This window comes from Cloeon dipterum, chromosome 2, assembly GCF_949628265.1.
Source record: "Cloeon dipterum chromosome 2, ieCloDipt1.1, whole genome shotgun sequence".
Lineage (NCBI taxonomy): Eukaryota > Metazoa > Arthropoda > Insecta > Ephemeroptera > Baetidae > Cloeon > Cloeon dipterum.
The window spans coordinates 4796158-5073230 of record NC_088787.1 but is presented as its reverse complement, the minus strand read 5'-3'; the positions used below and the strand labels follow the sequence as shown (position 1 = coordinate 5073230).

The window sequence follows — 277073 nt, the reverse complement described above, 5'->3', positions numbered from 1 at the left end:
AATCATTAAAAAACAGTATTTTTTTATTAGGGATGTTTACGAGTGGTTACTTTACGGTAGGAACCGAAAATAAGGCCATTGTGGAAAAAGGTTTTCACTTCCTCGTCGGCGACAATGTTTCGTTCCGTCCACATCAGCAAGTTCCGGAAGACCAGAGGGTCCAAGTTGGCCAAGTCCGCATAAACCAACAAAATAGACCCGTTTACATCGGCACTATTAACATCAGAGGAGAGGAAATTTGCGGACCGGTATAAATATTCTTCAGTTTTGAGAAAATCAGCTGCTTACTGAGTTAAACTATTTCTATATTTGGCAGGTGATAGGTGGAGTCTGCTATGCACACAATGTTTATGTCCGTTCTGATGGAGAAAACTACAAGGTCTTAGCTTTGAATAAATAAGGGAGAACCCATGTTCGAGCATAAATTTGAACTTGATTAAGATAGACAATAAAAAAGAAATACTTCTTGTGATGCTACTATAAAATTTGTCTCCTTACTTAGTTGAATAAACGTTATTGGATCGGTTAGAATTTGTAATTCATCAATCAGCACGAAATGAAACTCTTACAGTGAAAATTAGGGGTTTTGCGGATGTTTATTGCTACTTAAGATCGTTAGGAGAACGGTCCCAATGCTAAAAGAATTCTGCCAAGTGGTAAACAAACCTATTATGATGCGCGCTGCAGGCAGTGGCGCCACTCTGCGTCGCTTTCAATAACTAATCTATCTTTTGCTTTCCATTAATTCGTGGCCAGCTCTAACCTTTCTATAATTTACTCCCTTCTTTTGCCTTGATTTTTTAACTCACCAGTTGTATAAACCCTTAGTGTTCGGATCCACCAACAGATGGTGCCATCGGATAATTTCTTAAAAATTTAGTTTTGAGGCACTCCCGCTGCGATTTCAGACTAAATCCTGCTACCATGAGTTCTTCACTACTTAATATTCTTTCATTTGACGAGTCGAAAACCAAAATAGGTTCAGCCAATCGCCGTTAACATTTTTTGAATTAAAATATTTTCCTATGTTTCTACGGTGATTGGCTGAACCGATTTTGGTTTTCGAAAGATTATTAAGTGAAGAACGCACAGTAGCAGGATTGAGTCTGAAATCGCAGCACAAGTGCCTCAAAACTAAATTTTTTAAGAAAGTATCCGGTGGTGCCATCTGTTGGCAGCTTCATACACTAAGGGTTTATATACAACAGGTCAATTCCAAACAATCGATTTAAATGATCGACAATATTATTAAAAAATGCTATTTTTAACCATCATTTGAATAATGTTTTTAAATACAACTAATTAAAAAGCACCGTTTAATTAAATTTTCATTATATTCTCATCGGGTTCTCTTGCCTGCTTTCGCCTTTTACGGTTGTGGCGCCTTCTCGCCACTAGTTTGCATTAAACACCCATCGCTAGGTGGCAGTGTAAAGGTGTGCGATAAGCGTTGCACCCTTAATTACTGCACCTTCACCCCTACTGCATCTTCAACCTCGCACGACAGCAAGTGAAACAAAAATTTCTCTACGACTGATAGAGATTTCGTGCGAGAATATACTAGTAACCCTAGAAACTATTTCTTATCAGACCCGCACTATACATACGGGGTAAGAATTAATTAATTATTAATTGTTAAACGTGTGTTTGTGATTTTAATCATTAAGTATGCATGTTATTTCACAGTCTTGAGTGCTGACCTTGATACTTCACGGCTTACCCTCAAATCCACACGGTGTATGCACCTGTTTTTTGAGTGATCTGGATTCAAGTTAAATTGATAATATGACTCAAATTATTTGGCCTTATTGGTTTGCAACTGATGACCCGAGTGAGATCCCGATGGGAGCAATGATGCCATGTTCCTCGAACAACCGCATTCCGACCTTCGTAGTCGGAATGTTCGACGAAGATTTCGACTACCCTCAACTGGGCTACGTTTATTATTCCGAAGGTAGGAAATAACGTTTGGCTTTTTCTAAATGTTCTCCAATGGCTCTTTACGGCTGTGACAAAGTGATAACCGGGGATGGATTACGGCAACGCAACCTTGAGATAAAATGGCAACGCTGGGTATAAGGCAAGCATTGTACAGTGTTTCAAGGTTGAGCTAAAAACTGTGACTTAATCCGCCCCGGCAGTCATTTTTAAAAAGTATCGGTCGTTACTGAGAGCGATACATAGTTATCGCTCCGTGCTAAAGGATAGGTAAATATCGATTTATCGCCCAGTATCAACCGATAAGTTTCAAGGGGCGTATTACGGCACCGTTTTTTAGCTCGACCTTGAAACACTGTACAATGCTTGCCTTATGCCCAGCGTTGCCATTTCCTCTCAAGGTTGCGTTGCCATGATCTGCCCCCAGACTATTTTTCCTTGTATTTATATTATTATTTTTTAAGGGTCATTCAGTAGTGGATACTTTATGAACGGAACCGATGAAGTGGTCGAAGAATCAAAGGATTATCACTTCCTAGTTGGCGGTAATGTTTCCTTCCGTCCACATACGGAGGTTGCGGAAAACCTGAGGTACATAGTTGGCCATACAAAAGACAATATACCTGTTTACATCGGTACTATTAATATCGGAAGAGAGGAAATTTGTGGACCGGTACATTTTCTTGTTAGAAATTTTAGTTGTCATAGTTTGTTAATTCATTATTTGGCAGGTGATAGATGGAGTCTGCTATGTTAACAATTTATCAGTCTGTTCTGATAACGAAAACTACAAGATCTTGGCTTTGAATGAAGAAGGAACCATTTAAACATTATGCATTGTTTATTATTAAATCAATATAATATATACATTGGAGTTTTTTCTCCTGTCTCGATTGTATGATAATATAATAAAAATTGAACTACACTTTATGGAACTATAAATTTTGCCTTTTTTTTGCTTCTTGAATATTGTTTCGGGACAAAATGCGGAATTCCAAGAATTATGGTCTTAAGTGATTCTGCAGGGTTGGTTAAGTCCAAAAAAATGTAAAAAATACGGTCTTCTGCATGTTTACTTCGAATTTTCGACCATTTGGGTTATTTTCAAACCTTTATTCGTTCCTCAGGAAACAGTTACGGATAATGAAGGCTAAATTAATCACCGTGCCACTCGGCCCCCGCAGGACCTCAAAGAACCCCACGCAGAAATGATTCTTTGAGCGTATCAACAAACTGCGCATGCGTCATGTCGTGTTTAGTATCAGCAGCGCAGGGACCAATCAGATGCACCAGCTATCTTGGCCCCCTAACGTCCAACACCCAACACTCTTATATAGAGAAGAGAAGAAGTTCTCTACCCGCGACGGCCACTCTGACATCTGACTTTGCATTTGCAGTGTGAGGAAAGGAGTAGTAGAGTTTTCACATTACTTGACGATAAAAAATTATTTGAAATAGGAGATCAGAATTAAATTAAAATCTTAATAACAGCATTATTTATTTCCTTTTAGTTTACAATTTTAAACCCATCCAAACTCTCCCACGCAACAGCTGCTTGAATACACCAATCGGAAAGATCTTAACTCCACATCCCAGACTCCAGCCCCAGCTGTGTGGTTGGTTCAAGAAGCAGCACCAGCAGCACAGTGTAAAGTAAAGAGAGTAGTTACTAGAAGGCGACAAGGGCATCAGAACTGATACTTTGCTACTCCTTAACATACACTGCAGAGCTAGAGCTGTCGTCTCAGCCAATGAGCACCTTCTCTGTAGAGAGCTGGCGCATCTGATTGGTCGCCGCGCTGCTTTGCTACGAAACAGGACTTGACACATGCGCAATTTACTCGCAAGCTCAAAAAATAATTTTGAAATGGGGTCCCAGGGGGTTAATTTTGCCTCAATTATCCGTAAATTTCGCATAGCATCATAATAATAGAGGTTTTAACAAACGTGAATTTATAGTTTTTATTCCGCCAAATCTACCGTTCTGCCATCTGCTGTTGCTTGTTGTAGTTTATTTATCCACCGCTCTGTCGTTTCGCGCAGCGCCGTCGGCATGTCAGCTGTTAGCAAAATGTTGAGAGTATAAGCATTCATCAAATACCCGCGCTGCGTTGTTTAAATCGTGTTATTTCTCATTTTCGTTCACGGAAGTGCGACCGTAAAAACTCTAATTGTAAGCGACAATGCCTCTCGGTTATGATGCTTACTTCCATGATTTTGCCTCAGGAAGGAGGAAGAATTTCAAGATAGGTAACTTTGAATTTTCCAGCTTAATAGTATTTTTGTATCAATTGGGCCGATTATTTAATTACTGCGTGGTTGTTTAAAATATTCACGTATTAAATTGATCCCATGTAGTTTTAATTGTTATTTTCGGTGTAATAGGCTTTTAATTCCAAGTACAAGGTAATTAACCCTGCCTAACGCGCGTCTCTTTGGGGCCATGGTCTGCAAAAATTTTCCACACCGGCTTTTACCTGATTGATGCAGAAAATGTTGGAATTTTCTCATCAATGCGTGGAGAAAATTCATGAAATGTCTGGCATTCGGACGTGAATATCCAGAAAGAAAGAAATTCTTGGCGTAACTTTCCTTTTCGCTTTGCAGGAGAGAAATACGAGAAGGACCCTGAGCACATGAAATGGTTCGCAGGGACATACCCGGTGAAGCCCAACTGGCCGAGTGTGATCTCGACAGCGAAGACTGGTGAGAGGATTTATATGGCCAGACTCAAGCACGAGGGCCAACTGCTGCCTGGCTACATGAGAAACGGCTGGGCCTGCTTTGCCTACAAAGGAGAAGTGATCAAGACCTGCGAAAAACACCAACTGCTCTACGATGGCCACGTAAAGTGGTACCTGCCCCATCGCGTGGACGAGAACCACGTCGTCGTTATTGGACACGACGAAGACAAAAATCCACTCTTCCTCGGCAGATTCTTTGTCAATGGAACCGAGCTCTTCGGAGAGGTAAATTATTTGTTCTTAAAGGACACTGTTGGTGAATTTTTTATATTTCATGTGCCGCGGAATTTTGGCCGATCGTTCGCCCCTCACACTTTGGCGCGCAGGAGTCAGTTGATTGGAGTGAGGTGTACCACCTGGAGCAATCCTCAATCCCATGAGGGCAATGTGGAGAGATATAAAAGTGGGCCGGCCAAATTTCCGCTGCTTATACAATTTTTTCATCGGTGTTCAGGACATAATAATATTAATTTCTATTTCGATAATTATGAATTGTTTAAAAGGCGTGGACAACAGGCATAATTGGGTAATGGCGACGCGGAAATTTGGCCGATCACTTTCTCCTCCCACATTTTCATTTCCCTCTACATCCCAGCTGATCATCATCGAATTTAAAACTCCAAAATCAGCTTACTTTTTTGCTTCGCGATGTAGATCGATAAAAAAGTGGGCGGGGTTAGAGAGCGGCTTGCCAAAAAATGTTATCCTTTGCGTTTTTAATTTCGATAAGCAGTTGATTGCCACCCTGATCATTGATGACGTCACACTTAAATGATCTCATTCTTTTCTAGCGGTGGTCAAACGGCAAAAAGAGACTGCCGATTTCAAAAATTCCAACGGCTCTCTGATTTTGAGAATTTTGTTTGTTCAGTCATTTTTATTTTTTATTCTTAAAGCATCATAGTAAACCTATATTTATTATCTGCCTTCAGGTTCGCCAAGGAGTGTGCACCATTGTTGGAGACCCAATCAAGAAGATAATACTGTCCGAGTCGGAACGCTACGCAATTCTCGGCTGGTCAAGAGAAACAGTAGAACCGGATGTGGAATAAGCAGCCACTGTTTCATTGTTATTTTCTGTTGTCAGTAGTTGATTAAAACAGGCGAGTTAAAATTAAATGATCCTGATATTTTAATTTAACGAATTTTGATCAACTGGACGTGATTTTAAAAAATAATTTTTGGTTTTTTAAAATAATTCATTGAAAAAATCTATTTCAGAGAAATAAATTTTGAAGTTAAATGTTTGTCATCGATATTTTCTTAAAATTATGTGTTCCTGTCGCGGAAATTTGACCGATCATTCGCCCCGCCCACTTTTTTATCCCTCTCCATCGCGCGAAGAAGTCAGCTGATCGAAGTAAATTTTGCTCTAGGCGATAGTTCGTACTGGAGAGAAATCCACCACGTGGAGCTAACTTCACTCCCATCAGCTGACTCGTGTGCGCAACGGAGAGAGATAACAAAGTGGGCGGGGCGAGTGATAAATTAATTTTCTGCAACAAAAATTGGCAATCGGTAATCTTGACCGAAAAAATATCGCTATCTCCTCCTCTCGTGTACACACAATCATTTGGCCGGCAGCTGCCAGCAGTGCCAGCGTGAAAGGATGTCCACTTCCACTATCAAGTGGAAGCTGTACAGGAAAGGAGCCACCATCAGCCGTGAAGCGTTTACCACTGGTCATAGGTGCGGCGAGCCGATTTACGTGGCTCGGGTGCTGCACAGGGGCTGCCTGCTGCCAGGGTACGCCAAGGACGGCGTCGGCTTCTTCGTCTACAAGGGTGAGGTCGTAACCAAGGAAGAAGAGTTCAAAATCCTCCACGGTGACTTCGTTTGGGTGTCTGCTGCCTCTTTTATTGAGGAGGACCTTCCTCCGCCTGCCCTCAGGGCAGGACGCACCTTCATGGGGGTCAGGACGTTCGTTGGCATGGCCCTGGTCGACGGACTCGAATTGTGCGGACAGGTGCGAAAGTGGAAAATTTTGAAGTTATTTCTTCAAAAGCTGCCAATAGATGGCGCCACTATAATTTTCTGGATTTCTAGTATTACTTTCGCGATTTTAGGTTCATTTTGTACCGTTGGCGCTATCTGTTGGTGATTTGGAAAATTATAGTTAATTATAGTTGTGTAAACTCTTCGTGTTCGAAGCCGCAAACAGATGGCGCCACCGTATACTTTCGTAATAAATTTAATTTTAAGGCACTTTCCGCTCCAAACTCAGACTCAATCCTGCCACTGTGTATTCTTCACTTAATTTGCTTTCTTTTCACGTGCTGAAAACCAAAATCAGTCCTGCCATTCGCCGTAGAAGCATTGGAAAAGATTTTGGTATTTAAAAAAATAGTTTTTCACGACTCTACGGCGATTGGTTTAACCGATTTTGGTTTTCAGCACGTTAAAAGAAAGCAAAATAAGTGGAGAATACACAGTGGCAGGATTGGGTCTGAAATCAAAACGAAATTACTAAAAAATAAATTTATAACGAAAATATGCGGTGGCGCTAACTGTTGACGGCTTCTAAAACAACTCGTGAATTTAGTTATTTTGCTAAAAATCCTCTCAACAGGTGATTGGTGGCGCTTGTCACATCGCTGTTGACGAAACTGAAGTCGTGAGCATGAAGGATTTTTCGTATTTGCTGGACTACGACGGATCCAATAATAATGAATGTTCTGACAGTAATTGACACCGAAGACGACCCTGGATTTCCGCAACAACTTCCGCGCTTTCAACAGTTTTTTTATAACAAAAAATTATAAATTGAATACCGCATATATTAAATACAGCTTTAAGATGTAGGAATAGAATTTTAACTAAAATAAGCCACCGCATCAGCAATAAAATATGTTTTGTATTTTAAACCCTTGAATAAAAATATCCCGCTCAGGTAAAAACATTGAAACTGTTTCTTTCCGTGCGAATGTAAAAATATATTTTTATTATGCCAAAAATATCATGTAAAAAACATGAATTAATTACTCTGTGTTTCGTCTTCGTTCTCCAATTCCATATCAAGGTTAGCGATATCTTGAATCGATTCTCCCTCTTTCATATCGCTGGGCAGCACGTCTATTGGACCGAAAAACGGTTCCTCTTTAGGTTTCTCAGGCGTTTTGCCATAGTCACATTTTGGTGAATACCGCAGCATCATTTCTGACCCCTTGGCGTGGTAGTAAAACTTGTTCAAGACTTTAAGATCCTCTCCACATTTTCCGCAATTTCCACGATATGAGATGCACAAGATGGAGATTGGAGGGCAGCGTTTCACACCATCTTTTGTTGGAACGAGGCAAATATCTTTGTCAACCTGTAATACCATATATTAAGACCCTTTAAAGAACGTCGTTTACGAAGTTTTTGAGCACACCAATCGATTCCTGAGGGTCAAATTAGGTAAAGTTGATGTTTTTCCAGCCAAAAAAGTGCAGCGTGACGTGCGAACTTTTTTCCCGCCAAAACAATATGAATGCGAGAAGTGCGCATGCGTCAGAGCTGGCCGGACCTGACAAAGAAGTCATTCATACAGGCGGAATCTCTGCAAGTGCTCAAACCAGCTCTGACGCCTGCGCACTTCTCGCATTAATATTGTTTTGGCGGGAAAAAAGTTCGCACGTCACGCTGCACTTTTTGGCTGGAAAAACATCAAATTTTCCTAATTCGAGCCTCAGGAATCGATTGGTGTGCTCAGAGACTTAATCAAAGACGGTCCTTAACAGGTGGCGCCACCATTAATTTACAATATTTGGTTAATTATTGCACTGAAATTTCAGGTTTAATCCTGCTTTTTGTAAAATTGTAAATGAACGGTGTTGCCATATTTATAGTTAAACCAGGAAAACAGTAAATTTCTGAAATAAAAGAAAAATCTCACCGGCCCGCTGAGTAATTCGCCTTGGTAGAAGGCTTGTCCGAGGAACATGTGAGGGCAACCCTGGAACTTTGCATCCAGGGCCAGGGGTTTCAGGTTCTTGGGAAAATCTGTGGAGATGGTAGCGGCCGGAATCCAGAAGTACCTGCATCCCACGAGCAGCTCCACTTCGTCACTCGTAACCACTTCGTTGTTCCCATTGACGAAGTATCCTTTGTTTCTGTCCAGGTAGCCGTACAGGTAGTAGCCGTTTTGCAGCACCCTGGCCACGTGGATCACCTCGCCGATGTGCTTCCAGCCGCATGCAACCAGACACCGCTTCAAGCGCATGTCACGCTTGTAAAACGACCATGTTGCGTGCTTCTTATACTTCTTAGTACTTATCTGAAGAGGTCCCTCACTCATTTTAACACTTTTTGCTCGGCTGGCAGAGAGATTTTTGCTGCAAACAGATTTTGAAATGAGTAGAGGATAAAAAACGAATTCTTACAGCTTATACCCGCGCGGTTTCTCGGCGATCGTTTGTAAAAGTGGCTTTTTTTGGATTTGTTTTGAGTTTGACGAAAAGAATATGTTATCTCAGTAAAATGTTTTTCCTTAGATCTTGATAAATTATGTTTACATTTTGTCCAACAGTGATACAAATCAAGAAAGCTTAAAAATACCGAGGTTTTATATAATCGAGCTAAATAGATGAACAAATAAATTTTTACATTTTAAAATTGACAAGTGAGGGGAATTCTTAAAATGTGTAGAATTCCTTTATTGAAAACATCGGTAAAATCATTACAAGAATTCATTCAGTAATGTGGAATTTAGAACTAGAATATTCAAATAATTTATAATTTAAATAATCAAAATAAATATCACGCAAAAGTCTTAATATCAATTAAATTAAAATACATTCGTGGCTTAACCGGGCCAGTGTCAATTATTATAAGGTTCAACAAATTCTCCGCAATATTGGTTCTCAATAACACAAAACGAATGCAGTAAAAGAAATAATTGTTATTCAGCGGGGGCAAGATTTGCGATAAAATTCGTTTGCACTGCGCAGATCCAAGATGGCGTCTGAATAATGTTGGAAACAAAAAGCTCTCTTTGGATTCCCGTACGAGTGTCAAAAGAGTTTGTTTTTACGATCCAAAAGACAATTAGTACACAAGAAATGCAAATTATGTCACAATATTGACAAAAACTTGGTTAATTTCGCGCATTTTCACGTGACCGTTTTTCACGCCATACTCCACCGGACGCAATATCTTCACGTTGCACTAATCTGGCCCCCGCTACTGTGGTTAATTAACACTAAAATCGCTAAAATCGGAGCACTTACAAGTATAATAAAAATTCTCACGTGTGACTAAATTCTTACAGTAAAAAATGTTATAGTCTCGAGAATGTCTTGCGGTGTGATAGTTTGACGTTTCACGCAAAGGGTAAGACAATACTACTAACAAAGGGTACACAGGTTGAAAAAGGTGACGGAGAGTGCCACCTATTATTGGCAGGCACTAATACACACAAAGAAGTTCCGATGAGAAATCAATTATTTAACTAAAGAATTTTTCAAACTATCGAAATTCTCCCGCCAATTGGACGCCGGTCATCGAAGCACTTCATACAGAACCGGTATGAAAATACTGCTGACACGATTTTTCACATCTTGAATGATTTTCCAGCACTGCTTTTAGATTTAACAATTCAAATCAAGCTTAAAACCAAAAACCACGTCTCAAAACTCAAAGAAAGGCTTCAGATGTTCAGATTCAACGAAATCACGGCCATGCAATAACCGGTCTTTTCATCTTCCCCAACCGACTTCTTAACGGCTGACAGTCACCAGCTGATTCAGCTGCAAACTCCGGCAGTTCCGGCACTCTCCGGCAGTGGGCGTGGGCACTGGTCAGTGCCAATCAAGACCTATCCGAGATCAAGCGTTTTTAGCCAGAGACAGTACTTCATCACTTCATCCCTTACAAGGCTACAAAACGAAGATGCTGTATTGGCATTACATGCTGAAGGGGCAAGAGATGCCCGCCAATGCACTCGATAGCACGCTGGGTGGCAATCGCAGTGGGCCGAAGAGGGTGATCGCCAGGACGTGGTACGAGGGCAACCTTGTGCCCGGGTACGTGAAGCAGGAGACTGGCGTCGGCTACTTTGCTTTCGAGAATGACGTGGTGATAACGCGGGATGAGTACGAAGTGCTCGTCGCTACAGACTGGATGTCGATCGCTTCGTGCAAGAATTACTCTCCGGACGTGCAACTCTTTCCCCAGTTCGCTCTGGCAGGAGGCTCCTCTTTCCACTGCGCTACTTACCACATTGGATGTGTGACCGTCGGTGGAGATAATCTTTGCGGGTTTGTATGTATTTTGTATTATAGTTAATTTATTAGCCATTGATTTGGAAAGTCTTGTATGTTTTTCGAGCCGCCAACGGATGGCACCACCGCATTTTTTTCAAACCACCAGGGGCCGGATTTACGCGACGGTCAGGTATGGCGTCTCCCCGTCTGGTAGATTATGGCGGGAAAGTTACAAACGTACATTATGATATTGGCTTGGAAATGGTTTTAAATGAAAATATCGTTAGTGCAATGAATATTTCCGCTGTCCTTTCTATATAATACCAGTTGATTAGCCCGGTAATTGATGAATCAACCGTAAGATGCAACATCAGGCTGATGGAAATGTAACTAAATACGCGATAATTAACATATTAGGTCAGCACGCCCATTTTTGATGCTTCTGATTGGCCGCTTGACTGTCTATCCTGATTGGCCTCTATTATTTTTACGCCATATTGACTTCTGGCCGGCGGGAACCAACATAAACACGCAACTCAGACCCCGGTGGCAATAATTACGACTGCGCAGAAGGTTTAAATTTTGGTCACGCATGCGCAGTGATGCGGTTTGGCCTCTCTGTGAGATTAGAAGGCAATCTAAACATCCTGCGCATGCTTAAGACACGCACAAGTTTACTGCGCAGCTCCAGAATGTGCGAATTTTTCAAGCTGACTAAAAATGTTGTTATTTCTTTATTAACAGCTGATTAGCCGGTAACTGGCGAAACGACCGTTAGATGGCACATCAAGCTAATGGAAATGTAACGAAATTCGTGGGAATTAAATTAATAGGTCGGCACGCCTCTTTTATGGCGCTTCTGATTGGCCGCTGGAATGTCATCTCCTGAATGGCCTCCATCATATCGACGCCATATTGACTTCTGACCGGCGGAAGTCAACAAAGATCGCAAACCGGTCGCCAGTTTTTCCAATATTCTCGTTATTTAACTGATTTCCTAATTTCTGATTCGAAATTCTTCTGTGTATTCATCATTTAAATTTAAATCTGATGGAATCACAGTAATGTGCAGTTATATATCTGTTAATTATTAATGAGCGGTGGTGCCTTCAGTTTGCGGCTTCTAAACACGTTAAATGACTCTCCCAATTCTCTTTTCTGTTTCTAATTATTCGCTTGTTCCATTTTAACAGATTAAGAACCGTAAATGCTACGTAGCCGTGGATTCGGAGGTGGTTGAATCAAACAACTTTAGCATTTTAATAGACCTGACAAACGAGGAAATTTGCTCTGATGACGCGGCAATGGCGATGGATGATGAATGGGATAAATTATCTGACCACGAATCGGAGGACAGCAACATTCCGAAGATCACAGACGTTAGAACGATTTCGGAAAGTGAAGCTGTCACTAGTGTTGAAACTAATCGGCCCAAGAGAGACAATGAGATCGACTATGAGAAGACCGGCAGGATTGGTTTAGTGGATTTAAACAGCCTCCTCGAGAAGAAGAAAACTGCTAACGTTGAAAACATGAGTGAGTTAGACCGTGAGGAATATCTAGCTACAATGTCAGATGACGAACTCGCAGAATACCTCGCGGAAGGCGGGAAATTATAAGAGCTCGTAGGAAAAGCGATAGTTTTAGAAGATTTTTACTCCTTCTTAAAATGAATATTATGTCATGTGCAAGTATTCAATAAATTTATATAATTATGAGCATGATTTTTACTGTATTTGCTTGACAGGATTATTCAACCCGAAATATTATTTTTAGATTAATTGCACTATGAAATACTTTCATCTGCTCATACCCATCAAGAGCAGTGAAGCAAACTCAGTCGAGCAGTCACGTGACTCAATCCCGCCATCTCATTGGCTAAATGTGATGCCAAGTGATGCGCACGCATCAAGGCTTGCCTGCTCCCTCGGCCAATAAGATGGCGGGACTGAATCACGTGACTGCTCGAGCAGCGTTTGCTTCACTGCTCTGGCTGGGTATGATGTCTACTGTCGCCTGCGTACAAACTCTAGCTCTCTTCCCAGGCAACATGCGTAGCACAAGTATAACTTTTTTCCCGCCAAAACAATATGAATGTATTCGTGAGAAGTGCGCATGCGTCAGAGCTGGTTTGAGCACTTGCAGAGAGACCGCCTGCACGTGCACGAATGACTTCTTTGGTAGATCCAGCCAGCTCTGACGCATGCGCAGTTCTCGTAAATAGGTTCTTATTGTTTTGGGCAGGAAAAAAGTTCTGCATATTTTGGCCAGCAAAATCATCAACTTTACCTAATTCGACCCTCAGGAATCGATTGCTGTGCTCAGAAACTTTGTTAAAAGACGGTCTTTAAACTTCAGAACTTTTCAAGCTACCGAAATTCTCCCGCTAATTTGACGGTAGTAATCAGAGCTCCGGAATAAAACTTTTAAACCCAAGATGCGGTCATACGAATTTTTTGAAGCTATAAAATCGCTGGAATGAAATTACTCTATAAATAATGATAACCAGGTGACTTCTAGAGGTCAAAGCTATGGTCTAGAAGACTAAGAATTTGTCAAGAAATATCTAGAAAGCTCTAGATATTTCTATGGCGCGCAACAACATTTTTAAGCTGTACCTCTGACCAGAAAATTTTGGAAAGTACAAAAAACCGGTATGAAGTATACTGCTGACACGATTCTTAAAATCTTAATTGATTTTCTTGCACTGATTTTAGATTTACTATTCAAAACAAGCTTAAATAATCAAAAATCACGTCTCAAACGCAATGAATGGCTTCAGATGTTCAGATTCAACGAAATCACGGCCATGCAATAACCGGTTTTTTCCTTTTCCCAATCCGATTTCTTATCAGTTGACAGTCAGCAGCTGCTTCAGCCGCAAAACCCGCGCAAAGCCAGTGCCAGTCAAGCCCTATACGAGAACAGGCGTATTTAGCCAGAGACCGACCTTCCCTTACAAGGCCACAACGAAGATGCTGTATTGGTATTACATGCTGAAGGGTCACGAGATGCCCGCCAATGCACTCGATGGCGGGAGTGACAAGCGCAGTGGGCCGAAGAGGGTGATCGCCAGGGCGTGGTACGAGGGCAACCTTGTGCCGGGGTACGTGAAGCAGGAGACTGGCGTCGGCTACTTTGTTGTCGAGAATGACGTGGTAACGCGGGATGAGTTTGAAGTGCTCGTCTCCACCAACGTGAATTCGTACGCTTGGGGCACTAATTTCTCTCCGGATGTGACAGAAATAGCCTCAAGCGCCATGAAAGGAGGCTCCACCTTTTCGTGCGATCCTTTGTACATTGGATGTATGACCATCCGTGGAGTTGAACTTAGCGGATATGTATGTTATTTTGTTTTATTTAATTTTATTAGTAGCCATTGATTTGGAAAGTCTTATGTGTTTTTGGAGCCAAAAACGGATGGCACCACCATTTTTTCAAATCACCGGTGGCTGGATTCAAGCGACGGTCAAACATGGCGTCTGGTATAGTATGGCGGGAATGTTACAAACGTAAATTATGATATTTGAAAAATGCGACCGCTCGAGGTTGTTTTCATGTTGAATATAATAAAAACCAGGCTTCATCCTCGCTGTCAAAAAGAGAAATTCGTCGTATGGAATTTTTGTGATTTTAGATGTGACATTATTGCATTGTTGGATTTTATTGTAATTGTAACTCATGATTAGGACGTATGATGTGATGACGTTGAAACTGGTCGAGGAATAAAAACGACGAATTTCTCTTTTTTGCCAACGAGGATGAAGCCTGGTTTTAATTATATTCAACGTAAATTATGATATTGGCTTGGAAATAGTTTTATATGAAAATGCCGTTAGCACAATTCGTTGTTATTTCTATAATAACAGTTGATAATCCCGGTAATTTAGGAATTGACCGTTAGATGGCGCATCAGGTTGATAAAAATGGAACAAAATACGCGGGAATTAAATTATTAGGTCAGCGCGCCTCTTTTTTGACGATTCTGATTGGCCGCTGGACTGTCTAATTGTCTATCCTGATTGGCCTCTATTATTTCTGAACTGCCTCTTGATTGTGTCCATTATTCTGACGCCATATTGACTTCTGACCGGCGGGAATTAACACAGATCGCAAACCAGACCCCGGTGGCAATTACGACTGCGCAGAAGGTTTTAGTTCAGGTCACGCATGCGCAGTGATGTATTTTGGCCTCTCAGTGAGATAAAGACGCGATCTGAACATACTGCGCATGCTTAAGATGTGCACAGATTTACAGCGCAGCTTCAAAATGGGCGAATATTCAAACAACTATAAATAAAGACTTTCTCCTGATTGGCCTCCATAATTTCGACGCCATATTGACTTCTGACCGGCAGGAATTAACACAGATAGCAAACTGGCCCCGGGTTTTCAATATTTTCGTTGTTAAACTGAATTTCTAATTAAAAACTCTTCTGTGCTTTCATCATTTGACTGGCAAACAACCAAAACTAAATCTGATAGATTCAGTGTGATCCGTTAATTATAAAAAAGCGGTGGTTCTTTAAGTTTTTGCGTCTTAAAAAACTGTTGAACGAGTCTCCCAATTCTTTTCTGTTTCTATTAATTATTTATTGGTTCTATTTTTTACAGATTAAGAACAGTACTTGCTATGTAGCCTTGGACACCATGAAGGTGGTTGAATCAGACACATTTAGCATTTTAGTAGACCTGACAAACGAGGATATGTTCCCTGATGACGCGGCAATTGCGTTGGATGATGAATGGGATGAATTATCTGACCACGAATCGGAGGACAACGGCATTCCGAAGATCACAGACGTTAGAACGATTGCGGAAAGTGTGGATTTTCAAGATACCACAAGTGTTGAAACTAATCGGCCCAAGATAGACAATGAGATCGACTATGAGAAGACCGGCAGGATTGGTTTAGTGGAATTAAACAGCCTCCTCGAGAAGAAGAAAACTGCTAACGTTGAGAACATGAGTGAGTTAGACCGTGAGGAATATCTAGCTACAATGTCAGATGACGAACTCGCAGAATACCTCGCGGAAGGCGGGACATTATAAGAGCTCGTAGGAAAAGCGATAGTTTTAGAAGATTTTTACTCCTTCTTAAAATGAATATTATGTCATCTGCAAGTATTCAATAAATTTATATAATTATGAGCATGATTTGTACTGTTTGCTTGACAAGATAAGAACCCGAAATTTAGTTTCTAAAATATTTATGCATCTTGTTTAAACTGACGAAATTTAATTTATTCTTGAAATCTTCATTTTAAAATTCCCTTTATTTGCGCCTATCATTAAGTCAGTTTGATTAAAAAAGAGGTCAAAGAAATTTAAATTATCAGCGGGGTCCAGATTCGTGCGACGCGCAGATATGGCGTTTAGTGGAGCGTTGCGCAAAAAACGTTCACGTGAAAATGCGCGAAAAGAAGCAAGTTTTCGTCAATATTGTGACAAAATTTGCATTATTTGTACTAATTGTGTCTTTTAGATCGTAAAAACAAACTCTTGACACTCGCACGGGAATCCAAAGAAAGCTTTTTGCTTCCTACATTCAGACGCCATCTTGGATCTGTGCAGTAGGAACCAATTTTATCGCAGATCTCCCCCGCTGAAAATTATTTAGGATCCTTCTTACTAAAAGCGACAGAACAGAATCGGATAGAAAATAAGTTCATTAAATTGTATAGTGTTATTTTATTATGTATAAAATATGTCGATTTAAATTAGCTCGTCCATTGCTGTATAGAAGCAAAGTTTTCATTTCATTTTTAGAACGCAAAGGAATCATGTCTCCATGGCCTGGTCACACTGCTGAAAATACTGCGGACGGCCAACACTGTCGCGCTTTACGTGGTAAATGTGGCGGTTGCTCCACCGCAGCTCGGCCCCACATCGACCGCACATTTCTTGGTTTCGGATTGCTAATAAGGTCATTGGGCTCGTTTCCACCACTTCTCCTGACTCCAATGGAATGAAGCACTTGTTATTAATCACCTGAAAAAACACACATGAAAAACAATTTAAAAAATTATTTTGTTTCAAGCAAATTTTAAAATTATGTAATTTTTGGGTAGTCAAATTTATAAAATAAATAGTGCATTGCATTCCTCTCGTCAAGCCCGTTCGAATGAACACCAAAATATAAATAATCGAGCAAGGTTGGCGCACTAGAAATTTTCGCGCAGACATGGCGGCGAGTGGGGACCGTTAATTCTTTGGCCAGTGTTGTTTGAAAAGTGGAGATTCCACAGTTGTCATCCAGCGGGCAAAAGAACAAGCATTAAGAAATAAGTGATCTAGCATGCGCATGCGCAAACGGACAAAAAAATTTAAAATTTAAAAACCGTCTTAGAGGAAGTGTCTGAGCACACTAATCGATTCCTGAAGGTCTAATTAGGTTAAGTGGATATTTTTCGACCAATTAAAAGCACAGCGTGATGTGCGACCTTTTTTCCCGCCAAAACAAAGTACTCACGGGCCCGGACAACAGTCCATCATTGCAGAAGGCCTGTCCCAAGTAAACAACTTCATCTATCGTCTGGCTCAGGTTGAGGAAGGTGATGTTGGCCGGCATCTGAGCCTCCTCCGAGGGTGACAGCCAGCACAAGGACGAATAATTGCAATCCTCCAGCACCTCAAAGAAATCCTTGACTCTGACCACGGAAGAGCCCTCACAATCAGCGAAATAGCCAACGCCTCTGGCCATGTAGCCGACGAGGCGCCGACCCTGCAGCTCCAACCTGGCCACGTAGGTCAGGTCGCTCAGGTGCGTGAAGCCAGAAATGAATGGGCTCGTCGGCAACGACATTCCCGGCGTGAAAGTGTGCCATTGGAGAGGCATTCTGCCTGCCTGTGCCTGAAAATATAATTACGGGGTTTGAAAAATGCTATAAGAAATTGAGTTTTTTTAGTAAGCAGAAAAATGTGACAAAATCTTTCTTGTAGTTGAAAATATATTTTTCATAACAACCAGTTTTTAAAAATATTATTTCATTTTCTGGCATTGGAATTTTAAAAATGTTAAATCTTTATCTCTTGATGTCTTCGTATTGATCCCATAATTCCACTCTCTTGAATAAATATTATAGATTTTTGATCGAATGTCTGAGTCGAGGTTTAATGCCCGGAAATGGAGGGATACCAGGTCAAGGGGGCGTGCCTGGCAGCGGGTTAGCGGGAAATTCTAAATGTCAGGGGCGTAACCGGAATAAAATCGCCTTTAGAAAACGGCGAAAGGTTATAGTACATTACCCCTTTTCTCGTGAGAATACCCCAAAATCGGCCAAAACTGGAGTTTTAAGAAATATTTTTAAAGGGTCCGATTAGTCGGGGCTAAAACCCGGAGATTGGCAGCCCTTTTCAGCTTCTCATCTCTCCAGAATTCGCACTTATCATGCTCTCACTTTTTATTGTTACTGACCGGCTGACTCAGAAATAGCAGGAGAGTGAAGAAATTTGTTGTCGACAAGCACCAGAAACGAGAAAAACCAAAGGAGCGATAAGAAGAATTTGTCCTATTCTGTTGGTGTTGATGCGGTTCGTCTGGCCTCCAGCGATCTGTCTTGTGTCAAAAGTGAATGCAAATTGGCGCCACCGCTGACTGACGGCTTTTTCGGTTGCTGTTTTTGGTCGCTGTCGCTGCAATCGCCTTGTCAGTGACGTCAGCGTTTGTTATTGTTTTTGTTATTAATTGAGTTCAGCGATTAGATTTGAGCAGGATTTGAGGAAGTCAGCCTTTGTTGTGGCCTCAAATCACGGAATCTAGACCGAATTTCGACTCAGGACGGAATTATGACTGAACCAGGAGGTGGAGGTATGCACCATGATTTTTTATGCATTTTTTCGCAATAAATACATATGTCCTCGCTTTTTTAATTTCATGCGGGCCAGGATTTTAACTATCCATCTAATTGTAAGCACCCAAAATAATAATACATTGCAGCACCTGCATCCTCGCTTTACAATCTTTGCAGTCCTAATGTTCCAAACGAAATTTCCCTAATGAATTTTTAACTCGTACATAAAATGATGGAAGAATTTAATTTTGAAATTTAAATTTCGTCTCTATGTGATCTAAATTATGAATTATAAAAATGTTCGATTTCTCGAAGGTGCAATTTAATATTATTGCAATAAATGACCTTTCTGACTGAATGGTTAGTTTCCAAGACACCTGCTTGGTGGCGCTGGTGAATCTCAGGGTCAGGGTAGCAGCCATGAGGTTGAAAATGCGCAATTCAAATTGTTGAAGTGCACTGTTGCACGTAGATCGTTGTTCTTTTTTTAAATTAAAATTTGGGCTTGAATTTCCAGTTTTACCTCCAGAAGGCGTTATGCTAGATTAAAGTGGAACTCCGTGCTGCAAAAATGTTCTAAAGATATTGAAATTTCAATATGAGAAAATCGATTCCAAAGTTTGCTTTCTAATCAAGTGGTTTCTCTGCTGGAAATTAAATCGGCAAGAGGGAATTCGATAGGCCGCGAATTAAGGCGAAAAAATAAGGACTAAAAAAACTCTTATAAAACTGTTATTTGGCCCTGAGATTTAATTTTAGACATTTACAGTCTGTTTGTGCATTGAATAAAAAATAAAATCACAGTCTACCTTTGCGCAGGTGTTTCAGGGTAAAAAAATCAGCAAAATTAAGTCCAGATTTTATTTATACAAATTTTCAAAATATACAAAATTTACAAAATCATAATAATGGACTGGAAAAATACTAGGCATTACAAATCAATTAAAATCGCGCGTTGCCGATTGCCTCCAAAATGCGGACTAAATCTAAATCAATTAGCCAATCAAGATTAAATCCCTTTTCTTTGTAGAATGAATATTGTTCATTGACATGTTGCACTACTGAGGGGTAAGTGTAGTAATTATGGCTGGTGCAGCCTATGTTAAAATTCAAGAAAGTCAGCCTCGGAGAGACGGCGGCTAAATGTTTCAAAAAGCTGGCTATTCGAATGAAATCGTCCTCTGAAATTTCACTAATAATATCACTCGTTCTCAGGGTGAGGTAGAAAGACTTCAGGTTGTTCTGGTTTCTAGGAGGCAGCACTTGGCTCAAATTCCTCATGTCCAAGCCCGTGACCTTGAGCTCAATGGTCTTCAGGTTTGGCGCCGTCAATATTTTGGAGGGGCCTGGAGAGCTGTTCAATTAAATTTATTTTAGTAAGGATATATTATTTTTAAAAGGAAATATATACTCACCTGACTTTCACCAGATTTAGCACCCTGAGTTTGTTGAAGTTTATTGGTTCAGAATTGTCGGTCACGCCGACCTTCTCCAAGTAAAGACCTTCCAGTTTCGGGCAGGACTTGAAGATTCGTTGAAAGCTCAGATTCGGCATCTTAACTCCGATCACGCGGAGCGACTGCAAGGTTTTGCCGTACTTCTGCAAGGCGCAGTCCACGATTTCCGCAAACTCCACGCCGTACATAGCCAAATCCGTGAGTTTGGGAAAATCCGGCATAGAATAATTTAGGCTTTCTTCGTATTTGGCATCATGGCAGTCCACCTGAAAATTTTCAGAATTGCTTTAAGTTTTTTAAAAATACTTTAAATAAAAACTACCCTCTCCTCAAGGTGAATGAGAAGATAAGATGTGTGGTCGAAAAGGGATCGCTTTCCGACAGAGCCTTACTCAACCATAGGGATTTTTCCTTCGACTTTTGGAACCGCCGGGTTATTAGTCATTTAAAAACAAGGCTGATTTTTTTTATGGGCGTGAAACTTGTATGTTTTACAGACAAATCGGCTGCCGAAGAAGGGGGCGTAACCGAGGTAATACAATATGGCAGGCAAGAGTACACTGCTCGCCGCTCGTAGGGGGCGTGGTGCGCCGCTACATTGTATTTCCTCGGTTACGCCCCCTTTTTCAGCTGTTTTGACACCAAACATTTCGGTTTCATGCAAATCTAAAAATCAGCCAAAAAATCTAGCATTTTTTGATACCATAAACCTGATTGAAGGACATAACATCCCTTATCTATAATTCGGTTGAAAGTTAGCAGATGGCGCCACTGTATATTTATGATTCATCAGGCACTTCCTCTGCGATTTAGAGCTCATTCCTGCTGCTGTGCATTTAAAAAACAAAAATAAATTTGGCCAATCCCCATATGACCGTAAAACACAATTTATTAGAATAAATATTTTCTACGGCGATCAGCTGGACAAAATTTAAATTTCAGCTCATCAAAAGAATTAATTTAAAGTAAAGAGTGCATCGTGCCATGATTAAATCTGAAATCACAGCGGCATACACCAGTTGTGTAAGCAATTAGTGTTCAAAGCCACCAACAGATGGCGCAACCGTATACTTTCGTAATAAATTTAATTTTAAAGCCCTTCCTTGGCGATTTCAGACTCAATCCTGCTGTTGTGCATTCTGCTTCTAGATTAATTTCTCTAGACTTGCTGAAAACCAAAATCAGTCCAGCCATGCGCGGTAGAACGGTCGAAAAAAATTTTATTTAAAAAATAAATTGTTTTTCGCGATTCCACGGCAATTTTCTAAGCTGAATTGGTTTTCAGCACGTCAAAAGAATTTAATATTAAGTGTATAATGCACAGTGGCAAGATTGAGTCTGAAATCGCGGCGAAAATGCCTTAAAATTAAATTTGTAACGAAATTATACTGGGGTACCATCTGTTGGCGGCTTTGAACACTAAAGGATGCTGAATTTCCTAATAATCGCAATTACCGGTGGTGCAATCTACTGTCCTGCCTCTGTTCACTCTTTTAAAATAATTGTAATTACCGCAAAGAATTTAATATTTGGAAATTTCCTCGAGATCTGACTTCCGGAAGGGTCGTTTAAACGTCTGCTCAAAAATCCACGCAGGTGTGCAATAACTTGCGTGTCGCCGTCATGAGAAATGAGAGGGACTCTCTCCACTGTCGCTGTCGGTCCTTCGACGATCACGTCAAGGTTGGGCAGAAGCTTTTCAAACAAATCCAGCTCGAAGAAGCTCATTTGCCTGCAATACAATTCCCTCAATCGAACCACGGCGTCTAGGTCTTTTTCCATCTCCTCAGGGCGAATAGAGCGGTCGAAGCATAAAAAGCCCATTTTCTCGAGTGTTGGCAGAGCTTTGCAAATATTCACCAAGTCCCTCCATTGAAGGGCCATATTGTTCAGCTCCAGACAGGTCAATTTGTCCATTCTGCACAAACTCTTCCGTATTTGTTTGGTGAAAACTGTCGTTGAGCCTCGGTCGATCAGTTTTCCGATGTTAGGCGCTCCTTTAGCGATCATGGAGAGGATCTAAAATTTTATAAATAGCGTAAAATGTAATTTAAAAAAATCACAATAATAAGGCTATTTAATGTACCCTTGGTGTGAGGTTCTGGCGAATCTCCATCGGGCAAAGGTAGTAGAGGAAGTTCAGTTTGAGTTCTATGGTCCAGGAGCTGAGCAAATAGGGAATAGCTTTCATTGTATTTGCAAATTTCCTGTTCCTTTCTCCACGGTCAATTTTCCTCGGCCTCAGCAGTTCTTTCAAAATCTCTTCACGCACCGGTCCGGCTAAAATTGAGCAAAAAAAAAACGTTATTATTCGTTTCAAATTAGATTTTGTCCATCACTTACACACTTTTCTGGTGAATTGAATTTTGTTGACATTATCTAGGAACCAGCCGATGTGTTTTATGAAAGTTCTTATGGAATTGTCCTTCAAGCTGCTTGGACTGTTCAGAATATTTCTTTGCAGCCTGACTTTGGTTAAGGAAACCAAGTCGTCCTTCATGTTGACTGATCTGAAATAAAAAAAAAAAGAATTAAATCCTGAGCCGCGCATTTTTTATGTAAATTAAAATTAACAGTAGCGATTAAGTTTGACTTTCGAATTTCACGTTTGTTCGATTGGGCTTGGCGAAAGGAGACTTAAAGCACAACCTATATATGTATTTTTAAATTTGCTTCGAAAGAGTGAATTCCTGTTATAAATGATTTGAGTCTAACCTGATCGATTCAGCTTAATTTTCTCGGTTAAGTTACAAGTATTGCGACTCCCTGTAGCATGTGCTCCGCAAGTTCGCAGTTGACGAGGTTTTTTTGTTTACCTGCGGCAGCCAGGTGGGTGGAATGACCTCGAAAGGTCGCAGCTAATTGGAAGGTGCCAATGAGTATGACTGTAACCGTCTAGCAAAACCTCCTTGAAGTCTTTTACGAATCTAATATTGTGATTTTAAAGCAGAGCAAGTTATTTTAAAAATAAACCCGTTATTATATATGCATAATTTTGACAGATCTCTTTTATTCGTTGTATTTGGATACCAAATTTCGTGTTCACCACAAACAGAGTCTTAGTTACAAATCGCCGAAAACATCACCTTTTTCAAAAATCTTAAATTTTGAACCCCTGCAAAATGGACAATTTTCTTAATTTTCAACTTATATTTTAGGTTTCAACTTAGGTCTACTAGGGCAACATCTCCACCGAATTTCATCAAGATCTGAAAACCACGTGCCAAACAGGGTGTCATTATATTTGGATCCTTACATAAAAAATTAAAATTAATTCTGTATATTTTTGTTTATGCTCTAAAGCTAAAGGAATGAAACAATTTTTTTTAAATTTCTTTTTAACCCCTAAAAGGTCAAAGCTAGCTGACGATTTTCGCGATAGGATTAAGGGCTATTGTCAATATTTACCGACTTTATTTGCCCATCCTGAATTTAGAGGTGTTTCATAGGGAAATTTTGAGCAAAAAAATCGGGGGCCTTTGTTGGGAAATCGCGATTTTCGAAAATTGAAAATTTCAGATATAGTAAATCTGAAATATCAAGTTGTTGCGCCCCAAAATTTCAGTTATCGCTGTTTATACACATGGCCCCTTTATTTCCGTCAATTCCCTCGATTCCAACGGACGGGAAATTTGTGCCCCTGTCTGAGAACCCAATTGCCCAGGGGGATGCGCGAACCGCAGCTGCTGCCACCCCTCCTGCCGAGACGCTAGTGGGCGCCGAGCTCGGCGCGCCACGAGCGTCAACGAGTAAACGGAACAGCACGGCGGTGGACGCAGAATTTCCCCGAGGGCAGATCCCGGTGCCTTCGGCGGTCTCTGCCCCACAGCTTTGGAAGTCTGGCACCCCTACTTTTGGCCCACTACATTCCTCCAAAAACGCTCGAGTTAAATTAATGAAGTTTCTCCTTACTGATACAGCCTAATTTTGTCGGTTAATTTCCAACTACCACTCTTAGTTCCACACCCCTTGGCAACAAGTGGACTCTGGCTCAGCAGCAGACGCTGTGTGTTGGGTTTTGGTTTGGGTGCCAGGGGAATAAGGTGAATGCCCCCTCTCACGGCTATTTAAGTAGGGCTGGTGGACACCGACATAATATATTTAAAACGGAATTTTAAGCCTCTCCTCCAATATGACGTCACTGCTCGGTGTTTTAGCACAGCATAGTACTTCATGCCGCGCCAGAGTGCTGGCAGTCAGTGACGTCATTGGCAGGAGGAGGGACTTAAATTTGGTGCCCGCAATGTCCGCAAGTCTTTACTCAGGGCCACAGCCTGGCAGGGGCGAGTGCGCATGACAGAAACCTTCTAGCAAAACCTTGAAATATTAATCATTCGTTAATAAAATTTTAAATGAAATGATTGAATAGATTGACTTGTTGAATTTTTAATTTTAAATACACAATCTTCATCAAAGAAATGAAAAAACTGTCCTTTAAACCTCGAAAGGTGCAAGGGTGTGCAAAATAAAAGTTGAAAAATCTTTTTATCGCATGCATGAGGTCATTCTTTATTCAAAGGAGTTGAAGTTTTAATTCTGGCTTGGAGAATAACCCCTCTTATCAGTCATACGCTTGCAAAACGTCGACAAGGCTCGAATCAGGGTAAAACAACATGCCTCCGACCTCTCCACAAATATATCGACATAATTTCACATGCGAGCAGTACTCAGTTTTCCAAACACCAATGAAAAACTTGCAAAAAGTCAGTCTCGGTGATAGAGCTGATAGGACTTTCCAAAATTGTGAGAGACTTTCGAAATTTTCCCTTGATATGCATACAAGGTCTCTCAAGTGCATGATGAAGGTCTCGATTTTGCTCTGGCCGGCGGGCAGCACGTGGCACAATTTCTCCAAATCGGAATATTTCGCATTGAGGGTTACCTTATAGAGGTTAGGAGCCAGCAAAATGTTGGACGGATTTTCGCAACTGTTAAACAAACAATCAGAATAAATAATTAACTAACTTGAGATGTATATAAATACCTGATTTTGATCAAGGAGAGTTCCTTGAGCTTCAGGAAGTTTATCGGCTCTGAATTGTCTACCACACAAACCCTTCGCAGAGTTAGATATTGCAATTTGGGGCATAGATCGAAGATGCGCTGGAAACTTAATCTCGGTTCTCCATCTCCTCTCACGACGAGCTCTTGCAAATTTCTACCGTACCTCAGCAGGACGCAGTAAAAAATTTCCGGACACTTCAGACCCTCAAATTTCAATTGCTCGAGTTTTGCGAAATACGGCAGGTGATCAGGAAGAAAATCTTTGTATTCCGCACCATGACAGTCTACCTAGAAACGCTCTCTCATGACGACAGTTTGACAAATATAAAAATGAGAATACCTGGTAGAATGTTACATTTGGAAACCTCTGAGAAATTTGCCTGGCGAAACGACTGTAAAGAGGTCTGTACAGAATTTCACGCATATTTGCAGTTGTTTTGTGATCACCATCGCACAAAAAGGCTGCATTTTTGAGTGGTCCCTTGAATACCAGGTTAAGATTGGGCAGATTCCTCTCCAAAACCTCAAGCATTAGGCCTTGAATTGTTTTGCAGTGGAGGGTACGGATGTGAGCAATGTCGTTGAGGCCTTTTTTCAACTCCAGAAGGCGAAGGGTGTTGGCTGAGTCGTGGAAGCGACCGATTCGAAGTTCCTTGAGGTGTGGCAAATTTTTACAAAGTTCCACAAAGTCTTGCCAGTGGAGGATGCAGCCTTTGAGCGTAAGATGTCGCAGTTGCTTCATTTTGATTAAGTTCTTCATTACTTTAGAGCGCAAAACTGCTGGAAGAGTGTGGGCACTGAGGTTTTCGAGGTTTGGAGCTCCTCGAGCGACGTACCTCAGGACCTTTACAAATAAATACAGCCTCAAACCACGCATTAAAATAATAGTTACCTTTGGGAAGGTGACCTCCACTAATCTTTCCGGACAGAAAATCAAAAGGCTGTCCAGATTAATTTCTTTGGTCCACGAGCTGAGAAGATAAAGTAAAGCTCTCATCATTCTATCAAATTCCTTCTTCTTTTGATCGTGATCAATCGACCTTGGCTTCAGGATCTCTTCCAGAATCTCATTACGCATCGGACCAGCTAACAAACAAAATTGAATCAGCACAAAGATTAATTTGTTATTTCCTCCAGGACTCACAAACTTTTGTCGAAAAGTGGCGTTTTCTGACGTTTTGCATGTACCAATCGATGTTTTTTACGAAGCATCTTTTAATCAGGTCTTTCTTCAAGCCGCCATTTCTTCTCAGATTTATTTTCTGCAGCCTGAGTTTAGTCAGTAATGTGGCAACCATCTCGTACGACTTATCGACCTGCTGAATCAAAACAAAAATATCCATGAATTACGCTTTTAATACTTCTCCAGGATTTAATAGGATTTATGGTGCAAATTTATACTTAGTAAAACGTTGGCCAAGGTTTGCACCCACAGAAAAACTGCTCTTCGAGCGGTCCAGAATGTTTAGGTCGTCAAATCCGCTGCTTGCCTCGAAATGAAGGTTTTTCCCTCCAATCTCCAGCTGATTTCTCTCTCCTCCTCCAACACTTCTCTCTCTGACTCTCGCCCTGAGAGGCTTTAATCAAAACATAACTCCCCAGAAGCCACACATCGTTGTTCCCATATCAACTATTCAGAAAAATATTTTGAAACTCCTCGAAAAATGAAAACTATAATCGCAGTTTTCAAGTTGGAATCATTTTTATTTCAGGGACATGGATATGGCTTGCAACTAGATTAAATATCGCGGAGAAAAAGAAATATTTGATAAAATTATTCGAGAGTGCACGGCCAAACATTTATTTTTAGCATCAGGGGCCGGATATTCATGCGACGCGCAGCGATATGGCGTCTGGTAGACTACGGCGGGAAAGTTAAAAACGCGTGTGAAATGAAATTTATCATGAAAATAAAGTCAGCACGGCGATGAATATTTTTGCTGTTTCTTTACTAACAGCTTGATAGCCCGGTAATTGGCGAATCAAACGTTCGATGGCACTTCAGGCCAATGGAAATAAAGCAAAAAATGCCAAAATGAAAGTATACGCCTCTTTTTTGACGCTTCTGATTGGCCACTGGCCTGTCTCTTGATTGACCTCCATTAATTTGACGCCATATTGACTTATGACCGGCGGGAATCAATACAGATCGCAACACGGTGGAAATTCTGAGTGCGCAGAAGGTTTTAATTTTGGTCAAGCGTGCGCAGTGCTGCGTTTTGACCTCTCAGTGAGATTAGAAAGCGATATGATCATGCTGCGCATGCTTAAGATGCGCTCAAGTTTACTGCGCAGCTTCAAAAAAGGCGAATTTTTCAAGCTGACTGATTTATTTGTTGTCATTTCTTTATGAACAGCTGATTAGCCCGGTAATTGGCGAATCGACCGTTAGATGGCACTTCAGGCCAATTGGAAATATAACAAAATACGCGGGAATGAAATCATTAGGTCGCCTCTTTTTCAACGCTTCTGATTGGCCTCCATTATTTCGATGCCATTTATTTAAAAATCTGACTGGCGGGAACCAAACACAGATCGCAATCTGGACCCCGGGGATTTTTTGCATTATTTTCCATCGAAACTATTCTAGCGCTCTAGATTTCCAGTGACCTCCAACAAAGGGTTGAATTTTAACTTTTCCTCGATTTTTGCAAGATTCTGATTTGTGTAAAGCGAGTTTTTAAATGAAAGTCGAACTGGTTTAGGCACTTGAAGACGAGCTCTTTTTATTTATTCTAGGTTTACATCTAAAAAAGCAGGCATTTTTTAACACTTCCGGGCAGTGTATATCATTGATACACTTTCAAAATCTCGATTAAGTTGGCAACGGCTGGCCAATAAATTCTGGGATATGGGTCTACTTGCAAATAGTGCACGTCATCAATCTCGCCGATTTCACCGTAAAACAAGTGGAAATCTGTCAGACACGGTACAGAAAAGGCAGACAACAATTGAATAGACTGAGATAGAACTGTGAACTGTTCAACAGAAATATTTTCACAGTCTGACACGACCATTGTCAAATTCCAAATTTTGATCATCTTAGTGTAACGATAATGTCTAGTAGCCATGGATATCGCGCTTACATTATGGATTAACGGATTAAAACATAAATGCAGCAGGTCAGAGTAATGTCCACAGAGCGTTACCACCTGAAGTTGCGGAGCCAGTAGAATCTCGGATTTTTTGTTGCATCTACGATTGAATGGTTTACGATATTAATAAAAACCTTTAATTCATGAAAATTACCTTGTGTTCACCAGCGAGAGTTTCATGAGCCTCGAGTGGTTAATCTGACCTGAATGGTTGATCAGGCGGACCCCTACCAGTTCCAGGTGTTCCAAATTGGGGCTGAGGTCAAAAATGCGTTTAATATCTAAACTTGGCTCTCTGTGCCCGATAACGGTGACCTTTCGCAAGTTTCCACCGTACTTCACCAAAGCGTGGTACAAAATTTGCGGATCATTCAGCCCCGCAAAGCGCAAATTCTGAAGTACCCGAAAATCCGGCAGATGTTGAAGGAGAGAATCTTCGTATTTCTCTTCATGACAGTCCATCTGTGCAAATAAGTCACAAATGATTATAGTTATCACGTATCTAAATTGAATATAGTCACCTGATATGACACTATATTTGGGAACTTGGCAGGAATCTCCTTGGCGAGGCGATGGTACAAAGGTCTGTGCATGAATGAACGCGCTGTCGCTGTTTTTTTGTTGTTTCCGTCGAGATCAAACGCTTTGGCATGATTAGTGGTGAGTGGTCCTTCGCAACACCATTGAAAATCGGGCAGATGCCTTTCAAAAAGTTCCATAATTCGGCAGCATAATTCTCCACAAGTTATGCTTTTGAGGTGGGAAATGTCTTTGAGGTTTCTTTTCATCTCGAGAAGGCGGATACAATCGGCAGATTCATCAAAGTGAGAAAATTTAATTTGAATGAGATTGGGCAAATTTTTACAAATCTCCACAAAGTCTTGCCAGCGCAGGATGCCACCGACGAGCCATAAACTTCGCAGTTGCTTCATTCTGATCAATGATTGCACGATAGGTTTGCTCACAACTGCTCCTTTAAAGGTGAAAGCAAGCACTTCCATATTTGGAGCTTTTTCAGCGATCCAATCGAAGACCTTGAATTATATAGAAAAATATTAAATCACACACTGCTTAAAGACCGTCTTTGACGAAGTTTCTGAGCAAACCAATCGATTCTTGGGGGTCGAATTAGGTAAAGTAGATATTTTTTCCAGCAAAGAGTCCAGCGCGACGTGCGAACTTTTTTTCCCGCCAAATCAATATGAACGTTTATGCGAGAAGTGCGCATGCGTGAGCTGACAAAGAAGTCATTCATTGCAAGTGCTCAAATAGCTCTCACGCATGCGCAGAGCTTCATATTGTATTGGCGGAAAAAATAGTTGGAACGTCGTGCTAGACTTTTTAGTCTGGAAAATAAGATCCACTTTACCTAATTCGACCCTCAAGAATCATCGATTGCTGGGCTCAGAAACTTCTTCAAAGTCGCTCTTTAATAATAGAATGATTACACTTAGCTTGGAAACCTCCTTCAAATCCTCTGGAAAACATCTATAAAGACTACACAAGTTGATTTGTTTGGTCATCGAGTTAAGCAGACATGGCAAAGCTTTCATTCTATTTTTAAACTCATCTATCTGCTCTTGCCCATGACGAATGAACCTTGGCTTCAGGAGCTCAAACAAAATTTCATTTCGCAACCGAGGAGCTGAAATATAAAGAATTTAATGAAAATAAATTGGCTATGGATATTTACAGATCTTACAAATGGTTTCTTTAAAGCGTTGTTTCGTAGCATCATTTTGCATGTACCGATCGATGTTTCTTACGATACATCTTTTAATCAAATATCGGAATGCGTCTCCTCTCTGGAATAATACATCAACCAGTCTACTTTTAGCTAAGGAAAGCAGTTGCTCATTGCCGGCCATTTCAATCTACCTGTAAAAACAATTACTAAATACAGCTTGAAACTGCTACTCCATAACGTCTTACCAAATTTTGTTCCGGAATCAACGTGCCGATTACAAGGTGTGTGGCATCCGAATAACCTTTCAGGGCAGACAGCAAGCGGCAGTGAATGCACGCATTTTTACCCCCCGCGGGAAATTTTATCTTTTCAAAGAATAAAATGTGGACAATTTTGGAATTCCATCAATTTTTGAAGCGTCTCTCATTCCGATATCTCTCACGGGTACATTACCACGAAAATAGGATTGCAAAATATATTCTCATAACGCCGATTTCTAAAGCCTTAATAAAATTCTATCATCTTGTCGTTAGACTGGAAAATAATTATGGGATAATTTTGGGAAGAAAGAAAAAATCTACTCAGAGGTCCAAGTAATTTCCACTGAGGTTTTGGATCATGACAGCTGATTTTTTTAAATAATTGTCGCTTTTGGTTTATTTTTCGAGCTGAATGCAGACGCAGAAAAATTGTAGTGTGACTCTACTTGTTGCCTTACAATTAAATTTTTCACGTTTTTATTAAAAGAATCTACCAAACATCTCTAGTATTTTATTCTCGAATTTATATAGCTCCGCAGAATATATTTCAAGAATTTCCTAAATTATAAAAAAAAATGTGACAAAATAAAAGAGAAATCGTTTGGTCAGTATTATGGAATTCTTTTTTTTTTTTTTGGTTATGTTTCGGGTTCTTCTGATTACGATTTATTTGGAAGGTCAACCAATTTTTGGATTTTTGATTGATCTCAGCCGAAAAAATCATTAAATTTTTTTATGTTAAGGGTGCTTAACATATATATCTGAATTTTTTGTTTTAAATGGTCTATCAGGAGAGGCAGGAAAAAGGGGGTGGATATTCAAAATAAATGGAGAGCAGCCGCCTGAACTGAACAAAGGCGCGGAGGCTTGCAAGCGTTGGAGTTGTAATGCGCGGCGTACAGTTGGTCCCGCAATTCAACATCCAAAGAAACTCTGACAACCATAACCTTCGACTTGTCCTCTCTTAAAAATTACAAATAAATTAAATTTCACGAAAACAGCGTGTGAAAAAAGCGTTTGCTGTTTTGAGGAAATGAAATAATCTCATTAAATGCAAACAGAGAAAACTCATTCCCGCCAGGAATAAGAGGTAAGCAGGAGGGGCCCATTTCCTGCGATCTCTTTGTGGTAATTTTTTTATTCTTCGTTCTGCCCAGAAATTGCCAGAAATTTGTTGAAATGATGAGATTGGGCATCCGGCCGGCGCTGCTCCGGCGACCAGCAGTTCGCTTATCTAATAGCTCTTCAAAAGGCAAAAACCAGTCGTCTCTGGCAATTATTTGAGAAGGTCTTCTCCAGCGAAATTTATCACTAGAATCGGCTGTTCCAACGGCGGGCGTGCTGCTCTCTCCTCGCTTGTATTAAAAAGCATCTCTATCTGCCTCTGAAAAAAGCACAGCGCGTCTGCTGCCAAGTGTTGAGCAAAATTACGAACAATATTAATTGCCATAACAGATGCTGATTTAAAACAGATAAACCAAAGATGCTCTATTTGATAGAATGAAACATGTCCATTTACGCATCTAGGGAATTTTCTAATTTAAAATCTCTTACAGTAAAACTTCCATAATTAAATTCATCTAAAACCTTTTTACGCAACAAATTTAATGTTATGGCTTTGATCCCTCAAGTGGACACGGATCGAGGCGCCGATTTAGAATCGCGTTGGCTAATTAAGTGAATTTTTTTAGACGATTAGAAATTAGCGAGAAGAAATATTGGTTTCATTTTGGTCATCCATCAAAAGAATATTAATGAGACCGAGATATTATGGGAAAGACTATAAGAAAAAATAAATGAAAATTGAAGCTGTCTCCTTTGAAAGAAAATACATGTATAAATTTTCCCAGAAGTCCTATATTTTTGTGCTTAAAATAATTATTAGCTTCTTTACCTACACAGATTAAGTTGCAAAAACAAAAACACAACGTAGAGTGTGCTACAATAATTTCGTTTTTGAGGGTTTCATATATTAAAAGCCGAGCAAACAATTCTTTTAATCCAATTTATATTGAAACACCATAAAATATTTTGATAAGATATTACACTGTTTAGCTAAAAAATTTATATTAAACCATTAACCATATGTCAAAGCACATGTTTTGCTTCAAACCCCAACATTTAGTTACGGAATGAAATTTCCGGCGTGTTGTCCACGATCCAGTCCATGTAACTCGCGACGTCAGCGAACAAAGAATAGTGGTCTGGGTGACACAACGGTATTTCTTCGCCCTCAAACATCACCTTTTTCGCAATTCCAAAGCTGACAATTCCCCTGATGAACCAACGGCCGTCTTTTTTCACGGAAAGGCTGCCTCCGCTGTCACCATTGCAGGTGGTCGTTCCTGAATTAAATATTAAAATTGAGAAATTAGTGATGACTAAATGAGGAGTGTACTAACTGTTCGTGTAGCCTGCACAAAAGTTGACTCCCGGCCGCAAATATTTCTCAAAAAACCTTCTGCTTGACAAGTAGCACTCTGTGTGAGCTCTAATCGGAAGTCGAGCCTCTTGCAATTTATCTGGCAACGTGTAGTTGTCAGCAAGCCCAAACCCAACCGCCTTCAGAATAAGATAAGCCAAAAATAAATCGATTTTTCAAATTCCCGTACAATTTATACCGTAGCTTCAGTTCCAGCCACGCGAGCTAAGTCAGAGTCGTCGTTCCACAGACAAATCGGTCGGACGTGGTTGGTTATAATAATTTTTTCGTTCAAAATCACGAGTCCGACGTCACTGTTGAACTCCTTAGGGTCATATTTCGGGTGCGTGATCAGACTGCTAACCTAAACGATGTCAAGATTATTATGGATGAGAATAATTTACATGGAAGTTAAAAACCAATTTTCTCTGGACACCAGGAGCTCTTCTTTTTCTTTTATCTTCCATCCCAAGATAAACTACGAAGTCTTCTGCTTCTGATCCATAAAGGCAATGTGCAGCTAAAAAGAACATTTTAAATCGAAGTCATAAAATTTATTGTTTCTTTTCTTCACTATACCGGTCAAAACTGCTGACGGTGAAATCAATGTCCCGCCACATTTTCCTCCAGTCACATTATTCTCAATGTAAACATGCCAAGGGTGGCTGCCAGTCTGAGCTATGATTCCGCCGAAAATATGTATACTCGGTTGGAAATCATCAGAAGAATCGTCATTTCCACGTTTCCTTATTGTTGAAGTCGGTTTCCTTCCACAGTTTGGGAAACTGAGGTTGTCTCGGTCATTGAATCCTTTTTTAAGAAAAAAATCTCGCTGTGGGATTATATTGATTAGAGTTTAATTACCTCTCGGTTGTTTTGTTGGTGGGATCGGGCGTAGAACAGAAATGTCTTTTGTTTTCCTTGCGATCTCGTCAATGTATGGCAAAATATCAATGTAAAAACGGTCAAACCAAAAATATTTTACACCTCTCAAGAAATACCGTCCTTTGTAGAAATTGATCAGATATTCATAATCTGTGTGGCATTAAATGACCATTAGTAAAATTGAATTAGGCGTAATTTTGTATAAAACTTACTAAAATTGTCATCTACTACACACAGGATATTCTTGATGGGAATATTATTTGATTTCAAAGATTCCAAATCAGTTCTCTTTAGAAACCTGCTACAGTTGCTTTGACCCGTCACATTTTCTGTAAAATTTGACAATTACGAAGCAAAATCATGTCATGTTTTTATCAAATACTTTTCAATAAATATCTCACAGAAGAAAATATTTAGCTTCTGATTGCGAGTAATTAAAACTGAAAACTAGCTCAAAAACGCATTCAATTTAAATTTTGTTTCAAATTGGTTCTATATATTTTTAATTCCAGTATACGAAAAAATTATTTTTCATTTCCCCATTTTTTTGGGAATGGTTCATAAGGCGGATATGGGTTTTTTATAGATTTGATATAATCTTTCATTTTCCTTTCTATTTAACTTTAAATATTCTTTCGTGCCAGTAAACAAGAGCAATAAAAATTGATTTTGAAATAGAAAACATATAATAATGCCGCAGAACAAAAGTCGCGTAAATTTCGATTTATCACACGATCAAAGTCATCAATTTTACATATGCATTTTTTTAGCACACAACGTTAATAAGCATTTTTTTGTTTGGAGCATCTTAGGTCTTAATTAATTTAATGACGCCTCGGGCAAATAGTCGAAAGGTGCAGCGGTAGCCAGAGTTAAATATTTCCCTATCTCATCAGGTTAACAATCGCTGCAAAATTCGAAAAGCAGCTCAATGAGAATAAAAAAGCCCGACTTTCGATCTCAATAAAAATACGAAATTTTATATAAATTGTCTTCAAGGTGCCGTATTTCGATTAATGTGGTGAGACAAAAAACTCAAAATAAATTTTAATCAGCCCATCAGCCCACATTACTGTCTCAAATGTTTCTAATAGTATTATAATCTAACAAACTTACTTTGGCCAGATAGAGTACTCTATAAAATTAGATTAATAATTAGTGAAAAAAACTGCAAAGAGTAATTTGAATATACGAACGATCCATGGTGTCCCTTCAAAGTAGGGCGATTCTCTTTGAAGTTGCGAGTCCATCACGTTGTCACGGTTAAACAAGCAAATGGGAGATATCACACTCGGCATTTTCTCAGTTCTCAAAATCTTGACTTTTCTAGTTTCTGTCGGATTTATGGCAATATCGATTATATCCAGCACCTTTAATCATTGAAAAATACATGTATAAACAAAAGTTAAATGCAACGGATTTGCTGAAAATTATAAAAAATTACTTTGCCGGAATTTCTGACGCATTCCTCTTTTGTTGTGCGGTAAAGACAGTTATTCGGAAACACTCGTAGATCAGTTGTATCATTTATTGTATTGAGTAAAGCACAACCATCTCCTAGACAGTACAAAACTTTCTCGTTGATTATCCTGGGAGAGATATTCATGTTACCTAGTCCAAGAAGAGTCCTTTGAGATATAGCTATAAATCCTCTGCAACGACTGTCAGTACGTATGTTTTTAATATAAACGGCCGATTGGCTCAGAGTTTTTTCGATTTCACAATTCTCGCTACTCAAGTTTTCTCCTTGGTCAAAATCTGAGAGGGGAAAAAATGTGATTTAAAAATAGTAAAGCTACGATTAAGCCTATTAAAACCGAGTGATCGTTATAATTATAAAATTGATGGGTTTCTTTTTGCAATTTTTTTTCTAATAAATACCCAATATGTGAAATTTTCTTTGGCTCAACAAATTATAATATGTTTGGTCAAATTTTTGATTATTTCCCAACTTACAGGGGCTAAATAAATATCGAGAAATGCTTACACGGAGCTGGGATGTAGTCGTCGCTCTGCTGAGACGTTTGCGCGGCGCAAACTGCGAGGCTGAGGAGCACGAGAAGTCCAAGCCTCATCCTGAATTTCTTCTCTGCGCGCGATGGACCGGGCTGCTGCGCTCCGACCGTGGTGAACAGCACTCCCAGTCAGATTAAATCGTCAAGCGTCTTCACTAAAAACGTTACTTTCGGCCATTTGACCTGCAGTTGGCGATTGACCTCTAAAGTGCGTCATTCCGCGTTATCGCCACAAATTGCGAAACAAGCGGGGCAAAGATTTTTGTCAGCAACATTTTCACTTCTTTGCAAACTTTCCTTAGTATTTTTATATTAATTTTTTATATTTAATAATATTAAACAATTATATTTAAAAAAAAAATTGGTTTCTAACGGAGCGATGTTTATGCTTATGACTTTCGATTAAAATTACAAATAATTTAAATTTCGAGATACATCACTCGTAGAAATTAAATAAAAATTTGATTTTTGTGGTTGTGTAAGTTCTGTTTCGATTTCTATCACTGTTGCGTGGAGGGAGAAAAAGTCAAATTCAATGTCAAGCCAGCCGGATTCGCGTCTGAGGCCTTTGACCTCTTGTTTTCATTTCTAGAGCACGTGATTCTCATTGCCAGATTATTATTAGCTGCGATAACGTGCTCAGCAAACACTGGATTTTAGAGCGATTTTCGCATTTTTATTTTTAAAATTAACATTTTTTCAGATACTTTAAAATTGTTTGTATATTTCAGTGCTCACTAAAAGACCTGATCATTCTTCTTTTTATCATGAAGCTTCAGATGCAGATTAATGTTCATAGTGGTTTATTAATTAATCGGTTTGATTTTAACAATCCATGGCATATTTTTAAGGAATTAGAATTTAGGATCAACTGCTTCGAGGATTCAACTCGAAACCCGGCGAAACTCAAACGGCCAAAGCAGGTGCGGTGAAACAAATCTTTTAAAAGATATCCGTTCGTTTTGAAGGACGAAAATTATTTGTTGTTTTTTAAATGATTTTCAAATATTCTTTTCTGGGAAAATTATTGAATGAAACTGCATTCATATAGGTTTCCTACTCGTTCTAAAATAGATGCGTAGATTTAATATTATTTTTGGTTTTCAGGGTGGACGTGAGAAAAGAAAAGCCGTGTTTTCCTTAAATACTAATGGTCAAACTTAATTGAACTCAGGTTAAAGATATTTATTATATACACACAGAAAGAACTGGCGAGATGCAAGCTGAAAGAGAGAAATTTGCGAGGCGAAGAATTAATATTTTTTTATCGAATTGAATGAAGGGAGGTGCGAAAGAGGAGAAAGGCGCGCATTGTGTTTTTGTCCAACAACTTTATTTCGGTCTGTGCGGCGGCGGCGACGGCGAAAAAGCAAATTAACCGGCGGCCGGCGTCGCAACAACGGACGCCGTCCCGAAGTCGGGAAAATTCCGACGGCAAAATCACATGATTGAACACAGCGCCGAGTCCTCGCGCCCTTTCAGCACCGGCGGCATTTCAGTCAGTTTGCGCCCGCGCAGCCGCGGCTTCAGTTCCAACTCGAGGTCGCGCGGCGGCGCCATCGGCGCCTCGTCCTCTTCGGCCTCGGGCGTCTCGGCCTCCGGCGCCGCCTCCTCGGGCTGCTTCACCGGCGGCGCTGGCGCCGGCGTCGTGATCGTGATTTTGATCTTGGCCGCCGGCGGTGCCACGTGCGTCGCCGCGTCGCTCAACACGACGTTGCCGTCGATCGAGCTCTTCAGCTCGCTCGTCGTCGTGTCCACCGTCGCCTGCACCAGTGGCGGCGCCACGTCCTCCTCCTCAAAGTCCATCGGCTCGGACTTCACCTTCACCTCCGGCATCGCCGTGGATTCAACTTCTGCCTCCGCTGAAATTAAATCAAATCATGATACAGAATGGCTTTAAAGGACGTGACAATGATGAACAATTATTTCTGCTTTAAAGGACACGTCAACTTGCCGCCATTTTGGAATTTTTATCCCTCAAAAATGGTCTGATTAACACAACAAATGGGAATTTAGATCGGATCCAAGTTTAAAATCGATTAAAAGTTAACAAAACCTTCAGGAACTGAAAATTTTAGTTCAAAATATTCAAAGGAGCATGCTCATTTCGCATTTACTTTCCCTTAAAGAAACAATCAACCTTCCGCCATCTTGAATTTCAGTTAAAACCTAAGCGGAACTCGACCTTTAAAATAATAACCAAAAATATGTTTCCGATTTCGATGAGGGGCAGTAAATCAAAGCTTTAAAGGACCATGACACTTTGCTAGAGACGCCATCTTTGGTTATTCCAGTATTCCTCACCTTTGGCAGTCTGTTCAGGAACTTCATCTTCCGAGTGTGGCTCGCTTTTGACCTTCACTAGTTGCCCTTTGTCCTCCTCCGCGTCCTCAACCTTCGCCACCTCTTTGTCCGCACCTCCATTTTACAATTATCATTATTCGGCCCTGAATTGTCCATTATAACGATAGACTTTTAAAAAAACCTTTTGCAATCAAATTTCACCAAAAATTTATTTCTCAATAATGCGCGGCTTCAACGATGCATTGCTCAAGCCAAAAGTAACAGGTTTTTATTAACCTTTCAGGACCGCATATGTACGTGCGGTGAAATTGAGTGGAGAATTTCCCAAAGATTAGATATTTCGAAACAATTGACTTGCAGAACTGAAAATAAATTAAAGCGTTTCGTAATCAAAAACAATTTCTTTGTTATTGTTTTTGGAATTCCTCAGCTTTCAATTAAAACGCGTGGTTCTTGTTATTACTAATTTTGTCAGTAAAAATACATATGTTATTGCGCCATAAACTCAACCGTTGAGTAATGAATGAAATATTAAGAAACATGTGTTCAATATTGCTTTAAAGTGTAAACATAATATTTTCAAAGAACTCGGCGTTTTTTTACCCTCGTGTAATAGCGGTTCAGCTATAAGGAAGGTTTATCAGTGTGGACTTGATTGTAGCATTACGAAAGTCTTCAATCGTCATGAGTTCGGAATCAAAAAAATCTAAAGGTTGCGAAGGAATAGGTAAAAGTACTACTCTCTCTTATCATATATTATGTTTATCGATTTCGTTTTCATTATTCTTTTGCTAAATGGTAAATCGTATACTACAGGAAAAAAAAATTAAAATTAAATTCCAGAATGGTGGGAAATGGATGAATTTTGGACACCCCGCAAAATTCCAGTGAGACCGTCTTGTTCCAAAAGTAGAACGGATATGGATCAAGGTAAAATATTCCAACCCTAAAATTTAAAAAGATTTATAGGTTAAATTTTAAACTATCGTCAGGACCAGGGAATTTATTTAGAGAACGTAAAGAGGGTCGTGAACCTGGAAATAGATTTTTATTTATAAGAATTTATCACTTAAACTAAATTAAAGTTTAAACTTGGGAATGAACCCTGGAATACCCTAGCTGACTATTTGAATCAACTTATAATTTAATTGAATCAGGAGCAGAAATCATCCGATCTAAATTTATAAACCTTCTGAAATAATAAATCCCTGAGTACCTGTAGAGAGAAAATTTCCTGTCCTGAGGACCCTGGCTAATATTGCAACCTGATAATAATTTAATTTGAAAATATAAACCTTCCCCTAAGACCCTTTGACCTAAAAATTCATTTTAAGAATCTAAAATCGAAATTTTCTGTGTTTATAAAATTTTGCAGACTTCAGGCGGCAAGTTCGCAAGAGCTGGGAGTCTTGCTCCGACGGCTTTGTGCCTCGAGGCGCATTCTCCATCGACGACGACGACGACGACTGCGGCTTCTCTGCGTACGTCGGCATCGTGTCGACCGACAACAACGAGTGGGTGCCAGGCATGTTGCTGCCCGAGGTCGGCGTCGTCGGCGTCACGCGCTCAGGGAAAAGGTTCACGGAAAGATCTAATTACTTCGCCTTGGTTGGAAACCAATTCTACTGGTACCCGTACCTGAAAAAGGTGCCGAAAAAGGCTGTGGCTATCCGGAACTATTGGGGCCCCGACTTTTGCATAGGTCGCATCGAAATCAACGGCGTCTACTACGTCGGAATGGTGCATGAACACATCCTCAACGTGCGGTATAAGGAGAATGAGATTAGAAGGTTTGAAGCCTTCGACATTCTTTTTGGGAAGATTTATTCGTAATGTGAATATTCTTTGGAAGTGACCTGAAATCGTGGACAATTTTTTCTTGCAGTTAATAGTGATGTATGATAAAATTAATTGTATTTTTCTAAATTGGATTGAAATGATAAAAACAAATAATATGTTATTTTTCCAATTCATTGTTTTTCTTTTAGAATTCCTAAAAACAATAACATCGAATTTCATAAACGCCTGCAAAAGTTTGTACTCCAACCAGTTCAATAACAAACAGACCATTCTACCTGTGTTAATTTTTTATATATTAACTATATAAATGGAACCTTCCTCGAGAAATTCCTTCTTGTTCCTTTAAAAATCTCAGGAACTTCCGGAGAAAAATTTCTGGATTTCTTGGAAAATCCATTCTCTAATTGAATGAAAAGAAATGATTAATTTATTCTGATGTAACTTCTATATTTTTTTATTAAAATACATTCCATGCAATTTTAAATTACAAAATTATTATAGATTAAATATACACAGGAAGGATCGAGAAAAATTTATCTATTTCTATTCAATTTAAAATTCAAATCAAATAAGTTCTAGATGGTTCGAGCTTTGACTCAAAGTAGCAATTTGAGTATAACATTGTCTAAATTTGGCCTGGAAAATCAAGCAGTGACAATTCCCTGGAATTACTTCTCTGTTTAGTCGTAGGTAAAGCAGGTCAATCTCATATATTTTGAGGTACTTCTCTATGCTGCCCAGCAATCCAAGTAGAGAATGACTATGATGCCGATCGTGGAAGCCGCACACACTGTGACGTACGGCCAGTTGTCGATGACGTACTGGATCGGGTACCAAGCGTTGGCCAAATTTTTGATCCTGTCCAGCTCCGATCGCATTTTCTGAATCGTTATTTGGAACTCCTTCCTTTTCTTCAAATCCACTTTGAAGAGGGCTTCCAAGTTGAAGCGACCCCACTTGCTCAGGTTTTCCAGCTGAATTTTCACGTAATTGACGGACGGAAAGACCACCTCAGGAATTTGGATTTGGTCGAAAACCAGATCGACGGTGATGATTGTGGACGTGCTGCCGAAGAGGATGGATCCGTTGGCGTTCACGGTGCAGCCGGTGGGCACGTGGAGGGCGCCGGCGCCGCTGATCGAGTCAGGGATCTCCCTGGCCAGGGCTTCCGTCCGGCACTTCTTGTCCAGCTTCGTGTCGGACGGCACCGCGAAGATGAAGTCGGAAAAAGGCGTCGGTTTGATGAATCGGGGCTTGAACGTCTCCATTGCGACCACATTGCACAGGTCGTCGATGTCCTTTTCATCGCTTTTGAGCAGCTTCAGCAGGCAGCTGGGCTCGTCGACCTCGCGGCGGGCCAGTTCTAGCGGGTAGCACACCTTGACGGCCGAACCCTGGCAGATGCTGAACTCGGAGAAGCTCATGGGGATATACCTTTTCCTCTCCTTGTCCACGGCGATCAGGTCTGCTTCCGGATTGATTTGGAAGAAGAATCCTTTGTCGCCCAGTTCAGCAGGCAACGGCCTCGGCTCAAATACGGTGAACAACCTCTTCCTGTCCGTCACCGGAAAGGTCACGTGCAGCAGCAGGTCGCTGCTGTCTGCTCCGCTGAAGACGCTAACCTCAGCCATGCTGTAGAACCCAAGCGAGGTGGAATCCTCCTGCTCTCCTTCGAGGAAGAGCAGATCGCGTTCAGCATGAATTTTATCCACCATCTCCAACAGATAGGTCGGCGGGAAGAAGAACGGGTCCAGCTTTCCCTGCATGGAGGACATGTGGGCCTGCTTCAGGGACGTGATCTGGGTTTTTAGGAAATCGTAGGCATTGCGGAACGCATTCATAGCCATTATGGCGTTGTCGGCAGCCAGCATTTGGTCAACCACTTGACCGAAACGATCGGTTAGGTTGTGGTGTTTTCCCTGAAGAATTTCAATGTTCTTCATGAGCGGCTTGACCACCTGTATCTTCGAATTTACTTCCCTTTTCAACTCGTTCATATGTATATTCGTTGCGTTGATCATGGACACTTCCTCATTCATGACGTTTACCATTTCCGTAATCTTATCCGAGACTTCTGTCCGCAGTACTCGATTCATTTCCTCCACGTCCAAAGATGCAGCCACGCCGTACAGCCATTTGAAGGGGAAGTAGACTCCGTATTTAAAGATGTGTCGCTTCTTGATTCGGTGGTGCGTGATGGTTGAGTAAATGTCGTCTATCATCTTGTTCAGCTGAGCCGACCCTTTTTTCATTGCGGAGTATTCCAGATCAATCCATTGCGCGACTTTTTCCTTTCCTAGTGGTTTTACGTTATGTTGATACATGTCCAGGTTCTCTTCGAATTCAGCCAAGGCGCTGGTGAAAACTGTCAGGTTCACCGGTATTTGAACCCGCCAAGTGTCGGCTGTGGCAAGGATTTCACCCCTTTCCATGAAGAAGAGGCCTTTGTCCAGAGATTTATTTGCATTGGTTTTGTGGAGGTTGAGGGCCAATAAGGTACACAGCCAGAACCACCTCATTTCATAGCAATCTGAAATTATGTTTCGGAATTATTGTTTGTGTAGACCTAATTTTATCAAAACAAAGAATCATCTATTTGATTTGGTCAGACTCTCTCTTCTAGTCAACATTGAGGAAATTAATTCATGAAACATTAGTGCCATTATGATTCCTATGATTTTTCGGGGAATTATCAAAATCACAATCTAATTTTGCAATAGTTAAATTAATTTAATTGACGCCAAAAAGCTGCTGGAAAGGTTTTCGTAAACTAGCAAGAGCGGTGATTCCTCCCAGCCCGTTGAGCAATTTGAGCTTTTCGAGTCACTAAACTAACCACTTTTTGCCATCTCTGACATTGGGTAGCCATATTAGATACCAGAAATGATCAAATATCTCCCACTGCACTTCTACACTCCTGAGAATGCCTTAAAAACGCGAGCCAACGGGCTGGTTTATATTTAAAACAAAAGAATTATTTTTCTGGTGTGTGTGTGAGAGAGAGGCGTAAAAATTACAAAAATATATTTTCTGAAGACAAAGTTAATGAATTAAAAAGCAAGCGATAAAACTAAAAAATATAACTACCTGGTATCACGTCTTTTGTCTGAAAAAGCGCACTGCGAATTGGTTTGTGCTGCGTGTGTCGTCAGTATTGGCGCGTTGGTAACTGAAAAAAAGGGAATTCGTAAGAATTGGTTGAAGAACATGCCTCTCGTATTACAATAAAAGAACATGAAAACTTTGTAATGAGCATTGTCATCGCAATCACAAAAGTTTTAAGACATGTATTTATCACAATAATAATTATTAGCTACAGAACTAATTTGTGTTCTTACCCCTAATCCAGCACCTTGTGAGCTTTCTTTGGCATCAACTAGAATAATGGTATAGCGTCGGGGAAAGTTAGCGAAATCAGGCGCGTGCGCCATGGAGCGCCGAGCACGACAACGGCAGTTAATATAGTGCGAGTATTTTGCTTCTTTTTACAGGTACAATAACAATAATTGTTATCGTTATGTAAACCCTTCTGGGAAAAATAGTGATGTTTATATAATGACATGTCTATTATCAATTGTTTAAGCCCTTAGTGTTCGAAGCCGCCAACAGATAACGCCACATTAAAAATTTAGTTTTAAGACACTTACGTTGCAATTTCAGACTCAATCTATAGCTACTGTGGATTTCTTACTTAATATGCATTCTTTTGACGTGCTGAAAACCAAAATCGGATCAGCAATCACCGTAGAATCGTGAAAAGCTGTTTTTTTAATCTTTTCCAACGATTTTACGGCGATTGGCTAAACTGATTAGCAGAATTAAGTCTGAAATCGCAGCAGAAGGGACTTAAAATTAAATTTATTACCAAAGCATACGGTGGCGCCATCTGTTAGCGGCTTCGAACACTTATAGGATTTATGCCACTGGTGAATTGAATCGAATTTTCTAGTAATTGTTAGTTCGCTTAAATGCTGCCTCAACAATGCATAGCTCCAGCCGATTCACAGGTTTTTATTAACCTTTGAGGGCCGCAACATAGCTGGAGGAAATTAATATTAACGTTTGCATGGTTTAATTGACAGGAGAATTTGCTCTCAAAACTGAAATTAAATTATAGCTCTTCGTTTTTTTGCTCTTTTTATCCCTGTTCGAGGACTGGGAAGGGCGCGCACTGCACTGGCATGAATGCTGAATTCCGAGTGCGAATAACACCGCGAACGGGTATTATTAGCGCACCAGGCCGCACAAGGACCCGGCCCACTATGAAGGGCCACTTGTCCCCGCACCGAGCACTGCATTGAATCGCTGGACATTCGTCCTGTTAAGTCAAATCACGCTTGCTCTGGAAATTGCAAACCAGGAAGTAGTGAATCGGCCTAGGTCCTAGAGAGAGTTTTTAAAACATTTGCTTTATTATTGTTTTCGGCATTCCTCAACTTTCAATTTTTAATGGTAGTCTGTTATTTCTACCTTTATCAATCTAAAATACAAGATATTGTGCAATGAACTCAACCACTCAATTAAAAAATATCCAGAAACATGTGTTCAATAAATGTTTACATTAACGATAAAAATTATTAGTTTTTTTGTACCTGTCTACAGAAGAGAGCATAAATACTCATACAATATTGGCACAAAAGAACGGATATTATTAACGCAGCACAAACCAATTTCAAAAAGCATTTTCAGCCGAAAGACACGCGGGATGCCAGGTAGTTCTATATTTTCAGTTTTATCATCTTTTGCTTTTGGTCTTCAGATTTTTTTTCATTTTTACGTCTCTCGCAGCAGAAACAATCTTTTGTTAATAATATAAACCAGACCGTTGGCTCCCATTGTTAAGGCATTCTCTCAGGGAGTGTCAAAGCCGTGGGAGATATGTGAGCATTTCTGGGATCTAATAATGGCTGCTGTGAATCCCAAAATATTCTTCATTGCACAAGTAATGCACTTTGGGTAAAAAAGTCCCAAACTAAAGCATTTCATCCTCGACAACCTGGATTTCGTAAGGATTGCAAAAGTATGGTGAAATAAATTTGTTCACCCAAATACCTTCGAAATTCCTCAATGCTTATTTTTGTGTAAGAATAAATTGCATTGCAAGAGCAATATTCCCATTTTAAAGGAGTTTATTTTGAAATGATATTTGTTATCCATTGTGAAAGTGTTGTGAAACTATTTCTCCAACGCATATTACGTGATCCATCGGACGACGCTCCAGTCGCCACTATATAACCCTCAGTCAGACTACTCGTGAGTTCACTCTCAACGCATTAACTTAACTTGGCAAGTGTGGTGTGGCAGACGTACGCAGACTGAACTTCACGATTTTGGCAGAGCATCAGAGGTTAGAAACAATATTTCACTTATCTTATTTTATCTCCCTTCTTAAATTCACATTTTTGAAAGTCAAATTCATTTAATATTCCGTTCCTCTCTGTACTCCGGTTATAATTTGAGTTAATTTCACGGTGAAAATGATTTATGTTAAATATACGTAATATAACTTTTGTTCCAGTGTACGAAATAATGTGGCTAATTAAGCTCACAAATCAGCCTTTTTTATTTTTTTACAATGATAATTAAAGAAATTACGCAACCATAAGCCGCTCAGATCATCTAAAATTCATATTTTTGTCTGTTTTAAAATTTCATTTTCTAAATTAATAAATTGATTGTTAATAATTATTAAATTCAACTTATGATCTGAGAAGTCATTCTTTTAACGTAAATTCGAAATCTTATTCCATTTCCAACTTTGGGGACTAATTACTTAATATATATTCCGAAACAAAGCCGCTAACGAAAGCTTTTTTAATATAGTAAAAGATAGGAACGTGGATCTGCGCAGGGCGAACGCGCGTCTGTCCGAAAAGGCGCGTGACTCTCAATATAAGGACTCTATAAGTCTGACCAATTGTTCAAAAGATGCTTATTATTTTGTTTTAATAAAATTATGTCTACAATAACAATAATTTCACATTAAAAATGTTCACAGATTGACAAAATGAGGTGGATTTGGTTGTGCGCTGCGTTGTTGATCCTCAACAACCTTCACAAAACCAATGGTGACGACCTGGACCTGGGCAAAGGCCTTATCTTCAAGGAAAGGGGTGAAGTCCTTGCCACAGCCACAACTTGGAGAATCCAAATCCCGATGAACACGAAAATTTTCACCACCGCCTTGGCTGATCTAAAATCGAACCTGGACGGATATGTACAAAACTTAGAACGGTCAGGAATGGAAGCAACCGCAGATTGGATGGTTAAATCACCGGTGTTCTCGGAAATGAGATTTGCATCTTATCAGCTGACACACAGGATAGGCGACATATTCTCAGCCATCAAGCACCTAATCACGAAGCGGCACGTAACTCAAAACACACACCACTTCCATTTCAACACCACTGCAGAAATATTGAACATCATGAGTGAAGAAGTCACCATATACAACGCAACGAACAATCATCTGAGCCTGTTGAAAACCGAAGTTTATTCACAGTTGCAGCAGGTCATGGACAACATCAAAATTCCTCAAGAAAATAGCCCCAACCCAGCTGGACGTTCAAGACAAGTGCGACAAGTGTCAGACGAAATGGAGGCTTTCAAAGGGGCCTTCGATTTCCTGGGAGCCGAGGTCACGTCCCTGAAGCAGGCCTACAAGTTGGCCAAGAAGGGAAAGCTGGACCCTTTCTTCCTCCCACCGTCCATTCTGGTGAAGATTCTGAATCAAATCGACGCTGAACGCGGTCTGCTCTTCCCTGATGAGATGGGGCAGCGAACCACCTTGCGTAATTTCTACAACCTTGCTAAGGTGAGGGTCTTGAGCGGAGCAGACAGCAGTGAACTGGTGCTGGACGTGTCCTTTCCGGTGCTGGACAAAAGGAGTAGATTCACCGTATTTGAGCCGGTGCCGTTGCCTGCCAGACTGGTCGCCAAGGGCCTCTTCTTCCAAATCAACCCGGAAGCAGACCTGATCGCCGTGGACCAGGAGAGAAAACGGTATTTCCTCATGAGCTTCTCAGAGTTCTGCACCTGCCAGAATTCGACCAGCAAGGTGTGTTATCCGCAAAGACCGATCCGCCGCGAGGACGAAGAGCCCAGCTGCCTGATGCGGCTGCTCAAAACCGCTGTCACGGACGCAGAAGGCCTGTGTGATGTGGCCATCATAAAGACATTCAAGCCCCGATTCATCAAACCGACGCCTTTTTCCGACTACATCTACGCGGTGCCGTCCGACACGAAGCTGGACAAGAAGTGCGGGTGGGGAGCCATGGTTATGGAGATGCCTGACTCGATCAGCGGAACCGGCACCCTTTACGTGCCCTCCAGCTGCACCGTGAGCGTTGCCGGATATCTCCTCGATGGCATCAACATCAAAACCGATAATGAACCAGATTTCGGAAAAATCGGACTGAGAGAACGGTTTGGCCAACTTGTTGAATCCGATAAACGATGCTAAGATGGAGATGGCCAAAGTGAAGTGTTTTGTGTCTAAGCTCAAACCATCTAGAACATTTTTGTAATAAAATTTTGTATATAGTCGTGTTTTAAATTTAATAAAAAAAATCATCGTAATCTGATTGCTAATGTTTATTTCTAACATATATTATTTTTCACTTTTAAAATGGAAATTCTCTATTTTTTTTTTTAAAAAAATAGTGGTTCCTGAATCACAAAAAATATCGCTTTAAAAATTATATTTAAATTCTGATTTTCTTTCTCGCCGCGCCGCGCAGCTGCAGATAAATTAAAATGTCTAAGAGCTAAACCTCTTCTTGAATGGTATATTGCGAACGATCAAGGGCTTTATTAATTAATTGCAGAAGGGCCCAGCTTCTGAAAATCAATTTGCTATTTTAAAATAGAGTTTAATATATATAATCACTTTCTCTCTTGTTACCGCATCAGAGGGTGACGCGAATTTGAGTCTCTTGGGCTTTCCTACTTCTCGGCGATCGTCCTTTGTTAGATTTCTCTACAAAACAAAACAAAAAAATCATGACACAGCTCTGACGCATGCACAGTTCTTATTGTTATGGCGGGAAAAATATCCACTTTACCTAATTCAACCCTCAAGAATCGATTGGTGTTCTCAGAAGCTTCGTCAGAGATGGTCTTTAAGCAACAAGCAGCATTGAATTCGGAATCAGAGCAAAAATTATTAAACCTGTCGCCAAATATCAGCCGTGCTGAAAATCTCCCGAGTATTTTGTAACTGATTGAGAGCAGATTATTTTAGCAGATTTTTCAACCTCTGCTAAGCACATATTGTGGTCTATGAGCTGAGTGGGTTCCAAAAACACCGCCGAGCGGATAAAATTTGGCCCGAGTGGCCGTAGAGGAGCCAATATCTTTGCCATATTTTACCCTCTTCGCACCGAGTTCTTTGATTGAAAGAATTGGTTTGTGCTCTGCGTGGGCCGTCAGTAATTTCGCGTTGATCACGGTTGCAAAAAAACCGCATTTTTAAAAAATGCAGTGCAAAGTGGTAAAATGTGTTTTTTTTTCATTGTTACAAGTTTCTTTATTTTCACCTTATTTTTAAATAATTTTCCAACCCTCAGCTCATGATCTCGCCTTGAAAAATTGTGATAGATAAATTTATGGAAAAATTTTGGCAGCAATTTTTAATAAAATATCTGCAGAGCGGAGGAAATTATCACGGCTCTGGCCGCAAATTTTGGATTTTCACAGAAGAAAAATGGAATAAATTCCTTGCTTGCATTTCTTGCGCAAGAAATTGGTGAAAATTAAATGGTAAAAGCCGTTAAAAACAATTGGTGAAAAAAACCGGCTGGTAAGCAAATGCAACCCTGGCTTGGAAATACCCTCAGGTATAGTTCAAGCAGCTACCTGGGTGTGCGCTGCTTGCTCGCACAAAGACACAAAGAGGCATTGTTGTTTCACAATAGGCAAACAGCGCTGCATTCTTCGCTTACTCACAATCAGCCTTTCGCTTCGCCGGCTTATTCCTTCTCTATATATATGTGGCCTTCTCACACGACTTCTTTTTTTCTCAACAATAACACTCTCATACATTGCGGCTCTTTTGTACTCTGCCGCATATTTTCACTAAAGTGTCGAATAAATTCGAACCTCTCCTGATTTTTATAAATTCGCAGCGTCATCAAAATTTAATCAATTCAGAGCACCTTCTAAATTTCTTTTCCCAGTACTAGAGACCTGAGCGAGCCGAGCCAAGCCGCGCCGCTCAAATTCTGAGCCAGCCGCATCCGCCAGTTTTATCCGCCAGCCAGCCAGCCGGGTACTATTTTAAATACTGCGAGTACAATTGCAAAAATTCCGCTGTGAAGGTTTTCATGTAACGATTACTTTGCAGAAAATTTCATAAAGATGGATTTGTTCAAGAAAAAAACCACGCTCCTTAAGTCGAAAAATTAGGTGTTTTTTTACATTTCGTTATTTTAGCAACTCGAAATCTCGGGTTCTAACCATTAGCATTGCAAAATAAAATACCCAACTTTGAACTCGTCTCAACCTCCCCTAACCAGCTTAAGGGTTTTGGGGTGCTTACCCTCCACCCCATACCAAAACTCTCTTGAAAAAGTAAAACATTTTGTACCTGTGTGGACTTTATAATATTAATTTGCATTTAATTAAAAAAAAATTGTTTTTTTTGGGACGAGGCATAGTGTTAAAGAGGAATGATACTGGAAAAGCCTGGAAAATGCTGGTTGCCAATGCATAAACTCGTCCCTTAGGATTCAGTTAAAGCGTAAATTGACCTAAGAAGCGCTGTAATTTTTCGAGAAAATTGGCTGGAAAGTTAGCGTGCTTTTCAAATGGTAATGGCTGTCTCCTTACTTGAAATCCGATTTAATTTCAAAACCAAGAGTTTCCCCAATAAGTGGTATACACCGTTGGACAGATCTCGTCGAGAGGAATCGGAATATGACAAGAAAATATGTTTAAGCACTGCAAAATTTGGAGAAAATTGGCAAAATTTGAATTTTTACTGTAGGAAGGCCCTTTTTTACTATTGCAAATTGTTGAACAGCTTGTTAATCGGTCAATTGTTTAAGGCATCCAACAAATTAAATAATTTTCAATTGTTGCCCAGTATCATTCCACTTTAATATAGAGGAGCTTAGGATAAAATATTTTTAAGCCCACAGGGGAAGCACGAAAAAAAATTATTATCAAAATTATAGCAATGGGGTTGAAAGAGGATGGGGGTAAGCACCCCCTAAAAACATTAGCTGCTTAGTGGCGGTCGAGAAGAGTCTAATGATGGGTATTTTTTGCAATTCTAATGGTTAGAACCCGAGATTTGGAGTTGCAAAAATAGCAAAATTTAAACAATTCCTAAATATTTTTTCGATTTTTTGGTTTCTTTGCAGCTCTAAATCTCGGGTTCTAAGCATCGCAATTACAAAAACTACCCACTGTTGGACTCGTCTTGACCTCCTCTGAGCAGCTGAAGGGTTTAGGGCTGTTTGATTTCAACCCCAAAGTTTACATACGGCTTAAAAGTTGCACAGGAAACGGTCGTCGCTTATTATAAATAATAATTGACGGTTGGGAATGGCAGGGGATGAGAGAGCATGCACCTCCTAAATCATTCAGCTGCTCTGAAGAGGTCAAGACGAGTCTAATGGTTGGTGATTTTTGCAATTCTATTAATTAGAACCACAGGTTGGGTAGATTAGAAATACAAATAACAAAAAAAATCGATAAATGCAATTTTTTTAGGAATTTCTTTAAAACTAAAAATCAAATAACTCTAAAATTTTCAGCCTGCTTATTTAGCTGTGGCGATAATTTTTTCTTATTAATTTTAATTAAAATAAAAAACCGAATTTTTTGGTTTATTGAAATCTTCTCCAGTTAAAATATTTCTGGTTCCGTATAAAATCCGGAAAAGGACTGGATTCCAGTTTCCTGTCTTGAGAGTCTTTTTGACTGAAAGGAAAAATATAAATAAATTAATTTGTGAAACCTAATTTTTACCATATCTTAAAAATAATTTTGGGAAAAAATGAAAATAATTGTTCAGAAAATTCAAATCGGAAACGTAATTCGTGACTCGTGCCGCGCCGGCGCCGCGAGCCAGTAATTAAATCGCCTATATCAGGCGAGCAGCCGCGAGATTTTAGGTGGCTAAGCCGGTTTAGCGAGCAGCCGACAAAAATTGGGCGGCTCAGCCTTTTAAGTGGGAGAAATTTGAGTATTTCTGGGATGAAATACTATATGGCTGCTGTGAATCCCAACCAAAATATTCTTCATTGCACGAGTAATACACTTTGGGTAATAAAAGAAAGTCCCAAAGTATAAAGCATTTTTTTATCCTCGACGACCTCGACACCTGGAATGGAATTCACTTCGTAAGGATTGTAAAAAAGTGGCGGAATATATTTGTTCACGCACGAATACTTCTCAGGAATGTTGTTTTCCAAACAGGCGATTCACCCGCTGCTTTGTCACCTGCACAGTGAATATCCCCCGGGGCGCGAAACGTGCTTGCCCTCCAAATTCCTCTAAGCTCTTTGTATCAGAATAAAAAGCATTGTATTGGCGATCTTTCTGGGTGGCAAAACAATTTCCAATTCTAAAGCAGTTTATTTATTTTGAATGGGATTTTTTTGTCCATTGTAAAGGTGTTATGTGTAAAATTATTTTTCCCACGCATACGTGTCGTATACCCTGCTCGGCCACGTGATCCGTCGGGGGAAGATCCATCTGGCCGCTGCCTGTAAAACCCTCAATCGGATCACTCTAGAGTTCATTCTCAAAAACGTTAACAACTTGCAAGGGTGTTGCGTGAGAGACGTCCGCAGACTGAACTTCACGATTTTTACACAGCATCAGAGGTTAGAAACAATATTTCACTCATCTTATTTGATTTCCCTTCTTAAAATCACATTTTTAAAGTTGAATTCATTTAATATTCCGTTCCTGTCTGTATATTCCGGTTAATTCAATTGAGTTAATTTCCATTAAAAATAATTTATTTTAAATTCACACGAAAGACCAAAAATTAGATCAGCGGCTGGCTTTACAGACATCGGCGGCTGGATGGCAAAATTTCACCGGCTGGCGGCTGCCTTCCAGCCGGCTCATGTGCTTTTTAAGACTGCAAAAACTCAAAACTTAGGCGTATACCACGCTGCTAACTGCAGAGATCGCAATAAACCCGCATTTTTCCGGAAAAATAATCCGCAAAAAATATTTACTGGTGTTTTTTTATTAAATTTTGCGACTTTTTTCTGAATCATGTGTATTTTTAGAGAAGTTAAAAATTCTCGTGATGCTGGTTGACCAATTAATAGGGATTTTTAAAAAAAATCAGTAGGTTTCTCCAAAAGACCGGACAGTCATCGTAATTTTCCAAAATATTTTAACTTTGACAAAAATTATGGCTGTTTTGATTTTATTTTTCAGAAAAATGCAAAAATAATTATTTTTACTCTGGCATTATACGCAAAAAACAAAGGTTAATTTTTGCACATTGCAAAATTGGGGAAACCTGGTCCCTGGTAATCTACAAGTTGCATTTTATGCTATAAAATTGACGACAAAGTAAAGTTAATTAAGTTTTTTTGTTTATTTCATTTGTTTTTTCCTTCAAATGGCCATAATTTAATTTAAATTTTAGGAATTAATAAGCAATTAAATTTTAAAGGCCCACTTTAACGAAAACTTTGCGGACACGAGACACGAATAAATTTTTTATTTTCAAAGTAACCTTTAATATGGTTCTGCAGGGTGATTTTGCCCCATACATTGCCATATCCAGACAAAATTATATCGCAGTTTGTACATAATTGCTTGAAAGAGAGGTTCAATATTTCCTGAAATACTGTTCTTTTTAAAATTCCTTGAAATCACTTTGGTTTCCGTTCGGCAGAAGGTTGTTCTTTAGGGTCGAAATAGGTAAATTTGCTTTCTTTCGACTATAAAGTCAAGCGTGACAAGCGTAGCACACGTGGAACATTTTTTACCGCCAAATAATCTGAACCTTTGTGCGTCAGATCTGGCGGGGCAGGAGGCCAGCAGGCACAGATAGAGGGGGGAAATAAAATGCGTCGCATCTTGTCAGCTGGCGAGCGAGGAGAGAAAAATAATGATGTGCACAGTGCACATCTCTCTCCATCTGTATCGGCTGGCCTCCCGCCCCACCAGATCTGACGCTCAAAGGTTCTCAGATTATTTGGCGGTAAAAAGGTTCCACGTGTGCTACGCACGTCACGCTGGACTTTTTGGTAAAAAAAAATCAAATTTACCTAATTGAACCTCAACAATCGATTCGTGTGATCAACATTTTCGTCAAAGTGAGCCTATTAATAAAAAAAAATATAATCTGGCAACATACCACCAGGGGTTCACCATTGTGAAATTGGCAAACCCTGTTCGCAGCGTGTTTTTTCCAATATGAAAACCAATTTTTCCCACCTAATTCACTTCTATTATCTGAAAATTTCTGTTCTTCTTTTTTCCTAAAATATAAACGTTAATTATGGCCATTTGAAAGGAAAAACACAAATGTAATACAAAAAACTTGATTAACTTTACTTCGTCGTCCATTTTATAGAATATAAAACGCAACTTATAGCTAACCAGGATTCCCCAATTTTGCAATGTGCAAAAATTAACCACTGTTTTTGCGTATAATACCAGCGGGAAAATTAACCAAATTAATTTCGGTTTTTTTACATTTTTCCGAAAGCCGCCAAAAAGAGCGCATTTCGTGTCAAAAGTCAGTTTGAGTGCTGAAGGCCCATTTTGACGAAAATTTTGATCACGCGAATCGATTGTTGCATGAGGATCGAATTAGGTAAATTTGATATTTTTTCCGACCAAAAAGGCCAGCGTGACGTGCGTAGCACACGTGGAACCTTTTTTACCGCCAAATAATCTGAACCTTTGTGCGTCAGATCTGGCGGGGCGGCCTGCCTGCCGATACAGATGGAGAGAGGTGTGCACTGTGCACATTATTATTTTTTGCTCTCCTCGCTCGCCAGCAGACAAGAGAGGATTTTCGGGAGAGTGTGTGTATGCTCTCGCCTAAATTAGGCGGCTGCTGGCTCACGGCGCGAATCGCGGCGCGGCTCGAGTCACTCAAATAAATCACGTTTCTGAATTGAATTTTTCTACCAATTTATTCCCAAAATTATTTTTTAAGAGGGTGATTAGGTTTCACGAATTAATTTATCTTATTTGAACTTTCTAAATCAGCCATAAAGATCGTATCTCTAGACAGGGAACCGGAATCCGATCTTTTTCCGGTTTTTCACGTGGATCCAGAAATATTTTAACCGGAAAATTACTGGACAGGTTTCAATAAACCAAAATATTTTCTCATTGGCCAAGAGCAGGCGCGTGACTCTCAATATCAGGAATCTAAATCTGATCAATTGTTCAAAAGATGCTTATTATTTTGTTTTGATTATAATTATATCTTCAAAAACAATAATTTCAAATTAAAAATGTTCACAGATTGTCAAAATGAGGTTGATTTGGTTGTGCGCTGCGTTGTTGATCTTCAACAACCTTAAGAAAACCAACGGTGAATACGTGGACCTGGAAAAAGGCCTGCTCTTCATGGAAAGGGGGGAAGTCCTTTCCTCCGTCCACACTTGGAAAATTCGGATACCGGTGAACGTGAAAATTTTCAGCACCGCCTTGTATGACCTCAGATCAGACATGGACGCATTTATGCAAAAAATAAGACGGGCAGGGATGGAAAAGGTCGCCGATTGGGTGACTAGTCTGCCGAAAAACTCCAAAATAAGAGAGGTATCGCTTAAGCTGAAAAACATGATGTTAGACATATTTTCTAACATCAAGCACCTAATCACGAAGCGGCAAATAACTCAAAACGCAGACAACCGCCATTTCAACTGGACGGACGTGGATGATGTAAATCAAAAGCTGCGGTCACGCGCCACGAATGGGACAGCAGAAATATTGAACTTCATGAGTGAAGAATTCTCAATATACAACGGTACAAACGAACAACTGTACCTGTTGAAAACCGAAGTTTATTCGCAGTTGCAGTTCGTCATGGACAACATTAAAATCCTTCAAGAAAATAGCTCCAACCCAGCTGGTCGATCAAGAGAAGCGCGACATGTGTTTGACGAAATTGAGGCTTTTTTCAAGAAGGCCATGAATTCATTCCGCAATGCCTTCGATTTCCTGGCAGCCCAGATCACGTCCCTCACGCAGGCCTACACGTTGTCCGCGCTGGGGAAGCTGGACCCTTTCTTCCTCCCGACGCCCATTCTGGTGAAGATTCTGAATCAAATTGGCGACGAACGCGGTCTGTTCTTCCCTAAAGACCAGACAGGGCAAGGAACCACCTTGCATAATTTCTACAACCTCGCTAAGGTTAGCGTCTTCAGCGGACCAGACAGCAGTGATCTGGTGCTGGACGTGTCCTTTCCGGTGATGGACGAGAAGAGGAATTTCACTGTATTTGAGCCGGTGCCGTTCCCTGCCAGACTGGACGCCAAGGGCCTCTTCTACCAAATCAATCCGGAAGCAGACCTGATCGCCGTGGACGAGGAGAGAAAACGGTATTTCTTCATGAGTTTCTCCGAGTTCAACATCTGCCAGAATTCGGCCAACAAGGAGTGCTATCCGAAAAATCTGATCCGCCGCGAGGACGACGAGCCCAGCTGCCTGCTGAAGCTGCTCAAAAGCGATGAAAAGGACATCGACGACCTGTGCAACGTGGTCGTCATGAAGACATTCACGCCCCGATTCGTCCAACCGACGACTGTTTCCGACTTCATCTACGCGGTGCCATCCGACACGAAGCTGGAAACGAACTGCCGGACGGAAGCCTGGACCATTAAGGTCCCTGACTCGATCAGCGGCGCCGGCGTCCTCCACGTACCCGACGGCTGCACCGTAAAAGCCAGCGGATCAACCCTAATCGGCACCTCCAGAACCTACACCGTTGGTGGGATTTTGGACAGCATCGAAATACCTAAGGTGAGCTTTCCATCCGTCGAGTACGTGTCAAAGCAGCTGGCAAAACTGAGCGACTGGCGTCGCCCCAAAGTAGACGCCCTGTTCAATGTGCATTGGAGGGAAAGGAAGGAGTTCCAAATGATCACGATTCACAAACTGCGATCGGAGGTGGATAGGATCAAAGAGTTGCCCGGCGCGTGGAACAGGCCGATCACGTCCGACATAGTAAACATCATAGTAAACATTTTCGGTTGAAGCCGATATAGACGATTTTATGAAGAAGGAGAAGGAGGTTGAAGTGACGATTCAAGTGGAAGTTAAAGAGTTTGGATTAGAGGTGGCGAACAATTAGTACCTGTTCCGGTACCTCATAGAGACAACTATGGCCGTGTGTCCTTCGCAGAAAGTGTCTCTGGCTTCCTCGTGGTCGTACTATACTTAGACTGCAGGGCAAAGAGCGATATTGACCTTTACCTACGACTCATATACGACAGCTGTGGAGCTAGACAGACATTTTAATTTTTGTAGCCACTTTGATGTTACTCAGATTGCCACTAAGAGCTCTTTGTGTAAAAGCTCAAACCGTCTAAAACATTTATTTTTGTACAGTGTGTTATAAATTTAATAAAAAAATCATCGTAATCTACTTGCTAATTTTTATTTTTTTTCTAATCTACATTATTTTTCACATTCCCATCTTAATTAAAAAAATACTAAAAGGTTCCTGAATTACAAAAAATACCGCTTTAAAATTTATATTTTTGGAACACTTTAAATTCTGATTTTCTTTCTCGCAGCGCTGCAGCTGCAGGTCAATTAAAAAGTCTAAGAGCTAAACCTCCGTCTTGAATGGTGAATCGCGCACGAGCAAAGGCTTTTTAGGAGGAAGAGCCAGTTCCTGAAATATATTTTGCTAATTTAAAATTGTTTTATCTAATCAATTTCTTTCCGTTACCATCAGAGGAAGACGCGAATTTGATTCTCTTACGCTTTACTACTTCTCGTCGTCTTTCTTGTTTAGATTTCTCTGCAATACAAAACAAAAAAATCATGGCATAGTTTTAAGCTATACTTAAAGTACTTTTGGAAAATACCGATTCTATCAACCATCTCTTCAAATTTTCTTCTTTGCTCGTCCACAAATTGTGAGATCTGATCATAAGAGCAGGTGTTTAAATAGTCTGTGACATTCAAGAATTAAAAAAAAAACAGGAAAAGTTATAATTATTATTCACCAGAATTAGTTTCGGAGAATTCACGCTCTGAAGCGAGGTCGTCCAAGCTTTCTGGATAACAGCAACTTATCGGTAGAAGTTGATGGCTTTCGTCTGGTAAAAATCTAATTTAGTTTCCCTAGCTGATTTTATTAAAAGCTAGAATAACCTCACCAAATTCAGGGTCAGGTGTTTTTCGATCGGAAATGGATTTGTCGGGACCTTCCGGAGGAGAGGAATTACTAGTTTCAAGATCTGGAAAATCCAAAATTAAACCAGATAAAATTTAGCTTGCAACTTTTAAAGATGACCCGCCTTTGATGGTCAAGTTTCTGAGCATACCAATCGATTCTGCAAGGCCGAATTATAGGAAAATTGGATATTTTTTCCAACCAAAAAGTGGAGCGCAACGTTCTATCTTTTTCCCGCCAAAACAATATGAACGTATTATCTGCGAGAAATGCGCATGCGTGAGAGCTGGCTGAGTCTGACAAAGAAGTCATTCGTACAGGGGATCTCTCCGCCAGTGCTGAAACCAGCTCTGGCGCACGCGCAATTCTCTCATTTACGTTCATATTGTTTTGGCGGGAAAAGTTCGCACCTCGCGCAACACTTTTTGGCCTGGAATAATATCTACTGTACCTAATTCGACCCTCAGGAATCGATTGGTGTGCTCAGAAACTTCGTCAAAGACCGTCTTTAAATTTTCAGATATCTCACCGAAATCATGGTCGAGCATTTCTAACTCTGAAGTTTCTGAACGAGAGCAGAGACTTATCGTTCCAATTTGGCTTTCCTCTCGTGAATCTAAAATCAAACAAATAATTTAACATTGGCACTGCTGAGTGAGGGAGGGCTTTTCAATTTTTTTAGTTTCATCTCACCACAATTATCAGAGTCAATGGTTTCAAACTCTGAATCAGGGTCCTCTAAATCTAAGCAGCATTCTGGAGAAGAAGAATTTGTCGGTTCCGTCTCACCAAAATCAAAGTCAGGGATTTTTTGGTCTACAGGAGAGTCATCTGATTCTTCTGGACGAGGGGAATTAATCGCTTCAGGTTTAATCTCAACTGAGGAAGCTAAAATATAATATTTTCAATTTTTTTTATTTTTCCAAAGTACGCCCATCTTACTATAATCATGATCAGAGACGTTACATTCTAAAACGAGTTGGCTATCCGAACTTTCTGAGGAAGAGGAACTCTCCGATTGAAGATTTCTCTTCTTTCCTAAATCTGAAATTAAACCGAAATAAAGCTTCGATATACGGGTCATCTTTTTTTTAAATTTACTGAAGCTATAATGCTTCTGCGTCTGGTCAGAGTTGGAGCACCTAAAACATTTTGACGAATTAATTCCTCTGATTTTATTTTACTATATATAATCATACCTCGTTGGTTCTGGCGAGGGCAACATTTGGTGTTGGTGTTGGAGCTCGTTGGCCATGTAGAACCTACCGCAAATCTCACTATCAATGTACTCCATCACGCAGAAAGGGACCAAAACCTACTTATAGGGTTGCCTGCTCTTGGAATGGATAACTTTGGAGAATGGATTTTCTCAGGAATTTCGGTGATTTTTTCCTGGAAATTCCTGAGCTTTTTAAGAGAATATTAAATTCCTCAAGGCGGAATGTTCCATTTAATTCATACATAGTATAAAAACATTAAAATGGTCTGTTTTTTAATTAATTAATTTACAGGCGTTTATTAAATTTGGTATTATTGTTACTAGGAATTTTAAAAGAAAAACACAATTATAAATGGACAGATAACATATTAATTGTTTTTATTATTTCCCTCCAATTAAGAAAAATACATTTTAACAGCGGGGGCCAGATTCATGCGTCGCGCAGATATGGCGTCCGGTGGAGTATGCGGCGCGGACAAACATTCGCACGTCAAAATGCGCGAAAAGAACCGAGTTTTTGTCAATATTGTGACGTGTATAATTTGCACTACTTATACAAATTGTATCTTTTGGATCGTAAAAACAAACTCTTGACACTCGTACGGCAATCCAAAGAGAGCTTTTTGTTTCTCACCTTCAGACGCCATCTTGGATCTGCGCATGTGAACCAATTTTATCGCAAATCTGACCTCCGCAGAAATGTATCATAAGAAAATATATATTGTCCACGATTTCAGGGCTTTACCAAAGAACGTATATATAGTCACTTCTTACATAAAAATCTCCCCACAAAGAATGTCGAAGGCTTGAAACCTTTTAATCTCATTCTCCTTATACCGCACGTGGAGGATGTGTTCATGCACCATTCCGACGTAGTAGACGCCGTTGATTTCGATGCGACCTATGCAAAAGTCGGAGCCCGAAAAGTTACAGACAACCACAGCATCGAACAGCAACTTTTTCAGGTACGGGTACCAGTAGAATTGGTTTCCAACCAAGGCGAAGTACCTGGATCTCTCCGTGAACCTTTTCCCTGAGCGCGTGACACCGACGACGCCGACCTCGGGCAGCAACATGCCTGGCACCCACTCGTTGTTGTCGGTCGACACGATGCCGACGTACGCAGAGAAGCCGCAGTCGTCGTCGTCGTCGATGGAGAATGCGCCTCGAGGCACAAAGCCGTTAAAGCAAAGCTCCCAGCTCTTGCGAACTTGCCGCCTGAAGACTGCAAAATTTTATAAACACGGAAAATTTAAATTTTAAATTCTTTGAATGAATTTTTAGGTCAATGCGGGTCTTAGGGGAAGGTTTATATTTCCAAATTAAATTATTATTAGGTTGCAATTTTAGCCAGGGTCCTCAGGACAGGAAATTTTCTCTCTACAGGTACTCAGGGATTTATTATTTCAGAAGGTTTATAAATTTAGATCGGATGATTTCTGCTTCTGATTTTTCAATTATATTATAAGTTGATTCAAATAGTCAGCTAAGGGTATTCCAGGGTTCATTCCAAAGTTTAACCTTTGATTTAGTTTAAGTGATAAATTCTTATAAATAAAAATCTATTTCCAGGTTCACGACCTTTACGTTCTCTAAATAAATTCCCTGATCCTGACGATAGTTTAAAATTTAACCTATAAATCTTTTTAAATTTTAGGGTTGGAATATTTTACCTTGATCCATATCCGTTCTACTTTTGGAACAAGACGGTCTCACTGGAATTTTGCGGGGTGTCCAAAATTCATCCATTTCCCACCATTCTGGAATTTCATTTTTAATTATTTCTTTAGAATATGATTTACCAATTAGCAAAATAATAATTGAAACTATATATATCGATAGCAGAGGAGTGAACATGTGATGAGAGAAAATTAGATATGAAATGAAGTCACTTATTTACCTTCTACTTCAGATCCCGAACTCATGATTGAAGCAGGAAGACTTTCTTAATGTTATAAAATTCAGTCCACACTGATAACCGGCCTTCGTTATAACTGAACTGCTTTTACATGCGAGGGTCAAAATAACTCACCATGTGTGCTCTTTAAAAATATTATGTATATTTGACACACACACATATATTATCAATTATTGAAAGAGCTGAACAAATGAAAAACAAATCTGTTTCCCGAGGCAGCTCTGTTGCCGGCTATTATTTTCCGATCCTTTTCTCCGCGAAGCAAAAAAAATAGGATCATTGAATTACTGGACAGGTAAATTATATTATTAAATTAAGTTTTATTTGCGACGCCTAAGTTACACGCATTTATTTTACTCTATTTTAAATATAAAATTTACTAAAATCTAAAATTGTAAACCACTCTCAAATCTATATTTGAGCTGCGTGATTATTAAATGTATGCCTATTTTTAAACACCAATGAAAGTTCCAGGTTCCGAGTAAAAAATCTGATCGCGAGATTAACCAAAAAACATTAACCTAAAGGCGCAGATTAAATTAAATCGGATTACACAGAAATTTTCACGCGTCCATAAAAAATGCCATTCAAAGGAAAGAGAGATTAATACACAAATAAGTCTCGTGTGTGACGATTTAACTTTCATTTCTTTCTCAACATATCAATCACTAGAAAATCGTTTCATGCTAAATGCGGGTTGAATACCCTGATGAATTGGACGAGATTTCCTTCCCCAAGCATGAAGAGGGCCTCTTCGTTCAATGTTTCGTCTGTGAGAGAGGCGTTTTCTCCATACCTTTCCTCAATGTAAGTCTCCAAGTCATCTTTGAGTGATTGGACAAAAACGTAAACGTATTTCAAAACGGGACAGAATGCGATGGCGTTTTTCATAAAGCTACTCAAAACAGGGAAAAAGGCGGCAAACTGTTGGAATTCCGGGTTGGTTTTGTAATCGGAGGGAATTTCCACATCGGATAAGTGGTCGAAATGAAGCTGCTCGAGCTTTTTCAGGATCTTCTGCTCGGCAATTAAATTTGATACGATCTTGAGGTCTTCTAGCCAGAACCACTCATTCAGCAACCTGAGACTCTGCAGGTTCGGCGCGATCTTGAGAAAACTCGACAGTGCCGCGCATCTTTCGAAACTAAAACAAAAAAGTTATAATCCTCAGACTTATTTAAAGATGGTGAATTATTACTTATGGCGCTTGGGAGGGTACCACTCGAAATGCGTCAGTTCTTGCAGTGTCCCGACCAGCCTCAGGTCGTCGACCATTTCCACGTTGAGCAACGTGAGTTTCTTCAGGCGCGGGCACAGTCGGATGATCGGTTCGAATAGATAGCGCAGGGCCATCCACGAGTTGTTGATCACCAGAATTTTCAGACTGGGTCCGTACTTGCTCAGGAAACCAGACACAACCGATTCTATCGGCGGTGTGATCAAAATCAGGCTTTCGATTCGCGAGGAAAACTGCAGCATCGCGTCAATTGCACTCTGCTCGGCGTGATCCCAAAAGTCAATCTGTGAAATAAATTATTTTAGAGGTTGAAGACCGTCTTTGACGAGGTTTCTGAGTACACCAATCGATTCTTGAGGGTCGAATTAGGTACAATGGATATTTTTGACGACAAAAACGTCCAGCGTGACGTGCGAATTTTTTTCCCGCCAAAACAATTCGAGAACTGCGCATGCGTGAGAGCTGGTTTGCGCACTTGCAGAGAAACCACCTGTACGAATGGCTTCTTTGTCAGATCCAGCCAGCTCTTACGCATGCGCAGTTCTCGCATTCATATTGTTTTGGCGGGAAAAAGGGTTCACACACGTTGCGCTGGACTGTTTGGTCGTAAAAGTATCCAATTTACCTAATTCGACCCTCAGGAATCGATTGGTGTGCTCAGAGACTTCGTCAAAGATGGTCTTTAATCAGAAAAATTCATTTTAATAAAAGAAAAGTCTTCAAGTTTAAGATTTAACCATTTAAATCAATTTTTTCCAAATAAAAAGATAATTACGTTCAAGTGGGTGACTTTGGGGAAGGCGAGGTGCATTCCGAGGTTGTTGGGCCGCGTGACCAAGTGTCTCAAATTGGACGTGGACGCGGGCAGTTCGTTAACGCGCAGCTGCCCGTGTGTTGCGAACGGATCGTCGGCGACTCTTCCGACGATTTCCAGGTGCGGCAGCTCCCTGACGCACAGCCGCCAGAACTCTTTCTCGGCCTCTTTGGATGATTCGTGATTCCTTTCGTTTTGAATGGTGAATAGAAAAGATTTCAAACGGCGAAAGCTCTTTTTCAAATCTTCCACATCCGGATTAAGTTCCTCTTCGTACCAGATTTCGATGTTGACGTGCTGCAGATTTTCTAATTCTCTGCAGATTTGCGTCAGTTCAGAGTAGGTCACCGTGGTTTTAGAGAGATCCAGGCTGTGCAGGCTCTTCAAACTGATTAGCGTGTCAAGAATTTCTCGGCATGCACGTATCTCCAGGAAAACTGACAAAATCTGGAGATTCTGCGCATTCTCCGAGATCAGTCGCAACACCTATTAAATAAGTATAATTGATACATTTTTAGTTTTTCCTTCAATAACGTACCTTTAAAAAGTTTATTTCCTTTCCATCTTGCGGGCTGAACGTCATTAATCCGTCGATTTTAATTTCCGCCGTTTGTGGCGTGAGCAACAGTTTCAAAGCCTTGAGGCGATTTTCAAACTCTTCCATGTTTCTGTTATCTTCGGTACAGCGTTGTTTCATAAATTTTGACAGCACGTTTCTGCGACGTTTATCAGCTGTGTTCAAGACCATAATTTCATAGAACTAAATTATTTAATTAAAAATAACAAACTCACGCAAGGTCAGCAGCAGCTGTTGTTGATTTTCGTCTGCGATGTTTTCAACCATGTCCTGGTCCGCAAGTTCTTCCCAGCCCCTTTCATTTTGCAGCCTCCGCGTCCTTTCCACGGCCAACAGATACAATTGATCGTAATTCATGGCTCTATTATCTTCGTTAGAGCAGTCAAGTCTAAAATTCTGTATGTCCCGGCGAGCCTCTCCCTGTCAAATGTGGCTGCCAGAAGGATGAAACTTTTCATAAGAATTTCCAGTATGTAACTTATTTCTTGCCATCTCCAAGTATTTTTTCATTCTTGCAGCAATGTCTGGATTTCATTGAATTATAACAATTTGACGACCCACAGAATCCACATTTTTTACATTCCAATTGATTCCTGAGGGTCGGAAGAGGTCTTAATCCGGTTGAAAAATGCTTTTTTTACGTGCGAGCAGTGGCACAAAGCAAAACGCACGTTGCTTTGGCGCGCGCAACGTTTGAATCTTTTATTGGTTGCTACTTACGTGACAGCTCTGACGTCACAACCATGACGTAAGAGGGGAGATGCTTGCGAATTAGAGATTTAAACATTCATGCGTTGCGCGCTCCAGAACAATGTGCGTTTTGCTCTGCGCCTCTGCTCGCACGTCACAAAACAGTTTTTGATCAGAAAAATAATTTCGATCCTCAGGAATCGATTGAAATTAATATGCAAAAATTGGGTTAAAGTAGATCTTTAAATTCAAAATTCACGTAAAAGTAGCTGGAAAGCTGTTTTCACCTTAAAAAAAATTAATTCGGCATGCACGAACCTGAAACTAAAATTAATTCAATTAAAATAAAGGCCTAAAATTGCTCTTTTCATAATCCCAGGACGATATTGAAGCTCAGAAAGAATATTTGGTAATGCATGAAATTACTCAACCGAATTCTCGTTCTCCGCCGCATTTCAAGCATGCTTAGAATTTTCCCAGCCTTCTAAAAGACCTAATTCACCTGGAAACACGTAACTGGACAGTTGAGCCATGGCGTGCGATCAGAGATTAAATTTGGCGAAAGAACGGATGCGGAAATTGAAAGTTGAAACAGTCTTGGAGAACGAGAATATCCATATATACATCGCCGACGAAAGAAAACGACAGCAATTGTTAAAATTACGTGAGTTTTAATTTAATTTTTTTATTTTTACGGCCATGCAAAATGATTTTCTACGCAGCTGATAATCGTCGTAGAAATATGCTGTCGAAATTAACAAGCGACATATGCGCGAAAGACGATGGAGATTTAGAAGAGTTTGAAAATCGGCTAAAGGTCTTGAAATTGTTGCTCACGCCGCAGACGACGGAAGTTGAAATCAACGGATTAATGACGTTTAGTCCGATAGAGTCGAGGGAAGATCATTTTTTAAAGGTTTGTATATTAACGCAGTTTCTGAGCCCACCAATCGGTTCCTGAGGGTCGAATTAGGTAAAATGAGTGTTTTTTCCGACCAACAAGTCCAGCGCGACGTGCGAATTTTTTTCCCGCCAAAACAATATATGAATGCGAGAAGTGCGCATGCGTCAGAGCTGACTGGATCTGACAAAGAAGTCATTCGTACAAGACGTCTCTCTGCAAAAGTGCTCAAAACAGCTCTGACGCATGCGCAGCTCACGCATTCATATTGTTTTGGCGGGAAAAATATTCGCACGTCGCGCTAGACATTTGTTGGTCGGAAAAACACTCATTTTACCTAATTCGACCCTCAAGAATCGATTGGTGGGCTCAGAAATTTCGTCAAAGACAATCCTGAATAATTTATTTGCAGTTGTTGCATGAGATCTTGACGCTCGCTCCAAACATCCAGATTTTGTCAGTTGAGGAGGATGGTATGAAATTGCATGGAGACCTGCTAAACAGTCAGGCCAACCTGAAAAGCCTGCATACCCTGGATTGCGCCAACCTGCTGGTCCCTTACACCACCCTGACGCAACTCTGCAGCGTCGTGGAAAGTCTGCGGCACGTCAACGTGCAAATCAATTACACCGACGAATTATTACCCGATTTGCACGGATTAAAAAGCAGTTTTTGCCGCTTGAAGGTTTTTCTGTTCACTGTTTGGAACGATGAGCAGCCTGAAATAAAATCACAATGGTTTGAAGACAAGTTCTGGCGGCTGTGCGTCAGAGAGCTTCCGAACCTGGAAATCGTCGGGAGACCTGCTGACGATCCCGCTCTGATGCACGGAAATCAGCGCGTTAAAGAACTTCCCTCGTCCACGTCCAATTTGAGACACTTGGTCACGCGGCCCAACAACCTCGGAATGCACCTCGCCTTCCCCAAAGTCACCCACTTGAACGTAATTATTTATTTATTTAGAAAAATTAATTGAAATGGTAAAAATCTGAAACTTGAAGAATTTTTGGAAGCCATTTTTTTATTAAAATCAATTTTTCTGTTTAAAGACCGTATTTGACGAAGTTTCTGAGCCCATCAATCGATTCTTGAGGGTCGAATTAGGTACAATGGATATTTTTCCGACCAAAAAGTCCAGAGCAACGTGCGAACTTTTTCCCGCCAAAACATTATGAACCTGCGCATGCGTCAGAGCTGGTTTGAGCCCTTGCAGGGAGACCGCCTGTACGAATGACTTCTTTGTCAGATCCAGCCAGCTCTCACGCATGCGCAGTTCTCACAAATTGTTTTGGCGGGAAAAAAAGTTCGCACGTTCGCGCTACACTTTTTGGTCGGAAAAATGTCCACTTTAACTAATTCGACCCTCAAGAATCGATTGGTGTGCTTAGAATTTTCATCAAAGGCGTTCTTATAGGAGAAAAATTATCCGAAAATACTATAATTTGAAAAATTAGGCATCTTTTGGTACCTAGTTATAAAAGTTACTCCAGATTTTCCGGAAAAGCGTCAAATCCTTCCGGCAAACATGTTTATTTCGACACCTGAGGATGGTACTTTTATTTAAAGCTCTTCGGAACTGTTCATAGATAATTAAAACAATTAACTTGTATATATTTCTAGATTCAACTTCTGGGTGTCGTCGACACAAACGAAATAAACACAATGCTGCAGTTTTCCTCCCAAATCGAGAGCCTGATTTTAAAGTGCCCCCCGTCCGGAGCGGTGGTGTCCGACTTCCTGGCCAAGTACGGTGCCAGTCTGAAAAATCTGGTGATCAAGAGCACCTGGACGGCCCTGCGTTATAAATTCGAACCGATTTTCTCGCTGTGCCCGCTCCTGAAAAAACTCACGTTGCTCAACGTGGAAATGACGGACGACGTGCAGACGATGAAAACACGCGACGAATTAATCCACTTCGAGTGGCTTCCACCAAAGCGTCAATAGTAATAAGATTTAATTTAATATTATTCAAGATAATTTATTTTTAAATCTACAGTATCGAGAGGTGTGCGACACTGTCCAACATTCTCATCAGCGCGCCAAACCTGCAACGCCTGAAGCTACATAGCGAGTGGCTTTTCACGAAAGACTTGGAGAATATTTCCAATTTGATTGTGGAGCAGAAGATTTTTCAAAAGCTCGAGCTGTTTCATTTCGACCACAAGTCCGACGAGGACATTCCTGCCTGTTACAAAACTGACCGGCAGTTTGAGCAGTTTGCCGCCTTTTTTCCGGTTTTCAGTGACTTGCTGAAAAATGCCATTGCTTACTGTCCCGTTTTGAAAGATGTTAACGTGTTTGTCCAACTGCGTGATCAAGACGTAGATTATCGCGTGGACAAAAGGTGTAAACACGGCGTCCCACCGACCAGAGAAATCTGGGACGACGAGGCCCTCCACCTCCTCGGGGAAAAGGACCTCGCCCGTTTTCTCAAAATTTGTAGCTAGCATAAAATCCGAATAAACAGTTGATTCTTCCTTGAAGACGCTTCGTTTACATTCAACCTTTCTGAATATGAATGGAAAGAAATTTTTTGCTAGATTAAAATGGAGAAAGGAGAACTCGAGTTCTGTACTCCCCAATGTTTAAAATTAATTAACTCTCCTGCCTGGTTGCTACGAGAGTCGTTTGAATTTGACTTGATTAGTTTATTTCTTTTTATTTAATGAAATTTTTCAGTTTGTGGGTTTTTTTACGTCTGCAATTAGCGGGAAATTTTGAGTTAAAACACTGGGAAAATAAGTTGATAAATTAATAAATATATTTAACCATCTCAAAAATCAGATCGGTGCAAGGCTGCAATGAATGGAATAAAAATCTAGCTAAAAGCTACACGAGATAGAGAGAAACGCGCGGTGACTACACTTCTTTTCGGAATGGGAGGAAAACTTGAACAGTTATTTTTTGTTGCGAGGGAGAGAAATCACATAACAATTCATTTTCACGCCTCAGTGGCGAACTCCTTGTGGAACTGGCGATTCAGGTCCTTGACAAACTCGTTCTTGAGCGTCTTCAGACACTTCCGGTACTGCGCCGAGCTGCGGAACTTGGCGATGTCGAAGCTGGGCGCGTGCGGCATGTGCACGATGAACGCGTTCGGCAGCACCACCAGCTCGTACTCCTCCGCCTCGAGACGCATCACGTGCGACACTTTGTTCCAGCCGAAGCCCACGAACCGCGTGTCGTACTCGGGCACATCCCGACGCACCACCACGTATGGCTCAAAGTCCGCCTCCCACTCGATCTAAAAATATAAAATACAAAGGTTGCTATTATACTGATTTTCAAGGTTTTTTATGTTTCTAGAATATTTTAAAATTTGTAACATTTTGACGGCAAATTTAAGGTTCTAGCTTCATTAGAACTCGAGATATTCACAAAATCACGTTTTAAAAAAATTTCGTTCGCGGAAATTTGGCCGTTCGGCCGCCCCGCCCACTTTTATATCCCTCAGCATCAGCTGATAGGAGTCAAATTAGCTCAATGTTGTAGACCTCCCCGAGTACTATCACCTAGAGCTATCTTCCCTCCTATCAGCTGATGCAGAGGGAGATACAAGTGGGCGGGGCGAACGATCGGCCAAATTTCCGCGACACGAACGAAATGAAATGGTCAAAACTGACCTTGTAAGGCGTGGTGGCGATCTTCCACTTGGCGTAGTTGGTCGGCTTGTGGCCCTTGGTCCAGACGTGGTACCTGAAGGTGAACAGGGTGCCCATGTCCAGCATGCTCAGCAGGTCGGCCTTGCTCTTCGGGAAGTTGATCCGGTAGCGCTGCGTCTCGAACGCAGGCACCACCAACGCCTGGATAAAGAAGGGAATTTAATATTTTAATTTAAAATTGAGTGGAATTTTCTTCACCTTTTTGCTCGAGTCGAGGTTGAGCAGCTGAATGGACTTTTTGAGATACGGGTAGAGTCCGAACATTGGCAAGAAGTCGATGTCGGTGAGGAACACATACGGAGTATTGACCTGCTGCAGCGCCACGTTTCGCAGGAAGTTCACAGGGTAGAAGTTCTGCGGCATTTCAAAAATTAGAATTTAGGATTTTTTTTAAAAGAAAACAAACAAACCCCTTCTTTGTAGACGACGTGGTAACCGATGTTCTTGCGCGCGCTCAGCACCTCCGAGCTCAGCGCGTAACTCAAAAACTGCTGCGCCTCCGCGTCGGACATGTACAGCGTCAGGCTAATCGGACCTGAAATCAGGATTTAATGTTTCGGAAAATTAATTTAAAAAAATCTTTTGATCGATACACACCTTCCCAGTGCTTGCAGAGCTGCTCGACCATCTGCAGCCGGTCCATGGAGAGCTGCGCGACCAGAGTGACGTCAAAGCCGTCCACCGAGGGCTCGTAATCGTAATCTAAGAAGTAGAGGTGCGTCCGGTAGTCGGTGATGCGCGCACGCCGGAAATCGTAGCATGGGTCTTCTTCGTTCAACTGTAAAAATTATATAATTTAAATTTGAAAATCCTGGAAAATCCCCTGAATTTGTCTGCAAACCTCACTAAGCTCCTTCTCCTTGAGGGAGGCCTTGGTGTTGTTGCAGCCGAACAGTTCTCGGCGGAGCAAATTGCCGTCGTACTCGAGGAAGGTGAGGTAGAGGTTGCGGAAGAACTCGACGTGCTTGTTCTTGACCTTGAGCTTCTTGGGCGAGTTGAAGTGGATGACCTTGAGGTCGGTGACCTCCGTGTAGCAGAGCTCCGAGCGGGTGTTGTCACTGAGCTGGACGTTCCACTGGCAGGGCAGCGTGTCCACCAGGTACGGGTGCTGCTTGATGATGGCATTGAAGATGTCCTGGTCGGCCAGGCTGGTCGACAGCAGCGTCATCAGGTCGCGCTCGGCGATCAGCCGCCACAGGTGTCCCCAGCCCATCTGGCGCAGCTTGGCCAGGTGCAGCAGGATGACGCCCGTGTTGAAGCCGCGACCCAGCGCAGGCCACGGCCGGTGCTTCTTCCACAGCTTCCCCAGGTACCAGTCGCTCTGGTTCTCCACCAGACCTATCGCCTGACCCACAACAAGAATAAAATAATTAAGGGGTTGTTGGACATTCATCAATATAAATAATAATTCCTCTGTCTAATTTACAAATAAATCACCTGTTTTGGTCCCTGCTTGCGGAAGTTGCGCCACAGTTCTGCAATGTCGGTGGCGAACGTGACGTCCGTGTCGAGCACGATGACCTTGTGCAGCGACTCGGGCAGCACCTTCGGCAGCGTGAGTTTGAGGAGGCCGTAGACGCCCGAGTAGTGCTTGTTGGGAATCCAGGAGACGTCGCCGACCACGTTGTCGGCCAGGTAGAAACTGACGTCGGCCTGCGGCACGCTCCACGTGTTGAACAGCGTCTGCAGAATCACCTGCGCCGTCGAGTCGGAGATCAGGTGGAAGTGCAAAGGGTTGCGCCGGTAGAACAGGATCGATTTGATCAGCGTCACCACCGACCGAGACGAGTTGTAGCCGGCGCACACGATTGCCACGTGAATCACCTCACATTTCGGCACTTCGGGCTCCTGAAATTTTAAAAATTGGAATTTTAGTTATAAATTAATAAATAAAATGAGAGTATTTTAAAAATTGATTCATTCGTAGGTATTTTTTTTTTTTTGAGAAAAATGATTTTTCCGCTTCGGTTATTTAGAGTTTTGAATTTTTTTAAGGGGTAAGCAACCCTTTACAACCCCCAGAGTTAAAGAGTAGGTCAAGATGAATCTAACCGTGTGCCGTTTTTGCAATTCTGACGATTAGAAGTCAAGATTTGGTGAAGACAAATTTGGGAAAAAATTGAATTTTTCTGTTTTTTTTCATTTTGTGGTTTTTCTCAAAAAATGAGAAAAATAACGTTAAGAGTATCTCAGAGAAGAAAACACGTGCCTTACAAATGCTTTAAAGGGGTTTACCAAATTTTTAAAAATTTTTTAAAAAATTCCGAACAGCTGAAAAACACCCGAAATTATAAAAAAACGACCTAAATTGACCTTTGACCTTGTCCGATAGCCCTAAATAAAGTGTTCAATCAACGAAAGGAAAAAAACTGAGAAGGAATAATTAATTAATAATAAATTGAAACCTTGACGGGGCACTTGACGCTCTTGTCCTCGGCGGCGCCGTTGCTGCCGTACGCGGTGATGGCGTCTGCGGCCGCTGCCGCGGCGGCGACGGGCGCCGAGTCGTTGCGGCGCGTCTCGGACATGGCGGATATGAGCTGGCTCTGCGAGAAGCTCAACTGGCGCCGCAGCAACTGGTTCTGCTCCTCCATCTCACGCACCCGCTCGGCCAGACGCGCCTCCCGGTGGTTGAAACCCAGCAAATTGTTCGGGTCAGCCTCTGAAATAACAAATATAATTTAAGAAAATGATTTTTACAGAAAAAAAAAGACACAAAAAAGGTCAGGAAAATAATTATAATGCAAAAATGTTTACAAAAAGGCGGCTGAAAATATTTATATTAATAGAAGAAATGGTACATTTACAATTAAGGGACACTTAAAATATTGATTTAACAAATATTAAACACCATAAAAATTGCTGAGCACAGAAAATAACAAATACATAAAACGCAATTTAATCAATGCACAAACTGGAACACGACCCTCTCTCATTTTTAAAACGAAATAATTTCTCAAATTTGAGCCCCAGTGGTCGAGAACTGTATCCTCACCATCGCGGATGAAGATGGAGTAGTAGAGGAGGGCGCAGGAGACGAGCAGGGCGCCGACGAAGAAGCTCAGCCTGTGTCGAGCCAGCCTGCAGAAGAGGCCATTGTGGCTGCTGCGCCGCCGGGCAATCGTGCCGCCGACTTCGATCCGCTGGCCGGCCAAGCTACTGCCTCCGCGCAGGCCCACACTCAGGCCATCGCATATACCTTATATTATACCTCCGCAGGGCACTGCTGCTTTGTCCTGAGGGACAGTGTCGATAATCGAGAACTCGAGAAGACGCCCCTTTTTGGTCTGATTTGTTGATGTTCGGCTTTTAGCCGGTTGCGCTACGAATGCCGCAGTTTTTACTGACACGGCCAAAAGACACTGACGGACAAGGGTCTGAAAAAGGACGCGAATTGGCAAGGCAACAACTCTCTCGTCAGGGTCGCCTCCAGTCCAGTCCGGACGATTTCTGATTTTACGATTGTTTGTGTGCGGAGTAACCGGTTATTTGTTTGGAAAACACTGGAGAACAATGGGTTAGCTTTGATTAACACCAGATGGAGATAACCGGTTGTGAAAAGAGACGGTTTTTAAAGACTAATTCGCAGCCACACCCCCTTGAACTTAAAACCAACAAATAATATGCCCCGCCCACTTGGATTCACTCGGAATTAGCGCCAAGAGACGTGAAAGGCCTGTATTAAACGCGAAATATTTTGTCTCTTGCTAAGAATTTCCGATTAAATTTGGAGATCATCTCGATGAATTTATTATGGTGCGGGGTCAATCTCATTCTGGAGCTGATTTTCAAGGAGAACGGCTCTGAAGTGAAAGAATTCGTGCACTCACTTTTGAATAGATACGAATACAGGTTAGAATGAATTGAATTACTGGAGAATTCTTATTGAAATTCCGTTTCAGATTCTAATTTACATGTCTTTCAATGTAAAAAAACAATATTTTTTAAGGAAACAATATTTAAATTTTTAGAAAGATTAATAACATCGTGATAATAACTATATTTTAATTTGAAAAATAAGGTTCAATTGACATTCCTCCATTTAAACGCCGACTTTTTACTTATTTAACAGTTTAGGTTTAATTTAAAACACATGGTACATGTTTATCACTAGGTAACTGCTTTTCCATAGCCGTAAGTTCTGTTCCACTCTTCATACACGTTTAGATCCTTGCTTGACACGCTGGGTCTGACTTGCTTCAGAGCCGCCAGGAAGTCCTCCACCTGAATTGGTCGGACCTTAAAATAAATTAAAATATTTGAAAATATATAATTTATGTTGAAATTCTGACCTGGCTGGCGTGGATGTGGGTCATCTGCGTCTCAGTGATGGACCTGATGGGCCCGTAGGCGGCCTCCCTGCACAGGTCGCGCATGTCAGCGCCTGAGAATCCGTCCGCGACGCGAGCCACTCTCATCACGTCCACCTCGGAAAGGTCGCAGCTCTGCGCTGCCATCAGGTTGCGCACGATTTGCGCCCTGGCGTTCACGTCGGGCAGCGGCACGTACAGCCGCTTCACCAGACGCCGCCGCGCCGCCTCGTCCAACTCCTGAAATTTATTTGTTCAATCATCTGCTCTTTAAACGAGTACGTGTCGCGGATATTTGGCCGGTCGTTTGCCCCACCCACTATAAAAAATCAGACATGCCTGGGGGCGGTTGGTGGCGCCGACAACAAGAATTCGTTCGTCCTCGGCAGTGGCGGCGCCTTCCAGCTGCACGAGGAACTCGGTTTTGATGCGCCTTGAACTCTCGTGTTCGGAATCGCTGCGTTGGGCGAGCAACGAGTCGATCTCGTCGATGAAGATGACGGCCGGCTGGTGGCAGCGAGCGACGGCGAACAGCGCCCGCACCAGTTTCTCGCCGTCGCCCACCCACTTTGAGGTGAGGGACGACGCGCTGATGCTGAAGAAGGTGGACTTGGACTGCGACGCGATGCACTTGCCGATCAGGGTCTTCCCGGTGCCGGGCGGACCGAATAAAAGGATTCCCTTCGGAGGACCGCGCAGCCCTGCGAAGATGTCTGGACGCAGAAGGGGCCACACCACGATTTCCTAGAAAGGAAAGAAGATTTTATAAGTACAGCTTTGCGTAAAATCCTTTATTCCTCCAGTTGAAATGAGGAAAGAGGAAAAAATCCCAAATTTCGATCACTATAGGAGAAACGATAAAAAATCACGTTTTTTAACTCGGATTGGGTCGTAATTGGTCTCAAAAGAAGCGCAGATAAGTTTAGAACATTTTAACGTTGAGTTTTAAAAACTTAATTACCCAGGACCTAAGATGTACCTGAAAAAGGGTTTTTACCCTGATGTAAACTCTGAGTAAAAAATCTGGGGACCTGGGCACTTGGCTCCAGTTAACACCCATCTGATGCCTGTTCACCGTGGCTGCTCAAAAAATTCCACGGCCCATAGGAGAATGAAACTAAAAATCTAAAATTTCGACTTTAGAATTATTTCAAACACTTAAAATATTGCTAAATATTCGAAAAATAATCCGATTTTCAAAAACCAAACTCGGCCTAGTAGAACTCGTTGAGGGGAATCAAATGAGACATTTTGGAACCCCGTTGAGCCCATAGGGTCCGACCCAGGCCACGAAAACAAAAGTACGAAATGTCCAATAACAACTTTAAAAATTTATATCTCCGGTTCTATTGCACCTAGGGCGCTCTACCAATGCTAAAAATGTTTATGAATATATTCTGCGTCGATTGGGCACCCTCCAGGGTCGCGCAGAGTCAAAATCTGGCTTATTCTTAATTTTTTAATGAGCCCGATCGACCTAATCCCAACGCTAGGCACATTTTTTCGTCGCTCTCTGTCGATTTCCCAAGTTTGGCGCCTTTAAATCATAATTTAATATGCAAAAACAGGTACAGACCCCTATGGAAATAATGCCCTATCCCTTTAACTTGAAAAAAATGTAGCTGACAAAATTTTACCATGAAAAATTCGTCCCTAGAGTTAATTACAAAAACTTCCCGTCAGGAAGACTTATTGATAGAGTACCTGAATAGTGTTTTTGGCAGATTCGAGTCCAGCAATGTCGTTCCAAGTGACAGGCTTTCCAACGTCCATGATCTCGTTGCGGATCGTCTGCACCATCTCCGGCGGAATGTTTTTCAGCCGCTCGTCCACCTCGTCCTCCAGCTCCAAATCGGACCTCCTAAACATATAATTATAGGACCAGTTTAAATGGGGAATAATTCACATCACTTACGACTCGTTGTCCCCAAAGGCGGATTTGTGCGGCACAAATTTTGAACTGGCCGACGGGGGTGGCCCCCTTCTGCCCCCCAGGCTTCGCTTTTTGGGCTGTGGATCGTCCAGGACGCCACCGTCGTGTCCGTACTTTTTCACATTCTGAGCAGCCTGTGTTAAGAATTCCGGTAATAGAGATTTAGTCAACCTTTCAAAAATTTACCAATTCAACACGGGCGGTTTTGAAGGGATTGCCGGCCCCGAACTGATTTCGGCCATTCATTGGCGGCTCACTGGAAAATCCATGGCCGTTACTCGCCCTCGGCGGCTCCTCAAAGGTCCTCTGCCTTCCAGGTACACAACCAACCGGCGTCTTGGGCACAAATCCCTACAATTTTCACGATAAGAACAAATTCCTTTTTTTTTTAAAAAAAAAAAAAATACCGATTGGACGGGTTTGTAACCGCTCGTGGACGGCTCAGTGGGACAGAAACTGTTTGTCTCAGCCTCAAAACTCCTGGACTTTGGCACGAAGCCGCTGACCTTGGGCACAAAGAAGCCCCTGGGAGGCTGCTCCTCCTGCACCTTCCTCTTGGGGGCGACCCTACCCAGGTCCATTTGCTGCACCCTTTTGGCGCTGTCCGTGACCTTCTGGTGCCATGCTCGCACCTCCGCGCTGCTCCATTGCCGCCTCGCCACGTTCGAGGTCACTTTTGTCTCGGATAATGCAGATTTCCAGCTGCTTCTGTCCACTGACAGAGACAGAAATAATGTCACATTAAAATTCTCATCATGCAGAAACCACAAACCTTTGACTCCGGAGGCTTGGGCCTTGTTCAGGGCGTCCCTGACCACATTGGAAATAACTCCGTCGGCACTTTGGTAGTACCTCTTGGCCGAAAAGTCCAAAATCTCGGCCGCAAGAGCATCGTCCTTCCTGGAATTCGACTGTCACGACTTAGGAGGAATGAAAACACGGCGAATTTCTCACTTTTCGAGGCCCTTTTGGAAGTTGAGAGCGCAGACGGTGCGCAGCGCTTGCGGGGTGTTCCGGCTCTTGAACAGAATTTTATCGACCAGACTGCTAAATGCAGGGTCAGAATTTGTCGTGGGCATTGTGGCACCTGTTGTCATTACGCTAAAGCATTGTAATTCGCGAAGAAAATCGGAAAAGAGAAAATTCTTTAACACAGCAGCAGCGGCGCCAAAACAAATCAAGCAGGTGGCCGGTGAAACAGTGGTTGCAACCTAACAATAAATATTCTTCATTAGGTCTCAGCTTGAAATGTCTGATTAAATGTTTGAATCTGCATTAAATATTATGAAATAAGATAGAACAAATATTAAATATAATTTTAAGTGAGTTTTATAGAGATTACTTATGAGAGAGTCTGCGATGAAGAATTTGTTACGTTGGCGTATTCACTCCAGGAATGTGAATTTGGCAGGTAAGCGCGCGAACTGTGTTTTGGCGCTCGGGGAAAGGTTGCAAGCTCGGTTTTTCGAGAATTTTGCGAATTTTGAGATGGAACTGGTTTTGAACCGCATCGATTACTCGTTGGTAGGACCAACCTCGCGTCATACCATGAAGATTTTGCCCAATCCGGACGGGAAGGGCCTACAGAGGGTGCGATTTCTTTTATTTTAAATTTAGAATTGTAAAAATCTCATTTTTTTGCAGATTGCCATTGGTGGTCATGATGGAGTGGTCCAGATTTTCAACATCAAAAGAAGCACTTTAGTGCACAGTTTCAAATCATTGCCTGGCGCGAAGATTAACCGGCTTGAACTCGGTGGAATGAAAGGCAAGACGGAAAAATTTATACGTTGAATTATTTAAATTGATTCTTTCTCTCTCACATTCAGATCATTTGCAAGACAAAGTTTTCATCGCTGCAAATAACGAAGTGCGGGGCTACAACAAAAAGGGAAAACTTTTCCTCGCATTTGAAACGACGCTCACCGAACCCATCCAGCACATGTAAACAAATTAACAGAAATTAATTTAATTTAATATTTTATCTCATTAAAACAGGACCATAAGTGGGAGTGACCTGATGGTGGCCAGTTTCCACTCATTTCAACACTTCTTCGACTGCGTGGAAAAACTCAACGCGACCTTTGCAGACAAAATCACCGATATAATCAATATACCCTCACTCAATGCAAGTTAATTAAAAAAAATTTAAAAAAATATTAAATTTTGAGTAGAATGAAGGCGTGAGGACGGTGATTGCCTGCGAGGACCGCACCCTGCGTCTGGTCTCGGAGAAAAGGCAGGCCGTGGTTGTTGAAATTGGCAGTCGGCCGTCGTGCTTGCAGCTGGCCGACGAAGAGGATCCCCTCCACGTCCTTTTCGGCGCTCAAGACGGCAGCATCGGCCTCGTTTCCTTCGGATTGTATGAAAACTTTAAAAAAATTAAAAATAATTTTGATATTTTTTGATATATTTAGCAATGCCCAGGTGCGGTGGGTGCTGGAAGGTGGCGGCAGCGGCTGCGTCAACTGCATGGTGCACTTCGACCTGAGCGGCGACGGCCAGAAGGAGCTGATCGTTGGCCGGGACGACGGCCTCATCGAAGTCTTCGTCTATGATCCGATGCAGGAGCTGCCCGTCAAACGAGCCTCTTATGTAATTTATTTAAAAAAATAATTATGATTAATTTTTAAATTTTATTTAGGCGTGCACCGAGAGCATCATGTCCGTGCAGGCCGGCTTTGTCAGCAGCCCTGACCACCCTGAGATCATCGCCGTTACCTATACAGGTGAAATTAATTTTTTTTATTATGCCTGGACCCTAATAATATAAATCAGGGTGGTTTTTCGGCCTGACGACTGAGAGTAAAGAAAGCATCAACCTTCGCCAGGGTGACGGCCCGACAAACATGTCTTCTGAAATGCAGGAACGACTCCAACAGCTCAGGTTAAAATTTTTTAGAGAATTATTGGATTATTAAGTCATTTTTTTAGGCTGGAAATTGACGAAATTGAGCAAAAGGTTGTGCGAGAACGGGAAAAATACAAGCAAACGACGCAGACGAGGCCAGACGCCTTGTCCATTGTCCCCAAAATCGAGATCAATGAAAAGGTAACCCATAAAATAGCAAGTATTTTTAATTAATTCTGAGGTGCAGTTCACCCTGATCCCGAACGAGGCCGTATACCTGCTGTCCATCGAGGTGCAGACACCCATCGACAACGTGCTCATCCAGAGTGACACGCCACTGCGCATTCTCGACGTGGAGCGAAACTCCGCCGTCGTCAGCCACAGTGCATGCGATCCGGAGGTTGGCAACCCTGTTTGAAAGCTTAATTTGCCCAAAAATGTTCTGGAAAATTTGAAAAATATTTTTTCTTGAAGAAAAACAGAAAAATTTGATTTGTTTGCAAGCAGAAAATTTTTCATGAAAATTGTATTTGGTTGGTACCATTTAAATGGCGGCGTTTAGCACCCAATCACATCAAAACATGGTTAAATTATCTAAGAACACATCTAAAAGGATTATAATTTTATAAATTGCAAAATAGCCTTTAAAAGTGTTAGGTTGGTACTACAGAGATGGCAACGTTAAGCTCCCAATGAGAAAAATTCCCTTTCTATCATGGCGGCGTTGAGCACCCAATCAATACGAGCCAAAGTTCCATCATTTAAGCAATCTTCTAATCATCATTTATTTTAATTTTACGAAAAGCAATAATTTTTAAAAATGTTTGGTTGGTACCACCAAGATGGCGGTGTCAAGCACCCAATAAGAAAAATCCCCTTTTTATCACAGATGGGAAACCACCTGCTGGTGACCTACAGGTGTCAGGTGAACACGACGCGGCTGGAGGTGAAGGTGCAGACGACCGAGGGCCAGGCTGGCCAACTGCGCGCCTACGTGACCGTTTCGATGCAGCCCAAGTGCTGCCGGCTGATCAAGTTCGCCGTGCGGCCGCTGTCGCTGCACCAACGGAGCCACGATCTGGCCCTCGACAGGTACAAAAAGATATAAAGGACCCCTTCCCGTCCTAAAAATATTCATTTGTACAGGCCGTACAACTCCCTGAGGTTGACAGGGGCGTTCAGCCTGGCGGAGGTGCACTCGTGGATCGGAATGTGCGTGCCGGAGGTGCCGGACAAGGTGCCCATGACCAGCGAGGGCGTCCTGTCCTACAAGAATAGTTTCCTCGACACCGTCCTTCATTGCGTATACGCGTGAGTGGAGGAGAGGGGTCGCAGGGATGGTAGGGGAGGTTACACTGGTGCCAACTTAAAAATACTGCAATTTTGCCACAAATTAACATGATAACCAACTAAATTGATTTTTTTGTTGTAATTAAAGTGCAGGGCCGCCAACTTATTTAAATACATTTTGGGAAATTATGCCATTTTTGTGAATTTTGAGCGCAGGAAGGGAAAGGCCGAGTTCAAATCGGACAACATGAGCACGATAGCCGTCCTGAAAGACGTTCTGACCAAAGAAGCAACAGCCAAAAGCGTCGAACTGGACATTTCCTGCGGTACTTTGACCTTTAAAATCTTTTTCCACTCATTTTAGCCCATCTGAAATTAATATTTTAGCCCAAAAACAAATAAAAAAATTTAAAAGCAGGAGAAATAAATTAGAAATGAGAATTTTCCTTGAAAATATTTTTAAAGCTAGATTCTTTATTTACCAGAGTTTATTTCCCCTTAATAGAGATCCACCCTGAGAGCACGGCGTGGATGCTGGGGTTGGTGCACCCCCTCTTGGCCAAACAGCGGCAGTTGGGCGCCGAAAACGCGCTGTTGGCGCCGCTGCACGAGCTGCAGCAGCAGGGCGTCACGCTGCCTGCCAACTACCAAAGCATCCTCGACAGGGAGACGGAAATCGTCGAGAATATGAAGAGCCAGCCAGCCCAACTCGAACGGCTCAAATGTGAGAGCACTTTATTGCAACGTTCGGGAATTAATTAAATTAATTGCAGCGATGATCTGCGATTTGCTAGTGGACATTGGAAAATTCCGCGGGGGCAACGCTCGCGGCCGGCTGGCGCAGTTGCGAGATTTACTCGAGCAGTACACCCACCCTGACACCCTGATCGATTTTTTCCTCATGGCGTAGAGAAGAGCGAATAAAAAAGGAGAAATTTTAAAACATTACATTTTATTTTGTTTATTAGAGCTAAGTTAACCGACTATCAGCTGTATTAATATATATTATCCAGTAAACGTACTTGTAACTGCGCGCGGAGAGACTATTCGAACATCAAACGAGAGGCCAAAAGCTCGGTTTTCAAATAAAAAATTGTATATTATTAAGTCTAAACAAAACAAAAAATTAATCTCCTCAAGCGAAATGCACATTTTGTCAGAATCTCTCGGCTTGTGTGTGTGTCGAAACGAATCAGTTCTTGAGTGAGACACGGTAATAGTAACAATAATTAAATTAATTTAAGTGAGAGAAAGAGAGCTCGGAATCTAAGTAAGAACGGACAGAGACGCAAGGTTCGATCTAATTAAGGTAGGTACGTATTTCTCGGCTCTACCGCTTCAGCCTTTCCAGTCGCTGCTTGATCAGCTCCAGACTCGCCGCGTCCGTCTGCCTCGGCGGGCTCACGTTAGACTCTGTCAGCACGCTGCGCGGCAAGTTGTCCAGCAACTAAAAAATTATGTTAACAATTTTCTAGATGTGTCAATTTTGAAGGAAATAAATAATTTACCTCTGATTGGTTTCGGTTGGAGTCGCCAGCCCTGTTGTCCGTGGACTGCTCGTTTTGTCCGGCAAGCCCCGCCTTCTGCTGCAACGCCTTCAGCTTTTCTTTGTAATAGTTTGCCTTGTCGGCGGATGGCACCGCGTCTCCCGCCCCCTGCCGCAGGTACGAGCCCAACTCAGCCTCGCCATCTGGATCAAGAAATTAAATTAGATGTTCAGGGTTCCAAAAAACCGGGTCGATAAAACTCGAACCCTGATTAGAATTGATTTTTTTACCTTGGGGCGAGGAGAGTGAGCTGGCGGCCGTGCTGGACTGCCTGCTGCGCTCGAGCTCGATGCCCTTGAGCCCCTTCTCGATGTATTCCTGGAAGAATTGCGAGGCTTTCTCGAGGAAGGGCGTGATGTCCGCGTCCGGGTTGGCCCTGCGGAAGTCGTAGAGCTGCTCCAGGCCCTCATTCGTCTGGTCCTTGGAGCCGATCTTCTTGAAAATGGCTGCCAGCTGGTGGTGCGTGCTCTTCGTCAGGCGGTGCGGCGACGCAAGCTGCTGTTGTTGCTGCTGCACGTCCCTCGCTGGCTTTGCCTCGCTCGACTGTTCAAAAAAAATTTAAATTTCTAAAGGAAAAAATTAAAACTTAATCGGAAACTAACGCTGACGTATTTGTTGACTATCTTGGTGAGTTCGTAGCACGTGTCCTCCTTGCTGAGGAAGGTGAGCAGGGCGGCGCCCTTGAGCTGCACCATTGAGTGCACGAGGGTCTTGATCGTCTTCAGCGGCGTCAGGTCCTTGCGGTCCTTCCAGGTGTGGCTCGGGAAATCCTGTAAATCAATTTTTAATTACAATGTTAAGCAGATTTTTGACGCTGCTTACCTCGAGGAAGTGGTTGACCTCGCGCAGGACTGCTCTGAAGTCGAGCTGCTCCTGCCACTGCTCGATCACGCGCATCACCTTCCACAGACTCTTCATCACTAGCTCCGTGAACTTGGGAGGAGTGTTCTGATTGCTGATGCAGTCGTGAAGCATTCGAACCTGCGCCCTGAAATGTTTAATAATAAAAATAGGTTAATTCAGGACCAATGGGTGATTGGAGCAGGTTAAATTTGGTTCAAACTGCGCAGGATATTTCAAAATGGAGGCTTGTAGCGTCCACAAATTAATTAAAATAGTCTTCCATTCGTTATTTTTAATAATGACGCCCTTTTTTCCTCTTGTTAAATTAAGAGAAGGCTTACGTGACGAGTCTGGTGTGGTCGGCGTTCTCGATGATGCGGACGACGAGGGAGTTTGTGAGCCGGACGATCTGGTCCTCAGTGTTGAATCGCTCCAGCTTCTGCTCGACTAGCATCAGCAGAAGAGAGCTCATCACGTCGCGGATCACAGTCTGCGAAGCTCGGGTCGCCATTTGCTGGCTTGAGAAGATCTGAAAATAAGAGATACAAATTTTTTTAAAATGCAATCTCTCAAGCCGAAAAAAATAAGAAAATAAAATGTAAAAAATATTACATCGTTTGCCAATATTTTTATTTTTTCACACCCAATTTTCAATCAGAAATAAATTTCTCAAGAAAGCATTCTAGATATCAATGTCAAAGAAATTAATTTTGTGGAAATTTCAACCCTAAATTCAATTTCATCCCTTTAACAACAATTAACCTTGAATAATATTTATTATTATTCTTTATTAAGAATCCCCTTGGGCCCGGAAAAATCAATTTTACATTTTTATTAAATTTCGACAGCAGAAATAAATTCGTAAAAAATGGAAAAATGGTTCAATTTAAGAAAATCACACACGGACGGGCGCGCCTCACTAAGGAGCATCGATGGATACCCGAATGAGCCCCGTCGGGCCCATATGGCCTCAAAAACAAAAGTTTTAAATGTCACAGTGACTTTTTTTAATTTAAAAATTCATAGCTCAGCTGCTATGAGTCATACCGGATAAAACCAAAGTTTATCAAACTCGCCGTAAAATTCTTGGTCTTTCAGACCCTTTTGCCGCCCCCGCTTGCTATCACCGCCGCCGACGCCAACAAAATCTGCGCTATTTTTAAGTTTTTCGTTTTAATATTTTTTTTAAATTCACTTCAGGCCGGATTTTGTTTCTGATAGTTGTTACATAAATTCTTTACAACCCTCTAAATCAAACCCTATAGTATTCAATGAATTTGTGGTATCTGTCTCATTTATAGAGCTCTAATTTGAGTAATTTGTTCTTTTTCTTCACCTAAAAGCTATTTCACACAAAACAGACCCAAAAATTACTTTAAGGGTTGATTTAGAGAGTTGTGACGGGGTTGCAGGACAAATTTAACATACTGAACCCACAAAATCCGGGATTGAAATTGTAGAAAAGGACAAACTTTATCACTCAAGATTCACTATCACAGGAATGGATAACAAAGTTATTCTTACGGATCGGAGGATGGCGATGAGAAGTGTGTAGTTGACGCTCATGATCTGCAGGTCGTGCGTGTCTGTGGTGGCCTTCTGCAGCACCTGCAGCTGGTTGTTGACGGCGACGAGCAGCTGGTCGGTGAGCGTGACCAGAGACTTGCCGCTCGCCTCGCGCCGCATCATCGTGTCCACCTCGCGGCACGCCTCGATGCTGCGCTCCAGCTTGTGGTTGCACAGCCGCCCGATGTGCAGCTCAATCGTGGCCGTCACCGCAGACGACGGCGACGTCGACACGTGCTTTGTCGCCCTACAAAATCAGACATTTAAATTAATTAAGAGACAATTTTTTTCTATAAAAACAAAAAATCTCTAAAAATTGAAAAAAAGGATGATATTAAAAATTAATTCTGTTAGCGTATATTTTTAATTTGTACACTCTTTCCTACACAATTTTCAATCAGAAATAAATTTCTTTGGACAAAATTGATTCTTAATTCTAGAAATCGATGACGAAGAAATTGAACTTTGTGGAAATTCCAGCCATTAATTCAATTTCATCCCTTTAAAAATTACAACCCCTCAATAAAAAGTGGCTTCCACCCCTTTGGCACAAGAAAAATCCGTGTCACGTTTTTTCAAAAAATTCGATCTTTTCAAAAAATCAGCCGAAGAAAATTTAATTAATTTAATTTTAATAATTTATTAATTTTTAAGGAAGGAAACGCACTCGAGCTTTGGCAGTCTGACGTCTGTCGTGATGTCCTCCATGTCCATTTTGAGCAGCTGCGGCGCCTTGACTGACGGTCCATTTTCCATTTCCCCGAGCAGGTCGTAGTCCAGGCGGAAAGCGGCCGAAATCGGACGCTGCCGCTGCTGCGGCGGATTTGGCCTGCGAATGACAAAATCAAACAACAATTAAAAATTTGTCATCTTAAAAGAGAGCTCAGAAAAAACAGTTAATGAACAAAACAACCTGCAAGTCGGCAAAATCAGCACACAGTTTGGTTAGTAATTTGTCACAAAAGGCTCTCACGCAAGGCCTAGGATTTATTTTCCTAGGGATAAGCGAGAGATGCGCAGAAAACTGCATTCAAACGCCTGACAGGAATAAGAGGGAAAATCAGTCAAAACACACTCAGCAGGGACCAAAATCGAATTTCCATTTCTTAGAGGTTCGCTCTTTCTTCTAGATTTGAGAATAACAGAAAATCTTTTTTAAATTAGAATTGAAGTGAATTTTTGGGTAGGATCTAAGCTAGGTGGGTCCGCTGTTACAAGAGGTTTGGCCTTCTTTTAGTTACCCCGCTGTGATTCAATCACAAAAACGGAAATAAGTTGTTCGTTGGTGCCGAGGGTAAACAAACAAAATTATCAAAAAATCGCTGTAATTCTCCTATGGACCGGAAAAATTTCAAACTCAGATTCCCATTATTGGTTATCAATTAGAAGAAAATAGGGCAGTAGTCGAGGCGGAATTAAAATTAGAAAAATAAAAAAAAAATGATTACCAATGATATTCTTAAGAGACAAACGAAAAAATCACGCTTATTAATTTTAAAATTCTATTGTCTCCTCAATTAGTCTCAAAAGAAACGCAAATAAATTTCAAACAATTTAACTCAGAGGTTTCGAAGCTAAATTACCCTGGACCTGAGCTGTGCCTGGAAAAGGGTTTTTACCCTGATATAAACCCTGAGAAAAACAATCTGGGAACCTGGCCGCTCAGCTCAGGTCAACACCCATTCAATGCCTGTTCACCATGGCTGTTCAAAAAAATTCCAGAGCCCATAGGAGAATTAAGCTAAAAATCCAAAATTTCCACTTTTGAATTACTTCAAGCATTAAAAAATTGCTAAAAATTCGAAAAATAGTCAAATTTTCAAAAACCAAACTCGGCTTAGCAGAACTCGTCAAGGAGCATCGAATGAGACGTGTTGTAGCCCCGTGGGGCCCATAGGGTCCAACCCAGGCTCCGCAAACAAAGGTCAGAAATGCCCGAAATGGCGTTTTATCAACTTTAAAAATTTCTATCTCCGGTTCTATTGCACCTAGGGCGCTCTACTAATGCTCAAAATATTTATATTGAAATTCTGCGTCGATTGGGAACCATCACGGACCGCATCCACCCCCCGCCAGCCTCCGGGACAGTGCGAAAAGTAAAAATGTTGGTTTAGTGTTTTTTTTTTTAATTTTTCTTTCGGCCTAAACGACCTAATTCCGGATTTCCTGTCTTGATTCTACTTTTTCCGATACTTTTTCACGCAAAGATAAGGACAGGACCCTATGGGGATGCCAGACTAGGCTTTTTGAAGCATATATTGAGGTACACCAAAACCTATTTAATTTTAAATTCTGCTCTTCTCCAAATTTGCCTAAAGACCTTCTCCCTTCAACATGAGGAAGTGAATTACTCAAATAAAGTAAAAATCACATTGACCCTGTGTTTGAGTGAAAGTAAAAAATGTCCGGATTAATTTAAAATTTAATCAACGCCAGGTTAGTGAGGGGAAAATCAGAGGTGCCAAACAGAACAACCCTAGTCGGAGGACCGACTTGGCGGAGACGGCGTCACGGAAGCGCTGCATCTGGTCCCAGTTGTGGGGGTAGTCGTTCGCTGGGCCCGAGTCGCTCGAGAGCACGATCTCCTCGGGGCTGGACTCGCGACTCGGCCCGGACGACGAGCTGCGGACAACAACGCACTCATGGTCACTTGAGCACTCGGAGCGGTTTCCTATCGGGCTCGACGACGCCAACGGGCCCCGCGGCAACGCAGAGGCCGCCGGCAGCACCGTCTGGTTGGCCTCGTTGCAGAAGGGCGCCAACAAACTGCTTTCCGCCTGATCGCAAATAACGCTGCTCGCGGGATGCGTGAAAATTTGTTTTTCCTTTGACCCACCACCACCAAATTAATAAAGGAAAGAGGCGACATGTGTGGTGTTAACTCCATTTTATAACTATGAAAATAATTTTTAAATTGAATTAAAAAATTCAAATCTGAAGGTGGAATTAGCGTTGCATTTTTTTTACCAATTTCTTGAGTAAGAAATGAATTATTTTCCATATTTCCCCACTGAAAATCTAAAATTTGTGGTCGGAATGGTCAATATTTCCTCTACTGAGCAGATTTTTATTTTCTTTTAAAAAATTGCTGCCTCAATTTCTTCAAGAATTTCTCTTTTTTTTAATTTTTAATTTTTCAAGTCGAGGCTATGAGCTAATATTTAGAAAAATTATTCAAATTCGTGGTACAAAAATTGTCTGCATGAAACTGGTAAAAATTGAAACAAATATAAATCGCTTTTTGCCACTGCACTGCATTAAATAAAATACAGGTTTTTGAAAACCTGGGTGACTGAACAAAAGAATGGAAGCCATGGTTCGTTTTAATTTAAATAAAAATAATATTTGTGGTGACTTTAGAATGTATGGTATCCTCCCGATTAATTAAAAAGCTGGCAAATGATTTGTAACCTTTACAAACAAGTAAGAAATGCAGTAAAATATCCTGAAATTTTTAAAAATGTGTAACATGACCTGAAAATGAGTTTGTTGAGCCTAGGAAGAAGAAATGAAATAAAAGGCTCACCTGTACGTGGGCACGGGCGCGTCTTCCGGCTCGGAGTAGCGCTCGGCCACCTCCTGGGCCACGGCATTCGGCCGCACCGCCTTGGTTGGCCTGCTAGCCGCCTCCTCAGCTGTCTTGATCACCGGCCTGGTCTTGCTCGCCCTCTTGATCCGCTCCAACAGCAAAGACCGGTCTTTTTCAGAGATCTGATTGGAAATAGGAAATAATTAATTGAACAAAACTCAAACACTTATTTTCTAAAGAATGTCACCTGTCCAATCATATTGAAGACGCGTTCGCCCTCCTGGTGCCAGGCCATGACGATGCAGTTGAGTGCTGCCGTGCGCACCGAGTTGTCTCTGTCCGAGATCTGCTTGGCAATCTCCTTGAGAGCGGCTGCCGGAGTCGGTTGGCTCACGCTGATGCCGTAGTTGTCGATCAGCAGGCCCAATTCCTCGAGGCACTCGGTCCGCTGGCGCGAGTTCTTCGACTTGAGCCCCTCCATCACGTAGGAGAAGAGCCGGCTGCACGGGTAGATCAGCGTGATCTGCTGCATGATGTTCTTCACGCTGTTTCTCACAGAGTCTTTCGGATCACCCGACTAAAAAAAATATTAAAGATGTGATATTTAAAATCAAAAAAGTGCCAAAAAAATCCAATTTATACGAATTTTACCAGTTACGCAAGCAAAAGGAAATTAATTGCTTCCTGGGTGAGAAGAATTATGATAATTTAATAGTGAGGAGAAAAAAATAGTAGTTTTGAGGCTTGGAACCTTGGAAGGCATTTTTTATTTTTTCAAAAATTGCAAATTTTAGATAGGGCCTTGTTAAAATTCACCATTTGATAGTCGCGTAAAAACTACCAAAATTCAGGAAGCTGATCAAATTTCCAGTTTTTTTCCTATAGAAAAAATCAATCTAAAAAAAATATTTTCGCGCAAAATTCGTTTAAAACTTTGAACTGGCCATCATAAATAATTTATTTTTGGGAAAATTAAAATAACCAAAATTAAGATAATTTATTCAAAAATCATCTCAGGAAAATTTAACTTAATAAAGGAAAAATAAGAATAGCCCTGACAAACCTTCAAGATAAGGTAGGGGATGAAGGAGGCGGCCTCAATCTCAGGCATGTTGTAGCCGTCCTCGGCGAGCATGGCGAACACGGTGAGCAGGTATTCAAGCCCTTTAAGCAGCACCGACGGGTTGGTGTCAAAGAAGCGGAGCGTCAGCCACTTGAGGATAAGGTCCAGGTTGCTGACCGTGGCTTGGGGGTTGACCGAGAGGAAGTCGCTCAGTGACTCGATTGCCTTCAGGTGGAATTTGAAGTCGGCGTGGAACATCTTGTCCGTCAGGGACTTGTTGACGGCCGCCGTCGCCATCTGCTCCTTCAGCTGGTCAACGAATTCATCGCGCGGCAACGTGAAGTTCCACTTCAAAACCTGTAAAAAATCACTTAGTCGTTTTTCCTGACAAATCTGTCGTTGCCTGATGTTTATTTGTATCATATTTGAAGACGTCGTTAAGGTAATGAGAATTTAACTATTCATAATGGTCAGAAAATTATAAAAAAAAACAGCTGAACATATAATAATTACATTTGATGCAGTTGAAATGACTTTATTACCAAAAAATATAAATAAATAATAAAAACATGTCAACTTAAAATTAATTTCCTAGGTTAACAGCAAAATTTCAAATGATACCCTGAGTTTCTGCTCATCGGCCATTCGCTGTGTCTTCAAATTGTTGACTTGCAGCAACGGGGACAGGTCCTGCTCCTCCTCCTTCTTGCTTCGGCTCGCCCCTGGCTTTGGAATTGACTGGGAAAATTAATCATTAAATTAATGAGAGGTTTTTTAATTAAAAAACCTCATTACTTTTGATTTGGTGATGGTGTTTGTGTTGACTTTGGTAGGGGCGGCCACAGGCGGCGGCGCCGTTTTCTTCCCAGGCCCGGACGCTTTGGCCGATGACTTAGTGGCCGCGGGAGCAGGCTTGGCGGGCAGGTTGGCCCTCGCCTTCTCCAGCATTGTCGTCACGGCCGTCTTGCTCACAGCCTGCAAATAATTTAAAAGTTAAACATGATATCCAGAAATTTATTGCTTACCGAGAGTTTTTGGGTTTGTCGGACCATGGGCTCGTAGCCGGTGTGGATCATCATGGGCAGGATGGCGTCCTGCGCATTCTTCCTCACGTCGGCATTCCTGTCCTCGACGCACGCCAGCAGGTGCGGCACACAAGCGATCAGCTCCTCTTTTGGAATCCTCTTGGCTGCTCGAAAAAAAGGTGGAAATTGAATTATTAGGATTAAAATGACTAAATTGTCGTACCATTGGTCAAGCTCTCGGCCATCCACTGGAAGAGTTCAGCCTTGAGGAAGGGGTTGCCCGTCTTGAGAGCGTCGGCGATCATTTCGCCCTCGTAGAACTCTTTCAAGCCGCTTTGCTCGGCCCAAGCCTTAATGCATTCCACCGCCAGGGCGCGGATCTGCGTCTGAAACGAAAACACAGAAAATTAGGACATCTTTGATGCTCTTCAAGATTAAATTAAATGTATATGGTAAGAATACATTTTCCAGACTGCACTTTATCAATTAGAAGAGGATAGGACAGTAACTGTGGCAGAGTTAAAAATTAAAAATACGACCCAGACCCCAAAAACAAAAGTTTGAAGAGTCCGAAATGGCGTTTTTTTTTCAACTTTAAAAATGTATATCTCCAGTTCTGTGTATTACACCTGCAATGTTCTACCAATGCTCAAAATGTACCTCGTAAATTTCTGCGTCAAATGGGAACCAACGCCACCCCGCTGACCTTTGGGGCATCGCAAAAAGTAAAAAAATCAGTTTTATATATTTTCTTAATTTTTCTATGGGCTCTATCGACCTAAAGATAGGGAACTCTTTTACTAAGAGCTCTAAAATCAATAAAAAATACCAAATTTAGATCAAGTTCATCAAAGCTGTTCCCTTTCGACCAATAACAATCACATTTTAATTTTTCCCATGTCAAAAATAAATATTTCCGTGCACAATCCCTAAAATAAATTAATTTCAGCCAACAAATAATTTAAAATATTGTTAAATCATAAATTTCAAATGGATTTTACCTTGCTGTCACCAAGGGCCTGGAACATAGCTGGAGCGAGGGTGCGCACATGCTGCTTGGTGTGGTTGCCAAGCCGGTCTGCCAGCTGACGGCAAAGCCCAAGCGTCGTCTGGCAAATGATCTTGTTGCTGTCGGTGATGCGCTTGGCCAGCGCGGAGGGCAACTCGCCCAAATTGGCGGTAAGGTGCGCGTTGGCCGTCACCACGGCGCTAATCTTCTGCAGCGCCTCGTCGCGCATTTTCCAGTTGGTGTCCGAAAGCTGCGCGATCAGCGTCTCCGTGAGCTGGTCACTGATGTCGGCGCGAGGAAGCAGCTCTTGGAAACGGTCCTGCTCGTTGCTGCCGTCGTCTTCCACGCTTTCCGAGTTGTCCTCGCCCGTTGACACGGTCATGCCCTTGCTCGGAGTAGGAGGACGCTGGCCTTCCAACTGAAATAGGGGTGATTTAATAAAAAATTAATCAACATGATTGACAAAAAATGACATACTTTGTCAAACTCAGCGTTGATCTGCTGGACGATGGCTGGTTTTTCGGACTCCATGACTCGACGCAGCGGATCTCCCATGTAGAGGTACAGAGTGCCGAGAAGCGAGATTGCAGACGTCCTCACCGCCACATTGGTCGAGGCCAGCGCCTTTCGAATGTTGTCCAGCACAGGCTTCGGCTGGATCCTGCAAAACCAAACAAAATTAGTAATATTTATATAAAAATATTCACCTTTTTCATTTCTTACGCGAATCCAAAGTCTTTTAGAGCGTTGGAGAGCCAGCCCATGGCCTCCTGCTGCACCTTCGGGCTCTTCTGGTTGAAGGCGAGGGTGAGCACCTCGACGGCGACATAGTCGAGTTTCAGAGTTTCAGCCATGGCAGTGAGTGCGTCTGCTGCGGCGGTGCCCACCTTGGCGTCGCCGAGTTTCTCAGCCACGTCCTGCAGGCAGAAGTTTGCGCACGTCCGACTGAACTTGCTGCTTTCTGCGATTGTCTTCACCACGTCCAGCTTCACCTTCATCACCTGAGACAACAATTTTAAATGTTGGAAAAGAAGACAGGCTGTTAACGTAGCTTTTTCGTTGAAAATTATATTTTTAATATATTGTGAGCGTGAAACCGAAATTCTATTATTTTTAATGCAAAAATCCAAACCTGGAAATTGCCATCCTTGAGGCCAGGCTTGCGTGCCAGCGTCCTGACGAGCACCTGAGCGGGCAGGTCTGCCTTTTCCTTGCAGGCGACGAGCTGGAGGTACTGCTCAGCGGCGGCGAGACGCGTCTTCCAGTTGGCGTCAACCAGCTCTGTGAGCAGTGTCGGCGGCTCTATCAGCTCAGCAGCAGCAGCCTCCACCTCCTCATCGGCCATTTCGCGCTCCGTGTTGGCCACCTCCTTTGGTGCAGCCGCCTTTTTGGCCGCAGGACGAACCGCTTTGGATGCTGGAGCCTTTTTGGCCGGTGCCGAGGCTGGCTTTCGGGCAGGAGGAGCTGCAGCCTTGGGAGCCTCTTTCGGCTTTGGAGCGGCAGCGGCCGCCGGACGCTTGCCCACCTTGGCCGTGATGACCGCCTTGTCGCAGCACTCCTTGATTTTCTGCAGCTTGATGTTCTCAATGTCCCCGATGAACGGCATGATCGCCTTCTCGCTGACCAGTTTCATCGCTGTCCCCAGGGCCTCAGCAGCACTTTCACGCACCCCGGCGTCTGTGAAGAACAAACAGTGAATATTTTTAATTTTATTTAATTATGCTTTAACTCACCAGGATCGTTGAGACACTTTAGCATCAGCGGCACATAAGCCTTCAGCATCTTTTTGTCCAGCATTTGCGGCGTGCACTTTGTAAAGTACCTGGCCAGGAAGGACATTGTCTCTGCCTTCACCGATGGATTCTTGTTTTTTTCTATGGCCTCTGTTATATCTTCCAGCATCGCTTCCAGTGTCAACTGAAAGATTATTTAATTTTTAAAGAATAAGCAATCAAACAAGTGGAATATTTTCCATCTTCAAAGTGCCTAAAAATCAAATTTAACTGGTTAAACCCTTTTTTAGTAAACAATACCATTTTGGTGCATCAATTTCTCCAAAAAATTATCTCTGACAATTTTTCAAGTCGCGGTCATGAGCTTTTAATTAGAAAATTATTAAAAATAAAATATTGCCTGCAAGAAACTGGTAAAAATTCATCATTCTACTTTAACAGGAATGCAAAAAAAACTCACATTTTGGGAGACGGCGTCGATGGCATCGCGCATGGCAGTGACGACGTTCTGCTTTTTCTCCTTGAATTTCTCGAGCACGCTGGAGACACAGGCAGACGCGTAGGTCTGGAACTTCTTCTTGAGTCCGTTGGCGAGTGCGGCGAGACACTTTCCAGCCAGCGCCACGATCATCACGTTTGAGTCTTTATTGATGATCTTCTTAAGGGCGCGCACCAGCTCGCCGTAATCGCCAGCCTCCAGTTTGGGGTTCTGCAGCAGCTTGTCCAGCTCGTCCATCGCCTCTTTCCTCTCCTGCCACTTCTTTGCCTCGAGCTTCTCGTAAAAGTCCTTGGGCAGCTTGGACAGAATGTCCACGGGGTCTATCAAATCGAGCGGATCGATGGGTGGAGCGGCCTCTTCCTCCTCTTCGGCCGCATCTTCGCCGTCGACCTCATCAGCTGCGGCGGCCGCCTGCTGCCGCTGCTGCTGTGAACGCAGGTAGCGTTTGGCAACGGCTTTCTCGCCAGAAACCTTTTCAAACTCCGCTTCCAACTCCGTCACCTGGGGAAAAAATTCAATATTATTGATTAAAAGCACTTAAACATTTTTAAACGGTTGAGTATTTAAACAGAGATAAGGATTTAATTTATTTTGTCACAAACACTGACCTGGACGGGCTTCAAGTGGCTGAGTTGAGGCTTGATGCCGTCACCGACCCATCGGTAGGTCTCAACGATCAGCGCTTTTCCCTCGTCTCGGACGATTTTGTCCCTGTGATCCAGCAGTTTTGGAAATTCCTTAATTAGGGGCTTCACTGTAATCACCTTGTGGCTAAACTCACTAAATTTAAAACACTAATTAATTTCTAAATACTCATAACGCTAAAAAACACATTACTTCAAGGCCATACTAGCTGTATTAATACAGGCAGCCACGACTTTCGGGTTCTTCTGCTCGAACCCTTTGATCAGCTCGTCCATGACAGCATCCTGCTTCTCAATCTCGATGTACATGAGGGCCACCTGCTGCGCCAGCTCCTTGGTCTTGGCCTTCGGAGCACCGAGACACTTGCTTACAATATTGGACATGACCTCGCCAACAGTCCTACAAACAATAACCTTTTAGTGTCAAATCCATTAAATAAAATGGACAAGGTATCACCTGCCGGCGGGGCCTGCGTTCTCTACGTAGGCCAGAAGCGCTTCCAGACCCTTTTCCTGGGCTGCGGCATTGCTGTCGGCCGCGAATTTCTTCATAATTCCTAGATACTTGTTCCATTCTGGGGCTTTTTCGTCTGGAATCTGTCGAAACAGCTTGGCCGCCTCCTCGTAGCCGTGCACGCGAGCTTTCCAGGACTACAGGAGAAATATTTATTAATTAAGGGTTGAAAAAATAAAATATTTTTGTTTTTTAAAAAAAAAGATTTATATCAGTTAAATTACCTTGTGGACGCATTGCTCGTCAACGGGCAATTTGGTGAATTCGGTGTCTTCTTCCATTTTGCGTTGTGGTTTATTTTCTCTGTAATGATAAAATGAAAGATTCAGATTATGCGTGTTATGCGGAAAATCCAATCAGATCTCGCTCGCCCACACAACGCAGGTGCGATTTCGGCGGTTGCCCGACCGCCACGGCCGACGCGGATGGCGGCAGGGCCGACCTGCCCGCGTGCCGAATGTCGAAAACAATCGGCACCGCGCGTCGTGACTCACGCCAATGCGGAAATTAGAAAATCGTTAAGCTTTTGTGGTCGTATGCAGAGCGAGCCAGCCTTGATCCATTTGCGGCAGAGGGTGGAGGCGGCTGCCCGACGGCCCTACGTTCCCGACGGCCCGCCCGAATCGCTCACCTGATTTAATGGTGCATCCGGCAGGGCTTGGTCAGCAGCGCAGATCGCGGTTTCGGTCGCTGAAGACTCGTTCTCTTCTTCGTTCGCAATGGGCACCGTATATTTTCGTTGTTCGTTCTCCGTTCTGCCTCTGCGCTGATTCAGAGGACTAGACAGTGGGAGTAACTCGTCACGACGCCATCTTGCCTAGACCGTTGAGCATGGAGTTTACATGAGATTTTGATTGTTAAGATGGCGTCTGCACTGCTCCTAAAAGGTGTTACTCACACCGCCTGGTTGCGGTAAGCGCGCCAACTTGAGCTAACGATCTCTCAATTCAAAAATGCATAATGCGGTTGTGACTCATTTCAATGTTATATCGAGTTTACAAGTAAAAAAGCTGAATTTTCCGATGAAATTCTGGGAAATTCATTTGAATTTATTAATTTTACTAAAAAGAAGTGTCAACAAATTGAAACAATCATGAAATTCTCATAATTTCGGCGAATTTTGACAGGTAGTCGCTTGCAGCTGTCGCCGTCAGATGGCTCTCATTCCATTAAAAATCCCGGCAGGGCGCGAAATTTTTAAGATCGTCCCCATCAGTCAGCTGGCGATGAAAATTTGTTAGTTTTGTCCTCTACCCTCTATGACCTGAATTTTCTTCCCCAACAGGCTCTGCAGGCGCAATATTTCGGCTCCAATTCGGGCAGTGATGCGTGTTGCAGGCCTCAAAAGTGTTTTTTCGTGACCGCTAACGTCAAGCATGGGGCTGCTGAGCTGGAACCTGCGTCCCATGACCCGCCGTGCCCTTGGCATGGTCGGTGTCATCATCAAGTACGGCTGCATTGCACACTGCACCTTCGAATATATCGCCGACATCGTCGTGGTATGGCCTATTTTAATTGATTTAAATGTGTGTATGGTATCTAATTTTATTATATTTTTTGCAGTGCTCAGGTTCGTCAATGGAACCAACGCTGTTCACAAATAACGTGTTGCTGACTGAACACATCAGTCCCAGACTGCAGAAGATCAAGAGAGGAGACATCATTGTAGCCAAATCGCCCACCGATCCGAGACAATTCGTCTGCAAAAGAGTCACCGGAATCGCCGGTGACCGCGTCAAAAGCGGAATTTTCACAGAAGTGGTTTGTTTCTCCTGTTTAAAATGTCAATTCCTTCCCTGACTTTTCACTGTCAGCAGATTCCTCCTGGTCACGTGTGGTTGGAGGGCGACAACCGAGGAAACTCAACTGATTCACGGAATTACGGCCCCGTGCCGGCCGGACTTATTCGCAGCAGGGCCATCCTGAGGGTTTGGCCTCCGCAGGACGCGTGTCTTCTCACTAAGTCAGATTAGATTTTTGAATGCCAATAAAGGAATTATTTTTGAGATGCTCAACTCTGACTGAAATATTACTTTGAAGAAAATAATAATAATAAAAACAAGCGGGTAACCTGTGTCTGACACGCTTTGCTTATTAATCAGCAGGTCTCCTTTTATTATTTACAATTACGCGTGCGTCAGATTATCTACAGGCTGAAAATATGTATTATGGCTCAAAGAAAGCTTTGTATGTTTGTAATATTTTACTGAACTAGATCTCACATACAGATAGTGTTAATTATTGCTGCAATCGTCACTGTGCTCATTACAAGCCTGCATGTGACATCAAGATAGCCAAATAATCACGTGCAAGTGGTGAAGAGAAGAGCAGAGATAAATATTTGCATTTACAGTGAAGAGCAACAACTCGTAAACCAGATAAAAATGACGCATACATAATTAGCAACAAAGCCGTAACTTTTTATTCTTCTAAAACCGCATTGGAATCATAGAATCTGCGGCCACTGCAACCGCAACCACACAGGTATAAGCCTGCAGCTTCAGAGCTTCACAGACTTGACGTAGGACAGGGTGTTTGAATGAAGAACTGGTAGTGACGCCATTTTTAAATTAAACCGCGCCTATTTTTCCTTCCCATGGTGTATAATTCATGAATTCAAGATGGCGGATCAGCTAGGCTCGTTACATCATGCACTGTGGTTCAGTTCGCAGTTTCCAGTGCCATCTGTTGGAGCCGCAGATAATTGGCGCTGCGACTGCGGGCGTTGACGTCATTACCTGTGTGCTGGAGGGGGCGCGTGCGCAGAGCCGGCCGTGTACCTTAAAGCCCGACGGGGACAAGCTTGTGTCTCGCCCGCTCGCTTCGATCGGTCAGCCAGCCAGTGTCCGTGATCCGTGTGAGTGTGTGTGGAAGCGGGTGTCCGGCCGGTGGGACACGATTCGCAGCGGTACCAGCGCAGTCATGTGGCCGTTGTGAGAGTGAACGATTACGAACGCGACAATCCGAGATCCGCGTGAGTGAGTGCGTCCGTTGGAACAACAAACAGCGAGCAAATCTTGAGTAAAAGAGGAGGAAAATCAATCGAGTCAAAGTGAGTCAGAACGCGGACTTGGCGGCCCGGCCGGCCGCGCCCCGGACCTGCGGAGAGCCGCGGCGTTCGGGGTTCGGGCCGCCGGCCACTCCCTCATTTTGCCGGCGGGCTGAAATTCGGAAATTCGGGCCGCCGGGTGAGGTCAGCCGGCAATAATAGCTATGTGTCCGTCTTGCAGATGATGAGCAGTCGGATGAAACACGCGCTGCACTGCTGCCTCTTCATCACGCTGATCACCGCCTTCGAGGTGTTCACCGGCGGCGCCAGGATTGGCGACCTGGCCGACCCTTCGGCCGGAGTCGACCCCTGGCAGCAGTACGGCGTCTTCGCCACTTGTCTCCTCTACTTTTTCCGCCTTCTCGCCCTTCTCTCACTGCCTCAGGTGGGTTTGAAAATTCTTGAAACGCCGCAAAATGCATTTAATTTGAATTTTCAAACGGAATTAATGATGATTGTTGCTTGTTTTTGTATAATCCATTCGGAAACACTGTCAATATTGACATTTTGAACGTTAATACGATTTTTAAAGATTGTTTTTTTTTTCGTTAAAAGGCTGTTTTTCAGTTGAATTGCCTTTTTAGCATTTAAACCAACCAGATTTTGGTATGCAGCTAACTTAATTGTTTACTTTAATTAATTATTATTGTCTCCACGAATTAATTTCTTCGTTTCCAAATGGCTAACTAAGATAAATATTTTCAAGTCTGGAATGCCTAACTAACGGATTAAATCGAAATCTAGCGTTAAAAAGCTTATCAGACACTCGGCAACTTTATAAAATTATTAAATCACTCTTAGATTTCTTAAATAAATTTCCATAATTTTCATTCCGACGACAACAAAATAATATTTATTTACAAAGTAATTATACAGAAAGTAATTTTCCCGAAAAGATTTTGAAACAAATATTCCAATTGACTGCATTTTGGGCCTGCATCCGGAGTAATTTTGCCCGCGTGCAATTATCTCTGGCTTTTTGTGCTTTGTCACTGAATGGGAACGACGTGTGTGTGCGTGCGTGTGTTGGCAGGTGGTGTTCAACTTCCTGGGGCTGACGCTGTACAACGCCTTCCCCGATGGCGTCAAGCTGAAGGGATCGCCGCTGCTCGCGCCCTTCATCTGCATTCGCGTGGTCACGCGTGGAGACTTTCCGCAGCTCGTCCGACGCAACGTCAAGCGCAACCTCAAGCGATGCGTCGACACCGGACTCGAGAACTTCATGATCGAGGTCAGTAAAAAATATATATCGAGTCGAAATCGGTTTAGCTTATCTCTGAATAAAATAAACAAACGTAAATCTTGAAATTTGCTTTGGGTTTGACCTGTATTTTTTTATCTTTTAAAAAGAAATCTATTTCGATTGCAAATCCGAGTGAATTCCCTGTGTTGTTTTGAGTGGTTAGCAAATGGGATTCTCCCGAGGAGTTTCCCAAACTTGCGGTGCAGTGGGATTTTTTGTGGTTTAAGTTCATTCCGCTTAATTAGAAAAAATATTGGCCAATTTTCCCATTAAAACTTGTGGTAAACGGAATCTGAAAACCTGAGGTTCGCAGCGTTTAGTATTTTAATAAGAATTTTTTTCGTAAATTTAAGAAATATCCAGGAAAAGTTGGCAAGAGAGCTTAAGAAGCAAAATTTGTTTTCAAAGCCAGGGAGAAACTATCCGCAAAAAAATTGATTGTGGTTAGCGAGCTATGCAATACCGATCTATTTTCTCGCGGCGGAGTACCGCGGATGTTTTGATAGGCTTAAAATGACGTATACTTCCGCAAGCCAATCAGACCGTCCGGATTCCTCCGCGGCGCGAAAATAGATCCCTTTGTGACAGCGCTTAACTTCGCCGATTAAACGCACATGGGGATTTTGCTAGGGATATTTCCTTCGATCGGGATTTTGGAAATAAAAATACTAGATTTTTTTATGTGCATCAAACCGAAATGTTCGGCGTCGAAATCAGCCGCCGAAGAGGGGGGCGTAACCAAGGGAATACAATATGGCGGCGCGGACACGGCAGGCAAGAGAAACTGCTCCGCCATAATTTATTCCCTCGGTTACGCCCCCCTCTTCGGCTGTTTTGACGCCGAACATTTCGCTTCCCTCGCAAATGAATTTAAAAATAAAAATGGCTGACAAGCTCAAGAAAAAATCGGATAGGTCTTCAGGAAAGGAAAAAGCGAATAAATTGTCACAAGCATCTTCTTCCAGGAGTAATTAAGCGAGAATTTCCCTTTCCTAAAACATCCTAAACCTCCTCCCAAAAAGGCAAAATATCTAAATAACCGGTCGTCGCTTAAACTCGTTGCAAATTGTCTCTCTCGCAGGTGGTGACGGACAAGCCGGTGGGTCTGTCTGCGGACCATCGGGTGCGGGAGGTCGTGGTGCCCGCCACGTACCGCACCAAGACGGGCGCCTTGTTCAAGTCGCGGGCGTTGCAGTACTGCTTGGAGAATGGCGTAAACATGCTGTCGGAGCACGACTGGATCGTGCACCTCGACGAGGAGACCTTGCTGACGGAGAACTCGGTGCGCGGCATCCTCAACTTCGTGCTGGACGGCAAGCACCCGTTCGGCCAGGGCCTCATCACCTACGCCAACGAGGACGTCGTCAACTGGGTCACCACGCTGGCCGACAGCTTCCGCGTCGCTGATGACATGGGCAAGCTCCGTCTCCAGTTCTCCATGTTCCACCGGCCGCTCTTCAGCTGGAAGGGCTCCTACGTCGTCACGCAGGTAGGATTTTTATTTAATTATTTATTTTTGTCTGAAATTTCCATGGTTTACTCGGCTAATGGGTTCAATTTACAGAAAACACAGCTTAATTAAGTATTTTTCCCTTGTCATGGTAATTACTCAACAAAAAACCGTTAAAATATTGATTCTGACATTCTTACGATTTGGCGGGAAAACTTAAAAATCTGTTTGTCAGCCATTGTTCCCCATAGCATTAGAGTGATGGATTGATGGGAGGGGCAGGGTCACTGTGGCGAATTTAGGCAGTGGCGCTAGTGTCGAACTCTAGTTTCCCGCCAATTCTGCTAACGAACGGATTTTTTGTAAAGTTCTCGTAGTTTTTTCGATTTTCTTTCAAGTTTTGAACAATTCTTGACTATTCACCATGAAATTCAATAAAACTTTCTACGTTTAAGCCCCGTATGTTGACACGGTAATGCATGATTTCAAGTTTTGAATTCATTTATTCGATATTACGAAGGCTAAATCGAAAACACTTGTTTTCCTCTGGTAAGCCGTGTCACGTGGAGTTACACTCGCTGTCAAAAGCGTACAATAAATGGTGTTTCGACTGGAGAAGCCTTACATAAACCCTCGCAATGTCACCTGATACCCCAGACACCAACAGTTTATTCATGTTAGGCAAGAAATCCGATTTGGACTGTCTAATTTCTCAAGTGAGCAGAATATAAACGACACTTTGACCTCCAAATTCATGACAATATGGCCAGATCCTCCAATCTTACGCGAAAATCGATCTTCCGCCCTTCGACCTGACCATTGAGCCGGATGCGCTATGACTAATCGTTCTAATTCGGATTGTTTCGTGCCGGAATGCAAAACAAGTTCATAAATGACTAATTGCCTTCCCTCAAAGAGATAAAAACTGGCCTCTGGTCGTCGCAACATGGAGGCACGCGCTGCGTGACATTACGCCCCTCCGCCTTTGAGCGACCTTTGCCGCCTTTTCGACCAAATCTCGGCCCTTATCGCGTCCGCAGAGGCCGAGAGAAGAATCTGTGCGTCTGATAAGTGACGCGGTTATTTCGAGTCGAGTGATTCACTCAAAGTGGAGTTGATAACACCCGAACTCCGCCCACGTTTGCTTTTTCCGCCAGCTGCACATACTACATACGCATGATGCCAAATTTTTATTCTCTCCTTTTTGCACATGTCGAGGCGGAAATCTCGCCGGCCTCTCAAATGTCACATGAAATCGGACACCGAAGGGGTGAAAAATTAACTGTTTTATAACAGTGATGAAATTAAGGAGCGGTCGTCAATTTTAAAACTGTCGGGCCGGATTATTTGAAAGGTGGCATAACTGCAATCAAAGCCTAATTTGGAAGAAAGTCGGACGCAGTTAGGCCTGCGTTTCATCGGGGATAGGGGCGCGCTGACTGATGTGAGAGAAGGAAAAGCGGTCGGTTGCTGCACCGCCGAGTGGAACAAAGGCCGCGGAGCGAGAAATTGGCGCTGATTCGGGTGCCGACGCCACCGCTGGAGAGATGAATCTCGGCCAATTAGCGACTCACACGGTGTCAAAATCTGGCAGCCCTGCCAGAAAGACATCAATGAAAAAGGCAAAATGATTTATATTAGCATTCAACTGCTCCGAATGTTTTAAAATCTGTTTTATTCGATTTTTTAAAAATGTGAACGCATCCCGGAAAATTCGTTGCTCATTTCCACGAATTGGGCGGGTGAGTCAGCGCAGCTTCCGGCCGGCCCCGGCCCGGAAAGCGTCTGCCTTTGTGCCTTTGGGAATGCTGGCTGCTTTTCGCACCCAGCCGCAGCCAGTTGGGTCAGCAAGCAGCCGCGTGGCGTTCGTTTGTTTGTCGCCCGCCGTTGCCACAGCACTGCGCTTGCTTTATTTGTGTACTTTGGCCCGTCCGTCGCTCACAGTCGGCGTGGAAATCTCGCCGGCCAAATTAGCGCTGGCGCCGCTCGATAAGTCCCTCGACAAATCTACGCCAATGAAAGTGTCAACAAGACATGACAAAATATTTATAAATTTAATTTTAATAATTAAATTAGAGTCAAGAAATACATTAATTATAATTGGTTTCATTCTAATTAGATTCATGGCCATTAATCAGCCTAAGGTGGCGCTGAATTAATTTTAAATTCGTTTTTCTCTATTTTCTAGAAATAAATAATATTTTAACTTAGTCAAATATCTGCTTCACTCTTTATTTTGGTCAGAAGTCAATACGGCGTCGAAGTAATGGAGGCCGATCAGGCGTGCCAACCTAATAATTTAATTCCCGCCAATTTTTGTTACATTTCCATTAGCCTGATGTGCCATCTAGCGGTCGATTCGATAAATAAATAACAGCGAAAATATTAGTCAGCTTAAAAAAAATTCGCCTTTTTTGAAGCTGCGCAGTAAACTTGTGCGCATCTTAAGCATGCGCAGTATGTTCAGACCGCTTCTTCATCTCACTGAGAGACCTAAACGCATCACTGCGCATGCGTGACCCAATTTAAAACCTTCTGCGCAGTCGTAATTCCCACCGGGGTCCGGATTGCGATCTGTGTTTGTTTCCATCCGGTCAGAAGTGAATATGGCGTCGAAATAATGGACGCCAATCGGGAGAGAGTCCAGCGACCAATCAGAGGCGTTGAAAAAGGGGCGTGCCGACCTAATAATTTCATTCCCGCGTATTTTGTTACATTTGCATTCGCCTGATGTGTCATCTAACGGTCGATTCGCCAATTAGTCGCGTGAATCCGGCCCCAGTGTTAAAAATAAATTTAGATAAGTTAAATGCTGTATTTTTAAAAATTAAATAACAATTTAAAACACTGTTGGAGCATGATATATTATATTAAAGTCAAATCATTTCCTCACGAAAAACAAGGGGACCGATTTAGGAGGAACGGAAAGGAAGCGTGAAATTTGTTATCTGGCGTCTATTTATTTTTGCTACGCGATCCAGCGGCTCGTTTTCGCATTCCGCAGGCGTCGCACGCTGCAATTGGTGCTGCTGGCTGCTTGTTTGTGTGTCGTGGCCGCGAGAAAACGCACGCGGGGTTGCCGACCGCCGGCACCGCCGCGCCGATTCATTATTCATGACTCGATTACCGCCAGATAATCCTTTTGTTTGCCAAACAGCAAGCCACAATCGCATTCTCCGCGCCTCATACCAATGCGATAATCACCGCCGGCAATCAAATTCGAATTATTCCGGCCCTGAAAATTTATTTTTCCTCTCGCCCTTGATGGAAAATCGATCTATTAGGCATGGAAATGCAAATGCAAGGACAGAATGAGTCGATTTTTGTTTTTAATTAGTTGGAAAGTGGTTCTAGAATACCATTTTTATGAAAAAGCGAAAAATATACAAAGTGCTGGTAATGGTTCTGAGAAATTTAGTTGTTAAATCAGGATTTTTATCATCAAAAGGGAAATTCAGACACTGTTGGACAAATCGAGGCGAGAGAAATTGAAATTAAGCAAAAAATCACTGAGAAACGGTTTAATGTTTAGAGAAATTTGGCAACATCTGAAATTTAATTGTTTCTCGGTCCTGAAATTATTCTATATTTTAGTGACGATTTGTTCCTGAATTCCCGCTAAATTCCAGAATACAATAAATTTACAGAACCAAAAAATTGCAAAATGTGTCGCGTTTAAAAAAATTCTGCCATCTTGAGAATTAATTTTAAATTATTTCATAAATTAGAGCTTCCTATCTTATCTTTTCAACGTGTTGTTTAAGAGTAATTTAGAAAGAAAATTCCTCAATATTCAATTAAAAATAAATTAAGCTCAAATTTCCCTTTAAAGTCTTAATTAGTATTTTTTTCTCCTACTTTTAATGATTTGTTTTCCAGCTCAAAGATATTTATTTTCGCCTTCGGAATACATATTTCGCAGCGACGCTTACAATTATTAGCAGAAAAGAAAGACGGCACGAAGCGGAATGCGCGGTGGCGGCGGCGGCGCGAGTTAGTGGAGCAGATCCTTGCTTTGCTTTTCAACCTGCTCGCTCGCTCCCATTTCCTCGCCTCTCTTTCTCGCGTCTTTCGTTTCGTCCATTGATTGGGGCAACGAAAAGCTCTGCATTTCACTCGACGGCAGGATCACGCGGCGGCAGCGTGCGGCCGTCAAGGACGCCAATTTCCATAATTAACGCGCGGTATAATCGTCCCAACATCTGGACGCCAATTGCTCGTAATTTTCCTCCTCCAGACGAATTAAATTAATTTCTTTTTTAAAAGGCAAATTTAAATAATTGTTGTGAATTGTGGCGAAGCGCGTGTTTGATTTGTTTTGAAAGTGAGAGGAAAGAGAGGAGAGCAGGCAAAGCGGCGATATAATATTTGTGCATCGCAATCGCGTTGCGGCACTCGCCTCGTCGCATTCCGCGGCCGCCCAGGTCGACGACCTAGCTCGCCTGATACTTCTCTGATTGTGAGGGCTGTTTCCACCCCGTTGCACCACTCACTTGCAATTAAAAAAAGCGATTCTAAAATTTTTTAAAGGTTTTCTAACGGCCTTGTGAAATTTTAAGGAGCATTTTGTACGACAGGAATATTAAATTGTAAATAGGGAAAAACTGGAAATTTATTCAGCTTTCTGGAAATAGGCAGTTTTTGACGCAACTTTGATTTGGTGAATTTTAATCAAGTCAAATACACACCCCTTTCGAAAATCTGCAACTTTTGAAAAATTAAAAAATTAATTTCAAGACTCAAAAAGACTCGAAATTTTGTATCTTCTCGCTATTAAATTTTCATAATTTTCCTCACCCAGAAGCAACTCATTTCCTTTGCCCAAAAAAAGGGGGCGTAACCGGTAAAATTCGGAAAATTGAATTTTGGGGCGGTTTTGTTCAGAATTAGATGGAAAAAATTAATTAGTTAGGGTTTACTTTTCATGTAAACTCATTTTTTTTTAAATAAAAAATCACTATCATTCCATTTTAGGGCGGACTGCAACCATTTTTTCTTGAAAATACGCCTATAAAATCGATAAATTTGATTTTCGTGTAAATTTCACTTTCTTAAGCCAGGAAAAACCCTAACTGGGCCCTGATGCTTGAAATAATTAAATCATCCAAAGAAAACAAACTAACGTGTCGTTTTAAACGTGTTAGAACATTTCAAAAATATAAGGCAATTAAGATAAGAATTAAAATACAATTTTGCTGAAAATCTAGAGCATTTTCCACGTCACGACCAGTCGTATATATTACAAAGTACTACAACTCCCCATCTCAGGTGCACGGCAGAGAGCTGGTTGGAAAAGAAGCAGAGCTGATTGCGTTTCCTTTTTCAGGCAAAGCGTTTTTCTGCTCGCTCTTGTGAAATGAAACGCTCAATGTGTGTACATAGACGCACGCGCGTGCACCGAGATGCGCGGCGTTTATGGCAGCGACGTCGTAAAACACGTTATCGCACCGCGCGTCGACGACCCACCACCGACCAGCCGGGCGGGCGGACGGACGGACGGGCACGAATGAAAATCGTGCAATTAAATAGGTCGCCAGACACGAGACGCAAACCCGATGGGAAAATCTAAATGGGATTCGAGGAAAAGCGCGCAGCTCGTCGGAAACGGATGAGGAAAATTGTACCGAAGCGTGGAGATAAGAATTAAATTAGTTTAATTAAGGTGAGCGAGAAAGTGACGTGAGATTATATCATTGCAGATGAAGTAAATTACTTGCTTTAGAAAAATGAGGAAAACTGGGTGTTTTAAGACTGATTTTTTAAAAATTGCTCCTGTTTTGGGTAGAAAAATGTTTTCTTACTCACTCAGAGGGTATTAAAAATAAACTTTTCGTAATTTATGTGGAAATCTTTCCGTTTCGTTGGATAATAAATTAGATTTAAAATTTACTATCACGAAAATCAGCCATTAAATTACAATTATTTGTTTAAAAAAAACAAAAGGATTAATGTTTAGTCTCAAATCGCAATTTTTCCACGACTTAGATTATTTATTTGCCCTAAAATGTACAAAAATATTTTCCAAATTAAAAGAAAAATCAAACATAGCATCATTAAATGTCTTTCTCTTTCGATACAATTCCAGAGAAGGAATTACGGTGCTCACTCACGTGAGTGTTGAGTGACTATCTATTTGTTGTATTTGTCGATAGACGCAGAAGTAAGTAAATAAAAATGAAATGCCTCTTTTATCAAAATTATCGGAGAAAACAAGTGGAACGCAAGCTGCGTCGCGCCGACGACGATTGTCGATTGCTTACTCTGCGTGTTTGTGTTGTGCATCGAATGGTGTCATGCTCACCTCGATTACGCGTGTGCGTTTGCTCGTTTAATCGGCGGCGTTTGCTGATGGGAAAACAAGAGTGTAATCGCCTTGGAATTCCCGCAGCCTTGAGCCGGCCCATGGGAACGAGAAAAGAAGTAAAAAAGTAAAAAGACAAACGAATTAGTCGCCGATGCGATGCGAGTGGAAGTTAATTAAAAATTCCAGAAAGTGCGTTTTTCTTATTTTATTTTACGAGTTTGCCAAAGGAAGAGTAAGTAGCAGAGTTGTCGCATTCGACGCCGGCGACAGCGAAAGTGGGCCACGAATCGATATCGAACTGGGCGGAAATTCTCTAGGGTAAACAAACACTGAAAATCGAGACGCGCAGCGAAAACAGCTGGAATTGCTAACAGAACTGACAGCTGGTTTATTTCCGAGCTCGAAAATGAATTATTTAAAGTGGATTTTTTTTTCTTTTTTGAGAAGCAAAAGGGTGGAAGTAATTCCCGTGAGATTACAACACTAGAAATATTAAAGAATGTCGGGCAGAGTGAGGAAATTAAAAGGGAGCAGAATGATGAAGAAATAGTGGCTTTGGTTACGATAATTTCTTTTAACGCGTCAAAATAATTACCAAAATTTTCAGGTAGTTTCGAAATTTTCTTGTTTTCTTTGTCTCGGAATTGCTTAAACAATTTTCTAATTATATACGTCAATTCTGGCCTTAAAATAGTCTTGCTACCTGTAAAACGGTTTTATTTCTAAAAATATTTCAAAAATTTCTGTCCGAAGACATTTTATCAGGTTTTTGTTAGGTAAACAGTAAACGATTTTAAACCAAATTCACTTTAGATAAAATTATTGATTAATTTAGATTAAATATTTAAAAAATAATTACGATTTTCCCATTATAAAAAATAAAAATTCAATTTCAACCAGCACTTTAAAAAAAACCAAGAGAGCAAAAAAGATAAACCTTATCAAATAATTTCAGACGTATCCTTTTTCCTTCTGGTTTTGAGATAAAATACGAACAAGGAAAAAGGGTTGAAAACGTAAATCCCGAGCCGGAATCAAAAGGCACCGCGATAATTTGTGGAATTTCGCCGGTCTGCGAGTTGTCCGAAGGCGAAATGGGCCGATTGGCGGTAAGTGGAGAAGCCGGGCCCGAAATAGCCGCGCTGCAGCCAAAGGTCGAAAGCTGCTTTTTCTTTCTTCGGGTGGCGCGTGCCGCTGCATTCTGATGCGGGACGTTCGACCGACCGACCGACGTCACGGCCCCGAAAACGGATTACTGCCAAAAAGGGAAACTATAAATTTTATTCAAAAACTTTAACGCCTCGACTTTCCTCCTCGCAGCAAAGGAGTGACTCCGCAAATAATCCTGCTCGTTTCATTTTCACGTCACGCCGAGGAAAAAGGCAAGCAGCGCAGGTGTGGATGTGGAGGCTGCGAGAAGCGCGACGTTCGCGACCTTGGCCGCCGCCACAGGCCACGCAGCCGCTGCCGCTGCCGCCGCTGCTAAATGCTAAAGACAATATGTGTATAAAGAGACGAGCAACTCTTTTGCTATTATTATTATTCAGTATTTTTGTTTAGCGTCACGTGACGAACGAGTGAATCGCCGTGTGCCAGTTGGCATGGCACACGCGCGCGCTTGCTTGCTTTCTTTCTTTCTCTTTCGCTCTTTCTATTCGGAATGAATTGCTGCTTTTTAGCATTTAACAAGCGATAAAACTGAGCAATGTTAATGCTCCAGCTGCGTTTACGACCTACGCCCCAGTCTCGTTTGACGCGCTGCCAAAAATGATGCAGCTTTCATTACAATTTTTTTTTAAGATGAGTGTAGTTAGATGAGGATTAATTTGAATTCTTTATACGCGCAAATAGGGCCGTCTTTAGGGTACTTTAGGGCCCAAATTAAACGATTTTCCTGTCATTAAATTGTCTTTAAAAGGGAATTGAACTTAAAACAATAATTTATTTATAATTTTTACTGTCCAAAGTGCTTATCATAAAGTGTTGAGTCTTAAAAATATTTTTTTCGAACACCACAGTAGCCCCCTCTGCGCGACTGGAAGTACGATCTTGTTAAAAGCACTTTCTGAGGTTAAATAGACACTTAGACAAGTGCTGAGTCAAGATAGGAGCATTGTATTTAAATGCTCGTTCACTTTTCATCTCCCCTAGAGGCTCCAGAGATGAGGCCTCCTTCATTTGAAGGGGGGCTTAATGTGGTGTGCATTGTAAAATGAGTTTAAACGCTGCACAGACCCATCTGATAGCGTTTTAATGTTAAACAAATGCATTTTTAAGACTTTCAAGCGTGTTTTCTGAAGCTAATTTTTCAAAACTATGGAAATTTTCTTATTGTCGTTCATGCGAGTTAATTTTAGAGATTTCAGCTGTAAACTTGTTACTTTTACGATTAATGACCGTCTTTGACGAAGTTTCTGAGCACACCAATCGATTCGTGAGGGTCGAATTAGTTTAAGAGGACATTTCTACCGACCAAAAAGTGCAGCGCGACGTGCGAACTTTTTCCCGCCATAAAATATGAACCTAATTGCGAGAACTGCGCATGCGCAAGTGCTAGTTTGAGCACTTGCAGAGAGACCGCCTGTACGAATGACTTCTCTGTCAGATCCAGCCAGCTCCCACGCATGCGCACTTCTCGCATATTCGTTCATATTGTTTTGACGGGAAAAAAAATTCGCACGTCGCGCTGGACTAATTATTTGACCCTCAAGAATTGATTGGTTTACTCAGAAACTTCGTCTAAGAATCTTATTGGTCCACAGCAATGATTTAATTCCCAGACTAATGAGACAATCCGGTGTTTGCTCTATTTTCGCAGATGTCGTGGGAACGGCAGGTGTCGTTTGACAACGGCCCGGACGGCTCTGTGGCCGAGGACTGCTTCTTCGCGATGCGCGCCTTCAAGGAGGGTCTGACGTTCAACTTCATCGAGGGCGAGATGTGGGAGAAGTCGCCGTTCACGCTGTGGGACTTTTTGCAGCAGCGCAAGCGGTGGATGCAGGGCATCCTGCTGGTGGTGCACTCGCCGATCATTCCGGTGCGGCACAAGCTGCTGCTGGCGGTGTCGTGCTACTCGTGGGTCACCATGCCGCTCAGCACGTCCAACGTGATCCTGGCCGCGCTCTTCCCCATCCCGTGCCCGCCGCTCATGGACTTCCTCTGCGTCTTCATCGGCGCCGTCAACATCTACATGTACGTGTTCGGCGTGATGAAGTCCTTCTCGCTCTACCGCTTCGGCGCCGTCCGCTTCGTCCTCTGCATCCTCGGCGCCCTCTGCACCATCCCCTTCAACGTGCTGATCGAGAACGTGGCCGTCATCTGGGGTCTCTTCAGCCACAAGTACCGCTTCTACGTCGTCTCCAAGGAGCTGCCCGCCTCCGTCACCGTCTAGACACGCCAGTGCACGCTGCCCCCAACCCCACCCCCACATGCCACGCCCCCTTGCATTCTTTCTTCTCCCGCCGCCGATACCGGGTGTTATTTGCGCGAACGAAAGAATTCTTTGGCAGTTGCTGTTGATGCAAAGACTTTTATTCTGCTGCCGAAATTCGTTCCTTGTTTCTTGTTTCCCGCCAAATCTGTCGGGAAACAAACATGGCCGCCTTGCTGTGTTTTCCAAGGCGTTCGATGGAAAGCTTCAATTTTGTGGCTCTTTGATTCGGAGAATTTTTTAAAATCGCGCCCAAACGTTACGAAAACATTCGAAATGAAATAATTCTTCAATAAAGTTGCACTTTTCCGTGTTCTAGAGGCCGAAACTAGTCGAGTTAGCTTAAGTAGAGGAATTTTAACTCGCGTTTAGATTGATTGCATCCACATATAGCAATGCAGTGGCTTAACTTTGGAGCGTTATTGCCTCTAAGATTACTTTTTCGAAGAATTTTCAATCGTGTAACCGTGATTTTACACTAACTACGAATCTCAAGTTCATTATTTGAATCCTGTCAGCTTTCCGTTGAATTTTAAATTTCCCGCCAATCCTCAAGAAGCGGCCATGATGCGTGGCTTTCGCAGAAAGAGCTGACATCCAAAGACAGATCGAATATCATCTTTAAATTAGAATTTTTCTTTGATCCCTCTATCACGAAAAGCAAAGCACCGTTTTGGCTCGGACCAAAGAAAAAGCTTGGCAAGCTTGGAGTATTTAGAGCAGCAGCAGCAGCAAAAGCTCAAAAAGCGTCCGTGTTGTTAATCCTGCGAAAAACACACATGACAAGCAAAGATAGTATTCGATTCGCGTGTCGACTTTTGCGTTGGATTATATTTTTTTACAGCAGCCCCCCGCCCCCCTCGAAATGTTCCGCGAGACGAGAAGTTGAAGAAAGAAGAAAGGCTCGGTTTTGGCGAGCGCCGTAGTGTTGTAAAAAATGCAAAAATGACTTTTTTCCCATATTGGGGCCACACACCGCGTTCACTCTCGACGACTTGTAAAGCCGTTTCAGCAGCCGAATGGTCCTCCGCACTTGTCCCAAGCCGCCGCGGCCATCTTTGTTTTAAAAATTCTTTAAATTATCGAATCTGAAAGGAGAGCAAAGCTAGGAGATGCGAAACAGCGCCCAGAGTCAACGAAATAGGGAAAGGGGTGGGGGGCGAAAAACCAGCCAACAAGCGACGTTTCCCCCACCCCTCTTTTGGTGACTCTGGCCGCTGTTCCGCATCTCCTAGCTTTCCTCTCCTTTCCTTATCGGTGGATTCGTAGCGTTGTTTACATTCGGGCACCTGACACGCCCACCAAGATGGCGCCTCCGCCGGAATTCTTTCAGATTCGAAAAAATAATGAATTCTCGGGGCAGTGGCGGATCGGGACGAATGCTGGAGCCATTGCATTCCGCAGCCGAGCAATAAAGAGTATGATTTTGGGGCCCGAGGCCCCGCGTTTCCTCACTTTTTACTCTTGCGTTTCGACTGACTCGCGCGTTGTTGCGTAATTTTGTAAATATACAACTGAGAAAGAGCCCTGTCGACCGGTCAGTGCATGTGTGTGCGTTTGTTCGTGTAAATATCATAGCAGTGTACCTTGTTATGCAAATATATAATTATTATTATTATTATTGCGTCATACCTAAAATGAGAGAGCAGAGAACACTCGTAGCTGGTGTAGCGAGCGTTTTATTGAGTGCGTGTGCAACTACTTAACCCTACGAGTACGAGAATTTGAGAGAAAACAAAAATATATAGAAAGAGAGAAGAGCCGCGGAAAGACTGACGAGTTGCAAAAAGTGAGCCACGAATCGAGCATTGGCCAGTCAGTGTCTTAATTGTAATAATTCTAACCGCAAATTCGCTGCGTTGCGTCAGTTGGAAGTGTTTTCCCGCGTCCACAGATGGCGCCACCGTATATTACCGAATTCCTGCAATTTTGGCGGTAATTTTAAGGCGTATTTGAACACTTCCGACTGTCTCGAGCAGCCGATAAAACGGCAGCTTTTTGCACCAAAGCTATTTATGGGTCGACCGACAAGCATTTTTATACGAAAGAAGAGCTGGACAGCTAAATTAAAATTTTTCGATGTACGCGCGGACCAAAAGAGCACAAATCGATGACGTGTATGTACGTACGTGTTGTTTAAATTGTAATAATTATTATTGTAAAATGAAAAAAAACACCCAAAGCGCACATCGGAACGCACAAAAAGGTGAATGTGCCATTGAATTCACTGTTTGGTCTCTCGTCCCTCCATCGCGAGGGAATATTTCGTCATTTTTTTTTTTTTTAATTTGAGTCGTCGCAATACTCTCCTGTAAAGCTATTATTAAATGTATGTTCTGAGTGAGTGGATGCGGATGCGTGATTGTGCGATGAGAAATAGAGAAATTTACGCGCTGGTTGAATACATGAATAAAGCACGCATTATCAAGTGATCGAATGTGTTTTATTTATTTCTTCTTTTCTGCTCCCTTTTTGACAGCACACACGTCGTCTCTCCTAAAATTTTTATCTCCTCGCATTCCGCAGCGTCCGGAGGGCTGCTGATTAGAATCTCGTGACAGACAACGACCACCGATTGCGTAAAATAAAAAAAATGAGACACACTCGAGCCGAATCTGTTTCTTAATTTTGTTTTACACGTGACTCTAAAGCGTGTTGTTTTAAAGAAATGAATTTCCCGGCACATACAGATTAGGTCATAAGGATAATTTTCAGTTAAAAAAATACAGGTAGCGGTGTAAATTTTGGAGAAAATTGGCCTAAAAGTTAGCATTGTTTTAAATGGAGGATTCTCAAAGGAATTTTGCAATCGCAATTTTTACTGAAATTCCGCATTTCCCCGAAGAGAGATTTACGTTTTCAGATAGATCTCGATCAGGGGATTCAAAATCACGTGAGGAAACATGGTCAAGCGCTGGAAATTTTGGAGAAAACTGGCAAAAACCATCTGATTGGTCTACAGAGGGGGCGTGGCACGCACTTTTCCGCTGTCGCCTCTCGCTTTGTCACAAAAAAGGCCGAATTTCACTAAAATATCATTTTAATTACGTTTTTATTATCATAAAAATGAATCTGTCTTTGTAAATAAATAAATAAAATGTATTTGTGTTATGTGGAGTCTCTGATAGCCATAAGGGTCGGAGTTTACCCCTGAAAATCATAAAAATGATTGAAAGGATAAAAAATAATTTATCTGAGGGGATTCTCAAATCGATTTATTTAATTTTGGGTCTTTTGATCTTTCCCAAAAACGGCCAGTTTAAATTTTCAGACGAATTTTCTTCGAAAATTTTAAATTTGAGAAAATTTTGCTCAAGAGGAAAAACTGGAAATTTAATCAGCTTTCTGAATTTATGCAGTTTTTGACGCTACTATCCACTGGGGAATTTAAATCAGGCCAAACACACACCCCTTTCAAAATTCTGCAAATTTTGAAAATATAAAAAAAATCGAGTTTTCTTCTTACTGTAAAATTTTCATAATTTTTCTCACCCCGGAAGCAATTAATTTCAAAGGGCAAAAGGGAGCTGTATAAATAAAAAGGTTAAATTTAATTTAATTTAAAAAAAAGATAAGGCGGGCTTTTATTATTATTATTACTGTCGCACGTGACAGAAGCAAACTGCGTTATCTTTATTTTCAGCTGATAGATCGAAAAATTCCAATGGACTATCGATCGCTGGGCAGAATGATTGATCTCAATGGGACAATTGACTCGATGGCTGACGCACACAGTTGATTAATTTATAAAGTTCGAGACGTTTGAGATAAAACGCGTCAAGAGGAACGTGATGAGTAATTCTTATATAAAAAAACGTGCGTCGGCAATAATTGTGCAGCAAATCCTCATCGCTGCGCAGACTGCACAATTTTATCATCTCGAGATCTAATAAAATAGCTCATGTACAGCACGATACGAGTCATAAAATCCAATTGTTTGTAAAATCACCAGAATTGTTATCGACGGAGCAGAGCAGAGCAGATAAAAATAAGACAAAAGACGACGAGTGTGAATCAGAGATAATTATATTTGCGTCTGCGCCGAAAGGGAGAAAATTACTCATGCGTTTCAGCAGGCCTTTGCTTGCTTGCGTGGAATCGTGTTATCAGGCGCGGCCAGAATTAATCTGCGGCCGGTTAATTTCGGGTGCAAGAGAACCCGGCCCGACGCTGATAAAGCACAAACGCACGGCAATTATAGGCGGTGACTAACAAACAGAGAAGGTGAAATCAGCAGCCGTTTAAATTGTCTTATTTGTGTGTGTTTTTGGCTTATTTTTTTAATTTCACAGCATCTTCTAGGCTCTCATTTAATTTTTTTTTTATATAGAACCGAAAATATAATTAAATTAATCTTTGTTAAAGACAAAAAAGATGGAAGTGAAATCCCCCTCTATTTCTTTAAATTAAATAAAAGAGGAAAAATTGAAAAAGGTTGAGTACAGGGAGAGTTCAATTTAATATGATTTAAAGCAAAAAAATTAAAATAACAAAATGTAATTTGCAAAATTAGAAATTTATTAAAATAAAAAAAAAACAGGAAAAGCTCGCAAAATTTAATTTCCTTACAGACCATGATTTTCATGTATCATTTTGAACTTTTTCAGCGATAAAAAATCACACTGTACAAAAAATATAAAAATAAATATTTCCAGGAGGTGAGCAACCCTTTACATCCCTCAAGATGAGTCAAAGTTGTGTAGTTTTTCCAATTCTGCAACTTAGAAGGTGAGATTTAGCGAGAGCAAAACTGCGAAAATTTAAAATTTGTTTTTCTCAAAAAGGAAATCGTTTCTTGCTCTGAAAGTTTCACCCAAGATGAGATTTGTGCCTCTTGGAAATAATTTTCACGTTCTTTTGAGATTTTAAAAATACTGCAATTGAGGAAAAACACTTGAAATTTAAAGAAAATGACCTTTGCTCTTAAAATCATTGTTCAAAATCGATTGAAATAAAATTCACACCTAATTTCTAATTTTTTAATTGGATCGAAATCTTCCAGAACCCTAAATAAATTTTTAACAAATTCTCTAAAAGCAAATTCAAGCTTAAAAATAAATTTAAATGTCCATTTTTATGTTTTTTATTAATTTTTTTATTTATAAATAAGCCCAGAATTTTTTTAGACTTTCCTGAAAATTTAATCAGGATTTCTTCGACTTTCTAAATTAAAAAAAAAGGTTTTCAGGTAATTTTCCGCTTGAAAAATTAGTAATCAATCTGTGAATGACGGAGCGATTGATAAAACTAAATGAGGCGCACCAATCAGAATGACAAACGGATGACTAATAATTTTATTATTGGAAACCGTCATTGTTTCGCATTGCAGCAGAGTGCGGCGCGTGGAGCGAAACACGTAGCGGCGGCGGTGGCGGCGGCGGCGGAGGCCGGGGGAGCGTGAGAGCGCAGGGACCACCACTGGAGCGAACACAACTAGGGTTTCTCATCATGCTCTCTGCCTGGGGCTGCGGGGGGAAAGCCGCCGCCGCCGCTGCCGCCGAGCCGAGCCGAGAGGGCACAGCAATAACAAACAAGAAAACCAAGGAACGAACGAACGCGTACGGCGAGCAGAAGAAACAAACCGGCAGCGCACTAATGACGCACTCGGCCAAACTAATAAACTGGATAACCGCCGATACAATAATACACACACTTTTTCAACGTTAAATACAGTTCGTTTTCACTCTAGGCGCGATGGATTTATGAAAACGAAAAGGGTTAGGATAGAGATACGCCCTCCATCGGAGATAAATAAAAAAATGAGTTTATTTATTTAGGAGTCTTTCTATTTTTTCCAATTAAAAATGCAATTAATTTAAATTCATTTTTAAATAAAATAAAACAGTTCGATTGGTAGGGCTTTATGTATTTTTAAATTAATTTCAAGAAAAATCAACGGAAAATCCCAATATTTTAGAAAGTGAAACTGTCCTTAAAAACAAAACCACAAAAATTGTGCATATGTTACGAGAATTGTATTAAAAGACGAAATGTTAAACAAACATATTATTAGGAAACTGTCAACACTGCAAAGTCCTGGAAAATGCTTGTTGCCAAATTCCTTTACAATTCAGTTGAAGCAAAAATTGACTAAATTTTTTAGAACAGTGGCTGGCAAAGTTTTCATGCTTTTCAAATGGTAAGGACTGTCTCCTTACTTGAAATCTTATTTTATTTCGCAACAAAGAGTTTCCCTAAAAGGTTTAATTCGCTGTTGGATGGATCTCAACGAGAGGAATCAAAATCTGTCAACAAAATTTGGTCAAGCGCTGGAAATTTAAGAGAAAATATGAAAAAATTGAATTTTTACTGTAGAAAAAGGTCTTTTTTATTCTTGCGAATTGTAGAACAAACTGTTTATCGATCAACTGCTTATAGCATCCAAAAATTTTCAACTGTCACCCGGTGTCAATCCATTTTCAAAAGTTAAAAAATGTTGTATTTTAAAAATTAATTTTTAAAAATTCCAAGACCTTTAAAGACCGTCTTTAAAGAATTTTCTGCGCACACCAATCGATTTTTGAGGGTCGAATTAGGTGAAATTGTAATTTATTTCCTCCAAAACATCCAGCGCGACGTGCGAACTTTTTTCCCGCCAAAATATCATGAACGTATTTGCGACAACTTCGCGCATGCGTGAGAGCTGGTTTGAGAATTTTATGAGAGACCACCTGTACAAAAAATGACTTCTTTTTCACATCCAGCCAGCTCTGACGCATGCGCACTTCTCGCATTCATATTGTTTTGGCGGGAAAAAAATTCGCACGTCGCGCTGGATTTTGTGGTCGAAAAAAATATCCACTTTACTTAATTCAACCCTCAAGAATCGATTGGTGGGCTCAGAAACCTCGTCAAAGACGCTCTTTAATTTTAAAATTAAATTAAATCAGCATCTCAGATCGAGTGAAGATGCAAATTTTAATTTCTATTCAAATTTTTGGCCTGAATCATTAATAAAAAGGAAAAATTAGAATCAATTTTAGTTCTCATAGATAATTCAAGAAGGCGAAATTGGATTTTTCCTTTCCATTAATTCCATTTGACTGTCGGCGCCGTGTATGAAGGAAATTGTGTTATTGGCGAGGGCGCAGCGTTTTTTCTGTTTCAATCTTTGATTCGATCCGATTGTTCTCTAATGGAATCGCGGCCTGATTGAATCACGCGACTCGATCATCGCGCGCGGGTGCAGAGGGGCGAAATATTTATATTGTGAGTGCTGAGTGAGTGCTTTCATGTATTGGATGTGAATAGTGTATGCTGGCTGAATGTTATGGCCCTTTGTTGTTGCGATATATGCAGCAATCGAGTCATCAAAAACACACACACACACACACACACACGGCCGCCGTGTCAATTGTATGTATTGTGCTTCATACTGCGCTGTCAGGCACAATACGTGTATAACTTGTTGTTATTCCCCTTCGTAATTTTACAGTTTAATAATAATAATATTTTTATGCTTTTAATCGTTTTAATAACATGAAAAAAGACGGTTCTAATGGCTTGAAATTCGTGCTCAACTTTATGGTCCCAAAATGATATGAATTTAATTTAAATTGCTCTTTTCAATTTTGGAAATGAGATGTTTCCCCTTGAAAATCAGACAAAAACACGATTTTTCGTCCTTTTCCTGCTAAGCGAATATTTCCAACTCCAAAAATCTAGGGTGGTGACCATCAGAGTTGTTAAAACTGAACATCGTTAGACTCGTATCAACCTCCCCTGACCAAGCAGAAGGGTTTAAGGAGTGCGAACCCCCATACTTTTCTTCGAGGGTTGTCAAGAGTCGTATTCTAGAAAATTAGCAGGAATTTTTAAACGTTTTTATTCATTGGGTGCATTTAAAATTGATTTCAGAGTCTTGAATTATCACAAAATATTTTTTAGAGCTATGTATAATAAAGGAAATAAAATTCGTGCTAATTTCATCATTAAAAATGAGGACAAAAATTTAATAGAGCCGAGACAGTAGATAAGTTTTACAACAGAATTATAAAAAAAAGTCTCAAATTGATTTCATTTTTTCGTCTCGCGGCAGACGAGATAACCGAATTTCCTCTGCTGAAAAGTGTGTCAATTGTTTTACGACGAGGGGCTGACTGCTGAGAAGTGCGGCTGCGGCGTGAGTGTGTGTGTGTCTAGGGGTGAACACCCCTCGAGGGTAGTCGTCCGCGCCGTCCGTCCGCATCGCAGCCACAACACACACGCGCCGCCTGCCCGCGATCGATCCGCGGCCGACACGTTCGCCAACACGACCACGCCCTCTGCACACACATCACTGCCGGGGTAGTTGAGAACCAAAACTAACCCCTTAAAACCACCCCTCACGCGGAATAATATTTTTCATTTAAATTGCGTGGATTTTTTTTTATTTAATTTAAATTAATCCGATTTCAAGGAATTTTATTTTAATTTCTGCCAAATATTAGAAGAAAACTAGTTTAAATAATTGTTTCGTGTGTGAGGAGATAACGTCACTATTGATTATTTGTAAAATACAAATAAGATATTTCTGAGTGCATAATGCTCTCGAGATAATCTAGCTCCGTCATTCAAAATTATCTCTTTTCGACTCATAATATTGTGCAAAAAATTGGAGTGAATCGTTCTTATCTTAATAGCACTTTTAAAGATATTTAAAGTCTCACAATCGAAATTCTAAACTGTCAATTTCTTCTCAGAAGCCAAATAGATAATTTAATTTTAAATAAAAAATTCGCGGATTTCAAACAAATGCCACCTTTTTATTTTACTTACAGATCAACAACTTTTTACAGTTTAAAATCCTATTATTTGCGGTCGAACGGGTCGCTCCACACTTTCATATCTGCAAAAAACAGGATGGATTTAATTAAATTTCTAACATAATCGGTTAAGTACTAAAATAGAGAAATAAAATGATGGAAAATGAACCGCTATAAATTTAATGTCGTCTTTTAAAAATATAAAAAATAAGCGAAGCACCCAAGAATTTCAAAACAAACATGGCGGCGATAGTGGGACCGCGAATTCTTAATTCTGCGGCCGGTTGTGGAGTGGGGATGGGGATTCTCAAGCGGGCAGTGGAGGGGGAGCCAGCGAGCGAGAAAACACGCTCTCGCTCCCCCCTCCACTCGCAGCGAGACAGAGGCAAACTTTTCTCGCTGCTCTGAACTAATTGGCGGACGCGTCTGATTGGCTGCCCCTCAAAACAAAGACATCAGGGATCAGCCAACGAATTTCTTAAATTCACATGTGCGCGTTTCTCGAAAAAACGAAAACAAAAAATTTCGTTCACGTTTCATCTGCAATTTGTTTAGCTGATTTTGGTTTCAGACGTAAAATCAAATTTGTAATCTACCAGAAGCTCGTAAATAAACGGTGGTGCCATCTATTGCCGGCTCTGATTACTAAGAATTTTCTTATTTTGCGATCAAAACATTCCGACAAACGACAAAAACAATAAGAGAAAGGTGAATTTTTTAAAATTCTTGCTGATTTTTCCATTAATTAAACAATTAAACCAGCAAATAGAAACTCACTCCCAGGCTGGATTTCCTCCTGTTTGATTCCCCTCCTGGTCTCAGCCTGAATCTTTTCTGGAAAAGGCGAAATAATTGCCAAAGTCAAAAAACAGCTGACAAAATAGATCCGTCGTGTGTCATTGTACATACTCCACTTGGATGTGTCCATCATGGGCTGCACGGCGATGGGGTAGAGGGTGAGCGCGATGGCGCCCACCAGGCCGCCCACCAGCGCCCCGAAGCGCCAACCCTTCCAGGTCTGCACCATTCGCCTTTGGTAATTGGGGGAGATCGAGCCGAGAGCGACACCAAAAACAAGACAGCAGCTGATCGCCGCTTTCCCGCCGAAACGACTCAAAAGATTGAACGTCGCTGTGGGTTATTCTACCGGCTGAGTGGTGGCAGCACTAGACCACCAGCTCCGAAGGCTAAAGGTGGCAGATTTTCCCCTCGGAGAGGGGTGAGTAATGAGAACAGACAACAGAAATCACTCAGATATCTTAAGATCAAGAGTGTGGACTCTGCTGAGCGGTTCCCAGAGCTAGATTTTTGCGGTGAGACAATTTTGCGTTTTTCTCTGATTTTAAAAGTTTGTTAAATCCTAAATTGGAGAGGGATTTTTTTTAAATAATTCAGATGAATTGGAAATTAACATTATTAATTAATATCACTAATTTTTATTGAAAACAAATTAATTTTGAATAATTTCAATACTTTCAACCGGGGAAAATGCGATCCTCTGATATTAATTTCCAATTTCTGAGTAGATTTTTGTAGGCAACACAGCAAAATCGAATAACTATCCATTTTTAAATTGCACAAATTTCAGAAATTCTCTCTGCCATCCCAAGAAAAAATTCCAAAATTTCTGGCCAGAGAAAAATTCATGAAATATTTCCACTTGCCAGCGAGGAATACTCACAAATCAATAGGAAATACCACATTCCTGATCGCTTTTTTGCAACATTTTCAGGCCAAAAATGTGCAGTTGGGTCTACTACAACAGAGCAAAATCGGTTTGGCTGTCGGGCGTTCCATTCATAGGGGGGATGACGGTGTCAGGGCTGCCGATATGGGTGGCGAGGACCTGGCATGAGGATTACCTGCTGCCAGGCTGCGCCGTCGATGGCACCGGCTACTTCGCCTTCGAGGGTCAGGTGATCAAGAAGAACGATTTCTACGTGTTCTTTGCCGATAACGCCAACTACGATTTCTTGATCAATCGCAACCTGCTGCCAACGGACAATTGCGTCGTCGCAGGGCAGACGCCGAGGAATGAAAGATTGTACGTCGGGAAAATCCTCGAACCTAACTGTCAAGCCATCGGATGGGTATTTTCAAATGGAAATTAAGTTGAAAGTTGGCTGAAGTTCTTATTATGTTTTTTGCAGATGCATAACGGAGTTTGTTCTGCTGTGTTGCCAGGCGAAGTCGTTCATTGCAGCGCTCAGTACAGTTTGCTCCAGAAAACCTACTGGTGATCAATGGTGATGGCCTGAAGAAATCACATCACTCAAACTGGCAGCTATACGCAGTTGTATTTTGCTGTGAATAAATAAAACAATTTTCCTACAAGAATTTTCCTGTTGGGAATTTATTTGTTATTCGAAGCCATCAGAAATGAGAATTTCGGATTTAAATCTATATTTTAACTTGAAAAATTATTGCTGAAAAATATAATTGCCGCCAGTTTTCTCTAACAAAGTACCGGTTAATTACACATTAGATTAAACCGCTGAACGATAATCACTCCTTTTGAAAATTTAAATCTTATAGGCCATAAAATCGCCAACAATACCAGCAGAATTCCTTTAAAATGACCACTTAACTTATTCAAAACAAAAATTCGCTCTCAATGGCGCGCTTATTATTATTCAAACAGGAGTGGGCGTTGACGTCATTGCCTCGCGGTGTCTCGCAATCGGCGTGAGAACGAGTGTTCATGCGTAGCACGAGGATCCGCATTGTCCGCCATTTAAATTCACCAGTTATACCGCTCCCCGGTTAATTCTCAACGCAAACATGGCCGCCGGTAGAACTCCCTCGAGTTTCACCAGCGCCAACCCTTCCAGGTCTGCACCATTCACCCTTTGTAATTGGGAGATCGAGCTGTGACAACCATAAACAAGGATAAACTTATTGTCTAGCTCTTTCCCGCCGAACCGACAGAACGTCGCTGTTGGGTTTTCTTCCAGCTGAGAGGTGGCAGCACTAGACAACAAGCTCTGAAGGCTAAAGGTGGCAGATTTTCCCCTTGGAGAGGGGTGATTAACTGCGATTATGATGAGAACAGAACTCACTCATTGTCGGACATCTTTTTAGATCAAGATTGTGGATTCTGTTGAACGGTTCCCAGAGCTAGATTTTTGTGGTGAGAGAATTTTGATTTTTTTCTGATTTTAAAACTTTGTTAAATCCAAAAAATGGGATGGAAATCTTTAAGAAATTTAAATGAACTGGAAATGAGAATTTTTAACAATATCCCTATATATTTATTGAAAATAAATTCAGTTCAAATTAATTTTAAGTATTTTTCAATACGATTCCGAAGTAAATTTCCAATTTCTGAGTTGATTTTTGCAGACAACAAAGCAAAATCAAATATTTTTCCAATATTAAAATACATTAGCATCCAGAAATGTACACATTTCATAAATTCTCTGCCATCTCAAGGAAAATTCCAGCCAGAAAAAAATTCATGAAATATTCCCACTTGCAAGCGAGAAAATACTCCACATTCCTGATCACGTTGCAACAATTTTTTCAGGCCAAAAATGGGTAGATGGGTCTACTACAACAGAACGCATTCGGAGTCGCTGTCGGGCAATCCATTCCCAGGTGGCAAGACGGCGTCAGGGCAGCCGATGTGGGTGGTGAGGACCTGGCATCAGGGTTACCTGCTGCCAGGCTACGCCGTCGACGGCACCGGCTACTTCGCCTTCGAGGGTCAGGTGGTCAAGAAGGACGATTTCTACGTGTTCTTTAGCGATGGCTACAACTACTACTTCGCGCCCAGTCTCAATCAGCTGCAAACGGACTATTGGGTCGTCGGTGGGCAGACGCCGAAGAATGAAAAATTGTACGTCGGGAGAATCCGCTCAGGATTTGACTCGTCAGCCGTCGGATCGGTATATAATTTCTAACGGAATTTATGTTAAAAGTTGTTTCTTATTGTGATTTTTGTAGGTGCTTGATGGAGTTTGCTCTGCTGTCCTGTTGGAAAAGAAGGTCGTGGAAACCAGCTCTGACGAGTACGGTTTGCTCCAGAATATCTTCTTAGGTGGATATTGTGATGATGGCAATTAGAAGAAACAACACCACTGAAACTGGCAGATACAGTTAGTTGAATTTTGTTATGAATAATTAAAAAAATCTTGTTTCCTTCAAGCTGAGTGAATTTATTTGTTATTTAAAGCCATCAGAAGTGAGAATTTTCAGTTTAAATAAATTTGATAAATTTAAACTATTTAAAATGATTCCTGAAACATACAATTGCCGCCAGTTTTCTCTTACAAAGTACCGGTTAATAAGATTTGATTAAACCGCTGAACCATTTTAGTAAAAATATAAATATATTTAATTTTCGATTCAAGAAACGTCATTTAAACATAAAATAACTAACTTCATGTCCAAATTTCACTCTTTGTATGATGTTCCTTTTAATTCGATGCCAAAATTGTACCGGTTTTTCTTACAAACCGATGTTATTGATCGCAAGCGAGCAAAACAATCGCTCCTAGCGGCACTTAATTCAATCACAAACAGAAAAAGGGGGCGTGACATTACTAAATCCTGATTGTGAATGAATCTCGTCATGGAAAGAAAACAAACAGTTTTCTAGCGAGATTCCAGCCGAATTTTCATCGTCTCGAGCGTCCAGAAGTGTCCAGCCATGTTTCGCTTCCTCGGACTCTGCGGCAACATAGCCTCCACCTTCACAGGTGCCGATTTTAACTGAAAAACAACCACTCAATCTTTTGTCATTGCAGAACCGCTCGTTCGCGGCGCGTGTTCGCTCTACCGGATGCACCGGACGGGTCCTCTGATCAAAGTTCGGCCGCCGCGGCAGCCCCTGGACGGCAAGCCGATGGCCAAGGGCGTCGTGCTGCGCACGCTGATCAAGAAGCCGAAGAAGCCCAACTCGGCGAACCGCAAGTGCGTGCTCGTGCGGCTGAGCACCGGCAAGGAGATGGTCGCCTACATCCCCGGCGAAGGGCACAACCTGCAAGAGCACAACGTCGTGCTCGTCCGGTGTGGCAGGACCAACGACCTGCCGGGGGTCAAGATCAAGTGCATCAGGGGAAAGTACGACCTCGGGCACGTCATCAAGAACAATTAATCGTGCGAATTTAAATATTTCTCCGCCTGTTATAGTGAATTTGTTAATAAAAGACTCTGATTAGACAGGGATGTTGTTCATTTTCTGTGCCACTGACATTTTTAACTAGGATTATTTGCCAAAAAACTTTAAAATCGATATTTTGCTGAAAGAATTTTTCATTTTTTTTCGTCAATATTAATTGTTTTTGTTGGCCAACTCGTGTATTGTGATTAAAAAAATCCCTTAAAAATCGTTATGTAAGAATTATGCAGAAATGATCTGGTTTAATGTGCTAATTTAATTTATTTTCATCTTCTCGGGGCCTTAAGCCTCTTTCCATTCCTTATACCATTACAAACAATCTTCTTTTGTAATTATAAACATGAAAGGCTTGAAAATCATTAATAATAACCGCAGTATTCATAAAAATGGCTAGTAAACTTATTCAAAACAAATAATTATTCGCTCTCAATGGCGCCTTTTCATTCAAACAGTGAGTGGGCGTTGACGTCATCGCCTCGCGGTGTCTCGCAATCAGCGTGAGAACGGGTGATCATTCTAGCCTGATGCGTAGCTCGAGGATCCGCATCAGCCGCCATTTTAATTCACCTGTTTCACCACTCCCTGGTTAAATTCCCAACGCAAACATGGCCGCCCGAACAACTCCCTCCCACTGATTGGCCTTTCGTCGGAGTGGTTCGTGTCAGTTGGGAAGCGCCGTCACACAATCCGCGATCGATCGACGATTCGACTGCGTTTCCACCGAATTTTCGCCCTCAGGTGAGTGCCCGGCCCGATGTGGCCGTTGCGGCGGGTGCCGAGCCTACGGCCGCGGCCGCCTGCCACCGTTGGCAGCGGCGATGGCGGCGGTCGCGGGCGAAATCGGGCCGAATACGGGCGGCTGACCTTAAAATGGCCGTTTCCTCGTCATTCATTCGCTTAAGGCCGAATCGACCGAATTCGCTTCGGCCAGCGGCCACGCCTCTTCGGCGAATCCGGGAAGGCCCAATTCGGGCAGAGGCCTTTCTCGGCCTTTTGGCAGCCGCGTTATCTGTGTAATATCTGGCGAGTGGCCGGCACGAAAGGTCGAATTTTGTTTTTATCAGTTGACGGCCACCGCTGTGATTGCGGACGAAAATAATAATGAAAAGGTGTGCTCGGCAGGTGGCCCGATGAAGTGAGCGGCAGGAGAGCAGAGAATCCAGCTGACCACGACAGACAAAGCCGACCAAGACCATGAAAATGGTGTTGTCCCAGCGACAGCGCGAGGAGCTGTGAGTATAAATGCCATCTTTAATTAATTAACCAGCACATTCATCCCAGGCAGCCAAAAGAAAGCACAGTTATCCTGCCGACAATGCATCTCTGGGAAAGTACGGCAATTTTTTTCCCCTCGACCCACCGCGTTCGGCTTTTACGTACGTCATCGATCGGGGCTGGTCGCCCTGGCAACCCACCCCCGCGGGGCGTGTAAACACTGACCTTTCCCGAGAAGCTGACCTTGGCCGAAAATATTTGCAACACTAATTGCTATTCAGCAAACGTTTCAATCGTGCCTTTTTATTTGTGCGTTTCTCGGGAAGGAGCGCGTAAACACGTTGCAAAAGACGAGGAAGACAAACCTGCTCCGCTCCCAGGGCTCCAAGAATTGCGCCTGAAATATTTTAATCACGCAATGTTTTTATTATGTGTGTACTTGCGTTGGTAGTTAAATGCCAAAATGTTTTTGCTTTTCACACGCACGATAATAATTCAATATAAATTTTTAAGGATTGTTAAAAATTAAAATTTCGGCTCAATAATTTGTTTTCAGCGTTTTAATGGTTTAATGTACCAATTTCTTCAGTTTCTGCCTAAAAAGCGCTATAAATCGCGTATTTAAATATTTTCTTTTTCGTTTTTCGAAGCTTTTGAAAGTTTAGGAATTTTTTCCATATGTTCCGATCATTTAGTGGAATTTCCTAGCCCCCAAAATAATTACAATTAATTCAAATAATTTTTTAAATCATTAATCAGCTCTTTAGACAGTTAATATTAATTTTTGGGAAAATTTCAATATTTTAAAAAAAAAATCGTATTCAGGGTCAGTAATAAAAACCTTTTCCAGGTCATTTCTAAAGATATTTGTTATCATGTAACCTCAGGGTCGACCTTATTCGCTGTTATCTGAATCAAGCACCTTCAAGGCTGGAAAAACCAAGGAATTTTTTAATTTGTTGCAATGCCATGCACATTTTTTCTACATAAAATTGAAGCCAACCTTGTTATAAATAATTTATTCCTCCTCAGGAACAAGGCGGTGGCCGACTATCTGGACAGTGCCGGCTACAAAGACGCTTTGGAGGCGTTCAAGCGCGAGGCGAACATGTCAGACGAGTCGGACCGCAAGTACGCTGGGCTGCTGGAGAAGAAATGGACCTCGGTCATTCGGCTGCAGAAGAAGGTGATGGAACTGGAGGCTAAGCTCTCTGAGGCCGAGAAGGAGTTCATCGAGGGCGCGCCCACCAGGTAAATCAATCAATATCAAGCCAGGGAGGATTGGATTTTATTTGAATTCGGTGTTGCAGGAACAAGCGTTCGCCCGCAGAGTGGATTCCTCGGCCGCCGGAAAAGTTCACCCTCAGCGGACACCGCGGCACCATCAACAGGGTCAGTCTTATTTTTATCAATATATAATTATTCATTATTAAGTTGTTCGAAATAAGACGTTTTTAAATAATTTACTTGGTTTAGATATTTGTTTTAAACTTTCATGGGTTGGTCAGATGTAGAAATCAAGGTCAGAAATTACATCATAAATCAAACTCCATCAATAAGTATTTTATTTTCTGATTGTTCTGAATTTACGATAAAAATCAATGCAGTTTTTAAGCTCTTTTAAAAACTCCAACGTTGTCTAAAACTTAAATATTTTGTTTGTTCGGAATTTAAGTTAATTTTAATTATTTAACACGCTGGATAAAACTTATTTGGCTGGAAATTGTGCCCAATTTTAGCATTAAAACTACTTTTTTAAAGCCAACATATATATGATATCATTTAAATTTTCTTAACATTGTGAAACAAGACAGAAATTACATTCACTGTAGAAAAAAGGGAGTGGATATTTATTTAAACAAGGAAATTAGTGTTTTAATCGGTTCCTTGTCCATTAACACGTTAAATTGTCGATTGTCTTCGGTTTCTTGCCCTGTTTACGTAATTATGCTTAGTTTCAAATTTTAAAATTCTCCAAATTAGGCAAATTTTGGAATTGCAAATTAAACCTATTTTTTTTTAGAACGAATAAGTTATAAAATTCCGATTTATTCCCAAAATATTGCCTAAAACTTTAACAGTTACCACAAAATTGTTTTTAATTTATTGATTTCTTGAGGTTCTTGAAGTGTATTAGTGGTCCCATGCATAAAAATCGAATCATTATCAGAAAAATTTGAAATTTTCTCACATGGTAAATCAATTAAAATTTTTTGTGTTGTGTGGAGTCTCTGATAGCCAAACGGTCCTGGTTCACCTCTGAAAAATCATATAAATTAATAAACTGAAAAAATATTTTTCTGACAATGAGATGACGCTCGAGTAAATTAATATAATTTTGGGTATTTTGATCTTTCCAAAAAAAAATTGAAAGGTTCTCTAACGGCCATTTGAAATTTCCAGACAAACTTTGTGCGAAAATAGTAAATTTAAGAAAAATTTAAAAAAATGGAAATTTAATAAGCTTTCTGGATTTAGTCAGTTTTTAACGCTACTCTCAACTACTGAATTTAATTCAGGCCAAACATAGACCCCTTTCGAAAATCTGCAATTTTTGAAAAATTAAAAATAACTTTCATGACTCAAAAGTACTATTTTTTTAACTTCTCGCAATTAAATTTTCACATTTTTCTCACCCAGGAAGCAATTGATTTTCTTTTGCCCAAAAAAGAGCGTAACCGGTTAAATTCGAAAAATTGCTCGGTTTAGGATTATCTTTTTTGGATTTTTTTAAATACAAAAAATCGATATCATTCCAATTTAACTAATTTATCTAATCAAAATATTATTATTTACAGGTGATTTTCCACCCGGTGTACACGTTGGCCGTGTCGGCAAGCGAGGACGCGACCATCAAGATTTGGGACTTTGAGACGGGCGAATTCGAGCGCACGTTGAAGGGACACACAAGCGCCGTGCAGGACATGGCCCTCGACCCCGCCGGAAAGCTTCTCGGTAGCGAATCCTCCCATTTGATTCAATCCAGCTCAAATTACCTCTTTTGTGTGATGTTTGCAGTGTCCTGCGGCGCGGACATGTCAGTAAAGCTGTGGGACTTCCAGACGTACGAATGCATCAAGACGATGCACGGCCACGAGCACAACGTGTCCAGCGTCTGCTTCCTGCCCGGCGGAGACTTTGTCCTCTCCTCCTCCAGGGACAAGACCATCAAGATGTGGGAGGTTTCCAGCGGGTACGACCCTGATTTTTATATTTAAATTAGATAAAAATTTGTTTGTCTTATTTTTGGATTTTATATCGTGTCTTTTAAGGCAAGATTCATCTTAAATGTCTCTAACAGGTTGAAATTTAATATTTTAATGATTTTGAGGCATTTCCAGAGCTCATTCATCTTGCCGTGTCGCGGAAATTTGGCCGCTCGTTCGCCTCGCCCAGTTTGGCACTGATCAGAGTGAAGTTACCTCACAGAGCTAACTTCAATCTGATCAGGTGACTCATGCGCGTTATGGGGAGGGATTTAAAAGAGGGTGGGATAAACGATTGGCCAAGTTTCCGCGACATGAACTGTCATTTTTTAATTTCTGAACCAGCTATTGATATTTAAATGGTTAAGACTTGTTTTTAGTACAAACAATCGACTAAACTAATAATTAGCCCTTAAATACAATTAACTTACCCTTCTGAATTCATCAGGTACTGCGTGAAGACGTTCACCGGGCACCGCGAGTGGGTGCGGATGGTGCGGAGCAGCGCGGACGGCTCAATGATCGCGTCGTGCTCGAACGACCAGACCGTGCGCGTGTGGCAGGTGCAGAGCGGCGAGTGCAAGGTGGAGATGCGCGACCACGACCACGTCGTCGAGTGCATCGCGTGGGCGCCCGACACCGCCCACTCGGCCATCAACGAGGCCGCCGGCAACGACAACAAGATCGGCACCCTCGCCGGACCCTTCCTCGCCTCCGGCTCCAGGGACAAGACCATAAAGGTTCGTTTTTTTTTAACTAAAAGGCGATTTCTTTGAAAATTTAATTTAAATAATTTCAGGTGTGGGACGTGGGGACCGGCCTGTGTCTGTTCAACCTGGTGGGCCACGACAACTGGGTACGCGGTCTGGCCTTCCACCCTGGCGGCAAGTACCTGACCTCGGCCAGCGACGATAAGACTCTGCGAGTGTGGGACCTGCGCAACAAACGTTGCATGAAGACGCTCGAGGCGCACTCGCACTTCTGCACCACCCTTGGTGAGTCCACCCTCAGAGACGTTTTTTTGTTTTAAAAACGAGATTTTGAGAAACTTATTACCCTGAAACACCCTGATTAGGGACGAATGGGAAATATGGATTTTTAGCGCTTTTAACCTCTGCTTGACGTAAATCTGAAAATATACATTTGTTGCGCTTAATAACCTGACCCTGAGAAACGCCTTCACTCCTCACCTAGTGTTTCATGAAAAAAACTTCTTATTTTAACCCTACCCTAAATTATCCTGAATTACCTGATTTTAGTCACCTGAGATAATTGACCCTGAGTGAGCCATTTATCTATGATACGGTCCTCAGGTTTTGTAAACAACGTTTAAACAGGTTCAATTGTGTCTGTTTAAACCTGTTTATCTTTAATAACTTTAGTAACCTGAACCTGAAAATTTGTGGATCTTCTAAAATACCTTTTTCTTCCTTTGATCGTAATTCCATTAAAACCCTGAATTAACCCTGACATTTCTTGGTAGCACCCTGATATAATATTATTTTCATTTTAATCATAGAATTTAGAAAAAATCGTTTTACCCTGAGGACCCTGGACTGAGGGTTTCTTGAATTTCCGCTTCAAACTTCAAACATCATCTCCTATAGTTAAAACTAATAGCGATAAATTTTCCATTTTATGAATTTATTAGTGACCCTGACTACCCTGAGAACCTTTGGTAAGGGTTCCTACCCTGAGCAAAGTTTTGATTTTCTAACAAAATGATTTTTGTAGCAATTCAAGCTCCTTCTATGTTAATTCTATGACCTTCTTGAAAACCCTGACCTTACCCTGACACTAAAGCGACCTAGACTCCATTAGGCAGTGCCCTGATTTTAATTTTATCCAGTTTTATTTAAATAATTGTTAAAAGGTAACATATATTTTTTCAAAATTTATATACAATCGTTACTCTGAGGACCCTGGGCCAGAATAATCTTGAATTCTCGTTATAAACAACCTCCATAAGTTTCTTTTCTTACTAAAATCAATTTCCTGTCTCTTAAATACCCTGACTACCCTGAGAACCTGGCCTAAGACTAAGAGTCTGAACCCTGAATGAAAATAAAAAATATGTTATGAATAGCATGTTTTCCTTCTCATGGTTTAATTTTTTGTCCTGTCTGCTTTCAGATTTCCACAGGAGCAGTCCGTGCGTGGTGACGGGCGGCGTGGACCAAGTTTTGAAAGTGTGGGAGTGTCGCTAGAGAGCGGGTGCTCGCAGCCCGGCCGCCCCCTCGGCCCCCGCCCTGCCGCTAGCTCGCTCGTTGGCTCGCCCCCGACAGTGCTTTACACTTCTCTCGACTCTAGATTATTAAAAATGAATTATTGTTTTCGTCGCTTGTTCGGATTCGGCCCCAACGTCAGCGCTAGTTGCTGCTGCCGCTGCTGCTGTCCGAGCTCGGCGGGCCCCCGACACGCGGGAGCGGCCTCCGTCGCGATTCCTAAGCTTCACCTACACTCACACTAATTTTATCCTCTTGTCTCTGTTCTGTGCGTCGATAGTTGATTGACTGATAGAAAAGGTCGCGTGTCGGAACGCGCTTCCGACCGAAGAGATTTCGTTTTTTCTTCTTTCCTTCGTGTACAGTTCTCGCTAAATTATTATAATTAACGCTACTACTTCTACTCCTGCTACTACGCAACACACACACACTCACTGCATTAAAATGTAATTGTGATTTTTGGTTAGTACGATAAAATAGCGTCGGCATTGCTAGCCCCCTTGCCCCCCTCCCCGCAGCCTCCCCTCCGTGCAACTCGACGCGATCGTAATTCTGGAAAGGTGCTCCCGCTGAAAGAGATTTTTAATTGTCACTGGAAAGTCCTCGGGCCCGGCAGTCGAGCGAATCGGATGTCAATGCGTGTAATTATCATGATTCTATTTGTTGCACAAAGCCTCCCTCATCAGTCCGACGTGTGACGACTGCTGCTTTAGCATCCGCAAAATGAACAAGTAAGACGAAGTAATCACGCGATACTGAATGTTGCTTAGCTCAGTTTCCTTTGTGATATAAATATGTATATCTCGGAAGTATCTACTCACACACCCACTCAGCGTAATTGATGAAGAAGAAAAAAAACAAATAATGAAATACAAGCTTGCGAGTAGTGTAATTTTTCTCTCGAGCGCCGCCGCCGACGATTGGCTCCCGTTTTCGCCGCGAAAATGAGGAGTGCAGCTGCCGCCTTTCCTTAACACACACTCTATCTTTCTCACTTTCTCTCTCTCCGAAGAAGGAAATTAAAGAAAAAAATAATACCAAACCAAAGAATCCGAGTGTGCACGGTTCTTGGTGATAATTATTACGATGTGCTTTGTGAATTCAGTGCCGCCGCCGCCGCAAAAGAGAAGAAAATTTATTCAATTAGCTAGAGAGGAGGAAAAGAAATTTGCTGTGCCAACTCGACTGGGTTCGCTTGTTTCAATTCGCCTGTTTCATTCGAGAGAGACTCCTTTTCTATGATTATTTCAATGTACAAAAAGTATATGAGTTGCGAAATGTAATGCATCAATTAATTTTGTTATGTAAATATTGAATAAAGTGATAAACATGGCAACTGAATTGCTTTTTCACTCGAATTTCCTGCTGAAAGCTAGTTTAGTTCGTTGATTGGAAAATCTATTCTGTGAGTTTAATTTAACTAAATAAAAATCTTCCACATACAATTATCAGTAATTATATTGAAAATGTTATTTTTATTTATGCTCTGTGGGAATAATTGCAGTTGGTGTGCAAAATGGAAATAATGTTCCTTTCAGACGGTCCCTCAAGCGGAAAAGCATTCGAAAGGCACGAAACTTTCGCCCTACCATCCACGGCGTTAAATCGCAGAGCTTCCCAGTACAGAAAATTAATTAAATTAAAATGGATATTAACTCAATTATTAGCCCAATTTTCATTTAATTCAACTCATTATTCGCGAAAAACTGACAAAAATTCATTAAAATCAAGTTTCAGAACGAACTATACCGGTATTGGTACATTCAAACTGATCTCAACCAATCACGTTCGCTGCTTCCACCAAACGATAACCGGTGGCTCCACCTACCAAAAAAACCGGTATCTCTTCCCTCCCCTCCCACGAATCAAAACATAAACAAAACAACACGCGAATTCTCGTTGTCCAGCCGCTTGTCCACCGATTTTGAGGATGAACGGGTCGTCCGAGGGCGACGTGGTGGTGCCGGGCGACGTAGTACGGCTGACCGGCGTCAAGGGCAAGGTGGTGCTGGGCCCGGGGCTGGCCAGGGCCGGCGAGGGCGTGCACGCGACCAAGTGCGGCGTGCTGCGCAAGGGTGGCAACAACATCTTTTACGTGGACAGCCGGCAGAAGAAGTACGTGCCGGCCAAGGGCGAGTGCGTCCTCGGCGTCGTCACCAACGCCCGCGGGGACATGTTCAAGGTCGGTTAATAATGGGATTTTATTTGTTTTCCGTATGATTTACATACATTGATCTGGTCAAGAACCGTAACTTTACCGATAATTGTGTCAATCAATTTTATCCAAACTGTCAACTACTGTAATTTGACCATTTTATTGCACTTAAAAATTGTTCTCAACGGTAACTCTACCAGGGTTTAATGATTTTTAATGTTTTACTCTAGTCACCATCTGTAATTTGACCATTTTACTGCTGTTTTTTTAAGATTAACATAGTTCTAAACTGTAACTTTACCATTTTAAGCCAGAATTTAATGATTTTCGCTCTCTTACACTAGTCACCATCTGTTATTTGACCCTTTCTGCCCTTCCAGGTGGACATAGGGTCGAGCGACGAGGCGAGCGTGTCGTACCTGGCGTTCGAAAACGCGACCAAGAAGAACCGGCCGCTGGTCAACGTCGGCGACGTGCTGTTCGGGCGGCTGCTGGTGGCCAGCAAGGACATGGAGCCGGAACTGGTGTGCGTCGACTCGCACGGCAAGAAGGGCCGGCTGGGCGTGCTGCCCGACGGCGGCTTCCTCTTCACTTGCAGCCTCAATTTGGTGCGCAAGCTGCTGCGGCCCGAGTGCCCGCTGCTGGAGGCGCTCGGCAAGCAGCTCGCCTTCGAGCTGGTCGTCGGCCTCAACGGCCGCGTCTGGCTGCGCACCGGCTCCGTGCGCGAGACGCTGCTCGTGGCCGACGCCGTGCTCGCCTACCAACACCTCCAGCCGCACCAGGTGCAGCACGCCGTCGACCAGCTCATCTATCAACTCTCTTCAAGCTGATTTTTTTTATTTATTGGCGAAATTTTCTATGTAAATACTAGGTGATAAAAATTAAAATGTAAATCATTTTTTATATGAGTGGATTTTTAATTTTTATACTATCAAAAACTGGTCAATAATTAGAAAATTCTAAAATTTTGAGGTTGTCTTCTCGATTTGAAATTAAGCTAGAACCTTAAATTTGCTCTCAAAAGATGCCTAATTAGATGGCTGACAACTCTTATCCTTACTAAAATTTATTTTGAATTTTCCACGGGTGCACCGGGGGCCAGATTCCCGCAGCGCGCAGTTATGGCGTCTGGTAGAGATAGAGAACGGCGGGAAATTTAAAAATTGGTTCGGAATTATTCACACAATGAATGTTTTCGTTGTTATTTCTCTACTAACAGCTGATGATCCCGTTTAACTGGCGAATCAACCGTTAGATGACACATCAGGCTGACAGAAATTTAACAAAATACGCGTGAATGATATTTTTAGGCCGGCACGCCTCTTTTTTGACGCTTCTGGTTGGCTGCTGGACTATCTCCTCCATTTTTTCGACGCCATATTGACTCCTGATCGGCGGGAAACCAACACGGATCACGACCAGGCCCCTTGTGCACGGGTGTTACTCCATATTTGATTTTCAATTTTTTTCTAATGTGTTTTTAGGCAGTGCAAAGGAAAGATAATATTTTCAGGGAGCGAATATTATGTATTAAAAATTCCAGTTTTACAGTTGTACGGTTCAAAATAGCTGAAAAAATTCTTACAGCACATTAAAGAATTATTTTTTGGGGTAGTAATAGTCATTAATGGTTCCCATGAAGGAATATCCGATGAGAGAAAACAAAAGAGGAAGTGCGATTTTCTTCAAACGCTGCGTAAACGTCAGTTCAACAATGCCGCCATGCTCCTCTGTGCATTTGTCACACAGCTTTTCCTCCTCTTCTTCGTCATCGGTCGTCGTCTGATCTTCTTCCATCTTACTCATCTGCTCTTTAAGCATTTTCAGGGCTATTCAAAAACAAAATAACCTTTAACATTGCAAAATAAAAATAAAAAAATCTTTGGTACTCACTTCCTTCAATCGTGGCAATTTTCTTTTTGATTTCTGCCTTTGTAAGAGGAGCCATTATATTTGATAGTGCGCTATGCCTGTTTCCTTTTCAAATTTATGACGAGAACTGCATGAGAAACAACGGTTCTGATAAATAATGAGCCACCTTTCACAATATATTGTTTGAAATTCAAATTAAATACGTCAGAGAAAGAATGGAAACAATAACAAATTTGTGCTGTAGAAATTTAAAATAACAAAAATATTTTTATTTAAAAACGAATAATGAAATAGTCGTTGTTACGTATTCAGTTTATTTCATTTTAACTAATGAACTGCACATTGCACAATTCTGGTTATCTTGAACACTCTTTCAAGAATTCAGCGTGAAATAAAACAATTCCCCGCGCAAAATCACTGCAAATTCTCATAGTTACGTCAATTAGGCCGAATTTTCATTAGCCTCCAAGTACCAACTTAACAAAATCACAGCAAACATATTTGTGCAATAAAAATCATTCAAATCTAGATTATTAAATGATATATTAATCAATAACCATATAAAACCCACAATCGATGAATTTTTTAAAGGAAAACCACTCTAGAACATTATTCAATTCTAGAGAAGATATTTCATCACGTTGGTAGCTCCGCTGTGCCAGATGTAAATAAAGCGAAAGACTGCAGAAAGAGATTTTCGCAGCTCCTGCCTTTTAAACAGGAAATGTTGTGCTTTATCTCGATTCCACGGCAGAGATAGGCGTGAAAGTCGGCGAAGATGGCTCACTGGTTTCACCGAAACCTTTTCAAGGCGACCGTGCCCGAGAATTTCGACCTGAAGATGGTCGCCCTGGACACGGAGGCGCTCAAGATCTGCGGGTAACTCGTCTGACAATTTCCGTTTAATCGAATTAACCCTCTGGTCGGCAGCGACCTGAAGCAGTGCCGAAAGCGGCTTCTCGAGCTGATCCCGGACGCGAACCACTCGTGCGAGACGATCGACACCGTCTTCAACAGCTACCTGAGCATCGTGCAGGGCTTCCTGAAGTCGTTCGACGGCGACAACCGAGCCAGCAAGATGCGTCACAGCCTCGTCTTCAAGTGGACACACACCCTGCTCGGAAATAAGCCTTAGTATTTAGGAATTTAATTAAATAAATCTGGTTTGATTTGGATTTTGGTTATATTTTAGTGCCGAACAGGACTTTCTGTACGAGGTGGCCAATATGACCATGAACGTCGGCATTTGGTTCATGAAACACGCCTCCACCATCGCTGGAAAAGACGAGTAATTTCTAATTTTATATTTTGTTATTTATTTGAAAGACTTTCTACAAACTGTCATCAGTATTACCATGGACGAAGCGAAGGAGGTGCACACGAGCCTTCGAAAAGCAGCTGGTGCCTTTCAGTTGGCAACCCAAAACATGATTCCTGAGCTCGTGAGTCACCCTGAGCCAGGAATGGACCTGGACCCTCGCGTCGCTGGCGCATACCTTGCCCAGTGCACTGCCGAGGCACAGGAAGGTCAGTCGGAATCAAAACGTCCAATAATTTTTTTTTTTAATTGAAGGCAAAAATTATGAATTCGGCGGCCCAACTTTTTGATGTAAATTTCTCTCATCAAGCCTGATAAAATGAAAACTAATATGATGGTCACTGGTAATTATCAAGGGTCATTATGGGTCGTGTTTTGAAATTTTTTGGTGTTAACTTGAATTCGTCCTGGTAGCGGCAAAATTGCGCAACTTTCAACAACCAAACGCGAATTTCCTTGTTGCAAGAAAAGGGCAACAATCAATTTGACAATGAAAATTTGGGTGTTTGTTGAACGTTGCGCAATTTTACCGGGACCAGGACGAATTCAAAATAATGACTATTTTTTAATCTTTTAAATTTTCTCCAGTCTCATGTGGACCTTTTTAAAAATTATCAGATTGTATTTCGCAAAATTACTCTTCCAGAAACTAGGACGCGTTAAATTAAAAAAAAAAAATCGAAGAAATTGGGATATTTTGCGCAGATTTTGGGGTCTTTTCGGATTTTGGGGGCCCTAAATTCGGGTCCATTCGACGCAGATTATCACCGCGAGCCCAACGAGCTTTGGTTTTTTACTCTACGACCCATAGGAGCCGAGTTATTAATTTTTAAAGGTGAAAAATGTGATAAGTGACACTACGAAATTTGGTTTTCGAGGTTCAGCGAGGGCCCTGTGGGTCGGAGGCGGGTGATTTTGGAACCAGTCGATGCCGCACCCCCGTGTGCGGTTTTCCTAAAGCAGATCATTTTTCGAATTATTGCGATATTCTGAAAAGCCAAATTGCGGAATAGCTAAAATTTAAAACATAAATTGATCACCATGACCCGAGGTTCTCCCGGTATTGACGCCTACACGTCTCGGATAGGTATCAAATGAACACAATTTGCGGGATTTTTATAACAAATATTCAAATTTTCTATTAAAATTGAAATTGTGCGTGTTTTTGGGTGTCTGTCGACCAATTTTGACTTCCGCCAGCCATGTCGCCGGTCCATGACAAAAATTAAAAAATATAAAAATTAACCTGAACCATTCGACGTCAAATTCTTCCATTTATCTCGAAAATTGAGGGACTTTTAGACAGGTTTTGGAGTTCAATAAACGTGGTTTTTTGACATTTTGTAGAAAATTGGCCAATTTTTCCGCATACGGACTCAGATAGCGATCTTTATTACTGTTCCATCACACACGCAGGCCTGACGCCGGTCTGGAGAACGATTTTAAGATTATTAGAGCCCATAAAAAAATTAAATTTCGTTTTTTACGGTTTTCCGCACAGTAGACATTAGTTTTATTTTTGTTAAAATTCGACGGGTTGATGGATTTAAAGCCACAAGGTATTAAACGAAAGGTCTCACCGAGCCCTACCACCTTACTCACCCTGACAACCTTTTTCAGGGTACCTCACCCTGAGATCGGTCCCAGGGCCACTTTTCCTGATTTATGTGCCACGCCACCCCTTTAAATAATCTCTTTAACAGTGAAATATTTACTTTGCAGTGACAGTGGCGCGAGCAATCGAGCTGAAACACAACGCGTCGCTGATCGCCGCGCTGGCCAACGAGACGGCAAAGTTGTTCCTGGACGCGGAAAACCTGCTGAACACCCTGAACGTGAAAATCGTGGGTCAATGGAAGACCTACATGCAGCTCAAGGCAGCTTTCTACACAGCTTGCGTAATTAAAACATGACGGCTCTTGGCCCAAAGAGGAAACAAACGGAAATTAAAATTTAAAATTGGGCGTTTTTGTTTCACAGGCGTACATGTACTGCGGCGAGAACTGCTTGATTTTGGAGAAGGGCGGCGACGCGATCAGGGCGTGCCAGGAGAGCCAAAAATGTAGGTTTATTTTTTACGAGATGCTTACAAACGTCTACGATGGGGGAAAATTTCATTCTAGTGATTTTGGAGATTTTTAGATTATTCTCTAATATTTTTTTTAAAAAAAATACAAGTTTTTATTCATAGAAGCTGAAATTTTGTTTTTAAAAAATGTTCAATAACGCAAATTGATTTTTGATGCTCCAGATATAAATTAGAAATTTTCCAGAAGGAAGAATTCTCAGCTTTGTAAATTTTAATGGTGTTTATGATGGAAATAGAGGGTTTCAATTTTTTTTAAAGATGTTTGCTAAAATTCTGATAAATTGTGGCTTTATATAAAATGTTTTTTTAAAAATAAAATTATTTAGCAAATTTAAATAAGTAAAACTTAAAAAAATTATTAATTTTTTTATTTAGATTTTTACTTTAAATAAAATTGTTGTAAAATTTAATTTTTACTTTTATTAACTAATATTTATTTATTGATTATATTTTTTAAATTTTATTTAAAATAAGTTTCATGTTGCCAAACAAGGACAGAAATAATTAGAAAATCAACAAAATTATTAACTCCGCATAATTGGACAACAAATTCGTCCAATGTATTCACATATTTATTTTTAATAAAATTTTTAAATTAAATAAATAAAATACAAAATTTAATTCGAATTTTAATTTCAGATTACGATAAAGCGATGGCCTTGTGCAAGGAGTACGCAAAAATGAAAGGGCCCGCCAAGTTGGCCAAACCGGAGCAGCACCTGTTTTTCAGGAAGCTGCAGCCCGTCATCCAGAGGACTCTGGAGAAATGCGAACGCGAAAATGGATTTATGTACGGTGTCCGTCTGTTCCTTTTAAACGTCCTGCTAATGAATATTTTAAAATTGCAGTTATCACCAAAAAGTGCCGTACGACCCGCCTCTGCTCGAGCTGAAGGCCACCTACGGGCTGGTGAAACCTGAAGCGGTGGCCATGCCCGAACCTAGTCCCCTGTGGAACCCAGCGTCTTACGCTGCCTTTGACACGGCCATGGCGGCAGCCAGAGACCCCAAATCGGTCAGTTTAAAAAAAAAAAACTCTGAATGAAGGCAAATCTTGTTCTAAAAATTAATTTCAATTTAAAAAATAACGGCCTGCTCCTTGAAATTCCTGCTCTATTTAAAGCTGAAATATATATTTTTTTAAATGAGGGTCCCGTGAAAAAAACAAATAAATCGTAGAGCCCTGAAAATCACATTTATCCAAGTACAGTCTGTTCTGATACAATTTAAAAATAACAAAATTAATTAAAACCCTGTTGTATCCTCAGAAAGGGAAGTCGGAAGGTGAGCTGCCTGAAGTGAAAGAGGCGAAGGTGCACCAGTCTGGCTCGGACCCGAAGAACGAAAGCGGCTGCGTGCTGCAGTAGTCACCGACGACAAAAAAGGCACGTCGTAGTTTGCTTGCGTCACACACACACACTGGTACAAAATTGAGGCTTTCCTCTTAAAAGAGAACCTTGGGTTAATTTGCTAAATTATCAGGACAATAAGTCAGTCAGTCTGCTCTCTTGTGAAAGTATTAACATTTTAATTTATCATCCATTCCTTGTGAAATAAAAAACTTATTAAATATTTTGTTGGTTCCTATTAATGTTTAACGCACTGCTTTTAAAACCTTTCTTTATGATTGATTGTTGCATCAATAAAAATATATTAATTTATCAATCAGTTAAATTTATTCATAACATTAAACCTAAGGTATTTATAAACGGAAGGAGCGTTCCATCTCGGCGCTGGGCACGCCGGCCCGCTCGCACATCTCAGGTGTGTTGAGCACGTCCTTGAAAGCGATGCTCGTGTCGTAGCCGGAGAGCACCTCCAGGGCAAGCCGCTCGCTGTGCAAAAACGGGAGCCGTCCGCCGGCCAGCCGCGCCGCCCGCCTCTCCATCTGCATGCGCAGAGGCGCGTGGGCGCCCTGAGTTGCTCGCAAGACACGCATTTCGGCCTTTTCCTGGTTAGCTGCGAACTGAATGACACTTGACACTTAATAAAATTCTGATTTTGATCGTTTTAATCGCGCTTTACGTTTTTTTCTGAGAGCTCCAAGGGATGGGCCGCCTGCAGCTGGTGAACAGTCGAGGGCAGACTGGAATTCAAAAGGGTTTTAGACTGGTTAAATTAATTTGGAGAGAAACAAACTCACCCATAAGTCATCACAGGGGGAACGCCGTACTCGCCGGTGCCTTTCATTTTAGATCGAATTTCGGCGCGGATTGACCTGAAATGAGTGTTTGACGTCAGAAATTATGTAGTGCTGGGCCGTTATTGCAAGAATTTTGCGTTTGGAAGGTGTATTTAAGCAACAACAGACGAAATTAATCAGCTTACTTTGTTTAAGAATGACGAGCTGTTTTGTTTGTGTGGTGTTTTGATTTCAAGCTTCACCACCAGTGGCGCTGTAATAGCTAAACCGGTTTTCACCGCGTTTTGAAACGCCTTTAAACTTGAAAAATTATTTTTCTGTCTATTAAAAATAGTCTTTAATTCAAAATTTATTATAAAATATTAAAAATTCTTTAAGTTTCAGCGTTTTAGATTCAATTTTTTCTTTTGATCGGTTAACCGGTCTATCGAATTTTCAAACCACCGCCGACTGCAGCGCCACAAGTAAGAATTTGCCTGTTTTGGCGGTGTGAATTGTAAACTTTGCTCCGAACTTTCATAATTCAGTGAAATTATTGGAATTAGTGCGAATTTGGTTTAATTCTGCGGGCAAGTGACGCATCGGCAGTGACATGGATCATCAACAGGCTAGTCTGGATCCGTGGATCAGGTAATAAAAGTCTGCAAGATTGAAATTCTCGAATGAAATTGTGGCCAAATTATGTACGGCATGTTTTTCGCGGATTTCCTCTAAAATTCATTGAGAAATTTACCATTTAAGGTCGTTTTAGGTTCTACAAGATGAAATCCATATACACCTGGACTCGCGACGCACCAGGTAAGTGCAACTTTTCATTATATTTCGGTAAAATCATCAAAGAATTCGTAAAATTACGGTTTATGGGGTTTATGTAGGTCCAAGTGAATGAGTACAGCGCGGTTTCGATTTCTCTAAAATACATTTTCTGACATTTTATTATTTACATAACACACAACCAGCGCGTGGACACACCCGCGCGGTCGAAAAATCCATTCAATACATAAAACAATAAAGCAGAGCGCACGTCGGAATGTCCAGAGAGAAACAATTTGTGCGGCAGAGGTCAGTTGGACCTGTACATGGAGTTTAGGGTCCTCGGCAGGTCGGTCTCGAGCACGTTGATCTCGACGATGCTGGCGCGGCGCTGCGGGCTGCTGTTGCCTTCGTTCTGTTGCAGCTCGTCCTCCTCGTCGGACAGATCTACAGGCACAATGCGCTCAGATTTGTAAATGGGTCTGCAGAACAACTGACTACCTTCGCTCTTGAGGTAGTTGTGCCTGCGCATGCGCAGCAGCACGCACGCCACGCCGCCGCACACGCACAGCGCCGTTAACGCCAGCACGCCGCGCAGGATGTTCACCTGCGGATCCGAATGCGAGGGTTTAGAATTAATTTCTTTCGGTAGGGGAAGGTCTTTAAGAACGCAAGGGGAGGGGTTTAAGGATAGGGGAATGGAAATTTTGAGTTTTTCTGGGGGAAATGGGTGTGTACTGTCGGTCGGTTGTGTCATTTGAATTCAAGATGGCGGCATTAACGAATTTTTAAAGGTTCGGGTATTTAAATAACGCTGAAAAATGGCTTCTGAATTTTTCAAAATGGCGTCCTTTAGAGATAATCTTTCTACAGTGTTGCTAAACTACGAATATTTGGTATTTTCCCGGTTAAAAATCGTTTTTAGGGGAGTTTAAGATATTTTTTCCCTTTAAATTGTTGAAAAAGTCATGAGTCCTTTAAGAATTTTCATAATTTCCAATATTTACAATTCTTACCCCAGTGTCATCGGCCCAAACTTCCTCCCAGTCTTTGTGCACGACCAACTCGACTTGTTCGATATTGAAAATGGGGCTTTTCCAGCCCTTGGCCACGCACCGGTAATGCCCCGAGTCGTCCACGTTAACAGCCTGAAATCAAATAATAAACATTAAAAACCAAGATGATTAAATAAAAGGGCTCACCCTGATGGAAAGGTTGCCGGAGAGGACCTCGTAAGTGTACTTCTTGCGGTCGCCAGGGTTGTCAGGGCCGACGATGGAGTCGTCGTCGAGCATCCAGAACTGGAACTGGTGCTCGCCGTCGGCCGTGCTGAGGCAGGGCAGCGTCACTGACGAACCTTCGGCCACCTCCTGCTGCACGTGGCCGCCCCACGCCGCCCCCAGAAGACCGGCGATCACGCCCACCAGCACCATCATCTGCAGGAAAAATTAATAAATATATAAATCGACGGTGCATTCACATTTGTGCGTCATTACTGATGCTGAATCATGGTGACGATCAGGTATTTTTTTAATTCAGGATGTAGCATTAAAAAATACGAGGACATTTTTTGATACATTTTTGTGAAAATTTGACTAAATAATTTATTGCTCTCTTAAAAGACATTATTTGAAAAATCACAGCTCAATTATTTGTTAAGATTTTTTTTTTTAATTTCAAACATAATTATTTTTTATTTCCAGCGACGTGTTGAAAATTACGCAGGAATTTTTAATTCAATTCTGGACAAAATTAGTGTAGTCAGATTTTTTAATTAATTTTCCCTCGCTTTTGAACAGGATTTTACATTTTAGAAACCATTTAAAATTGTTTGATGCAAGAGCCAATTTTATTATCATTTTTTTAAATAAATTAAATAAAAATATTCATTCTAAATTTTCCTCAAAGTGAAATCAAGGTCAAAGAAAAGTCATTGAAAAAATTAAAACCACAGCTTTTGCTTGCAATTCTACACATCATGACATCATCATTTAAAGATTTAATCTTTGCATGAAAAGAATAAAAAAACGCCTAGAACAATAATTTCTCCGTTTTTTGGAAAATCCATTATCTCACGAGTGAACCAAAAATAAATATTAGCATTTTAAATTGATTATTAATCTCCTTTGGTGCTTCAAAAAAGCTATTTATACCATCGATTATTTACGCTCGATTGTTTGCTGTTCCTGGATGGTCGTGCGTTCACCTTCCAAACAGTGAGTAATCCGTTTAAAGTAAACACAGTTGTTCAAAACAGGCTAAAAATCCTTAAAAAAAAATTAGAGATTAAAGATTAGCGATTTCCCCATGGTATAAAATCATAAATGACGTGAAACTAATAATTCCAGGAATTCGGATTAAAACGCGGAAACAATAAATGCACGATATCTAGTCCGCCCGGAGGAGCATTTTCATTGAAACTCACCGCGTTGGAGCAATTAGCGCGAAACTGCGTCGCCAGTGCAATTATCTGAGCCGCGCGCGCTGCCTCTTTGCGTCAATCCAGCCGCCTTTGTAGGAGCGTGTGTGTGTGTGTGTGTGTGTGTGTACGGATTCTCTCTCTTTCTCTGCTTCTATGAGCGCGCAGCATCGCGTCTTCGGCGGCTGCGGAGAATCGGACGATTTTCTCATCGCGTGTGCTGTGCGCGCGCGTCAATCTGTCTCTCTCTAATTTGGCATCGAAAATAATTCGTGGTCGGCAGCGGCGGCGGGCTAATTCTGGCTTTTCGGCAACGCGCGTCACCTGACTCAAAGCTGAAAATGTGCCAGCCCCCAAAACGACGGCATTTTTCGTCCTTAAATAATTTTCATTCACTTAGAAAAGGCTAAAAATATAATCCGAAGGCCGAAAATTACATTTTTCTTTGTTCCTCATTTTGATTTCTGCAAAATCTATTTTTTAAAAAAATTTGAGAAGCTAAAAATTTTCATGTTTTTTTCTATTAAATTTGCGGGAAATCAGGTTAAATTTAGCTCACAATTTATGAATCACGATGAAAGAAATCTAAATCAAGCGAAAAATAACTTTTTTAAATTTAAAAAAAATCCAATAATTTGACTTTTCCCCATATTAGAGAAGAATTTCTACTAAATTCCTTCAAAATATAACAAACACTAAATGTTCCTAATTATTGACCTGTAAATATCCACCTCCAGCCTTTAGACTATTTCTATTTCGCTCCAGTTACGCTGCGCAAGAAAGCATTATTTGACGTGTGAGTGAGTGTGTTTTAATAATCTCTCCATCTCTCATGCGGATGAGGGGAAAAGTGAGCCAATTAAATTGCAAACCTTGCCGTGCGGATCGGGTGGTGATTGTTTGTTGCGTCGCAAGGTCTTGGTCGCCGCAGGAAGGTCTCGCCGCGAGCCGCCGATCTGCCAGACTGAATGACCGACCGCGATCACCCTTTCGGCGCCGCGCGCGCCACGACTGCGCGCTGTTTCTCCCGCACATTGCACACAGCCTCCGCCGCCGCCGCCGCCGCCGAGTCCAACCAATTGTTGCCGCAGAATAACACTCTCAGAGTCTCCGACCAGTTGTTAAGACAACAAGATAATTCTTAAAAAAAGGTTAGGCTTTGCGGGATTTTTTTTTAAATTTAAATTTCTTAAAATATTATTATTAGGGGTTATGAAGTGTGGGAAAAAGTTGCTCCATAGTATTCCTAGAATTTTTTGGAATGGAGGAAACTACATTTTCAGTTAAAAAGGTTGAAAAATGGGAGTTTATTATTTTAGGGAAATAGGAAAAAATATTCAAATTGCATGATCAGTTAATTTTGACCCTCGGAAAATGCTTTGGATCACCCCAGAGATCATTAGAATGAACAAGAAACGGAACCCTGGCGTCAGGGTAGCATTCAAACGATCGATATCATTCAATTTACATTTTGTGGTCACTTTAACGACACCTGACGGGCTCTGTATTGGTTCGATTTGCAAGATCTGCACACCGTTAGAACGGCCAAGTCGAGAGCTTTCAGATGATATGCAATTTAACCCTTTGAAATCTTTCAGAGTACTCAGGTAACGCCCTGACGTAGCCAAAATCTCATTCTTAAGCGCCCTGACGGCTTCCAAAGGGTCAAATGGCACAAATTCTGAAAGATCTTGACTTGGCTGTTCCAAGGGTGTGCAGATCTTGCAAATCGAACCAATACAGAGCCCATTAGGCTTCGTTAAACAAATACCCTGACGTCAGGGTTCGAGTTCTTTCCCCTTCGTAACTTTAAAAAATCTTGTTTCAAGAAATTTTCCTTCTGAACTGAAAACAAACACGATTTGTTTCTATTTTTAGAATTAAATAGAGCAGCAGGAGGGTGTCCTTCCGTCCTTCCTCTTCCAGGGAATCATCTTGAAGAAAAATACCTAAATAGTACAATTTTGATCCATAGCTTTCGTTTATTTTCACGTGTTTAGTAGCTACAAATAATAGGCGGAACAATTTTGAGTCAATTTGAATAACGCGAGAGATTACACAAAACATTATTACATAATATTAGATGCTGCTGACTAGTCTTCATCGTTTTCCATCAATTCCATATCGCATATATAAGAAGACCATTTACTCTCGCACACGTGTGTCTCGTGTATTCTTAAAAATAGCTTTTTTATTTTCAAACAACGAACTGGCGGGCGGTTGCGGTTTGATTCAAATCCAGAGTGGGGTCGTGTTACACTTTCCGGCTACAAATATTGTTCGGTGAGTTGAGTAAAAATTACATCATTTATTTATTTATTAATTAATTTTTTCTGTTTTTTAACCGTACATACGTAGATATCACTTATTTATTCTCGAGTCTCTTTCTCATAATTATATCTCACAAAATCAGCACGGATGAGCAGCCGTGCGGCGGTTGCACAAACAAAAAACTACTTTCGTTCAGTCTTGCAGCGATGAGAAACCGAATTTTCATTTCGACGCGGTAAAATCAATTTGAGTGTTGCACGTATAATCTTCGTAAATCAAGGTAAAAAGAGCGAAACTAGAGACCTGCAAGCAAACTAAAAAAGAGGTCGTGGCGGCGGAGGGTCGGAATGCTCTTTTTTTTTGCTCCTCACTCGTTGGGCTGCTCTGCCTTGCTCGCTTTGCTGCTCTGCTCGTCGATCTGCGCCGCGGTGCTGGCGAACGGCACCACCAGCGTCTCCTCCACCTGCTGCTGCTGCTGCTGCTGCTCAGGGGCCACCCGCTCGCTCTCCTCCGCCACCACCTTGCTCGTCTCGCCTGAAGGAAACACAATCCGTGAGAAATCTGTAGATTCGGGTGAAAAAAGATTAAAATAAGAGAGGAGATATGGCATCTAGGAAACTAGGGGAGGGTGAGAAAGGTTGAAATGATGAATTAACTAAAAGTCAAAGAAAATCAGTTTAAAGTAAGATATTTAGAAAAAGAGGAGGGTAACAGTCAGGTTGCAATTGAGAGAGGGGAGGGAATATATTATACCTTTCAATCAGTGACGTTCAAGGAAATGGGAATTTTTATTCTTCCCATTTTTCCAGTCATGATCTATTTTTCACATGACAGGATCTTTTATATTTGCAATTTTTAAATAGAAAGGTGGAACAAATGGAAATTTGGTGACAGCTGAAGTAAGGGGAGAATGTAAATACAGATCAGTTGAAAAATGGGAACCTCAGGTGAAGGGGAGGTAGATAAGGTGGCTGTTAAGTTTCAAGGGAAATAACGGGTTCGAGAAAAGTCAATTTTTTGGCAAATGTGTGTCAAACCTGAATTTAAAAAGTGCCATTTTGAGCATATGGAAAAGGTAAAGAGGAGAAGGTATCCAGTAAAGGTCTAGAATAAGTCAAAAGGGAATTTTGTGGAGAACGAAAAGGTTGCCAACAACTTATATAGTAAGGAACAAAGAATTATTTTCAGTTTGTTTGGTTGAAAAAGGAAGGTATATCTGGGAGGGAAAGTGGATATCAGGGTTCTGGCTTTAAATCTGAATAATTTGCAAATAAAAAGGATCCTTTCAGGTAAAAATAAATCATGATTGATAAGGTATTAAAAAGAATGGCATGTCCTGACGAAAATAAATGAAAGGGGAAGTGAATTTCAGGGTAAACAACTATTTTGAATGGACAAACACCAATTATATAATTAAATTACCTCAGCAAAACAACTCTAATGAATAAATTGGCCGCGATTATGTACACAGAATTCAAGGCCTGCTTATTGCCCCGGAGTAACAGACTCTCGAACAAACAGCCGAGTCATTAATTTAATTATAATCGGTGTTAAAGTGGGTCAGGCGCGGATGGAAGTATTTACCTTTGGTGTGCTCCGCGTCAGGGTGAGGCGGCAGGGCCGAGCTGCTGGTAGGCTGCTCGTCGACGAGCTCCGCCCTGTCGAGGCACGCCGCCGACTGAAAGGACACGCGGCGTCAGGTTCAGGTGGCGCTGGCTGGTATAAACCCCGATAGCCCCCAAAACCCAACAAGAAAGTGACAAAACGAAACAAAAACGAAGCGTGCTACAACCAAAGCGTTTTATTCTTTGTACACACTGGCTTAACGGCTAAATCACATTGAAACGAAATGAAAAATATACAAAGGAAAAAAAAAACAGTGCCCTAAAGCTGTGTATGGCACCATGGGTGTCGGTCGGACTGTCGGACAGAGGGATGCTGTCTCAATTTCCAATACGAATTTTCTTAAAAAAATATATAAATCAGAATTTTCAATCCTGAAGTTAAACTATATGTAGATAAATGGTAAAAATGAGCCGCAGAGCATCCCGGTGCGACGTACAAAAAACAGCGTATGAGAGAGACGTACGAGGATCAATTAAAAAATAAACTAGAGTTTATAATTATAGCGACCGCGCAGACACTTTCTTTCTCTCGATCGGCGCGAAGCAAAAGCAGCTGAGCAGCAGTCTTATGTGAAAAATATAAAATACGAGTCTGTGGGGGTGCGTGTGGGGGTGTTATACAGTTACAACACGGGGGTGGAGTGGTGGTGGTGCAGGGGGTTAGGCTGGTGTTGGTCATGCGAGGTGGTGCAGCGCTACCTGCGGGTCGATGGTCACCGTGCCGACGCTGCCGCGCGCCTGCCGCCCGCCCCCGGACGCCCCTGCGCCGCTCTCCGCCCCCGCCGTCGCCGACGCGGAGGCGGCAGCCGCCTCCGCTCGCGTCGGCTCCTCCACCTCGATCTGCAGAATGCTCTCTTGGCTGCCCGTGAACTGAAAAATAAATACAAAGTCAGTTTGGATCGAAATTTTGCTAAAATACACGTAAAAAAAGGTGGGTCGAAGCCAACATGATTTTGCTGGGTTTATTTTTTTGCTGAAAATTAAGCAAAATTGATTTCTCATTGTATTTATGTTATTAAAATTAATTCTGAGACATTTTAGAACGTTGAAATAATTTTTTTTGATTGATTTTTGACACAATAGAGGCTTATGAAAATATGGCGAAACACTTCGATTGAGTAAAATTAATGAAAAATTAGCTTATTTACCGTGGAAAACAAACTCTACAAAAAAGAAACTGTTACACCTTATTGGAGAAGCCATTTTAAAGCCAATTTCTCGGATTGTTGTTTCGCAAAACTTGAGTTACGCGAAAAATCGGCTAGAATCTAGACCAAATTCCGGTGTACTGCAAGAAACAGAATGAGAAAGAAAGGTCGAGTAAATTTTAATGGCTGTGAAATTTAAATTTTCAAATTACCACTGATTTTCCACAATTTTAAGCTTAATTTGCAGGAAAATCCAGATTTAATTCATATTCGCTGACATTTTAGACGTGAAAATACCCAAAAACCGTCAAGCTATGAATAAATCAACTTCTAAATTAATGGTGGCGCCATTTATTGGGGGTTTTTTTTTTAACAAAAGCCCATTTTGAGCAGAGTTTATTTGGTCCTAAAACGTGGAATTAATTGTACTTTTGCATATTGACCTTTTGCGAAATAGCCGAGCGTTTAAAGCCGTCAATAGATGGCACCGCCGTCAAAATACAACTTTTAGACCCGTTTTTTTAGATTCACTCCTGCTGCTGTGCATTTTTGGCGTGAAAAATTTCTTTTAGCCAGAATTCGGCTGAACAATCACCACAGAAACTTGAAACCAAGCAGGTTTTAATATTAAAATGATTAGTGGCGCCATTTGTAATAATAAACCGGTTTAAATAAAGAAATAAAAATTTATAATCTAATAATCCTGCCATTGTGAACAATTCCATGCGTTCTCCTTTCGCCTTTTTATACTGAATTGTCTGTTTTTTTCAAAAAGCCTTTGTTTATTTGCGTCTCTCATCGCAAGAGGAAAGAGAATAATTAGATTGCGCGCGTGCTTTTGTAAGAGCAAAGAGCGTGTCTAGATTTGACAGCCCGTGGGGTGGCTGGTGGCTGGAGGTCGGCTCACATTGTATCCGTAGAACTTGAGGATGTCCATCTTGCACATGGGGCACGTGCGGTGCTCGAGCAGCCACGGGTCGATGCACGGCTTGTGGAACTCGTGTCTGCGGACAAAAGAGGAGCCAGCCAATTAGCAAAAAGAATTAGGCAGGAGGCTGCGTGGAACCACGCCACGCCACGAGAATAGGCGGCTCAAAGTCGCAAAAGTGCGTCCGAGACCTTCGCGCGCCGCAAAACGCATTAAACCTAACTCAATTTCCTTAATTTCGACCGACAATTGCGCAATACCAGCTTCACTCGCGTACGTCCCGGAATAAACTCGTTCCGAAGGGTTTCGATGCACGAAGTGTAAACAAGAATTATAATTGTTGTTTTCATGCTAGGTGTGAAAATCCTAGGAAGAAATTGTGTTTCACACCTTAGGAAAAAGGGAAAGTGTTCATCTTGGATTTCTGATGGGGAAGTTTAGTTTAAAATTGCTCCAGTTTGGTTCTAAATTAAAAGATAGCTGTCTTTAGAGATAAAAAAATATTTTTTTCCTTGCAAGGAAAAGGCAAATAGAGTTAAAAGTGGGTCTTGCATTTAAAGCTCCATGGAATTTATTATGACAACAGTTCCTTTTTAAAAATTTTGATTCATCTCATAGCAATCTGTTCAACTGTGTGGTAATTTTAACGTAAAATTGCAATTTGGCGTAATAAATCGCGATTTTTAAATAGGGAGACAGTGCTAACCTCTTGATTAGCCTGGAAACTTTAGCGCCGAATTTCTCAGAACGTTAAATCTGGGAAAATTGTAGCCTTTTACCTCAATTTAGAATATTTAATCCAAAGGTAATAAATTATTTAGAATTGTGCAGTTCCTTCAAGCACTGCAAACTCTCGAAATTAAATTGCTAATGAGATAAATAATTAAAAGTAACCGTGCAAACGAAATTTCACGGTCGCTACTCGAGTGAGCGGCTGATGAAAATCGCGAGAAAAGAAACGGAAGAGGCGTTCGTTTACCCTGCGGCGAGAGCAAAAACGGCGGAACGAACGGCCAGGTCCGAAAGTTGTTGACCCTGCGCGCACAGTTTTTTATGCAACCGGGCGAGCAGTGAAGAGGCGCCGGTTGCCTACGGGCTTACCTGCACGGAAGAATCCGGATCACGTCGGACACTTTGTAAGGCTCGATGCAGATGGCACAGCACTCGCCTTCACCCTCGATCTCCTGCAATTCAAAGGAAAATCAGAAAAGGGCAAAGAGGGGAGGAAAATGAAGGTTTTTGGTCTTCCAAGTTTCCAACAGATGGCGCCATCGTATACTTTTGTAATGTATTTAATTTTAAGGCATTTGCGCTGCGATTTCAGAATTAATCCTTCTGCTGGGCATTCTTCACTTAATAAAATTTCTTTTGACGTGCTGAAAACCAAAATCGGTTTGGCCAATCACCGTAGAATCGTCGGAAAACTATTTTTTGGAATAAAAAATATTTTCCAACGATCCTAAGGCGAATGGCTGGACTGATTTTGGTTTTCAGCACGTCAAAAGTAAGCAAATTAAGTGAAGAATGCACAGGAACAGGATTAATTCTGAAATCGCAGCGGAAAAGCCATAAAATTTAATTTACTACGAAAATATACGGTGGCGCCATCTGTTTGCGGCTTCAAACTGGTGTATTTACGGCAATTTTGACTTTCAGTTTTGGCTTACTTTGTCTTCTGAGTGGATGTTCTTCGTTGGGATCTTGGACAGCGCCTTCTTGGCTGCGCTGCACAATCGCCGCTGCGGAGAAAAGAAAAAAAATACAAATCAAACGATAAAATTAACTTTTTATTGTAGAGGAAGGTTGTGATATATCTGTTTACACTTTATTTTATATCCTTTAGCGTGACAAGAATGGATAGAAGAAAAACCTGATCGTGAATCTCGATCTTGTTGTTACGTGCAATAATTGTATTACTAAATAACTATAATTAGAATAAATTAACCGCATGTTGAAGATTGTGGTTTTTTTTTAATTTTAGTCATTGTGGCTGAAGGCAAGAAGTACATTAACAATTGAAAACGTGACCGAATTGGTGCATGTGAGGCACGGGGTGGCGTGAATGCACAGCGACTGGGGCGGCGTGACGCAGAGACTGCGGAAATCGATTCACGCGCGGGGCGCGCGCGGACAATCGATGCGCGATGGAATTGAAATTGAAAGAAACTCACCGCCAGTCGGTCCTTGGCGTGGATGTACCTGAAGCGCTGCACGTAGTAGAAGACGAGCCAGGTCAACGAAATGATCATCAGCACGATGAACGAGATCGACACGAACAACACCGACGTCCTGGTTCGAAAAATGAGAATTTTGTTAGAAATTTGTTAGCACGAATTTGGTTATTTGGATTAAAATTAGCGTGTTTACAATTTCTACAATCCTATAATACAGCAGCAACAATTTTAATTAGTTTTAATCAGCGGGGGCCAGATGTGCGATAAAATTGGTTCCCACTGCGCAGATCCAAGATGGCGTCTTGATGTGGGAAGCAAAAAGCTCTCTTGGATTGCCTTACGAGTTTCAAGAGTTTGTTTTTACGATCCAAAAGACACAATTTGTTAAGTGCAAATTATGCGTCACAATATTGGCCAAAACTTGCTTCTTTTCGTGCGTTTTTACGTGACCGTTTTTCGCGCCATACTCCACAGGACGCCATATCTGCGCGTCCCACGAATCTGGCCCCCGCTGGTTTTAATTACAAACTAATTTAAACAGTCAAAATCGAAGTTTTTTTATTTTTTGAGCCTTAAAAGTGTTTTAAAAAAATCATAATTATCCCCACTTTCATGTCTGAGAGCGACTAAAATCCCAATTCCTGAAATTGAATAGAAATTTGCATGAAAATCAGCAATTAGAACAGTCCCTCTCCATTTCATTTAATCGTTTCGGTAACAAATGAAGCGAAAACAATTAATTATCACACCTGAATAAATCCATCCAAACAATAAGCGCGTTGTGCTTTGTGTACAAATAAAGGATCCGTATCGGATTTCAATTCATAATTTACATTTTTCGGATGGCAAGCAGGAAGACAAAGGTTTGGCAACAAGCCGCCGCCGCCGCCGCCGCCGCTATGGAAAATGGTGCGTGTTTATAATAATTGTAGTGTTAAAACTACGCGCTGCTTTATGCAGATTTGTTTGCGTTTGTTTCCCAACGTGCGCGCGAGTGCTGAGCGATCCAGCCCGAGTGGAATATTGATTAAAGTGCACAAAATAAGGCCAGCAATGCGCTGCGGCTGCTCACATACGCCACGCCAACTTCACACAACTCTAGTTGAGCACAGAAAGAAATTATATTGTGAAAAAATATATTTAAAATTGGAAAAACTGAATTTTAGCTCTTTTGGGGTTGATTTTATTTTTAATAAATAAAAATTTCGTTTATAAACAATTAAGAAGCGTTGACAACTGAATATTTAGTGTTTTAAATTTTTTAATTTCATTTTTCAAGCCGAGGTTGCGCTCAAAATTCGTCCCATTTAGTATCAATTCGCGGAGTGGAGAAAATATTTTAAAAAAATTTGAAAAAACGGGATTTTAACTTTTTAGTGATTGATTTTTATTTTTTTATTAAATAAACCATTTCGTTAAAAGAACAATATCTTTAAAAATTATAATTTATAATATATTTGGAGTGTTTTCAATTATTTACATTAACTTCCGAAGCAGAATTTGGTTTTCAAAATTCATTATTGATTCGCAGAGAGGAGAAAAATAAAAATAAAATTAGGAAAAAACGGAATTAGAGCTTTATTGCAACTGACTTATATTTTTAATAAAAAATGTTTTTAATTTGCAATTTTTACTTTAGATAAATAAAAAAGTTTGTTAACAAAACAATTAAATAGCTTTAAAAACAAAAATGTGTGAAAAATTGGGAGTGTTTATCTTAATAATTTAATTAAATTTTCAAGCGGAGGTTGTCGCTCAAATTTCGTCCCATTTATTATCGATTGGCGGAGAGGAGGAAGGGCCTTCACTTGGATTTGGCGTGGCAACAGACGCTGCTGGGGCTGCTGCTTTTGTTTTAAAACTATCCTTTTTCATTTTTTGACAAGCGAGAGTGCCTCTGCTGCTGTAATTATTTTACACAGGATTAAACCCATTTCGCATGCGACCGACTGGGCGTAGTTATTTATTTTTTATTTCGTGCCCAAAATTGCAGTCGAGCCTTGATCGGGCCGGCACCTTTGGAAGGTCGCGAGAGTGTATCGCGCGGGCAGACCCACATTCGAGCTCGCGAGTGCTTCCGCGAACCTGCGACCTTGCTTGCGCGCTCTTGTTCCTGCTCGCCAGCCAGCTGCTTTGAATAATTTCCACGCCGACGATAACGCACCTGCCCGCATATGCCACTTCTTGCGCGACAACCATTTTCAAGAAATACACATGTGTACGGAAAAAGAATACGGTTCAACCTGGACAGCTGTGAGAAAAAGGGTTATTGTCAGCTGTCTCGTCGCTTCTTGTTGTAATTGCGGATTTTTTTAATTAATTTAATTGCTTATTACGGGAAAGAGCAGTTTTTGTCTGCGAAAAAATTTGCAGACAGACAAAATGTCTGCTTCCTGCATTTTTGGATTCGGTTTGTCGTGTTAAAATTAAAAAAAATTATAATTTAAAAATTTATTCAATGACATTTTCTAATTAAGCACCATTTTTCCAATTTTTGGATAAAAAACTTAAAAAATTAAAATAAAATTCTAAAAATAATCCAATATTTTCCAAAAAAAAAATGGAAATATAAATTCGTTTTTAAAATGTGTAGGTTATATTGACCTCTAGAATTGAACTTTGTTTGGAATTAACCCTTTAGAAAATATTTTAAATTATCTGAAAAAGCCCAAAATGGTTTTAAAAATTTTACTCAATCAAATAATTAAGGAAAACTGCATTTGAAAAAAATTCTGCATAAATATGTTAAAATTAGCCTACAAAAATTTCTAGCAATTATTTCACTTGGCGGCAAGCGGACGGGAAAGGCGCAAAATTGGCGTTTCGGCGGAGTAATCGCTGCGAGAGTGCGATACATTGAACAAATTAATTTTCATGCAAATCACCGCGCGGCGACTGAATGCACTCGCGGGCCTCCGAGGAGCAGGGGAACGGCGATGCGTCGTCGGAGAAAGCCGGCGGTGAAAGTAAAATTGGATATACTCACACTCACACTCGCGCGCGCGTCGAATAAAATTGTTATATAAGGCGCTTTGCCTGCTGGAATACTATATGCCTCGCGACAAACGACGCCAACAATTCTTTTCTCTCTTCCACTGGACACAATTGACAAGAGAAATCAATCAATTTTATTTAATTTTAAATAGTTTAAATTGTGAGAAGACGATTCTCTTCTTAGTTTTCATGATTTTGACATATTTTTCGGTAATTTTCTCTTAAAGAACGTCTTTGACGAAGTTTCTGAGCTCACCAATCGATTCTTGAGGGTCGAATTAGGTATTTTCGATATTTTTCCGACCAAAAAGTCCAGCGCAACGTGTGAACCTTTTTTCCCGCCAAAACAATATGCGAGAACTGCGCATGCGTGAGAGCTGGCTGGATCTGACAAAGAATTCATTCGTACGGGCGGTCTCTCTGTAAGAGTGCTCAAACCAGCTCTCACGCATGCGCAGCTCTCATACATAATTTCAAATTGTTTTGGCGGGAAAAAGTTCGCACATTGCTCCGCACTTTTTGGTCGGAAAAAAATATCCACTTTACCCAATTCGACCCTCAAGAATCGATTGGTGGGCTCAGAACCTTCGTCAAAGACGGTCTTGAATTATTATAAAAAAATTCTTAATATTAAGAAAATTATTTTTCTACAGAGGTAGTTGGATTTTAGCGGTTTCGGGGGAGCAGTTTAGTGAACAAGCGTAATTCTGGCGATTTTCTACTGATGTCTGGGGCGAAAAAACTCACACGAGAATGTAGCAATTTGCGCTCGACTTGCGAGCGTCGCATAAGGTGGGCAGGATGTGCGCCGGGTGGCTGTGCATCCAGTTTCAAGTTTAGTTTTTATTTACAATGTATCATGGAGACACTTCTGAGTGTCTTAATTTATTATAGGGGCTCGATTAGAATTGAGAATTACCGGTTGATGCTGCTGTAAGGGCGGCTGCAGAAGCTGCCGACGCCGATGCTGAGCATCACCCTGGTGCCGTTGTCCACCCTCTGCGCCAGCGACTCGCCCTTCCACAGGTACGTGAACACGGCGCTGATGTCTCCTGGAAAAATCAATTAGTTTCATAATTAATCGCTTTTATTTTAGGAATTTTCCGATGTCCTTGAAAATTATCGGAATAACTGAGTGAGAGAACGAAAATATTTTGATACTATAACACTGTTATTTGATTAATTTTCTTTTATAAATAAATGTTCTATTGACCTTGAGATAAAAAGGTGTTTTTGAAAGTTTGGGATCGACGTTTTTTAATTTATTTTGAAGTATTTGTGTGGAAATTTGTTAAAATTAATTATTTATTTACCTTGAAACCAACTAAAATCATAATTGTTTTGTTTTTAAATTAATTTTGAGCCGGATTGAACATGTTTCTGCATTAATTTTAATTTTTTTTCTTAATATTGAAAATTCTCTATAGTTAATATTGTCTTCAAGTTTGAACTTAAATTGAAAAATGCCATTTATCGGTACGAATTTAAGCTGTTAATACATCTTACAAAATTTTTATCATGCGAATAAATAAAAAATAAATAAAATAGAGCGTTTATCCTTATAAAAATAGTTCTAGGATCTATAGAAAAATAATAATTTCCAGTTTAATTTATTTTAACTATCATAATTCAGTCGAAAGATTTTTTAATCATATTTTTGCTAAAAACGGTGCTTGTAAAGGGCTGGGCGTTGCGATAATCCGGGCGGCTAGCTCGCTGCCGGTGACGACGACTATGCAGGCAGACGCAGACACGAAAAGTGCGATAATCGCGACGGCAAACAAGTGGGACGGGCGTCCTTGGGCCTCTCTGCAAACCTTTTTCGGATTCAGCGCACAAACTAGGAAATCCTCGTCCGCCTCAGCCAACGAATATCCTTTCGCTTATTTTTTTTTATTGGATTTTATGTTCGACCAGCACACGCGATCGATCTAATAATGGATATAGGCACGCGCGTCTCTGTGTCTCCTGAATATTTGAAAATGCTACGCGCGATTCAATGAACTCATTTTACCCGCTCGCCCGAATAACACACATCACATACACACACGTTCGAGATAAGAAAATAAGAGTGAAGAATTTAATTGCCTTTGTTATCGAGACGCAGATAAAAATGAACAACGCCTCTTTTTTTATTACTCGTCACAGCTGCTTCGTTAGAGTTTTGTCACCGACACCGAAATACTATTAGTTTTTTTTTTTGTATTTTTGCAATAGACGGAAAACAGCAGCGATAATTACTAACGCCTCATTTTGCTTATCACCAGCGAAAGTTTCGAGTTTCGAGACATTGCGGAAAAGCCGATCTCTAAATACAGAGAAATACGATAATTTTTGGCGTGTTGTTTTTCCTCATTTTTCTAGGAATTCTTAAAAAGGGGACAAATTGGAATTTAAACTAAATTCAACTGTAAATTTTTGATAATTTGTGGTTTATGAGCTTTATGGACGTTCAAATCAAGAGTTTTATAGACTTTCTAATGCTGTAAAAGCTTCTAAAGTCTTGATAATTCTGTTCTCGATTTACAAAATGTTTCTGATTTTAAACAACAATGAAAATCAAACGAATTCAGCAGCTTTGAGTGCTAGAATATTCAAAAAGCTGATCAAATTTACATCTAAGAAAAATATCTTAGAAAAAGTTAAAGTTCTATTCAACAAAGCCAGGCAGTTTGAAATTTCTTAAATTTACGGAGAAAATCCCTTACCTAACTAAGAAGCAAAAAATAAAAAATATAGTTTGATGAAAAAACAATGTTTCCGATTTAAAGTCCCTTCAGAGCCAATTTTCAAACAAAATCCCGTTACAAAGGCATGAAAACTCCGCATTTCCCGTGTTACAAGCGCGAACGTGTGTGTTCGTTTTGAAACGTGAGCGAGACACGAGGGAATTCACGTTTTTCAAAGTCGAATCCTTTGAAATCGCCAACACTTGCAAATCATCGCGTATCGTTTCTGCGCACGTGCTCTGCTCCCGGCGGGTCTTCTCCCTATATATTAATTTGCACACGTGTGTGTCAGTCGCCCTCGCGGAAAGTGGACGAAAAGCGTCGCAGAGAACAAAGTCACGTTCCTCACTCTCTCTCCTTGACTAAACAATCGAACGAACACACATTGTTTGAACTGGGAATTAGCCTGCAGATCTCATTCTTCGCCTCGATGACGCTCATGAAGAGCAAAACCTTGAAGCGATTAAAGGGCTAAAGTTTTGTGTAAATGTCGCAGTAATTTGCAAGGTCCTGGAATTGCATAATAACTTCTATCTGTCGTTTCCAATTTATCAAAATTAAAAGAATATCGATCGTTATACATTGGTCACGCTTCAATTAGTATCTGTCATTTTCGAAAGAACAAAAAAGATGATATGCACCGGGGTCCGGAACTCCGGATTCACGCGACACGAAGAAATGGCGTCTGGTAGAGTACAGCGGGAAAGTTACAAACGTAAATGAAAACTTATCACGGAAATAGCTTCAGCACGATGAATATTTTTGTTGTTTTTTTTAGTAACAGCTGATTAGCCCGGTAATTGGCCTCATCAGGCCAATGGAAATTTAACAAAATACGCGGGAATGAAATTATTAGGTCGGCACGCCTCTTTTTCGACGCTTCTGATTAGCCACTGGATTGTCTCCTGATTGGCCTCCATTATTTCGACGCCATATTCACTTCTGACCGGCAAGAACCAAACACAGATCGCAACTCAGACCCCGGTGAGAATTGCGACTGCGCAGAAGGTTTTAAATTGGGTCACGCATGCGCAAGTGATGCGGTTTGGCCTCCCTGTGAGATAAAGAAGCGATCTGAACATACTGCGTATGCTTAACATGCGCACAAGTTTACTGCGCTGCTTCAAAATGGATGAATATTCAAACAACTATAATAAAGTTAATTTAAGCACCTTGAAAGCCTCCATTTTTTCTGACCGGCGGGAACCAAGACAGATCGCATTAACCAGAGCAAAAGAATAAATTTGATTTACAAGAAACAATTAGTTAATTTGATTTACTTAAAAAAATTATAATTATACATACAAGAATTTTCCTTCAAAGATATAAAGTATCGTTTTCTGCTTCTGATATTTCATCCTTTCATTATTTTTTTCTTCGGAATCGAATTTCTGCGAAATTGGCGTTTAATTTTCCTGCTCGGATCGAGTGTCTGCTAATTTTGGCTGGTCGTGTGTTCGTATTTCGTGAAAGAGCGGTCGTTGTGCGGCGGCGGTGGTGGCGGCGGAATCACGCTGCTCCTTCCGCTGCTCGCTCCAGAGAATGCAGCTGGTCGCGGGTTCTTTGACTCTCGACGCGCGCTCCTGCTAATTACTCGCGATCCGCTCCGACAACTCCAAATCGCCAATTTCGAATCAGCGATGCCTCCTCCGCCAGTGTTGAGTGTTGAGAAACAAGACGCAGAATTATCGAGACTGACGGAAATTCGTGGTTTCCGCTTCCCCCCTTTTTATCATAATAATTGTTCGCTGCTTCATGAGAGGAGAGCTGTTTTGTTTAGGGAATTAATTTCGGAAGTCATCAGTTTTGAAGGAAGTATCTGTTTAATTTTTTTTTTTTGAAGTAAAATTCACGGGTCATAAAAAAATTTGGAGTATTTTTTAAAAAGTTTGTTAAGCTACAAAAACTGTTAAATTAAATTTAGAAAAAATTAAGCTGGGTTTGAAGCACTTTAAAAAATTCCTTTAAGTTTCAGGGAATCCGCAGTAGTGAAAATTAAATTTTTTAGAATCTTTTTCAACAAATGGGCACATCAGGGGGCATTTCCTGAGTCCCCTGATGCCTTCCAAAGGGTCAAATTAGACATTTTCCGAAAGCTCTTGACTTGGCTGTTCCAACGGAGTGAAAATCGTGCAGATGGAACAAATACAGAGCCCGTCAGGCGTCGCTAAAATGGCTAGAAAATGCGAATTGAACGATATCGACCACTCGAGGGCCACCCTGACGCCAGGGTTCGATTTTTACTTGTTTCTGACGCCAGGGGTGCCCCAAAATTTGCACCGTTTATGCCAAACATGTTTAATATGCGTCGGAAATGTCTGGAAGATTCTTATTAATTTTCAAAATAGCTTTAAAACTGACTAGACTTAAATTTAAAATTTATTAACCGATTTAAAAATCCAGAAAGATGCCTAAATTCAGTTTATATTTTATTTCAATGAGTTTAAGCTGAGAAAATTCATCTAAAATTTTTAATAATATGCTCAATTTTCTTCCCTTTTTTATAGAAACAAACAAAATTAATTTGCTTCGATGTAGTTTTCATCAAAAATAAAATTTTGGCAACACTTTGGCACATGTCGGGGACGTGCCGACGGAAGAGTTTTCGTCTGTTTGTGCAGATAGCGGGGAAAAGCTGGCTTTGAGCGCGTTCGTTTGCATCGCAATCTCAGCACGAGTGCGAGCGAGGCAGGCGCTTATTTGCAAAAACCTTGGCGATCGGCGCGCGCAATTAACGCGGCCAGATGAATGCCTTCGAAGAAAGAAAGAAACAACAAATCGGCCTTCGACACTCGGGCTCGAAGCAAATATAGCGCCGCTTTTCCAGCCTGCCAGGCTGCTTTTCGACTACAAGCAGCAGCAGCAGCAGATTCGATTCGATTCGCTCCCCGGCGCGTTGCCTAGCGATTGCACAGTTTGTTGTTGGCGCCCGACAGGCCGAAAGTGTGTCACACTCATTTCCTATGCAACCCTACCTGCGCTTTTCCGGCCCAACGCGATCGAAACGCCGGTCGGCGGAAATTTTTAAAAAAAATTGGGACACCAAATGAGGGCAGCAAAATTTATAAATTGGAAATCTGATTCAAACAGCTGGTAATTTTTAATGAAAATTGAATTTAGGCATTTTATGGCTTTTAAATTAAAGTCTTGTTATTTTCCAGCTATTTAAAAAATTAATACGAAGCTTCCAGACATTTCCGACGCATATTAAACAGGTTTGGCATAAACGGTGCAAATTTTGGGGCACCCCTGGCGTCAGAAACAAGTAAAAATCGAACCCTGGCGTCAGGGTGGCCCTCGAGTGGTCGATATCGTTCAATTTGCATTTTCTAGCCATTTTAGCGACGCCTGACGGGCTCTGTATTTGTTCCATCTGCACGATTTTCACTCCGTTGGAACAGCCAAGTCAAGAGCTTTCGGAAAATGTGCGATTTGACCCTTTGGAAGGCATCAGGGCACTCAGGAAATGCCCCCTGATGTGCCCATTTGTTGAAAAAGATTATAAAAAATTTAATTTTCCATACTGCGGATTCCCTGGAAATTAAAGAAATTTTTTAAAGTGCTTCAAACCCAACTTCATTTTTTAATGAAATTCTGTTATGAGCGTCGAAAAAACGATTAAATTAGCTAGACGCTAGCAAAAAAATGGGATTAGCTTTAAAACCTCAGTTCTCCTTTCAAGCTTTCAAAATGTTCCCTTTAAAAATGATTTTAACCGCAACATTTTAAGTTTTCCGCTTTTGGACGAGGTCGAAATACTCGGAAAATTCAAAACTTGTGTGAAACACATAGTTCAACTTTTGTTACAAATTATTTTCATATTCAATGTAACGAGCAACCCTTAAAAAATGATTGATTTAGTCCTACAACCAACAAATTCATGAAAATTAATTTCCTAGAGAGGAGTTAGTCATACATTTTGATGAATTTTGATAAAATATTGAAATTTTACTTCCTTGCGCAAGTTTTTTTTATTCAAATTTTCATAAATTTCTTCTGTTTTGAGAGGGAATCAAATTTTAACAGTTGTAAAAATAAAAATTTCGCGGGTAAGAATTGACAAACTGCGCGTCTGCGACGATTTTATCAAAAAACATTCCAGCGGGGACAAAAGAGCGGCTTTGTTTGCATTTCAAATGCTTTCCTTCTGACTCAATATTATACATACAACTGAAAACAAACGCGTAATTGCGAGAAAACGAGAGTGTTGCGCCTTCTCGCGTGGGAAACGCTGCGCGTTGCCGAGGATGCGTTTGCCAATAACGCTTTTATTCTGCTGACACACATTTTGCCGAATTCATTTCACGCTTTCGGCCCCTATTTCTTTTAAAACGGCGCCTTATCGACGGGGGAATCATCACCAATAATACATTAAAACGGCCTCTACGCGGCAAGGTCGCCGCGGTGATAAGAAGAAGAAAAAACGCAGCAGCTGACGTCCAGTGCGTCTTTCTTCGGAATTTCCAATCCTCTTTTTTTCAACAATGAGCCATCGAATCAGAATCAGGAAAAACAATTTTTTATGAGCGTATTTTACGCCGTAATAAGGAAATCACCGATTGTGTACTGTACTGTACGGGGGTTTTTTTATATTAGAAATAGTTGTTATCTATCCGATAATGAAGGATTTTGTAATTTTAAAATTATTATTATAAATAACACCGGGGTCCGGGTTGCGATCTGTGTTGGTTCCCGCCGGTCAGAAGTCAATATGTCGTCGAAAAATTTGAGGCCAATCAGGAGACAGTCCAGCGGCCAATCAGAAGAGTCGAAAAAAGGCGTGCTGACCTAATAATTTCATTCCCGCGTATTTTGTTACATTTCCATTAGCCTGATGTGCCATCAAATCAGCTGTTAGTAAAGAAATAACGACAAAAATATTTCATAATAAATTTTCCAAGACGATTTCATTTTACGTTTTGTAACTTTCCCGCCATATCTGCGCGTCGCGTGAATCCGGCTCCCGTTGATAAATTACAGCTTAATTTTCAGTGTTTATATTTTAAAATCTGAATCAGGGTGACATCCCGCAAAAATGTATTTTTAGGTAAGATAATTTTTATACCTATTTTGTTAATAATATAAATATTCTTTATATATACGGTCTTTGCCGGTATTTATCCTAAAATTATACCAAATTCAAGATAAACCCCTCAAAAATAAATCCATTTTAAAAGAATAAATTATAAAAAATAAAAAATTTGATGTTATTTCTAAATAACCCAAATTATTTTTGTGTTCTTTAAAAAAAAAGTGTCGCAACTGGTAACTGTAAATTCATCGCGTTGGTCTGGCATGTTTCGTGAGGAAAAGTGTTCGTCCGTCCGTCCGCGTGTTGCTGCAGTGTGCGTGTCGGCGGAAACAATTGTTTCGTCTCGTCTCGAGCAGGCCGTGTGTCTTATTTAATTCTTCCTGGATTGTTGGCTCATTCGCTGAGAAAAGAGAGATATTGTTGCAAAAGCAGAGCGCTGCGCGCGGGCCGAATCGATCGCGAGCTTATTCGATTTCCTCCGGCTTCGCTATCTGCCAGCTCGGCGACTTTTGCCAGCAACATTTTGCGGGGCTTTTTACCGCACTCTCTCGCGTATGCAAAAAAAAAATAATAAAATTGGACGACACGCGAGAGCTTATTACTGTGAGTTGTACATATTATTTGCAAGAGCGGTAAACAAGAACGAACGCGGGCAGATGCTCTTTTGTGCTTAAAAGGACTTGAGTTGGTTGTAACTCGATTAGGAGGACATCATGTGAAACCTTTGAACTCGCTAGCGGAAAATGAATACATTACAATATTGTTAGCGGTATTTTTACTTTTAAATTGGAAACAAAGTGCCAGAAAATTTCAAATTTTACCGGGTACGCCCTCTTTTTTTAACAAAGGAAATTAATTGAGCAATTCCGGGGTGAGAAAAGTTATGAAAATTTAATAGTAGGGAGGTAACAATAGTACTTTTGAGTCTTGAAACATATTTTGTATATTTTTAAAAAATTGCAGAATTTCGAAAGTGGTCTGTGTTTGGCCTGATTAAAATTAACCAGTTGATAGAAGCGTCAAAAACTGACTAAATTCAGGAAGCTGATTAAATTTAGTTTTTTCCTATTGAGCAAATTTATCTGAAATTCACTATTTTCGCACAGAATTCGTCTGAAAATTTCAACTGGCCGTTAGCGAGAACATTAAAGTTTTTCGGGAAAAAGAAAAAATACCCAAAATTAAGTTCTATATGTGTGTTAAAGGATTTTGCGGAGAAATTCACTATCATTCTTTATCACTAAAAAAAACATCTAAGAAATCCAGCCGTAAAATCGTTGTTGACAGTACGAAAATTCTCCAGAAAGCCAGAAATTCTTATTTTCGCGATGGTTCCAGCGCAGTTAGTGGTTTTCTTGGCAGGAGTCACGACGAGGAAGCAGCCAGCGTGCGTTATTATATTTCACACACACACATCGTATTTTTTGTTGCCTGTCCCCTTCCGATTCCGGCACGATTTGCATTCAGCTCGCACTGCTTTCTCCGCCGCGCGCGTCGAATGCCAAATAATGGACGGACGCTCGCCGCTCGCGCCATCGAAAGTGCAAAACGCACGTATTTCCTTTCCGAAAAATTAAAATAAATGAACGCCGAACGCGTCAAGGTGATTTCAGCACTGGATCTTCTGCGCTTTAGATTAGACAATGACGTCACGTGGTCCGTGCACGTGTGACGTCACTTATTTATCTTATACACAGGATTCTGTTTTTCGGTGTCAAAAACGTCTCGTTAATTGCTTCCTCAAGGTCCGTGCGGACAAAAACATTTTCTAGCCGCAACGGAGAAGGGCGTTTTTGGCCTAGAAAATAATTCCCAAGCCCTTGAAACCGATTGTTGACTTTCACAGTTCCAAGAAATCGTTTTTTGAATATTAAAAACAACAATATTTGTAAGCTAGAGACTGATTTTTTAACTTGCCGAAAGGATACAAAAAAATAATTTGACAATTGTCCATTTTGTCCTTTTAATTTTGCTGCGTTGAAACGGTTTGTTATTTTCATTTATTTTTTGTTCTTTGATTATGCACCGTTCGGGCCTTGAGGTGCTCTGCGGGGGTGGTCGCCACGTGGGGCTGAAAAAAAAATCGAAATCGCGACGGAGGGCACACACATATGCATTGTTCTGCCGCTATTTCCGTCCTCACTCGGCGCACACAGCTGTTCGAGACTCAAACAAACACACACGAAAAAAAATTATATCGCCTCCCGCTCGCACTTTCCTCCATCGGCAGCGATGAGATCGAGTTGCAAACTTGCTTCGAGATAGTGTGTATTTATAATAATAATTGATAAAAGCTATTATTGTTTCTCCGCAGCTGCTTCATTTCTTATCTCGTTTTTGCAAATAAATTATTATTGTTTCTTTCCCGTCGTTGGTGTGACGCCGCGACTTTGAAGCCTCTCGCGCGACGCGCTTAAAGGGAAGAAGCCCCGCCACTGCGGCCAATTGGCCGTGTAAATTATGTAATCTGGTTAAAATCAACGCACGATAGGACACACCAAAGGCAACAAGTTCGCAAGCACCGAAGGGACGTAACCATTTTAAACTTGCAAAATTAAAATTTGTGGTTTGAACGACGTGCGTTTTGTGTCCAGAGGATATCCTTTTCCTTTGCTATTTCATTATAAATAGGCAAGATAAGCCATTAAATTTCCAAAACGGGGGAAAACCAAGAATCTGGCATTGTTTCTTTAATTTTAATTCACATATTATACAGAAAAACGCAGAAATCTATTAAAAAATGATATTTTTAAATTAGTAGAATGCATAAAATACTGTCAAAATTTGGAAATAAAATTTTAAAATTAAAAGAAACAAATTTTTGGACTTTTAATAGTCTTAAAAATTTCCAAAATTGTTAAATAAGAGCAAAAATATTCCATTATTTTCCATCCATGTTTTTTTTTTCGAGGAAAAAAAGAAAAAAAGAGAAGAGAATTTATTTTGAGAATTCTACGCCAAGAAAATATATAATTGAGTGTCTTCACAAAAAATAAAATAAACAAATCCAGATAAATTTACTCTCACTGCTTAGTCAGAATAAACTTTTCCATATTTATCTGCATATGTGGGTGATTCATCTCATTGTGAGGCGGGATTCCCACGTAACAATATCATTTCCTTGGCAGCGCCGCGTTGGATGATATATCTTCCACTCTGATACACATCAATAATTTACTGCATCTGAGGTCAAACCCGACGCACGGATAAAATAATAGAGTCACGATTTATTTGCATCAATTGGCAAAATTGCGCGCGTCTTGGCCTACGCGAGAGATGAGCAGGCAGGAAGGATTGTTGGGATCGCGAGCGCGCTCGCGTCACACAGCACGCAGGGGCGCGACTAGGAAGCGAAAAGCAAAGCGCGCGCGACCTCGCCGCACGCGACCTTTTCCATTCTCTCTCTCTCTCTCTCTCGCTCTCTGCAGCGCAACTATTACTGTACTCTCTCGTTCGCCGGATTGAACGCGAGAAGGAGCAGAGAAGAGCCTGCACGACGGCTAACGAGGTCTTTCAACTCGAATGCGCCACCCGTGAAAAATCCCTTTTGTTTCAGCTCGTCGCTTTCCAGAAAAAGGAAAAGCTGGATATTTTTCTTCTAGAAAATGCAAAATTTAATTTTTTGGACAGATTTTTTTTAAATTTTTATATTTAAAGAAAGTTAGATTATTTCTAAATTTGCAGAAAAATACGCTTTTAGAGGTTTTAGCCAGCCGGCAAACTTTTTGTCACGTGAGCAGCCGCCAGCCGCCGGTAAAAAAGGGCCAAAAATTATAAGTTGCAGGAGACAAAAAAATGTTTTCTAGCTCTTCGTGCCGTTAAGCACTAAAACTTCGCGTTTGAAAATTTGCAGCCTCGCCAGCCGTGGTGAAGAAGACCAGCCGTCGCCTTAAATCTCGCGGCTGAGACTCTGCAAAGCTCTCCTTTTAAATTTTCTAAGATCATATGACTAATTTTAACGAATTTAAAAATTTTTTGGGTAAAAACAGCCCTGAACTTTTGACAAATTTAAGAAAAAAATAATTGCAAATATTTGGTCATGTGGCCAGCCACCGTGAATCTGATGAAAAAGGGTTAAAATAAAAAAATTCAGGAGAAAAAATGTTTTCCAGCTCTTCGGGCTTTTCAGCACCAAAAAAATTCACGTTAAAAACTTTTTCTATCCCACCAGCCACCGGAGAAAATGGCCAACCATCGCATTAAATCTCGCTGCTGAGACCTCTAATTTGCATTCCTTTTAAATTTTCTAAGATCATATGACGAATTTTAACAAATTTAAAATTTTTGGAGGTTAAAACAGCCCTGAACCTTCCAATTTCGGCCAAGTAAAAAATTACTGCAAATTTTTGGTCAAGTGGGTATAGCCGCCAGCCACCGTGAATCTGGCTCAGCTGCGCCAGCCACTTTAGCCGTCGGGGAAAAAAGTCAAAAATTAAAAAAATGCAGGAGAAAAATGTTTTCCGGCCTTTCAAGTCGTTAAGCGTTTCAAACTTCACGTTTTAAAATATTTTCAGCCGAGCCAGCCGTCAGCCGCCACCTCAAATCTTGCGGCTGAGTCCTCTAATTAGCATTCCTTTGATTTTTATAACACAATGACTCATTTTAATCAATTTAAAAAAAATTTTAGTTTACAAAAACCCTGAATTTTTGATAAACATATTAAAATTTTCCAATTTCAGCCGAGAAATTTTTTTTAGTCACGTGAGCAGCCGCCAGCCGGCGTAAATCTGGCTAAGCTGCGCCAGCCAACGGTGAAAAAGGGTAAAAAAATACAGGAAAAAAAATATTTTTTGGCCTTTCTGTCTTAAAAGCACTAAAACATTTTTTCAGCCTCGCCAGCCACCGGTGAAAATGACCTGCCGTTGCCTTAAATCTCGCGGCTGAGACCTCGAATTAGCATTCCTTTTAATTATTCCAAGATAATGACTCATATTAATCAATTTTAATTTTTTAAGGTCAAAACAGCGCTGAATTTTTGACAAATCTTCCATATCGGCCACGAAAAAAATTAATTGCACAACAAACTGCATTCGATAATTAAAATGTGACGGCCATACCATAGAAGAGTGCCCAGTCCAGAAATGAGCAGCAAAAAGTATTTCAAGGTGTCTGGCGATGTAATGAAAAGCAATCAAAGACAATAATCGTTTGAAAAGCGAAGGTGTATAGAAATCCGAGTGAAATTGCCGGTTTGGTGCCGTGGAGCGTGTCGCGGGAGCAGAGCACAATTGCCTGCCTGCCTGCCTGCCTGCCTGCAGAGTGCAGAGAGAGAAAAGCGGCTGACTGGCGTTTTCAAGGCGATTGTATAACACAACTCGACGCAAGGTTGCGTCGAAAAGGGAAATTGCGTCAGGTCGCTGAATTCAGGTCGCATTTTATATTTAATCAATTTTCGTCGCTTCCCGCGAACAAGAAATAAAGAGAGAAAGAGAGGCGCCGAGCGTGTTTACTTCTTCCTCTTCTTCTGCTCTTTCGCTCGCGCTCGTTCGCTCTGTTATTTTTAGCGGAAGGATGCTGCCTGCTGGCCCTCAGCTGCCGCTAAGCCTTTGCCAACACACAAACCGACACAAAACTCCAAAATCGAAGGTTTTAAAAATATGTTCTGGTATTTAAAATAATTCGCTGAAGATTTATTAATTTTTTTTATAATTTTCGCTGATATTTTGTGCGAAAAAATAATAAAATACAAGAAGAAGATGATCTATGTCAGATTTTTAGTTTAAATTTATTTATTTTCATTAATTAGTTTTTTATTTTCCGGAATTTGGTTTTCTGGTGGCGTGGCAACCCTATGGCTGGCTTATTTTTAGGTGGATAAATGCTAGCATGCGCTTGGTGCAAATCCAAGGCTGACACAACAAACTCTGCAGCTCTCGCTCAAGCCCAGGCGCGCAAACACTCTGTTTTCTCGCTCGCAACTAGCCAAAAATAATTTAAAAAGAAGTTCACCGCTGTTAGAAATTGCTCAGTTAGCAAAAGAAAGGTGATTTTAACATGCTCATTAAGCCAGTTTATTTTAATTAGGCTCGTTTTGTTATTAAATTGAAAATAGAAATTAAAATAAATGCTGAGCAAATCGACTTTGATGCTAAAAATTCGAAAATTTTCCAATTAAAATTTCAAGGGGACGCCCCTAATGTGCCAACAGGGCTTGTTTTAATTAAATGTAAAAACCTAGACTAAAATAAAATAAACCAGACGTTCAAAAATATAAAATTCAGGCTTTGGACGCTAGCAGCCGCCATGTTTGCGCGATTTATATATATGTTTTAAAGAAAAACCGCACTCACTGTGAGTTGAAACGCGCATCTTCTGCAGGACCGGCGACTCTCGGTCGTTGAAGATGAGCACGGCGGAGGCATTGCTCTTGAAGGCGTTGTCCACCTTCTGGTCGTAGGAGCACTGTCCGCGTCGGATGAGCGCGATCCACGGCTCCTGCGGAAGCTGGCCGTTGGCCGTGGAGGCCCGCAGCGGCAGCTGGCACGCGTGGTCGGCGCCGCTCGTGTTGTTGCCGCTCTGCACGTGCACCAACACGCCCGTCGTCGCGGCAATGTGGCCCTCGCTGAACTTGCCCAACTCGGCCGGCTTCTCCACCGAACCTGCAACGCAAAAATTATAATAAAAAAATTAAATCATAAGACATTTTATAAGAAAATCACGAAAGGGAGGATTTTTTGCTGTACAAAATTAAATTTATAGCTACTGTAAAATTATTCGACAAAAGTTTTCATTTTGATTTGTGAAATCTTTGCAGCGGAAAATCATTTTAAGTTTTGCACCGGGGGCCAGATTCGTGCGACGCGCAGATATGGCGTCCTGTGGAGCATGGCGCGAAAAACGGTCACGTGAAAATAAATGCGCGAAAAGAAGCAAGTTTTCGTCTCAATATTGTGACATAATTTGCATTACTCTATACTAATTGTGTCTTTTGGATCGTAAAAACAAACTCTTGACACTCGTACGGCAATCCAAAGAGAGCTTTTTGCTTCCCACATTCAGACGCCATCTTGGATCTGCGCAGTTGGAACCAATTTTATCGCGCATCTGGCCCCCGCTGAAGTTTTGTAGATTTATTATTTTATAGTGAAAAAAGGGAAAATATTTTAAAAACTCAACATCGATGAAATTTACTGGTGGAAAATAAATTAATTTTTCCTAGATAGACTACTTATAAAAAACCTTAAAAAATTACAGACGAGTTATAATTTAATTTTTAATAATTTTTACTGCAAACTGGAAAAGGAAAAATAAAAACAATTCTTCTAAAACAAAATAAAGAAAATGTAGTTGAATGAATTTATTTTTTGTAATGTCTAGCCAAGAAAAAAGTCATCCAATTTCACCAATTTCAATGTTTGTCTTTCTGCAATAAAAGTTCCTCGTCATTTTTATTGTTCCGTATGGAGTTTACGATTTTAAATTTTGAAGAATGCTCAAGATAAGATTTTAGAGTCTTTTGTGTCTTTCTATGATAACTAAATATGGGCCAATAAACACAAAACAAATAATTACGACTTCAATATTTGGGAAATATAATGGTCTCGCCTCCCTTTCGTTTGTAAAATGCCGATGTGAAGAAAGGAAATCATAGTCATAATTAGAAACACCGGTTAGATCGTCAATTTGTCAACAAACCATTAACTTGATTGCTTTTTTTAAAAGGGATAATACTTTCGAGTATCTCTTGCCCACCCAAACGAAGGAGCTAGGACAATTTTCCAGTTGCTAAGCGTGCAAAGTTCTGCCAATGCGTCTCGTTATTTGTTAAATTTGTTGCGTAGAGCTGAACAAGGAGATTGCTTGCCAATCAAAGCCCGCGGAATGATCTTTTTCGTTCTTATATGCGTCAACTGCGTCGTGCGATCTCTCGAAAAAAAAGAACATACATTCGCTAAATCCTCAATTAGTGGATTTTAATTTTTAAAATTGTATTTGAAGCAAACAAAATAAAAAAATAAACAGTTAAATTTTATCTTTCATTAAAATTATTTTTTTAGAGCCACCAGGTTTCTAAAAGAATTTTTCTAATTTAATAAAATTATAATTAACAGTGCAAAATTCATTTAAACTTTTTTGCATTTTGAAAGGGTTTTAAGATTAACTCAGGAGTCTTAAAAGAAATTCAGGAGCATAAAAATATAAATTACTGTCTGTAAGTCTAACTTTAGAGGTCAAAATTAAAATAATTAATTTTTTGAAGCAGCAAAAATTACTACTAAAATTTGCTAAAAAGTAAAAAAAATATTTGGGTCAATTTCAACGCCACAACTAGTTCAAGTGACTGATTGTTAAGACATTTAGCTGTAGGGGTGGGGGGTTGAAAATATTTTCGCCTGTAAATACGTTGAATTTGGCCAAAACTGAGGGTTTAAACAGATTTAAAGGTGAATTAACGTGCAAAATTAAATCTCTTTTTTAATATGTTAAAATAACAATTAGAAAAAAATTAATTTGGGTAATTCAAACTAACTGAAATTATTTTTTCACGTAAATCGGTTCAAAAAGCAGTTTATTTTTATGAAATATCATAATTTCGGAGGCAAGAAATTTTAATAAAATATTTTTTAAAGATTTTTATTCGTCTCGAAAAATAAAATTCAGGAAATAAAACAAATACAAATTAAAAGGGCTCAATTTGACCCCTAAAAATTAAAAAAATTTAAAAATTGCGAAAGGGGTGGTTTTAGTGACCTGGATAGGAGGCGTTGAGGACGGCCATGGTGTACTCGATCTCCTCGTAGCCCCAGTCTGCGAAGGCCCTGCCGGAGAGCAGCAGCAGCACGGCGACCGTGAGGGTGAGTCTGCGGCAGAGGGCCGTGCCACCCTCGCTGAGGGCCTCGCCGGCCCTCCTCATCCTCTCTTGCTGCGCCTCCAGCGACTCGGCCGCGCGCTCCGCCAGGCCCACAACTCGCGCGCTCTGCACCCTGGACACACGATTCGAGCTCTCGGCCGCACCGATCCCCCCGATCGACTCGGGCTGGACACGCTTTCGACCTGGCTAACCGCTCTCGCTCTCCACTCAAGACTGACGACTGACGCCCGCTCGCTTCCAGCCGCTCGCTGCTCCGCTGCACCAGCACGTGAGCACCGAACGCGGTTGCGCTCCCCCTCCACCGACAACTACGCGCCCCAGCGCCACCGTTCGAATTTCGAATCCCAATTCGAACGTAATATATATATATATATATAGTACGTCGTATTTTTTACGGTTCCTCCTATTTTCAGAGCCCAGGAAATGTCTTTAATTAATTTTGAAAGATTTTTGTTATCATTGAAAAGTCCATGCACCCCATAAAAATTGAACCCCTTTCTCTTAATTCAGGAAATTTAACAAAATAAAAATTATAACGTGCGTGGTAAGTTCTCTATTTCAACCAGGTTCGCAAAAATCCGCATTTTTTTCGGAAAAATAGACTGTTTTTGCGGGTATTTTTTAATTACATGTATTTTTTATGACGGATAACCAAAAAAAGGTATTTTTACAAAATCATTAAAAAACTTCAACAAAATACAAAAAAATACTAACACCCTTCGTATTTTCCCAAAATTTCGGACTTTTTAGGTGGTTAAATTCGGAAAAAGTGCGGAAAACCCAAATCTGGTTGTTTTTTCAGCAGGGTTTTTGCGCAAAAAAACCGTGGTGCATTTTTGTGCATTGCAAAATTGGCAAACCCTGATTTCAACCGTGTGATTTACCTTCCAATTCCTGCGTCCATCGGGATTATTTTCGTGTCCCGAGTGTACCTTTTCCCGAAAATGATTTCCCGGGTTCAGCCTAGTCCCGGGAAATTGTTCTAATTTTTTTTTTAGAAAAACCCAAAACGATAAAACAACTTCCTGGGAAATCCCAACTCCACGCAAATATCACAAAAATTTTATTGTGGAAGAAATTGTGTCAAATTTTATTTTTAAATTAAAATATTCATCTTTATGCCTGTTTATTCCTAATTTTTTCTAATCTCTTTATGCGAAATTAATCAATAATTTATGGTTTTTATTATATAGGCTGTTTTTCCGTGTCTATGCATGTCAAAATGTAGCAATTGTACGGTAAAAATCTTATAAATTTATACGTAAGTCGGGATAAAACCAGAAACATTTTTTAAAGAAAATTGTTGGTTATTTATTTATATTTTCTATCTACACCAAAAATATTAATAATGGAAAAACAAAATACAATTTTCTTCCTTTGAGAACCCGACGTGACCCACAATGCCGGTCAAGTTCAGAAAAACCCACCCTTTGGGGCGCAGGGTTGCATTTCCTTATACCACCCGGATTTTTTCACCACTGTTTTTTACTACTACTACTTTACGAATTTATTCCATTTTGCCCATGTGAAAATCTAAAATTTGCGGTTGGACGAGTGGTCAAAATTTCCTCTTCTGTGAACATTTTTTTTTTAAATTCCCATTTGCTGCCTCAATTTTTCTCTGGCAATTTTTTTTATTAGTTAGTTAATTAGTATTGAGAACTTAGGTGCAAAGATTGTCTGCAAGGAGCAGTTAAGAATTAAAATTAAAACCTTTTTACTACTGCACTGCAGTTTTTTTTTAAATGCACGAGTTAATTGCAATCCTGCCTGGGGGTGAGTGTTGATTTCAACCCCCTTAAAACTCTTAATTATTCAAAAGGAATTAGTAATATATAGTTTAGATTTTTTCTTACAAGAATAAGGGAAACAATTGAAACATTAATAAATTTCATTATATTTTTAATTTAAAGTAGCAATTCATAATTTGAAAAATTAGATTTTTTTTCATAGACTTTGTTCCTGACCCAAGAGAATCACAATTAGAGTAAAATTGGAGGAATGTTGTTCAGCCGGAGAAAATTCCAACCAGTTAAAAAATAGAGAAATATTCAAGATGCAATTCTTGATAAAAAATATTTGTTTAAATTATCCACGAATTCTCACACCGTTGAAAAATTGTGTTTTTGTTTCAACGTGATAACAATCTCGGGCTTTTTAAATCACCTTACAAATTTGATTTCGTCGCTTGATATTCCAACGTTGAGGAAAACTTCCCTAAATTGTGAAATAACTCGTTGATTCTTTTGCCTTTTCCAAAAGTAATATTTCGCAATTTTTATCTAAAGCTTTTATTATTACTTTTTGCTATTATCCTTTATTTAAAAAAAAATGTAAACTTAAGAAGGAAGGAGAGAGGGTCGCGTGCATGAAACATGATTATATAATGATAAATAATCCTCAATAAAAAACTGTCCGGACCGGATGACAGAAGAGTGAAATGAGAGAAGGCCGAGGACGAAGTGGCAAATCGGATTTTCGGCGCGTCAGCCGGTGTTTGGCTTGTCAATTGAAATGGGAGCAGCTATAGCGCTAAGCGCGCGAGTGTCTACAATAAGTGGAGTGCAAGAAGAGCACTTCCTTCCTCACTCGCCCGTTCGCCTTTAGTTCGCCTGGCCACTGCGGCATTGAACCGCAATAATCGCGGCCGCCCTTGCCAGCCAGCCACACAGCCACGCAGCTCAGCACCCAGCAAGCAGAATAAGTGAGCAATTGAGCAACGTGACGCCACAGAAGCCGGCCAAATCCGCGCCAAACGTGCCCACTCTCCCCAAACCACGTGAGAAACAACACCGCAATAATAAAATTGCGAAAATAATATTAACACGTTGTTTCAGTGATTAAATTTTTTTTTTGCTCCCATTTCAATGAAGATATCAATTTTTGTCTACCCTTGCTACACTTTCGACTCTTGTAGTGTTGTAACAAATATTTGATTTTTAACCTTTTTCTATCAAACAAGTTCAAATATTGAAGTAAAAACCTTAAAGTTCTCCTTTTTAAACAGAATTATAAAAATTGGAATTATTAGAAAAGATCCAGGAGTTTCCAAGACACCGGGAAAAATATTTAGATTTTTCAAAGAGGTTATTGTTGAGAATATTGCGATTTTTTTAATTTAAAATTATTTATAAGCAGGAAAGTGGGTGCAAAATATTTTTTAAGGCGTCTAAAAATATCAAAAACTATCAAGCAGGGAGTAACTTGAAATTTTACGATTTAAATAAAAATCTAATCAAGAAAATTACAAATAAATTTAGCTTGTAGATTCAATCCAGTAAAACAAATTGAATTAAATTCCTTTCCATTCGTTTTATTGAGAATCGAACAATGAGTATAAAAAGGCAGTTAAAGATCTCTTTCTCTCTCATTTTACATTTTCTTCTTTGAAATTATTTTACACGTCTTGTCGGCAGTCGTTCAGGGGGCGAAAAATACACTTCTTAAAGAGTTTGTCGCAGAGTATCAGAGCGCGGGAAGAATGCATTGATTAATTCTACAGAGTGTGGGCGTGTGTGTGTGTATTAAATCAAAATTAAATCATTCATAAACTGGGGAGATTCGGGAGGGAATCACAGCAGCTGCCAAGGCTTCTCACAAGTTGAGGCGGCGCCGCGGCGGCGAGAACGGCGGATCAGACGACGTCCACGACTGCGGCAACACCTTGCGCGTCGACACGGGGCTCCGCACAGGGCTCGAAGGGGTCCGCGCCTGCTGCACGCCCACCTGCGGACTCCGCCACCTGCGAAATTCAATTCAATGCTTAAATTTTGGTGCTTCTAAATTATATTTCTGGCGTTTTCCTGGCTCAAAAATTAGCCAAACACACAGAGGAATTTTCCTGTGTTTTTACACGGACAGAAAAGGGGAGAGCGAGAAGGTTGAAATGTTAGAAAGTAGGGGAGGGGACTTCACATCCGTCACTCACAATCAGGGCGCATGAAATAAATAAGAAAATATCAGGAGGTTATTTAAAAAGAGGAATATCACAGGTAAAAACAATCAGGAAAATGGGAAGGGGGGAAGGGGAATTTTTCAGCTCCGAAAGGGCTATTTTAAGGAAAAAGAATGAAAAGGTTGCGGGGGAAATCAAATCGGATGAAATAGTGGTGGTGAATCAGGTTTCTCAGGTCAAAAAGAGGGGCGGTGTGAGAAAATATAAAGAGTCTTTAAAGAAATTTTAAATTAAAAACTTAAATCCAAGATTTTTGTCTGCATGATGCTATAATTTTAATTTAAATTATAAATATCGATAATAATCGACTGAAATTTCGAATTCCAGTGTCAAGCAATGTTTTTATTTAGATATTTCTTACACAAATTAATTTAATATCAGGCAAAAAATGGTCAAATTCAAAATGCCCGACATTGAAGGAGTTTGTCTTGAACCAAAACCCAATTTTTAACGTTTTACATCTCTCTTAAAGTCATTCAGTAGCCAATTTTTAGTCCGTTCCATGAATTTTACTTATTTATAAATTTAGGCGGGTCAATAAATTATATCTAAGCTGTAGATATGAGAAAATGCACTAAAGTTGAATATTTTGACCTCAAAATGCAGAGAAAATTAGACGATTTTTATAAAAATCTTCAAGTTGACAGTATTTTCGGTATGGAAAATATATGCCATTAAAATTCTGTTAAATTTATAGTCTTTAGAGTAGTTAAAAGTAAAGCTTAACTTCAAATTTATGACGTCAATCAGAAAAAAATGCACAAATCTAAAATATTAGCTCAATTTCCATTCTAAAAGATAATTATTTGCACACAATAAAACCATAACATTCGGCTCTTTTCCTTCAATAAATGAATTTAAGACGCAGGCTGACTGTCCATAAAAATAATAATGAGATTTTCGTCCTTGAAGCTTTGAAGCCGGCAAAATTAATTTATTGGAAATAAAAACCACGATTTCCTCAATAATAATCATTTTTTGTAAAGTTTAATAAAAGAACGGCTCCAAACTCAGTTGAATTGTACTTGAAAAATTCAGACAGCGGCAAAAAATCGATATAAACAAGGCGATCAAATTTTCAAATTTGTTTTCTTGCTAATTTTTCGGTTCGAGGCCAGTTTTTTTTTTTTTTTTTTTTGTGTGTGTAATGTAGATGACGTACCGTAGTCTGTCTGTCTCTGGGAAGGTGCGGATCTGGTGTCGCCAGCGCCACACGAAGGGAAACCGGCTCTGCGACAACAGCTGCGACTCGCACGCCCGCAACACGTCCAGGTCCAGCTTGCTCGGCTCGTTTCTGAGCGACCAAAAACGGGGGAGAATATTAAGAATGCGCGAGATTAAATTAAGCAGTACCCGTTGATGAAGACCATGCGACCCTGCTCGGCCACCTGGAAGTCGTCCTCGTCGTCAGAACCCGCCACCGACGACGGAGGAGTGAAAAAATTATCCTCGGAATCGTCTTCATCATCTGCAAAATAGGAATGAAAAAAAAAATGAGGAAATGAGAATTAATAGTACAATATTTTTGTTGCTCACGCAATTATTTTGATTTTTTTAAATATTAAAAATTTAACACTGTCTCTATACTTGATATTATTATTTTGCTTCTTAATACAGAGATTCACAGAAAATTGGCATAATTGTACTTCAGGATAGATCTCGTGAAGAGAAATTAAAATCAGCCGTAATAACATTGCCAAGCCCTTAATATTTTGAAAAAAAATTAACATGTTCCAATTTTTTGGCCACTTTTAAGGTTAAAAAATATCGCTTATTAAAATAAAACCCAAGGATAAATTTCCGTTCAATTGCAGCCAAAAGAAAAATTCTGAGAAAATTCTCGGCGTGGATTACTAAAAAAAATAAAAATACAATTCTTCCCTATTTCCGCGTGGCTCTAATTCAATTTTCAAACGTGCTGACTAGCCAGGTTTTCGCACCAAACTCTCTGACAAACAGGATGAATTTTTGCCACACTATTTAATTTTTTAAACTTTGACTGTCTAAAAGTTAAAAAAGCAGTCTTAAAATAAAATTTAAAAACATTTCTGTTAAAAATAAAACTAACTCAAGTAACATACACTATTTAAAATAAAAAATAAACTCGATTTGTCAGCAGAAAGAGATTTAAAGACACAGGCAATTAAAAAATATAACGTCAAAAATTTTGTAAGTAATAAAAATTAAATACAATCAGCCCAAAACATCTAATAAATTTTGGGAAATATAAACGTATCAGATTAAAGCGGATGAAATTACTTACAGGAACAATTTTTCAATTTGTCGGAGAAATTTTATTTGGTTTGCTTTTTAGAAAACGTCCAAAAAATTATTTAATATAATCCATTCTAATTTAAACGCTACACGAAAATGTATTCAAAAGAATTGATTACTTTTACGCAATTTTGCCGCTGAAGAGATTCAATTATTTTAAATAGACGAATCGTTTTGACATTAATTTAAAAAATGAGGGTTGATGAAAAATTGAACTGATTATTAGGCAACAATTTATTTTCTTTAAATATTCCGGTTAAATTTTCCCATGGTTACAAAAATCCTGTGAAGTTAAATTTTACCAATATCCAGTTTTTGTTCCTGCGGCAATGATTGTGAGCCAGATAAAGATTTTTTTAGTTAAATCCAAAGGCGCAGTGTTCCAGAATCTTAATTTTAATTCATTATAAAAAATGCTGGAAAAATATTTTTAATTAAAAAAAAAACTTTGAAACAGAAGATAAAAGTCAAGAGTGAATTGAGAGCAGCTCCTGACCTGATGATTCGTCCGAGTCGTGTTTGGGCTGTCGCCATTGTTGTTGTTGTTGCTGCTGCTGCTGCTGCTGGTTGTTGTTCCTGGGCGGCGTCTCCTGCTGCTGCTGCTGCTGAGTCTGCACGTGGTTGTGGTTGTACTGCTGCTGCTGCTGCTGTCTGTGGGCCTGAGGCCGCTTCAGGGAGGAGCCGCGGGTGCGGGGCGTGCGCACGTTCTGCGCCGGCAGCCACGAGCAGCAGCAGCTGCGGCACTGGGCCCACATCCACTCGACGCTCTCGCACATCGGCACGTCGGCGGAGCCGCGCACCAGCATTCGGCCCACGCACTGCACCTGCTCCCGCATTACCGACGACGACCTGGACAAATCCATTTAACATATTATAAATTTTTTGGTAAATAAAACTGCATTGATTTGTACATTTTTATTTAAAATGAAAAATTTTAATGATGGATTACAAAAAAAGGGATTTTAAAATCAGTAAAGAGCCAAATGACCAAAAATTTTAACTCACCATAATTTTCTGAATTTTTTGGCGCAAAATGTGACCTTTTTTGGGTCAAATTCGGTGGTTTTTAAAGCAAAAAATTGGTACCTGTCTGCGGTGGTCTGCTGCTCGTCGTCGGAGGAGAGGTCGAGGTCGGAGGTGACGATGCTCTGGAGGTTGGCGAACAGGGCGGCCAGCTGGAGGGGGTCGGCGACGCGGCGCAAATAGTGTCTGGCCAGCGTGGCGATGCGGCTGTGCACCAGCGTGTAGTCTACCGACGTGCTGAACTGGTGCTCCGAGCGGAAGCTGAGCACGATGCGCTGCATGTTCTTGGCCTCGGCGTGCAGCAGCCCTTTGAGGCCGCGCCGGTCGTGCTGCGCCTGCAGCTGCCGCTCCAGACCGTCGGCCAGCCGCCGCGCCAGCACCTGACACGTCGTCTCGATGTACTGAAGAGGGTTTTGGCTCAGTTCCGGCAGCCGCGGTGGGTCCGGAGGCGGACGACGAACGCCCACCTTGAAATACAGAGGGGAAATGAGTCAGGTGCTTGGGAAAAAACCTTAGAATTTGTATGTAACTGGCAGGAATAAAGTTGTTTTGTTAACATTGTTGTTTTAACAAGAGAAAAAGGGGCGGGTAACCAGGGTAAGTTCCTTTCCCCCTCCCCTTAGTCGTTATTATGTCGTTTTCAGCAGTCTTAGGTCTTCCCCTGTCCCTTCTTCAAGTTTTCAATAGTTGATTCCTTACTGCCAGATGATATTACCTGTCTTTCGGTGAGGCTGACGGTTCGGAAAGAGTCGCAAAGGTCGCTGAGCGGGCTGGGAGTGTCGGGCTGCTCGCTAAATTTGGACTTGAAAAATTCCTCCAGCGCCATCAAACCCTCCTCCGAGCCCAAATCCGTGTAGATGCCGAGGAATGGCCAGAATTCTTTCCATTTGACGTTGTGCAAGCGGGCCAGGTCGCTGTCCACAACAAATTACAGTCAGATACTCAGATAGCAACTAAGAACGGTAAAATAAATAAATTATCAAATAAAAAAAAACTAGGAAATTTTGGTTTTTAGTAATTTAAGTCAAACTAAAAAAAAGTACATATTTTTTAGAGGTTTAGAGGCTTACCGGCCGTCTCGTTCGAGTCCGCGGGTGAAATCACTCAGTCTGGCGGTGCTTAAAGGCCGCTTGACCCTCGGTGAGGGCGATTTCCATTGTCGGTGGAATACTTTGGCATGCTCCAGCTCCATTGGGCCGGCAAATGCGCTCACCTCCATGCTCGTCACCTGGAGAGGAATTTAGGAATTTGAGTCACGTCCATAAATTTTTATTTCAACACGGGGAAACTCACGAGAGGCTTGGTGGTGGAGAAGGGGTCGCCGACCTCGGGCTGGTCTTGCGTTGGCGAACGCAGCACCGGCACGAAAAACGTGTCCTGTAAAAGGTGCCGGATCTCCTGTGCTGCCGAAGGATGCGGACACTGCCTGCTGCAGATGATCTGAAAGGCAAATAATATTAAAACAAATATAGAACGAAAAATAAAGGTGAAGTTGTAGAGTGGAAAATGAGAGGGAGGCGAGAAAACAGTTGGAAGAAAGAGGGGAGGTGACTCAGGTCACTCAGGGCGAAAAGGGAACATAGGAAGACCTAGAGGAATTCTAATTTTTCATTTCCAATGCTAATAAAGGGCTGCTATCGGAAATATAACGAAAGGGAAAGTGGAAAGGTGAAATTTGAAAAATAAGGGAGATGACTAGGGCTACTCAGGGTGCAAAGAGGGGCACACTGAAAGAAATAAGAAAACATCAGGAGATAAGTAACAAATGGAAGAAGGGAATATAATATAAATGCTAAGAATAGCTAAACAACGACCAGAGAAGGGGAAACATCAGGGCAGAGGGGAGGGGAAGAGGAAATTGGGTTTTTATAAGTAAGATAAATGATAAGAGGGGAGATTGCTCAGGTCTAAAAATGCAGTTTATAAGAAAAACCTAGGATATAGGAAACTAAAGGTTGTTAAAGAGGGCGAAGGACAGCTTAAAAAGATCGGAGGGGTCAAGCAGAAAGGGGAACTAGAAATCAGGGCAGATACCACGTATTTATGAACTTCACGCTGGTAAAAACACAAATTCGTTACCTCTGCTGGCGTGAGCTTTTCCTTGTTGAGCTGGTTCTTCTTGCACTCGGGATAGCCGACGAAGACCTCGACGCAGCGCACCGCGCCGAGCTTGGCCGCTATGTGCAGCGGCGTCTCGTGCAGCCCCTTGTCCGGCATGTTGAGGTAGAGGTCGAGCAAAATGCTACTTCGCTGCCGACAGTTCTCCAGGCAGTCGCCGTACAGCAGCTGCACGAACTTTGTGTCCGAGATCGTGTCCGCGATCAACGCCGCCATCTCTGCACTGCCCTTGCGCGCCGCCACGTGTAAAGCGTTGTACCTGGCCCCCTCCTGCAGGATCGACGGCATGTCACCGTTGCTAATCAGGTACCGCGGGTTTTCCCAGATCATTCGACGGACCTGAAGACATATTTTTCATAAATTTTTTTTTCTTTGAGCCTCAATTTAATTTTCTGTACCATATTTATGTTTCCGTTCTCGATTTCCTTCCTGAGCTGCACCAGGTCCTGGCTTTTCGGGCCCTTGAACCTACTGACGCCGTCGACAAAGCCCGGAGAGCTGGGCTGCGGCGACGTGACCTGCACGGCCGCTGGCGACGTCGCGAACGACAGCGCCTCCTCGTACGCACGGAACGCCTTGAAGCGCGACCGCTTGTTCTTTTTTGCGAAACGCAGCGCCTCCTCCTGCAGGTTGAACACGCGAGACTCGGCCGCAAAGTCTGCAAAAACATGGGAATTAATATAGATGAAATTAAAAAAAAATGGGAAATATCGAAATTTCGTAGGGCAGAAAAAATAATTTTTAAATTTTCCTAAAAAAATCAAGGCCTAAAATAATTTACAATTTTTAAATTTAAATTTTAAAGGCGTCATATGGCTTGGATTTTTCCCAAGAATTTTTTAAGACGCAAAAACAAAAAAAAAAATAATTAAAAGTAGAAATAAAATTGTATGACGAAGGGAAAAATAAAAATTATCAGGATATTTTAATATTTAAAAAGTGCATACAAACCTATTCGAAACAATTTTAATTTTAATTTAAAAAAAATAGGACGTTAAACAGTTTTTGGGAGAGAAAAACATCAAAATGAAAAATGTATACCATCTTCGGCGTTGTCATTGGGACAGAAGACAGCGTAGTAGACCCTATTTCCGGCGTCATCGTCCGGGACGTCGGGCTCTGGGCCCTGTGCGATGATGTCGTTGATGCTGTTGTTGATGGTGTCGAGGCTGTGCTGCTGCTGCTTCTCGTCGATCTGCGGCTCGATGCGGTCGCTCCACTCGAGCTTGTCGAGCAACTTCTTCTCGAGCCACGGCCGCGTCGAGTTGGTGACCGGCGTGCGGCCCAGGCCGAGCCCGAACAGCGCGTCCGACAGCTCGTTGTCCGACATGGCCCGCACGCCCTCCGCGCTCACCAGCTTCTCCATCGCATCCGTCCGTCCGTCCGTCCGTCCGTGTCGCGAGAGCCACTCGAGCTATGCACCAAACTGGCCGACGCGATGACCGATTCGGCCGCTGACACTCACCGGCCGCCGTCCGGAGGCATCAATCGGCGCAGTTCACCCACACACGAGGTCACCAGCCGCCGAGAGAGGAAAATAATACATAGAATGCGAAAGCAGGACGAAAAAGCTAAAGCTAGCTGCCAGTGAGAGAGGGGGGCGGGCGCTTCGTGGTCGCCAACCGCCTCCACGCTCACCAACTTGACGAGAATTCTTAGTAAATAAAATGCGACACAGAGTGAATTCACGGAATTGTCCAAATTTTGAGTGATTTTTAGATTGCTTCTGAAATTTTCACGTATTGTTGCTGAATTTTGATAAGAAAACCGCCTAAAATGAGCCCCGCCTACTTTTCCAGCTGATCATGACTGGTTTAAAAAATTCTTTGTCCTAAGAATTTCATTTCTATCCAAGAATTTTTCAAATTTCTCAATAAAAGTCTTTAACAATTCCCGAATCTTGGCCAAATTCGTGCTGCGAATTTTCTAAATTTTCGATTTATTTGGTTACGTTGGCAGCAGTGGTCGTCCATGTCCATCACATGATAATATCTCATCAGCTGCCGACAAGATCACAAAACTTGTGCCTCAAAATTCATGGGCGTTTTTGATTGACCGTTTCACCTCCCGAGCCGAACCGCCGAACGCAAAATGGGCAACTGCTGCGACAGTTGTTGCGGCGACGACGCCAACTCCCAGGTAAGCGCCCTGATCGCTGCCGGAGCCTCTTTAATGTGACAATTTTTCGCAGTCGGGCGAGGTGACGGAGCGCAGCCGCCTGCTCGAGGACCCGGTCAGCAACAACACCAACATCCTCAGGGTGCAGAGTGACGACTTCCTCTCCCGCTACCCCAACTCCATGCCAAAGACCTCTGATGAGCAGTCGGCTCTGAACAGGATTCTGCAGGAAACAGCCTCGTGAGTTGTGCTAAAATTTTCGTAAGGACCATGGCTGCTGGAAGCTTAAATTTTGTCGATATAAAATTGGGATTATGTGTATTTAAGACGGGGCTTTTAATAGGATGACGTCACGAATTAGAGGACTGCAAGAGACATTGTTGAACTAATCGATTTTTCATGTCACAATGTTGTGAACATTAATTGTTTTTTTATCGAGTTGGTATTGTGTCCAAAGGGCAACTCGACAGCCATTGTGCTAAAGAACAATTTTATTATTATTATATCTCTTGGTAAACAAGCTGTGTTTGCAGAAACGTGATCGACGTCGCGGCGCTGGACTCGCACACGCTGGAGCAGCACGAGTACCGGGAACGCGTGACGCACTACACGCAGCGGCTCAACGGCATTGCCGTGATGCAGCGGTGGCGCTCGCCACCCACCAAGGTCTGCCTGCTCGCCGACCTGCCCGCCCCCGAAAAGCTGCTCTCCACGGAAACGGTGCTGCCGACTGATCTGCAAACGGTTTGTTTCTCGAATTAGAAAAATTGTGTTTTTAAGTGCTGCGCAAATATGGCCGCCGTAAGTGTCTAGAGGAAAATTTCGGGTTTTTGGCGCACGGAACACCTGGAAACTAAGAATTTTGGTTCATTGGCATGATTCTAAAATTTTGCTCTGGATTACCGTGAAATTTTTGCTCCAAGATGGCGCCTTTAAGCGCCTTGGGGAATATTTTCAGTAATTCAGGGAGTTTGTCTAACGTCTGGTGACACTATTCAATACGCCATTTTATTTTATGAACCAATTTTGTCATAATTTATCTATTAATTGGATTGTCCGGTCCCCAGTCCCTTTAGAACGCCATATTGGATGCGCAGTAGCAACCAAAATGTGTTCAAACTGACGGCCTTATGGTATTAAATTTATCAAAATAATTTTTTATTTAATTTCCCACACATTTTTAACGATTTTAAATCTTCCCCTGGTTGAAAACAGACTGATATTTAAATTTTCCTCTGCGACAGATGAACTACTTTATGGAAGCGGCGAGCGAGGCGATGTCCAACATCAAGGTGGAGCACAAGGAGGATCTGGTGGTGCCGTTCCGCATTCCGTGAGCCTGTGATACAAGGACGCTCGTGCCCCTCGAGTGAATCAAACAAACGAATGGAAGAAAGACTTGCGCCACACGCTCGCTCGCGCCCCAGTCAGCCAGACTTTATTATTTGCTATCCCCTCTATTTTAGTGACTGATCAGCGCGCGTTTCAGCCTTGGTTGTTTTTTGCGTCCCCCGCCACCCCCCCCCCCTCCCCGTTTTAGTGCTTAATTCGGCAAGATTTTTTATTTTTGTTATCTATCTCCAGATCTGCTATCGGCTCTCCACGCACGACTCCTAGAATTAAAACTATACCAATTGTTTCGATGAATAAATAAATAAATAATTATATATATATATTCGTAAAGAGACGTGATTCGGATTTGATTTCAGTTTATTTGTCTCAAAAGGTATACAAACACTGGTAAATAGAGTGCGAAATCAATCGGAATAAAAGCATAAATAATTAAACTAGCAACATTAATTGGGCTGCCGTCGACAGACAGATTAGTTAGTCAGGTGCGCGAGAAATGCAGCGAAATCGGTGTGTAATCGGAATAAACAAAAATAATTGTAGTAGTAATAATAAAGCTTTGCTCGGTTGTTATCACAGAAGTATACACAAAAACAATAATAAATTAACGAGGCGTCGATCGAATACTTTTTCTTTAAGTACAATGCTGAATTTTTGCTCGGAATGCGCGAGTTTACGTCTAACAACAAACAACAACCTCGTGAATGCAAACAACAACCATGTCCATTCAAAAACACTCGGAGAGAGCCACTAGGAAAAGCGGCCGCAGCAGCCACCGTCGCCCACGGACGTCGAACGGCTGCTCAGCGCCGGCGTCTCGTACCTCGGCAGCTCCTTTGACCGAGCCTGCTGCAAAACAATGATTCTATTTAGGCCAGATAATTATGTGTCATCGTGTTTCACGGATTAAACGAGATAAGGCTCATTAAATTGAGATAACAAGATGTGGTGTTAATTAAAAAGCGATAAAAAATTTCACAAATTATTATTAATACCAGAGAAAAACTGTTTTTACTAAAAAAAATTAAAAATACCTCCATTAATTCGGAAGCGATCACCATGAAGAGTCTTTCGACGTTCTCGGCCTCCTTGGCCGACGTCTCGACGAAATACATGTTATGCCTGTTGGCAAAGTCCTCTCCGACCGACGTGGGGATTTCGCGGTCCTCCCTGTCCGTTTTATTGCCTGCAAAACCCCCAATTTAGACAAAACCCGAATTAATCCTGAGTAATCCACCCACCGACAAGCACCCTGAGCACTTTATTGCTTGCGTACTCCTCGATTTCCCTGAGCCAGTCCTGCAGGCAGTCGAAGGTCGGCTGGCTGCTGATGTCGTAGACGAGAATCAGGGCGTGTGCCGACCTGTAGTAGCTCTGCGTGATCGACCGGAAGCGTTCCTGGCCGGCCGTGTCCCAAATTTGCAACTGCCGACCCAAAATAATAAAGTCACCACTTCATCGAATTAAAATAACACCTTCAAAATTCACCTTGACCTTCTCGTTCTCCAATTCGACAGTCTTGATCATGAAGTCGACTCCGATGGTGGCGCCCTGGCCAGGCGGGAAGAGCCCCTGGAAACCAGGATTTTAACTCCGTTCCCTTCGAATTTTATTTAAAATCGTACCTGTGTGAATCGGCGAACGAGACACGTCTTGCCGACGCCCGCATTGCCGACCAGCACCACCTTGAACAAGAATTTGTAGTCGTCCATCGGCCCCTGCAATGAATCAGATCAGAGACGTCAGGAAACGGGTTTCACACCTCACTGCCCGCGCCGCCCCCGAAATTAATGCGTGCTATTTTGGTTTCCCCTCGCTGATGCAGTTTAATCGGTCAGGGAGCTCACCTCCTGTCAGCCTACGGCATCGCCTCGATCGGGATATTGTCAAAAACAATTGTCGCCCTCACACGCCCAGCAGGGGATCAGCAGCTTATTTAAAAAATTAAAACGCACGCAGTGTCATCTGCTCGCTGAATGGTCATATTTGGGGTCGAGATGTGTGTGCTTTTCAAGCTGGCCGACAGGTGGCCGAGAAAGCTGGTACGGTTAGAGGAAAAGTCGCGCTGATTGGCTCGAGAAAGTTCGCCGGCCAATCAGCGCGTAGCTTGCTTTCGCGTTTCCCTAAGCGGCGGTTGAGGAAATGACGTCACAGTCATCACAGTCATACCGGTAACACAAACTAGACCCAACCGTGTCTTAAATTAGAAGCATTAAACCGGTATTTATTAAAAAAATCGTCTAAATAACCGGTAAATTATGCCTCTCGGTGTAAACCGGTACCGGTAAATTCGGACTGCGACCAGTACGACCACCGGCTAGGAGGGCAGCCATTTTGCCTAGTTGCGAGAAACTGCTTCTGCGAATTTGGTTGTGTTTTCGGCCTAGAAACGAGCGTTCGATGCGTTCGGACGCGCTCAGCGCCGATTGAGCCGATTCTTGGACGAAGTTGTGAGGTGCGTGGCGACGAATTTCCGTTGAGGAGCGTGCGGAAGCGCCGTCCCAGCCGCCACCATGGAGCTGGACAGGGCGGGCCAAGAGGTGATCAAGGAGTTTAGAAGTTCGTTGGCCGACCTTGTGGTCAACAGCAGGCCTCTGATTCAAATGCTGACCATGCTGGCCGACGAGAACAAGAGCATCGCGCCGGCCATCGTCGACGCCGTCGAAAAACAGCTCGCCAAGGTAAGATGCGAATTTCACTCATTTACGTCACACGTGATGACGCGGTATCTGCGTGGACAATCGATGCTGTAACGGTCACTCTTGGACTTGCAGGCCGATCCCAAGTGCAAACTGCCTGTTTTCTACTTAATCGACTCGATTTGCAAGAACGTGAAGAAGGTCTACATTGACCTCTTCATGACCAACCTAGTGACCAACTTCTGCAACGTGTTCGAGGAGGTTAGTTTGTTTTTGTCTTGTTTATTCCTGAGAGCAGGCCTGACGGTTTCGTTCCTCCAGGTGGACGAAAAGACCCGAGCGTCGCTGTTCAAACTGCGAAACTCGTGGACGGACATTTTCCCCGCGACAAAATTGTACGCTTTGGACGCCAGGGTGCAGTTGCTGGACCCTGCGTGGCCCATCGCCCAGCTGCCCGTGTCCAAAGCCAGCAAGGCCAGCAGCATCCACGTCAACCCAAAGTTCCTCCAGGTACAAATCGAGTTTAAATAATAATTTTTGAACGTTATTATAAATTAATTAATTTATCGCTCAGGGTGCTCCTGACGATCTCAAAAACAAGGACCTGCTGCTGAAGAAAAAGCAGGAGCTGCTCAAGCTGCAGGAGAAAAAGGTGGCGCTCGAGCTGCTGCAGGCCAGGGCCAGCGCCAAGCAGACCGCCGTCCCTGCCACCAACGTAAGCTTCGTTTGTACTATTTTTGAATATGCATCGACCGACGGACTATCAGTTCCGCTGTTGTTGTTTTTATTCTTATCAGCAGCAGCGGAATTCGTGATATATGTGAAAAAGGTCGAAAAGGACGTGACCGCTCTTGCATTTTAGCAATGTTTGCATTAATTGGTGTGCAGATAGGAAGATTAATTCTGCGTTTTTGCGGTTTAATTAGCACGAAGTTGCAGCTAATGGCAACAGATGATATTTTTCCCTAAATAAATCATTCGCGCCGCGGAAAAAAGTCCACCACTTTGCAGCAAAAGTCTGATAGACTTTTTTCGCCTACGGTTAAATTGTCCGAACACTCGATTCAGAGCACAGTCACGTGATGAACGTGACGTCAGCTTCAATTTGAGCCCCATGATGCTTGTTAAAAAGAGTGAATTCAGACAATTTTGCCATTGGTGAAAAGTCCGTTGGACTTAAGCTGCAAAGTGGCAAGTTCTAGGCCAGACTTTTTACTGCGGCGCGAACAAAATGGCTTTATCCGTTAATACCTCATAATTTAAGGGGCAAAAATATTTATAGGAGATTTAAGAATTTCTTTCTGCGTGTGGCACATGATTTTTCTGCTGCTTTTTTGCAATTATAATTCACAGGCGTTGATTTGGACATGTCAATGGCATGAACTGTATTTTGAAACACGAAAACGTAGGATCTGGTTTGTTTTTCTCTTAAAATCATTGTTTATTTAGTTTTCTTTTATTGACAGAGAAATAAATTCTTTCGTGTTGCAAGAGTCCAGCCATAAATAATCTACTCAAAGTCTATGTATGTGTTGTGTTTTTGAGATAATGAGTCTTTCCTTAACATGCTTAACATGGTATTGTGAAATTTTAAAAAGTCTTACGTGAGCTGGACGGAAAGATTTTCTAAGTCACTGATGTCCTTCACAACATAAAACAATATTTTAAACAAAATTGTTGTGAAATCCCAAATAGTGTTTTAAGCCGCCAATAGCTATTACGTTCGATTTTAAGGAACTTCCGCTTTGATTTTAGACTAAAACCTGTTTATATGTATTTGATTCATTTGAAACAAAAATTAATCTAGTAAATCGCCGTAGAAACGTCAACAAAGATTTTTATTTTATTTACAAAATGTTTTCACTTTTCTACGGCGATTGACTGTACTGAATTTCATTTGAAAGCAAATAAAAAAAATATTTTTAATGGACAGTGACAGGATTGAGTCTGAAATCGCAGCGGAAGTGCCCTAAAAAAGAAGGTATTGACTGCTCTGAACGCAATTGAAGAATTCTTGCAGAATATTTGGAAAAACACGATTAAACCAAAAAAATCGTAGATATCGTCAATGCGTGTGCCAAATTTTCAAGCGGAGTAGCAAATGAAACCCGTATTTTATTTAAAAAACTGCAGTGCACTGGTTTAAACTTTTTGTTTTTAATTTACACCAATTTCGTGTGGACAGATGCCGGTCTAATATAAATTTAGTGCAATTTTCTACTCATTTCACTAAATTTAGAGCGTGAAAATTAAATATCATGCAAAATAATGACAGGACTAAAACATTTTGCTTTAATATGGTGATGAATTGTGCAAAATAAATTAATTTTTTCAATACTTTTGCGCAAGAATTTAGTAAAAACTGGATGGTAAGAAAATGCAACCCTCTTTTCAAGGATAATTTCTTCTGCAATAATAGCAAGAAATAATTGTTTTGTTGCATATTGTTGGTCGAATTACTAAGCAAGTCGCATTGATGGTCTATTTTAATCAAATATTTCGCTTTTCATCCTGTTTTTGAGCTGGCATTTTACCCTTACAAATTTATTTAAATGTGAAACAACGTGCTTCTGTGCATTTTTTGTTAAAATTCGGTCCCGTTGCAACCCTGAATATTTAAGAATTCAAAATTATTTCTCATAAATTACTATTTTAAAATTTATAATCCATATTTTTTGGTGGTATTTGTTAACAATATTAATATAATTCGTCCTTGACTATTCCCTCAGCTTGAATCTTATCAAAATTTTGACCTGCCTAAATATTCATAGTTGTTCAAAGTGTTGGTGAAAAACCTGGAAAACTAAATGCTCGAGCCCTCTTAAATATTAAATTACACTTTAGTCCTTTCTTTTCTCAACAAAAACAGAGAAATCAAGTCTTAACTTATGACGCAGACGTATTTATGGTTTACCAGAAGTTTTGAAAACTTAAAATTAATTTTTTAACGAAACAATTCGACTCGAAGGCTGTAAAACGCATGAGATATAAATTTTATGGAAAACAAATAATGAATCTGTATAAGTCAGATTTTTTTCTAGTACCGAAATAATAATACAGTACCAGCAATTCTAATCAAACTGCAGCGGGAAATAAAACATTCAGATTATCAGCGTTCACGTCCTTTTCAAACCTTTTTTTTTTAATTACAGCACCAAATTTTAAACAGAATTTTAACAAAAAAAAATCCTTCATGTTACAGGTTACCAACTTAACAAAATCCAGTGCTGACAAGCAGCGAAAAGCACCTAAACCAGTGCCGGTGAGTCCTCAGTCTGAAACGGAAACCGGAGGTCCTTCCGCATCTAACATAGATTTTTTTTGCATCAAATGTGTACATTTATGTCAAAAACTATTCAAACTGTTTTCATATTGATAATTTTCTAAAAACATATTTGGTAAAGAACGAGATAAATCGATTGGTCGTTCATTTTCGACTCTACAAAATATTTACTCTGTCTGGTCTGTTTACTGCTATTAAATAAGTAACTAATTTGAAAACTGAAAATATTTATAAATATAATACAAAATATGAAATTCAACTTTTTATATTTTTGTCTGTTGGTTAACTAGTTGTAATTAGATTAATTTAAAAACATTTCACTTCGTTAAAAAGCAAACAGACGCCTCTTAAATTATTGTTCATAAATTCTTAAAGTAATATAAAAAATAATTAAATATCGATCGATTGGTGTTCTCAAGGAGAGTCTGCATAACAAATTTAATGATAACACACACAAAAATTATGGAAATACTCAATTATGCTCCATTACTAAACTTAAGTTAAACCAAGTCAAGAAATACTGCGCGTCTGATGCAAAAAAAATGAAGTTAAATTAAAATCCGGAAGGCATCCCCGTTGTTTCCCAAATAAAAATAAAATGCAACGTGCTAAACGTATGTTCCTCCTCAGATGCTGTTGGGAGCGCAGTCAATCCTGCTCAAGCCGAACGTGGCGGCGCGGCCCGTGATCCGGCCTGCGACCATGACGGCCGCGCGTCCCCCCGAGTGGGCCGCAACGGCCACGTCGGCGCCGTTGCCCGCGCCCGCTCCGCTGTCGCCGAGCAAGGATCCGCGGCTGGAGCGGGCCAAGGCGCGGCTCGAGGAGAAAAAGGAGAAGGAGAGCAGCAGCAAGAAAAAGTCTGACAAAGGCAGTGAGAAATCTGAAAAATCATCAAAGAGCAGCAGCAGCCGGTCGTCTTCGTCGTCGCCGGGCAAGAGCTGCTCGAAAAAAGAGAGCAAAAAGTCTGGTTCGAAGGGGGCCGCCGCCGGCAGCGCCAGCGGCGCTGACGGCCTCTTCAAGGAGGTGAAAAGCGTGCACCTGCGCAACTACAAGCGCAGGGCGCGCTCTGTGAGCTCGAGCCCCGAGCCGCCCGCCGACAGCTCCAAAGGCGGCGAGCAGAGTAAGTTGCCGGTTCTCCGTCGCACTTTACGCGCGAGTCTGTGTCAATTTTATTACCATTGTGCTCAACCTGTGTACCATACACACTCGATGCTAGTCCTTGGCTGACCTGATTTACAATAAAAAATAAGAAACAACCACTTCTTCCTTTTGTCGTCTGCTCTTGTACGATGATGAAACACGACTGAATTATGGATGAATTTTACCTACTATCTTTTACTACTTATCTGTCTCATCATGTCACTGCTGATGCTGCTTGTGATAATTAAAAGAGATCTCGAAACCACATGTGCTCATTCACTAGCCGTCATTTTTTTATAAAGGGTTTCCTTGCCTTCGCTGAAGTGTCACTCACTACGGTTGGGAATTTAACACGGTCTCATTGCCGTCTGATTTTCATCTAGCCATCAAAAGAGCACGAGTTATGCAATTCTAGCCACACAAAATCGCTGCAACTGCCCTCGAACCCGAAATAAAATGTCTAAAAAAATTTAAACAAAGAGAAAAGTGTATTTAAACCACTAAACAGGTGATTTTGCTGTAAAAAAGGATTTAAACTGTACAGAGTTGGAGAGTATATTTGAGTAATTTACGGACCCTTTTTCTGAATTTCATAGAACGTGTTTTTTTGGTCAGAAAATCGACCTGAAAAACCAGAAACGTTACGTCTTAAACTCCCAACCCTGAGTATCAGTATCGCAAATTAATACAATAATTAAAAGCAAACCAAAAAAAATATATAATTCGGACGGAGAGAGAGAAACGATCAAGGATCGAGACTATCGAGAGTGAGTCTGGGTGGCCGAGGCGAGCGGTGCGCGGGAGCAAGGTAGGCCTCCTCACACTGATTGTCTTCTTGCAGAAAACAAGCCGACGGCCGCCACCACCAGCGCCGCCGCCGCCGCCGCCGCCGCCGCCATGGAGCTCGACATCGACCTGCGGAAGCTCGAGTCGCCGCCGGCGGCCAAGAAGCGGCCCAACTCGCCGGACGCGTCCTCGTCGCCGAAAAGAAGCAAACACGCCGAGATGCTGGACCAGTAAGTGCCAATTCTTTCTCAGCCCAACTCGGGAAAAGCTCCGAGGCCGCGTCCGAAAAGGGAATCGGACTTGGCAAGGCCGATTCCTCGACGCGGCCTCCGAGTCCCTTTGGCAGGTGCTTCCTGTCCGCTCAGGGCAGTCAGTCTTACGAAAATGTATCTTTTAATTTAATACAGGGACGAATCGACACTTTTTTATTATTTTTATTTCCGTTTTGCCTGCAGGTGACTAATAAAAATAATTTTTTGAACTGCAGGAGATATTATAATTTTAAGCTGGAGGATTTATTTTTGTAAAGAGAAAATGCATTTTGGTAAAACTCGCAGTCCAGATCTGGCATGGAATTCAGCACCAACCCTTCTTGAAATTTATTGCATCGAGAGTCGGAATTTCGTTTGCATATATTAATTTAAGCTCTGGTATCTTAGTAGAACGTAGTGGTAAAAATTAATTTAAGTAGAAGTAGCTCGAAAACCCTACAAGACTCGAATCAACCAGCACAGCAACCCTTTAAATATTACAAATTCGTCAGAAAAAAGCACCCAACAGAATTTAAAAAAAAAATTAAATCTAGTTCTTTATTTTTAGAATGGTTTTCAAAGTCTTAACACAGTTATTAAGCTTCTCTTTCAAAGGTTATCGGCCCGGAAAATAAAATATCTCTTTTTTTATAATTTCCAGGCCAGGTTTCAAGATTAAAAAAAAAATTGGTTTTCACATTTTTAATGTAAATCTGTTACTTTTAAACGGTGTTAATTTGTTTTTCATTGGTTTTAAATGAATATCTTTGTTTCCTGACTCCTTGAAAATAATCAAAAGAAAAAACGTCGTGGTTATCATTTTTTAGTTTTTTTTTTTTAAATTTTAATATCGACCTAGACTTTATTTCCTACTAACAGTTTAAAATTAGAATATAACGCAATGAATTTTTAAAAAAATCTCGTTCGCTTTAAATTAAAATATTTGTTTATAAAAAATCGTGGTAAATTCAAGTTAAATTTGGTGGAAAAATATTTATAAACAGAACTGTGAATTCAAGACAGGTTTATTATTTTTTAGATTGTTTTTTGATTTTTAATAAAACTGGTTTTGAGCCCGCTTGACAGTTTTTGTACCTTAAATTGAGCATTTTTGCTGACAAATCGTTTGAGTTGTCCGAATAAATTTTTAACTTTGGTATTTGAACACTTTTCTATTGTAAAAAAAACTTCTAAGAATCATGCTGAAAGATGTGTGAATTATTTGAAAATGTACAAAAAATTCCAGCGTTTTCATTTCTAAAATTTAGAAAATAGAAACTGTCTAAATAGGTGTAAATTACTTTTTAAACTTAAAATAGAGCAGTTCTGTCTTTTTTTTCAACAAGGACTTAAAAGAGGAACAGAACAATATTTTCTTTCACCTTAAAAAACTGTTTTTAATGAAAAATCCAATCAAAATTATTTTCCTGACTTTAAATTTCCACTAAAATTAATTCGTTAAGCTAAAAATTTGTGCTTGGCTATAAGATTTTTAACGATTTAAAATCGTATGATTTGCCAGCTCAAAAAAAACTCAATTGCGAAATATCCAAGTAAATTTTGCATTTAAATTTGAGAAAAAATCTTTCGGAAATTAAAATTTTAATAGTCATATGTTACGATTTATTTTCTACATAAATTAAACCTGGTGATTTAACTAAATTAACAAAAAAATTAAAATTATTTAGAATATCCTTAGTTGATAATTATGATTATAATTTAACTGATAAGGCCAAACGCAGTCGCTTTTTGTGTGAGGTGTGAATTGAGATGAAGACAGTGTGTCCGGCAGGTTGTTCGGCCACGAGGACGTGGACCTGCGGCAGATTGCGGGCTCGCGCTCTGAGCTGAAGCGGGCGCCGGACTGGGCGCGCTTCAAGGAGAGCAACCCCGACTCGTACCGCTCGCCCCTCAAGAACTGCAACTGGGAGAACGGCTCGGACGTGTCGCTGTCCGACCTCGAGCCGCAGCAGCAGAGCCAGCAGCCCGCCATGCCCAAGATCGACGCCCCTGCCGCCGCCGCCGCAGCCGCCGCCTCCGCCGCCCCCGCGGGCGGCAGGCGCTCCGGAGAGTTCGACTCGCTCGGACGACCGCTCCTCTGCAAATTGTCTGGTATGTTGAATGATTAGTAATATTTATAGAAGTCTCAGCCAGCCGCCAGCCACCAGCCGCCGGGGAAATGGTGTTAAAAATTCAAAAGTGCAGGAGAAAAAATGTCTTGCGGCCCTTGGAGCCGTTAAGCTCTATCAATCTTTGTTTAAATGACCAGCCGCCGCCAAGCAAAAAATTCGGCTAAGCCGCCGCCTTAAATCTGGTGACTGAGACCTCTAAAAATAACTTTTGCGTAGTTAAAGGGATCTAAATTTTAGACGGATTTTCAGTTTTAGACTTATTCATATTTTTGAAGCTAAAAAAAGGATGTTCACCTTTTAATCTGAAATTACGTTTTTTTTCTTCGCTTCCATGATAAAAGCTAGAACTGCTTGAAAAACAATTTTGGAATCTGCCTAGAGAAACGAATCAAATAATGGGCGCTGGGCAGGGTTGCAATAAACCCTTATTAAAAAAATTGCAGTGCAGTGGTAAAAAGCGTTTTTTTGTTTCTTGAAGGCAATGTTTGTTTGTACCTCAGTTTTTAATTATTTTCTCATGACCTCGACTTGAAAAATTGCCAGAGAGTAAGTTTTGGAGAAATTAATGCAGTTGAAAAGACAAATTCATCACAGGAAATTTTTGCCACTCCGATGTTCACAGGGGAAATTTGAAATAAATTAATTTGCTAAAATGTGAGTGTTAAAAACCGCCAAAAATCCCGACACGCCTGGGTATTGTTTATTGTTAAGGGGTAGTTAGGTTTTTTGCGTCTTAAGGGTTTATCAAATTTGCTATTCACTGCATTTTTGAAAAAAATCAAAGAAGCTCATTCCTCGTACCCCAAGGCTTGCCAATTTTTCAATGCTCGAAAATTTATTTATTTTATTTAATTTTTGCGTTAAAAAACAACCACAAGACACTATTTTTGGGTATTGCGCATTTCATTCGATTTTTTATACTGAAAATATTGGAGCCTTGGATAAAATAGTGGGTTTTATTAGGTTTCATCGGGTGGGAACACTTGGCACCCTGAGAATGGGCGAAATTAATTTTTTATATGTAAAAGTTATGGAATAAAAAAATCTGGAAAAATCGCGTTCAGCATTTACAGAAGCTTAATTTTGTCTGGGACGTCAAAATTTACATCAAGGAAGGAATTTTCCCGGAAAATGTTTAAAATTTTAATTTTTACGACTAAGGAAAAAACTTTCGTATACATTTTGTAATTTTTTAGGACTTATTTTAATTGTTACAATCTTAAAAAATGCTATTTCCTTGGAATTTTTATTTTTTGCAACAAACTACACCGCTAAAAACTGGGTGGCCTTTGCTAAACTACCTGGTTTTCTCGCACCTGATTTTTACCACTCAATTTTTATCAATATCTGGCGAAAAAATAATTTGTTCGATATTTCCGCTGTGAAAATAAAAAATTTGCGGTTGGAGTGGTCAAAATTTCCTTTACTGTGCAGATGTTCGTCTTTTAAATTGCCGTTATTTGCTGCTTCAAATTCTCCAAAAATTACCTCTGACAATTTGTCAAGTCTAGATCATGAGCTGATAATTAGAAAATTATTGAAAACTGTGGTGCAAACATTGCCTGCAAAAAACTAGTTATAATCGAAAAAAATTTGGGATTTTTGCAGCCCTGGCTTAAAATCTAGGTTCTGTCTGGAAATTTCGATTTTTCTTTCAAGCAACGTCCAGATTTTTACAATTAAAAATACGATTTTTTAAGCTTTATTTTAATTGGTTCCTAAAAATGATTATATTACCTGAAATAAAAAGAGCATCAACTTTAGAGCTCTTTATCCAAAACAGAAGCCTTTTTTGGTCCTGCTAATTTTCAAAATAAACTCGCTTGTCTCGAAAATAAGTCCCAAAATATTTTATTCATTTATTTATAGTAACTGAATATTTTTCTGAGCTTCCATAATCGTTGTGGGGCCACAAAATGCGATTTTAAGCCATTTGAAACAGTCTAATTGAACTCTAATAAAAGAAAACTGCATTTTTTGCTTCGCGAATGGCTTTGTTTTTCAGTCAAAACGGGTTTTCACGTGCAAAATTCGTTTTTTCTTACCATTTTTTAAGACCTAATGAATAGTAGACAGAAAAAATAGCCTTTATTCGTTTCTTTTTGTGCCTATTGGTTTAGTTCTCCTTAAAATTGCTACAAATTCGACTATTTCGAAGGAAAAAAACCGTCTGTTGGAATTGGAAGCGTGTGCAATTGAACAAATTCTTCTTAAAAAAATTGCAATTATTATTCTTAGAATCGAGCCATTTGAACGAGAATGCTGGCAATGCATATTTTTCTTATTCATGTTTCCGTTTTTGTTCAGAGGAGGGCAGGGAGCGGCGTCGCTCCTCCGAGGACGTGGACCTGCGGGCCCTGTTAGCCGAGCCAGCCGACGACGCGCAGGACAACAGCGAGAAAATAAATCTGATGATAGCGCAGGCCGACGAGCAACTCAACAACGGCACCCTCAACATGACCGAGTACAAAGCCCTGCTCAGACAGGTAAAGTATTTAATTTATTCAATAATTATCAAGAATTGAAATTATTATTATGATTTGGCCACAGGTGGTGCAGTTAAACGAGGCGAGCAAGTTGCGCGAGGCGCAGCGCAGAGACGAGCAGGAGAATTGGCAGGGGGGCGGCTCCCCCTGGCAGGACGAAGACTCGAGAGGTAAGTGTCGTCCCTTGGACCCATTTCTCGCCTCTTTATTTCTTTTTCCTTGGTTTGCATTAATTTTGGTTAATTTCGCCCCTGAAGATTCTGGAAAGGCCAGTCCTGAGGACCAAAACGCCAGAGAAGGCACTGACAGACGACCCAGGAGAAGTAACAATTCTTTTTTATTTATTTTATATTCTCTGACAAGGTGAAGGGTTTTCCATAAGCTCCGGGCTGCTCAAATTTTTGTTGTTGTCTGTTTAATCGATCAGAAACATGTTTTTTGTTTATTTTCTTGGTACTAATCTCACCTGAAAATTGAACAGAGTCTACTGTTACCACATTCCTTGTCATTTCTCTCAGCAGTGCTTGAGTATAATTAATTTTCAACACTTTTGTAATGAAAAAGGGTATTTTTTTTAGATCAGATTAATCAAAATTGCTCAATCAACCGAATTTAATCCTCGGAACGAGCTCAAGAGTCATTCCTGGCGTCAGGGTGGCCCTTGCGTGATGGATTTGACTCAATTCGCATTTTTGTAGCCTTTTTAACGACGCCGTATTGCTTCCATCTGCCAAATTTTCATTCCTTTGGAACTACCGAGTTGAGAGCTTTCGGAATATGATCAATTTGACATTTTTGAAGCCATCAGGGTGCTCAGGCAACGCCCTGATCTGCCCAAAATATCGTTCCTGAGCTAAAATCCATGTAAAAATGTTTAAAAATTGAGCTAATAATAAGATTTTCTGGAAATTTTCCGCTTACTCCATAAAATAAAGGTTTTCCCCGTTTTTTAGTTTCCTAAAGAAAAGAAAATTGAATTGTGAATCAGGGAAAACAAGATATAAACGCAAATTATTTATATTCACGATTGAAATCTATTTTTAACATAAAAAAACCTGAATTTAAATTCCAATTTTGAATTATTTTCCAACCAGAAATTTCTCTGTTCATCTTGAAAACAGAATTTAGCCAGATTCGAATTAGTTTTAACATTTAAATAATTTTATTTGGTTAATATACGAAGGAATTTGTCTGAAATCCGGTCTGAAAATGCCTGAAATTTGAACATTTTGTTTTAAATTTGCTAAAAACAGGTCTTATTATAATATTTTATCGAATTAAAAAAAAAGAAAAAATAAAAGACACCATTTGAATAAGTCCCTGGTGATTTTTGTACAATTTTCATAATTTAAAATTTACCTGCAGTCCTTTTTCATTGGTTTGTTTTTAGAATTCCTAGCAAATTAAGAAGATTTCATTTTATTTTTCATCGTAGAAATTAAAATTCGTTTTTGTACGCAATTTTGCCTTCAACAACTAACATTTTTGTGTGCGCAGGGGACGATGACGGTCGGAGCCACGACGTGGACGAGCGGTTCCCGTCGCAACGGCGCGACTACCAGCCGCACCGACGCTTCAACCGCGGCGGCGGCCGCTGGAACAACAACAACAACAACAACATGAACAACTGGGGCGACTCGATGTGGGGCGGCCCCCGGCCGCCGTTCCAGCGGGGCGGGCCGCCGCGCCCGTACTCGCGGCCGCCGGACTTTGGGCATCCGCCGCCGCCTCGCTTCTGGGGCCAGCAGCAGTTCGGAGGGGGCCGCGGCGGCGAGCAGTTCCAAGGGACGTCGCGGCCGCCGCCCAACCGCGCCGACCTGCCGCCGCCGGACCCGCGAGAGCTGGCCCTCGCCAAGGCCAACTACCCGCGCGACCTCGTCATTGACGGCCTCAGCCGAATGGTCCGATACTACGGAGACGAGACCTTTATTCTTTTAAGGTGAGATAAATTTAAAACCATTATTTTAATTTGAATGATGAAATAATAGGGTTTTTTCTCTAGAAAGCTGGATTTTACCAAATTGTGCCAAATAAGTTATTTAATTCCAAAGTCCTTTAGAACAAAATAATTGGAAAAAAGAAAACTACAATAATAATTTTTAAATTACCAGTGATTTAAACCGGATTTTAACAAATTATATAGTTTTAACTATCTATAATCCGTTTCTTAAGATTAAAAAAAGAATAATTTATTCCCCGACTCGTGTAAAATTACTTTGAAATAGCCAAAAATGTACCAAATCTTATTTTATTCTGTCAAAAAGAAAAATTTTTAAAATTAAAATGCAATTTCAGTTATGATGACCCACGCGAAGTGTCCTTCTTCCCGGAAGAGAGGACGATCGAGTTTGAAAACGGCTACAAGGTGACGATGATGATCGGCTCGCCGCCCAAGGACGTGATGATCGGCGGCTCGATGCACCGAATCAAGCTGGGCGCGCCGACCAGGGAGTTGAACATCGACGGCGTCGACTACAGCTGCTACTTCGGCGGCGCTCCCATCCAGATCGAGCTCAACGGCCGCCCCATGCGGGTGCAGCTGCACGGGCCGCCGCCCAGGGTCAAAATCGGCGAGTTCAGACGCACCGACTACTGTGCCGGAAAGGTGAGATTTTCAGACGAGCTTAATTAAAACACTTTGTCCGAGATTTTAGAATTTTTAATCAATTGACGCTTAAATTTGTGGCAAAATGGCAGTTTTATATAACTTTAAAGGACCGATACAGACGCCATCTTGGAAAATATAATTTTAAATTCATGTTTTTTTCACAATGAATTTTTTCTGGAATCTTAGGAACCAACCAAGCGTCTTAAAGGACCGTTATTTTTGAATTATCTTCAAGGACCTTGCAAAGCCGCCATTTTGAAAATAATTTTTAACCCATTTCTTCTCCAATTTTAAGTTGTTCATCTCTAAGGATTGCATAGCACCGCCATTTTTATGTATTTTCAATATTCAAAATTGCAGATCACAATGAGCATCGACGCCATGGCGCACGTGCCGGTCTTCCTGGACGCGACGCATCAGCTGGTGCAAATCGGCGGAGTCCCGCACGTCATCCGCTTCGTGGACAGCCTGCGGCGGGTGCTGATCAACGGACAGCCGTTCGTGTTCGACTACGGCGGGCTGCCGCAGCCGGTGTGGGTGCACGGCCACCGACACTACATCGGCCTGACGGCGCTGCCGCCGGGTCTCGTGCCGGGCCGCGTCATCCTCGTCAACATGGAGGGCGGCCGGCTTCCCAGCCCGCCGCAGACCGCTCAGCCGCCGCAGGAGGAGAGCCACGTGCCCGCCCTGCCCATGATCGGCGCCAAGAGCAGCACCAGCGTCGCCATCAAGAAGGGGCCGCTGGACAAAACTTCCGAGCCAAGGAAGACGCCGCTCACTCGTTCTATACTCAATACTAAGCCTCGTGAGTCGAATTTATTAAAAAAAATAGCCGATATTTCTTTGTCGGGATTTGTTTAAACCCTTTTTCACCCTCCCCTTACGTTCGTGCCGCGGAAATTTGGCCGATCGTTGGCCCCGCCCACTTATATTTCACTATAAGAGAGGTATACCACATGGACGCGGTGGTGCCATCTGCCGAGGACCATGAACTCGCAATTTTACCTATTTTTATACATTTTGTACCTTCAAAACTTCCCCTCCTCAATATTTTGCCTTTCCAGACCTGGACGTGCTGTCCAACCTGATACCGTCGGCACCGATTGCGTCGTCGAGCAGCTACAGCTACCAGTCGCACAAGGACAAGGAGGCGGACAAGGAGGCCGCCATTCCAGCCCTGCCTGCCGACCTGGCGGAGCTGATGGCCAAGCTGACCGAACACGGCTTCATTCAGAGCGCGAATGCGGTGGAGGGCAAGAAGAAGGAGGAGGTGGAGAAGAAGGAGCAGTACAAACCAGTCACCTTTGCCCCCGAAAGCCTCAAAACGTAAGAGGAAAATTCCATGACCTCACCGAACTTCCCCTTGATTGATTTTTAACCTAAACTACCTCCCCTGAGAATTATAACTAAATTTTGGATGCTGTAGGCGTCAGACCGGTGCATACGCAGGATTGTACTGCGGCATCCAGTGCAGCACGTGTGGCCTGCGATTCGCACCTGAGCAGACCCTGAAGTACAGCCAGCACCTGGACTGGCACTTCCGGCAGAACCGCCGGGACAAGGACAGCGCCAAGAAGGCTCAGAGCCGAAAGTGGTACTACGATGTCTCCGATTGGATACAGTTCGAGGAGATCGAAGATTTGGAGGAGAGAGGTGAGTTACCCTGAGTTCCCTCCCCTTCGCACCACATTTAATTAGAAGGATAGAAAATTCAGATTGCAATTTTAAACAATTTTTGTTTTGAATCTCGTTAACCATTCGCCTCTTCAACAGCTCAAAGCCTGTTCGAGACGCAGGCAGAGGAGGAGAAGGCCGAGGAGGGTGAGGTTGAAGTGCCTTCCGTGGCCGCAACGGAGAACGAGGAGCATTGCGAAGTCTGCCACGAGCACTTTGAAAACTTCTTCGCGCAGGACAAGGAGGAGTGGCACCTCAGGGATGCGGTCAGAGTCGAAGGTCTAGTCTACCACCCCCACTGTTACCAAGACCTTCAGGTATTTCCGCGAAATTTAGAGGCGAGAGTGAAATTAACCTTTTTTTCATCTGTAGAACCGCTTGAATAACACGGCTGAGAGCACAGACATGAACGAATCCAGCAAGGAAGAGGAGGCCGAGGAACCAGCCAAGGTGGAAGAGCCGGAATCAGCTGAAGTCGCGCCCGAGGAGGAGAAAATGGAGGTGGAACAGGAGATGGCGAAGGTTGAGGACGCGGAGGAGGACAAAGGGCAACTAGTGAAGGTCAAAAGCGAGCCACACTCGGAAGATGAAGTTCCTGAACAGACTGTCAAAGGTGAGATAGGCTGGAATAACCAAAGATGGCGTCTCTAGCAAAGTGTCACAGCTCTTTAAAGCTTTGATTTACTGCCCCTCATCAAAATCGGAAACATATTTTTGGTTAATTTTTAAAGTTCGAGTTCCGCTTAGGTTTTAACTGAAGTTCAAGATGGCGGAAGGTTAATTGTTCCTTTAAGGGAAAGCAAATGTTCAATGAGCACGCTCCTTTGAATATTTTCAGTTCCTGAAGGTCTTGTTAACTTTTAATCGATTTTAAACTTGGATCCGAAATAAATTCCCATTTGTTGTGTGAATCAGACCATTTTTGAGGGTTAAAAATTCCAAAATGGCGGCAAGTTGACGTGACCTTTAAAGCAGAAATAATTTTTCATCTTTGTCACGTCCTTTAAAGCCATTCTGTATCATGATTTGATTTAATTTCAGCGGAGGCAGAAGTTGAATCCACGGCGATGCCGGAGGTGAAGGTGAAGTCCGAGCCGATGGACTTTGAGGAGGAGGACGTGGCGCCGCCACTGGTGCAGGCGACGGTGGACACGACGACGAGCGAGCTGAAGAGCTCGATCGACGGCAACGTCGAGTTGAGCGACGCGGCGACGCACGTGGCACCGCCGGCGGCCAAGATCAAAATCACGATCACGACGCCGGCGCCAGCGCCGCCGGTGAAGCAGCCCGAGGAGGCGGCGCCGGAGGCCGAGACGCCCGAGGCCGAAGAGGACGAGGCGCCGATGGCGCCGCCGCGCGACCTCGAGTTCGAACTGAAGCCGCGGCTGCGCGGGCGCAAACTGACTGAAATGCCGCCGGTGCTGAAAGGGCGCGAGGACTCGGCGCTGTGTTCAATCATGTGATTTTGCCGTCGGAATTTTCCCGATTTCGGGACGGCGTCCGTTGTTGCGACGCCGGCCGCCGGTTAATTTGCTTTTTCGCCGTCGCCGCCGCCGCACAGACCGAAATAAAGTTGTTGGACAAAAACAGAATGCGCGCCTTTCTCCTCTTTCGCACCTCCCTTCATTCAATTCGATAAAAAAATATTAATTCTTCGCCTCGCATCATTTTCTCTTTCAGCTTGCATCTCGCCAGTTCTTTCTGTGTGTATATAATAAATATCTTTAACCTGAGTTCAATAAAGTTTGACCATTAGTATTTAAGCAAAACACGGCTTTTCTTTTCTCATTTCCACCCTGAAAACCAAAAATAACATCGAAGCAGCGCATCCATTTTAGAACGAGTAGGAAACCTACTTTATATATGAATGCAGTTTCATTAAATAATAAATGATTTTCTCCGGGTCCATGACGAGTTGAATCCTTCAAGGAGGGGATCCTAAATTCTAAAATCCAAAAAATATGCCATGGATTGTTGAAGTCAAACCAATTAATTAATTAGCCATTATGAACAAAACTCTGCATTTAGAACTTCATGATAAAAAAAGAAAAGATCTGGTCTTTTAGCGAGCACTGCAATATATTAATTTTTTTACTATATCAGAAAGAGATTAATTTAAAATAAAACTGAAAATCGCTCTAAAATCCAGTGTTTGCCGAGCACGTTATCGCAGCTAATAATAATCTGGCAATGAGCATCACGTGCACTCGAAATGAAAACAAGAGGTCAAAGGCCTCAGACGCGAATCCGGCTGGCTTGATCTATTGAACTTGACCTTTTCTCCCTCCACGCAGAGATAGAAATCGAAACAGAACTTACACAACCACAAAAATCAAATTTTTATTTAATTTCTACGAGTGATGTATCTCGAATTATAAATTATTTATAATTATAATCAAAAGTCATAAACATAGATGTTTTTTATAAAAATATAATTACTTACCATTATTTAAAAATTAATACAAAAATAATTAGGAATTTAGCAAAGAAGTGAAAATGTTGCTGAAAAAAATCTTTGCCCCGCTTGTTTCGCAATTTGTGCCGATAACGCGGAATGACGCACTTTGGAGGTCAGTCGCCAACTGGAGGTCAAATGGTCGATAGTATCGTTTTTAGTGCAGACGCTTGATGATTTATTCAGACTGGGAGTGCCGTGCGCGACGGTCGCAGCAGCAGCCCGGTCCATCGCGCGCAGAGAAGAAATCGCGATGAGGCTCGGACTTCTCGTGCTCCTCAGCCTCGCGCTTTGCGCCGCGCAAACGTCTCTCAATCAGAGCGACGCCTACTTTCCAGCCCCGTGTAAGCATTTCTCGATATTTTTATTTTTTCCTCTTTAAGTTGGCGGATTTTTCATAATTTACTTTGGTGGGTACAATATTCAAAATTCACCTTTTCTGTCGGGGAAAGGTAGCAATTATATAATAAGAAGTAGAATTTTAAATTAAAGTCTTTTGTCATAAGTTTCTTTAAAAAATTTGTTGACTCGTCGGTCACAGATGGAGAGGTGATAATTCTAAATAAAAGAATCGCGTTTGATAGAGCCCTTTTCAGAACCTCTGATCCTACGTCGTTTTATTATTCAATCGATTGGAATCGTGATACAAGAGTTGCCTGTAAAACACTTAAGCGGGTATCATCTCTCTATTGACTAGAAAAATTAAAAATTTTCACACACCACCAACAGAGATAACAACTATTCCAAAATATGTGTATATTCGTATATAAATTGCTACGCTGCTCTAGCTGGATGGATGGGGTGGGTAGAGGGTAAGGGGAGGGGAGGGTAAGGGGAGGGGAGGGTTGGAAAAAATATGGCCTATGCATATACTCGTTGGATGGCTGCCCTATGAAAAACTACGATCGGCGACGCGACCAGAGTCTGTTTAATCTATTAAATATATAAAAATAAAATAAGAATGTGTGTCTGTCTGTGTTTTCGGCGCCAAGGACTTCTGGAAAGTAGCAAAAACAAGGCATTTGGCGTGCTTGGCGTTTGTTACGTGTCTTGATCCCTGTGAGGAATATTGTTTCGTCTCTTCCGTTTGTAGGGTTAGCTGCGCTGGGAGGGCAGGCCGGGCGGCGGCGGCATCAGGGTGCGCAGCTCGCCGCTGACGAAGCACTGCAAATATTGGTAGAGGATTCCAGCCAGCGTCATTACGTCCACCGTGCCCGCGGCCAGCGGGTCGCGGTGCTGCTGGTTCGAGTTGGAGCACGGCCGCGGCAGCGTCGGCCCGAACACCGTCGCCAAGTAGTGCAACGACATCTTGTTCACGTGCTCCTGCTGGTTCACCCTGAGACACGAAAAAGGACAAAGTTTTAGACCGACCAAAAAATTCATATTTTGAGCGCTGAAATTTTTGTATAAATTCACAAGATTGTTGTTTGAACTTTGTTTCAAGGGTCTCACAGATTTGTAAAAAAAATTGTTTTTGATTTTTTAATTAGAAAATAAATTTCCTCTATTATTACTCGTTACTCACTTGGACATGTGCGCCAGGAGGAAAAGAACGATTTGCTGATTCTGCGAGGAGAGCTGCCGGAACATGGTGATCAGATTTTGCCGCTTGGACGACGCGTCCATCTCCGAACTGTTGATGATTTCAAACAATTTGGGATAAAGGGCGTCCGTGAACAGCGCCTCAGGCAGCTCCCTCAGGTAAAGCTTCAGGATGCCCGTCACCGAGTGAATGTCCACTTCTTTCAACAGCTGCTCCGCTTCGTACGAGTCTACACATTAAATTAATTTTCTCAAAGACGAGTTTAAAAGAGAATGATAAATTAACTTGTCTCAAAAGACTTCTTCAGCTTGTTCAGGTCCGACGCTGAGCCGGACACCCTGTAGATCCCAACTTCGTCCATTCCTCGACGCTCAACCTCGCGAACACAGATCGTGATTATGAATGGCACCGGACGTTTTTGTCTCCTAAATTGGCAAAAAATTAATTAAATAACAATTCAAGGAAAATTTCGGTAAGACCCTTACTTGCAGACTTGTTGAATTTTGGCTCCAAAAAGGCCAGAGACCTTTGCCGTCGGGACGCGACGCAAAGTTTCCTCGCTCGGCACAAACCGCACCATAAGGTCGAGTTCGTAGTTCTGCATTGACACGGTGCGCAGACTGGACTGCCTTCCGAGCCAAGAGTGGCTCAGCTGGAAAAGAATTAATTAATAAAAACTGAGAATAAAATAAATGAATTGGTACCATCTGAGTGGCCCTTCCTCTCAGCACGGCCCTCGGTCCGGTCTCCTCGTACAAAAGCACCCTTAGATTTTGAGACCCTTCCAGCTCTACGACGAATTCCTCGTTCCAAACCGGCGAGGCTGAGCCGCACACCAGCTTTTTTCTTGCCTGAAATGTGCAGAAATATTAATTGGTAGTTTATTTAAATTCTTAAAAGGTTTGAAAATTAAGAAATTTAGTTTATTTATTTTTTAAATTTATTTTAGTCACCAATCGCCAGTGAAAAAGGTTAAAAAAGTTATAAAAATTATAAAGTGCATTAGAAAAAATGTTTTCCAGCCCTTCAAGCCATTAAGCAATGTCAAACTACGCGTTTAAAATATTGCCAGCCGCGCCAGCCGCCGTTTTAAATCTCGCGGCTGAGATCTCCTCAATCAGTAACAAAAAAAGCTTACCTTTTTGAAGTAATGTCCGTAGCTGTCTACTTCAACCAAAAAAAGACCCCTCCCTATGGACCAACAAAAACGACCGACGAAAAAATTTCAAACAATGTAAAAATAAATAAAATAATGAAAGGTTTAATTGTTTACTCATTCTGCCCATTTAATTAACATTATAGAAGTAATTTTAAAAATTGTTACGTATTTCACGATTGATTGACGGATAAAGTTTGTACAGTTAAACAGTTCAGAATTGATCAAAATTATAAAGAAAATTATGGTATCACAAGTCGAGCTCGTCCTCTTCCTGCACCGGCTCCCCGCGCTCTCTTCAAAAATGCTGGACTCGTCGTGACCGCTGCCAGAGGTGTCCATTTCCACCGATTTTCTGCCCCCCGTCTTCGGTGGCAAGGGCGTGGGGCAAAGGATGGAATTTGTAGGCGTTGGGTCTCTCGAGAAATTCCGGGTTTTCTTCGAATTTCGACATCATAGCCAGTAAAACCGAAACTCTTCCCACACACCCAAATTTTTTAATTTAAAGAAAAAACCCAACACCATAGAAATAAACTTCAATCAAATCAATGGCTTCATCAATCAAGGCTGGCAATTGTGCGACATCAAGGTTTTCCTGGTATAGGATCTATCACATTCAAGGCATATATATATCGGCCGCAGCTTTTCCTTCAGCAGCTGTTTCTGACGCTCCTTGCAACCCTTTTGGTGTTCCTTTCTTGCGTCAGTTGAAGGAAAGGTCAAGCCACAGATGCACTTTAGTACTTTTTCCCTAAAAAACATGTTATATAATTTATTATTTTTGTGCTTGCATGTGAGTCTTGAAAAAATATTTTTGTAACCACAGCTAGTAGCCAAGCTGAAAGTTTTACGCGTGGCAGGCACATATATTAATCCTTCGCGGCCAGTAAAAATTTAAAAGAACGCTGACCTGATTGAAATGCTACAAAATTTTCATGAATATACCGACAGAGCACTCACAGAAAAATTTTTCACTATGAGTATCAAAATGCGGCTCTCAAATTGAGACTGCAACTTTGAGTCTCACAGTGAGTATCAAAGGCGTCCGGACGCTTCTCGTACTCACTGTGATGACCAAACACTCGTTCTCAGTTGATAATGAAGCGAGCGAGCGCACATCTCTTTTAAATACTCACAGACCCTGCAGATCATGGTTTCAGTCATTTTTAATCATTTTATAATTCATTTGGATAAGATCTCATAAATTTACACACTCGGTGGCATCCATGTTTGTTTTGATTGACATTCTCGAGAGTAGAGTTAGGGTCAAGGACGAGGAACTAAAGGACAAGCACTTACTTAAGTCGCTAATGAACATTTTTATCATTTTTATTATGTTTTGGCCTTAATTACTTAATAATTACTTATAATCGCAGCCAAAAGAGGCTTAAATCAGCAAAATTTGGCCAAAAATATTGGCAAATGAATAAAAATAAAGAAAAAACGTGAGTGTTCAAATATCGTGAAGCCTGAATACCACATGCGTTACAAGAAATACACCCTAATAAAAAAAAATAAAAGATCCTACCTATCCGGGTGTCTACGCCTCAGGTGTGATTTGAGCCCCTCCTTAGTTGTGACTTTATGGTCACACAGGTCGCAGATATAGGGAGGAGGCATCTGAAAATAATTTTCCAGTCATGGCTCAATCTTTTCTTTAAAAATAAATAAAAAAACATGAATATGGACATAGTTAATATAACAAAAATTACGCCATCTTAAGTTTTAATACAATCTAAATTAAACACAATCAGGGATGAGCACGTTAAAACTTAAAACTCTTCAATCCATAAGGGACGACTTAGCCCATGCGCGGGCACCATGTTTCTTACACTCGTTTTTAGTCTAAAATTTGTTAAAATGTTTGAATTTTTTCTATTTCGAATTGGCGGATATCTGATGGATATCAATCGGATATCCAATGGTGGATGATGAACATTATTTTTTTGCTCTTTTTATCCCTGTCCGAGGACCGGAGGACCGGGAAGGGCGCGCACTGCACTAGCACGAATGCTGAATTCCGATTGCAAATATTACCGCGAACGGATAACATGGGCGCACCAGGCCGCACATTTCAGGGACCCAGCCCACTCAAGGGCCACTTGCCTCCGCAGTCCGCACCGAGGACATTTTTTGAAACGCTAGACATTCGTCCCGTGAAGCCAAATCACGCATGCTGGAAAGGTGCAAAGCAGCCCGTTGAGCAATTTGAGCATTTCGAGTCACGAAACTAACCACTTTTGGCCATCTCTGACATTGGGTAGCCAGTATTAGATCTCCCAACTGCTTAAATACCTCTTATTGCTTTGACACTCCTGAGAGTGCCGCTGAACAATGCGAGCCAACGGGCTGGTTATGTGCAAAAATAGTCGATTTGGCAAAGATATAAGATATAATCGATTATTATAGTCGGAAATTCAGAGGCAAATAATCGGTTTTATAATCGGTTTCAAGTCAAATAATCTACCAAATAATCGGTTTCATATGTGGTTTCCTGTTCTATATAGGCGATGAATTATACATTTTTTTATTGGAAAATCAAAAGAAGTTCGTTTAGGATATTAAAATGTGTAACATTTTGCCGGAAACAATTTAAATTTTTTTATCAATATTAGCTCTTGTGGAATGTTTTGATCGTGTTCAAGTATTTTTAGACAGTTAAAATTTAATTAAAGTCACAGTTATAGGTCAAAATACTTAAAAAATAATTGTTTGAGTGAAAAAGTTTTAGTAGAACTTACAGGTAACAGTCCGCAGAAGATTAAAAATATTTTTGCATTGTTGGCTTTAGCAAGTTGTTCATTTTGTTAATTGTTTTTGGAAGTAAGCAACTTCTACAATGAGAGCAATCGTCCTGGTCGCGGCAAAATTGCGCAACTTTCAACAACCAAACACGAATTTGCTTGTTGCAATAAAAGGTCAACAATCAATTCGACAATGAAAATTTGGGTGTTCGTTGAACGTTGCGCAATTTTGCCGGGACCAGGACGCAATAATGAAATCAGATCTGTCAACTAATTAAAGTTCAGATATTGCCTAACTGCTTGACAAATTATAAAGTTTGTCAAAGAGTTTTTCACTTGATGTGATCCCTTTCGTCACGATCTGTCCATAATGGTATGTGATTTATGATCTTAATTTCTCTTCTGGTGAAATAATTTATGATTTCAAATCAAGATAGTGATTAGACTGGCAAAATGACTGATTAATAGCCGATTTTCTCGCGAATTTGGAAAATTTAAGCTTTTCTAAAATTTCGGGTAAATTTAAAAATAATTAGTTCTTGCTGTAGGGCTATACTTTAAGGAACAACAACTTTCTGCAACTAAACCTCATGCAATCCTTTCAAATTATTTAATTTTAATTCAATTTTTTAATTTATTTTTTATTTCCTTTATTTGTATTACACAGCGGCACAAAAATCGAAGCTTCTCCATTTCTGTGTGCGCATTTGCATAGAGTTTTAAACAAAATGTTATAATAACAATAAATAGAAGAAACATAGTGTAAACATTTCGTTATATTTGTGTCGCAAGTGAGTGTCCGTGTTTCGCTACATTTGGTGATCTGAAATCGAGATGTTCATCACATTACATACTGATTACATTGGAAATCAATCATTGCTCACGTAAATTATTGTTAAAAGATAAAAAACCATCAATGTTAAAATTTGAGCTATAGAAGAAATAAATACTGCATATTTAAATGATTCTTTGTTTAAAAATTATCTGTTTTTTAAGATTCCTTTAAAAAATTGGCTTTGGCAACCTCTCTGATGCTTAAAACACTGTTGCACGTTCGCGGATTGCGTGGTTTTCGACAAAATATAGTGGAAAATAACCCCTTTTTAAGAAATCAGACAATAATCGCTTTTTTATGGGAGATAATCGAAAAATAGTCGGTTATTTGGATGAAATAATCGAAAATAATCGATTTCTAAAATCTGTCAAAATGCTTAAAAATTGATGATTCGTACTCATTTGATAGTCCCAACATCATAGAGGAAAAAGAAAAAATAATCGATAATCGGTTTTGCACATTCCTACGTATGATATGTAGAAAAACCCCAATATTTTTATTTTAAATTGAAGATATATTGACGCTCTCACATTTTATCAGCTGATATTGTAAACATCAAACTTATAAATTTAAGTTAAAAAAGGCACAATTAAATCATGTTTTATTTCAGCCATTTTTGATCATCTGGAAATATGTATCAACGTTGATATATAAAATTCTGATATTTTATCGCTGATATATCAGTGATATTTCAAATATCTTAACAAATATCGATAATTTATATTGTGTTTTTCATCAATAGTCCCAACCCCTCCCAATGGAAAAAGTGACCCCTCCCAATGGAAAAAGTGACCCCTCCCAATGGAAAAAAGTGACCCCTCCCAATGGAAAAAAGTGACCCCTCCCAATGGAAAAAAGTGACCCCTCCCAATGGAAAAAAGTGACCCCTCCCAATGGAAAAAAGTGACCCCTCCCAATGGAAAAAAGTGACCCCTCCCAATGGAAAAAAGTGACCCCTCCCAATGGAAAAAAGTGACCCCTCCCAATGGAAAAAAGTGACCCCTCCCAATGGAAAAAAGTGACCCCTCCCAATGGAAAAAAGTGACCCCTCCCAATGGAAAAAAGTGACCCCTCCCTATGGAAAAAATGACCCCTCCCAATGGAAAAAAGTGACCCCTCCCTATGGAAAAAAGTGACCCCTCCCTATGGAAAAAAGTGACCCCTCCCAATGGAAAAAAGTGACCCCTCCCAATGGAAAAAAGTGACCCCTCCCAATGGAAAAAAGTGACCCCTCCCTATGGAAAAAAGTGACCCCTCCCAATGGAAAAAGTGACCCCTCCCAATGGAAAAAAGTGACCCCTCCCAATGGAAAAAAGTGACCCCTCCCAATGGAAAAAGTGACCCCTCCCAATGGAAAAAAGTGACCCCTCCCAATGGAAAAAAGTGACCCCTCCCTATGGAAAAAATGACCCCTCCCAATGGAAAAAAGTGACCCCTCCCAATGGAAAAAAGTGACCCCTCCCAATGGAAAAAGTGACCCCTCCCAATGGAAAAAAGTGACCCCTCCCAATGGAAAAAAGTGACCCCTCCCAATGGAAAAAAGTGACCCCTCCCAATGGAAAAAAGTGACCCCTCCCAATGGAAAAAAGTGACCCCTCCCTATGGAAAAAATGACCCCTCCCAATGGAAAAAAGTGACCCCTCCCTATGGAAAAAAGTGACCCCTCCCTATGGAAAAAAGTGACCCCTCCCAATGGAAAAAATGACCCCTCCCAATGGAAAAAATGACCCCTCCCAATGGAAAAAGTGACCCCTCCCTATGGAAAAAAGTGATCATTTTAACATGGGGCAAGATAGGACGGCCGAGATGCGCGAGGCGTAGGCACGTTCGTATATCTCTTCCGCGCAACTCTCTAATACAAGGACTCTAATTTGCCACGGCACAAACGATAGAGAAGGTATATTAGATACATAGATGAATATTATCTTAAATTCTGAACGCGGAGAGTATGTCTCGAGCTGTCGGGTAAATTCTTGAAATAACTGTCATACATAAATAGTCAAAAAATTGCTAGATTTATCGTGCGTTGAACTCTCTGATATTGACGATTAATTGTAAGATAAAAGTGGCGAGGGTGATTTAAATATAAGAAACGTACCATTGATTGCGGATCTTTCGGATTTTCCATCCCGGCATCTCCATTTGATGTTTAAGATTGTTGAGCATCCGCTGGCATTACTCTCTACCGCTATTACCGCAGTGTTTCACTTACAAAATAGAGCGACGTCCTCTCTGCCTCTGCTGCAGGCACGTGAATTGCACGATTGAACGATTCCACAACCTGAACCTGAAAGCTCTTTAGGGGGTTCCACTCCCACTCCCAGAATGCCTCAGCTGGAGCGTCATTATTTGGATGGTTTGGGAAGAATTGCTGTGACGTCAGCCGCGCATACATTGCTGGCACTCTACTACTCTAGCATTGACTGTTATGGGGAAAGTCGGCATTTTCGAACTTTGAACCGTTCTCAAAGAGATCAACTCTAACTTCTCATTGGCCGATGATTATGTCATTACAAAAAGGAATTCTTTCTGGTTGCTTATGCTTAGAACCAAACGGTGGGAAACACAAACAAACGATGCTCCTATGCCGAGTTACAGTAATACGAACAAGGCCACGCTATATACGCGGATAAAACAATTAATCTATAATTGCCGAAATTGATCTATGACCCCCATTAAATGAGATATCATTAGAAAGGGCCGGAAAAATGCTTTTCAGTGGTGCGTGAGTCTTAGACATTGGGTCAATTGCTTTTGATAAAATCGCTCCCGAACGTAGAGCTAGACTGGCAGCTAGTGATGCAAAAGCGGTAGAAATATATGTTTTTAAAGGGTAACAATGCGGAATTATGACTTAAACAAGATAATTTAATACATGGCCTACCATATCGCACCTAATCATAAGCAATCCAGGTCTAAAAAGAGCGCCGAGGGCCTGCTTTAGTTTCAAAGTAATCCTTATTATGGTTCTGCAGGGCTATTTTGCCCCATACATTGCCATATCCAGACAAAATAATATCAGTTTGAACATAATTGTATAAAAAAGAGGTGATTCAATATTTCTTGAGGTACTGTTCTTTTAAAAATTCCTTGAATGCACTTTGGTTTCCGTTGAGACACAAATTCGGCGGAAGATTGCTTTACATACATGCACGCGAATAAGCTGCTGTCGCGCGACGGACAGACAAGCAGAGTTCACCCTGGCTGCGCCGATATTATTTTAAAAATCAATTTGATCCGCATATATTTTATTTTAATGAAAATCTTGTTAAATAATAAATTTCTGACATCACCGTTTGAATTTTAAAAATTAGCTTGCGCGTTTCCTGAGGTCTTACACATAATGAAATGTTAATTAATTCTTCACCTATACTTTCACAAACTATTTTTCAGGGTGGCGCGTAAAAATTTCCGTGCGTGGCCTCAGGTAATTTTATTTTTTGAACAAGTTTTAGAGGTCTGGGTAAATTTAGGAATTTGCAGAAATTAAAGCCAAATACCTGCGGTTAACATGCAGGAATTTTTTTTTCGTTCCGGAGAAATAGAAATTTGGGATTTTCCAGTAGAAACTCCGATTTAACGCTGTATTTCTACGCGAAGGAAATGCCAAAAAATAAAATTAAACATCAAAAGAATGCCCATTTCATTGGCTGAGTGTGCTGGGGGGATTTTTTTAAATTTTATTATGTAATGGGTTAATTAAAGGATAGCCCCCAACATGTAACACTAGCACCAATATTATCAGGGCCAACTTTTATCAGACGGTTCAAAACTATCGTGAAAAATTACGGGTGCCAACTATTCCACATTAAACTGTGATTATTTAGCTTTTAAAACTTTTCTGGTTGAATCATTTACTCCCACAACAGTTCACATCTCATAGGGGAAAAGCATGCATTAAAGAAACGGTCTTCCAATTCTATTATGGCGCTGCTACGACTCCTCGCCTCAAGACCACAGACTCCTGAATAGCATTCATCGTTCGTGTGTCGTTCGTTCAAGAAGCAACACGTTGGTTCTTGTTTATTTTCGGCGAGCCAGAATATTTGCAACATCAGGTGAGATTATACGATTTTGAAGGATTAAACTGTTTTTCAATCAGGGAAGGAAGCCGAGAATGCTTAAACTATAGAAAATGCAGTTTAAACTCTCGATTACACAGATATTTTGGGAACATAAATTTTGTTTTGTTCTTGTTTGTAATTCCGTCATTGACGAGAGTGTGTCATCATTAATTTATAAACGGTCATTGCTCGCTACCCGCGGGACGCCCCTCCAGGCCGCCTGGTTGCTCGCGTCCGAATGTCGGTCCATTCGGACGCCCGCCGCCCTCCCTGCGGTCAACTGTCCGTCGAGGCAATTGCGCGGCACTCGCCTTCGTGGTCATCATTGGCTGAAAAATGCCAAAAAATCGCTCGCGGATGCGTTCAAAATGCGTCGGAACGGTCGGCGGCTTTGAAAAAGATGCGTAATATGGATCGGGTAACGATCTCAGGGTTGCTTGCTCTGAAAAAGGTCGTCAGAGTGGGTCAGGTGTTAAATTTTACCGAGACCTTCGTTTGAGACTTCGTGACTTAGAATCTATACACCATTGAATTTAAACAGATAAAATGCACAATCTATAGGCGCTTTTGTGCTTGTACGTGTTTTACACGTGGGGTAAAACCGTAAAAAATCAAAATTATTTTTTTTACAGGTGCGAGAATATTTAAAATCAGTTTCCAGACCAGTGCTAGGCCTTTGTGTGCGATAGCGAACAGTTAATATCACAATCTGAGACCATTTGCGGAAAAAATGGCATTTTTTCCATTCCCAAGTTATTCAATTGGCGAAGTTCATAAAATCTTGTTTTCTGAACTTCGAAGTTAAACGTTTTTACGATTTCAATTAGATCGAGTCGTAGTTGGTCTCAAAAGATTTCCTGATAAATTGCGCCGCTTTTTAAGATGTTTTTTTTATTTAAAATCGTACGAAATATTCTTCAATCGAAACATACCCACGGTGGATTGGCGCCATTTCTGGATGAAGTCGAAATTCGAATTCGTGAGAAAATAAATCAGGAAATTTTTGATCGATTGTAGCTTTTCCAAAAATCAGACATTTAATAAATACTCTAAATATTTCTCATTTCTTCGAAATATTTTTCTTTTCTTCCGGACCTCTAATTTATCTCAAGCATTTACGTTTGTCAAGACCCGAGAGAAATCTAGAAAATTACTCAAACATTTTTACCCAAATAGCTCACATTCCTCGAATTATTTTTGTCTTCCTGCCCTAAAAGATACTGAGTATTCCAGGATTTCCAAACAGCGCTGGGAAAAGTATAGAGATTCCAACTAACTGGTCCCTCAGGCTCGTCATTCTTCGCAGCGTTTATTTCGAGAAAAGACGGAGAGTTGGAAGAGTCGCGCTGCTCCCTTGGCGATTGTCTGACCAATCGGTTCTTGAATGTCAAATTAGGTGAAATGGATATTTTTCCCAGCCAAATATTGCATCGTGCGATCTTTTTTCCCGCAAAACAATATGAACGTATTTGCGAGAAATGCGCATGCGTGAGAGCTGGTTTGAGTTTTTGCAAAGACACCGCACCTGCACGAACGACTTCTTTGTCAGATCCAGCCAGCTCTCACGCATGTGCAGTTCTCTTTTGAGTAATTTTTTGTTGGAAAAATAGCAAATTAATTACCTAATTCAACCCTCGAGAATCAATTGATTTTCTCTGAAAATTCGTCAAAGACAGTCTGCTTTAAGACTTTGTTTTCCCGTTTTTCCATTACAATTCTAGAAACATAATTTGAAAATAACAATAAATTTGTAACAAAATAAATAACTCAATTCATTGCTCAAGAATTTGTAGATATATTTAATTGTAAATAAATAATTTGCTTCCAAAAACATTTATTTCCATTTAAATTCTGTAAACGCATGTTGTCAATTCAATAGCGATATATATGTATGTTAGAAATTAGAAATTTATTGTTAAAACGAATAACGAGATTGAGACTGGAAGGAATACGGGATTCGAAAACTCAGGTCAGAAGAAATATTGAGATGCAAAAAAGATTTTTTTCTTTTGTCTGATTTCTCTCGTTTTGTGCGGAGAAATGTTTGAAATGAGGGAAAATTGTTCGAGAGTTTGAAAAGCCGCATGAATTGTTCTCCTTTCAGTCATTCCCCTCTCAGCCCTTCAGTTGGATTCCTTCCCTAGAGTGCTGCGTTGGGTTTCAACTTTCCATCCCTTGTATGAAATGCCTCGTGTAAAAGGAATCCCAAGAAAAGCTATTATTTCGCGTCCACAAGAAGAAAGCAGGTAATAACTGCAGAGCTCTCTGCTTGAAATGAAATTAATCATACTTTTCGCAGTTCTCGGTCCTGGAATCAAGAGAGTGAACGAAACGAAGATGCTCTGCTTGAACCAATCCAGGAATTCCAGCAAGATTCTACAACTCAGAGAATTGGCGGCGAGGAAGATGCCAATCCTGGACCTTCATCGCAGGCGAACAATGATTTAAATTTGAAGGAAAACAACGATCGTCGAATGGAGGAATTCCAAGAGGTGGAATCACAGAGAAAATCTTCTGCTTCTACTAAAACTGGCTCAAACGGCGGTAGAAAACAATACAAAAGAGGCAAATGCTGTGAATGCAACGAGGTGTATATCAATATTTCCATGCACTCCAGGCGCAAGCACAATGGAAAGTTGGAAAAGTGCACCGCCTCTGATCGTGTTTGCAAAGATCATTTTGCCTCAGTTCAAAAGAGAATCGAGCACGAGCAACAGGAGCATTTGGAACGAAAGGAATTCCAGTGCCAGTTCTGCCATTACTCGGCAGAGCAGAATCGCAACTTAAAAAGACATGTTCTTACTATGCATTCGGAAAAGAAAATCAGATGTGGACAGAAGAAATGTGGCAAGATGTTTGCTTCAAAAGCAGATTTGAAACAGCATGTCAAGATGTGTCACACAATGGTAAAATGTCCCAAATGCGGCAGAGACATGAGCCGCTATGCACTTGTTCAGCACAAGCAGCGAATTGTTGAGTGTGCTTAATACTTTACGTGGATTGACTGAATGTTTAGTGACGCGGCTTGACGCTTAAATTATAGCGTGTATTTTAAGATTAATTTTACTCGACATGTAAATCAAAATTAAGATGAATTTTAGCTTTACAGAAGAAATGTAGTGTGAAAACAAATTAATATCAAATTTCCAGTAGAGTTTTGTACAAAATAAACTCAAACCAAGTAGATAGAAAATTTAGCAAATAAAATAACAATTAACCAAGATCAAAGTGAACTTTTATTTCTAAAGCAACAGACGTGTTTGAAAATTAATAAAAATGAAAAATTATGACTGATGCTCTCCCAACCCTTTTCAGACGGAGAATTATATACGTGTTAGTTCCCACAGGGTAAAAATATTGGAAATCACTTCGAGAACGCGCATGGAATGTCTTTTGGTTCAGGTACCTGTTCATCTTTCCCTTTTGTCCCTTTCCCAGCAATTTCTGCTGACGTCACATAAACACAAGAAATGCCAGCGCCATTTGATTGAGAGTCCGATTCTCATAAACAAATCTGGCACAAAGTTCGTGCTGCGGAAAATTGTCTGACGCCTATTTTTCCACTCAATGCTGTAAGAGTATATGCAACGTGCAGCGCTCTAATGCCTCGCAGGTTGCCAACTTGTCACTTCTCTAGGCGTTTAAAAGGATTTCTTTTTCTTTATCCAAATTCTTGGATTTTGATTTCAAATCAAGTTTTATCTGGCTCATTTAAGAAACACCACAATTATTTAGAAATATATTTTGTGCTTGCCAAACGATTTTTAGGTTTGTTAGTCGAAAAAATCTAATAAGAAATCAAATTTACACGTTCTGAAAATTGGTGTAACGAAAGAAAGCCGATAACATGGAGTTTTCGAATAAAAATTCGAGGGGCAAGAAATAGTTTCGTATTTAATTTTATTTTTCTTTTTGTGGGTTCAAACCTCCTCGACAAACAGAAGTGAGTCGTTCAAACGCGGAATTAATTGTAAATAAACCTGGGAATGAGAACGACAATCTCGGAAGCAAAAATCGCAGAGCAGGATTTTGTAGGCTCAAGATTAAATTCAGTTGAACGTTCAGAAAAATTATAGGAGCAAAATTTGTATGGCTTAAATGTTTGTTTAAATTATAAAAAATATTTTTGAGGCCCATAAAGCAGGAAGAGATATAGATTGAAGCGCAAGAAAATTGGTTAGCAATTTCACTTTAAGAAAATTCTGATGATATAACGAAGAATTTATAAATTCCAGCGGTTTGGAAATTTTATTTGCGCGAATCTTCTAATGCTCTGCGTCCAAGTGAAGCCACAGCTCGTACGCATTCGGAAATATTTTGCCGCAATAGCCGCATTTGTATCCACCGTTATCTTGAGCGTCTGTTTCAGTTCGATTCAGTTCAAATTGCGGCTCTGAAATGTTGTTTTCGACATTCGATTTGCCGCTTTGATCTTCAACCTTTTGAGCACGATCCAAACCTAGAATAAAAGGAAATAAATTCTTCTCTGGCTCTTCAAAGCGAGGTTTGACTAACTTTGCTTGCGAAGCAGATTTTCTTCGCACTGGCTGATTAATTCCCCTTCGTTTGAACTGGATGAAAGTCCCAGGCTCGCCATATCCTCAAAATCCGACGAGAAATAATCTTCAGGATCAATCCTGATGTTCTCTGATTGGGACAGTTATTCAACGAAACTAAAATATACTTTATTCCAACTACCTGGAGACTGGACACTCAAAGAGGAACTCTCCTCATCGCTGCTCGAGTTTTCAATCTTGTGCTCGATGTGTCTCGGCTGGTCTGAAATAACTGACTCCATTGTGTCCTCAGGCTGTCTAGTTGTGTTCAAAAAGTCTGTAATAAGTTTAACCACTCTGGTCAATCGCAAAGACACCATCGTCAAAAACTAAGGCAAAACGTTTTCTTTGAAATCTGGAATCGGGACTGAACCTTCTCTGCCGTTCAGCTGAAAACTCAATGAATGGAGAGGGAGAGGGACCCACTTTTCATATTTGTACTTTGGTCTTTCATTCATTTTTGTTTACAAATATGCAAATGAATAACCATTGTGTTTGTTTACTTTTAAAAATATTTATCTGATACGCAAATATTTTGTTCCAAATTAGACTAAATTCAGTAAAAGTCAAATGGATTTAGGGAATGAAATGAAATCATTTTTTCTTTCATTAAATTGTGGTTTAACTTTAAAAGTATATATGTTAAGAGCAGCGCTCTAAAGCCGCGTATTTTGCACACTTGGTAAAATTAACTATTTGAGAAACATTTGCGTCGAGGAAATCGTGTAATCAAGTTTCGGTGAATTTTAATTGCGTGTCTGAGTACATGAATATGAAAATTCAAAGTTTCTGCAGCCCGCGGAAGATGCGGTTTTTACTCATCCGCGCACGCAAGCCAAATTTATGCAAAATGTTTGAGCGTCGCGAGGGTTCTCAGGGAGAAACTGAAGGAGCTGAGGTGAGCGGCCGGAACGTCAACAATTATTCATGGCAATTCTAACTCTTACAAAATTTTAAAACATTTCAAATATACCTCCAGACAAAGTTTGAGAAACCACAAAAAAATAGAAAAAGAGATTGGGATTTCAATTTTCGTTTGACCTATACCTTTCTTAAAAATATTTGCATTTAAATATATTTGTTGCGCATTTAGTTGTGCAAAATCTAATTAAAACAATTTGATAGAAATCGCCCGCATCGAGTAATTTATTATTTTTTTTTTTTTAAAAAGTAGGTTTGTTATTTATCTCATTCGGGCTAATTAAAATCATATATCACAAGCAATATTTTATTGGATGAAAAATGGCAACACCGAAAAGCGCCATTTCATCGTTTACTGCGCTGGTGCACTGTCTCATCCCCCATCCCTAAATTTGTCCCTGCCACTGCTGTCAGCTGTCAGTGTGAAAGAGAAGCTCGGCGGGAAACACCTGTTTTTTGGAGCAGCTTTACGTTGAGAACACAAAATAAATGCTCTTGCTATTAACTTAAATATCATATCCCCATGCAGAGTTTCAATGTCAGTGAAATTTCAGTAGAAATAATTAGGATCAAATAGATACTGTCTGATTTACTATGAAGCATTACAGTTCTGTAGGTTTCTTGTTTTTTTTTGCTCTTTTTATCCCTGTCCTCTCGGACCGGGAAGGGCGCGCACTGCACTAAATTCGCCAGGTTTGCACTTGATGTCTATATTTCATGAAATTGTGATATTTTGTGGGCTTTCAACCACAGTCTCGTACAGACTAATGGGTTGACACAGACTTAATTCATCACTCTCTTCGTTCGAGTGTTGCAAAAAAAGAATTTTCTGCAGGCAGCAAACTGAACCTATTGTGGTCTACCTGATGCTTTGAATTTATTTTTTTAGTCAAATGAAAATAAACTTTGCGATTTCAAACAATTTATTAGACAATAAAGCTACAATTAAATCCGTCGATTTAGAAATTATTTGTTATTACACTTCAATTATAGCTCAAAATAATATAATTCTCCAAACCTTGCCCTTATTTATTACGACAAAATTTTAAAACCATCATCCTACCAAACGAAAGGACAATATTTATAAATTTCATTAATGCAAAACAACCTCTGCCATTTTAAAATTGCGATATTTTCGAAAGTTCAACAATTGTATGAAAAAGGGGCATAATTAAGGATTTTCTGTGCCGTGAATTGTCAGTAAATGTCTTTTCATACTTCTGCCAGTCATTGATTTTCCGCACACCTTGCACGTGTCCAGAATTTTGTTTTCCTAATGAGTGAATCTTTTATGAAGAGCCAGGAAAGACGTGGAATCGAATTTTCTTTCACACTGGTCACATTCGAATTCGCGGTCAATCAAATTGTGTTCCGCAGCCAAGTAGTTTTTCAAGTTTGCAAAATCAGTGACGCTTTTGGGACAGTGCTTCAAATTCAGTTTCTTGTGAACATGATTCAAGTGGTCTTTCAGAATTTTTTCACTTTTGCACGGATCGTTTCTATGTGTCCTATTCAAGTGGTATTTCAAAAGAGAATACTTCTGATAAGTCTTTAGGCATTGTTGACATGTGAAAAGAGATTGTTTGCATGTTTTCAAGTGCGATTGGTACAAACCTGAGCACTCAAAATCATTTTTGCAGCGCGTGCAGCGGGTTCTTTTGCAATGAAATTTGAAATATTTCACAACGACATTTGATTTGCAAGTTGAGCACATCCGAGACTTGTGTCTCTCATTGACATGCTGAGCCAGAATTTGCTTCGAGGCGAACATTTTTTCACATTTGTCACACTTGACTGACTTGGGCAAATGGAAACCAGAAATGTGAGTCGTCAAATTGTAATTCCTTGAGGTTTTATACTCGCAATGCTGACACATGAAGACTTTTTCGTCGACCTTCTTGTGAGCTGAATCAAAGTGAATCTCCATTTCGAATTTGGTTTTGAAATATGAAAGACAACCACGAAAAGTGCATCGTACCGGATATTCAGAATGAACACGATGAACATGCCTTCTGATTGCACAGGTCCCCCGATACTCCTTTTCGCAAAAACTGCACTTGATCAATTTCTTCGCTTTGGACTTTTCATGCACGTCCTTGGTGTGTGCCTCCTTTTCCTCGAAAGTTTGGAAATAAGTGGCACATTTATGATAGCCACACCTGATGGCATTCTCGTGCATATTTCTCACGTGACTACCAATATTTGCGAAAACTTGTCCACAGTAGATACATTTCTTCCCACTCTTCCGATCACTCGTCTTTTCCTTGTGATCTGCATTTTCTTCCTTCTCACTTTCCGCCAACTTAATCTGCAAAATTTCGTTTTGCAGGCAATCGTTGCTTTCGACACCCAGATACTAAAAATTAATATTAGTTAACTATGAGGTAAAATATATCAAATTTATACCTTGAGACAAGTCGTAGAGGTGACAGAATTGTCTTGGTGTGAGTTTAAGACATTCCACACATTCTCCACGGAGAGGAACTTGTTCATCAACAATTTGGCGCTAAATTGGTCTAAACCAAGGATTTCGAGCCGATCGGCCGAAACAATTAATTGTATGCAATTGTTCAAACTGTCCACTTCGGACAACAGGTTGCCGTTGAGGTGGATGAACCTAAATAACGTTTGTCAAAATTAGATAATATTTAAATACAATTTCAAGCCTTACTCGAGGGCCAACTTAAGGACGTCCGCATCGATGTCTTTTAACACTTGTTTCGGCTTTCCAGGAATTGGATACGCCAGCTCCAAAGGGCGCTTGCTGCCTAATGTCAGGTCACTATGAAAAGCTTTGACCTCCTGAGGAGAGAGTTAAAGTCTGAAAAATCTAAGAATGAACAATCATTTCGTGAACTTACCGTCACTGTTTGGTCCTTGTTGACGACTTTGATGGCGTAGTCGGCCAACTTGTCCATATTTTGGTACCTAATGTTGAGCCAGTTGTCTTTGGGATAGTTTGCCGACAAAGGAATTGATGTCTCTCCCATTTTAAGTTCAAATGCGGCTGATAACTAAGACACGACTGGACACTCGAAAGGTTGCAGACGTACTCGCTCACTAGTTTGAGGATTGGTGGTCTTGTGGAAAGGCACACACACTATAAAAGAGTTCAAAGTACTAAATGCTCCAATATGATTGGTTTAGATTCAAACATTTATTCTCTTTCTGTACACAGACTCACACAAAACAAACAAATGCTTGTTTCTTGAGTAAACAAATATTTTTTCGTCTTAAAATTGTCCTCAATATTTCTTTAATCGCTCATCATTTCTTAATTTCAGAATTTAAAATTCATTAGATTTCAAACACAAAGGTTTTAGTGTAATATTCTGTAAATTTATTGAATTATTGTGTGTGGGACTTGAATCATCTCTCGTCTCTAACACCCAATACCAAGAAGACCGCACTATAGTTTGTTCAAAGTATTTAAGTAGCAAAATATATAACGGACTCGCAAGGCAAAGTCTGGTGCTGAGCTCCATTACTTTCATATTTTTTACTTCAAATGGATATCGAACAAGATGAGCTGGAAATTATTGCAATGCTGCCGACGAAACGACATGAAACGAGTTTGGTGGAACTTGTAGTCAAAAATCTTATACATAATATGGAGCAATACATCCCAAAAGATGAAGAGGACGTGCTGAAGAAGGATAATCTAAGTGGGTTCTCACATTTTAATTTAAAATTAACATATAACACGTTTCTTGCTCATTAAGTAACGAAAATTTTGAGGATATTCAAAATTGCTGAGCAGAAAAAGAAGAAAAAAATTATATTGCGTAAGTGATTCAAAATATTTATAATTTGGATTTAATTTAAACATTTAATTTCAGCCCATCATCTGTGCAATAAAATTCTGGAGACACTGTTGACACAGGAAAGCTGGGATACGAATGAAAACGCGTTCCAGATCCACCTGAAATTCCTCCCCAATATCCTCAACAGCCAGACGAAAGAAGTCAACCTGCACAGCTTCATGTCATTATGTCCTGAGCCCCTTCGAGCAGGGCAAATCTTAAATGTTTTACGAATCATTGCAAAATTCGCCCCGAACATCGAGTTTCTCACAATTGGAGAAGATCCTGAACCTAAATCTATATCAAAAATCATGATGTTGGAGCGAAAAATTATTTTTGATATTAGCAGAATGAAAAAGCTGAAGATGCTGGTGATTTTAGATTTCGTAATCAAATTTAGACACCTGAAGAAGATCTGCAAGAACCTCAAAAACCTGGTTTACGTGGATGCCAATGTTGCCTCATCTCATAACTCTTATTATTCAATCACTGCGCCGGAATGGTTTGACCGCGACTTCGAGGAAAGTTTTTCCCGCCTCAAAGTGTTCCTATTCAGGCTTTATTCGAGGGATGGATATTCATACACACTTGATAGCCCTAACAATTTAACCCGTCGCTGCATCCAACTCTTGCCCTCGCTGGAAATCATCCAACACCACGCTTACATCAAAACTTTCTATCAGGGTTACTTCCTTCCAATGACACCACCATCGGCACCTTCATCCCTGAGACACCTATGCGTTTTACTAAGAAACTCATCTTTCGAATTCGATCAGCTGGCTTGGTTTCCAAACGTCACCCATTTGTTGGTAATTCTTAATTCTAGCACTGCTGGAATTTCATTGTTGACAACCTCAGGAAAGTCAGGAACCTGTCAAAAATGAAACTCCAGCTCATTTGAAATGATACCTAAAATGAATCAATTCCAGATCAACATGTACACATTTACTGATGACCCCAGGATGATCACTCCCAAGGAAATCGACGCATTGTTGCAATTTAATGCACACTTAAAATCACTCGCTCTGCTCAGCTGCCCTAGAGAGGACATTCTGGACAGATTTTTAGACAGCTATGGCAAAACCTTGCACACTCTGTCCATCTGCAATGTAATAGATAGAGATCTGAAATATACGTTCAAGAAAATTTTCAACGCTTGCCCGAAACTGGAAACACTGGTTTTGATGGGAGTTGTCATGACTGATGAGGAGTCGTTGAACTCTTTTGCTCAGCTGAAAAACTTACAGTGGATTGAACTAGCCCAGTAAGAGCTTGAAAATTTTAAGATTATTTTATTTTATTTATTTTTCAATTCCTTGCAGGACAAAAACCGTCAACCTATCAAACGTCTTGCGAGCTCCGAAACTGGAGAATTTCTACATGTTTGACTCTAGCCCGAACTTGGATGATATTAAGCAAGTTTCGACCCTGATCAGTAACAAGCAAATCCTGAGCAAATTGAAAATATTCCGTTACATCTCGCACTGTGGGCCTTACATGGACACTGATTCACTTCTCGGAGAACTGGTCAAAACGTCTCAAAGTGCCTTTGATTCTCTACCAAAATTATCAGCATTTGAGGCATTTTTCTTTAAGTCGAATTTTTTCACAGAGAATGAGTTGCCTTTGGAATGCGCAATAATTGCTTTAGATATCATGAAGCTTGCAGACAACGTAAAAATCTTACACGAAGGTGTATTGCTTTATTCGCATTGTTTCACTTTTCCTTCGTTTATTGTCTAAACACAGGTTTTTAAAGTTTTTCGGTTAAAATAATATTATAGATTTCACTGTGGGCACTCAATAAATAAAAATGGAAATAAAACAAAAGCACAAAGTTTAAACTGTTAGATTCTCATTATTGTATTGCACATATACCTTGTTTAAAAACAAAAATCACATCCTGATGAGATATACTGACTCTCACATAAATTGAGACAAGAGGATAGCGTCAAAGCATTCTCCGTGAGGTTAAAATATTAATTTATTTGGATAAAAAAAACTTCTAAATGGCACTATGGAAAACGACGAGAGACTTCAACTGGCGCAAATGCGGCTGCGAAATTTTCGGCGTCCCAACAGCCTGCAATCTCCTGGACCCTTTTACCTTTTGAATTGTTCCATATTCAAATTATGTTATTTGATCTCAGCTCTTAGAGAAATTTATGAGTCTCTTTTTTATTATTGAGGAAATGACAGAGCAAACATTTCGGAGCGCCAGATAATTGGGAGTATATGCAACCCGCGGTGACTGCGAGTTTCGCGTTTTGCATAATAATTGTTTAATATTTTTATTTTCCCAACGAGTCTCTTTAGCAGTTAAAAATAAAAAATTACAATGTAAAAGCGTAATCTTTATTAATCCAGTGTTGCTGTAAAAAAATGATTACAGATTATTATTATATTAGAGATTTTGTAGCTTTCTTGGTTCGGAGGCAGCTCACAAATAAAATTAAAAAATATATTTTGCACTGCACATTTATCAACTCATTAGAAATGCTGTTCATTGGAAGATGTACGCACGTTTCGAGACCTGCACCGAAATCTTCGGGGTCACCGTCAGATTTGAACCAGAACAGACTGTCCTTGGAAAACTCGATTCCGTCGTGCCATTGGAAGTCGCCAGGTTCGCGTCCGATGTTCAATGCCCACAACCACTAATTGTGATGAAATTTGGTTATTTTGTTGTTTTAAACCGCAGTTTCAAACAGGCTTTGGAATTTACACATGTTTCGCAGCCTTAATTTTGTCAGCTCCATCTTCATTATAAATTAATCTTAATGATTGTTCTATAAAAAATATAATGCTCCAAAATCGCTTAAATCGGAAGCACACGTCCAAGCATTGGTGACGCTGGTTGCGGTCTCCTTTCCCTCCCTCTGGTCATTTATTGCTGACGTCATTCTTCTTGCGGGATGCATAAGCTGCTCTTCCTGCACGCGGCGAACTGATCAAGATTGTGATTTTTCAATATTTAATGAAATGAAATTTAACTTTGATTTCAAACTATTTATTTGACAATAAAGCTACAGGTTGTATTTATTCATCAATTTAGAAAATTTGTTATTACATTACTTATGGCTACGAAAAAAGTATAATTGTCCGTACCTTACCCTTTTTTATCAAGACAAGACATTAAAACCATAATTCTACCAAATGAAAGGACAATATTTATTAATTTAATTATTGCAAAACAACCGCAGCCTTTTTACAATGTTGATGTTTTCGACTGTTCATCATTTGAATGAAAAAATTGGAACAGTTAAGGATTGTCTATGCCGTGAACTGTCAGACAATGTCTTTTCAGACATTGGCGAGTAATTGATTTTCCGCACACCTTGCAAGTGTCCAGAATTTTGTTTTTCAAATGTGTTTCCCTTTTATGATTGGCCAGGAAATACGAGGAAACGAATTTCTGTACACACTGTTCACATTCAAATTTTCGTTCAATCAAAAAGTGCGCCGTCGCCAAGTGGTTTTTCAAGCGAGCAAAATCAGGGAAGCTTTTGGGACAGTGCGCGCAATGCTTCAAATTCAGTTTCTTGTGAATGCTATTCAAGTGGACTCTAAGTAGTTTTTCACTTTTGTAGTACCTTTTGCACGGCTGGCACTTGAATCCAAGATTTTTGTACTGCAAACCACGCATGGAATTGTTTCTGTGTTTAATTTTCAAGTGGTATTTCAGTTCAAATGGATATTGGAAACTCTTTGGACATTTTTGACATTTCATAAGAGTTTTTCTGCATGTTTTCAAATGCGATTGGTACAAACCTGAGCATTCAAATTCATTCTTGCAACGCTGGCACGCGGTCTTTTTCAAATGATTTGTCCTAGATTCCACAGTGACATTTGAATTGCAAATTTTGCACATCCAAAATGTATGTTGCTTATTGACATGCCTGGCAAGAAGTTGCTTCGAGGCAAACATTTTGTCACACTTATCACACTTGACTGTCTTGGGCAAATGAAAATGAGAAATATGAGTCGTCAAATGGTTATTCTTTGAGGTTTTATACTTGCAATACTGACACTTAAAGACTTTTTGCTCGTCTTCTTTCTTGTGTGTTGAATCAAAGTGATTCTTCATGTCTGATTCGGTTTTGAAGTATGAAAGGCAACCATGAGAATCACATAGTACCGGAAATTCCGAATGAACACGACGAATATGTTTTCTGATGTTATTGGACCACCGAAACTCTCTCTCGCAAAAGTTGCACTTGATCAATTTCTTTGCTTTTGATTTTTCATGCACCTCTTTGGTGTGGCTCTCCTTTTCTTCAACAGTGTGGAAATATGTTGCACAATTCTGATAGTCACACCTGATTGCATTTGCGTGTTTTTTTCGCATATGACTACTAATGTCAGCGACAACTTGTCCACAGTAGAAACATTTTCTCCCGCACTCTCGATCGCTTGGATTTGCCTGGTGCTCTGCATTTTCTTCCTTCTCGCTTTTCGGCAACTTAATCTTCTCCAGCTGCACCCAGCAATGCTCTGCTTTTCCTTCTGTTAACAATTAATACATACCGATATTCGGAAATAAAAGATAATTTATTTAATAACATACAAATATGTTTCTATCAAATTTTGACCTAGAAAGATATAACGCGTTTGAAGGCTGGAATCAACCGCGGCAAATTTGTAATTTCTACCACTTTGTCGTGAAATTATAAATTAATAAATTATCCCTAATATATAATTTCACTCATTTCAATAATAATATACGATTTGCGTTCCAGTTGATTCTGCTATATTTCTTAATCCGTAATAATTTCCTTACTCGTTTATTCCGAATTCTATCTCTATTTTTCTCTTTCTAGCATTTTTAACAGTTACCTACCGCATATAGTTATAAAATAAAAAAATGTAAAGCTAATTTACCTAGATACTTCCTCCTCAGATCCTTCGCCACGTCGTCTAAATAAACCGAATCTTGCGGCCACCAATCCAAAGCTTCGAACTCGCTGACATATTTAGCATGAAACCTATAAAAATCGTCATTAAAAATTAAAAAAAAATGAATGCCACTGCATAGCTCGTACTCAGCATGCCAGATGCAGAAAAAGCAGATCAGATCTTCATCCTCGATTCCGTCGGCAAATTCATAGCCACAAACATTTAGGAGCCAAGTCTGCAGCTTCTCCTTGTCCAATTGGACAGCCTGGACAGCGCCGTCCGCCGTCGGACGCTCGCAAACGCGGCAGAGCGGCTTCACCAGCGGCATCACGGCAACTGAAATGGCGCGAATGAGATATCGAAACAGCTGCAGTTCGTCAGGGCAGTCAGGTGGATAACAGGGTAAACGAAAAGGAGAAGGAATTGATAGACGAAACTTCACTAAATATACTGATTTTAAATAGAACAATTAAATAAGAATTAAAGCAAATAATTTAAAAATATATATCTTTTAAATTTTCGTCTTAAATTTACATATTTGATACATAAAATTCTTAGTTAATTCAGCTCCAGATCAACATTCTGTAAAAATCAGGCGGCAGGGGTAGAAGCATTAGTGCTCACTCTTCTCTCCCTTTAAATCTTAATGGCGCGTTCTGAAACTGCAAAATTTTATAGTTATTTCACTTCAAATTTCCTGTATATTTACTTCCATTTTTTACTGTTCAAATAAGCTAAAATAATGCATTATTACAAACGGTTCGATATTTGTTTTTAAACAAATTTTGTTTTATAGTTGATGGCGAATGATAAAATATAATTTATTAAAATTGGTAGTAAGCAACTTGTGGTGACTGCGAGTTTCACGTTTTGCATATTATTTTCAAATTTGTTTTTGACCGCGTCTCTTTTGCAGTTAAAATAAAACCAACAAATGAAAAGCGTCATCTTTAATTATTCAGTTTAATCAAATATTTCAAATGATTACAGGGAATAATTGTATCAGCGAGCTAGTAGCTTTCATGGTTTGGAGGTAGCGCACAAAAAAAATAAAAAATTTGTTTTGCATTTTTGCATTCGACGTCGAGCAACTCATTATCAATGAGTTTACTTGGAAGGTACATCATGCAGGTAACGTGACCTGCACCGGAATCGTCAGGGTCTCCGTGTGATTTGCACCACAACAGACTGTCCTTGGAAAAAACGGTGCCGTCGTGCCATTGGAATTAAGTAACCAGATTCACGTCCGATGTCCAATGCCCACAACCTCTATAATTGATTTCTAACATGACCAACATAATTTTCGTGAAATTTGGTTATTTTGTGGTTTTAAACCGCAGTCTCAAACAGGCTTTGGAATTGACACATGTTTTGCAGCCTTAATTTTGTCAGCTCCATCTTCATTATAAATTTATCTCAATGATTGTTCTAAAAAAATATATGCTCCCAAATCGCTTAAATCGGAAGCGCACGTTCAATCATTGGTGGCGCTGGTTGCGTTGCGGTCTCCTTTCCCTCCACCTGGTCATTTATTGCTGACGTCATTCTTCTTGCGGGATGCTCTTCCTGCACGCGGCGAGCTGATCAAGATTGTGATTTTTCTACATTTATAATAAAGTGAAATTAAACTTTGATTTCAAACTATTTATTTGAGAATAAAGCTACAGTTTGTATTTATTCATCAATTTAGAAAATTTGTTATTACATCACTTATTGCTACATAAAAGTATAATTGTCCATACCTTACCCTTTTTTTATAAAGAAAAAACATTTAAACCATAATTCCACCGAATGAAAGGACAATATTTATTAATTTAATTATTGCAAAACAACTTCCACCTTTTTACAATGCTGATATTTTCAACAGATCATCATTTGTATGAAAAAATAGCAAAGTTAAGGATTGTCTATGCCGTGAATTGTCAGACAATGTCTTTTCACACTTTGGCGAAACATTGACTTTCCGCACACCTTGCAAGTGTCCAGAATTTTGTTTTTCAAATGTGCACCTCTTTTATGTTTAGCCAAGAAAGAAGAGGAAACAAATTTCCGTTCACACTGTTCACATTCAAATTTGCGCTCAATCAAAAAATGCATCTCGGCCAAGTGGTTTTTCAGTTGTGCAAAATCAGTAAAGCTTTTGGGACAGTGTGCGCAGTGCTTTAAATTCAGTCTCTTGTGAATGTGGTTCAAGTGGGTTTTCAAATATTTTTCACTTTTGTAGTACCTTTTGCACGGCTCGCACTTGAATCCAAGATTTTTGTACTGCAAACCGAGCCAAGAGATGTTTCTGTGTTTCATTTTCATGTGGTATTTCAGGGAAAAATGCTTCTTATAAGTCTTTGGGCATTTTTGACATTTAAAAAGAGATTTTCTGCATGTTTTCAAGTGCGTTCGGTACATACCTGAGCATTCAAATTCATTCTTGCAGCGCTTGCACGCGGTCTTTTTCAAATGATATTTCCTATATTTTACAGCGACGTTTGAATTGCAAATTTTGCACATCCAAAACAAATGTTTCTCATTGACATGCTGAGCCAGAAGTTGCTTGGATGCAAACATATTTTCACACTTGTCACACTTGACTGTCTTGGGCAAATGGAAACGAGAAATGTGAGTCTTCAAATGGCTACTCCATGAGAATTTACGCTCACAATGCTGACACTTAAAGATTTTTCTCTCGTCTTCCATCTTGTGAACTGAATCAAAGTGATTCTTCATGTCGAATTCGGTTTTGAAGTATGAAAGGCAACCATGAAAAGCGCATCGAACCAGAAACTCAGAATGAAACCGACGAATATGCCCTCTGAAGTATTCGGACCTCCAAAACTCTTTCTCGCAAAAATTGCACTTGAACAATTTCTTCGCTTGAGACTTTTCATGCACTTGCTTGGTGTGTTTGTCCTTATCCTCGACAGTGTGGAAATATGTGACACAATTCTTATAGTCACACCTGATTGCATTTTCATGCATATTTCTCACATGAATACTAATAATCGCGACAACTTGTCCACAGTAGAAACATTTCTTCTTGCTCTTTTGACCATCATTCTTTACCTCATGTTCTTCATGTTCGTCTGTCTCGCTTTTCGGCAACTCAATCTTTTTCAGTTGCACCCAGCACTGCTCTGCTTTTCCCTCTGTAACAATTAATCCGTCTAAAAATTCGGAATAAAAGATAATTGATTTAATAAGATGCTATAATGTATCTATAAAATTGCAGCAATAACACTCAAAGAAAAAATTCTCATTTTGAGACGAAAAAATCGGCTCTCAAGTGAGAGCAAAAAAAATTCGTCTCACTTTGAGAGCGAAAAGCGGCCTGCCGCTTTTGCGTCTCAATTTGAGACGAAAAAATCGGCTCTCAAAAGAGAGCGAAATTTTTCGTCTCACTTTGAGAGCGAAAAGCGGCCGGCCGCTTTTGCGTCTCACTTTGAGACGAAAAAATCGGCTCTCAAGTGAGAGCGAAATTTTTCGTCTCACTTTGAGAGCAAAAAGCGGCCGGCCGCGTTTCGCTCTCAAAGTGAGACGAAAAAATCGGCTTTCAACTGAGAGCGAAATTTTTCGTCTCACTTTGAGAGCGAAATGCGGCCGGCCGCTTTTGCTTCTCAATGTAGAGCCTATTCTGTTTTGTACTTACGATCGGCTATGGCAGGCCCCGCAGAACTTTATTTTCAATCCATTTGATGATCCGCTTGGCCGAAAAACTTGAAACGTCGATCACGAACAGCATTATTACCGCACTTTTTGCCACTTAGGGACAATGCACTTGACATAAAACGACCTCAAAACCCGACTAAAAACGCCAGCGTGAGCCCTTGCCGCGAAAATAGACGGACCAGCTGAAACTGAAACTTTAAAATGTAAACAATGACACTGATAGGCCAATTTTAATTTTTTGGACCAATCACAAATTAGTTCTGGTTATAACCTCACATCCTTGACTTTGACTGGCGCGAAGTCAGTCTGAAAAAAAAATAGAAACAAACTAATTTTTTTCAAATCAAGAGAGATGCCAACAATAATAAAAGTGGAAATAAATTATAAAATAAATACAAAATTAATTGAAATAATAAGTGGTATAATAATTAAAATTATGAAAGAGTAAAATATAAATTAATATGGATAAAAGAAATTTAAATTAAAAAAATAAATAATTTAAACATGAAAATAAATACAGTCTTTAGGAATTATTGTTAAAAAAAAACTTCTTAAATTCAAATCTGGAATATATAACATGCTTCATAAAACGAATAGCAGGTAGACTGGACACGGCTTAAAGAAGTATACATGGTTAGACTCTCAGTTACACTGTTAGGAATAAACCATTTTTTAAACCAATTGCTTGCATAATTTTGAATGTTAATTTTGATTAAATCTTTAGAAATCTAGAGTCGGCCACAGGGACATCATAGATTTCAATTTCACGTACAAATTTACATGTTTTAATGTTTCCTGAGCGGCATATTAACAATGAGCAACATAATTTGAATCAATCTGGCATATTTTTTGGATGAGGACTGTCATCAGTGATGTAAATTAGTGATTAGAAGCATCGTTTTCGTCTTCTTTCATGACAGTATGGACCTGCTTTTAACTTGGAAATTTTATCAAGAATTTTAATTTTAACCCACCAATTCTAATTAATCTGAATTGAATATATTTAAACCATCTCAATTAAGAAAAAACATAATAACGGCGCATCTCTTCCAAATTTCCGCAAATTTGCCTGAAACTGCCCCGATGGTAAAATGTGATAACATGCACCAGGAAAGGAAAACATATTGCTACAAATAAAAAAATTGATTGGACGCGATTTTTTGACTTCAAATTCGAATTGCAGCAAAACAATCGCCACTGGAGCTTTGGAACTTGTTGTGCTGTTGCAGATATTTACGATCAACCTTTTCAATTTTAAAATTTCAAATAATTTTGCTAAAGGGGACCTTGACCTTCGACCTGTGAATGTTTTTAAAATGAAAAGTCGCCCAGGGACGTAAACTAGGTTGGGCAGTGTAAATTTCAATTTTAAAAGCAAACGTAATTGTCTCATAAAAATTCAAAAAACAAATCGCGACCAATCAATTTCCAAATTCGCGGAGAACTGCGCCATTATTATTAATTTCTAAATCTAGACGGTTTAAAATAGAGCGTCCATCGGGATTATTTTTGTTGTTGCGAGTTTGACTTCTTCGAAAATTATTTGCCGGGTTCGGCCCAGTCCCGGGACAATGTTCTAATTATTTGCGTGATATCCCAGAAGCCTGAAAACAAATTCCCGGGAAATCCTGGCTTGCTGGTCAATCTATGCATAAATGTCTCAAAATTTTTATTTGTAGCAATATTTTACTTTTCTGGTGCATGTTATCACATTTTACCATTGGGGCAGTTTCAGGCAAATTTGCGGAAATTTGGAAGAGATGCGCCGTTATTATGTTTTTTCTTAATTGAGATGGTTTAAATATATTCAATTCAGATTAATTAGAATTGGTGGGTTAAAATTAAAATTCTTGATAAAATGTCCAAGTTAAAAGCAGGTCCATACTGTCATGAAAGAAGACGAAAACGATGCTTCTAATCACTAATTTACATCACTGATGACAGTCCTCATCCAAAAAATATGCCAGATTGATTCAAATTATGTTGCTCATTGTTAATATGCCGCTCAGGAAACATTAAAACATGTAAATTTGTACGTGAAATTGAAATCTATGATGTCCCTGTGGCCGACTCTAGATTTCTAAAGATTTAATCAAAATTAACATTCAAAATTATGCAAGCAATTGGTTTAAAAAAAGGTTTATTCCTAACAGTGTAACTGAGAGTCTAACCATGTATACTTCTTTAAGCCGTGTCCAGTCTACCTGCTATTCGTTTTATGAAGCATGTTATATATTCCAGATTTGAATTTAAGAAGTTTTTTTTTAACAATAATTCCTAAAGACTGTATTTATTTTCATGTTTAAATTATTTATTTTTTTAATTTAAATTTCTTTTATCCATATTAATTTATATTTTACTCTTTCATAATTTTAATTATTATACCACTTATTATTTCAATTAATTTTGTATTTATTTTATAATTTATTTCCACTTTTATTATTGTTGGCATCTCTCTTGATTTGAAAAAAATTAGTTTGTTTCTATTTTTTTTCAGACTGACTTCGCGCCAGTCAAAGTCAAGGATGTGAGGTTATAACCAGAACTAATTTGTGATTGGTCCAAAAAATTAAAATTGGCCTATCAGTGTCATTGTTTACATTTTAAAGTTTCAGTTTCAGCTGGTCCGTCTATTTTCGCGGCAAGGGCTCACGCTGGCGTTTTTAGTCGGGTTTTGAGGTCGTTTTATGTCAAGTGCATTGTCCCTAAGTGGCAAAAAGTGCGGTAATAATGCTGTTCGTGATCGACGTTTCAAGTTTTTCGGCCAAGCGGATCATCAAATGGATTGAAAATAAAGTTCTGCGGGGCCTGCCATAGCCGATCGTAAGTACAAAACAGAATAGGCTCTACATTGAGAAGCAAAAGCGGCCGGCCGCATTTCGCTCTCAAAGTGAGACGAAAAATTTCGCTCTCAGTTGAAAGCCGATTTTTTCGTCTCACTTTGAGAGCGAAACGCGGCCGGCCGCTTTTCGCTCTCAAAGTGAGACGAAAAATTTCGCTCTCACTTGAGAGCCGATTTTTTCGTCTCAAAGTGAGACGCAAAAGCGGCCGGCCGCTTTTCGCTCTCAAAGTGAGACGAAAAATTTCGCTCTCTTTTGAGAGCCGATTTTTTCGTCTCAAATTGAGACGCAAAAGCGGCAGGCCGCTTTTCGCTCTCAAAGTGAGACGAATTTTTTTGCTCTCACTTGAGAGCCGATTTTTTCGTCTCAAAATGAGAATTTTTTCTTTGAGTGAAAGATAGAGTATTTGTAGGGTGGAATGTTTCGTTAACCGCGGTAAATCCTAAATTTTTAACTCTTTTTCGTGAAATTAATAATTATTCCAAATATATTCGCTTATTTTATTTCCACAATAAAAAATTGTATAATGTACTTTAGTAGATTGCACTATTTCTTAGTCCGCAATGATATCACCTTCTCGTTCATTCCGAATTCTATCTCCCTTTAGGCAACATTTGTTTAATTTACCTCCCATTAATTATAGTTGCAAAATAAATTTATAGCTCATGTACCTAGATATTTCCTCCTCAGCTCCTTCGCCTCGTCGTCCAAATAAACCAGATCTTGTGGCCACCAAGCCAAATCTTCAAGACTGCAGTCATATTTGGCCAAAAACCTTCAAAAATATAAAGGTCGTCTCAAAACTTAATATAAAACTGAATCCCTCATGCAGCTCACTGATCTGCGTGCCAGATGCAGAAATAACAAATCAGGTTTTCATCCTCGATATCCTCTGCAAATTCATTGCCGCAGACGTTCAAGAACCAAGTCTGCAGCTTCTCCTTGTCCAATTGGACAGCCTGGACAGCGCCGTCCGCCGTCGGACGCTCGCAAACTCGGCAGAGCGGTTTCACCAGCGGCATCACGGCAACTCCAAATGGCGCGAATGAGATATCGAAACAGCTGCAGGTGGTGAAGGTAGTTATAGGTTCGTCAGGTTGATAATGGGGTAACCGAAAAGGAGTTTGAATCACCGGAAGAATCTACGATAAATATATACCGATTTAAAGAGAAGAATTAAATGAAGAAGCAATTTATATTAGCTTATTTTTAATTTTTGTTTTTTTTTCATCACATATTTAAATCTTGATTCATAAAATGAATTAAAAGTGTTAAATTTAATTCAGCTCCGGATCAATCTGCTATAAAAATAGGGGCAGGGGTAGAACGGTAGAAGCAATAGCACTCACTCTTCCCTCCCTTCGAAATTTAATGGCGCGTTGGGAAACTAATATCTACAAAAGTATTCATTTTATGCATTTTATCTTTGATTCGCTTCCTTATTGATAAATCTTAGCTTAAATTATTTACTGTGTGCGCAATAGAATTAATAAATTATTAATAAAAATAGTATTGGTTATTTCTCTAGTTCACATCTGTTTTTGTAGAATTAAATATTGTTTTTTTTATTTTTCAATAAATCGTTGATGGCGTTTGATAAAATAGAACTGATCTGTTTTCTTTTAATTCTCTGGGAAAGCTAACATTGGAAGTATGCAACCCGCGGTGACTACGAGTTTCGTGTTTTTGCATAATTGTATCACATTTTTTGTATCATACCGTGTCTCTTTTGCAATAGAGTCGAAGCCGCAACACAAATTGGACGAAAAGCAGTATTTTGAGGCGATAGAGAGTTGAGGATGAATGCGATAACTTTTCTTCCCGAGCTGACGAAATTCGAAAAAGCGATTCAGTCGTTGGATTTGGAATCTCTTCCACTTTTTCGTGTTTGCCATCACTCGTAACTCTAAGATTTGGCAAGACCATTGATTTGAATCAAGAGGGGGATAAAAGTATGGAAGGCAACTGTTGAGTTTGAGGGATTTTTTTCTTAGTAAAATATTTAATCATTAAAGTTTGCTGTAAATAATGGGATTCAAATTTGCGTTCAATCAAATTGTGTTCCGCAGCCAAATGGTTTTTCAAGGATGGAAAATCAGTGTAGCTTTTTGGACAGTGTGCGTATTGCTTCAAATTCAGTCTCTTGTGAATGTTATTCATGTGGACTCTTAGTATTTTTTCACTTTTGTAATACCTTTTACACGGCTCGCACTTGAATCCAACATTTTTATAGCGCAAACCGAGCCAAGAGATGTTTCTGTGTTTCATTTTCAAGTTATTTTGTTATTTTGTGGTTTTAAACCGCAGTCTCAAACAGGCTTTGGAATTGACACAGGGTTTGCAGCCTTAATTTTGTCAGCTCCGTCTTCATTATAAATTAATCCTAACCATTGTTCTATAGAAAATATATGCTCTATTAAGATCGCTTAAATCGGAAACACACGACAATCATTGGTGGCGCTGGTTGCGGTCTCCTTTCCCTCCACCTTGTCATTCATTGCTGACGTCATTCTTCTTGCGGGTTGCATACGCTGCTCTTCCTGCACGCGGCGAACTGATCAAGATTGTGATTTTTCAATATTTAATGTATTGAAATTAAACATTAATTTCAAACTATTGATTTGACAATAAAGCTACAGGTTGTATTTATTCATCAATTACGAAAATTTGTTTTTACATCACTTTAATTGCTCCAAAAAATTTATAATTGCGTCCATATACCTTACGTACCCTTATTTATGAAGACAAAAAATTAAAATCATAATACTACCAAACGAAAAGACAATATTTATATATTTCAATAAAGCAAAACAACCTCAGCCTTTTTAGAGTTTTGATATTTTCAACAGATCAAAAATTGAATGAAAAATGGCACAGTTATTAAGGATTTTCTATGCCGTGAATTGCCAGTAAATGTTTTCCCACACTTTGGCGTAACATTGATTTTCCGCACACCTCGCAAGTGTCCAGAATTTTGTTTACCATATGTATTAGTCTTATATGTTGAGCCAAGAAAGAAGAGGAAACGAATTTCCGTTCACACTGTTCACATTCAAATTTGCGTTCAATTAAAAAATGCGTCATGGCCAAATGGTTTTTCAAATGTGCAAAATCAGGGAAGCTTTTAGCACAGTGCGCGCAGTGCTTCAAATTTAGTCTCTTGTGAATGCTATTCAAATGGATTTTCAGGAGTTTTTCACTTTTGTAATACCTTTTGCACGACTCGCACTTGAATCCAAGATTTTTGTACTGTAAACCACGCCATGAACCATTTCTGTGTTTCATTTTCAAGTGGTATTTCAGTTCAAATGAATATTGGAAAGTCTTTGGGCATTTTTGACATTTAAAAAGATTTGTTTTGCATGTTTTCCAGTGTAAATGGTACAAACCTGAGCAGACAAATTCATTCTTGCAGCGCTTGCAGTTCATTCTCTTCAAATGATCATATCTGTATTTTACAATGACATTTGAATTGCAAATTTTGCACATCCAAAACTTATGTTGCTTATTGACATGCCTGGCAAGAAATTGCTTCGAACCAAACATTTTGCCACACTTGTCACACTTGACTGTCTCGGGCAAATGGAAACGAGAAATGTGAGTCTTCAAATGGCTATTCCATGAGAATTTACGCTCGCAATACTGACACTTAAAGACTTTTTCCTCGTCCTCTTTCTTGTGAACTGAATCAAAGTGAATCTTCATGTCAAATTCGGTTTTGAAGTATGAAATGCAACCACGAGAATCACATTGTACCGGAAATTCAGAATGAAAAAGACGAATATGCCTTCTCATGTCATTGGACCACCGAAACTCTCTCTCGCAAAATTTGCACTTGATCCATTTCTTCGCTTTGGACGTTTCATGCATCTCTTTGGTGTGGCTCTCCTTTTCCTCGTCAGTGTGGAAAAATGTGACACAATTACGATAGTCACACCTGATGGCATTTGCGTGCTTATTTCGCATATGACTACTAATTTTTGCGACAACTTGTCCGCAGTAGAAACATTTCCTCCCGCTCTTTTCACCGTCAGACTTTTCCTCGTTCTCTCCATTTTCTTCCGTCTCAATTTTCGGCAATTCAATCTTCTCCAGCTGCACCCAGCACTGCTCTGCTTTTCCTTCTGTAACAATTAATTGATACCAAAATTCGGAAATAAAAGATAATTAATTTAATAAAACATACCAGAATGTATCTATAAAATTGTAAAAATATTGATAAAGTACATAGTTGAATATAGTGGAATGTTTCATCGTCAACAGCGGTAAAACCGTAAATTTTTATCCCTTTGTCGAGAAATTATGAGTTTTTTCAAATATATTCGCTTCATTTATTTCCATCTTCATCATAAATAAATTTAAATTTGTTCTTCAGCAGCGGGGTTCAGATGTGCGATAAAATTGGTTCACACTGCGCAGATCCAATATGGCGGCTTATTTGGGAAATTAAAAGCTCTCTTTGGATTGCCGTACGAGTGTCAAGAGTTTGTTTTTACGATTCAAAAGACACAATTAGTTATGCAAATTAGTCACAATTTTGACGAAAACTTGGTTCTTTTCGCGCATTTTCACCAGACCGTTTTTTCGCGCCATTCTCCACCAGACGCCATATCTGCGCGTCGCACGAATCTGGCGCCCGCTTTATTTCAGTAATATCTGCAATTACTTAATCCGTAATAATCACCTTCTCACCCATTCCAAATTCTATCTCTCTTAAGGCGACATTTCAATTTTATAGTTACATTCTAAAATAAATTTAAATCTTTTCATTTACCTAGATACTTCCTCCTCAGCTCCTTCGCCACGTCGTCTAAATAGACCAGATGCGGCGTCCACCAGGCCAAAGCTTCGAACTCGCTGTCATATTTAGCATGAAATCTATATAAAAATCGTCATTAAAAATTCAAAAATAAAATGCCACTGCAGCTCACTCTGCGTGCCAGATGCAGAAATAGCAAATAAGATCTTCATCCTCGATTCCGTCGGCAAATTCATGTCCACAAACATTTAGGAGCCAAGTCTGCAGCTTTTCCTTGTCCAATTGGACAGCCTGGACAGCACCGTCCGCTGTTGGACGCTCGCAAACGTGGCAAAGCGGTTTCACCAGCGGCATCACGGCAACTCGAAATGGCGCGAATGAGATCGTCACAGCTGCAGGTCGTCAGGTTCGTCAGGTGGAATATAGGATAAACGAAAAGGAGAAGGAATCGAATTGACCAAACTTCACTAAATATACCGATGTTAAAGAGATGAATTATAAATAAAGAAGCAGAAACAATATACTTTTTTAATTTCTTTATATTTTAGTCTTAAAATTACATTTTGATTCATAAAATTCAAATCATAGGTTCAAGTAGATTCAGCTCCAGATCGATCTTCTATATGAGATTCAATCGGCAGGGGAGAAGCAATAGTACTCACTCTTCGACTCTTCTGCTTTCCCTTTGAATCTTTTTGGCGCGTGGTGTAACTGAAAACCATTCAAGAGCTGTCATTTTATTTTTAATTCGCTCCCATATTCCTTGATCTTAGCTTAAATCCTTTAATACGCACAATAAGCTAGATAAGAAGCGAATCGGTTCAGGTTTTTTAAAATTAAATTTTGTTTTATTATTTTTTATGGCGTTTAATAAAATAAAAATTATTTTTCCTTTAATTCACTCCGAGAGTTAGAATTGAAGCGCTTGAAAATTGGGAGTATGCAACCCGCGCACACTGCGCGTGACGCGTTTTACATAAATGTACCACATTTGTATTTCACCGTCTCTCTTTTGCAGTCTAAATCAAAACTAACAAATTAATAGCGTGTCATCTTTATTAATTCAGTTTAACCAAAAATGATTAGAGCGTATCTGAGAGTTAGTAACATTCTTGGTTCGGAGGCAGCTCACAAACAAAATTATAAAAATTTGTTTTGCATTCCACGTCGAGCAACTCATTTTCAATGCTATTCTTTGGAAGGTACACGCAGGTATCGTGACCTGCACCAAAATCGTCAGGGTCGCCGAGTGATTTGCACCACAACAGACTGTCCCTGGAAAAAACGGTGCCGTCGTGCCACTGGAAGTCGCCAGGTTCGCGTCCGATGTCCGACGCCGACAACCACCACTTTTTGTCTAAATTGGCCAGGAAAATTGTCACGATAAAATTTGTATATTTATTTTTTACTCACTGGGGTTTATTTCGTTTGATTTTATGCGAATATGATCGATTTCTTGTGCCGTCTTGGGAGAGGCCAAATTCATCAGTTTGCTTTTGCAGAAATCATCGGCTTCGAACCAATTCATCTAAAAAATTTTTATTATTATTAAATTGAAAGCAATTTATTGATATAGAGCTTACAGAAAAATTGGCGAAAAAGTATTTCTTGTCTTCCAATGTGGTCAGGTTCACACCTTGAAGGATTTTTAATTTTTAGAGTTAAGGATAAATTAAATCAATTCACGGATCAGCTCGCAAATACGGCTCTTCAAAGCCTGAAAAAATTTTAAAGTTTAATTTTATTGATCATTTTTCCTTTAGTTAAATCGAATTTGCGGTATTTGCGCTTCAGAAATTTATATAATTAACTGATAGCACCGCAGAGAGAAAAGGATGTGGCCTGCTACTATCGCTGCAAGCCAAGGAAAAAGGAAGGCATTTTGCTTTTAACATTTATTTAATATTAAATAAAGTAAAGCGCAGTTAAATGGTAATTTTTATTTGATCGCAGACAGTTCCTTCTCGGCCACTTTTGTCCACGGCGCACCCCTTATAACGTCAATTATGGCGAGAGGAACAGGGCCGGTTGGGCGGTTATTTTTGCCCCGCGTCAAGTTTAAACGAACCAGATTAAAAAAAGGACGATGGAGTTTTCCATGCAGAATATTCTGTGTTTGTCTGCTACTAAAATGCTACTAAAACCCAGTTTCTCTCACAATCAGAGATGCTGAGATGTTGTCGCGCTAAACGCGCTAAACAATTTTACACATTTACTTCTTCTTACGCACGTCAAACGTCAATACCTCGTTTAAAATCTGTTCTTGCTGTATTTTTGCTTGAATTTACACTCGCCTTAGGTCTATGTAGCCAAATGAATAAAAATAGTACAATCCAACGAACGCAGATCGAATTTTATAGCAATTACCCTAATAAAAAATTGACAAGTTGTAAATAATACAAAAATGTGAAGCAATTTTTCATCCATTGCTCACTTCTCCGCGTAGAGAAAATCGACGCAAAAATAAGAATTGAAACAAGATGACGAGCCTCACCGAAATTAAAAATAATTCCACGAAAAAAATCGATTCTGAAGCATCGTCTTCGAAAGATCACTTTTATTACTTTGTATAGTAATTCACTATGGTAATGCTCAGTCAAAATTAATAAATAATCCTGAACCAACACAAATTTCCTGATTAAAACTCATTCTCATTATAAATGATAAATATTCTGTGCTGGAATTGCGCAATTCTGTTACATTCCTTCGAGAATATGTTTCCTTCAGATGAAATTAAAGAAATTCTAATAATTTCACTTGTCAACGTTTGAATTCCTCGAGCGTTTGGAATCCCTCTCTCCCACAAAAGAATCTCCAGAAGTACATATATGCACTTGCGAGTTTACTGCGTGGAAGAGAAGCGAGCCGCTCAACAATATGTTCAGCTCACTTACGGACTATTTTTACTTGTTCCTTTTGAGCCTGTAAGTAAATTTCTAATTTCATTTAGTCACTTATATCAAAAATTCATTCAGGTTTGTGGCGGTCATTAACGTCGAAGCATATGCCTCCATTATTGCTACTGCCGCGATAGGCCGCGAATGTTATTAAACTGCAACCGCGCGCGTCGGAGATCCAGTCATCAGATGATGATGATGATGATGATGATGCTGATGATCATGACGATTAAACCTCAATTGCGCGCACAATATTGCTGGATAAATTTGGTAAGTGATGAAACCTTTTTAATTTTCCCATTTTTTTGCTTCGTCTTTGAGGCTAACATAATTTCTGCCCTTGTTTAGGGATATAAACATATTTTAAATATGTATGGGAGTAATATTTAGCATTATTCCCACTCTTGTTCTGCTCAGTCAAAATCGACAAATAATTCAGAACCAATCTCAAATTGACAATCCTTTTCTGATTCAAAATTATCATTCTCGTGATTAATTTTCTGTGCTTGAATTTATTTAGGTCCTTTACGTTATGCTGTTCCATTACTTCGAGAGTCTTTTACCTGAAGATGCAATGGAAAAAATTCTAATCATTTTAATTGGAATATCTTCTATATAAGAAGCTACACATCCCAGAAGTTATTCCGTAGACGAAGAGCCGCCCAACAAAATGTCCAGCTCAATAGAGACATTAATTTCGGACCATTTCTTCTGGTTCCTTTTGAGCATGTAAGTAAATTTCCGATTTCATTTTATCACTTTTTCGAAATAAAGACCATTATTTCAACAATCCCATTATTGTTGCAGGTTTGTGTTCATTGCGGTATACATTGTAATTCAAGCAATCCTCCATTGTTGGTGCCGACGTCGTTTGGCCGAGCAAAATATTAAACTACAACCCCGTGAGGGAGTTCGTGTCATCGGAGTGTGATTAATCCACAATTGCACACACGTGCAATATTTGTAAGTGTTGGTGTTCCTTTTTTTAATTTGTCCAGAACATTTTTAACTGATTCTTTGAGGCTAAATTAATTTCTGACAAAATCCTAAAATATTTTAAATATGAATAGGAGTAAGAACGCGCTGACTATTCAAAATATGTCGGTAGTTCAGACAGATTTCTTTCCACAGAAACAATTCAGAGAAATGATTGTCATTTGTACGGTTTTCTCATTTCAGAAGCACCTTCGCCGAATATTTTCTGAACGTCTGATAAAATTCCTCTGCGACGTTCCTTCCAGCAACAATAGGAAAGCCACGACGATTATATTTAACACCATAGAAACCTTCAAAAGGATTCGACGAGCGCGGCTCCTATCCACCATTTTTTAAGCTTTGACGAAAATCCCAGAGAAGTTGCGTTTGTCTATAGATTTTACTATGATTCTGTTACAACGCAATGATTTCAAGCATTTTCTTCATCATACACACAAAATATATTTAATTAATTTATTGTATTTTACCCGATATATTTCGCATGAATACATTTCTTGATTGCCTAATAAAAACTCAATTTAGTGCAATTCACATTCGTGTTTAATCCTTCGATTTGTCACAAGAAATTTTCACTGCTCGAGGGAAACTGAAATATTTTTTAGGAGATTCAAGACTTAATTTCAGTGTTGAATATATCCCGCGTTAAAAAATGCAGTACAGTAGAAAAATGTGTGTTTTTTTTAATTTTTTACCAGTTTCTTGCAGGCATCTCAATTTTTAATAATTTTCTTATCATTTGCTGATGACCTAGACTTTAAAATTTATTAGAAATATTTCATTGGAGAAATCAATTCCTTCTAGAATTTTACCTTTAGATAAAAGGGAAGAAATTCTTCTAATTTTATTTGCCACCGTTTGAATTCCTCGAGCGTTTGGAATGACTCTCCTAGAAAAGAAGCTATACACATCCCAGCACACTGCATACACTTGAGTTTATTGCGTGGACGAAGTAGTCGCTCAACAATGTCTCTCTGGTCCCTTATTTTTGACTTGTAAGTAAATTTTCGAATTCATTTAATCACGCTTTTTCAAAAATAGGACACCAAATCACCATTTCAAAACTCCCATTATTGTTGCAGGGGAATCCTTGTGGCAAACATTATCGCTGTACTATTCTACCTTATTGGTTCTTCTTCTTCGCTACGTTGCGCGGAAACTTCAACCGCGTGCGTTAAACCGCAATAATGACGTGCCCAATAATGCTGGATAAATTTTGTAAGCGCTGATTTTAATTTTTTATTTTTTTTCGTGGCTAACATAATTTAAAATCTTTTTTGGGGATGTATAATTATTTTTAATATGCATAGAAGTAATATGAATGCGCAGTTGACTGTTAAAAATATGTCGGAAATTTTATTTGAATTTCTATTAATTTGTGTCCATAGAGAGAACGCAAAGAAATGTTTCTCATTCGTACAATTTTCTCATTTCAGAAGCAACTTCGCCGAGTATTTCCGGAACGTCTGATAAAATTCCTCTTCCGTGTTGCCTATTTAGACGTTCATCCCTCCAACGACGCCTCCCTACACGCCACAGAAAGCTTCAAAAGGATTCGACGGGCGGCTCATTTTCAACCGATTCTTTTAAGCTTTGACGAAAATTCTGATTCGGTCAGGATACCAAAGAAGTTGCGTTCGATTTTACTACGATTCTGTGCCAATAACGCAATGATTTTAAGAACACACAAAATCTATTCTTTGCACAAATACAATTTATGATGAGGTTGCTTATGAACAATAAAATCCAGCAACCTGAATAATTACTCTCTTTTTGTGCAATTGACCTTTTAATATTTCAACTATCGAGATGGAAGGAACGAATAGCTTCAGAAATTCACCTTCGTGTTTGGTCTTTTGATATTAATTACGAGATATATTTACAGTTAGAAGGAATCGGAAATATTTTATTTCGGAAACCCCGCAGACTTTTCATCTATTTAAAATAGGAATAAAGACGGAGAGTAGTTTTAGAAATAAATTGAAAGCATTTGTGCTAAAAAGGTAAATAATTTCCCCTGTTAATTTAGATTTTTCCTACATTTTAGAATATCAAAAAATTAATGATCCATTTGTCACGGAGCTTCACCGCGCGTAGAGAAAATCAATTAAGGAATAAATATGGCTTTAACCAACTCTATAGATGAATTTCAGGATCGAAAAAGGAAGAATTTATATTACAACTCTATCAGTTTTATTATTAATTTTAGTGTCATCGTTTTTCTGGAGAATTTTCAAAATAGTTCAACTGCTTTGACTATTTTTTGAGGCGTCGAAATGCATTGGACGGCTGATGAGTTAATTAAATCCTTTTAAAACATTTAATTCACGCACAATCAAGGTTTTTAATTTTCTTTTCTCAATATTTCATCTTTTTTCAGCTGGGGTAAGGTTTTTTTTAATAAAAATTATTAAATCTGATCAATAGTGCGATATAGTTTCCGCCATAACTAATTGAGGCGAAAAATAAAAAAAATTAAACTGCAAATAATAATCGCAGGCATCATATAATTATTAATTTTTGTCAAATCACGAGAGATGATAGTTTAATGGCACTGAGTAAATTTAACCCGAATTAATCACTGAATTTAATCTTTAGAATGTAACTGAAGTCAATTTAATTTACTATTTTTTACCTGCTGAACTAGGTGGTCTTCGCAGCTCAGAGACAGATTTACGAGATTAGCGCTGAGCATCAAATTTGTTAATTCCATCTGCCGGTTAGGGGATGCAAGGTCGGTTTCGAGGGAAATAAAAGGTCGTTGTCCGTTGAATGAACGGCGAGGGCGAGAATAAAAGAGGAAGGAAAAGAAGCAGGTGAATGGATCGAGCCAGAAATCGGGTAAGAGGATTATAGCGCGCGCGGGTTCAGTAAAATAATAAATTTAATACATACAATATTTTTATTTTAATATTGAAAAATATGAAATCGATTTTGTGTATCGATGATTAAGCAGAAATTGCTTTAACAATAGCGGTATTTAACGCTGTGTATTTTTTTAAGTATTTTGAAAAGTCCATTTCGTTCTTGTAAATGATCTTCGCCATTTCAATATCCATTTCAAATTTCTTCAGATTCCGCAAAATTTCGCGTCTTTCGATCCGAGCAATGATGGCGGCGTTGTCGCTAAAATCAATATTGGGAAGGTGAATTTTGACGGATTCCAGCAGCGGTGCAGACAAAATGCTCGAAAAAGCGGCTTCATCAGAAAATTCACTGCAATTATTCAGAATTAATATGAGGCAAAAGAACGAAAAATTTGTCAAATCATTGAAATTTCAACATAGGTCCTGCCTGCCTTCATTTCATGATATTTTCTTTTGTTTAGATTAAATTACATGTACTGCAATTTAAAAACAAAAGCAAAAAGAAACGTTTTAAAATCAAAGTGAAAAATTAAAAATCTAACAAAAGGAATTCCAGGGTTACGAATTAAAGTTCGCGGAGAAATTCAAAAAATCATGCACGCTCGTGTTTAATAAGCATAAAATACCAACCAGGATAAAAAAATGTCTGATTGCTTTTCTAATTTAATGAAAAATATTGTACAATTAATTTCTTACCGAATTTCTCGAGAGCACCATTCGAATTGCTTCAATTGGTGCATCGCATCGACAGGGGCATCATTCCCAACCAAAGTGCAATGATTTAATTCCAACGACTCAAGATTGGGGCAGAGGCTGAATATTTCGCCAAAGGTCATCTTCTCCTTGCTGTCAATCTTTAAGAGGGTCAACTGCTGAAGTCTCTCTCCGTTTCTTTTCATGAAACACCTTAGAGCGTGCGCCGATTTATTGCCGCAATTAATCTCTGCGTATTTTATTTGTGGAAGGAGCGGAAACTCATCCATTTGTTCAATATCCTCCACGAAATAGGAAGCAATCTAAAACAATAAATTGATAATTAATTTATAAATAAGTGTTTGCTTAAATTTAGTCATGACAATAAAAAGGAATCAATTTCTTACTTCTAATTCCGTAAGCTTTTCAGCAAACAAATGAACCAAACCAAAATCCGAGGTTTTGTATGGCTCTAAACACAATTTAGTGTATTGCTTGTTATCTGCGAATCTCGGGTCCCATGTTGGCATCGTAGTGTTCAAATCCAAACTTAGCCTCCCATATTTCAAATCATACGCAGCGATGGAAACGTTTACGAAGTCATTCCTGAAGGTGACACTTGGAGATTCCAAGTCAATTATGGCATCAGTTGCTCCAAGTCTTTTCAATTTTTCGCATCGACGAGAAATGTCAAAAATTCCTGACAAAGGGACACGAACTTGAAATATCGTAAGGGAGGTCAAATTCTTCAGCTGAATTATTGAATCCAGTTCGCGTTCTTCAAGGGAATATTCTCCTTTGCGGGTTGGGTTATTGATTGCTAACTCCCTCAGGTTAGGAGTGTTCGCCCCCAAACACCTGATGAACTGAAATAGTAAATAAAATTGATATATTTTGTAATTAAGTATTTAAATCATGCATTTACCTCTTGAAAGCGAGAGTTGGACAAAGTAGAGGAACGGCAGTACATGCGCGCCATATCAAGGGTGTCAAGTTTTGTGTACAATTTTGAATTAATCAGGAAAGGCAGCATTGCCCACACTTTGCCTTCGTGATCATCTTGGCCGTCGCATTTTGAATGATGATATTTCACCATTTCTAACATTTCTTTCAGCATCTTCTGTCGAAATGGAGCTGAAAATTAATAAATTTATTTGACTTTTGTGATACAAATCAACGTCATATTAATTTTTTGAACTTCTGTTCAGTGCATTCCCTGGGATTTGAGTTTAATGAATGGCCAAGAACAACGTTGAGAGGATAACATGGGGCCCGAGTGGCCGCAGAGTAGCTTAGGCCCAATATGTGGCTATCATTTCACCTCCACGCACAGAGGTTATTTAATTGAAACGCCAGAAATAACTCTCTTTGCCATCACTGACATTAGTTAACGAGTACTAGATGCTAGACTTGCTGAAAAACTCCCATCACTTTGACAATCTTTTGATTGCCTTAACAGTTCGAGTCAACGGGCTACTTGTAACAGTTCTCTAATCGAAATATTTAAATGGTATTATTGTCCAACAGACGACATTATGTTCCAAAAATTTGTTGTGGAACTTTAAAAGCATCTTATATTTTGAAATTTGTTTAGTCCATAATTTTTCGATAATGCTTTACTTACCAATAATGCTCTTAACAAGGTCCTTGTCATATTTGTCGATGTTGTCATACAGAGCTTTGATAGCCAGGTCCAATAGACTGGGTGGCTCCTGCAAGAAAAAAAGATATTAAGTTTTTTATTAGCAAGAAGAGAAGCGCATAAGAAGAAGATAGCATTTGATTTGAGGCGCAGAATTATTTCTCATGGCAACGAGGGTGAAAGGCAGAAATAAAATTGTTGGACGACCTTTTTGATCCAATATTCTCTGCTTTTTTTAACTGACTGACCTGCACAAAAATTAAAAGTAAGTAAGAAAAATTTTAAATAAAAAATAAAATAAATAACCACGCTGGCTATTATTTTAATTTAAACAAGCGCTCGCTGCGGCGCGCTTGGCGCCTCCCGCCGGGCGACTGTCCGTCGAGACTGGTGCGTGGATCGAGTTGAAGTTAATCGCCCTTGTCGTTTCTCGTGAATCGTGTTGAAAATACCGAAAAATCGCGAGCGGCTGCGTCGGAAAGGTCGGCGGCGTTGGAAAAATCGTGAAAAATGGCCCCGGGGCCAATTTCAGGGAAGGATAGCCTGAAAAAGGTCGTCAGGGTAGGTCCGGTGGTAGGGCTCGTTGAGACAAATTTTTTGAGATTTCGTGAATCTAATTGCATCAACGTGTTGAAATTTAAGAAAATTAAATCCGTGCTGCACCCAACGAGTCATTAAAATCGCAAATGGTGTCAAAGAAAAACCGACGGAAGGTGGCTAAAAAGAAGCGATGGCCAAAACCGGGAAATAGGTGGTTTCAGGTCGAGCGACCTGAAGAAGGTCGATCACAGGCGAGGGTGTAAAATTTTCTGCGAGAACTCGAAAACGTTGAACAACCAAAAAGCAGGCACCTGGGCCGATCTTAGAGTTGGCTACCCTGAAAAAGGTCGTCAGGGTGAGTTGGGTGGTTGGACGGTTGTTTTGAGGCCTCGTGAGTTTAAATCCATGAATATGTTTCTTAATATTTACGACAAATCTGTCCCATTAAGGCAAAATTCTGCGTCTTGGTAAAATTTTGATTACTTAAAAACTTCTACTTAAAAAAATAAATTCGATAAATAGTCAAATTAAAAATGGCTCATTGGTGGACACTCCCTACCAAGGGGCATAGATTGGTACCAAAATCAGCGCCATCCGGCGAATAGGGCTCCGCCTGGGCTCCGAATATTAATACCATTGTTGACAAATGTCACATTTCACGTTTTCCAACTTTTAAAATTTAATTATAAGTTAATTTTAAATACACTGGTTTTACCAAGAGACTGAAAATATAAACTCTCATCATGGTAATTTACAAAAATTTCTGACTTTTTTGGCACGAAATATGCGACGTTTTCGGGTTAAATTTGGGAAAAAATACGGATAAAACCAAAACTAGTGTTTTCTAGAGAGGGGATCAGGGACAGGGATTGCGGGACATTTTTTTTCGCGGCAAGGACAATCTGCAGCGGGACGAGGGAAAATCTGAATCTCAGCTCTACACGTCAGGGTAATTTAAACATTCACGGGGCTAATTTAAATAAATCCTCTTTACCGCAATTGTTTCGTAAAAACTAATCGTAACCTTTCAATTGAAAGCATTTGGCGCCTTCTTGATACTCGCTGGAAGCATTATTTGAATTTAATTTGCGGCCACTAATAGGCCACTCTTTTTATGCTGCAGACGGCGGGCGCGAGCTGCTCTCCGCGGGAGAGAGAGGCGACTGAGTGAAGCGGACGCGAGCAGCGCTGCTCTATTTACTCGGTGGAAGGCGAGCGGGAAGCGGACAAACTTCACACGCCGCTCGCTCCCTGCTATCAAACCAGATGTTTTAGTTTCGGGACAGGGACGGGACAGGGACAATCTGCAGCGGGACGAGGGACAGTTTTATCGGCAGCATTAAAATTTCGAGGAGGAAAGGAAGCAATCAGGCTTCGCCAATTTTGCAATACGCAAAAATGCCGCAAAATAAACCCGCTTATTATTGGAAAAAACCCACTGAATTGCAGGAAAAAAATATTTTTGGGGGGTTTTCTGCGATTTTTCAAAAAGACATGCATTTTTATTGAAAATTAAAAATGGATGACCAAAAAAAGGGATTTTAAAAAGTAACAAAAATGCCAAATAGAAGACTACATATAATTATGTAACGCAAATCATTAGGGAATGAGTCTGAAATCGATTGTTAATATTATTTTTTCATGCCAATCACGACTTTTAAATCGAAGTGTTAATTGTACTTGAAAACGCCTCATAATTAATCACTATCACGATTTGATTATTTTAGCAGAAAGACATTCAGAAAAGGAACTTAAAGTGAGTTCTTAAACTATGTTGTTACCATTTTTGTTGCTTGTGCAGCGGAAGAGAGAACAGAAACACACGAAGCGAGCGCGGCGAGGGCGAAAACACGACTGCGAGTCTCCTCGCTTTTACGGGAGAATCCAGGCCCCTTTTTTCCGTGCGCGCGAATGGCGAGTGCGAGTAATTTTGTTGCCAGTTAGTCAATCGGGCGGCGGCCTCAAACGCTTACGTAATAAATTGTGAAATCTTCCCTCCTTTTTCTCTGCACTTGCATTCCAGAGTATTTTTTGTTGATTTCACAAGAGAAACAACAAAGAGCCTTCACAAAATGCGCCTGACCCTCTGCAGAGCCGCATCCCCGCAGCGGCGTGGAATAAAAGGTGCAGGCTCGAATTCTCTCCCCATAAATAGTCGCAGGTAATAAGGGAGAATTCTTGTTGGCGATCGGCCTTTTGTGCCCAGGGCAGCGTTGTTTACTCGTGACAGCGCACCTGCCTCTGCGCCAAAGAGAGAGATTTCCGCCCTTGTAAGGAGCCGTTTTTTAGGCAGCTGTGCGGTCGGTTTTGAGAAGAAACGGGCGTCTTTTTAAATACACGTTGCTGCGGCGCACGGCGAATAGCAATAAATTGTATTGATGTGCGTATTACATGAACTTCCTGATTTCTGAATTGATTATTTAATTTAACGTTTTTGTAAAATCAAATAAATCCTCGTCTAAAACGTGTGTTTAGGAATTAATTTTAAAAATACAATTTTTATTCAAAATAATTTAACTGCGCATCAGCAGAGCATCAATTAATGCCATTCGCGCCAGAAAATTTAAACTTTTAAATACGAGATCAGGTGATTGGTTGAGGAGTTTCAATCCCCAATCACGTGACTACTTGTTTTAGATTGACTTCAATTCAGTTCATTCATTCGTTCAGCACGCTGATTGCACAAAAAGTTGGCAAGTTTTGAGGCGATTTTAACGATTGCAGAGACGACGAACAATTTTTTTTAAACAATGCTGCGTCATCGTTTTGTAGTTTTCGGCAGCGGAGACGACGGGTTTCAAGCCTCCTTTTTCTCTGCATTGTTTACTCTCTTGCATTTTTTTGTGATTTCACAAGGCAACCAACAACCCTTCACACAATGCGACTGACCCCTCGCCGAGCCAGCGCGGACAAAAGGTGGCTCGAATTCTCTCTTCTCTTTTAGTCGCATTGGTTGCTTCACGCAATTACCCAATATCTATAAATAATAGCATTTTACCACTTTAAATTCCTACAATAATATGCCGTCAATATTCCAAAATAATATAAAAACGGATTTTGAAAAAATTAATAATGTTTTAATCTGACAAGAAAATGTTTTTCCTGAAAATTATCATCTTAAACACGTATCAAATTAAAATCGATTAAAATTCAATTAATTTCACGTTTAAACCTCGCCAACCCTTTGTTCTGCGAACTGGTTTAAATTACGGCTAACCCGATGCGAAGACACACTCGCCTGAGCTTCTTCCAAGTTTTAAATGCAAACCCTTCCGTTCCTGCGTGCAGTCGGCTGTGCGAGCCCCCCTCCAAAGAGTGGCTAAATATACGAATGACCTGAAGCTTTTCCATCTCACTTGGCTTAAAAGCTGAAGCGCACAGCATAAATGTGGCCGCCCCCCGCTGACCGTCACGTCGGGTGTTGGCCACCTGCGCTGCGGCTACCACCGTCGCTGGCCGCCAACCCCCGCGCTTCCCATGGCCGTCACTCTGCTGTGGCAGCGTCCTCGGTTAATGGCAACCACATCTAGTCGGCAAAGTGCCGAAAGTGGCCCCTGGATCGATCTCAGGGTGGGGTACACGGAATAAGGTCGGTTTTTATCCTCTAAATTGGCGGGCGAGTGCGATCACAACAAAAAGATCTACTCGTGCAAATGTTCATTTATCAAATAAGCAGTAGTAAATAAATCCTCGCATTTTGGCCCAAATAAAAAATAATTCTGAATATTTGAGAGGAATAAACCGTGCATATAGCGACAGGAATTAGGGAGCAAAGGAAAAGGAACGAGATTTACCATTTTCGGTGGTTTCAGGAAGAGCAGGAGAGAAAAAAGCCAGACGTGTAGCACAGGAGACGATCGGACGAGAGAGTGAGCGCTGCTGCTCGCTTGCCTGTTTCTAACTTAAACATTGTGAATGAAAATGAAAAACAATTATCAGAATTGAGTCTGAAACCGCAGTGGATTCGCCCTTCACCCCCGCAACCCCCAAAAATCGACACAAATTTTCTGTTTTTAATTGTCCTATGGGCTGGAGGGTTAATTCGAGCGTCTTGCACTTCTTGCGACACTGCCCTGCGTCGATCGGCCGAGTTTGGAGCCATTCCACGCGATTAGACAGATTTTTTAACCAGAATGATTTAGGGAAGTGGCCACTTAGCCGGTTTAGCCAACAGCCACCTAATTAAATTAACTCGCCTGACATTCAGGTCTCTTTTGCTGCCACATAAATATTAAGTTCGTCATTCCTTTGCCGCTTTCACCTGATTTTTTCCCCTTCACGATTCCCTCTCGCTCCTCAGAGTATTTTTTTGTGAGCCGAAAAAGCGAGCAGCAATAAAAACAATAAAAATCCGTCACAAAAGCCCAGTTGACAATGAGCCGCCGCTCCAGCAGCGCGGCCAGCGCGCAGGGTGGCCCGATTTCTCTTCCCTTATTGTTAAGTCGCGTTGGCAGCTGCTGGCCAGCCCCAAACACCCGCCAACGCAAAAGAAAAAGCTCTTCTTCCCTCTGTGCTGCCCACTCTATTTACTCTCCTCATATCCTCCCAGCACACTCGATTCCCTTCTTGTTTTAGGAACTAAAAAATATAAATCCGTGCACGGTTTGGTAATTTAACAGCAAGTTATAAAGAAAATAGGAACTGAAATGCGAGAATTAAAATCTTCTTACCATTTTTGCTGCTTTTATGCAGAGGGTGAGAACAAACGTCGCGAGCGACCGAGGGTGAAAACACGACTGCGAGTCTCCTTGCTTGTAAAGGAGAGACCGCAGGGCCCTCTTTCCAGTGCGCATGGCGTGTGCTGAAAGGTCGCCAGGTATTAAAGTGGAATGCTAGTGATTTTTTAATCTCTTCCTCTTCCTTGCCTTACTTATCATACGGCAACTTTACTGTGCTCATTTTTAAGTGCCGAGAAAGGCGCCCAGTGCAAGTTGTCCGGTTGCTGAGGTTTTGCGGCCCGACGGCAAAAGTAAATCGCTGAATTCCCTAACATTCTGGGTAAAAAATCGCCAAAACCACATGGATTGGCTCGAAACCCGGCAAGTAGACGTGGGGCGGTGCGGAAGGAAGTGCGCCGGAAAGCCAAAACCATTCTCAGGCCCGTAGGAGAATTAAGAAAAAACTGAAACTATTTGCGTCAATATTTGGGGGCGGGTGGGGGGTTTCGGTTTAATCAAACATACGCAAAATTTTAAGGCAAGAACAGCAAACATTGGTTTTTGAACGTACGACCCATAGGAGCCGAGATATGAATTTTTAGAGGTGAAAAAACGCGGCTTGTGACATTTCAAAATTTTGGTTTTCGGGACCTGGTTTGGCCCCATGGGCCGGCGGACGGTTTTTTCTATGTCAGACGATGCGCCTCAATGATGCGTGTCTGCCCGTGTGCGGTTTTTCTAGATAGGACCATCTTTCGAAATGCAGTGAATTTATTTCGACGGAATTTTCAAAACAGTCAAAATTAATAGATATTTATTGCACCGTGAAAATGCAATATGGCAGCGTGGACATGGATGGCAAGATTGCAATGCTCACCGCTCGATTGGGGGCGTGATGCGTTTGCAAAAAACAGTAAAAGAATTACAAGCTTTTGGTTTCTTTGCATTGAAAATTTAACTGGCAAAATGCGCCGCGTGGTGAATAAAAATTCTTGACAAAAATCTTGCATTTTCAAGAATACGGTTTCAACTTCGTGTCTGCACATTTACTTCAGCCATATTATTTCCAGTATGGAGCCGTACTGCGGTCTGTATTAGTTCTTTTCCGGTCAGAAGACAATATGGCGTCGAAATAATGGAGTCCAATCAGGAGACAGTCCGCAGCGGCCAATCAGAAGCGTCGAAAAAGAGGCGTGCCGACCTAATAATTTCGTTCCCGCGTATTTTTTACATTTTCATTAGCCTGATGTGCCAACGAACGGTTGATTGGCTAATTACCGGGCCAATCAGCTATTTGTAAAGAAATGACATTGAAATTTTGAAACTGCGCATTAAAATTTTGCGCATCTTAAGGTGGCTGATATAAAGACGTTCCTCAAAGCTGGACCGCTATGTGTTCACACTTTTTTACTCGCATGAAATCGGTCCTGGGTTGAAATCAATTTTAGATTACTTTTTGTCAGATGAACGACACATGATTTTGCTTTTTGTAATTTAATATGTAACATTCCGAGAACCAAGCTAGAAGAGCAAAAATTATGGGCCATTTTTTGTTAGAAATCCTAATTTAATTTCATAGCCGGTTGTTTCCCGCAACCTTCAAATAACAAAACTCAAAACAATAGACAGTTATCTTAAAAATTAATATAATATGCTCATAGAATGTTACAAAATACGATTGGAGGCTCAGAAGAATCACACATAAATACTATTTATTTTCAAATCGGAATTTTCCTGTCAAATTTTTGAGTCACAAAATTGCCTGGAAAATAAATCCGTGTAAAATGAAGTCATAATGTTGAGCAGCTTCTAATTTTTATCCTTGCACTCCTTTGGTATTTAATTCGAAGGACTTAAAACAGTCCTGGACGGAATCTCAGGTCGCGCAACCCGAGGAAAGTCGGTGACAGGCAAGGGTGAAAAATTGCTGCCAAAGATACCCAATTTGCTCTAAATCCCCTGAAAAACTTCAATAATCGGCCAGAGAGCGGATCTCAGGTCAGGGTACCCCGGAAAAGGTCGTTAGGGCATCTCAGGTAAAGAAGAGAAGAAACTGAGGCAAAGAGCGCTTTGGTCAGTTGCAATGTGTTCAGCAAAATATTTTTAAATCTTATTCGGCCTTCCCTAACTGAAATATCTTTAATCATTTGTATAAATTGCATAAAAAGGAAAGATGAGGTAATTTCATATAAATTTACATTAATATTTATAATTGGTACAACATTTTTATTTTAATATTAAAAATATGCAATCGATGATTAAGCAGCAATTGCTCTTAGAATAGCGCTTTTTAACTCTGTGTAACTTATGAAGTATTTTAAAAAGTTTTCAATGTTATCATCGTTATCATTGAACATGAGTCTCGCGTTACCAATACCACACATTTCAAATGTCTTCAGACTCCGCAAAATTTCGCGTCTTTCAATCCGAGCAATGACGGCGGCGTTGTCGCTGAAGTCAATATTGGGATGGTCCATTTTGACGTATTCCAGCAGCGGTGCAGACAAAATGCTCGAAAAAGCGGCTTTGTCAAATGATTCTCTGCAATGAATCGAAATTAATACGAGGTAAAAGAACGAAAAATTTGTAAATACATCTTGAAATTTCAACATGGGTCCTGCCTGCCTTCGTTTCGTGATGTTTTCTATTGTTTAGATTAAATTACATGTACTGCAATTTAAAAACAAAAGCAAAAAGAAACGTTTTAAAATCAAAGTGAAAAATTAATAATCTAACAAAAGGAATTCCAGGGTTACGAATTAAAGTTCGCGGAGAAATTCAAAAAATCATGCACGCTCGTGTTTAATAAGCATAAAATACCAACCAGAATAAAAAAATGTCTGATTGCTTTTCTAATTTAATGAAAAATATTGTACAATCAATTTCTTACCGAATTTCTCGAGAGCACCATTCGAATTGCTTCAATTGGTGCATCGCATCGACAGGGGCATCATTCCCAACCAAAGTGCAATGCTTTAATTCCAACGACTCAAGATTGGGGCAGAGACTGAAGATTTCGCCAAAGGTCATCTTCTCCTTGCTGTCAATCTTTAAGAGGGTCAACTCCTGAAGTCTCTCTCCGTTTCTTTTCATGAAACACCTTAAGGCATGCGCCGATTCAGCGCCGCAATTAATCATCGCGTATTTTATTTCTGGAAGGAGCGGAAACTCATCCATTTGTTCAATATCCTCCACGAAATAGGAAGCAATCTAAAACAATAAATTGATAATTAATTTATAAATAAGTGTTTGCTTAAATTTAGTCATGTCAATAAAAAGGAATCAATTTCTTACTTCTAATTCCGTAAGCTTTTCAGCAAACAAATTAACCAAACCAAAATCCGAGGTTTTGTATGGCTCTAAACACAATTTAGTGTATTGCTTGTTATCTGCGAATCTCGGGTCCCATGTTGGCATTGTAGTGTTCAAATCCAAACTTAGCCTCCCATATTTCAAATCATACGCAGCGATGGAAACGTTTACGAAGTCATTCCTGAAGGTGACACTTGGAGATTCCACGTCAATTATGGCATCAGTTGCTCCAAGTCTTTTCAATTTTTCGCATCGACGAGAAATGTCCAAAATTCCTGACAAAGGGACACAAACGCCACTTATCTCAAGGATTTCCAAATTCTTCAGCTGAATTATTGAATCCAGTTCGCGTTCTTCAAGGGAATTTTCTTCATTGCGGGTTACATTATAGATTTTTAATTCCCTCAGGTTAGGAGTGTTCGCCCCCAAACACCTGATGAACTGAAATCGTATATATAAATAATTTGTAATATTATTTTTATACATGCATTTACCGCTTGAAAGCGAGATTTGGTCACAGAAGAGGAAGCAGGGCAGTACATGTGCGGCAAATCAAGGGTGTTAAGACATGTGTAGAATTTCGAGTTGATCAGGAAAGGCAGCATTGCCCATAGTTTGTCTTCGTGATCATCTTGGCCGTCGCATATTAAATAATGATTTTTTGCCATATCTAACATTTCTTTCAGCATCTTCTGTCGAAAAGGTACTGAAAATAAATCAATTTATCAATTTATTTGACTTTTGTGATACAGTTTAACATCATGTTCATTTGTTTAACTTCTTTTCATTAAATTCCGTGGGTTTGCTGAATATCTAAGAACACCGCTGAGAGGAGAACATTGGGCCCGAATGGCCATCTTTTTGCCTCCACGCACAGACGTCATTTAATTGAAATGCCAGAAATAACTCTCTTTGCCATCACTGACATTAGTTAACGATTATTACATGCTAGACTTGCTGAATTAAATGCCATCACTTTGACAATCCTTTGATTGCTTTAAAAATTCGAGTCAACGTGCTACTGGTAACAGTTCTTAAATCAAAATATTTAAATAGTATTAATGGCCAACTGACATTATGCTTTATGCTCCAAAAATTTGTTGTGGGAATTTAAAAGCAACTTAAATTTTGAAATTTGTTTAGTCCATAACTTATCGATAGTAATGCCTTACTTACCAATGATGCTCTTTACAAGGTCCTTGTCATATTTGTCGATGTTGTCAGACAGAGCTTTGATTGCCAGGTCCAATAGACTGGGTGGCTCCTCCAAGAAAAAAAGATATTAAGTTTTCTATTAGCAAGAAGAGAAGTGCATAAGAGGAAAATAACATTTTGATTTGAGGCGCAGAATTATTTCTCGTGGCAACGAAATTTAAAGGCAGGAAAAAAATTGTTAGACATTTTTGATCCAATATTCTGTTTTCTTTTAACTGGACTGACCTGCAAAAATATTACAAATAAGTAATAAAAATGATAAAAAAATAAAAGTGTATAAAAAAACACGCGGGCGATGTCCGTTGAGACAGGTGCGCGGACTGAGTTGAAGCTTATATTTGCCCATGTCGTTTCTCGTGAATCGTGTTGTAAATACCGAAAAATCGCGAGCGGCTGCGTCGGAACGGTCAGCGCGGCGTTGGAAAAATCGCGAAAAATAGCTCCCGAGGCAAATTTCAGGGTGGGGTATTCTGAAAAAGGTCGTCAGGGTAGGTCAAGTGGTAGGGCTCGTCGAGATGAATTTTTTGTGAGATCTCGTGAATCTAATTGCATCGCAACGCGTTGAAATTTAAGAAAATTCTCTCAGAATGATCGGATTTTGCAAAACCGCACACGGCCAGACATGCACCACCGAGCCGCATCTCATCGTGCAGCAATCTGGGCCCGGCGGCCCACGGGACCCTGGCCAGGACCCAAAAACAAAAAAATTGCAATGTCTAATTCGCGTTTTTCAACTGGAAAATTCAAAGCTCGGCTCCTGTTTTTCGCACGGTCAAAAACCAACGTTGGACACACTCGTGATTAAATTCTGCGTATGAGAGAAATTCTCGCCTGCCCCGCACGCCCCACACCACCCTCCAACCACCAAAAATCACAGTAAAAAGTGCTACTTTTTATTAATTCTTCTATGGGCCCCGAGGAAGGTTGTTCATTTAGCGCCGTGCGGCGTCGATCGGAATGGATTTGATTTTTTTACCCAGGATCATAAGGAAGCGATTTAATCGGCGGGTTCCTGCTGGGCCCCTATGGGCCCGCGGGCGCGTATTAGCTTTGTTAGGGGTGAATGAACAATGCAAAAAAAGTGCACGCTTTCATTTGCGTCACGAGTCACGAGGGAACTAGTAATGGTACACATCTCAATCATCGCGAGACATTTTCAAAATTTATTTGCACTAGCCGATTTTTAAATAGAAGCGTGGCTGCGCGTAATTATTCAAAATACACGCCTTAAAATTATTAGCTGGCACTGTTTTTGAATTTTAAGCAGCGAGAAATTATGGAAGAAAACTGGAATTCGAGTTATGAAAACTGTTCTTACCATTTTTGTTGTTTGTGCAGTGGGAGAGAGAACAACACGTAGCGAGCGAGCGAGGGCGAAAACACGACTATGCGAGTCTCCTTGCTTTTAGGGGAGAATCCAGGGGCCTCTTTTCCGTGCGCGCATGGCGGGTGCGGGTATTATTGTTGCCGCAGGCGGTAAATCTGGCGGCGGCCTCAAACGCTTCGTAATAAATGACGAAATCTTTCCTTCTTTATCGCTGCGTTGCTCATCGACAAACAATGAATATTTTTACACCGAAAATAATTTTGTAGCTCTATAACAGCAGGCGCCAAGCACGCGTTAAGTGTTAAGTGGCGCGGGGAGCAACAGGCTAAATGAACTGTGTAAAATTCCAAAATATTTTTAATTTCAGGCAATAATAAATGGTTCTTTGTTAAAAATATTTCTCTTAAGTTGAGCGAGTCCGTTTTTCGGGTGTGGGTTTTTCCTGTTGCATCTCGCTGCTTTCGTAAATTTAGGCTAGTGGCATCTTTGTTCTGTTTTCTTTGCTTGGGGCGCTGGCAAATGCGTCAATCACAACGACGCAGCGACGAAGAAAATCAGGAGCAAAAAGGAGAGCAAAAGACCAGCCGCACGATGCGCGTGCAGCGCTGCGTGCATTTTCGATGATACATATAATAATTGCCGAGAAAAACTACTTCGAATGCAGATTTTGACTGCTTTTTGAGGCATCGAAATGCATTGGACGGCTTAGATGAGTTAATTAAATCCTTTTAAAAAAATTAATTCACGCACAATCAAGGTTTTTAATTTTCTTTTCTCAATATTTCATCTTTTTCTGCTTTGGTAAGTTTTTTCCTAATAAAAATTATTAAATCTGATTAATAGTGCGGTATAGTTTCCGCCATAACTAATTCAGGCGAAAAATAAAAAAAAATTAAACTGCAAATAATAATCGCAGGCATCAGATAATTATTAATTTTTGTCAAATCAGGAGAGATGATATTTTAATGGCACTGAGTAAATTTAACCCGAATTAATCATTGAAATTAATCTTTAGAATGTAACTGAAGTCAATTTAATTTACTTTTTTTGCCTGCTGAACTGGGAGGTCTTCGCAGCTCAGAGACAGATTTACGAGATTAGCGCTGAGCATTAAATTTGTTAATTCCATCTGCTGGTTAGGGGATGCAAGGTAAGTGTCGAGGGAAATAAAAGGTCGTTGTCCGTTGAATGAACGGCGAGGGCGAGAATAAAAGAGGAAGGAAAAGAAGAAGGTGGGTGAAGAGAGCCAGAAATCGGGTAAGAGGATTATAGCGCGCGCGGGATCAGTAAAAAAATAAATTACAATAAACATACAATATTTTTATTTTAATATTGAAAAATATGAAATCGATTTTGTATATCGATGATTAAGCAGAAATTGCTTTAGCAATAGCGTTATTTAACGCTGTGTATTTTTTTAAGTATTTTGAAAAGTCATTTTCGTCCTCGTAAATGATCTTCGCCATTTCAATATCCATTTCAAATGTCTTCAGACTCCGCAAAATTTCGCGTCTTTCAATCCGAGCAATGACGGCGGCGTTGTCGCTGAAGTCAATATTGGGAACTTCAATTTTGACGTATTCCAGCAGCGGTGCAAACAAAATGCTCGAAAAAGCGGCTTCATCAGAAAATTCACTGCAATGACTCAGAATTAATATGAGGCAAAAGAACGAAAATATATTTGTCAATTCATTGAAATTTCAACATGGGTCCTGGGTCCTGGCTGCCTTCGTTTCGTGATGTTTTCTATTGTTTAGATTAAATTACATGTACATTAAATTAAAAACAACAGAAAAAAAGAAACTTTTTTTTAAAATCGAAGTAAAAAATGAAAAATCTGAGAAAAGGAATTCCAGGGTTACGAATTAAAGTTGGCTGACAAATTCAAAAATCATGCACCCTCGTTTGTAATAAGCATAAAATAGCAACCAGGATAATACAAAAATGTTTGATTGCTTCTGATTAAATTATAAATATTTTACAATCAATTTCTTACTGAATGTCTCGAGAGCCCCATTCGAATCGTTTCAACTGATGCATCGCATCGGCAGGGGCATCATTCCCAGACAAAATGCTCAAGTATATTTCCAACGACTGAAGGTTAGGGCAGAGACTGAAGATTTCGCTAAAGGTCATCTTCTCCTGAATGTTAACATCGCGTAGAGTCAACTCCTGAAGTCTCTCTCCGTTTCTTTTCATGAAACACCTTAAGACGTGCGCCGATTTACCGCCGCAATCAATGTATGCGTATTTGATTTGAGGAAAGTGCGGAAACTCATCCATTTCTTCAACATCCTCCATGGCAGAGGAATCAAACTAAAACAATAAATTGATAATTAATTTATAAATAAGTGTTTGCTTAAATTAAGTCATGTCACTAAAAAGGAATCCATTTCTTACTTTTAATTCCGTAAGCCTTTCAGCAAACAAATGAACCAAACTAAAATCCGAGGTTTTATTTGGCAGTAGATCCAATTTGGTGTATTGCTTGTTATCAGCGAATCTCGGGTCCAATGTTGGCATTGTAGTATTCAACTTCAAATCAAGACACCAATGATCAAAATCATACGCATGGATCGAGACGTGTACGAAGTCATCCCTGAAGGTGACACTTGGAGATTCCACGTCAATTCTGACATCATATGCTTCAAGTATTTTCAATTTTTCGCATCGACGAGAAATGTCCAATATTCCTGACAAATGGACACGAACGTAACTTATCTCAAGGTTTTCCAATTTTTTTAGCTGAATAATCGAATGCAGTTCGCGTTCTTCAAGGGAAAATCCTCCTTTGTAGGTTGGACCATAGATTTTTAACTCCCTCAGGTTAGGAGTGTTCGCCCCCAAACACCTGATGAACTGAAATAGTAAATAAAATTGATATATTATGTAATTAAGTATTTAATTCATGCATTTACCTCTTGAAAGCGAGAGTTGGACAAAGTAGAGGAACGGCAGTGCATGCGCGCCATATCAAGGGTGTCAAGTTTTGTGTACAATTTTGAATTGATCAGGAAAGGCAGCATTGCCCACACTTTGCCTTCGTGATCATCTTGGCCGTCGCATTTTGAATGATGATTTTTTGCCATTTCTAACATTTCTTTCAGCATCTTCTGTCGAAATGGTGCTGAAAATTAATAAATTATAATCAATTTATTTGACTTTTGTGATACAGTTTAACATCATGTTAATTTTGTTAACTTCTTTTCAGTGCATTCCGTGGGATATGAGTTCACTGAATGTCTAAGACCACCGCTGGGAGGAGAACATGGGGCCCGAATGGCCATCATTTCACCTCCACGCACAGAGGTTATTTAATTGAAATACCAGAAATAACTCTATTTGCCATCACTGACATTAGTTAACGAGTATTAGATGGTAGACTTGCTGAATTAACTCCCATCACTTTGACAAATCTTTTGATTGACGTAAAAGTTCGAGTCAACGGGCTACTCGTAACATTTCTTGAATCAAAATATTTAAATAGTATTAATGGCCAACTGACATTATGTTCCAAAAATTTGTTGTGGAACTTTAAAAGCATCTTAAATTTTGAAATTTGTTTTGTCCATAATTTTTCGATAATGCTTTACTTACCAATAATGCTCTTAACTAGGTCCTTGTCATATTTATCGATGTTGTCAGACAGAGTTTTGATAGCCAGGTCCAATAGACTGGGAGGATCCTGCAAGAAAAAAGATATTAAGTTTTTTATTAGCAAGAAGTGAAGCGCATAAGAAGAAGATAGCATTTGATTTGAGGCGCAGAATTATTTCTCATGGCAACGAGGGTGAAAGGCAGAAATAGACCTTTTTGATAAAATATTCTCTGCTTTTTTGAACTGACTGACCTGCACAAAAATTAAAAGTAAGTTAGAAAAAGTTTAATTAAATAATAAAATAAATAATCACGCTGGCTATTATTTTAATTTAAACAAGCGCTCGCTGCGGCGCGCTTGGCACCTCCCGCCGGGCGACTGTCCGTCGAGACTGGTGCGTGGATCGAGTTGAAGCCAATCGTCCTTGTCGATTCTCGTGAATCGTGTTGAAAATACCGAAAAATCGCGAGCGGCTGCGTCGGAAAGGTCGGCGGCGATGGAAAAATCGGCCAATTTCAGGGTGTTGTACCCTGAAAAAGGTCGTCAGGGTAGGTCAGGTGGTAGGGCTCGTCGAGACGAATTTTTTGAGGTATCGTGAATCGAAATGCACCTATTGAATTTTTACGACAAATCTGTCCCATTAAGTCAAAATTCTGCGTCCCGGTAAAATTTTGATTACTTAAAAATTTCTACTTAAAAAAATAAATTCGATAAATAGTCAAATTAAAAATGGCTCATTGGTGGACACTCCCTAGCAAGGGACATAGATTGGTACCAAAATCAGCGCCATTCGGCGAATAGGTCTTTGTTTTGTTTTACACACGGTTTTTTGCGCAAAAAACAGTTGAAAAAATCTACTAGTTTTGGATTGTTCCACATTTTTCCGAATTTAACCCCGAAAATGTCACTTTGTGCGACAAAAATATCGCGAATTTCGGAAAATTTTGGTTTGTGTTACACTTTTCAGTGTGTTGGTGAATCCAGTGATTTTTTTAAATACCCGAAATATCCTTATTTTTTGCTATCCATCATGTGATTTTTTTATTTCAATAAAAAAATTACCTGTTTCAGAAAAAAGAGCCATACCGCAGAAAAACCCAGACAAACGTTTTTTGCAATGCAGTGGGTTTTCCGAAAAAAAATGCGGGTTTTTGCGAACGCTGCACTGGTTTCACCAAGAGACCGAAAATATAAACTCTCATCGTGATTTTCCAAAATTTCTGACTTTTTTGGCACGAAATATGTATAAGACTTTTTCGGGACAAATTCGGAAAAAAGCTCTACACGTCAGGGTAAATTAAACATTCACGGGGCTAATTTAAATAAATCCGCTTTACCGCAATTGTTTCGTAAAAACTAATCGTAATCTTTCAATTTAAAGCATTTTGCGCCTTCCTGCCAGTCACTGGAAGCATTATTTGAATTTACTCTCCGGCCACTAATAGGCCACTCTTTTTATGCTGCAGACGGCGGGCGCGAGCTGCTCTCCGCGGGAGAGTGAAGCGGACGCGAGCAGCGCAGCTCTATTTACGCGGCAAGTGGTGGCCGGCGAGCGGACAAACTTGCTTCACTTCGCGCGCCGCTCGCTCCCTGCTATCAAACCAGACATTTTTGTTTCGTGGCAGGGACGGGACGAGGGAAAATTTTATCGGCAGCATTAAAATTTCGAGGAGGAAAGGAAGAAATCAGGCTTCGCCAAATTTGCAAATACGCCAAAAATGCACCACTCGTTTTTGCGCAAAAAAAACATCTGGGAAAACCTCTCGTTTTGGTTTTATTTAAATTAACCCTCATAATTATTCACGATGTGATTTTTTAGCAGAAAGATATTCATGAAAGGAATTTAAATGTGAGTTCTTAAACTGTTGTTACCATTTTTGTTGCTTGTGCAGCGGAAGAGAGAACAGAAACACACGAAGCGAGCGCAGCGAGGGCGAAAACACGACTGCGAGTCTCCTCGCTTTTACGGGAGAATCGAGGCCCCTTTTTTCCGTGCGCGCATTGCGAGTGCGAGTAATTTTGTTGCCAGGTAGCAAATCGGGCGGCGGCCTCAAACGCCCTCGCAATATAAATTGTGAAATCTTCCCTCCTTTTTCTCTGCACTTGCATTCCAATGCATTTTTTTTTGTGTTTTCACAAAAGGGAAACAACAAAGAGCCTTCCCACAATGTGCCAGACCCTCCGCAGAGCCGCGTCTCCGCAGCGGCGCGGAATAAAAGGTGCAGGCTCGAATTATCTCCCCATATAATAGATATTGTCACAGGCAAGGGAGGGCGAGGGCAGCGTTGTTTACTCGTGAGAGCGCACCTGCCTCTGCGCCAAAGAGAGAGATTTCCGCCCTTGTAAGGAGCCGTTTTTTAGGCAGCTGTGCGGTCGGTTTTGAGAAGAAACGGGCGTCTTTTTAAATACACGTTGCTGCGGTGCACGGCGAATAGCAATAAATTGTATTGATATGCGTATCACATGAACTTTTTTATTCAAAATAATTTAATTGCGGATCAGCAGAGAACAATTGATGCCTTTCGCACCAGAAACTTTAAATTTTTAAATACGAGATCAGGTGATTGGTTGAGGAGTTTCAATCCGCAATCACGCGTGACTACTTGTTTCAGATTGACTTCAATTCAGTTCATTCATTCGTTCAGCACGCTGATTGCACAAAAAGTTGGCAAGTTTTGAGGCGATTTTAACGATTGCAGAGACGAACAATTGTTTGAAAAGGTTGTTTCATCGTTTTCTAGTTTTTGGCGGCGGAGACGACGGGTTTGAAGCCTCCTTTTTCTCTGCACTGTTTACTCTCTTGCATTCTAAAGCATTTTTATTTTTGTGATTTCACAAGGCAACCAACAACCCTTCACACAATGCGACTGACCCCTCGCCGAGCCAGCGCGGACAAAAGGTGGCTCGAATTCTCTCTTCTCTTTTAGTCGCATTGGTTGCTTCACGCAATTACCCAATTAAATAGCATTTTTACCACTTTAAATTCCTACAATACCATTCCGTTAATATTCAAAAATTTTTATAAAAATGGATTTTGAAAAAATTAATAATGTTTTAATCTGACAAGAAATCGTTTTTGCTGAAAATTATCATCTTAAACACGTATCAAATTAAAATACGATTAAAATTCAATTAATTTCACGTTTAAACCTCGCCAACCCTTTCTTCTGCGAACTGGTTTAAATTACGGCCAACCCGATGAAGACACACTCGCCGGAGCTTCTTCCAAGTTTTAAATGCCAACCCTTCCGTTCCTGCGTGCAGTCAGCTGAGCTGTGCGAGCCCCCTCCCCCTCCGAAGAGTGGCTAATGAGTGCGTCCTCAGCGACCAAACCACTGCTAATAAATTTATCTGGAATTAAACTGATAATCTCGGGAAAACGTCAAGTTTACGACACGACAAATGCGTTATTTTTGTTGTCCACCAGCCACCACGCCTCTTTATCAAAACTCCAGCGAATTTCGCGCCATTTCAGAAATTTTCCGTATCTTTGCTGCTTTCATGCCAGAGACTTGATGCACGCGTGAGAGTGTAGAAATAAATAAAGTGGCACGGATAGGGCAGTGTCCTGTGTCCTGTGCTGTAGGAGTACGCTGCTTTTTTCCCTATGCTCGCCATGTTAAATGTCCTCGCGCGATTGCCTCTGAAAAGCACTTTCTCTGGGCAAAAGAATATTTGGTCTATACCAATGGGAAGCCGACGATTTGAACTGTTCTATATGTCAGAAACAAATACGAAAAATGAATGGATTTTGAGAAATCAGCGAATTCATTTTATACATTCTCTTTCAGACAAGATTTGGTCACGTGACGCGGGCGAGCGCGCTGATTGGTTGCTGGTCGCTCCCACTTTTAGCGCGCTCGCCCGCATCAAGCGCCGGCGTTGGTTGCAATTTACGCTAAAAGTGGGAGCAACCAGCAACCAATCAGCGCGCTCGCCCGCGTCACGTGACCAAATCTTGCCTGAAAGAGTATGAAATGAATTCGCTGATTTCTCAAAATCTATTAATTTTTCGTATTTTTTGTTCTGACACATTTTGAAGTTCAAATCTTTGGCTTCCCACTGGTACCTTATAAATTTATTTTTTGCCCAGCGATAGCGCTTTGAGGGCATTTTGCACGGCCAGCATGGAGAAAAAAGCAGCGCAGGGCTACAGCCCAGCCCAGTTTACACTCCCTATCAGCGCCACTTTATTTAAACATGTCGGCAAAGTGCTAGAAGCGGCGGTGGCGTCGCAAAATCGCGAAAATTGGCCCTATGATCGATCTCAGGGTGAGGTACCCTGAATAAAGTCTGCTGGGTTGATCAGGTTAAAGAATAAAAGACCCATTCGAAGAGAGGTTGAATTTAAAAAACAAAAAAATTCTGCGGCGCCGAAAAATAAAATTAATCAAATTTAATTGTTTTTAGGGCGGGAATATCCTCTAAATTGGCCTCAGGACCGGCGTCGTGCCTCTGAGTGCGATCACAACAAAAAGATCTACTCATGCAAATTTTCATTTCAAATCATGAACAGAAAATCCTCGTATTTTGGCCAAATTAGAAAAAATTCTGAATATTTGAGAGGAATAAACCGTATATATATTGCAACAGGAATTAGGGAGAAAAGGAAAAGGAACGAGATTTACCATTTTCGGTGGTTTCAGGAAGAGCAGGAGAGAAAAAAGCCAGATGTGTAGCACAGGAGACAATCGGACGAGAGAGTGAGCGCTGCTGCTCGCTTGCCTGTTTCTCAAGCAGCTGCTCTGCCAGTGCGCACGACGAGCGTTATGGTTGCCAGATTCCTTTTGGTTCAAACGCGAGCTTTTTCCTTCGAATAAAAAAAGGTCAAAATATTTTGGGAAAAGGATACGAAAAAAAATAAATTCAGATCCTTGACCTCTTCAAAATACTGAAAATAGACCAGAATAATGTCATTTCTGTAAGAGGCCGGGGATTGACAACCCTGGATCGAACTTCAGCAACGAAATAAATATATCGTCTTCCTAGAGGTCTAAGCGAGCCGCGCCAAGCCGATCCGCGCCGTTTTTTTGGAGGCAGCCGCCAGTTTTTGCGAGCCGCGCCAGCGATTACCATTGCAAAATTAGTTTCAGTTTTTACAATTTTTGTATTGGAATTTCTTGAACTAATATGAAAACCACTCTAAAATTTTCAGCAAGCTTATTGCAGTGGCGAGGATTATTAGTATCATTTTTAAAAGAAAATAATTTTGTATTTAATATAATCCCTGTCCTCTCTTTTACCGCCAAAAAACCAGAAATAAAGGACCGGATTCCGCTTTGCTTTCTTAAGATACGCTCTTGCATGTTACTGACAGGATTTACAAAAAAATTAAATTAATTCGTGAAACCAAAATTACCCTCTTAAAAAATTTTCGGAATAGATAGATAAAATTAAATTCAGAAACGTGACTATTGTGAGGAACTTGAGCCGCGCCGCGAGTCGGGGTGAAATTTTTTAGAGCCGCAGCCACCGAGCCAGTCGTTCAGCCATCCATCCAATCGCCTGCTCTTTTATTATCCTATTTTTCTGCGCCTCGGTTGCATTCCAGAGAATTATTTCTGCTTTTCCAACGCGTGCAGCGCAACAGCAATAACCTTTTTTACACAATGCGAGAGACCCTCAGCTGAGCCACCTCACCAGCAGCGCGCAGAGGGTGGCTGAATTAAATAAAATAACATTTCGTAGCCAGAAATGGTGAAATCCTTGCTCTTTTTTCTCTGTGGTTCTAACATTATTAACTATAACTCTCCCACGCTTATTCTCTCCCTTTTTTGTGGCATTAAAACATATTTATCGTGACCTCGCAATGAGTGCAGCGAAACAACAATGCGACCGACCAATCAGCAGCTCGATTTCTTTAAACTTATTGTTAATTCGCTTAGCCAGTTGAATCCAGCGAGTATTTACGCCAAGGTAATTGTAAATTGTACAATACTCTAAAAAAAATCGATTGAACTAGATTAATTACGTGTGGAAGTGTTCATGAAATAAAATGAAAAACATTTTTAAGAATTGGGTCTGAGAAACCGCAGTGGATTCGCCCTTAAATCTAAAAAACACGTGGAAAGAGTGCGAATAAATATGTCATTTCACTTTATTAACATTGAAAATACTGAAAATAGAAGGGAGTACCGGCATCAGGGCTAATACGCACGGAGTTGGCAACCCTAGATCAAACTTTTGCTTACTTGCAACTAAATAAAACAGCGTTTGCCCCTATTTCTCCTTATTCAAACGTTTACCTATTATTCCATTCCAGTTCCTTTTTACCAGAATATTTTCGGACACTATCCTTTTGCAGTGAAATTTAACAGCACACAGCTTGATTCATTCGCATTTCTTTAGGGAATTTAATTTTTCCTTAAAGCTGGTGGAAAGGATGGATATAATCAATATTTAATTTGCTTCATTTACCCTCCCTTTTTCCTTAGCAAAAATATTTCTTTTGATTTAAAATTTAGCAAAATATTTTCAAAATTTCTACTTGTAATGCTAACTGAATCCGTTTTATACTATTTTGAATTACATAATTAGAGAAAAGGTAATTTCGTTAATATTCTCATTAATTTTAGTAAAATAATTTTATTTTAATGTGTAGAATTAAGCTGTACAGTATTTTGTAAAACAGTTGTTACACAGAAATTACTGAATCAATAGCATTCTTCAACTCATTGAAACATTTTGCGTAACAGGAAGAGGATTCAAGGTCAAGGACCCTCGAAGTTTCTACCATCTCAAATTTCTTGAGATTCCGCAGGATTTCGCGTCTTTCGATCCGAGCAATGACGGCGGCGTTGTCGCTGAAGTCAATATTGGGATGGTCAAGGTCAATTTTGACGTCTTCGAGGAGCGGCGCTGACAAAATGCTCGAAAAAGCGGCTTTGCCAAATGATTCTCTGCAATGAGTCAAAATTATAATATGAGGTAAAAGAACGAAAAATTTGTCAATTCATTGAAATTTGAACATGGGTCCTGCCTTCCTTTTCTTGCTATTTTTCATTGTTTAGATTAAATTATACATACTGCAAATTAAAAACAAAAGCAAAAAGAAACTTTTAAAATCAAAATGAAAAATGAAAAATCTAACAAAACAAATTCCAGGGCTACAAATTCAAAAAATCATGTATCTTCGTGTATAAATGAATAAACTGATTAATGATAAATAATTGCAATACAAAATGCATTTCTTACGGGATTTCCTCAGAGAGCCATACGAATCGTTTCAATTGGAGCATCTTATCGACAGGGGCATCATTCCCAACCAAAGTGCAACAATCTAATTGCAAGGACTGAAGATTAGGGCAGAGTCTGAAGATTTCGCCAAAGGTCATCTTCTCCTTTCTGTCAATATCGTTTAGAGTCAACTCCTGAAGTCTCTCTCCGTTTCTTTTCATGAAACACCTTAAAGCGTGCGCCGATTCACCGCCGCAATTAATCTCTGCGTATTTTATTTGTGGAAGGAGCGGAAACTCATCCATTTCTTCCATATCCTCCATTTCAGAGGAATCAAACTGAAACAATAAATTGATAATTAATTTATAAATAAGTGCTGGCTTAAATTTAGTCATGTCACTAAAAAGGAATCCATTTCTTACTTCTATTTCCGTAAGCTGTTCAGCAAACAAATGAACCAAACCAAAATCCGAGGTTTTGGATGGCTCTAAACACAATTTAGTGTATTGCTTGTTATCTGCGAATCTCGGGTCCGATGTTGGCATCGTAGTTTCCATCTTTAACATCAGCGACCCAAGTTTAGATTGACGCTCAACGATGCAGACGTGTATGAAATCTTCCCTGAAGGTGACACTTGGAGATTCCACGTCAATTCTGACTTCATATGCTTCAAGTCTTTTCAGTTTTTCGCATCGACGAGAAATGTCCAAAATTCGTGACAAAGGGACACGAACGCCACTTATCTTAAGGTTTTCCAAATTTTTGAGCTGAATAATCGAATCCAGTTCGCGTTCTTCAAGGAAATATTCTCCTTTGCGGGTTGGATTATAGATTGCTAATTCCCTCAGGTTAGGAGTGTTCGCCCCCAAACACCCGATGAACTGAAATAGTAAATAAAATTGATATATTATGTAATTAAGTATTTCATTCATGCATTTACCTCTTGAAAGCGAGAGTTGGACAAAGTAGAGGAACGGCAGTACATGCGCGTCATTGTACTGGTGTCAAGTTTGGTGTACAATTTCGAGTTGATCAGGAAAGGCAGCATTGCCCACACTTTGTCTTCGTGATCATCTTGGCCGTCGCATATTGAATAATGATTTTTTGTTATTTCTAACATTTCTTTCAGCATCTTCTGTCTAAATGGTGCTGAAAATCAATAAATTCATCAATTTATTTGACTTTTGTGATACAGTTTAACATCATGTTAATTTTTTTACTCCTTTTCAGTGTATTCCGTGGGATTTAAATTGAATATAGCCAACCGCTGACAATGAGCGGATAACATGGGGCCCGAGTGGCTGCAGAGTAGCGTATTGGGTCCAATGTGGCCATCATTTCGCCTCCACGCACAGAGATCATTTAATTGAAACGCCAGAAATAACTCTATTTGCCATCATCACTGACATTAGTTAAACAGTATTAGATGCTAGACTTGCTGAATAAACTACCAGCACTGTGACCATCTTTTGATTGACGTAAAAGTTCGAGTCAACGGGCTACTTGTAACAGTTCTCTAATCGAAATATTTTAATAGAATTAATGGCCAAGTGACATTATGTTCCAAAAATTTGTTGTGGAAATTTAAAAGCATCTTAAATTTTGAAATTTGTTTTAGTCCATAACTTATCGATATATCCGCTTTACTTACCAATAATGGTCTTGACAAGGTCCTTGTCATATTTGTCGATATTGTCAACCAGAGCTTTGATTGCCAGGTCCAATAGCGTGGGAGGCTCCTGTAAGATAAAGATAATTTTGTTTTATAAGCAAGAACTGCTTCGTATTAGAGGAAAATAACATTTGATTTGAGGCGCAGGATTATTTCTCATGGCAACGAGATTTAAAGGCAGAAAAAAATTGTTATACGATATTTTTGATCACATAATCTCTGTTTTTTTTTAACTGAACTGACCTGCGCAAAAAATACAAAGAAGTAATAAAATGCGTTATAAATAAAAGTAAATAACTAAACACGCGAGCGATGTCCGTCAAGACAGGTGCGCAGATCGAGTTGAGGCTAAATCGTCCTTGTCGTTTCTCGTGAATCGTGTTGGAAATACCGAAAAATCGCCAGTGGTTGCGTCGGAACGGTCGGCGGCATTGGAAAAATCGCAAAAAATGGCCCCAGAGCCAATTTCAGGGAAGGATAGCCTGAAAAAGGTCGTCAGGGTAGGTCAGATGGTAGGGCTCGTCGAGACGATTTTTTGAGATAGCGAGTGTCGAAAAGCAACAATCCGTTGAAAATTAAGCAAATTAAAACCGTGCTGCACCGAGTCATTAAAATCGCAAATAGTTTCAAAATAAGAAAAGGTCGATCACAGGCGAGGGTGTAAAATTTTCTGCGAGGAAACGAAAACGTTGAAAAACCAAAAAGCAGGCACCTGGGCCGATCTTAATAGAGTTGGCTACCCTGAAAAAGGTCGTCAGGGAGGTCAGGTGGATGGACGGTTGTTTTGAGGCCTCGTGAGTTTAAATCCATGAATATGTTTCTTAATATTTACGACAAATCTGTCCCATTAAGGCAAAATTCTGCCTCTTGGTACAATTTTGATTACTTAAAAACTTCTACTTAAAAAATAAGTTCGATAAATAGTCGAATTAAAAATTGGCTCATTGGTGGACACTCCCTACCAAGGGGCATAGATTGGTACCAAAATCAGCGCCATCCAGCGAATAAGGCTCCGCCTGGGCTCCGAATACCATTGTTGACAAATGTCACATTTCACGTTTTCCGACTTTTAAAATTTAATTGTAATTTAATATAATTTGTAATACACTGGTTTCACCAAGAGATGGAAAATATAAACACTCATCATGGTAATTTACAAAAATTTCTGACTTTTTTGGCACGAAACTAATTACTTTTTCGGGTTAAATTCGGAAAAAATGCGGATTAAACCAAAACTAGTGTTTTCTAGAGAGGGGACCAGGGACAGGGATTGCGGCACGATTTTTTTCGCGGCAGGGACAATAATCTGCAGCGGGACGAGAGAAAATCTGAATCTCAGATCTACGCGTCAGGGTAATTTAAAAATTCACGGGGCTAATTTAAATAAATCCGCTTTACCGCAATTGTTTCGTAAAAACTAATCGTAATCTTTCAATTTAAAGCATTTGGCGCCTTCCTGATAGTCACTGGAAGCATTATTTGAATTCACTCTGCAGCTGCCAATAATATATAGCACTCAAGAGCCGCTGCTTTTTGTGCCGCAAACGGCGGGCGCGAGCTGCTCTCCGCGGGAGAGGCGGGCGACAGAGTGAAGCGGACGCGAGAAGCGCTGCTCTGCTTAATCGGTGGAAGGCGAGCGGGAAGCGGACAAACTTCACACGCCGCCCGCTCCCTGCTATCAAACCAGAAATTTTTGTTTCGGGACAGGGACGGGACAGGGACAATCTGCAGCGGGACGAGGGACAGTTTTATCGGCAGCAATGGCAGCATTAAAATTTCGAGGAGGAAAGGAAGCAATCAGGCTTCGCCAATTTTGCAATACTCAAAAATGCACCACTCGGTTTTGCGCAAAAAAACAGCTGGGAAAACCTCTCGTTTAAATTAACCCTCGTAATTATTCACGATATGAATTTTTAAGCAGAAAGATATTCAGGAAAGGAACTTAAATGTGAGTTCTTAAACAATGTTGTTACCATTTTTGTTGCTTGTGCAGCGGAAGAGAGAACAGAAACACACGAAGCGAGCGGGGCGAGGGCGAAAACACGACTGCGAGTCTCCTCGCTTTTACGGGAGAATCCAGGCCCTTTTTTTCCTTGCGCGCATGGCGAGTGCGACTAATTTTGTTGCCAGGTAGCAAATCGGGTGGCGGCCTCAAACGCCCTCGCAATATAAATTGAGAAATCTTCCCTCCTTTTTCTCTGCACTTGCATTCCAGAGTATTTTTTGTGATTTCACAAAAGGGAAACAACAAAGAGCCTTCACAAAATGCGCCTGACCCTCTGCAGAGCCGCGTCTCTGGAGCGGCGCGGAATAAAAGGAGCAGGCTCGAATTATCTCCCAATATAATAGATATTGTCACAGGCAAGGGAGAATTCTTATTGGCGATCGGCCTTTTGTGCCCAGGGCAGCGTTGTTTACTCGTGAGAGCGCACCTGCGACAATATTTTGTTGCCTGCGCCAAAGAGAGAGATTTCCGCCCTTTTTGCCTGGCTGCTTGTTTATCAAGGAATATACGTGCGGTCGGTTTTGAGAAGAAACGGGTGACTTTTTAAAAACACGTTGCCGCGGGGCACGGCGAATAGCAATAAATTGTATTGAAGCGTAAAATATGAAATCACTGGAGTGGCCGCTCCCAGTTAATGGCAACCACATTTAGTCGCGGCGGCGGCGTCGGAAAATCGCAAAAATTGGCTAAGGGATCGATCTCAGGGTGGGGTACCCTGAATAAGGCTGGCAGGGTTGGTCAGCATTAAGAAGAAAACGCCCTATCCGAAGAGAGAGGTCAAATTTTAAAAATAAAAAAACCATTTTTGTTTGGTGGAGCCGAAAAATGGAAATAAATTAATTTTTTCTGTTTTTAGGGCGGGAATATCCTCTAAATTGGCCTCAGGACCGGCGTCGTGCCTCTGAGTGCGATAAAAATAAAAAGCTCTACTCGTGCAAATTTTCATTTCAAATCATTAACAGAAAATCCTCGCATTTTGGCCCAAATTAGAAACAATTCTGAATATTTGAGAGGAATAAAGCGTGCATATAGCGACAGGAATTAGGGAGAAAAGGAAAAGGAACGAGATTTACCATTTTCGGTGGTTTCTGGAAGAGCAGGAGAGAAAAAAGCCAGATGTGTAGCAAGGAGACGATCGGACGAGAGAGTGAGCGCTGCTGCTCGCTTGCCTGTTTCTCAAGCAGCTGCTCTGCCAGTGCGCACGACGAGCGTTATGGTTGCCAGATTCCTTTTGGTTCAAACGCGAGCTTTTTCCTTCGGATGAAAAAAGGTCAAAATATTTGGGGAAAGGTATACGATAAAAAATAAATTCAGATCCTTGACCTCTTCAAAATACTGAAAATAGAACAGAATAATGTCATTTCTGTAAGAGGCCGGGGATTGACAACCCTGGATCGAACTTCAGCAACGAAATAAATAAATCGTCTGCATAGAGGTCTGAGCGAGCAGCGCCAAGAGTTAAGAGTGACGCGCGCTTGCTCTCCGCCAATTAGATGGCGGGACTGAGTCACGTGACTGCTGCAACTAGTCTGCTTCTCTGATCTCGCTAGGAAGATGTCTCCACTGTCACCTGCGCTAGCTGTAGCTCTCTTCTGGATGGAGCAGGAGAGAGACTTATAAAATAAAATATGCTCATACAAAGCAAGAGCAGTGAAGCAGAGCAGTCACGTGACTCCATATCCCGCCATCTCATTGGCTAGGAGCAGGCACGCATTTGTCTGCGAGCACTGCTTTGAGGCGAACTTGGAGGTCGTGAAAGGAAGAAATATATAAGATAGACGTGTGTTTGCTCTTGGCCAATGAGATGGCCGAGAGCGCCGATAATGGTGCCAGTTAAATTAATTTTAAAAGAGAAAAATTAAATTGTCTGTTAAAATCATTTAATCTTTTGAAGCAGCTCAAATCAACCACAACTTGCACTAGGAATATTTTCAAAAAATTTAACTAGAATACTCTCATTTAAAAAATCTAAATCTCGATTGTAATTAATTGTAACCATATGGAAGACTTCATAAAATAATTAACACCGCTAATAAAAGGAGAAATATATTAATTTTTTATTTATGCAAGACACAAAGCTTTCTGCATATCGCTATCTGTAGTATAAGAAACTAAAATCAGGTGATTATATGCAAATCACGTTCTGCAATTCATTGAAAGCACCATGGGAAAGGGATGAAAGTTTTTAAATCCTCCAAGTTATGTTTGTTTCAGTCCAAATGCCGGATGAACTGAAATAATTTTTTAATATGAAAATATTTTAATGATTTATTGCGAAAATATAATTTCTTACTTCTTGAAAACGCGAATTGGACGGTCTAGTGCATCATTGGCGTTAAGTCGCTGGTACACCACCTCAAATTTCTTGAGCTTCCGCAAGGTTTCGCGTCTCTTAGCCCAATTAATGACAGTTGCGTTGTCGCTGAGGTCGATGTTTGGCAGGTAAATGTAGACATCTTCCAGGAGCGGTGCTAACAAAATGCTCGAAAAAGCGACTGGATCAGAAGATGAGCTGCAATGATTAAAAATTAAATGCGGTCTTAACAACGAAAAATTGCACGTGTATTTTGTTGGGGAGCTACCAATTGTTTCAACTGCCCTTTAATATTAAAATCTGCAGACGGCATATTCAATTTTTCCTTCTTCGGGTATAGAGAGAGCTTCAATTAAAAAAATCTTTCTTTTGATCATTTTAATTACTCACTTAATGAAACCCTATTTTATCCTTATGAAATTAAAAACTGAAAATGTTCAAAAATTATTAAAAAAAAGGTGAAGGAAGGTTTGTGAAAATGTATAATTTTGCTTACCAATTTAAACCTCGCCATTCAAATTGTTTCAATCGGCGCAACGCTTGAACAGGTGCGTTGTTTCCATGCATATTGGAAATAAATATTTTCAAAGACTCCAGATTAGGGCACAAGCTGAAAACTTCAGCAAAGGTCATGTTCTCCTCGGCATCGATTCCTTCAAGGGTCAACTTTTGTAGAGTCTGCCCATTTCTCTGCAAAAAACATCTTAGACCGTGAGCCGATGTACCTGAACAATAAAGATCGGCTAATTTCACTTCCGGAAAATGCGGAAACTCGTCCATTCTTTCAATATCCTCCAGTAAATGGGACCAAAACTGAAAGGAAGTCATTGTTTTGAGACGTTAATACTAATAGCAGCAGGAAAGAAACTTTTACCTCTATTTCCGTGACATTAGCTAAACCTCGCACCTTACTGAACTGGTCAATTCTCTTTGGACTAAGAATCAACCTCATACGTCTCGCTTCTCCTTCAAAATTTGTTAATGTCGGCATTGTAGTTTTCAAGTTCAGAATCAGTCGATTATCTTCCAATCTATTCGTCGTGTCAATTGATATGAACTTGAACTTTTCACTGAAGATGACGCCTGATAGTTCAACGTCAATTTCAACATGAGTCGCATCCATGCTCTCCAATTTTTCGCATCGGCGGGTCAATTCCATGAGTCCGGACAGGGGCACGCGAACTCTTGAAATAATCAGCGTTTTTAAGTACCTGAAATGAGTAATCGAGTCCAATTCTGTTTCCGCCAGCGTATGTCTCAGGCAGCGTGGGCTCTTGATTTTTAATTCCTCCAAATTAGGTGTGTTCGAGTCCAAACACCTGATGAACTGATGAAATTGTTTTTTCAATCAAATTTGTTTAGTTAAAAATTGCAAAACTTAATTTCTTAAATACCTCTTGAAAGCGAGAATTCGACAAGGTTGAGGATCTGCAACGCATTCTCGTCAAATAGTAGGTGTCAAATCTTACATATTTCAGCGAGTTGATCAGGTAAGGCAGGTTTGCCCATAGTTTTTTGATGTGGTTTCCGTTACCGTCGCAATGTAAATGGTGGTCCTCGGTCTCACACAAAATTTCATTTAATTTCATCCGGCGTATTGGCTCTGCAAATCGAATCGAAATTTAAATGCTATTCCGTAAATTAAATGCTCAGTAAAGTAGAAACCGTAATGAACTGATCACAAAATGTGATTTGAAACCATTCAGGCGATATTTCTTTATTAGGACACAAAATAAATGCTCTTGCTATTAACTTAAATATCGAATCCCCATCAGGCAAAGTTACCTTTTGGGTGAAATTTCAGAAGAAATAATTAGGATCAAATATATAAATACTGTCTGATTTAGTAAGAAGCTTTACAGTTCTGTAGGTTTCTTGGTTTTTATATTACATAAAACATAGTTTACTTGCCAATACATTCTTTGACGAGGTTTTTGTTCAATCTGTCGATGTTGTCTATCACGGCGTCAAAAGCCATGTCCAATAGGCAGCGTATCATCTGTAAATAAACAAAGAACTTGTCATGAAAGCAGCTGCCAAAGATATAAAAATTATAGCAGAGTATCATGCTCTCTAAAATAATGAAAAAAGCATTAAAATTCGTCCTGGGAGTAGTTCTCAAATGGGAAAATATATATGGGCGTGGATCCGCTGCTCACCGCGCGACTCTCAATATAAGGACTCCACTTTTGCTACGGCGCACATACAAATTGAATTCGTCTCTCCTCTGGCGCGTTTGCCACTTTTACTCTCCTGATTTTCTCCCCTTCACGCAACCCTCGTGCATTCCAGAGTATTTTTTGACAAAGCGAGCAGCAAAATTTTAAAGAGAATGAAATGCTTGAGAAAAGTGGCAAATTTCGTGAAAAAGAACAAATTTTCCTGGAGTTATTATAATTAAAAGTTAAATTAAGATGTAAAAGTACAACTTTGAAGCGCTTTTCAGCTTCACGAACACAATTTAAAGCTCAATAATTAAAACAACCTCGTGTGGTCGCATTTTTCAAATACAATGTAAAGCGCCCAAAGAATCCCAGAGTGTTTTGGCTCGTGGAATCTACAAGCAACTCGCATCTTTGAAATTTTTAGAATTTATTTCTACATACGCCACGGGTAAAAGGCTGATAGTTGTTTTAACACAGTTGATCGTTTCGGAAAAAAATCATTAAATAAAAAATATTTAGCCAAAACGTATTTTTTAAATTTTAATCCTAGTAAAAAAATTATTAGTTTTTTTTGCGGGGGTGGAGGGGGCAGTCGGGGGTTACGGTTGAGCCTATCAGACGCAGAATTTCGCGACGAGTCCAACAACGGAAATTAGTTTTTGACTGTTGAACAAATAGGATCGAAACTATGAATTTTTAAAGGTCGATAAACACGGTTTGCGACTTTTGAAAACTTTGGCTTTCGGGGCATGGCCGGGGCCCCGTGGGCCGGCGGACAGTTTTTTTCTAGACCAGACGATGCACCTTGGTAGTTCCGGCACGCTCGTGTGCGATTTTTCAAAATGAGCGGTGCTTATTTTCAGATAATTTTTTAGTTCCGCATTGCTCACGAGTGCGAGGCGGCGACTGTTTTTGGTTTTTTTCACGGTTGTTTTGTAATGTTACTGTCACGATCTTGCGGAACGCTGTGCGGCTGCGCATGCGCATGATTTAGCGGCCGACGATTTTTCGGTCAGTCCGCGCGCACTTGTGATTGAGAAATAACAGCGGTTTTATGCCTTGAAATCTACAAAAACTGGGTGCCGTCTATTTGCGGCCGCAAACAGTCTCGCAAAAAAGAAAATATTTCTTCCCTTTGCGATGCTCTCGCACCCTATTAAATTGCTCCCATTCT

At 40.6% G+C, this 277073-nt stretch overlaps 28 protein-coding genes and 1 long non-coding RNA gene across 40 annotated transcripts; 14 read left to right on the top strand and 15 right to left on the bottom strand.

Moving 5' to 3' along the window:
• The first annotated feature begins 4010 nt into the window (after window positions 1–4010).
• Window positions 4011–5790, top strand: LOC135936984 (uncharacterized). Its single transcript, XM_065480007.1, has 3 exons — window positions 4011–4188; window positions 4546–4907; window positions 5615–5790. Exons 1-3 carry the CDS (start codon window positions 4122–4124, stop codon window positions 5732–5734), a joined length of 549 nt encoding a protein of 182 aa, XP_065336079.1. The 5' UTR covers window positions 4011–4121; the 3' UTR covers window positions 5735–5790.
• Window positions 5791–6291: 501 nt separating this feature from the next.
• On the top strand, window positions 6292–7384 carry LOC135937403 (uncharacterized). The gene is made up of 2 exons (XM_065480554.1): window positions 6292–6648; window positions 7252–7384. Exons 1-2 carry the CDS (start codon window positions 6292–6294, stop codon window positions 7369–7371), a joined length of 477 nt encoding a protein of 158 aa, XP_065336626.1. The 3' UTR covers window positions 7372–7384.
• Window positions 7385–16601: 9217 nt separating this feature from the next.
• Window positions 16602–17709, bottom strand: LOC135937152 (uncharacterized). The gene is made up of 2 exons (XM_065480239.1): window positions 17337–17709; window positions 16602–16855 (listed from the first exon to the last, which is right to left on the bottom strand). The coding sequence occupies exons 1-2, from the start codon at window positions 17700–17702 to the stop codon at window positions 16646–16648; spliced, it is 576 nt and encodes a 191-aa protein (XP_065336311.1). The 5' UTR covers window positions 17703–17709; the 3' UTR covers window positions 16602–16645.
• Window positions 17710–19504: 1795 nt separating this feature from the next.
• LOC135937007 (uncharacterized) lies at window positions 19505–20443 on the bottom strand. Its single transcript, XM_065480047.1, has 2 exons — window positions 20073–20443; window positions 19505–20011 (listed from the first exon to the last, which is right to left on the bottom strand). Exons 1-2 carry the CDS (start codon window positions 20333–20335, stop codon window positions 19600–19602), a joined length of 675 nt encoding a protein of 224 aa, XP_065336119.1. The 5' UTR covers window positions 20336–20443; the 3' UTR covers window positions 19505–19599.
• On the bottom strand, window positions 20367–25923 carry LOC135937401 (uncharacterized). Its single transcript, XM_065480553.1, has 7 exons — window positions 25459–25923; window positions 25099–25406; window positions 24686–25042; window positions 22458–22624; window positions 22201–22394; window positions 21668–22133; window positions 20367–20380 (listed from the first exon to the last, which is right to left on the bottom strand). The coding sequence occupies exons 1-7, from the start codon at window positions 25876–25878 to the stop codon at window positions 20367–20369; spliced, it is 1926 nt and encodes a 641-aa protein (XP_065336625.1). The 5' UTR covers window positions 25879–25923.
• A 1942-nt stretch (window positions 25924–27865) lies between these two features.
• Window positions 27866–29916, bottom strand: LOC135936898 (uncharacterized). The gene is made up of 3 exons (XR_010574403.1): window positions 28735–29916; window positions 28368–28675; window positions 27866–28313 (listed from the first exon to the last, which is right to left on the bottom strand). It is a non-coding gene; the product is annotated as an uncharacterized LOC135936898 (long non-coding RNA).
• A 2218-nt stretch (window positions 29917–32134) lies between these two features.
• LOC135936588 (serine proteinase stubble-like) lies at window positions 32135–34518 on the bottom strand. 2 transcript variants are annotated; one of them, XM_065479456.1, is made up of 7 exons: window positions 33680–34518; window positions 33447–33617; window positions 33162–33392; window positions 33002–33102; window positions 32782–32946; window positions 32563–32722; window positions 32135–32505 (listed from the first exon to the last, which is right to left on the bottom strand). In XM_065479456.1, exons 4-7 carry the CDS (start codon window positions 33047–33049, stop codon window positions 32282–32284), a joined length of 597 nt encoding a protein of 198 aa, XP_065335528.1. In that variant the 5' UTR covers window positions 33050–33102; window positions 33162–33392; window positions 33447–33617; window positions 33680–34518; the 3' UTR covers window positions 32135–32281. The 2 variants fall into 2 exon arrangements, with proteins under 2 accessions (XP_065335528.1, XP_065335529.1); XM_065479457.1 differs by having other exon boundaries at window positions 33162–33617.
• A 2098-nt stretch (window positions 34519–36616) lies between these two features.
• On the bottom strand, window positions 36617–38472 carry LOC135937400 (fibrous sheath CABYR-binding protein-like). The gene is made up of 3 exons (XM_065480552.1): window positions 38454–38472; window positions 37787–37900; window positions 36617–37344 (listed from the first exon to the last, which is right to left on the bottom strand). The coding sequence occupies exons 1-3, from the start codon at window positions 38470–38472 to the stop codon at window positions 36923–36925; spliced, it is 555 nt and encodes a 184-aa protein (XP_065336624.1). The 3' UTR covers window positions 36617–36922.
• Window positions 38473–67028: 28556 nt separating this feature from the next.
• On the bottom strand, window positions 67029–71404 carry LOC135936237 (xylosyl- and glucuronyltransferase LARGE2s-like). The gene is made up of 9 exons (XM_065478991.1): window positions 70947–71404; window positions 70357–70613; window positions 69389–69799; window positions 68793–69296; window positions 68549–68729; window positions 68362–68486; window positions 68150–68305; window positions 67913–68092; window positions 67029–67533 (listed from the first exon to the last, which is right to left on the bottom strand). The coding sequence occupies exons 2-9, from the start codon at window positions 70543–70545 to the stop codon at window positions 67231–67233; spliced, it is 2049 nt and encodes a 682-aa protein (XP_065335063.1). The 5' UTR covers window positions 70546–70613; window positions 70947–71404; the 3' UTR covers window positions 67029–67230.
• A 612-nt stretch (window positions 71405–72016) lies between these two features.
• Window positions 72017–75377, bottom strand: Fign (Fidgetin). Its single transcript, XM_065477011.1, has 9 exons — window positions 75149–75377; window positions 74967–75094; window positions 74602–74909; window positions 74381–74545; window positions 74177–74328; window positions 73966–74122; window positions 72601–73005; window positions 72244–72501; window positions 72017–72190 (listed from the first exon to the last, which is right to left on the bottom strand). Exons 1-9 carry the CDS (start codon window positions 75289–75291, stop codon window positions 72062–72064), a joined length of 1845 nt encoding a protein of 614 aa, XP_065333083.1. The 5' UTR covers window positions 75292–75377; the 3' UTR covers window positions 72017–72061.
• A 197-nt stretch (window positions 75378–75574) lies between these two features.
• Window positions 75575–79283, top strand: LOC135934985 (Bardet-Biedl syndrome 7 protein homolog). Its single transcript, XM_065477015.1, has 15 exons — window positions 75575–75784; window positions 75839–75962; window positions 76024–76138; window positions 76193–76322; window positions 76369–76556; window positions 76612–76789; window positions 76839–76923; window positions 76973–77081; window positions 77129–77246; window positions 77293–77445; window positions 77935–78137; window positions 78192–78356; window positions 78552–78661; window positions 78841–79059; window positions 79109–79283. The coding sequence occupies exons 1-15, from the start codon at window positions 75683–75685 to the stop codon at window positions 79243–79245; spliced, it is 2136 nt and encodes a 711-aa protein (XP_065333087.1). The 5' UTR covers window positions 75575–75682; the 3' UTR covers window positions 79246–79283.
• On the bottom strand, window positions 79271–93104 carry msps (msps cytoskeleton-associated protein 5). Of its 2 annotated transcripts, XM_065477009.1 has the most exons (27): window positions 92939–93104; window positions 92532–92610; window positions 92251–92444; window positions 91987–92193; window positions 91758–91929; window positions 91111–91650; window positions 90651–90834; window positions 90050–90594; window positions 89641–89918; window positions 89395–89578; window positions 88910–89335; window positions 88132–88294; window positions 87909–88072; window positions 87679–87858; window positions 87505–87621; window positions 86884–87240; window positions 86068–86397; window positions 85818–86002; window positions 84767–84913; window positions 82959–83120; window positions 82250–82538; window positions 81067–81254; window positions 80705–80870; window positions 80485–80652; window positions 80113–80425; window positions 79844–80025; window positions 79271–79782 (listed from the first exon to the last, which is right to left on the bottom strand). In XM_065477009.1, the coding sequence occupies exons 2-27, from the start codon at window positions 92586–92588 to the stop codon at window positions 79666–79668; spliced, it is 6015 nt and encodes a 2004-aa protein (XP_065333081.1). In that variant the 5' UTR covers window positions 92589–92610; window positions 92939–93104; the 3' UTR covers window positions 79271–79665. The 2 variants fall into 2 exon arrangements, with proteins under 2 accessions (XP_065333081.1, XP_065333082.1); XM_065477010.1 differs by lacking the exon at window positions 84767–84913.
• A 396-nt stretch (window positions 93105–93500) lies between these two features.
• On the top strand, window positions 93501–94322 carry LOC135934984 (mitochondrial inner membrane protease subunit 1-like). 2 transcript variants are annotated; one of them, XM_065477013.1, is made up of 3 exons: window positions 93501–93806; window positions 93871–94068; window positions 94122–94322. In XM_065477013.1, exons 1-3 carry the CDS (start codon window positions 93684–93686, stop codon window positions 94278–94280), a joined length of 480 nt encoding a protein of 159 aa, XP_065333085.1. In that variant the 5' UTR covers window positions 93501–93683; the 3' UTR covers window positions 94281–94322. The 2 variants fall into 2 exon arrangements, with proteins under 2 accessions (XP_065333085.1, XP_065333086.1); XM_065477014.1 differs by having other exon boundaries at window positions 93502–93806; window positions 94125–94322.
• Window positions 94323–95114: 792 nt separating this feature from the next.
• On the top strand, window positions 95115–110215 carry egh (beta-1,4-mannosyltransferase egh). The gene is made up of 5 exons (XM_065477151.1): window positions 95115–95359; window positions 95538–95741; window positions 96390–96587; window positions 97681–98088; window positions 107172–110215. Exons 2-5 carry the CDS (start codon window positions 95538–95540, stop codon window positions 107742–107744), a joined length of 1383 nt encoding a protein of 460 aa, XP_065333223.1. The 5' UTR covers window positions 95115–95359; the 3' UTR covers window positions 107745–110215.
• A 7224-nt stretch (window positions 110216–117439) lies between these two features.
• On the top strand, window positions 117440–118812 carry LOC135935857 (uncharacterized). Its single transcript, XM_065478424.1, has 3 exons — window positions 117440–117840; window positions 118260–118617; window positions 118678–118812. The coding sequence occupies exons 2-3, from the start codon at window positions 118267–118269 to the stop codon at window positions 118765–118767; spliced, it is 441 nt and encodes a 146-aa protein (XP_065334496.1). The 5' UTR covers window positions 117440–117840; window positions 118260–118266; the 3' UTR covers window positions 118768–118812.
• A 692-nt stretch (window positions 118813–119504) lies between these two features.
• Window positions 119505–120673, top strand: LOC135938055 (uncharacterized). The gene is made up of 3 exons (XM_065481556.1): window positions 119505–119657; window positions 120054–120414; window positions 120473–120673. Exons 2-3 carry the CDS (start codon window positions 120061–120063, stop codon window positions 120590–120592), a joined length of 474 nt encoding a protein of 157 aa, XP_065337628.1. The 5' UTR covers window positions 119505–119657; window positions 120054–120060; the 3' UTR covers window positions 120593–120673.
• A 392-nt stretch (window positions 120674–121065) lies between these two features.
• tko (technical knockout) lies at window positions 121066–121690 on the top strand. The gene is made up of 2 exons (XM_065477996.1): window positions 121066–121227; window positions 121276–121690. The coding sequence occupies exons 1-2, from the start codon at window positions 121179–121181 to the stop codon at window positions 121623–121625; spliced, it is 399 nt and encodes a 132-aa protein (XP_065334068.1). The 5' UTR covers window positions 121066–121178; the 3' UTR covers window positions 121626–121690.
• Window positions 121691–122232: 542 nt separating this feature from the next.
• Lis-1 (LisH and WD40 domain-containing Lis-1) lies at window positions 122233–129636 on the top strand. Its single transcript, XM_065478394.1, has 9 exons — window positions 122233–122387; window positions 122772–122881; window positions 123897–124115; window positions 124175–124256; window positions 125663–125819; window positions 125883–126057; window positions 126519–126810; window positions 126870–127065; window positions 128204–129636. The coding sequence occupies exons 2-9, from the start codon at window positions 122844–122846 to the stop codon at window positions 128275–128277; spliced, it is 1233 nt and encodes a 410-aa protein (XP_065334466.1). The 5' UTR covers window positions 122233–122387; window positions 122772–122843; the 3' UTR covers window positions 128278–129636.
• Window positions 129637–130159: 523 nt separating this feature from the next.
• On the top strand, window positions 130160–131353 carry Rrp40 (exosome complex component Rrp40). Its single transcript, XM_065480097.1, has 2 exons — window positions 130160–130477; window positions 130831–131353. Exons 1-2 carry the CDS (start codon window positions 130226–130228, stop codon window positions 131278–131280), a joined length of 702 nt encoding a protein of 233 aa, XP_065336169.1. The 5' UTR covers window positions 130160–130225; the 3' UTR covers window positions 131281–131353.
• A 1629-nt stretch (window positions 131354–132982) lies between these two features.
• Window positions 132983–137102, top strand: LOC135936466 (BRO1 domain-containing protein BROX-like). The gene is made up of 9 exons (XM_065479282.1): window positions 132983–133201; window positions 133253–133456; window positions 133515–133610; window positions 133671–133849; window positions 135363–135538; window positions 135621–135702; window positions 136369–136519; window positions 136578–136743; window positions 136997–137102. Exons 1-9 carry the CDS (start codon window positions 133101–133103, stop codon window positions 137093–137095), a joined length of 1254 nt encoding a protein of 417 aa, XP_065335354.1. The 5' UTR covers window positions 132983–133100; the 3' UTR covers window positions 137096–137102.
• Window positions 137103–137385: 283 nt separating this feature from the next.
• On the bottom strand, window positions 137386–138124 carry Pomp (proteasome maturation protein). Its single transcript, XM_065479283.1, has 4 exons — window positions 138057–138124; window positions 137872–137946; window positions 137754–137814; window positions 137386–137694 (listed from the first exon to the last, which is right to left on the bottom strand). The coding sequence occupies exons 2-4, from the start codon at window positions 137916–137918 to the stop codon at window positions 137431–137433; spliced, it is 372 nt and encodes a 123-aa protein (XP_065335355.1). The 5' UTR covers window positions 137919–137946; window positions 138057–138124; the 3' UTR covers window positions 137386–137430.
• Window positions 138125–138771: 647 nt separating this feature from the next.
• LOC135936841 (uncharacterized) lies at window positions 138772–142164 on the bottom strand. Of its 3 annotated transcripts, XM_065479816.1 has the most exons (5): window positions 141916–142164; window positions 139827–140060; window positions 139641–139772; window positions 139126–139231; window positions 138772–139071 (listed from the first exon to the last, which is right to left on the bottom strand). In XM_065479816.1, the coding sequence occupies exons 2-5, from the start codon at window positions 140058–140060 to the stop codon at window positions 138935–138937; spliced, it is 609 nt and encodes a 202-aa protein (XP_065335888.1). In that variant the 5' UTR covers window positions 141916–142164; the 3' UTR covers window positions 138772–138934. The 3 variants fall into 3 exon arrangements, with proteins under 3 accessions (XP_065335888.1, XP_065335887.1, XP_065335886.1); XM_065479815.1 differs by lacking the exon at window positions 141916–142164 and adding an exon at window positions 141761–141819 and having other exon boundaries at window positions 138772–139231; XM_065479814.1 differs by lacking the exon at window positions 141916–142164 and adding an exon at window positions 141050–141466 and having other exon boundaries at window positions 138772–139231.
• An 836-nt stretch (window positions 142165–143000) lies between these two features.
• LOC135935648 (E3 ubiquitin-protein ligase goliath-like) lies at window positions 143001–168994 on the bottom strand. 2 transcript variants are annotated; one of them, XM_065478132.1, is made up of 11 exons: window positions 168636–168994; window positions 166235–166543; window positions 153103–153235; window positions 152931–152999; window positions 149187–149304; window positions 148683–148754; window positions 148117–148199; window positions 146995–147091; window positions 145639–145809; window positions 144899–144992; window positions 143001–143848 (listed from the first exon to the last, which is right to left on the bottom strand). In XM_065478132.1, exons 1-11 carry the CDS (start codon window positions 168796–168798, stop codon window positions 143682–143684), a joined length of 1476 nt encoding a protein of 491 aa, XP_065334204.1. In that variant the 5' UTR covers window positions 168799–168994; the 3' UTR covers window positions 143001–143681. The 2 variants fall into 2 exon arrangements, with proteins under 2 accessions (XP_065334204.1, XP_065334206.1); XM_065478134.1 differs by lacking the exon at window positions 152931–152999.
• A 3054-nt stretch (window positions 168995–172048) lies between these two features.
• Window positions 172049–179784, bottom strand: Ankle2 (ankyrin repeat and LEM domain-containing protein 2). 2 transcript variants are annotated; one of them, XM_065477150.1, is made up of 12 exons: window positions 179168–179784; window positions 178525–178784; window positions 178088–178465; window positions 177302–177448; window positions 177079–177236; window positions 176724–176922; window positions 176072–176475; window positions 175482–175834; window positions 174065–174179; window positions 173874–174005; window positions 172309–172498; window positions 172049–172252 (listed from the first exon to the last, which is right to left on the bottom strand). In XM_065477150.1, the coding sequence occupies exons 1-11, from the start codon at window positions 179490–179492 to the stop codon at window positions 172351–172353; spliced, it is 2619 nt and encodes an 872-aa protein (XP_065333222.1). In that variant the 5' UTR covers window positions 179493–179784; the 3' UTR covers window positions 172049–172252; window positions 172309–172350. The 2 variants fall into 2 exon arrangements, with proteins under 2 accessions (XP_065333222.1, XP_065333221.1); XM_065477149.1 differs by having other exon boundaries at window positions 172049–172498.
• Window positions 179785–180097: 313 nt separating this feature from the next.
• Window positions 180098–181642, top strand: Lamtor1 (Late endosomal/lysosomal adaptor, MAPK and MTOR activator 1). The gene is made up of 4 exons (XM_065481802.1): window positions 180098–180265; window positions 180318–180484; window positions 180778–180988; window positions 181489–181642. Exons 1-4 carry the CDS (start codon window positions 180218–180220, stop codon window positions 181579–181581), a joined length of 519 nt encoding a protein of 172 aa, XP_065337874.1. The 5' UTR covers window positions 180098–180217; the 3' UTR covers window positions 181582–181642.
• A 294-nt stretch (window positions 181643–181936) lies between these two features.
• On the bottom strand, window positions 181937–183602 carry Rab30 (RAS oncogene family member Rab30). Of its 3 annotated transcripts, none has more exons than XM_065481798.1 (6): window positions 183442–183602; window positions 183220–183312; window positions 183083–183166; window positions 182836–183019; window positions 182629–182780; window positions 181937–182443 (listed from the first exon to the last, which is right to left on the bottom strand). In XM_065481798.1, the coding sequence occupies exons 2-6, from the start codon at window positions 183304–183306 to the stop codon at window positions 182345–182347; spliced, it is 606 nt and encodes a 201-aa protein (XP_065337870.1). In that variant the 5' UTR covers window positions 183307–183312; window positions 183442–183602; the 3' UTR covers window positions 181937–182344. The 3 variants fall into 3 exon arrangements, with proteins under 3 accessions (XP_065337870.1, XP_065337873.1, XP_065337872.1); XM_065481801.1 differs by having other exon boundaries at window positions 181937–182440; XM_065481800.1 differs by having other exon boundaries at window positions 183365–183597.
• Window positions 183603–183886: 284 nt separating this feature from the next.
• On the top strand, window positions 183887–200185 carry LOC135938206 (pre-mRNA cleavage complex 2 protein Pcf11-like). Of its 3 annotated transcripts, none has more exons than XM_065481796.1 (19): window positions 183887–184275; window positions 184369–184494; window positions 184555–184743; window positions 184808–184948; window positions 187436–187495; window positions 188147–188636; window positions 189498–189672; window positions 191486–191805; window positions 194133–194311; window positions 194376–194481; window positions 194569–194634; window positions 195809–196250; window positions 196607–196916; window positions 197280–197724; window positions 197984–198245; window positions 198346–198572; window positions 198693–198910; window positions 198966–199206; window positions 199635–200185. In XM_065481796.1, exons 1-19 carry the CDS (start codon window positions 184108–184110, stop codon window positions 200054–200056), a joined length of 4587 nt encoding a protein of 1528 aa, XP_065337868.1. In that variant the 5' UTR covers window positions 183887–184107; the 3' UTR covers window positions 200057–200185. The 3 variants fall into 3 exon arrangements, with proteins under 3 accessions (XP_065337868.1, XP_065337867.1, XP_065337869.1); XM_065481795.1 differs by having other exon boundaries at window positions 191474–191805; XM_065481797.1 differs by lacking the exon at window positions 194569–194634 and having other exon boundaries at window positions 191474–191805.
• Window positions 200186–201898: 1713 nt separating this feature from the next.
• On the bottom strand, window positions 201899–203447 carry LOC135936964 (active breakpoint cluster region-related protein-like). The gene is made up of 5 exons (XM_065479987.1): window positions 203296–203447; window positions 203077–203243; window positions 202877–203016; window positions 202574–202820; window positions 201899–202384 (listed from the first exon to the last, which is right to left on the bottom strand). Exons 1-5 carry the CDS (start codon window positions 203296–203298, stop codon window positions 202144–202146), a joined length of 798 nt encoding a protein of 265 aa, XP_065336059.1. The 5' UTR covers window positions 203299–203447; the 3' UTR covers window positions 201899–202143.
• A 10127-nt stretch (window positions 203448–213574) lies between these two features.
• Window positions 213575–214377, top strand: LOC135937399 (gastrula zinc finger protein XlCGF66.1-like). The gene is made up of 2 exons (XM_065480551.1): window positions 213575–213636; window positions 213690–214377. The coding sequence occupies exons 1-2, from the start codon at window positions 213575–213577 to the stop codon at window positions 214375–214377; spliced, it is 750 nt and encodes a 249-aa protein (XP_065336623.1).
• The last annotated feature ends 62696 nt before the right edge of the window (window positions 214378–277073 follow it).

Coding starts and splice junctions, on each gene's coding strand:
- Rrp40 (XM_065480097.1), top strand. CDS start 130,226: ATGAACGGGTCGTCCGAGGGCGACGTGGTGGTGCCGGGCGACGTAGTA. Junction 130,478..130,830: donor CCCGCGGGGACATGTTCAAG/GTCGGTTAATAA, acceptor CTGCCCTTCCAG/GTGGACATAGGGTCGAGCGA.
- LOC135934984 (XM_065477013.1), top strand. CDS start 93,684: ATGGGGCTGCTGAGCTGGAACCTGCGTCCCATGACCCGCCGTGCCCTT. Junction 93,807..93,870: donor ATATCGCCGACATCGTCGTG/GTATGGCCTATT, acceptor TATTTTTTGCAG/TGCTCAGGTTCGTCAATGGA. Junction 94,069..94,121: donor GCGGAATTTTCACAGAAGTG/GTTTGTTTCTCC, acceptor TTTCACTGTCAG/CAGATTCCTCCTGGTCACGT.
- Ankle2 (XM_065477149.1), bottom strand. CDS start 179,492: ATGGAGAAGCTGGTGAGCGCGGAGGGCGTGCGGGCCATGTCGGACAAC. Junction 178,785..179,167: donor CAATGACAACGCCGAAGATG/GTATACATTTTT, acceptor ATGTTTTTGCAG/ACTTTGCGGCCGAGTCTCGC. Junction 172,499..173,873: donor CCAGAGACAGACAGACTACG/GTACGTCATCTA, acceptor TGAATTTCGCAG/GTGGCGGAGTCCGCAGGTGG.
- Fign (XM_065477011.1), bottom strand. CDS start 75,291: ATGACAACAGGTGCCACAATGCCCACGACAAATTCTGACCCTGCATTT. Junction 74,123..74,176: donor GCCTTTGGGGACAACGAGTC/GTAAGTGATGTG, acceptor TTATATGTTTAG/GAGGTCCGATTTGGAGCTGG. Junction 72,502..72,600: donor GCGCCACCAACCGCCCCCAG/GCATGTCTGATT, acceptor AATAAATTTCAG/GAGTTGGACGAGGCGGCGCG.
- tko (XM_065477996.1), top strand. CDS start 121,179: ATGTTTCGCTTCCTCGGACTCTGCGGCAACATAGCCTCCACCTTCACA. Junction 121,228..121,275: donor CATAGCCTCCACCTTCACAG/GTGCCGATTTTA, acceptor TTGTCATTGCAG/AACCGCTCGTTCGCGGCGCG.
- egh (XM_065477151.1), top strand. CDS start 95,538: ATGATGAGCAGTCGGATGAAACACGCGCTGCACTGCTGCCTCTTCATC. Junction 95,742..96,389: donor CCCTTCTCTCACTGCCTCAG/GTGGGTTTGAAA, acceptor GTGTGTTGGCAG/GTGGTGTTCAACTTCCTGGG. Junction 98,089..107,171: donor GCTCCTACGTCGTCACGCAG/GTAGGATTTTTA, acceptor CTATTTTCGCAG/ATGTCGTGGGAACGGCAGGT.
- LOC135936841 (XM_065479815.1), bottom strand. CDS start 140,060: ATGATGGTGCTGGTGGGCGTGATCGCCGGTCTTCTGGGGGCGGCGTGG. Junction 139,773..139,826: donor CCGGCAACCTTTCCATCAGG/GTGAGCCCTTTT, acceptor ATTTGATTTCAG/GCTGTTAACGTGGACGACTC. Junction 139,232..139,640: donor TTTGGGCCGATGACACTGGG/GTAAGAATTGTA, acceptor TCGGATCCGCAG/GTGAACATCCTGCGCGGCGT.
- LOC135938055 (XM_065481556.1), top strand. CDS start 120,061: ATGGGTAGATGGGTCTACTACAACAGAACGCATTCGGAGTCGCTGTCG. Junction 120,415..120,472: donor ACTCGTCAGCCGTCGGATCG/GTATATAATTTC, acceptor TGATTTTTGTAG/GTGCTTGATGGAGTTTGCTC.
- LOC135936964 (XM_065479987.1), bottom strand. Junction 202,821..202,876: donor GAAGAAGTCTTTTGAGACAA/GTTAATTTATCA, acceptor TTTAATGTGTAG/ACTCGTACGAAGCGGAGCAG. Junction 202,385..202,573: donor CTCCTGGCGCACATGTCCAA/GTGAGTAACGAG, acceptor TTCGTGTCTCAG/GGTGAACCAGCAGGAGCACG.
- LOC135937401 (XM_065480553.1), bottom strand. CDS start 25,878: ATGAAGAACTTAATCAAAATGAAGCAACTGCGACATCTTACGCTCAAA. Junction 22,395..22,457: donor TCAATTCACCAGAAAAGTGT/GTAAGTGATGGA, acceptor GCTCAATTTTAG/CCGGACCGGTGCGTGAAGAG. Junction 22,134..22,200: donor GCCAGAACCTCACACCAAGG/GTACATTAAATA, acceptor ATAAAATTTTAG/ATCCTCTCCATGATCGCTAA.
- LOC135936466 (XM_065479282.1), top strand. CDS start 133,101: ATGGCTCACTGGTTTCACCGAAACCTTTTCAAGGCGACCGTGCCCGAG. Junction 133,850..135,362: donor CACTGCCGAGGCACAGGAAG/GTCAGTCGGAAT, acceptor TTTACTTTGCAG/TGACAGTGGCGCGAGCAATC. Junction 135,703..136,368: donor GTGCCAGGAGAGCCAAAAAT/GTAGGTTTATTT, acceptor TTTTAATTTCAG/ATTACGATAAAGCGATGGCC.
- LOC135937007 (XM_065480047.1), bottom strand. CDS start 20,335: ATGCCGGATTTTCCCAAACTCACGGATTTGGCTATGTACGGCGTGGAG. Junction 20,012..20,072: donor CTAAATCTGGTGAAAGTCAG/GTGAGTATATAT, acceptor TTAATTGAACAG/CTCTCCAGGCCCCTCCAAAA.
- msps (XM_065477009.1), bottom strand. CDS start 92,588: ATGGAAGAAGACACCGAATTCACCAAATTGCCCGTTGACGAGCAATGC. Junction 89,919..90,049: donor TCAAGGATGGCAATTTCCAG/GTTTGGATTTTT, acceptor TTGTTGTCTCAG/GTGATGAAGGTGAAGCTGGA. Junction 80,026..80,112: donor CTCACTCTCCTCGCCCCAAG/GTAAAAAAATCA, acceptor TTCTTGATCCAG/ATGGCGAGGCTGAGTTGGGC.
- LOC135937400 (XM_065480552.1), bottom strand. Junction 37,345..37,786: donor TCCTGAACAGACTGCCAAAG/GTGAGGAATACT, acceptor ATTTAATTTCAG/CGGAGGCAGAAGTTGAATCC.
- Rab30 (XM_065481798.1), bottom strand. CDS start 183,306: ATGGACGACTACAAATTCTTGTTCAAGGTGGTGCTGGTCGGCAATGCG. Junction 183,020..183,082: donor TGGAGAACGAGAAGGTCAAG/GTGAATTTTGAA, acceptor TTGGGTCGGCAG/TTGCAAATTTGGGACACGGC. Junction 182,781..182,835: donor AGTGCTCAGGGTGCTTGTCG/GTGGGTGGATTA, acceptor GGGGTTTTGCAG/GCAATAAAACGGACAGGGAG.
- LOC135937403 (XM_065480554.1), top strand. CDS start 6,292: ATGTCCACTTCCACTATCAAGTGGAAGCTGTACAGGAAAGGAGCCACC. Junction 6,649..7,251: donor GACTCGAATTGTGCGGACAG/GTGCGAAAGTGG, acceptor TCCTCTCAACAG/GTGATTGGTGGCGCTTGTCA.
- LOC135938206 (XM_065481795.1), top strand. CDS start 184,108: ATGGAGCTGGACAGGGCGGGCCAAGAGGTGATCAAGGAGTTTAGAAGT. Junction 184,744..184,807: donor TCAACCCAAAGTTCCTCCAG/GTACAAATCGAG, acceptor TTTATCGCTCAG/GGTGCTCCTGACGATCTCAA. Junction 189,673..191,473: donor CACGCCGAGATGCTGGACCA/GTAAGTGCCAAT, acceptor AGATGAAGACAG/TGTGTCCGGCAGGTTGTTCG.
- Lamtor1 (XM_065481802.1), top strand. CDS start 180,218: ATGGGCAACTGCTGCGACAGTTGTTGCGGCGACGACGCCAACTCCCAG. Junction 180,485..180,777: donor ATTCTGCAGGAAACAGCCTC/GTGAGTTGTGCT, acceptor CTGTGTTTGCAG/AAACGTGATCGACGTCGCGG. Junction 180,989..181,488: donor TGCCGACTGATCTGCAAACG/GTTTGTTTCTCG, acceptor CCTCTGCGACAG/ATGAACTACTTTATGGAAGC.
- LOC135935648 (XM_065478132.1), bottom strand. CDS start 168,798: ATGAGGAGGGCCGGCGAGGCCCTCAGCGAGGGTGGCACGGCCCTCTGC. Junction 149,305..152,930: donor GCAAATTGCTACATTCTCGT/GTGAGTTTTTTC, acceptor TTTTCGAACCAG/GACGTCGGTGTTGTTCGTGT. Junction 148,200..148,682: donor ACATCCACTCAGAAGACAAA/GTAAGCCAAAAC, acceptor TTTGAATTGCAG/GAGATCGAGGGTGAAGGCGA.
- Pomp (XM_065479283.1), bottom strand. CDS start 137,918: ATGAAAGGCACCGGCGAGTACGGCGTTCCCCCTGTGATGACTTATGG. Junction 137,815..137,871: donor CCCCCTGTGATGACTTATGG/GTGAGTTTGTTT, acceptor TTTGAATTCCAG/TCTGCCCTCGACTGTTCACC. Junction 137,695..137,753: donor TGGAGCTCTCAGAAAAAAAC/GTAAAGCGCGAT, acceptor AGTGTCATTCAG/TTCGCAGCTAACCAGGAAAA.
- LOC135936237 (XM_065478991.1), bottom strand. CDS start 70,545: ATGGAGGAGCAGAACCAGTTGCTGCGGCGCCAGTTGAGCTTCTCGCAG. Junction 69,800..70,356: donor GCGTCAAGTGCCCCGTCAAG/GTTTCAATTTAT, acceptor TTAAAATTTCAG/GAGCCCGAAGTGCCGAAATG. Junction 68,306..68,361: donor ACGTCGTCTACAAAGAAGGG/GTTTGTTTGTTT, acceptor GAAATGCCGCAG/AACTTCTACCCTGTGAACTT.
- LOC135936588 (XM_065479457.1), bottom strand. CDS start 33,049: ATGGAAGATAAAAGAAAAAGAAGAGCTCCTGGTGTCCAGAGAAAATTG. Junction 32,947..33,001: donor CTGGTGTCCAGAGAAAATTG/GTTTTTAACTTC, acceptor GACATCGTTTAG/GTTAGCAGTCTGATCACGCA. Junction 32,723..32,781: donor TGGCTGGAACTGAAGCTACG/GTATAAATTGTA, acceptor CTTATTCTGAAG/GCGGTTGGGTTTGGGCTTGC.
- Lis-1 (XM_065478394.1), top strand. CDS start 122,844: ATGAAAATGGTGTTGTCCCAGCGACAGCGCGAGGAGCT. Junction 122,882..123,896: donor CAGCGACAGCGCGAGGAGCT/GTGAGTATAAAT, acceptor ATTCCTCCTCAG/GAACAAGGCGGTGGCCGACT. Junction 124,116..124,174: donor ATCGAGGGCGCGCCCACCAG/GTAAATCAATCA, acceptor TCGGTGTTGCAG/GAACAAGCGTTCGCCCGCAG.
- LOC135934985 (XM_065477015.1), top strand. CDS start 75,683: ATGGAACTGGTTTTGAACCGCATCGATTACTCGTTGGTAGGACCAACC. Junction 76,557..76,611: donor GGCCTCGTTTCCTTCGGATT/GTATGAAAACTT, acceptor TGATATATTTAG/CAATGCCCAGGTGCGGTGGG. Junction 78,138..78,191: donor CACGATCTGGCCCTCGACAG/GTACAAAAAGAT, acceptor TCATTTGTACAG/GCCGTACAACTCCCTGAGGT.
- LOC135937399 (XM_065480551.1), top strand. CDS start 213,575: ATGCCTCGTGTAAAAGGAATCCCAAGAAAAGCTATTATTTCGCGTCCA. Junction 213,637..213,689: donor CGTCCACAAGAAGAAAGCAG/GTAATAACTGCA, acceptor TACTTTTCGCAG/TTCTCGGTCCTGGAATCAAG.
- LOC135935857 (XM_065478424.1), top strand. CDS start 118,267: ATGTGCAGTTGGGTCTACTACAACAGAGCAAAATCGGTTTGGCTGTCG. Junction 118,618..118,677: donor ACTGTCAAGCCATCGGATGG/GTATTTTCAAAT, acceptor TGTTTTTTGCAG/ATGCATAACGGAGTTTGTTC.
- LOC135937152 (XM_065480239.1), bottom strand. CDS start 17,702: ATGCCTCTCCAATGGCACACTTTCACGCCGGGAATGTCGTTGCCGACG. Junction 16,856..17,336: donor ATGGACTGTTGTCCGGGCCC/GTGAGTACTTTG, acceptor GTGTTTTTTCAG/GTGATTAATAACAAGTGCTT.
- LOC135936984 (XM_065480007.1), top strand. CDS start 4,122: ATGCCTCTCGGTTATGATGCTTACTTCCATGATTTTGCCTCAGGAAGG. Junction 4,189..4,545: donor GAGGAAGAATTTCAAGATAG/GTAACTTTGAAT, acceptor TTCGCTTTGCAG/GAGAGAAATACGAGAAGGAC. Junction 4,908..5,614: donor GAACCGAGCTCTTCGGAGAG/GTAAATTATTTG, acceptor ATCTGCCTTCAG/GTTCGCCAAGGAGTGTGCAC.